Raw genomic sequence first — 245,106 nt, forward strand, 5'->3', positions numbered from 1 at the left:
ATTGTCGATATTATATTTTGTGTTGAATTCTGAATATTTTCTCCATTGTCCCAGCCGCGAACATCCGCAAGCTATGATTAGAGTGAAACCAAGATGAAACTTTGTTTAGCTTCAAAACTAGGATATTATCAGTCAAAGGTTTGTAAACGTATTGCAGTAAAGTGAACTTGACAGTAAAATGCTAATAAAAATGGAGGGTCACTTGAAATTAATTTTAAATCTTATTGAAAAGCTCAAGAGGTGTAAATACTATAAAAGTTGATTTTTAAATCGTCTCTTTAATTCTCAATTATTGATTTTAATCTTGCAATCTACTAAAAGAAGTAAAATTACTTTGTGGGCTGTATTAAAAAAGGAATTTCTTCCATTAAAATGAAGAATTCAATGCAGTAGTGCTTAACATATGGCATCTATGCTTGAATAACCTGCTAATTATATGCACAGGATACATTCTCCACTGTGCATCCCCCCGCCCCTCATCCCCAAGCGGGATTTCCTTATTTCATACTTGTTAAATAATTATTCACCCCTACTCAAATTACTTAATTTATTTCGGGACACACTTGATTTATAATAACATTCATTCATTCATTCATTCATCCTATCATTCATCCTTTCATTCATTCATTCATCCTTTATCTGTATTTACAACTTTTTATCCTGTAATTCTTTTTTAACAATCTCATACCTTTATTCGTGTGTACAACATAGAATTACAATTCATAATTTTGTGATTCTATTTTTTCATATATTTATTCATTCACATTTTCATTGGATAATTTATTCGTGATTTACTTTCTATAGTTATGCAATTTGTTATTTAATTTAGATTTTTTCATACTATTCATTCTTTCGATGATTTTTTCTTTTCGTTTTAGTCCTTTTATTCTGAGCAAATCTCTGATTCAGAAGGTTAGGTTAGGATCTGGAAAAAAGACAAATGTATTATCTTCTAAAATGTGTTCCTCTTTCTGAAAAAGAGCTATAGCAAATATCGTTAACATGATATTCTGTAAACCTGCAGTGTTTCAATTGAATACGTAGCATGATTAGATTAAATCATGTGACATACTTAAATTTACGTTATAAACATGTGTGGAGATGTGCACATTAAACTTTAACTGTGCGGTAAATACGTAATATGATTGTCTTAATCATGTACTACAGCCAACGACGTAGGAATTGTAATTACCTCAATTCATGTTAACTTGTGACATAAGATATTAAGTAAAGCTTAGTTTTTAGAGTAACTGCGTACTGTTTACTGTAAGAGAGTAAACATGAAACATAAGATATTAAGTAAAGCTTAGTTTATAGAGTAACAGCGTACTGTTTACTGTAAGAGAGTAAACATGAAACCCTGTTTTGAAAAGCAGGTCGGATCATTCCCATCATTTGGGATCGATATATAGCTTGTTGAAAGCTAGAGTTGTGTTCCTGTGGGGCATTTAGAGCAATCGTCCTCATCAATTGGGATCGATATATAGCTTGTTTGATAGAATAGACTTGTGTCCCTATGTGGCATTTAGAGTGTTGGATTGTCCCCATCGTTCGGGATCAATATATAGCTTGTTGGATAGCTAGACTTGTGTCCCTGTGTGGCATTTAGAGCACTGAACTAATAGCTTGTTGGATAGTTACGCTTGTGTCCCTGTGTGGCATTTAGAGCGTTGGATTGTCGCCATCATTTGAGATCAATATATAGCTTGTTTGATAGCTAGGCTTGTGTAGTTCTGTGGCATTTAGAGCGTTGGATCGTCCACATCATTTGGGATTGATATATAGCTTGTTGATAGCTAGGCTTGTATCCCTGTGTGGCATTTAGAGCAATGGGATTGATATATATAGCATGTTTTTTATAGCTAGGCTTGTGTCCCTGTGTGACATTTAAAGCATTAGATTGTCCCATCGTTTGATATCTATATATAGCTTGCTGGATAGCTAGGCTTGTGTGCCTGTGTGGCATTTAGAGCACTGAACTAATAGCTTGTTGGATAGCTACGTGTGCTTCCCTGAGTGGCTTTTAGAGCGGATCGTCCCCGTCATTTTAAATTGATATATAGATTGTTTGATAGCTAGGCTTGTGTCCCTGTGTGGCATTTAGATCACTGAACTAATAGCTTGTTGGATAGCTACGCTTGTTTTCCTGTGTGGCATTTAAAGCATTGAACTAATAGCTTGTTGGATAGCTACGCTTGTGTCCCTGTGTGACATTTAGAGCATTGAACTAATAGCTTGTTTGATAGCTAGGCTTGTGTCCCTGTGTGACATTTAGAGCATTGAACTAATAGCTTGTTGAATAGCTACGCTTGTTTCCCTGTGTGGCATTTACAGCCAGGTGGGTTGTGTCCTGGTTTACTCTGATAGCGGATGGGTTGTGCCTAACCAAGGTTGCTATTTTTCAAGAGAAGTGGGACTGGGAATATCTAAAGAACTAAGAGAAAGTGGAACCTAAAATGTTTTATCTTTTTTCTGTTCAGAAAATATAAAGATGAATTATGATGAGCAAGAACAAGGACTGGAGGTCACCATGAATTGCGAAATTATGATGATTTTTCTTCTTCTTTTCTTCACTCATATATCAGATTTTTTTTAGGACATTATTATCCTTAGAATAGGGGGGGATATATATATACTTGCCTTTTTGGGCGCTTCGTGCCCATCTTTTATTTCAACTTTTAATTGTGGCTTTATCTCTGAGCATCTTCTCTTTGTACAGTATAAAACAAAAACAAAAAAAAGTTTGCGAATTTCGTTATATTTTTTCACGCATTTTCAAATTTTACAAAAAGAAAACTCTTTTAAACACAAATTTTTAAAATTTGGATTATTCATAAACATTCCCTGGGGTCACGTGAAGTCCCACACAAAATTTGGGCCCGATCGGTTTAGCCGTTTTGACGTTTATTGGATACAAACAAACAGACACCCAAGCTAAATTTATATATAGATACTGATATATATCTTTGTTTACAAACTTAAAGTACTGCACATCCACTTGATGAACGAATTATAAACAAATTGAGTGGTGCTCAGATTCACTTCAAGAAACAGCAGTACGCTTTTATTGTAAATAATAAAAAATGGTTGAAAACAATCAATTTTAAGATAGAAAAATAGGGAAAGCTGTGTAAATTTTGCTCAAACGAAGGTGTAAATGGTACCATTGGGAATCAGACACGGCGTTTCTTTCATTTCTTTTTTCTTTGTTTTCGTAAAGAGAACACAAAATAAACCTTTCTCTACGGACCTAAAAAATGTTGTAAACTTGTTTTTAAATGGAGTTACTTAAAAATATTAAATTTATCTGGAAACCTGAAACACAAAATTATCTATATTACAAGGTTTATTTCAACATTTCATTAATAGATTTTCCTTGCTTCTGTAAAAATAAAAAAAATAAAAATTTCTCAGCAAAATTAAGTGGCACTAAAATGGCCTTGCACAAGATCTTAGCTATCCAACCAGAGCTTTTTTGCAAATAATTTTGTACAAATAATTTTTGTTGTAAATTAATAAGTTTTTATTGATAATGTTCTGAAATTGATCACTAAATAAAGAGGACTTGGGCTAAAATCTGAATTCTTCTTCTCTTTCACAATGAAGGATACAGTTACTACAGAATTTTCTCTTTAAATAAACTAATGTTTTCTTTTACTAATTCAGTCTGGACAGAGCTGAAACGCCTCCCGAACCGGCGGAAAACGGAGACAAACTTCACCGCCGAGAAACCAATATGTCTCATGATATGGGGACAACGAAGAGACTGAAGTCTTGTCTCTTTCAACTATCCTTGTTTATGTAGCCCAGATATTAACGAGGAACCATCAATGTTCCTAGTTAGTACATTTCTTAACTATGACGTTCCTTCTAATTTGTTGCCTCAACACAAACGAGCAACATAATCGCTATAGAGTCTAAAAGATATGAGGAACACGAAGAGACTAAACCATAATCTCTCTTCAACATCCTAGTTTATGTTGCCTAGACATTAGCGTGGAACCATCAATGTTCCGCGTGAGTCTAGTCCTTAATTATAATGTTCATTCTTTTACCTTGTTCATGCAGCCTAAACGATACGAGGAACACGAAGAGACTGAAATATAATGTCTCTTCAATAACCGATTTTAGGTAGCCTCGATATTAGCGAGGAACTATCAATGTTCCGCGCTAGTATAGTTCTTAATTACATAGTTTCTTACTTACAACGTTCTTTCCTTGACCTCGTTTATGTAGCTTCAAGACTACATAGTTAAAATAATATGTAGCCTCGATATCAACGAAGAACCATCAATGTACTTCGTTGGTAGAACTCTTAATTTGTGTGTTTTTACATAGTCTATATAGCCTCGACACCAATTTTTCCTTAAAAATGTATCCGTATATTGATTCCTACATAATTCTCTCAAAATATATGTAAACGATTTCAATGTAAAATATTTTAATTTAATCCATGTAAACTATTCTCCTCAAAATCCTATTTTACGTAGCCTAGATATTAGCAAGGAACCATCAATGTTCCTGCGTTAGTACCGTTCTTAATTACACAGTTTCTTAATTACAAGTCTATGTAGCCTCGATACCAAATTTTTCCTTAAAAATGTATCCGTAAATTGATTCCTACATAATTCTCTCAAAATATATGTAAACGATTTTGATGTAAAATATTTTAATTTAATCCATGTAAACTATTTTGTACAATTTAAATAATCTCGATACGGAGATAATAAATATCTAGATCTTAAAAAAAAGTTTTTAAATGGTGAAAGAACTGACATACATAAACATATATTCTTACATACACACACCCTGACATACATAAACATATATTCTTACATACACACACCCTGACATACATAAGCATATATTCTTACATATACACACCCTGACATACATATATATATATATTCTTACATACACACACCCTGACATACATAAACATATATTCTCACATACACACACCCTGACATTCATAAACATATATTCTCACATACACACACCCTGACATACATATATATATATATTCTTACATACACACACCCTGACATACATAAACATATATTCTCACATACACACACCCTGACATTCATAAACATATATTCTCACATACACACACCCTGACATACATAAACATATATTCTTACATACATACACCTTGACATACATAAACATATATTCCCACATACACACACCCTGACATACAGACATCAATATTCTGAATAAATGGAATATTGTGTAAAGTCTGACATTAATATCACCATTACGTGTTTTTTAGGGCGGACACGTCAATATCAGGATAGCAGGGATTTTTACAGTAATGGGGGGGGGGAGGGTCTATACAGGAAGGTAGAAGGAGGGGGTGGTTACTCGTTGTCCAAAACATAATTTTCTTTATTTTCTTTATCTCTGAATTCGATTGATAAAAGTTATTTCTACATGAGAAATAGAAATTTAGTATTTACCACAGACTCACTCTCTAATCCATATATCTTTAAACCTGATTGCGGTGAACCTTTAATATTTCAAACTTAGATTGTTTGATATAACAGAATTTCAACAATTGAAAATATCGGGTTGCAAAGATATAGAGTTAAGGAAATTAGAGTGTGTGGCAAAGTCTTATTTCGGTTTTGTAGGAAACAAGCTGCAGTATTATTGAATTATATCTTTAATCATGACACATTTTTCACAATTAAAACAAATCTTTTAGGCAGCCAAGGTCTACTGTTTAATTTAATAAATAATACAAAATAAAAGTTTCAGGGAAAACCTTGCATTAAAGCTGTATAGAGTATAGTATACATATTATACAGGGTTACCTACAAAGATGAGACTTCAGAGACGAAATGTATGTATACGGTCTGTTTTCTAATATTCATGATTCACTGCTTCTTTCTTTGCGAAAGCATAATATGCCTTTCACGGACTAATGTAATTTCAAGGCAAAATTCTCAAATTTTTCAAAAGTTTCAGGTCGTCTTTACAGTCTTATTTTTTCTGAGTAGACTCAGCACAGAGTGTGCTGAGGTCTAAGTTTTTCAAAGAAGTATTATTGATATTTACGCTTGATCTCGATATCAAATGTTGGCACTTTTACATTTGAGGATAAATGCTTAATCCTTAATAAAGTTATGCCTGCAGGGTATGACGAACACAGCATATCGAGGATAAATTAATCCTAGGTCTGAGATGGAATTTAAAGAATTTGAGCCGCGGTTTAAATCCGCCAAAACCCGGTTTAAATTAAGCGCCGGCTTAAATCTTGAAACATTTGATACAATTTTAAGTGGAACCAACCATAATTAAGCCGCAGCTTAAATTTAAACCGCCGCTCAAATTCTTTAAATTCGGCCACTGCATAAGTTGGAGATTACGGCTTGCTCCCGAGTTTCAAAAGTTCTTACTTCATATGCGGAATTTAATTATAGATTTTTAAAATATTAGTTTTTAAATTTTATTACTATTTAATACTTTTATTATTAACATTTTTTTAAAAATTGTACTTCTATTTTTTTATTTCATTCTGTATGATTCTGAAATGATGTTTTTTTTTTTTAATTGAGACTGTGGTTTTAATTTCACACATTATCTCTATTTCATTTTATTTTAATTTATATTTCAGGATTTAAACAACATGAACAAGGAAACCAGAATAAAGTTGTTAATTAAAATCATTAATTACTTCTCAACAAACTCTAAAATGGCCATTTTAGGTATAATTTAACTGAGAATTTATCAATATTTTAAATGTGAATTATCCTGGGAAGAGAAGGTTTAATTGTGATATATGTGGTTTCCTCCCTGGTCTGAAAGATGCAGGTCTGCAGAAGGATCAAGGAGATGAAGTCCTTGTTGAACCAGGGTTGATAGTCCTAAGTCTAAACAAACACTCCAGTCCCGAGATTTTAAATGCAAATATAATAGTTTTTACGAAATTTACGATAATCTTGAAGACCCGAGCCTTCAAGAGCGAAAACCACAAGGCGGTTGGTTTTTGCATATAGACGCAATTCCATCCAAAACCCGAGTCTTGACTTGAGCTTTACTTGGGTCTAAGTAGAGACTAAAACCGGGTTTTACTCGGGTTTAAGCTTTTAAAATCTCAACTCAGAAGAAATTCTGTGGCAGTACAAACTTCGGATTATATATTACATAAACAAAAAGTTGAGCAGCGGCTAAAATTCTTTTAATCGGCCTCATGGATTTCCTAAAGTTTAGTTTTATTTTAAAAACTAGAAGAAAATATTTTTGTATTCAGTACCCATGTATTGATCAGAGTGCTACCCAACGAGGGGTGAAATTCTCTCCTAAAATTTCTCCCAAACAACAAAAACGTGGAAAAGATAAACGGCTAGGGAGAAAAATTAAAACTGGTTCCTCAAAAATGCTAAGTAAAAGTTTTATTTTTTATGTCTTAAAACACATTAACGGATTCGGAAATCTGTAAGTTGCCTGGTCAAAATACGAAGTTTCATCTTGACCAAAAACAAGAGGTTGAGTGATTTTCAGAAGAAAAGAGAAAAGGAGGTTGCGCGATTTTCAATAAAAATAAACCTTTCTTTTGGATTAAGAACATATTTCATTTATACGAAAAATATCAGGTTATGATTCAATATTATAAAAAATAACAACTTTGAACTGTTAAGATTTGCAATAAACCGCAGGAAAATTTTTGCAATTGCACATTCTTAGAAAGAAAAGTATAACATCTTATTTCAAATGCTCACATAGTTGTTATGATATGTAAATTAACTTTACAAATTATATCACACCCCATAAAATAATTGATTCTTAGCTGCCGTGTCAAATTGGATATTGAGATTAAGCATTCAAGTAAAATATACTCCACACAAACCAAACTCTGAGTACGAATTTAATGAATTTGAGCCGCGTCTCAAATCCGCCAAAAACCTGTTTCAATTAAGCGCCAGCTTAAATCTTAAAACATTGAATACAAGTTTTAGTGGAACCAACCATATATTAGCCGCGTCTCAAATTTTTTAAATTCGGGCTTTGGTTACTTATTGAAAATTCAAAACATCTTTGAGACCTTCTCAACAGCTTAAGCCTATCACGATTGGAGGAGGGGGGGGGGGGGTTTTCCACCCCCCCTGTGGTATATTCTGAATAACATAAAGATAACTTATATTAGTCGCTAAAACTTCTTCACCTTTTTCAACATCATAGTTGTGAACAAATTTTGCTAAATTTTTTTTATTCATAGGGTAGGGTGGAGAATGGTTCCACGGCAGGTCGGTGTTTAAAAAAATCAGAAATGGTTAGTAACTTTTTTCTTAATTCAGCCACAGAAAGGCATTGAAAAATTATTACAATAACACGTGTCACATATTAATAATTGTAAAAATAAAATAAAATTATTTTTGAAAATTAGCCCAATCGGGAGAGGGTTAAAAAGAAGGGTTTATGATTGAAAACATATAAGATTTAAATTTTATTTCATTTTAGTTTTAACCTAATGTTCCCGAAAGTAATTTACCCGTTTTTTAGAATTATGATAAACTCTTGCTAACATTGGTATTCATACGCATTTCCTCCTTTGATAAATACAAAAATCGACTTTTCATGAAAAAAGTTAAATAAACATATTTTTACTGAATATAAGCAGAAATAAACGGTGTAACCAGTGTCCATCAGGCTTTAATTTGCGTAGAAGCTAAATGTGTAAAAGCAGTTTTTACAGTGAATGTCTTTTGTTTCGTTTTTTTCTCTCCAAAAATCGCCCAAACACCCAAACAAAAAATGAAAAAATTCTATGTTGACAAACGCAACATTTTTATTTTGTTTTTGCGCTAGAATATAGCTTTTGTACAATGCTCCCACAAAGGATGAGACTTTAATTATAATCTGTATTCTGTAACTTTAATATAATGATCAGTAGGCTGAACTTTGCTTCCTGCCTGCAATATAGTTTAAAAATAACAAACTATTTGATTTAGCACAGGAAAAAATTTGCCTAGAACTACAGGGAACCAGAAATATAAGAATAAATACTGGATATTATCATTATATCATGTCCACTCCTGTTTGCCGAGTCCATTAGCGCCTGATCCAATCAGGGTTTAGTCATGTGTTTGATGTCTATTCTCAGCCAATTGAAATAGTATGGCGGTAACATCTATCGTTCTATCTATCTCATTATCCAGTCTTGCGCTATCAGTAAATTCTACTGAAACTATGCATGGTTTGTCGTCTCATCCTTTTTTGGGTAACCCTTTATTACACTATGGAGTATGGACAAATATATGTTTTCTGACAAAAGATAAAACATACAACTATCAGTATAATCAGATAAAGAAACTGAACCCTTACTATTCCCGATATCTTTGCAACCTGATACCTTTGATATACAGAGTGTCCCATGAAACATGACAGTTGGTGAAAAGTTTTAAAGTCTTCTTCCATAGTTTGTTAAGTTGTTTGAACCCCAAGAGAATAATATAAAAATTTTCATGCCAGCCATATTATAGTAAAATTGATTTCAAAGTAAAATATATTTAAGTAAAAGATTTTTTAAACTGCAAAAAGTCTGTAATATTCAAAACTATTTACAAACTGTCATGTTTCATGGTACACCCTGTATCAAATTATAAGTTTCGTTCGATTAAAAAGTTGAAGCATGAAAAAGGTTAACATCATCAGGTTGAACAGATATTGAGATTTGAAAATTAGTGTTTATGGCGAGTTATAAACAGTTAGTAAATAATGCTATGCCCTAGATGAGAATCAACATATTTAATTTTGATAAGATTTCAACAAAAATAAAACAAAAATACAGTAATTAAACATTTTTTCAATAGTCATCCCTGGTATTTGAACAAAAAGGCACACCCTGGTTTTCAACCTTCAGCAAACATTTAATAACTAACAAAAGCGAGGCCATGATAATCAGTCGATAAAAAATAGTCCAGTGAATTTACTTAAAATTAAAGGATTTTTATAGAATAATTTAAACTCTGTAGTGTTGGGGATTTTTCTAGAAAAAAAACTTATTATAAAAAAGTTCAAATAAAAGAAGTTTTCCTTCCTTCCTGAAATGCTTTACTTTAAAGGGAGTGTTCGCAAAAAATGAAAGGGGGTATAGGCTTAATGCGATAAAAAAGCGCTTTTGATCGCTAATCTTACTTCTATCTGTTGCGTCTATAAGGAGAATATTGTTAAAGACGTCTCATACCGAATAACGTAGCGCCCATACAAATTGAGAAAACATACAACTTAGACCGTAAAAAATCCATTTAATTTCAAACAAATCATTCAGATATTACAACCTAAAGTCATCGATTATCTTTCGCCACATTTGTATATAGCTTATATTTTATAATATTATTTAATTATTTTCTTTATATTTTATTTTTTAGAAAACGTTTTTAACGGATTTCAAAAAATGTGACCACCGCGAACACTCCCTTTAGCTATATTTATCAAATAGATTTCTTTTCCCGTAATGCATCGGGAAATATATTATTTTTATAAAGAATATTTCGCTGCCCTAATTTAAACCATACTTTAATGAATGCTCCGACAATCTTCCGCCAAACTTTTCATGTATTATAACCTTCATTTGTCAAGCTTATATTTTACAATTTACGGCTCATCTTTATCTATCTTCTATTCCTCAAACCTCGCTAACTTTACAAAGTGCTAGTAACATAGCTCATCATAATAATTGTTCGTAAACATAAATTATTGTGATTATTATACCTAACAATTTTCGTTAAAATAAATAAAAATATTTAGTTTTAAAATTAAATATTTAAGTGCTTCACAAAAAATAATTTCAAAAAATGGTTTCCTTTGAAAATTTAATTAAGATATCTAGATGTGGATTGTGGAATGACTGAGATATTCAGTTCAAAGCAAATAAACTACCCCAAAGCTAACAATAATGCAATGTTTCAAATTTCAAGATTTTTTTTCAGAGTTTTCCCTGAAGGTAGGACTTTTGAGTTGCGATCTTCGTATCAAGCATTCATCTCCATCTTATGCAGATCTTATGGATTAATTTAAACCTCTTCAGTACCCCGTAGTGGGCATACCATGCAGGCATAACATTGATTGAGGGATCAGGCATTGATTCTCATAGTTAAAAGTGCCCACATTGGATATCAAGATCAAGCGTTTAACATTAACTATACTCTAGACCTCTGCTCACTCTAGCGACATGAAGATATTTCTGTTAAAGACAACACTTTGGATCATCCTTGGTGGACTAACCAGCTGGCAAGGATACAATATATTCACAAAGTATATGAGTACACCTATTGGTACTCTTATACATGAGCTCTCTATTCAAGGTTGGTATATTTATATAGTTAGCAAGGATACAATATATTCACAAAGTATATGAGTACACCTATTGGTACTCTTATACATGAGCTCTCTATTCAAGGTTGGTATATTTATATAGTTAGCAAGGATACAATATATTCACAAAGTATATGAGTACACCTATTGGTACTCTTATACATGAGCTCTCTATTCAAGGTTGGTATATTTATATAGTTAGCAAGGATACAATATATTCACAAAGTATATGAGTACACCTATTGGTACTCTTATACATGAGCTCTCTATTCAAGGTTGGTATATTTATATAGTTAGCAAGGATACAATATATTCACAAAGTATATGAGTACACCTATTGGTACTCTTATACATGAGCTCTCTATTCAAGGTTGGTATATTTATATAGTTANTAAGAGATTCACAGTAGAAATAGGACCTAACTGTACCAAAGGAATGAAAACAAGCTAAATAAATTTTATTTCTGCACAATTTTTAGTAATTTGACATTTTTGAAAACTAATTCTTTAAAATATATTAAAAGAAAAAAAGATAATTGTTTTTCTTGAAAAGATAAGTATTGCCTCTGCCTCAATACTCTCCAGGTAATGTATTTTGCATTTTATGTTAAAATTTCCATAATTAAAGGGAATGTAGACGAAATTTCAAGTCAATCCTGATTTACCCATATTTCTCTAGAATTGCTTAAAAAAGATTTACCCTTTTCTCTACAGAATCGTTTACAGCATATTTACCCTTATTTCTCTACTGAATCGCTTAAAATAGGTTTACCCATATTTGTTTACGGAATCGCTCATAACAGATTTACCCTTAATTCTCTATAAAATCGATTAAAACAGATTTAACCATATTTCTCTACAGAATCGCTTAAAACAGATTTACCCATATTTCTCTACAGAATCGCTTAAAAAAGATTTACCCATATTTTCTACAGAATCGCTGAAAACGGATTTACCCATATTTCTCTACAGAATCGTTAAAAACAGATTTACCCATATTTCTCTACAGAATCGCTTAAAACAGATTTACCTAATTTCTCTATAGAATCACACAAAACAGATTTAACCATATTTCTCTACAGAATCGCTTAAAACAGATTTACCCATATTTCTCTACTGAACCGTTTAAAACAAATTTACCCATATTTCTCTGCAGAATCGCTAAAAACAGATTTACCCTTATTTCTCTATAGAATCGCTTAAAACAGATTTACCCATAATTCTCTACAGAATCACTTAAAAAAATTTACCCATATTTTCTACAGAATCACTGAAAACGGATTTACCCATATTTCTCTACCGAATCGCTTAAAACAGATTTACTCATATTTCTCTACAGAATCCCTTAAAACAGATTTAACCATTTTTCTCTACAAAATCGCTTCAAACAGATTTACCCATATTTCTCTACCGAATCGCTTAAAACAGATTTACCCATATTTCTCTACAGAATCCCTTAAAACAGATTTAACCATTTTTCTCTACAAAATCGCTTCAAACAGATTTACCCATATTTCTCTATAGAATTGCATAAAACAGATTTACCCATATTTCTCTACAGAATCGCTTAAAGCAGATTTACTCTTATTTCTCCACAGTATTGCTTAAGATTGTTAATAACTTTGTTTGCAAGCTATTCTATTATTATATAATATTAACAGAAATCTCAGAAGCTAAATATTTTCATTTGAATTCAGTAAAGCCGGTCTCTTTAAGTTCACTGTACACTAGCGTACACTTCAGCTTTTCGGCAATTTGAACATAATTTTGATTGGATAGTCACTTGAAATTACGCGTACAGTCCCTTTAATAGAAATACAACGAGAACCAGAAAACTCTGGAACAACAAGACGACTTTTGAGCTTAAGTTCTAAAATAATTTGAAGGGATCCTGTTCAAGCTGCAAAGGAGATCAGAATCATACAGAGAAAGCAACAAATCTTGACGAACTCCTTTTCAAATCTGGGAATATGGTTGATATTTCTGATCTAATTCAACAGCTGGATGTAATGAGATTGAATAGCACTGAATGGACCACATTGTTCAAAATTAAAGATTTGAACAATTTTCAGTAAGTTGTAGCATAATTTGGTGAGAAAGGATATTTTTATCCAAATCAAGAAATTATATTAAATTAGTTTCATTATGTTCTACAAGTATTCTAAAACTCAAAAGATGTTTAGTCTATCCAAAATTTTCTCAATGGTACATGTATCCATAGTTTAGTAAAAAATCTGTTCTTTAAATCCTTCTCAACAAATAATTATACCAAATTAATTGCTTTCCTTCCCTTTGCTCATTGTGTTAACAAGGTTTTTAAGATGAACTAACAAGTTTTCGAGGTTCCCTTGTTAGGTTTCCCTTGTTAGAACTATGAATTTTGTAAGATCGAATTAATCTAAAATTAACATATCAAAGATTTACACCATTAGTTTGCGAAGATAAAGAGAAAATTTGAGTTTGTAGCAAAGACTCAATTCCTTTGAGAGCAAATGAAATTATAAAGAGCACACAGTCTAAAGGCCAAAAATTTCTTAGTAACATGTGTATACAGGATGTCCCAACAAACATGGGAATTGAGTGTTTAATTTATGACAACGATAATAGGCATGTAGTGATGCGTCTGTAATATCTCTGTAAGATGACCAGTGAAGACTTACAAATCTTAAGATACTGCCTCTTTTAATGATCCATTGTAAAGTTATTGTTTAGCCGTCAAAGGAAATGTAGCTGGTGTAGCCTTGTATGCGGAGATTTAAGACACAAAAGTTTTACTCTCTCCCATTGTTTTTATTTAGAATGGAAATGTATCCATATGTAGAAAACTATATTTTGCTCTGCTTTACCTGGAAACAACATATCTCACAGTTCTCACAGATTCGTGTAATACCATCAAATAATACAGGTTTTTCATTCATTGAAATTCTTTAAAGGGACTATAAGTGTAATTAAAGTGACTCTCCGTGCAAAAATGATAATAAATAATTTACAACGGCAACCATTAATCCTTTGACTGAGCAATGAGACCAGAGAATGCTGTAGGTGTTTATTTCTCCAGTAGTGTTCAAATTGCCATATAAAGGTGTATGCTATAGTGTACATTGTTAACTTGTGCAACAGAGCTGATGTTACATGTGTACCTCAGCAGTTTTTAAGTATACCACAGAAGTTTAAAATGTTTGACTTGCAAATAAATTGTTTAACAATTACAAGCGTTTCTGTAGATCAATGAGGATATGACATACTTAATCAGTCAAAGATTTAAAGGATACATTTAGTAGCATAAAACATTTTCTCAAAGTGGGTGCAATGCGCAATTACATTGTGACTCTTAAATATTTTAATAAGCCTCTTTTAAGCTAGTATTGTTAAGAAGATTTTAAAGCATTATAATTATAATTGCATAGAGAAAACAAAACCGCAGCCTGCACAACTGTACATCCATAAAGAAGGAGAATTTCTCAGCAGAATGAGAAATGAATTAACAGAAATATCAGATATTGACCATAGAGTTGACACAAGACTGGATATTCAAGTCAATAAGCTGATCTCAACTTCAAATATGGAATGCTCTATTGAAAGCCAAAGTTTTGATTCTTGTACTGCAAAGTTAACCAAACTACAAATGCCATGTCAACTTCCGTTCATGCAAGAAGCTAAAGAAAAACTGTTTTGTAAAACTAAAGAGGACACAGAGAAGGCTCTGCAACTATTTCAATCAAGTTATGGTAATTGTAATCTACCCTGTAATCAAGTTCAAGTAGATATAGCGTTACATCCAGTTGATTGGCTTTACATTCTAACAAACCCAAAATTTCCCATCTCAACCATTATTCCAGGATATTATATCAAGCTTCCTACTACAGTTCAAGTTTATGAAATGCAATGGAGTTATGGTATTATCTCCTTCATTGCTGAATTTGGAGGATGGGTTGGTCTTCTCCTGGGAATTTCAGTACTTGGTGGAATTAGTAAACTGTTAGAGACTTGTTCGGAAACAGACACTTCAAAACTTTACCAAGTAATAAAGTTTGTCAGTCTGATGATCCTTAAAGTAGGATGTGGAGGTTGCTTGATATACATTCTTGTACAATGCTGTAGAAAGATGGCTAACGGAGAAAAACAGCTGGATGTAAATATAGAAAACAGTTTGCCGGTAAATTTAAGTTTATCCTTGTGTTCAATGGAAAACCTGTATGTAGTGCCCTATCTTAGGGCAAACCTATCCTATATTGGGGATACCTCAAACTTCTGGCTTAAGACAGCAGAGCTCAAAAGCAAACTTGATTCTATGACTGTGGTTTTTCAAAATGGGTCAAAATTTGAAATAATTAAATATGGTAAAAGCAACAATAATGCTTATCCTTTCTATTTGACAAATGTTCCAAAATATGAAACTTACATTGAAAACTGTCATTCTGTTGATCTCAAAGACTGGAACCAAATAGTATCAATAGATGTTATTAGTATGATTGAATTAAGTATTTATGTTCATGTAACAGGCCAGCTTCTTAACCCTGGGGGACAATTATATACCTTTATGAACTATGATAGTGTAAATAATAGGTAATTGCCAACTTTGTTAAAATAAGATTGTTAAATCATTTTAAAAAACTAATAAAGCTAGCAATATATTTCAGGATTGATTCAATAGGCTTTGTGAAACATCAAACAGTTTCATTAGATTTTGAAATATTGGACCTAAGTCAGATATATGAAGAGAGCTCTAATAGTAACCAGATTTTTGATGCCTGCATATTTAAGTATGCAGGGGAAAGTAGTAAAGTCAATAATGATATAAACCAATATTATACAAATATTACCTTTTTAAAAAATGGAGTTCAGGAAAAGGATTTCAAAAATATGTCTAAATTATACCAAAAAGCGCTACAAACTAAACACTGTGCTACTTCAAATGTTAAACTTCACAACCATATGCAAATATCTTCTACCGGGATGGGGCAATCTGCAAAGTTTATAAAGTATACTGATGGAAATGAACTGAACTCAACATATCCATCAATTTTATCATACATGCATACCAGATTAAACTTTCCAATCACTTCAGTTGTCAACAAGGTAAGCAATTCTGTCCAAAATTCAAAGAAAAAAAATGCCGCTTAAAACCAAGTACAAATGTAATCCTTTGACATAAAAGCAACAATATATAAGAACTAAATTCATGAACAAAGTTCTGTAAGTAATTTTGAACTTTAAAGCTTATTTTACCAAAAAGTGCAAAGTATTAAGATGCTAATCAAATTTATCAATAAGGGCAATCCCTTAATATTTCTCAAGCAGATAATTCAAAGATATTTGTATGGGACAAAACTAAGGAAAAACAACAGAATAATTGCAAACATTAGGCATGCCCAATGTTCCAAATCACAGGACACTCTCCATCATAGTTTATTTACTGATGTCTAAACTTATGTGTTGAGAATCTTAGGATCAAGCATTGATCTCCATCTTACGCAGACCTATGGATAAACTTAATACCCTTTGCATGTTGTGTTCATTCATAACTTGCAGGGATAACTTTGATTGAGGAATTAAGCATTTACCATAAAACTTAAAGTTGCCCACATGATGTCGAGAGTAAGTGTTCAAGATTAACACTACTTTATATTAAGCATTTACCCTAAAATTTAAAGTTGCCCACATGATGTCAAGAGTAAGTGTTCAAGATTAACACTACTTTATACTAAAGTTCAACTTCTGGATTTTTATTATTACATCAGTGTTCATCATTTGAAATCTATCTTTCAAGTATTATGAACAGGGGAAGGAGGAGGGGTCAAACTAACCCACACTCAGATGTTATTGAAAAGTCTTTGCAATAATGTATCTTAACATGTATTATGATTAAAACATTAAAACTTTCTAGATGCAGTCTTCACAATAATTGTTTGTTAAGGTTTTTTTTTCCTACAAAATGGCATCTTTTATAGCCGAGGTTGGGGGATGGATTGGAATTCTGCAAGGACTTAGGTGTGATAGTAAAAGTAAAAATATACTAATATATTTAATCTGTCATAAATAATTATAGTATTCTTGGAGCTGGGTTCGCAATAAAAGATAAGACTGGTCCACATAAAAGAAAAATAAGACTGTTATTCTTTATGCTTTTACTTATTGGAATATCAACTGCTGCAATTGGGCTTACCGTTGTTTCAGTTATAAGATGGCAGGAATCTCCAACTGGAACTAGTGTAGAGTATAGAGCAGTAGAATCTGACTTAAACATATCTATAACTTTCTGTGAGAAACTTTTTATGACATTGGACAATACAAGTTCTAAATTAACAAATCTCTATTACATTTACTCACAGAAAACTGAATTGACGTCTTCATGGGATGTTTATCATGATGAGAAAAGACACAATCAATCTGATCTATTTTTTTGGATAAGAGACATTGCTTACAAGTTAAAGTGCAGAACAGTCAGATTTCCAGGGGAACAAGTAAAAATTGTGCATAAAATGGCCTATAACACATACACAGACACAATATTCCTTCATGATTCTGGATATCTCAATGGGATCAATTCTCTGCATGTCAGTAACAACCTGTTTGCCAACAACAGTTCCTTACTTTTGGATTTGAAACAAATTGAAATGATAGAGGAGGAGAACAACTGTATGAATACCATTGAATTTGACAGATGTAGGGATGATTTTATAAACCAAGAAATGAATGCTACAATTGGATGTGTATTGATGAATAAAAGGAAAGTATTTTCTAATTTTATCTATCCCTTGAAAGTATCAGCCCCTCTGTGTGTAATTGTTTATAGTTTTTATTTTCAAAAACTTAACAGAAAAAAACAGTTGTAAAGGAAAATTGTTCAACATTATTTTAAGAATGAAATATTCATTTACAACTACTTTACAAGGAATCAAAAGAAATCTAAAGTAGTTGTACACAGTTACATCTTTTATGATGAAAATGCACAAATTTTTCATGAAAACTTGCAGAACAGGATGTTTTACTTCATTGTTCTATGGAACAGTTAAGTAACAATAACATCTCGCTCTTGGGGGGAACCCTGGGTTGACAATGTTCATCGAAAGATGGTAAAAATCAATAATCAGAGAAACCAGTTTGAGAGTTTTGGTAGTGTATATTGTTCAATGAACACTTGCACTGTCTAAAGGTGGTTACTGACAATGATTATTCTTAACAATAACTCCTAACATTTTACCGTAGAAGCTCTGAGCAACAGTACCCAAAATGTGAGCGAGGTTTAACATATCCTTACCATACTCCTCAAGGAGGAAAGAATCCATCAATACCCTTAATTTGTTTGGATGCTTTTGATATTTGAGTTTAGAACATTTTTAAATGCAAAAAAATGAGCACCCTTAAATATCTGTTTGGGATCAATAACTAAAACTGTTTGGATTGAAAAAACGTAAATGTCTTTTTGATAACATATCTGACTGAGAAGCCCAAATAATAAGTCATATAAAGAAATCAAAATATCAGACTGATTTGTTTGTTAATAAAATATTAAAAATACATTATTATTGGATCTTTACCAACAGAATTGAATAATCAGCAAGGCTTTATCAGTAATACAGAATTATTCTCTAAACTTTCACTAAAGTTTCAACCAGGAATGAAGACATGCCCTCCTCCGTGCAAAACAAGCATCTTCAGAACTAAACTCTTCTCCACTGAAATACTGGTATATAACAATGGTCATTGAATAATGTGGAGCAGGGATTGACTTATTCCGTCTCATCATATAATTGGATACATGTTTTGGATACATGTCCCCCATATAGAAATTTTTTAACAATGTAAAAGAGTAACCCTTGTGTTGCCAATTTTTTCTGCTTCCCATAAATTGTCTTTTTTTGCATTATTCAGTCTTCTTACTTCCTGTAAATGAATACAATGATCTTACTCTATATGTAAATATACATTTGTGGCATCTGTGGCATCTGTACACTGTACATATCAGACAGTTTATGAATGTTGAATGATGACATTTAAAAAAAATATTTTTAAAATGGATAACTGACACCAAAACATGTATGAAACCTATTGATGAGGCGGAAAAGGGGATTATTCCTGCTTTATGTAATTCTTGGTAATCTGTTTATAAATTTTAAGAATATCCCATTTTTTTTGCTAATAACACTTCTTAGTCTATCTTACCATTCAAATGAGTTCCCAAGACCATGAGTAATAGAATACAACAGGGATATTCAAAATAAACCCAGTTTTCTGCAATTTAATTTGATGTAGAGTTTTGGCCGTCCCAAGCATTTTGAAATATTTCTGAGTTGTAATTTAGGCTTATAATTATGAACCAAATAAAAAAGTTAAGGTATCTCTTGTATTTTGAGATAGGTAAACAATTTAAAAAGAAACTTTACCAAAGATATTGAAGAACAAGTTTTAATAATTTCCCTCTTTTATAGGAACCAGAATCTAAAAAACGGCATTTGATTATACGGAAACCAAAATACTTCAAATTACTGAAGAAGAAGTACATTTATACACTCGGAGATTTAGCTGCAGAATTTGGAGGCTGGATGGGAGTACTGTTTGGATACAGTCTGCTGGATCTTGGGAATATTATTCTGGATGCCATTGTATTTCTAGCTAAATCTTGGGTTCGTCCAGGCTAATAATAATTTAATCTTACAAAACTATCTTGAATTTGAATATTTTTTTTTTGGGACACTAATTGGATATTAGTACTATTAAAAATCTCTGTCATGAAATTTTAAACCTTATGTTTCACCATGTATGTTTGTTTAATAAATATGAAATAAATATTTAAAGAAATAATTTAATAGGACATATGTAAAACAAATTACAGAACTTTAAAAAAGAATGCCAAGAACGGAACGGACCGGGAAGACCGTTCTTCTACTCAGAACGGAACGATAAAAAAGGAACGAGAACAGAACGATTTAGCTGAAGGCCCTCGTTCTAGAACAGAACGGAATGATTTCAAAAAAAGTCGGAACGTGCCCAGCCCAGGTGCAGAATGCTCTTTAGTCTGTACACTTTGTAATTGTTAATTTTCTTAATTGTAGTCTTATTTTACATAATGCATTTCATTTGGGGCATCACTACAAATAATATGCCAGGGGTGTCAATTAAGTAATTTTTTTTGATTGAGGGCCAAAATCTCCACCTTAGAATTTTTTAAATCATTAAATGCTTTATTTTACAATAAAGATGCATCTCTTTTATATATTTTCGAAAAAAAAAGAATTTGTGCAATTGAATGAGGAAATCATGGTTGTTTTGTGATTCCAAAAAGTTTCTGTCTGGTACATTTGCGCGGACATCACACTATTATCTCATATTTAATTTTGTCTGAAATGGTTAGAATCAAAATTGCATCAAAATAACACTATTGTTATTGATGCGTAATGTGTATTTAAAGGCACTTGGAACACAATCTCAAATCCCACTCTATTAACAGAATATTATGTCAGATTCCCAACAATACTCTTTTGTTATATCGGATTCCGAATGTCAGAAATTCTAAAATCAAAAACTCATTAAATAAAATATAAAATGTACACAGCTCTGTTACCATTGTTTTTTAGTTCAGTGTTACCTCGAAAGGGAACAGCTGTGAATAAGGAATTGAATAAAAAGATTACTTTTTTTCATTTCAAAGAATGAATCCTGCATGGGATAAGAATTAATACTAGAATAAGTAAAAATCCAACCTAACACAAAGAAGTAGTTTTTCTTACTAAAAACTTGAGTTGTATTTTTAAAATTCAGTGATGGTGATTGACCAAACCTCTGTAGAGTAAAAAAGTAGATGTTAGTTCCACATTTATTGAAAATATATTTCAGTCTGGGTTGACCCTCCTCAGTTCTAACGATATGTTAACCATCAAAATTGATAAAAAAAAATAAAAAAAATGTAAAAATCACAAGAAGATAAACAAACAAAAAGATTATTCTTGTGCATTTCCCCCAAGGAGTATGGAATAGAAGGGAGATACAACTGACGCGGCCTGCCCTACCATATGATTACACATGCTTTGCAGACGGTACTCAGAAATATTCAGAATAGGTTATTGTAAACGCGGTAATTGTCATCAGACACATATTTCTTATTCAAATGGAGTATCGTCTGCAAAGCATGTTTAATCATATGGTGGGTGGGTCTCGTCAGTTATAACTCCCTTCTATTTCATACTCCTTGGGGGAAATGCACAAGAAAGAAGTACAACTCAAGTTTTTGATAAAATTTACATTTTCAAAAAACATTGTAAAAACGCTTACAGTAAAAAATTGGAACAATGTGTATTTCGGAAGTATTAATGAACAGTCTCTTATGTTTCTACGATCACTCCCTTGTAAAAGCTAAAAGTATCTAAAAGTAGAATATTATAAGATAAAACTTGATAAAAGATAAAACTGATGAATAATGAATATATAAATATATGAATATTGACCTGAATTATCTAATCAGCTGCATAAACCAAATAAACCGGTTGTCACATAACCCTCAAAGAAAGTGGTGGGATTCTGCGTTTGGAAACCATCCAGATGATTAAATATTGCTTTTGGATACCACGTAGATAATAGAATATTGCATTTGGAAACCACTCAAAAATAGAATATTATATTTGGAAATCACGCAAAAGATATTTTTAAAATATTTTTAAAATTTGACAAACACCCAGATAGAGAAGGCAGACACATGTTTATCTTTGATAAGAATATAAAAAGTATTGAGGAGACTCCACCTAGATTGATAATCTGTATATCTAGGGTTGATCACTTTTTAAAAGTTCCTGCAAACAGGTCCATATGTACTGTAATCTCACTGAAAACTTCTGTTCTTTTGAAATACCGTACTTTAAAGGAATAATCTTATTCTAGTGAGATTATTGCAAGGGGGATGATAGTTCTCTACCTGTGTGCTCAGTTAGCTTTACAGTACACTTACAAATGTTTACTAATAATGATATACGATAGGTTAGGCCAGAATCTCATTATAAAAATCAAATATGCAGTACGCTCTCGGTATAGTTCCTGGCCTATAACACTTAGTAAAAGAATTAGCGTACATCATCACTTGATACACTACCAGCTGAAGGGCCCGGCGTTGCCCGTGGAAAATAAAATAAAATTTGAAAAAAAAATATAAAAAAAACTTTGGAAAACAAAATCAATTTTTTTAAGCTAAAACACTCCACGCACACCCATGAGCCGGCCACCCATGAGTGTCCACGAAAAATTTCAGCCCATTCGGTCCAGTCGTTTGGCCGGCTATAGGCAACATATCTATAGATGAATTTGGCTTGTCTGTCTGTTTGTTTGTGCTCTCCAAAATAATATGGTAAATGAAAACGACTTTTCTAAAATAGTGTTTCATGAAAAAAGATTCCACATTTAAGAAAAGTCGTCTTCACTTCACCATTTTGTTACTGTATATCTATGAAATGCTGTCAATCTTTACCATTCAATTTTGGATAGAACTGTTAATTAAATATAAGTCGTCCTTATTTTCCACCTTATTTTGGAGAGCACTGAATATTTATGAAAATCATCATAAATATCTGCCTTTCTTCCATTCTGTCTCTTCTAATTTCTAACTTCCATTTCTCCTTGCTTTCTCTTCTTTCTTCCTCTTCCTTTTTATCGTTCTTTCATTTTTACTATCTTTCCTTTTATTTTCTCTTTCATTCCTTTCTTCTTCTATTCTCCCCTTTTTTCTTTAATTTCATTCCTATTCTCCAATATCCCTTTGGTAATTCCTATCTTTCTTTCTTCTTTCATTCCTTCCTCCTTCCTTTCTAACATGCCGTAATTCTCGAATAACAATTATGAATATAGATGTTGCAATATTTCTTCTAACATGCTGTAATTCTCGAATAACAACAGCTAAATCTCACAAACTTTAACAAATTAAGTATTTATTTACAGTAAACTTCTACTAATTTGTCCATGTAAGACATTACATTTTCATTACAAAAAGTAGACATAATTAGGATTATTTCATCATATTTCTCATCCTTCAGTTTTTTTCTCTTGGATTGTGGTTCAGAGAACTCTCCTGAAGTTAGTTCACCATGCTTTATTTCGGTGAATTCCACTTCTCTTTTAAATCCTTCCAAGGCAGTATAGATCGTTTGAGGGCCTGGTTGGCATTGATTAAAATTGCCATTGAAGGCCTCAAGGCTGGTGTTAGTAGTGCTGGTGTGTTCGTTCACTACGTGAAACATACACCACATATCAATGGGAAATACAGGCTGTTTAACTCTTCCATTTCTGGCTTTTATTCCTATATATGTAGCCTCAAAATATGTGAAGAAGGACGACATTTCGTTTAAAACGTTATTAGTTTTGGCATATTCCTTGATAATATCGGTATAAACATCTAGTACAAATCCAGGTGGGACAAACATCAACGTTTTCACTAGCTCAAATGTTTTTTGGGTGTGCTCATTTTGTCTGTAACTAGGATATTTCTTCATAATGTTTTTGAAAAGGTTATGGAATTACAAATTGGTGTTTTTGCCATTCCTCCCTCCAATGAATCATCAGCTGTTTAGTTTTAAACCATCAACGGAACCTCTTTTATACTGTTATACACAAATGAAAATAATGCAAAACTAGAGTAAAGTGCAACCCAGAAAAGCTTCTATATAAGTTCTAAATATTTTTGTTCAAAATAAAAATTCTGTTTGGTTTGGCAACTTTTTTCTGCAGAATCTTTCCTACTTTCTGAAGGTTTCACATCGATATGTATAAGGATATCTACTCGATATAAAGCAATATTTATTAATACTTATTTTGACTCAAACTCTTAACTAAATGAATATAGAAAAAATATGCCGGTTTAAGAAAGTTTTAGATATATATTTGCAATCATCCAGAACAAAAAGTTTTATCAAAATTTAACTTTTTTGGGTTTATTGGACGTTTTCAAAAAAATGCAAAAAAAATCATTTCTGACACCCCTAGGCTTAGTACGTCAATATAATTCACCAAAACCATACTGCAGTCCTTCAATTATCATACAGGGAAATTTTCATCTTTCTAAACATCCCAACGAATGATTTGACAGGTTCTTCAAAATAAGAATACATGGAAAGAAGACTCACCATGACAGACAATTTTACCAAAGTATAATACCCAAAATGGGTTGAATAAAGTTACCTTACAACTGTAGTAGTTTGTCCAAATCACAAAATTAACCTTTAAACCTTTGATTGATTATTGGATACGCACTCACCCCTGACCCTTAGTAAAAGTAAATTCAACCTATAAAGTCTGACCGCGTCAACCTTGTTGCACTGGCTAGTCCTATTGAGTGTCGGCTTTATTTACCCAATGTCCGGGTTATACAGTACAAACTGGGACCAGAAATGTTGACCCGGCTCGGAATTTAAAATGACAGCTGCCCGTGTACGGACTAATTGATCTATAGATAACTATTGATAAAAAAATATTTTGAAGAAAAAAAATGTTGAAAAAAATGTCGATTTTTTTAGCCTATAACACCCCACGGCCACCCCTGAGTGTCCACAAAAAATTTCAGCCCAATCGGTCCAGCCGTTTGGCCGGCTATACGCAACATATATAAATATATAAATGTCTTGTTTTATCATATAGATAAAAATCTAATTTCTAGAAGTCGTAGGAAGTAAATATTTACATTCAAATAGTTGTAAACCACATTGGACACAGACTATTCTGGATTTTCGAACAGAAGTTGTGTTGAAGTCACAGTGTACGCTAGTGTACACTACAGTTTTTAGCAATTTAAACACAATCTCAGAGATAAACAAACAGAGTTCTCTGAAGTCGATGATCAGGTTTACAGATTACCGTTGTGTTGTGAATCTACAAAAGTTAAAAGCAAAATGACAAATTCTGTAAATTGTGCAAATAAAAACAAATAAAGATATCGTTAAATGACAATGACATGAGGACAAACATTGTTAATTACTTTGCATGAATCTTTCTACTTCAACCTGTATTGTAAAATTAATTAAAAACATTATTAAAAGTATTCTAATACACTTTACTTTTTATAAAAATATTGTGATCAAGGGTTTATCATATTCCATATTTTTTAGAAACGATTTTTTTATAGTTTTGAAAATAAAGTTACACTACTTTTTATAACATCTTGAATGACCCACTAACTTAAATTTTTTCTTCAATGTTATATAAGAGAGGTTTATTAACTACAGGGTGTCCCAATTAACAGGGATTATTAACTACAGGGTGTCCCAATAAACAGAGTTTATATCTACAAATGGGAATTCAAAGTTGACTTAAAAATTTTCTTTGATTTCCGATAGTTGAACTGACAAGGAGTGTATATTTGTACGTTTAATTTTCAAATCTTCAAATCTTCAAATTTTCTTTCTTTCAAATTTTAACATTGACAGAGATAATAAACAATTAGACATTTTTGATACTGTCAATTTCCGTCCATTTTGTAGATGCAAAAATGGAAAACTACATTTTTGAAATCCCGGTTTAGTTGTTAACTTTGATGCAACAAAGGCAATATGAAAGGAATCACTTAGATCCCTTGATAAACAAAAACTAGTCCTCGGGTCTTATTTTGTTAATGGAATTGAGTCTTTGCCACACACTCGGATTTTCTAATCCCTATATCATTGCAACCCACTGTCAAACTATGAATTCTGTTGGAATAAATAATCAACGTTTGAAATATTACAGAGTTTATAATATCTTGATTTTTTGGCAAAGACTTAAGTTAATTCCTTTCTTTGCGCAAAGAACCCGTCTAACTTTAACATTTTTCACCTTGGTTTCTAGTATTTAATACTTATACACATTCATATATGTGCATTCAAAGAAAGTTGTATTATCAAGATAAAGGATAAAACCTTGGACTAGTTTAGTCTGGTTTATACCACTCGACATTTTCCCTCTCTAACCCCTAGTTTATTCTGGTTCAGTCTCTAACCCCCCTCCCCACATCCCACTCATATTTCCTTCCCATCTCCAACCCCCCTCCCCCTCCAAAAAATTGCAGTATTTCTTTAAAAATATTGAATTGATTTCTTGCTACAAACTGAAAAGTTTTCTCGCCATAAACTGATGAGTAAATTTAGCTCTAAATCTAGCAGAATCCCTAGTTAAGAATATCTACCACCATAGTTTCAGTAGAAGTAAATATTTCCATTTACTGCTATAGCGCCGATATAGTTAAGAATATCTACCTCAACGGGTTGCAAAGATATATGGATAAAAAATTAGAGATTGTGGAGAGTTTTTATTTCGTTGAATATTGTTTGGAGCTAAATAAAACAATCTTATATATGTTAGATTCTACATGCCTTAAAAAAAGATAATGACATCACACACTTCTCTTCAACAAACTTGCCACAAACACTGATCTTCTAATCCCTATATCTTTGCGACCCAATGTCGTAGACCTTAGATATTTTTCAAACTTTGAATTCTGTTAGATCAAAGAATCTAAGTTTGAAATATTAAAGGTTTACACCAAAAGCCTTCAAAGATATAGGCATTAGAAAATTTGAGTTTGTGGCAAAGACTCAACTTTTTTAATTGAATTTAATTGAATTACTGAAAATAATTGGTGTGAAATATTGTTACAGTTTTCTTTAAAAAATATGTTTAAATTTTGAATTTATTGATAAATTATTGATAATTAAAAAAAGAATTGATAAAATAAAGCAATATTGTATCCGAATTTTGGCCGTTTTACATTTACTATATTTACAGGTATTGTCTTACAACTGCTTTATCGTAAAAGGCACAAGATGATTTGGTGAAAATGCTAAAATTAAAGCAATCGAATCCAAAGGCATGAAATAGAGGATGACACGTTCAATGCAGTTCTTAAAATTCAAATCATGTTTTTGATGAAAGTTACATCAAACTTGGTTAAATGTTTTTGTCTAGAACTTTAAAATTTAATCTACTTGGTATTTCCTAATTTTGTAATCACAGAAAGACCCACAAGACGGAGGAATAAGAAGACGACATTCAATCTTATGCTTATTTGATATTCTTAAAAAACAAATAGTTTATTATTAGCGTGAAAATCGTCTTATTGTTAACTGTTAAATATCATGACTTCCATTCCACAGTTTTTTGGGCCCACTGTCCACTGTTCATTATAATAATCTAAACAGAACTGGGAACTTTTGAATGGGATCCTTACTCCTGATCGGTTAGTTAATCTGGAGATTAATAACAAGAGGAGAACAAGTATTATTTAATCTGGAGATTAGAAAAAAGAGAAGACTGTTCTCGATATCCGCCATTCTAAAGTTTTCAGCTCAGGACTGATGAATTATGTAATTCTAGATAATACGACAATAATTTGAAACCCTAAGGTTTTGCTTTAAACAGGTGAGAAACCGTCTTATCTTAAAGAGCATTTTAAAGTTGAATTTTTACAAAAATTCGTTGAACAAAGTAATTTTTATCAATTGAAAACTATAACATTTAATAATGACTCTTGTTGACTTGACAACAATAATAGAAGATGAGTTTAGTTACTGAAAGTTAGAGACAAAAAGAGATTATTTTTAGTTAGATTATAGATGTAAAGAAAATGTGAAAATATTATTTTTCAGTTTTTTCTGTTTAATAAAAGTATTTCGATCTGATGGTTTTTAACATTGTTCTTAAAAATAGAAGTTACAACAAGTTAGATTGGGTTCTCTACGTCATGAAATTTAAAAAGACATCAACCTACTTTTTACTTCTGTACATTTCACAAATCTGCAATTAAGAGTTAGAAAGTCTTTATTTGTCTCTGGTTAGATTAATTTAAAATGTACACTTTGCACTCATCTCTTAATGATTTAGCGGATTTTGATCCAATCATTTGGTCATTTCCAATCTTGAAATTAATCAGGCGTGAAATTAAATGGAATCTAAGGAAGCTACACCGGGGGCCCCTTGCTCCAGGCAACTGGGCTTTCCAGAGCTTTCCAGTTTTTCAGAATAATCTCATATACAGGTGGTTCCAATAAAAATAGGAATTAAATGACGACTTATATGCCGAAAAGTACTAATCTCGGGATTTCCAAAATGTGGCCTACCTTTTTATCTTCAAACCTGCCAGAGATGTTAGAAGATACAAAAAGACAACTTTTTGGAAAGCTCATTAGGCAATTTCAATCTCTTTTTGATGCACTTCATGTCATTTAACTATTTTCGAAAATTAAAGACGATATTCAAGTCGTCTCTAAATTCCCATGTTTATTGGGACACCCTGTACCAAATCTGTGGTTTTGGGGTCTTGATGAATTATACTCTATACTATGTATTTATAAGTTTCTTTAGAATAATAATTCTATGGGAAATTAATACTTGCCTTTATTGTATATCTTTGCAATCTGATGCCGTAAACTTTTGATATTTTAAGATATGAATTCTGATAGATCTAGTATTCTATGTTTTAAATCTTTAAGGTTTACACCATCAGGTTGCAGCGACATTGGGAATAGAAAATTACAATTTTAGGAAAGTGTTCGTTCCTAAGAAATAAGATCATCCTGAAAGAAAAAACGGCCTGAAAGTTAATAAATCTATTTACGAATATGTTTGGCTTGTCTGTTTGTATCCTATAAACGTAAAAAAAAGGATGAACCGACCAGACCTGATTTTTTTTGTGGCAAATCAGATGACCCCAGGCCGGGAAGGCTTATGAATAAAGATTGTTTTCACCAACATCATTTCGATGTCTAAAATTTGTAAAATTCGGAAAAATGTTAGAAATTGGATTTTTCAAAGATAAATTTAAACATCTACAAAAACTAATCATCGCTAAAAACATAATTATTTTTGTCATAGGTAATAAAAAATTGTAAATAAATACACATTTTTTTTAAGAAATCAAATTTTTATCTAACAATTTCTTTCAAGATAATTTTCATCTATCTATCTATCTGTTTTCTGTATGAGCATGAGAAAGGTTTTTAGAGCATGATAAGATGGTTTGTGTGGGATAGAGAGTGTATAAATACTAGGATTGGTAGATTTCTCAGCTCAGTTCAACCCTGGCACTCAACATGGTCGGACCTTCTCATTTCAGGTTTATATTTAAATACTCACAGAGTCTTATTTCAAACCAAATTATAAATTTTACTGCAGCATTAATTATAACAGATATAAATAAAACAAAAGTACAATAAATATATGTAATACTTTTGCAGCAGGAGAACTTAGATTCGATAATCACGAGCAAACCTCTTTAGATATACTAGAATTATTTACTTTATGCTAAAATGTTTCTAATCCGCCAACCCTTTCTATCGTCCCTATATGAATAAGGCATAATACAGTCATAACAAAAAACTTGTAGAGTAGGAAGACGACATTAAAGCAATACTGGAGTACAATTAATGTTGTTACAAAGTAAATAGCTTTACTGGTAAGTTATTAAATTACTTATTAAGTAATATGGGCCTGTTTACGCTGCACAATTGCTGTGTCTCATGACTTCAATCTAAAAGTCGACTTCCTGTCCCAAAGTTTTCTGGTTCTCACTGTATTATATATTCTAGTGTTGCCTGCATTCTATTGGCTGGATTGGCTAGCTCTAGATTTTGCCCCAGGGAGTCCAGGGATGGATTTGAATGCAGAGCTTCAAAGTAAGATATTCAGTTATTCAGTAACATATTCTCTTTTCCATATGTAAAACTAAAGAAAACCAACTTTTTTGCCAAAAAAAAAAAAAAACTTACAATCACTTCTTCAAAATTTCTTCCACCCTTTCAGAATCCTTAGTTGCGCCAAACGTTTTATCTCCTGTTCATGGTAAACGTTTTATATCCTGTTCATGGCATACGTTTTATATCCTGTTCATGGCAAACGTTTTGTATCCTATGATTTATATAACATATTCTCTTTTCCAAAAAATCAACCTTTTTTTGCCAAATTTTTATCAACAAATCTAAAACTTCCAATTGATTGCTCAAAATGGCCTCCCCTTCAACGTTTTCTATCCTTTCCATGACGAAAAAAGTTATATGTTCGCATGTATTGTAAAAATATTTTTTCATTATTTTACATTTTTGTTAATATTTAGAGAACCTGCTCAGTTCAAATGTGGAATTTTTTACAACAATCTTCTAGGGGATAATGTAAGTATAAAAAATAAAAATATTAAATTCTAATTCTAAGTTTTCAATAAGTTTTTCTGTACTAAAGGAACATTTTACTCTATAATTCTACTCACCCTCCATTTGTGTTGTGGCATGTCCGATTGATAACATGTAACTTTAAAGCTTTTTCTGGTCAAAACTCAATATCAATGTTTTTCTCCAAAATGTGACTTGAAAACCAAACCAAAAGTGAAGATTGGTTTAGCTCATTGTTTTTGGTTTATGTTAAAGGAAATTAAATGAAAAACTCTTAAAATTACATTCTTGGAAAGACGACATTTGAAAACTTACAGTGAAACCATCAAAACATGAAAAGTTTTTTATGTCATCTTATGGAATAGAGGTTTAAAGGGTAACGTTGTGAATCGGGCTCGCCACTCTACAAAATGAGGGTTACTTGCATCGGGAATCACAGCATTTTTAACTTCCTACTTTCCAAGCTCTTTCTTAATATTTTTTTCGAATTTTCATTGAAGAAATTGAGACTTTCCAACAAACTCTGATTTTCTAATCCTTATATCTTTTCAATAAAATGTCACAGACCTTAGATATTTTAAACTATGAATTATGCTGGATCATATGAATTAAGTTTTATATATCACAGGTTTACACCATCAAGTTTTAAAGCTATTGGGATTAGTAAATCTGTGTTTGTGGCAAAGACTCAATTCCTTTCATTTATAAATTTTTATCAAGGAAATTAAATGGATTGGAGCAATGCCTGATGCTATTGAAACAGTGAGAAGGAAGGACCCTAATCTTATCAATGAGGTCTTCCCTAAGGATGAGCAGGGTAATGCTGTTTCTGAACCATACTTCCTGTACAAGGAGAGGTCATGTGACCAGCAGGATGCAAACAGCAAATGTTATCTTTTGGTGAGTTATATTCATTTAAAATTCTTTAGTATAATTTTTTTTTCCTGCTAATGGAACATTAAAGTTTATCCCTTCTGTACTAGTAAAACAAAAAATATTGTTTTCTTGCATTTTATTAATTTTTCACTTCAAAATCTCAATATTCAACTTAATCTTTGTTTTTTATTTCAATAAATAATGTTATCACATGGACCAGAATTTTAATTATGTAATGATACCAGAATATTGATCGTAATGTGCAATTATACCAGATGGACCAGAATATTACTATAACTAATTATACCAGAATATTGATTGTAAAATTATACCAGATGGACCAGAATATTAATATAACTAATTATACCAGAATATTGATATGTAATTATTCCAGATGGACCAGAATATTAATATAATTAATTATACCAGAATATTGATCGTGTTGTGTAATTATACCAGATGGACCAGAATATTAATATAACTAATTATACCAGAATATTGATTGTATAATTATGCCAGATGGACCAGAATATTAATACAACTAATTATACCAGAATATTGATAATGTAATTATTCCAGATGGACCAGAATATTAACATGATTAATTATACCAGAATATTGATAATGTAATTATATCAGATGGACCAGAATATTAATATAACTAATTATACCAGAATATTGATTGTATAATTATACCAGATGGACCAGAATATTAATATAACTAATTATACCAGAATATTGATTGTATAATTATACCAGATGGACCAGAATATTAATATAACTAATTATACCAGAATATTGATAATGTAATTATACCAAATGGACCAGAATATTAATATAGCTAATTATACCAGAATATTGATTGTATAATTATACCAGATGGACCAGAATATTAATATAACTAATTATACCAGAATATTGATAATGTTATTATACCAGATGGACCAGATTAAGCAGAACAAGTTGGACAGCTGTCAGAAAACAATTGGAAATCTTGAAGGACTTGATACTATTGGAAACCAACTGTGTGACCAGGTATACTTTTTATAATTGTCAAAACTATAGCATAACCTTTTTTTGTGAATATTTATATACTGGAAGGTAAAAATTCTCTAGAATTTGAACGTGAAAATGCAATTAAAAAGAAGTCATTACGCTAAACATCTTAAAAAGAAATTATTCAAGCTTAAAATTCCAATTGAAGCATTATAAAATTTCATTGAGAAAAGAACCAAATTACTTCAGAAAAGCAAAACAAAAAGTTTGTTGTAAGAAATTTTCTTATATTTTGGAGTCATTTTATTTAACAACACAATTGGAGCTGTAAAGTCTTTAAAGCATTATGTTTAATGTTTTCAAATTCAGGCATTGAGGTTTAAAAAAGCCGATGGACAAGATGTTTCTCAAGGACTAGAAAACCAGATTCTTACCTTCTACTATTCTTACTGTAACTCCACCTGGACTCCTGTAGAATCCACTTCAGTAAGTTAATGTCCTCTCTGAACTGTGTAAAGTGTAAACTGTACACTTTAATATAAAATTGCGGCATTACTTGCAACCAAACCAAACCAAATTACTCAGAAAAATTTAGGTTATTAGTCTTTCCAATAATGGTTATTTTAACTTTACCATATTTAATTTTCATTAGTTAATTGGCGTCCAAGATTTAATTAAAACAATGTTTTTTTGGACAAATAAACTATTTTTGCTTTCCATATTTTAAAGTGCATTATTATTGCACAACCAGACAATGTTTTAGAGAATTAATTTTAGTTTTATCAAAGACGACATTTGATTTAATTTTTAATTATAGTCTGGAATCCTGAACCTGTCAGAGCCTCTTTGCTGCTCTGCTGATGGAAAGTTCAGAAGGTAGAATTTATTAAAATTTATTGATTAAATTTTGAAACTCGCCACTAACTCTAACTTTCTAATTCTTACATCTTTGCAACCTGTTGTGTGTAAACTTTTAATATTTCAAACTATTTGATCGAACAGAATTTATAGTTTAAAAAAAAAACATTTTAAACTTAAATATAAAAATTTACGGGAATTTTTCTGAAATTATTTGTATAATTTTGAATGTTTAGTTTTTCGAGACTAAAATTAAATCTAACCAATCAAATTAACAAAAATTGTTTACAACGTTTTTAGGTGTGACGGCTCTGACTTCCGTCGTGAGTGCTGAACAAAAACCAAAAATATTGCAGTGTGGACTTTCATCAACACGCGCACCACATACTACATAGATATTTTGATAAAAATGTAATCTTAAGTTTTATATTAGGATTTATTAACTGATGCAATTGTGAAATTTAAATAAATATTCAGTAAAAAAAGATTTTAATATTATTTTTTTCCATCATTTGCAGGTTACATTTATTTTGAGGTTTTCCGTGGTAAACACTGATAAACATAAAAATGTTAATTTAGAAGACGACATTTTAACAATTTCAAATATCGAGCAATGCGCGGAACTGTGCAGAATGCCTCGAAACTTCATTTCGTATTTTCAGTATGTTCCATTAGACATAACAATACACTAAAGATGACTTTTGATTTCAATTTTTTAATTTCTACCATTCTTTAAACACATAAACATATGGAAACTTAAAGAGAAGCTATCAATTAACAGCTTTAACTAGTTTACTAGTAACAATTGTAATTTGAATAAAGCTTGTTAAAATCAAAGCTTAAATAGAAAAGTCGTCTTCAATGTATTGATATAAACGCCGACCACAATAGTAAAGGTCGTCTTCTTTATATATATAATAAGCTGTTTGATATCAAAACCAACCTTTTATGAGTAAACAAATGTCTTAATATTACTAAATAAGTTTTTGTTTTACATAATGGAAGGCCATCAACTTAAAGGTGATTGAATTTAAAAAATGTGTTTTCTCAAAAATGCAGAAAAAAAAATTGCAAAACAATTATTTCCTGCGAATTTCTCTACGCAATTATGGCGCTGTTTTGCACAATGCACAAGCGTAAGAGTAAAAGCAATTGTGCATTGTTTAAAATATCAAAACTTTAAGTGACCTGCCCTTCCCAATTGAAAATGGTACTCTTGAAACCTTAATTTAATCATTATGAAAGATAGCGTCATATTTCTACAGGGTGTCCCAATAAACATGGGAATTCAGTGACGAATTCGATATCTTCTATTCAAAAAATTCTTTGATTTAGTGTGGTGATACCTACTGAGAAAGCTGTAATCTGTAAGAGTTTCGTCTACTATGTTCACATTTTGTTTGTTTATGTTTTAACTGCATACGGTTGTACTTAGTAAACAAGAAAATTGCAGTATACAAACAGAGTAAACTTGTCCGTCCTCACTGTTCATCTTGCGGAGACATTATAGACACATCTTTGTAGTCTTTTACCCTTTTCATAAAATAAACTCTAGCAGACATAATAATATTATGGCTTTTGAAATTAGGTATTACAATGCTAATTCAGAACAAACACGATATCGAATTCGTCACTGAATTCCCATGTTTTTTGGGACACCCTGTAGCTTGCACGACAAGCTTTGTTTACATTGTGTAGTTATTCGCAAGGTATTTTTTTAGATATATCACAAATAAAAATTATCAGTTTTCTATCTTTATTTTATTTAAGTGTACAAATACTTCTGAGGTTTAAAAGCGCAATTCGTGGAGATTTTTTTAGAACAAAATAATAAAGTTCATAATTTTATGGGAATAGTGATATTTAACCCAAGATACTGTATTTTTGAGCAATTCTGATAAATATTCATCGGGGGTTTCCGACAGAAATAAAAATAAACAATAAATTGGACTAAATAAACATAAAACATAAAACATAGGAAATGAGAAAGGAGCGTTTGCATTTTTGAAAAAGCTAGGAACTGTCCTACATCCTTTAGGTTCAAACGAACTAAAAAGGAGATAGGTCTGCAGCTAGGAACGGTCCTACATCCTTTAGGTTCAAACGAACTAAAAAGGATATAGGTCTGCAGCTAGGAACGGTCCTACATCCTTTAGGTTCAAACGAACTAAAAAGGAGACATTTCTGCAGCTTGGAACGGTCCTATATCCTTTAGGTTCAAACGAACTAAAAAGTCGAGATAGGTCTGCAACTAAGAACGGTCCTACATCCATTAGATTCAAACGAACTAAAAAGGAGATAGGCAGCAAAATCCTGTTGCATGGATCTAGAAGGGAGGTTAAGGAATGTTCCCAAGTTGTCTGAGGAACGGTCCTATATCCATGGAACTAGAAGGGATTTAAGAGAATGGTCCCAAGTTGTCTGAGGAACGGTTCTATATCCTGTTCCATGGAACCAGAAGGGATGTAAGAGAATGTTCCCATGTTGTCTGAGGGAACGGAGTTTCTTTAAACCAATCTCCTGTTTCTAAATCATAAACATCTACTCCACTAGTCCCCCTATCCAGCATATCCTGGTCTGTGAACCCGCCGATTATATAAATCTTACCGCCGACCGTCGTTACACCTGAAATACACGTTCATATAACTGGGCGATAAAAGTATTTATGGCATGATTTTTCTCAAGACGAACGTGGATTTAACGGTTCTGTCAATATATCAGAAAGCTTTGGTTTTCGATCACAATTTGAACCATTATAAATAATGTTTCATCCTTTTTTCCTTAAATACTTTTTTGTTGGCATATACATTTTGAATAAAAAGTATAAAATAAACAAATCCGTAAATTTAAAGATTGTTGAATTATAGACCAAAACACGTTTGATTTCAAATAAATGAAACCGAATGGTTAGTCCGGGGTGAACGGTAACCCTAGGAATCTTTATCTCATCAATACTGTGGAAGATATCGTCGTTTTTAAAGTTTAACAAATTTCAACCCGTCGTTTTAGGAGCAACAATGCACACGCCAATTGAAAGTGAAACCACAATTAGAAATTGATGTCAAGGTTCTTTTAGATTTTGACTAGATGTATGAAAAGGCTGTGAAAAGCCCAAAAACATTCCCAATAAAATGGAAAGAAAAATAATAAAAGATTTCCAAAAATAACTTTTTTTCTGAAATAACCTGCATTGTATCTCGGAGAGGGTAAAACTGTTTCAACACTCCAGGTATCACTAGCCAAGTTGTACCTGGAACATCAATCAATCAATCAATAAATCAATAAATTATTTTATCCATTAATCAACTAATTAACTAACTAATTATTTAAAAAAAATACCAAAACCAGAAATGATTTAATAATCAATTTTACAATTTGATAAATTATGAAGATGTTAAAATCTCTAATACTTTGATTAAAAAAAACATTCAACATAAATTAACATTAAATAAATATATTTCATTTTATAAAAATGTATAAAAATGATAAATAAGGGAAAAATATGTTTATGAAAAAAGTATAAAGAAAATATAATCTAAAATATAAATGATATAAATAGGTTTTTTTTCAATCAAGATTAATGATTGAGATGAAAGTTCAAATTTTCAAAATCAACAAATAATTAGATAATTTATAAAAAGAATATTTACTTATTTATTTCTGGAATGAGTTCTCTACCCTGTATACCGTCTCTCCAACCTCCCACCAGATAAATCATGTCCTAAATCAAAAAATCAGTTTTTTTTCTGTTTTTATCAAAGATTGTCCGACAAACGTATATGTTACTGTAAGGTTTAGACAGAGTGCTGTGTTATCAAGGAACGAAATTTAGCTATATCTATTTAAAAAGTTTTAAAAATTTGTTCCTGCACATTTTTTAAAACTAAGTGGACCCCTTCAATTATTTAACACTTTTATTGTTTCGACCTAATGTTATACAACTTTGATATTACAAAATCAAAATGTCAAAGTTTAAATTTGCAAAAATGCAGAGATAAGAAGAAATGAGTTTGAAGTGAATGTTCAGTATATTTAGACGTAGTTAGGTACAAACAAACTGAACAGTGATATCCATAAATCTGTGGAATAGGAAGACGAAATGTATGCCATATTATGTGTATTTGATATTATAATATAATAGAGGAAGTGGTTGATTTCAAATCAACATATTGAGTAAAATGTGTACAGTTTACAATGTACAATGCACAATTTACGTGTTTCATGTTCATTGGACTTTCTACAAATTCAACAGTCGTCTTAAAAAAAACTAAAAAGAACAAAAAAATAATTTGCGGCATTCGCGAAGAAGTAACCCTGTTGTAAAGTATTGAAAGTGTTCCAGAGCCCAAAATCTAAAAGAGTATCGTTTAACTAAGCTCCCGAGTGTCCTTTTTGTTGTCTAAACATTTGTTTAGATTTTGATTTAAGAGATTTGAAAAATATGGAGAATATGAAGAAGCTAAAAAAAACAATGTTCTGAATAAAAATATTGATATCCACAAAATTGTCTAACCCCATTCGTGAAACCCGGGTTTCAAAACTGGTTTTCAAAACGATACCCTGTCAGTTTTGGGCTCTGGTATACAATTGTTATTATTATTATTATTATTATTGATATTATTAGTATTATTATTGTTATTAAGATTATCATTATTATTATTATTATTATTATTATTATCATTATTAACAGTATTGTATTAGTATTATTTACCTAGAAGACATGACAGTACAGTTTCTTGATCTAATCCTCCACTTATGTACACTCTCTCCTGTACACGTACTGCTGCATGCTGAGATCTGCTTCCACCTGAAAAAAGAATTTCTCAAACTTTATTTATTTTTATTTTAACAAGGTTTTAATATTGGATGATGCATAGATAAAAATTGGAATTTTTTAGACATAATACAGCCAATCACACATATATATAAGAATTTATGTAATTTGTAAAATTTTATTCTTATAAAAAATAAAGTATTTCAACATATTTTTATGAGATTAAATTTAGATAATGTTAAGAAGAAGTTTTATTTAAAACAATTTTCAGACTTTTAAGATTAAATCAATTATTGGTTCACTTTTTTGCTTCTGAACTATTGTTTGAACACGTATTTTTTGGATAATTTAAACACACTTTTTTTGGTTTGTTTTACTAAGTGGGTGTCCAAAATTCAGAAATTCTACAGACGTCGTCTTCATTGTATTGATATAAACGCCGACCAGTGTAGGTAAATTATTATTGACAGAAAAGATAAGATTAATAGATAAGAGAAGAGTTGAAAAAGAATATTTTTTTATGAACAGGGTGTCCTTTATATGACCTGGTAGCCCGGGACAGGGTGTCCAAAGATCTGTATTAGGATCGTAGCTCTCCACCGTACAATCATCCTCCCCGACCTCGGCGCAGCCTCCAATTGCGTAAAGACGACCTCCACATTCCGTCAAGCTAAACCTGCATCTCTCCCTGCATTTATTTCATTTATTCATTCAACTAATCCACTGTCAATCAAATGTTGCAAGCTCTAACTCTAAATACAATGAGGATTTTGCAAATAACATCCTAAAAAATAACGCTAAAAACAAGTAGACTCTGACACTAAGAAGTTTGTAATTCCTTATCTATAATAACTTAGACAAACTTTGAAAAAAGAGCTTTTGTGTTAATTCCTCTTTAATATTCCTCTTCTCTTGGCTTCTTCTTCAATTTTCAAACCTTTCGTGGATAACTTTAATAGAGGGAGCAAGCATTAAAAGTGCTCACATTGGATATCGAGATCAAGCGTTAAGGTTATCAATACTCCACACAATTTTCATTCTAGTTTGATTAGTTATCGTTCTTAATTCAGCAATGTAACAATTTTATTCTTTTTTAGCTGTATCAATTCACACATTCTTAAAATTGATTCAGTCCAGATAATTACAGATTAAAGAAATAATAAAGTTTACAGGGTTACTAATTTGAATTAACCTGTTCATAGCTGCTATAGTTGTCCATTTATCTAGTCTGGCGCAGTACCGGAAACCAAAGGGATGAATATTCTCCTAAAATCAAGATTTGAGATTTAGCGGATTTTTAAAAAATTAGGGACAGAAAGACGACATTTATTATATTGTAAAGGGTTGCCAACAAAGGATGAGACTGTAAAGACGATCTGAAACTCTTTAAATCTGAAAGGTTCCAAGGTTAAATTAAGTTTTCAGCCATATATATAATCTTTTTATAACTTATATAATGATTAAGAAAATAAAGAAACAAGTTTACAGTTACAGGGAATCATTAATATAAGAAACATATAGTTTAAATCCTGTGCAGTCTTCTCTGAAGTCTCATCCTTTGTGGGTAACCCTGTAGCACATAATTTTAGTAGTAGCTTGAAAACACATTAAGTTTTTCGCATGGGTGGTATTTATCTTTTACAAAATTGAGTACAAAAGCGTATTTGTAAATTGTAAACTCCCCTTTCTTCATAAAAGTTAAAATAAATATTTTCTTTTTAGGTTTGGGGGGGGGGGGGAGGAGAAATGGGGATAGAACCTGTATACATTGTTAAGTGTAAAAGGCTCAGCAAAACATGTTTCTGGCTTTAGTGAAGACGACATTTTAAAGAAGACGACTTTCTAAAGAAGACGACAGTTACCTGTAACTCTTGGTTAAAGCATCCTCCCACAATATACAGCTGATTATGTAGCACGGAGCACCCGAAATTACAGGACTCTATGTGAGGTATTGTGGTAAGGGGGTTCCAGGAACCTTCTCTACCCCCCTCACAGTGGTAGTAGCTAAATAATTCAAAATTAGAATTCGAAATAAAATCATATTAATTTCAATTTCTTTTTCTTTACACCCTTGTTTACCAAAACCGATGTAAATCTAAAAATCTAGTTATAATTTGCTTCTTGGCTTTTATTTTCAATTCTAAGCAAAAATTGTTAATCCAAATGTTTCTGTTTAACATTCTTTAATTTTAAAATTTATGATCAAAAATATAAATTAGAAATATTTTGTAAAATTTTATTCAAGACTTTGTTAAAAATATGTAACGACAGGGGTAAATATTAACTTGTAAATCATATAATATCTTAAAAAATCGTAGTACTGTATTCATACTACTAAAAGCTCAAACCCCTAGAATGTTAGAACAAGAACACAAGATGAAAATAGTAAACAATATATGTATAGTTAATATTGAAAATTACTTACAACTATACTTTACACTTCACAGGGAAGTTAAGGGAATTTTACCTCACCAAGGGTTGCAAAACAGCCAGCGCGTAGCGAGGTATTTTTTGCAAGTTTAATTTTTTAATTTCCAGAAAAGTGTTCACAATTTTATCGAAAATGTGAAAATGCGCAAATTTTTTCCAAAACTCGCAGAGTGGGAGGTTATTTTACTTAAAGGAACGTTAAGTAAATGAATAATGGTTGGGATGGGTCGAATATGTTGATCAAAAGGCGGTAAAACAGTTGAACTGTACCTGATCTGGTTTGTTATTCCGGCAGGACCAAACCCTCCAACTTTAACTAAAATTAATTTAAAATCAGACAAGGATGGACTAACCACGGGATGACGAGTACGGTTTCTTAAAGGGTGTGACCGGCAATTTCGATTCAATTCAATTCTTCAATTCTGGTTTTATAGTTCAGCAGTTTTCTAAGTTCTGGAGTTTTTTCTTTTTTTCCAATTTAAACGTATCTATCGACGAAAAAGTTTAACTGCAGAGAAAGTGAAAAAATTATGTTTAATAGGTAAGATAGTAAGGACCTACAGAGCGTCCCATATCATATTAGATTATCTCCAAGCTTTAAGGCCAAAATACACACATAATACTCGAAAAACCTAGTATTTTCTGCAAGAAAACTTTTATAAAAAACCTTCAACGTTTTTTAAAAATGATTTATTGTTTTAAAATTTTCTGATTAGTCCCTAAAATCGCAATTTTGAGCTATACTCGATCTAATATGATGTGGGTCACCCTGTATATACAGGAACGCCCAACTCAGATATACGCAAATTGTGTACTGTACACTGTGGGAGGAATGTAAACAAACCCAGTGCCCCCACAGAAGTTGAAGGTAAAGGACTAAAGCTCTGATGTGATATTACAGTCCAACAAAAAACAAGTTAATATATCAAGTTAAAGCGAATACTTATGATTTTTGGCTTTCTGGTCAATATGGAAAATACAATAGCAATATATTTTCATTCCAACCCTTGGGCCCTGTTCCCTCAAAAATGATTCTGAATTCTTTGTTTTGATCTCCTCCCACTGCAGTACACAGATTTGACGCATGAGATATGGCGGTTCCTGGTCTATATATTTCTTGTAAAATAGGGATTATAAATTACAGCTAAGCCAAATACCACAAACAGTTAATTCAGGATGTTGGGACAAGCAAATAGATTCTAGTAACGTAGATTTTGTACACTCTCAGTACAGCTGTATTCTTTCGTTACAAGAGTCAACTCAGTATTGTGTCCGACAAATTATTAATAATAGTGATAATTTTAGAATAAAGTGCTTTTCTTACTGTAAAATAAGTGCAATTTTGTTGTTCTTTATTTTCTTTTCTTTTTAATCTTGGAAAGCATGTCAACTAATGTGAGAAAATTTGGTTATCATTATTATATTTGACACTTTTGACGTCGAGTATAATTGATCCAATTCTCTGTTGCCATCTATTGTACTTGATAATCTATTTGGGGACAAGGGACAATTGTAACCACTTTTAGAAAGTTGCTGTAAATGAACCACATCAATTCAAAACTGGGAAAAGAAAATATCATCTCTAATCGCCATCAAAAAAGATAAACAATTAATCAACCACATAAACTTTGTTCCAAAAATGGCATTTATAGTTTTAATTTTGAGAGAATTTTTATCCCAAATTTTTACACACAATTTAATAATCTTGGGTATAAAAAGTTACTTATTTGTTCCGAGGCAAATAAGTAACATTTTATACCGGCAAAGATGGTTTCCCTTTTTATTTCGCGGATTTTAATAAAAATAATATCACATTTTTATGAAACTTGAATTAAATAAATTTATATATCCAACTGTCTTATCATTTTGGAAATTATGTTTTTGTTATAATTTTAACTTTTTTGTTTTCAAACAAACGAAAAAAGTAAAAATCCTGGCCAAAAAACACGATAACACAAGACAGTTGCATAAATAGATAAATTGCTTTTGAATAAAAAAGAATTTTAACTTTAATTTGTAATTCGTATGTCTATTTCTTTATATAATATAGAAAAGTTTTAAATAATGACGGCTTGGGTAAAAGTTTCAGATTTTCTAGAAAGAGAAAGGGGATATTACCGTGAAACAGAAATATTCAGATTGGTTTCCAGCTTATTTGTCCGTGACAGTTATATTTTAATTATTTGATTCATCATTGCTTGACTGGGTTTTGTATATAATTTTGTTCTAAATTTGTAATATTCCGTTAATGACGAGTTGTTTAACTGATATTTCACATGGTTCATGTTTTAAATACGCATCACGATAACAAAAGATCAACTGTAGCAGTCTTGGAATAAAATTAATTTATTCCAAATAGTACAATAGATGGCAACGTAAGATTTGTACAGCTGAATTCTGACGTCATAACTGACAACTTAGTTTTTTGTGTCCGACAAAACTATCAATAATTAATAGAGATAATTTTATGTTTTTTGTTGGTATTAGTGCTGGCTTGTTTTTTTGCAATCCAATAAACGTCAAAACGACTAAACACTTTAACCATTTTTTTACTCCAAAAAAAGTTTGAAATTTGTCTTATTTTAAAACTTATAAACATAGAGAATAGAATATATATTAGAGAGGAATTAAAAGAATCTCTCGGTATGAATTTTTTCAGTCCCTTTCAGCCTGAAAGGGAGTTCAAAGTGTACAAATCATTTAAATGTTCACAAATGATATGCAGTAGAGTACATTAATACAGCATGTTCCCTAGACTATTCATTTCAATTTCGAATTTTTTAAACGGTTAAATAAACTTTATAATGAATTAGGTGAAAAAAACATCATTTGATTTAAAGTTTTAACGGAAAATCATCGTTTGTAAAGTGGAAGGCAAAGAGTCTATGTGAAATGATCATTGGTCAATTATGAAACCAGCCTATTTGATAATTTGGTTTTCTTTTAACAATAATTTTAGATTTTCTATAAAATGATATTCCAGGGCCCAACAGGTTATATAGCATAAATATGTGAAGTACACCTGCAGTATGGAAACAGTACAACAAAATGGCTGTTTTACACTTTTTTCTAGTAAATTTCTCTCTCTATATTCTATTCTCTATGGTTATAAAGCAGAATATTGTCATTATTATAAAATGTACGAAAAATGCTTTAAGAGAAATTTGAAATACAAAGGTAACATTAACGGTAAAAGATTGCGTTAAGTGCATGATCTATGTGGCCTAATTTAAAGAATTTGAACCGAGATTGGTTTCACTTGAAATTATAATCAGTGTTTCGAGATTTGATCTGGCGCTCAATGGGAACCAGTTTTTGGCGGTTCACCGAAGCGGTTCAAATTCTTTAAATTTGGCCTCTGTAAGCCTTAATAAAGTGTGTAAGTGCACGTGTTTGTTTATAAGTTTACTATCTTCAATAAATGGATGTTTACCAAACTAAACTGTTTGTTCGGAAACTCTACACTAAGGAGAGTGTTCTAACAATTATTAAATGTTTGGGTGTCTTCAGTAAATGTTCTCACAATTATTAAATGTTTGGGTGTCTTCAGTAAATGTTCTCACAATTATTAAATGTTAAGGTGTCTTCAGTAAGCGTTATCAGAATTATTAAATGTTTGGGTGCCTTCAGAAAGTGTTTTCACAATTATTAAATGTTTGGGTGTCTTCAGTAAGTGTTCTAACAATTATCAAATTATCTCACCTAAAGCCATTTTCATTCCTCTGGCGTTTAATATTTTAAAAGTATCACTTTGTCGCACTGGACTCAATCTTTCCAAAGTTCGAAGTCTAAAATAGAAATGTTTAAAGGGACTGTAGACGTAATTTTAGAAGTTGCTGAGGTACCTCTGCACTTTTACTTGTTTAACAAGATATATATATATATATCTATATCTATATCTATATATATATATAAATGTGCTACCTTAAAAGGAGACAAATTCTTTTGACCTCCTTCTTTGTCTCATTTACAGAGAAACCGCCATTGAAACTGATCCATTTCCAGATGGAAAAACTGAAGATATCTCCGTCAAAGGATCAACAATTAACAAAAGTGAAAGAAAGAACATTAAAAAGTACAAAGACAGAACCTTTGAATTGGAAAAATTCAATTTTTAATACAGTCATAATCAGAAAGACCCATAATTAAAACACAGTTAATTATCTCCGGCAATTTTGAATGCTCGAAAAAGGCAGACCACAATTTAGAAATAGCAGGACTAAAGCTATTAGATTGTAAAGTCGTCCGATTAATTGTAAATTGATTCCAGATCTATCAAATTAGGACTGTAGTCTTAAAGTATATGTACTAGACCTATCTCTGATGGAGCGAAGGCCTGGTCTATCCACAACACCGGCAATTTCTCGTCCCGGTACCTCGCTCAACCGGACACCGTCTATCACCTGAACCACAGATTGCAAAAATAGGACAAGACAGATAGGACGAGAAAGGTAGTTGTTTATAGAGATAGGACGAGAAAGGTAGTTGTTTATAGAGATAGGACGAGACAGGTAGTTGTTTATAGAGATAGGACGAGAAAGGTAGTTGTTTATAGAAGTAGGACGAGACAGGTAGTTGTTTATAGAGATAGGACGAGACAGGTAGTTGTTTATAGAAGTAGGACGAGACAGGTAGTTGTTCATAGAGATAGGACGAGAAAGGTAGTTGTTCATAGAGATAGGACGAGAAAGGTAGCTATTTATAGAAATAGGACGATAAAGGCAGCTGTTTATAAAGAAAGGAGAAGAGAGAGGTACTGTTTACACTGATAAGACAAAGAGTTAACTGTTTATGAAGATAGGACAAGAGAGGAAAAAGTTTACACAGATAGGAGAAGAGAAGTGGCTGTTTACACTGATAGGGCAAGAGAGATAACTGTTTATAAAAATAGTACAATAGAGACAGCAGTTTACACTGATAGAACAAAGAGAGCTAACAGTTTACACTGATAACACAAGAGAGGTAGCAGTTTACACAGATAGGAGAAGATTGGTAGCTGTTTACACAGTTAGGACAAGAGAGGTAGCAGTTTGCACAGATAGTACAAGAGAGGTAGTAGTTTACACTGATAGGAGAAGAGAGGTAGATAGGACAAAAGAGACAGTAATCTAGACCTATCTATTTAAACAACAGAGACAGTTTAAAGGTAGTCGTTTATATTTTGTTTGCTTTATGTAAAATTGTCTAGTAAATGTAAAATTGCCTGCTAAATGAAAAATTGGCTGTTTAAAAAGTCTTATTTTCCCATAAAAGCTCCAATAATGCTACCTGATCCACCCACTGTAATCGTTTTGGAAGATCACTTTCCAACCAGTCAGCTGCCAAACTTAAAATCTAAAAATAAAAAAAATGATTAAACACATACTTATCCAAGGTTATGATGCAAGGAAAGTTAATTACAGTTGCGTATACTCTGCGTAAATATTGAAACCAGTTCTCTCTGGGCGGAATTTGTAAACAAGAATAGATGCATCAGTGTACGTTTAGTATCCGAGGAGGATAAAAGCATTGATTTTTGAAAATTTTAATAATTCACATAAGAGTTTCCTATGACCAGAATATTTCATTGAATTTTTATGTGAAAGATGGATCCCATGTCAGGCTGGGACATCCGTCTTGTGTTTACATTACAGCCCAGAGACAGTACACTGCAGTACAAAAGATGCGTACACCTCTGAAAAAACGTTCCTTGCTTTATAACCTTGTACTTATCTATGATTTACTTTTTAAAATAATTGTATAAAATAAAAATACGGGCCAGTGTAACGGCCAAATGAACCAGCCCCATCTTGATAGATAGATAGATAGATTTCTCTTTTATTCCTACTTTAAATATTTTCACAACTTGCTGTATTGTCATGTTTATAAAGTTTAGAGGATTTCTTACTCTTTTGCATAATTTAACTCTCATACTTTCATCATGTTTATATACGTTATTGTTTAAAAATAATGTTCAGTCGTCGTCGCATTTATCTTTTTTGAGATCTAGATATTTATTATCTCCGTATCAAGATTATATTAATTGTACAAAATTGTTTACATGTATTAAATAAAACTATTTTACGATAATATCGTGTACATACATTTTTTAATTAATTAAGAAGAAATCAATTGATTTACGGATACATTTTATCGTTTTTTTCTTGCCAAAATTGATGATACATTTATATTCAAGTATTGATAAAGCAGCATTTCAGGAGAAAAAACAAACTAAATTATTTATAAAAGGATAGCATATTTGTATGCAATAAGACTGAGAGATATTACAAACACAGTTTGTGTAATCACGTATTAGAAAGTGCAAAACATAACTTTATGCATGTTTTCAAACTACATGCACGGGGGCTAGTTTTCTTTTTTAAATTAAAAAGAAATTATGTTAGCTCATTACTTTTAAATTAGAGAGTGATTATGTTAGCTCGTTATTATTGAGGCTACATAATAAAAGGAACATTTTAATTAAAAAATGTACTAACGAGGAACATTGATGGTTCCTCGTTAATAATAAAAACAAGGACAGCCAAAAGAGACAAGACTTCAGTCTCTTCGTTGTCCCTATATTTATCAATACAATGAAGACTACTTTCCATATCAATTCTGATTTGTATCAAGCTTTTAAACAAAGAGAAGCTGTCGATTAAAAAGCTTTTCTTTGATTACTTGTAAACTTGCAATTCCATAAAAGCTTGTAAACAATCTAAACTTAAATTAAAAAGTCGACTTTACTGGATTGATATAATTGCCAACCAGTGACCACTGTGTGAAGTACATACCTCCCCCTCTTAGTATCAACTGTACATACCTCTGCCTCTGTAGTATCTACTGTACTGTAGATACCTACCCCTCCGTAGTGTCTACTGTACATACCTCCCACTCTGTAGTATCTACTGCACATACCTCCCCCTCTTTAGTATCTACTGTACATACCTCCCCCTCTGTAGGATTTACTGTACATACCTCCCCCTCTGTAGGATCTACTGTACATACCTCCCCCTCTGTAGGATCTATTGTACATACCTCCCCCTCTGTAGGATCTATTGTACATACCTCCCCCTCTGTAGGATCTACTGTACATACCTCCCCCTCTGTAGTATCTACTGTACATACCTCCCCCTCTGTAGTATCTACTGTACATACCTCCCCCTCTGTAGAATCTACTGTACATACCTCCCCCTTTGTAGAATCTACTGTACATACCTCCCCCTTTGTAGTATCTACTGTACATACCTCCCCCTCTGTAGTATCTACTGTACATACCTCCCCCTTTGTAGTATCTACTGTACATACCTCCCCCTCTGTAGTATCTACTGTACATACCTCCCCCTTTGTAGTATCTACTGTACATACCTCCCCCTCTGTAGTATCTACTGTACATACCTCCCCCTTTGTAGTATCTACTGTACATACCTCCCCCTCTGTAGTATCTACTGTACATACCTCCCCCTTTGTAGTATCTACTGTACATACCTCCCCCTCTGTAGTATCTACTGTACATACCTCCCCCTTTGTAGTATCTACTGTACATACCTCCCCCTCTGTAGTATCTACTGTACATACCTCCCCCTTTGTAGTATCTACTGTACATACCTCCCCCTCTGTAGTATCTACTGTACATACCTCCCCCTTTGTAGTATCTACTGTACATACCTCCCCCTCTGTAGTATCTACTGGGTAGTTGGAGTGAAGTAGGTTCAGGAACTGGGTTAAAGATAGTCGGGGCAGCTCTACACTCCTGAATATATCACATTGACAAATTATCCTTTAAAAATTTCACGGTTAAAAATAAACCTCGGAATTTATCACATTGAGAAATAATTCTCTTAATATATCACACTGAGAAATAAAACTCTGAATATATCACACTGAGAAATAATTCTCTTAATATATCACACTGAGAAATAAAACTCTGAATATATCACACTGAGAAATAATTCTCTTAATATATCACACTGAGAAATAAAACTCTGAATATATCACACTGAGAAATAATTCTCTTAATATATCACACTGAGAAATAAAACTCTGAATATATCACACTGAGAAATAATTCTCTTAATATATCACACTGAGAAATAAAACTCTGAATATATCACACTGAGAAATAATTCTCTGAATATATCACATGGAGAAATAATCCTTTGAAATATAAAACATTATATTAAGAATTAATAATATAATAATATTTATCTATTTAGACATGCTTTCCTTTGCAATGGAATTTAAGTTGTTAAACACGTTTCCAACAGTTTAAAATCTTAATTCGTATAGTTTCTCTTTAATTAATTATATGAATTATTGCAAACTTACCCTTTAAAGCTGGCGAGATTCTCAGAGATGAATCTAAGTGAAGCTTGCCTCACCTAGAATATAAACATAAAATCAACTTTATTCGTCTCATTAATATTCTTCTTAAAAATTTGGGTTTAAGCATTATTTATGACTAAAGGAATTGAGTCTTTGCCACAAACTCAGATTTTCTAATCACTTTATCTTGTCAATCTCGCAGACCTTAGATATTTCAAACTATGAAATATGTTAGATCAAATAATCTAAGTTTGAAATATCAAATGTTTACACCATCAAGTTGTCGAGATATAGTGATTAAAAAATTTAAGTTTGTGGCAAAAACTCAGTTCCTTTGTTATTGTAAATTTGTAACCAGATACATGGATACATGGATAAAATCTATTCAAGTGATATCTTTTCTTCTTGCATAGTAAACATATGGATGCAAATAATACAATAATCTTTTGTGTGATGTTTTTTGAAAACAAAACATTTTTGTTTTGTAAAAAAATGTTCAATTAATCAGTGAAACTTTAATCTTTTCAGAATTTCAAAGATTTCGTTTTTATTTATAATATCATTGTAAACTTGATACTCAAAGTTTTATTTCCAGAGATTGGAACCTTTTGTATAAAGTATTTAACCCTTCAGTTGATCTCTTTATCCAATTTGGGCACTTTTTATTTTGAGGATAAATGTTGGATACATTTGAAGTTATCCCTGCAGGACAACCACTGCTGGATACCGAAGAGAAATTTAATTAATGAATAACGAAAAATCACAGAAAAAAATATGATACCGTCAACAACGGGAGAACCTGAAAAGCCAATCCGACAATACTTAAGACAATACAATTTGAAAAGTTAAACAAATATTCACCTTTGTGAGGGCAAATGTTTCTCCCAATGATAGAATATCCACACAAGTCTCCAGGTGGATTTTATCTATTAAGAACTCAGCACACCGGGATATCACGCTTGTCATCTAGAATAAAAAGATTTTTAAAGGTGTCAGATGATTTCAGAAGAAACAGAAAAAATGAATAAATAAATGTTCAAGCTAAATTAAAAAATAAGAATAAAAAATAGTTTTTTTTTAACAAATTTAAATTTAAAAAAAAAATATATACAAAATTGATAAAAATCAATTTAATAGTAATACAGCGGATCTTTAACGATCATTTTATAATAATAATAGTAATAATAATAATAATAATAATAATAATAATAATTCGAATATTACCCACTTACAAAAAAAATACTTTGGGATTCTTGGGGCCCCGGGACCGACCCCAATGATTGTGGTTTAGTAGTCATATTTTGCAAACTGTAAATCATTTTGTTGAACAACATTTTTTGTAATTATTTTGTCACTCATTTTTTTACATATTTTGAAATGTGTTATTGGCCATTTTTGTGGCATTTTGTTTAACATTTTTTGCCATTTTAAACCATTTTTTCCCAGAAAATTTACCAACCTGTAGCTGAGAGGCGCAGTCTAGTACTTCTTCTATACACCCTGTATCCAATTCAAGTCTAACACAAAAAAGAATGAATGACCGTTAACTTAACAATGTAATCTAGAATGACCACTACCTAAAGGTATCATTGTAGTCTTTAATAACCGCTGTCTGGAGGTTTAAATGTAGTCTACAATGACCGCTACCCGGAGGTATAAATGTAGTCCCAAATGACCGCTAACTGGAGGTATAACTGTAGTCTATAATGACCGCTACCTGGAGGTATAAATGTAGTCACAAACGCCGCTACCAGGAGGTATACATGTAATCTAGTATAACCACTTCTGAGGTATAAATGTAGTCTAGAATAACCGCTACCTGGAGGTAAAAATGTAGTCTATATGACTGCTACCTGGAGGTATAACTGTAGTCAAAAATGACCGCTATCTGGAGGTATAAATGTAATCTAGAATGACCGCTACCTGGAGGTATACTTGTAGTCTATAATGACTGCTACCTGGAGATATAAATGTAATCGATAATGACCGCTACCTAGAGGTATACTTGTAATCTATAATGACCGCTACCTGGAGGTATAAGTGTAGTCTAGAATGATTGCTACCTGGAGGTATAAATGTAATCTATAATGATCGCAACATGGAGGTATAAATGTAGTCACAAATGACCGCTACCTGGAAGTATAAATGTAGTTACAAATGACTACTACCTGGAGGTATAAATGTAATCTAGAATGACCGCTACCTGGAGGTATAAATGTAGTCTATTATGACTTCTACCTGAAGTTATAAATGTAATCTAGAATGACCGCTACCTGGAGATATAAATGTAGTCACAATTATGACCGCTACCTGGAGATATAAATGTAGTCACAATTATGACCGCTACCTGGAGGTATAAATGTAGGCAGAGACCGCTACCTGAAGGTATAAATGTAAACTAGTTTGACTGCTACCGAGGTATAAATGTAGTCTAGAATGACCGCTACCTGGAGGTATACATGTAGTCTAGAATGACCGCAAGCCCTCTAGCGGTAACTCCGTGTAACGAAATCTCTTCCTCAAAACTTTCCCTAAATTGTGTCGAAATAAAAAACTATTTCATCAAGAAAAATTAATTATTGGGAGAATTCGTTAAAAATTAAAAATTTTATTTTCAAAATCGTTTTCACCAACATTTACAATATTCAAAATCGTTTTCAAAATATCTGGTTGCTATGCTGCGGAATTACCTGAGACCCGAGGAGAACATGGCCCGGAAATAGTCGCTACAGCTCGCGAGAAGAGATCGATGTGCCTAAATATATTTCATGTGAGACATTATTCTCAATGTGTTCAAGGACTCACTAAAAAATGGTTAAATCTGATTATTGATTAGTGAGAAATTACTGGAATAAGTGAGAGAAGAAGTTTTGATCGAGAAAGTAAAATTGTATACAAAGTTCTTTGACTCGTGATATAGTTTAATTAATGAATCTTTGAATGAGTTAGTATACATTGATGAGTGAGTGGATGAGTGCGTGAGTGAGTTAGTATTGTACATGAATAAGTGGTTTAGTGAATGAGTTTATAAATACAGCAGACAATAAACAAAAGATATATTAGAGGGTAAAGGTTAGGTGAGAGGCTACTAGGGGCACAGCCCGGAGAAATCCACACGTGAAATCTGCGTAAACGTCAGAACTAAGGGGGGGGGGGGGGTGATCCTAGAAAACACGGATCAAGGTGCAACCTGAAAGTTATTTTTCGGTAAAATGGGGAGGAGGAGTTTATAATGATTTCGTGATCGATGAAGATTGGGAGAGGGAGGGGAAAAAGGGGGGGGGTCAAGGATGAGAACGAGAAACAAGAAACGAGATAAGAAAAATTAACAAGGATGGGAAGGTTTAGAAAAGTTCGTGGGAGAAATAAATGATTTTCTATTTTCATGATTGTGTTAGATCTTGGTGTCTGGAAAATATCAAGGCAGTTGAAGTCATGAAGATTTTTACATTCTACACTCTTACACTCTACACTCTACACTCTACACTCTACACTCTACACTCTTCACTCTACACTCTACACTCTACACTCAATTTCTGTAAAAACTTTTCTTTTTGAAATCTTAACACTCCTGAAAGTTTGAATAGGACGAATCTAAATCAACTATTTGACAAAGATATCTTTAAGATTTGAACTCGGTACATTGTGCATCCTGATTACTTGCATTGTCAAGCCTGCATTTGCATTCTGTATCTGCACTGATCTGTAACCACAGCAAATGTGTCTGCAATAGTATACATGAATGCAGTTATCTCATATACAAGAAAAATAGACTAAGAAAGAATAAAAAAATCCCAGTTTACAAGACAAGTAAAAAACTGAAAATTTAACGTTTTGGATTTTTCTGAGCCGTAAATTCAATAGAAGATCAAAACCAAATTTTAAAAAGCAATTTTTGTTATATTGGTTCTATATAGCATACTAAAAATTACTTTATTTCATTTGTAAAACATAGTTTCTGCAATAACAGGTTTTTTATTTCAATATCCTGGCTTAAATTTCAGACACTTTTCCTCAGCGACAAATATTAAAATGAAAATGCAATTCATTCATTTTTTTCTGATTTGTTTACTTATTTGTTTACAACGTACGATTGAAACACGAACTAACGTAGTGCACTTAATATGCACTATCACTATCTGTATTACTATAAATCTAGTCCACAAGAATATCTGGGTTAAGCCCTGACTGTTGGATCTTATGAACAACAATTACAAACCAACATTTAGAGATTAAAGGAGAAACTTGCCGGGATTAAAGGGTTAATGTAAGGAGAATACTCCATTTAGAAGTTAGGATGGTAGTTTGAGAGAGTTTTAGGAATTTGGGTTAAAGAGGAAGTTTAAACTGAGAACTGTGCACGACCATGCTTTACGCGCTGTGCATCTATTCCTCGGGTGCAGTTTAGATTACCACGATATCTCATATACCGCGCTTCATGATTTCTAAACGGTGTATTAATCTCGGGAGGCCGAGATATAACTGTTTTAAAAGATCAGAGCTATTTACAAGTATAGAAAAATCTGTAATTTTTAAAATCATTTAATATTTTGTTGTGTCTTAGATTGCATTAACAAAAAAAATTCATTTTTTTAGATTTAACCGAAAGCAAATTCACAGAAATGTGCGAAAAATTTCATTAAATCCACGAATGTGGAATACTACTTTTTTAAGTAATAGTAAAACTATGTTGTAATCAATTAAAAGAACTTTTATTTTTCTGAAGAGTTTTAAAAATGTTATAATTACTATTTTTACATTGATGCAGATTTTGAATATGTTTGGGATTCTAGTTTTTCAATAAAAAAATTCCAAGGTTTCTTCGAAACTTTGAATTTCCTCTACTTCCTGTATATTTAACAGTTTTAGCCCAGGAATTTTCAAAACCCTTGTATGGTTGTGATGTTATGTATAAAGTTTTAGCCAAACTTTTCAACTGTATAGTTTATTCACAAATATACAGTGCTCCGTGGTCAAAATTCATTTCAGTCATTTCCCCTTCCCTTTTTTGGCCACCCCCCCCCCTAAAAAATCCTTGCGCACACCTATACTTCTGAACACCCACTACTATGCTCAGTGTTCAAACGCCCTATCAATGTCCTGGAAAAAGGGCGGATTTAAGGTTTATAGATTTATTTCTGTAAAAACTTTTCTTTTTGAAATCTTAAACCTGCATCTATCTATTTATATTATACATATATATAAAGTTGTAATCTCTGTTTTTTTCTGTTTGTTTGTATGTCCGATTATAACAGAGGAACCACTTAACCGATTTGCCTCAAATTTTAATTGGAGAACTCGGGAGAACCACTGGAATGTTTTACCTCGGTTTTGAGTTTCTAAGTTGAGTGGGTCGACTCTTATTTGGAAAAATAATTAAAATCGTAATTTACGACCAAGCGCGGGTAAACGGCGGGAGTAACTATGCGTACCCTGATGCAGGTAACTCCCGGGCTAGTCTATGTACATATATAGAGTATTTAATTTATTATTCAATCAGAAAACAGATTTACACCCTTTATGGATATATATATAGTAGTTAGGATGTGTGTATGCCCGAGCAGAAATCAAGACCGATTTGCCTCGAATTTTGATTGGTGAGCTATGTAGAACCACTGGAATGTTCTTAGCTTGGTTTAGAAATTACAAGTTGAGTTGGTTGGGTTCTTTACAGAAAAAGTAGTTTCCAGACAAAGCTGGGTTTCCAGGCAGTTAAAAATAATAATTCTGCATGGGTAATATATGTAGGATATGCAGAATGCATCAGTCGTTACTTTTCATAGAAAAAATGTTTAAGAATATCAAACGAAGTTTTCAATGATTGCAAATAATGCAGTTGATCTCAAAGAAAAATTGAGCCTTTGTCACAAACCCAAGTTTTTGAATCCCAATACCTTTGGAACCTAATGGTTTAAACCTTTGATATTTCATAATTCATAGTTTGAAATATCTGGTCTTTGAATTTTGGTTTCAAAGATATAGGGATTCAAAAATCAGTTTGCGACTTAAACTAAATTCCTTTATAACAAAATGCACATTCCACAGTGGTTCAGAAGGAGCATAAGAGACAGTGCATGGACAGAATTTGTAAATTAATTGGACAAAAAAAGAAGGAATGGGGGAAAAACTAGGAGAAGGAATAAGGAAAAAGCAAGATATAAAGATAGAAGGATAACTAGCCATCGGAAAAAAATCATTTAAAAATTTAATTGTTAGAATATGTGATCAAAAGTTGGATTAACACAATTTTTTTAAATGGCAGCATTCTGGAACTTGAAAAATATACCTATACTCAAAAATCTATCCTTCTTTCTATCTATCAATCTTTCAATCTATCTATCTATCTATCTACATTCTACCTATCTATCTATTTTTGTATCTATCTTTGTTTCTATCTATCTATTTATCTAGCAATTCAATGCCTAATTCTTAGTCATGCATTTAATTATTTATCAAAACAACTGTCAAGTGATCTTATCTATAATAATAATTCATTCATCTATTCATCCCCCCTCCCTCCATCCTATCATCCTTTCATTCATTACAAAATTCATCCTCATGTCTAATATTTGTGTAAGAACTGATTGAACATATCTGCAATTAACAATTATGAATATTATGTTCAGGCAATATCATGGATTTATAAAAATACAGATACAACACTAGATGTCGTCACCTAAAGATTTAAGGGTTTTTCGTTCACAATAACCCTGAGGCAGAAGCCCAAAAGGAGTTTCGCGCATGCGGCGTAGAACTAACTTTCTATTTGTCTCGTAATTTTACGCAGCATGCGCGTAACTCCTTGGGCGTCTGCCTCAGGGTATTTGTGTACAACAAACCCCTAAATCTAGAAAAGACGACAACTAGTGTTCTATCTATATTGTTATTAATCTATGGGCAGTATTAACAAAAACTAATTTAGTCGGAACACCTCTATACTGCAGAGCAGCAGTATGCAATTACTGGATCTGCAAAAGAAGGAACTTACTTTATTAATGCATCGATATCGTTTATGTACAGGGCTAAGGTGTACAATGTGCAATGTACATAAACTATGTACATCCTGTTTTATCTCCAAACCCAAATGAAAAAACATCGAAAATACTTTATGTACTTTAACATTTAAAATATACAAATGGGTTCTAATGCTATGACTCTACTGACTTATAACCAGGGTCCAGGACTCCTTATTTGCACTAAAGAATTGTTCTAGAAAAGGTTCTCAGATGTAACTATAATATTTTCTGCCGCTTTTTTTGTGTGCTTTTATAAATCATTTTTTTATGAACACGTACCCTGCATTTGAGCCAACATGACATGACTGTGGAGATATTATGATGTTCTTGGTACAGTTGTACTACCAAATCCTTTATTTAACCTTTAATGTATGCAATGCACAGGCCTATAGTAGAAAAATATTATGTTTAGTTAAAGCGCATAATTATGATTTAGAGTTCCATTTATGACTGAACAGGCCTGGTCTAGGAAGCCTAAATTCCAGGCCTATAGGCCTGTATAGGCTTGCAAACAATCATTAATATAATTCATTATATACGTTCTTCAGAAACTGACTATTAAGAACAGTCGTGCCCGCAGGAAAAAATGCACCATTTTCAACTGTGCAAAAACCTGGCATGGTAATTCGTTTATATTAAACATTTGATCCAGTGCCAATATTTTGCAGATCATTTAAAGGAGATTTCATGCTAAAATACCAGAAGTGAATTAAATATTAAACCTAAGAGTATAGGGGTTGAATCTTACATTTACAAAATATAAACCTGTTCCTGTCAAAAAACGGTTAAAATTGAGTTACTTCTGTTACAGCCTATAAACCCTTAGCAGAAACACTGCAAAAAGTAAATATTGAAACAAGAGCAAAAACCTTGCAAATTGACAGCAAATATTTCCTTTTGGGGAAAATTTCTCTCTAAACAAACAACTCTATACATTTACAATGCAGTACATAAAGTGTATCTTTCAGATTACAGTGTTCAGTGTGCACTGCACAATTTATGGAGTACAGTGTGCAGTGAATCAGTACAGTGTGCAGTGAATCAGTACAGTGTACAGTAAATCAATACAGTGTACAGTGAATACAGTACAATGCTGAACCTACAGAGAATTGCAGTACAGAGTATAGTTAATACAGTACAGTGTACAGTGAAAACAGTACAGTTCACAGCGAATAGAGTAGAGTGTACAGTGAATACAGTACAGTGTAAAGTGAATACAGTACAGTGTACAGTGAATACAGTTTAGTATACAGTTAATAAGAACATTGTACTGTTAATACAGCACAGTGCACAGTGAATATAATACAGTGTACAGTAAAACAGTACAGTAAACAGTGAATACAGAACTATGTACAGTGAATACGGTACAGTGTACAATGAATAAAGTACAGTGTACAGTGAATACAGTACAGTGTACAGTGAATACAGTACAGTGTACAGTGAATACAGTGCAATGTACAGTGAATAAAGTACAGTTTACATTGAATAAAATACAGTGTGTACAGAAAATACTGAGTACTCTACGGTGTAAGGTGTACATTGAACAGAGCACAGTGATTGGTTTAAATTGAGAGGAATGAAATGTTTCCACAAAATACAAGTTTATTTAATGGATCTTTAATGGATCAGCCTGTAGGCAGGCTGGGGCTTGGATACTGGATATTAAACCAATATATCATTATTCTTAGAGTCCAGATAAATACACCTTATATTGAATCTTCAAATATCAAATAATCTCAGGGAGGAGGAAAGGAAAAGGGAAAGGGGAAGGGGAGGGTAGGGAGGAGGATAAAGGGAAGGAAGGAAGATGGGGAAGAAAGAAAAAGGAGGAGGAAGGACAGAAAAGGGTTAGGAAAGAGGGAAAAAAGGTTGCATAAAGAAAATATTTCTATAAGGAATAAAAAATTTTTCATATCCTATTTATTTTAATATCTTTTCTGTTGGTTTTCCAGATGTTAAAGTACTTCAATAAATCATAATCCAAGTACTTGTTATTCATTTCATATTTTTGTTGAAAGGTTGAAGTTTATGAGAATTTAACCGTTATATGCACAGTTTACAGTTCAAATACATAAACTAGAGATTATCAGGGTCTTTTTGCTTTATATTCTACAGTTGGAGTAGGTTGGTTTATCTACAGTTGGAGTAGGTTGGTTTATCTACAGTTGGAGTAGGTTGGTTTATCTACAGTTGGAGTAGGTTGGTTTATCTACAGTTGGAGTAGGTTGGTTTATCTACAGTTGGAGTAGGTTGGTTTATCTACAGTCAGAGTAGGTTCGTTTATCCTACAGTTGGAGTTGGTTGTTTTATCTACAGTTGGAGTAGGTTGGTTTATCTACAGATAAAGTAGGTTGGTTTATCTACAGTTGGAGTAGGTTGGTTTATCTACAGTCAGAGTAGGTTGGTTTATCTACAGTTGGAGTAGGTTGGTTTATCTGCAGTTGGAGTAGGTTGGTTTATCCTACAGTTGGAGTAGGTAGGTTTATCTACAGTTGGAGTAGGTTAGTTTATCTACAGTTGGAGTAGGTTGGTTTATCTAGAGTTGAGGTAGGTTGGTTTATCTACAGTTGGAATAGGCCAGTTTATCTACAGTTGGAATAGGGAATCTATGTAAGAAAGTCCCGGGAAAAAAAGTTTCTTGAAAAAAAAACCTGGAAATAAAAACCGTGGAAAAAAGTCCGAATTTTTTCAAGTCCTTGGAAAAAATGTTAGTGGAAATAGAGTCTTGTGTTTTGGATTCCTGGGACTTTTTTTCCTAGAAAAAAAGTCCTAGAAAATAAAGTCTTGAATTGTTAGGACTTTATTCCCGGAGACTTTTTAATAAAAGGACTTTTTTCCACAGGACTTTTTTAGTGTAATTTATGACTTTTTTCCGGAAACTTTTTTCCAAGAACTTTTTTGACGGTATACTTATCCAGGGTGGTTTATCTACAGTTGGAGTAGGTTGCTTTATCTATTTTAGAAATAGGTTGGTTTATCCTACAGTTTCAGTAGGTTAGTTTTACTACTTGAGCAATTCAAGTAATTTTGTACAAGAATAAAGAAGAAGAAATAGAGATAATTTCGTATTCTCAATTGCATGTAAGAAGTATGTGAGAATGTCTTTATGCAGATTGCTGATTGCAAACTATAGTTCTCAACCCGACATGTTTTAGCATATTAATCATTTGCAAATTCAGACAATACTGTGTGCAGTAAACAGTTCCCTGTGGTTTAGCCTTACTTGCAAAATTTATAATTTTGCATATAACGTGTACACTGCACAGCAGGGGCTGGTTATCTTGCATTTGCAATCTTTCTTTTAAAATGGACAGTGCACGGACCTTAGAAGATGTTAACTTTATAACTTAAATGTACGGTGGTTGGAAATTATAAGGCCGACGTTTTTATTTAAGTTTTAATTGTTAACAAGCTTTTTTTCTAATTACAAGTTTACAATCAATTATCAAGAAGCTTTTTAATTGACAGCTTCTCTTTGATTGCATGTTTTAGTGTAATCACACTGTTTAAAAGTTAGATGTAAATCAAAATTAAAATCAAAAGTCGTCTTTTTATATTCATATAATCGCCTACATACGTACATTGTACATAGTTACTGTAAATATGTAAACAATTATAAATATGTAAATATCAGTAATCAATATAACAGATAAATTATGATCTATACATAACAACACTCCCTTGTAGTAAGCACTCTACAGTACAGTATGGAAGCTTTCTTCAACTTGACATCATACTTTCATTTAACATATCAATCTATCAACTTTTATTGACCCCCTGATATATTGTGTATATATATATATATATATATATATATATATATATATATATATTATATATATGTGGAAACCATCCATACACATGTTGTAAATTGCACTAAGGAAGTGCAAAGTGAATTGAAATCTTTATATATAGAATTTCTTTCATGAAAACTTCTACAGTTCAATGCCATTGTGTACAAACTGTACAGTACACTACATAGCCTTTTATCAATTATTCATCTTAAAATTCGGGTTTAAAATATACGTGCTTCTACAGGGAGAAATGGATTGGTGAGGTGAGGAAGATGAGAAGGCGATGCGATATCTCAAAGTCGGTAGTAATCTAATGCATAACTTAGATGTGTGATATCCGTGTGGATCCAAAAAGTTCATCAAGGAATGACCCACCCTACTGCAACATTGTACAGTGTACATGTTGCAAATATGTACAGTGCCCGCTGTACGGTGTATTTACTGTACATATTGTACATGTTTACCTGAAACATTTCTCCCTCTGCAATAAGTTTGACATCCAGTAAAATTCCTCTTTTTCGTAAACATTCAAATCCATCAAGTACATCCTGAAAACAAAATCATTAAATATTTTAATAAAACTATTGATTTTATGTAAAAGTATTTATTTTTCAGCAGGAAGAGCCAATTATAGGCAAAATTTGTGTCTTACCGTTCTTTCTCTAAATCAAAAATGTCGCAAAAGATTTTTAATTTGTTTAAAATAAGCAAAAATATCTTAAATATTTTAAGATTATGAATTAAGCTGACTATTTTCTCAATTACTTCTAATAAAAAATATTGCTTTATAATTCTAAAACGTACATTGTACATTTGTACAGAGAGCTAAAAAACAAGTGAGACTGAGTTAAAAAGGTAAAATCAAAGGTCAAGGCGTCGCAACACTTTAAAGTCGACCAAGTCTTGAAAATTGATACTTTTCTCAGCAGTCTGGATATATGTAGCTTAGATAGTTAAATACTGTATTGGTGCCAGTAATGGAAAACATTTTTTAGCCTCAATTCTACAATCTTATATATTTTTGTCTTGTCCTTGTTCTATATTTTTATATAATTGTGTATCTATATTTGTTTTTAATAAATATTTCTTGCTTCTATATAATTGTTTTTCTTTTCTTGTGTCTTGCATAATTTATTTCATTAATCCTAATTCTATTTTCTATTTATAGATTAACATTTTTAGAGATACAGTGAGCCCAAAAACTTTGGAATAAGAAGACTATATTTTAGACGAGTTACTCACAGTTAATAATACTTTATTGACAACCTAAAACTCTTTTGCAATTAGGGTTCTGCTCTAAATACAGTATTTTGATGGTATATCAACTGATCAACTGATCAACTGATCAATGAAAGAAACGAGTTTACAGGTTCAGTGGACCGTACATTTAAGAAAAAGACTAAATAAATTCCGCTAAGTAGTCTCTGTAGTCTTAACCTTTATGGGTAACCCTATACTTGATAAAGCAAATAGTTAAATAAACTTTTAAAATTTATTGTACACTGCACAATTGCTGTGCTGTGTTTCATGTTAATTTGATTATTGAAAATTGAAAATCGAGAATTGAGTCTTCCTGGTTCAGAGTTTTGTGGGTCTCAATCACAGTAGAAGAGTGGAGAAATATATATGTAACTAACTGAAGTGCCCGGCGTGGCTGTTAAAATATATATTTTTTTTAATTAGATTTTTTTAGGCTTTGACACCCCCGGCCACTCATGAGTGTCCACAAAAAATGTCAACCCATTCGGTCTAGCCGTTAGACATCATTTATATTTTTAAACATTTTGAATTGTTGACCTCAAATAAGCTCGTTTTTAACATCAAGTAAATTGAAACCCCGTTTTTAAACTTTGTAATTATTTATTTTTGAAAATAGTCGTCAAAATATCATGTTATTGGTGAATTTTTAGAATTACCCCAAAAAATGTCAAAGGAATATTGAAAAAAATTAACCGGACTTAAAGCACCACTACGGGTGTGGGCCATGTCATGTCCCAGGCAAAAATTTGGTTTATCGGGAACTAACAAAACAACAAACCAACATAAAAGTGGCAAATATAGTTGTATCTTACATACTACAGTATTATACAAGATAATGTTTCATTCAACAATAAAATATTATCCTCTTATCTTACTTCCTCTTAGATATTGGAATAAATTCAGTCAATTGTTAATTAGTCCCTCCTAAACCATGAAACGAAAGTTACAGAGACTTTCTATGTAAATTGTTTTCTAGATTAAGAGGTATTTAATTCCAAAAATTCCCTTAACATTATTTCTGAAGCAGTAATTTGCCGGTCAAATTATAGGAAAGTCTAAATTTTTCAAGAAAAAAAACCCACGTAAATCTCCCGCATTGTTGACCAGATAAAAGCTGTGTGTGCAACCATTGGAAACTGAACATGTCACTCAGTAAATAGAAAAGTGAAATTGGTTTAAAACAAGATACAAATTTTCCTTAATGAATGTGTTTTTTTATTCAGATAAGTGTGTACTACTGCGTAACTGAATGCAATGAGTAAACACCAATTAAACTTTCTACCCCCCCCTCCCCCCTCCCTCTATATACTTAGTTTGCAAACCCTTACAACTAATTCAATTCATACAGTAAGAACCAAAAATAAATGGAATGTTCTTCATTTTCTATTATGAAATAACCATAGGATTTTCTTTTTGCACCTAAACTGAATTTAAAAAAGCTTTCTAGGACCAAACTTAATTAATATCAAGAAATAGTTGAACCACATAAACTAAGTTGAATCACTTCTCAACCCGGCGTACAACAGAACTGGTTGAACCTGAGTTAAGTATTTCAACTGCTTCTCGCTATTCATTAAATCTGGTCCCTAGACATGTTTAGAAATGTATTTGTTGCAACAACACTCCTGTATGCCAAGTCCATTAGCTCCTGATCCAATCAGGGTTCAGTCATGTGTTTGTTGTCTATTCTGAACCAATAGAAATAGTTTGGCGGTAACATCTATCTTTCTATCTATCTCATTATCCAATCAGAGTTATGAATCCTTTAATCTGCGCTATCAGTTAATGGAAATAATTACTTCTACAGAAACTATGGTAACAAATGCGAATTACTAAATCAATCGCGATTGTTTAAGAATAGAAAGACCAAAGACGAAAATCATTCTGGAGTTTTAGTTGTTGATAGTTACTGCATGCTGTAGTAGCAGAAACTAAATCTTGATAGTTACTGCATGCTGTAGTAGCAGAAACTAAATCTTGACAGTTACTGCATGCTGTAGTAGCAGAAACGAAATCTTCTTCTTAACACCCAAAACTACAAAGTTTTGACAAACGCTTATTTTTGTATTTCTCCTCAACGGCTTTCTAATACTTTTTTGTAGCTTTAGATATATACAATTTAAAAGTGCAACACGTTTGCTTCTAGCTTATGATAAAAAGGAAAAATTGGGATTAGACTAAATTTTTGCAAGAGAGCGGCCACACTGCACATCTTGGCTTTGCAGTAGGGAATTTCTTTGCTTAATCTTTAATTAACAATTTAAAGCAATTTCAATCTATAATGCATTTTATATTGAAAGAGTTTAAGGTCGTCATTAAAGTCTCATTCTTTGTGGGTAACCCTGTAGTTTGTCAGGAAAAGACGACTAAAAAATATATTTACGGAAGTAAACACAAAAAAAAACCTTGCGATAGTTAGCGCTCAGACGGAAATATAATTAAGAGCGTATATTGTAGAAAGAAAATCCCGATTTTCCTTTTTGGTGTCTATAATTTGTATACAGGGTGTCCCACATCATATTGGATTGTATCTAGCTCTAAAATCCGATTTCCGGGACTAATCAGAAAATTTAAAAAGAATGAATTTTGTCAAAATTTTGTAGTTTTGACAAAATTAGGTTCTCTCTCATTTTTATCACATTGTTTTTCGAATAAACTGTAACTTAAGATTTAAAAACGCATGTTCATCCATTGAATGTAAATTTGTCATAATTTGTCATATTTGCTATTTTATAATTTTTGTTGGGCTATGTCACGGTACTTCAAGTTCATTTCATGTACCGGGCTGAATTTTAACTAGCCAGGGCAAGCAGTACAGTACAAATACAGACTACATGAGACAACACGGGACGGTACACCATATGAACGATCGCAAATAAAGTCTCTTGCGCTATAATTTGGACATTTTTTGAATAAGAGATCAAACTATCGGAAAACAAAAATTGACGTAATGGGTGTACACAGGGGGGGGGGGAGAATTCGTAGAATACTATTTTATCCTTACGTGGGGCGTATACAGGGCGGGGGGTATTCGTGTATACGATCCTGTTTTATCCTGATCGTTGATTTGTATGCAACAAAATCTTTAAAAATTAGATGTGACGCATTTCTGTGTTAATAATGTATATATGATAATTTTTTCCTTTATGATAATCATAATAGTAGTTATATTAAGTTATATGTAAAGCAAGGTTATAATGCAAGGAAAGTTATTTCAGAAGTGTACGCAGTCATAGGAAATTTATTATGTAAATTATCTTATCAAAATTTAATGCTTTTAACCTCCTCGGATACTAAACGAACACTGATGTATCTATTCTTGTTTACAAATTCCGCCCAGAAAGAACTGGTTTCAATATGAACGCAGAGTATACGCAACTGCAATTAACTTTTCTTGCATTATAACCTTGATGTAAAGTATGTAATGTAACGCCATGAGAAAAACTAAACGTTACAGTTTCAGGGGACTGTTCAAAGTGTCAATTAGATATCCATGTTTTTGTTTCTTTAAACTGTTTAGTTTCAGTTGCGTATTTCTGAGCGAAAGTGCACTTGCGCATTTCTTACCTATAATAAACAATGGAGAAATTTACAGAAATAATAACTTTTCTTGTCAGAAATACGATGTTATCTTTCACATTTTTATCAGATTAAGGTTTCAAGGGTACCGTTGTAAATTGGCTATTGCTATCATTGCACAGAAGGTCACTTGAAATTACACTAACAGTCCTTTTCAATGCTAGATTATTTATCTTTACTTAAACGATTTAATACTAACAGTGACAACCATGATATATATTTTCCCATGAAACTAAATGACACAGAAGAAACATTTTTAGCAAGATAACTTTAAATCTCACATTTACTGGATTTTTAGCAGAGTATGAGATGGCAGAAATTTAAGATATTTAACTTTGTTTATCTCGAAATTAAAAAAATATTCTACAGCCGGGAGGGTCAACTTTTAAAGCACTGAATATGTTCTTAAAGGGAGTGTTCGCGAAAAATTAAAGGAGGTATAGGCGTGCGTCAAAAATTATTCGATGGGGATTGCTACTAATCTCACTTCTATCTGTTGCGTCTATAACACTCTAGTATGCCGAGTCCATTAGCGGCTGATCCAATCAAAGTTCAGTCATGTGTTTGTTGTCTATTCTGAACCAATAGAAATTGCATAGCGGTAACATCTATTTTTCATATCTAGCTCATTATCCAATTACAGATGAATCCTTATATCGGCGCTAAACAGTAAATGGAAATCAGAAAGTTGCAATATTCGATTCGGATCGTTAAAAAATCAATTTAATTCCAAAGAAATTATTTAGAAAGTACAACCTTTAATCAATGATTTTTTTTCGACGCATTCGCATAAAGTTGATATTTCATAATATTCTTTTTTTTGTTTTATATTCGATGCACTTAAAACTACGATTTTTTTGTCCGCTACGTGTCTCTGTCACATTGAGAGCAGAGACACCTGGCGGCCAACTAAACTCGTCGTTTAAATTGCATCGTATATAAAGCAAATAAAGAATACTGTAAGGGTAATTTCAACTGACCTTCCTTACAAAGACTTCAATGTCCGATTCACAACGGTAACCTTAAAAGCTTTGTCTGATCAAGCATGAATTAGATATCAACGTTTATAGTTTGAAAAATAAATATTTTTAATTTTTTTCTACAAAAGTGACTTTCGCAAAACATAAGAACAAAATTGCTTTTGAAAAATGTAAATGAATTTATAACAAAATTTCTAAAATATTTGTTAAGGCTTTGTCTGATCAGAAACAGATGAGTTATTAATGATTTCTTCTTAATTTTTTTCCTTATTTTGATTTCTCTATAGAAGAATTTTTTGCTACAGAACCAAGATTAATTGTTAAAATAAAACCCGTTTCAAGAAAAAAACGACATCTTTCATATCATTAATCAGATGAAGGGTTTAAAGGTCTTGTTATGATTCGGACAATGATATCATATCTCTTTCAAAGAAATAAAAACGACAGCTAGTTCCATTCAGCTCATCACTTGAAATTTCATGAACAATATCTTTTTATTGAGTTTGTACCTGATAATGGGATGAGTTCTCATACTGTTGGACTGTTTCTTCCTGAAAAAATATTATTTTTATTTTTCCCGCGTGGAACCTTTATTAAATTTCATCCCGTCCATACCCTCTCATATATATAAATTACCTTCCATAGCTGCTGTTCCCCCCCCCCCCCCCTAGAAATTCATCTAAAATAAATATATTCATCTAAAATAAATATGACCACCAGAGCCCGAAAGTTAAGACAATTAGAAAAATAAATTGTCGGGAAATATTATTTCATATTGTCTTATATTCTTTAAGCCTTTTTTTAATTCTTACATTAATATACTGAGCGTCCAGTATCATATTAGATTATCTCCCAGTATTAACGCCAAAGTACGCACATAATACTATCAAAAACCTAGTGTTTTCTGCATGCAAATCTTTACACATTATGCTTATACAATTTTTTAAAATGATTCATTCTTTTTAGATTTTCGGATTTTAGAGCTAGATACAATCCAATATGATGTGGGACACCCTGTATACAAATTATAGACACAAAAAAAGATTTTCTTTCTATAATATACGCTCTTAATACGCTAACTTTCGCAAGGTTTTTTTTGTGTTTACTTCCGTAAATATATTTTTAAGTCGTCTTTTCCTGACAAACTACAGGGTTACCCACAAAGAATGTTACTTTAATGACGACCTTAAACTATTTCAATATAAAATGTATTATAGATTGTAATTGCTTTAAATTGTTAATTAAAGATTAAGCAAAGAAATTCCCTACTGCAAAACCAAGATGTGCAGTGTGGCCGCTCTCTTGCAAAAATTTAGTCTAATCCCAATGTTTCCTTTTTATCATAAGCTAGAAACAAACGTGTTGCACTTTTAAATTGTATATATCTAAAGCTACAAAAAAGTATTTGTAAGCCGTTGAGGAGAAATAAAAAAATTTGGAGTTGCGAAACTTTCAAAATCAAGGCTGTACGAAATATTTAAAATCAAGGCTGTACAAAATATTTGAAATCGAGGCTGTACAAAATATTTAAAATCGAGGCTGTACAAAATATTTAAAATCGAGTCTGTACAAAATATTTAAAATCGAGACTGTACAAAATATTTAAAATCGAGACTGTACAAAATATTTAAAATCGAGGCTGTACAAAATTTTTAAAATCGAGGCTGCACAAAAAATTTGGTGACTAACTTTCAGAGTTGTCTAAATCTGAGTGATACTAATTCACAGCTGTGGTTAGACAGAAATGTCAGAAAAAAGACTCCGTGCGGTCGTCTTTGAAGTCTCATTTTTTATGGGTCACCCTGTCTGTAGATGTCTACATGTATACTTCTACTGCAGTATTGGCAGTTACAAACAAGAATATCATAAAGTAGGAAGATAAATCATATTTATAGGAACACATCAACAACTTCCTTCATATACACCATGCTAGCTCCCAGATAACAGTGCTTTTAAAGGGACTATGAGTGTATAATGTTAAGTGAACCTCCATGCAAAGATGAGCATGCCTGATTTACAACGGTACCTAATTGCCACCTTAATCTGATTAGAAATGTGGAAGATAAAGTCGTAATTCTAACTCGAAAAGTGTTTATTTCTGTCAGTTTCTCCATTAGAAGCAAGAAATGAGAAATTTCGCAGAGAAACCGCAAATTCATACTTGATCAGACAAAGCTTTTAAGCACTACTCAAACATTAGGTCTTTTAGATTTTTCAAATTGAACATATTTCTATTTGCACATAGAGTTAAATAACTTACAAACCAAGCCAATTTTTGCTTATGTATTTCTTTTTCTTGGATGTACACATTAGATTTAGTTCTTAATGTGAATTAATCAATATTTGGTCAAGGAAAAACATAAAATGATCAGATTTTTTTTATAATTGATAAATCTAAAAGACCTAATATTTGAGTAGTGTAAAGTTATCGATGTAGATCGGACAATGCCATCTTTGCATTTACTGCCACTTGAAATTACGCTTACAGTCCCTTTAAGAATTCAAAATTTAGAATGTGACAGAATTAAGAAAAGAATAGAATTGAAAAATTCTAGAACAGGATAGAAAGAAAATGATTAAAAATGAAATAAAGTAGATTAGTACTGAATAAAATATAATAGAATTTATTAGGAATACAATATAATTAAGAATATAATAGTGAAGAAGTGATAGAGTAGAGTAGAATAGTATAGAATAGAATTAAGATATGGAGTAGAAAAGAAAAGAATAGAAGTAAGAATAGAATAGAATAGAAGTAAGAATAGAATAGAATTGAAGTAAGAATTTTGTAGAATGGAATCAAATGAAAAATGTTATATATGAAGAATTAAGAACAAAATAGATTAAGAATAGAAAAGAGTATAATAGAACTAAGAATATGATAGACTATTAAAGGATTAAAAATGTACAAATAAAAGAATACATACAATTTAAAGTAGAATATAATTAATTAAATTAATACTAATATTAAAAGTAGAATAAAATTAAGAATAATATTTAAATCCCTACTAATATTAAAAGTAGAATAAAATTAAGAATACTATTTAAATATCTACTAATATTAAAAGTAGAATAAAATTAAGAATACTTTGGTTAAATACTCATTCTTCTGTTTGAAAACTGACGGCGGGGGTTCAGTGTCATCTCCCTAAAAATGGTAAAATGTTATAAATTATGTTAAAAATATGTTAATATGTTATACATTATGTTAAAGATTTGTTAATATGTTATACATCATGTTAAAAATATGGTAATATGTTAAACATTGTGTTAAAAAAAAGGTTCTGTGTTAACGGTAGTGAAGTGACATACTGTCAGGAAAAAGTGTTTACAGTATCATATACAATGAGAACCATGAAACTGTGGAATAGGAAGACAACTTTAAATAACAAGTGATTTAATAAGTTACTAGTAGAACCATTTGATTTGGACCAACATTAAATGCACTTAATCATTGTTTTAATGTCGTCTTCCTATTACATAGTTTTCTGGTTCTGACTGTAATTAATAAATGTGATAAAATTAAAAAGAAAGGTTGTATTGCTCTTTATAAATTTGGAAAAAGCTATGAATCATTGAATATTTGTAACATTTTGAGAGTTCTGCTATCATCATTTTGTTTCTAAAAAAATATCAATAAAAAATCAGTGTTATAGAAATAAGACGTGTATGCATTTGTTAATATTGGCAAATGTGACCAACATTTGTAGAAATGTTACGAGCAGAGGCATATACAGGTTGGGGCCCAGCCTTTTACCCCTTGGATCAGTGAAATCTATGATTCCCAGAGGGTGTTCAGGCCTCGATGGGTGCCTAGCCCCCCCCCCCACCTAGAAAAAAATTAAAACATGCGACAACACGGGACGGTACACCATATGAACGATCGCAAATAAAGTCTCTTGCGCTATAATTTGGACATTTTTTGAATAAGAGATCAAACTATCGGAAAACAAAAATTGACGTAATGGGTGTACACAGGGGGGGGGGGGAGAATTCGTAGAATACTATTTTATCCTTACGTGGGGCGTATACAGGGCGGGGGGTATTCGTGTATACGATCCTGTTTTATCCTGATCGTTGATTTGTATGAGCCATCCCCCCACCGGACAAATTTCTGTAAACGCCCCTGTTACTAAGAATTAAGTGTGTGCATTACCTTAACCATAATAGTAACAGAAAAAGCCTGTTGGTCTGTCGAAACAATCATTTTAATTCTTTTTATATTTTCTAATTTAACATATTTTCTAAAAAATTGAACTAAAGTAGATTTAATTTAAACTGCTGCGAATACATGAAAATATGCCAAATATTTGAATCTCTGGTTAGAGATAAATCTGAAAACTGTTAAGGATTTGACAGAATACACGATGGGTGGATTTTTGGTAGCTAATAATTTGGTAACTAACATTTTAGTAACTAACAATTTGGTAACTAATACTTTGGTAACTTGACAATTTTGTAACTAACAATTTGGTAACCCAACAATTTGGTAACTAACAAATTGGTAACTTTACAATTTAGTAACCTGACAATTTGGTAACTAACAATTTGGTAACTTGACAATTTGGTAAGTTAACAAATTGGTAACTAATAATTTGGTAACCTAACAATTTGGTAACTAAAAATTTGGTAACCAACAATTTGGTATGGTTAGGTTAAGACAATTTCTGGGCCGAGAGCTGCGGCTAGGACAGGCTAGGGGGCCGAGCGCTGCAGCCTTATTTATAAAAAAATAATACAATTATATCCGGTATGTGGGGTTAGGTTAGGTTAAGACAAATTCTGAGCCAAGCGCTGCGGCAAGGACAGGATAAGGGGCGAGCATTGCAGCCTTATTTATCAATAATAATACAATGATATCCGATATGTGGGGTTAGGTTGGGTTAAGACAATTTTAAAATTATGAAATGTTTTATGTTTAAAAAAAAACCCTGACGCCTATGTCAGCTCTCACACAACATTGGTGTATAATCGCCGATTAAAAGCGGTTTAAAAAAATTACACATATGTCAACATTTGTTAGGACCACGTTAACAAAAAGGAAAGGTGTACACCTCAGACATAAAGTTAATTTACAGCCGTATATTTATTTTTCTATTTTTAGAAATCACTGAAATGTGAAACTTAAATAATTGAACTCCCATCCGTTTCTGAATCAAACAAAGAAACGGATGTTGCATGCATATTTCTTAAAACGGCGAAAGCATGAATCCTTTGTAGCTCTACCGTTCAGATCTCTAAAGAAAGACTCTTTGTCTAATGCTTGTATACGTCTCTACACTCATACTGTTCATACTAGGCCGTTATTTGAAAACAGCTGATGGAAATCTTAGATAATAATATTAAAAAGTATTATATATATTATATACTAATTCGTCGGAGCTATTTTTTTTTATCAATTTCTGATCTAATCTAACAATATTTCTGTAAAGAATCTTATTTGCTTCGTGATTATAAACTTTATCAGCTAATTCACAGTTGCGCGTAGTGGTGCGCGCGTAGAGGGGTCAAATATACGACTGAGACTTTGTGCTTACAGAGAGCGCACACAGGTATACTACTCTTCCGTGCAGGATGTATGGAAGGGGGGGGAGGGGGAGGGGGGTATTGTTAACTTAACCCCGTAAATTCAATTGTAAGTTTTCATGAAGAGAGGAGATATAAGATATACTCGACTTTGCCGCGTAGAACATCCAGAGAGGAAAGAGAAAGAAAAGAAATGTATGAAAGAAAAGAAAGAAAATGAAAATGAAAAGAAATTTGTAAAGAAGAAATGAAAAAGAAAGGGGAGAAATTCAAGAAAATAAAAAGAGAATCGGGAGAAATGTAAGAAAGAAAAAGAAAGCAAGGTCATAGAAGGAATGAGAAAGAGAAGAAATGTAATAGAGTTAAAAGAAAGAGAAAAAATGTATAAAAGAAGAGAGAAATGGGAAAATGTATGAAAGGAAATGTAGAGAAGGAAAGAGAAAGAAAGGAAATGTATAAAAGGAAAGAGAAAGAAAGGAAATGTATAAAAGAAAAGAAAAAGAAAGGAAATGTATAAAAGGAAAGAGAAAGAAAGGAAATTTATAAAAGGAAAGAGAAATAGATTAAGAATTGATTAAGTCTACCTAATTCCATTTATATGATTTATATATATTTAATCTACCTTTAAATTCAAACATACAGAACTGGAACCATTAAGTTTCTATTTATAGAGCTTGTTATGAATATAATAAGTTCCACAAGTGTCGTAAGTTTATAGAGCTTGTTATGAATATAATAAGTTCCACAAGTGTCTAGTAAGTTTATAGAGCTTGTTATGAATATAATAAGTTCCACAAGTGTCTAGTAAGTTTATAGAGCTTGTTATGAATATAATAAGTTCCACAAGTGTCAAATAAGTTTTACTAATATTTTCATATTCAGATTATATTCATAAAAAAACTTTTTCAAAATTTTGGGTAACGTAGTTGAAGTTAACATCACGAACAAACTTAACTATTGTTTATAAAATAATATAAAATATATTTCATCATTTTTATGTTGATAATACTTTAGAGAAAAGTGAAGTTTACTTAAACAGGCTGTCGAGTGTCGAGTGTTGAGTGTTGAGTGTGGAGTGTTGAGTGAGGAGTGTTGAGTGAGGAGTGTGGAGTGTTGAGTGTTGAGTGTGGACTGTCGAGTGTCGAGTGTCAAGTGGTAAAATAAATTGATATTCTCTCCTATTTTTAATGAATAAATCAGCAAGTCACTTTTACGGAGAACCCAAGAGAACCAACAATTGCAAATGGCAATGTCCGATTCCGAACTGCAACCCTTGAAACCTTTATCAGATAAATAATGTGGAAGATATTGTCGTTTTTCCAGGTTTAAAAGTGCCGATTTCTGATAATTCCTATATGTTTTCCTACAGTAGTAAATCCACAATTGAAAATAATCAGTAATCTTGGAATGAAGGGTCACTTGAAACTACGCTTACAGTAAACAGTCCCTTTAAAGGGTTTAAGAGTACTAGCGTCCAAATTACATCAGCTGTCCCTTTAGGAAAGGGCTTAAATACGATATTAATTTTTGTGAACTTGTCTGAAAATTTCAGGAAAACCAGTTTTTTGCTGGGAGATTATGTTTTTCCATTATACAGTAAGTGCAACACTATACAGGGTGTCCCAATAAAACATGGGAATTCAGTGACGAAATCAGTATCGTCTTTTTAAATAATTCTTTGATTTAGTATAGTGATACCCACTGAGAAAGCTGTAATCTGTAAGAGTTTCCTCTGTTATGTTCACATTTTGTTTGTTTATGTTTTGACTGCATACGGTTGTACTTAGTAATACAAGAAAATTGCAGTATACAAACAGTGTAAACTTGTCCGTCTTCACTGTTCATCTTGCGGAAACATTATAAACACATCTTTACAGTCTTTTACTCTTTTCATAAAACAAACTATAGAAGACATAATAATATTAAGGCTTTTGAAATTAGGTATTACAATGCTAATTCATAACAAAGACGATATCGAATTCGTCACTGAATTCCCATGTTTTATGAGACACCCTTTATATTAATATACGTTTTTAATCATGGTTAAAAACTTGTAATACAACTATATAATAGGAAGACGACTTTAATACTTAGGTTATAATTTTAAATAGTGAAATGAACATAAACAATACAATTGTGCAGTGTTAACAGACCCTTGTTTCTTAATAAGTAAGATACTGGTTTAAACCATTTACTATATTACATACACATAAGATTGATAGAATGTCGTTTTTCTATTCCACGGTTTTATGGGTCACAATGTATCTAATATTTTTGTAGTTTAGAGAAAATCTAAAAAGTTTTGAGTTTAAATCAAAATGCATCGCCAGTAAAGATTTTATTGAGAACTAGAATTGAAAACCATATTTATGGAGAATTTACCGAACCTTCACTTCAGGATATTTGCTTTTATAGTAAATAGAAAAAAAACAGGAAAGGGTATTTTATAAAAGATTCCAATCAAATCAAATCATTTATTTTTCTGCAGGAATAGTTATAACAGATATCAACAAAACATAAGTACAATAAATGAATATAAAACTACTGCATCATGGAGAGCTTAATTGCTAAAAGCTGTTTTCAAAAACCCCATTGGTATAATTTTTGAAATATTTATATACTTTTTTAAAAGAAGGTTAGGAATAGGATAGTAAACTGAAGTGGTAGACAGACACACAATTTAAGTAATTTTCATTAAAAAATCACAGAAATTTAAACAAGCATTTTTAATTTCCTTTGGTTCTATTAAAACAACAACATTATCCTATAAACCATGGTAAATATTTCCATTTACTGTTATAGCGCCAATTGAAGGAGTCATAACTCTAACTGGATAATGAGATAGATAGAAAGATAAATGTTACTGTCAAACTATTTCTATTGGTTCAGAATAGACAACAAACACATGACTGAACCCTGATTGGACCAGGCGCTAAAGGACTCCGCAAACAGGAGTGTATAGTTATACTTGAAAAGTGAACATAACAAGTAGTCAACTCTAAATTTTATTATTTGTCAATTTTTCGGTTTTTTAAACCGTATGTAGATCAAGAGCATGTTCAAAACTAATGGAAAGGAGGAAAACGGAAATCTCTTTAAAAATCAAAATAATTAGCGTGGAATCAGATAATTATTTATCTTTATTATTACTTTTAAACCGCATGTAGATCAAGAGCATGTTCAAAGCTAATGGAAAGGAGGAAAACGGAAATCTCTTTAAAAATCAAAATAATTAGCGTGGAATCAGATAATTATTTATCTTTATATTATTTGTATTCGTTATCAAACATTAAAACATTAAAATTTAAATCTTATTTTAATTCAATAATTAACCCTATATTTATCCACAAAGAATTAGACTTGAAAGACATGCAGCCTTCAAATCACTAAATTTTTAAAGTTTTTGATCGACATTATCCTCTCATTTGTTACAAGAATTATATTTCAAGCAGCTGTAGACGAAAAATAAATATAAATAATAATATTGAAAAAATTGTAAAATTGTAAAGTGTGTGATTAAATTTTTAAAACAATTATTATTTGTATTTGAGCCCGTGTAAAAAAATTTAAAGAAATTTTTTTTTTCAAATTCGGAAATCAAAAATTCGATTTTTTTAGTCTATGTTACCCCCAGGCTACCCGGATGAGTGTAAAAATTTTTTTTTAGCATATTCGGTCCAGCCGTTTAGCCGACTATAGGGAACATATGTATATACGAATGTCTTGTTTTAATATATAAACTAGTAAAATGCGCCCGTGAAAAAAAATTGAAAAATCAAAATTTCGTTCTTTTTAGCCTATGTCACCCCAAGATACTTAAATTTCAGCCCATTCGGTCCAGCCGTTTGGCCGGCCAGAGGGAACATATATACGAAGGTCTTGTTTTATTATATAGATTATTTACTAATTATTATTTATTATATATTTATTATTTATTATTTATTATTCATTATTTATCTTTTATTATTTATTATTTATTTTCTATGTTTTCTAATTTTAGGAGAATGTTTTCCTGTTTAAATATTCTCTCCTTCTTATTAATTCCCACAAATGTCTATGAAAACTGTGAGATTAATAGGCTTTAAAGTACGGCTGTCAAATGAAGGTTGCTCTGCTGGTAAATCAAGGATTCCGTGGATATATCTAGAGGAATTTGAGAAAATCCGTTTTATTCCGAGACAAGTTAACTTAAGTTTGATTAAAGGGACTGTGAACGTAATTTCAAGTGATCCTCCATACAAAGACAATGCCCGATTTACAACAGTACCCTTGAAAGCTTTGTCTGATCAGGAATGAATTAGATATTAGTGTTTTTGTTCCTCTAAACTGATTATTTTTATTTGCGGGTTCTATGCCAAAGGGACTTTCGCATTTCTTGTTTATGAAACAAGCAATGGAAAAACTGACAAAAAAATTAAAAAAAAATAATTCAAAGTCGTCTATAAAGTTCCATCATTTTCTTGGACATTTTTGCTGAATTCAAATGTGAAAGCCATTTTTTAAAATTTTAAAAATTTAATAAGCTATCAGGCTGAAAACAGCTTCCAAAACTGGCATATTAACTTTTTCAATGTTTTGGTATGTTTTCTTGCTTTAACTCATTCAATTTAAAAATTTGTTAATTCGCTTTTAAAATCGAATTTAGCAGAAACATTTCTAAAAAAGTCATAAATTGATAATTTCTATTCTCTTATTATTTTGATAAGTTTCAAAAATTTATTTGAACTGTTTAACTGTTAAATGTATAAAACTGTAGAATAAGACATAATTATATTTAAGATAAAATACTAGGGAATGATCTCAAATAATTGCATAATCAGCAGAATAATACAGGATAGAGTTTAATAATTTTTTAGAACTTTGCAGAAATGTTCTTGCAATCTGTTTACGAAAAAGCTGTGAGACTGCATTATAAAATGGTGAAATGTGAGTATTAATATAATCTATATTTATGTCTACGTTTCCTCAAAAATCAAACAAAGATATAAGATTAAGTTCAGATGAAGATTAAGTTTAGATTAAGATTAAGTTCTGATTTATTTAAAAAGAAATGCGCCAAATATTTTTCGCTGAAAATGTGGGGCATTGGAGAAACGCAGTTACGCGCGCATGCCGCAATGACTTATAAGACAGAGTGAGAGCCATTTCTAGCCGCAGCGCTCGGCCCCCTAGTCTGTCCTAACCGCGGTACTTGGCCCCCTAGCCTGTCATAGACGCAGCGCGCGGCTCAGAAAGTGTCTCAACCAACCCTAACCCTAAAATATATACTAATCTCTCTCTTCTTATAATTCATTGCGGCATGCGCACGTAACTGCGTTTACATGCTCTCAAAATCTGGTGTGCAGTTTGTGCATTTAATTTTAAACATGCAAAAAAAGCAAACTATCAAGAAGTTTAGTATTTAATTAATTCTATTTCTTAACTCAATCATCTTTAAGAGACATTATACAAGATTGATGAAAAAAGAAGATTAAATATATCTTTGTTTGATTTCTATTATTGAGCATATATTGAATATTATTGCCAAGTTATTCAACAACCAGTAATTATTTATCACTCGATTCGTCCCATAGTTTCTCGAGTTCGATTTATTCCACACAAAATAAAGCAAATACGTTGTGAAATCGCTTTTTAAATGCGTTTTTTTAGAAGCTGAAAAATATATTTACATTATTTTATATTCTGACTAGATTTTTACGTTTTAAAGCTCAGAAGATTCTAATAGAAAAAATAAAATTTTATTTCATTTTCTTGTATATTGCGGGTCAAACAAATGAGAATTAGAAATTTTAGAATTAGAATTTGTGGTACAACCTACTTGTTTCTATATTGATACAACGATTATTACAGTTTTGACAGTTTCAAGTCTGCATTACAACCTGCAGATCTTTTGTAACACAAATTTGCTCTTACTTTTTTTAAATTTTGCATAGATTTAATTTTAAGTACAGCCAGTAGTTTACTAATAAGTTTATGAGCATTGAGTTGGAAAACATGGTTTTGATTAAAAATTTCAACAAAAAGCACTTTTTATAAATATAAATCACTTAAAATTTCTACATTATTAATATCACTAATATTTAGAAGTAAAAAAGAAGGAAGCAAAAAGATCACTTTTTACAGTATTTCTATAAGCATTAAAGGGACTGTATAAGATTCATTTCAAGTAACCATCCATTCTCGATTTACGATGGTACTTTTTTAACCTTCACTCAAACAAGGTATTTTTTATCGTGGTTTCTAGATAAACAACGACGACATCTACTTTATTATTACAAATAGAGTCACTTGAAATTACGTCTACAGTCCCTTTCAGCCAAGATTATCAAGAAGATTAATCTGGTTTTAAATATTGTTGCTTTCATTCATGTTTCCTCAATATGCAGATTTAAGGTTTGATGCAGATTCTTAAAATGTTTATACTCTAGAACCTTTACATACTCCATGGTTCAATGCGTACTCTAGAAATTTTACATACTCCACGGTTCAGTACATACTCTAGAACTTTTACATACTCCATGGTTCAATGTATACTCTAGAGCTTTTACATGCCTCAGGGTTCAGTGCATACTCTGGAACCTTTACATGCTTCAAGGTTCAGTGTATACTCTAGAACTTATACATACTCCATGGTTCAGTGCATACTCTAGAAATTATACCTAGTCCATCGTTCAATGTATACTCTAGAGCTTTTACATGCTCCAGGGTTCAGTACATACTCTGGAACCTTTACATACTCCAAGCATGGTTCGATGAATCAAATACATAAAAAAAGACTGAATTCTATAAAAAGACTCCAGGTTTGCTACAAACTGACTCCTGATGCTTGTTGAGGTAAGATTTAAGTGCAAACATCTTGTCACATCGTTCACATTTGAAATTCTTGGCCGGAGAATGAGTTTGCATGTGTGCTCGCAGATTACTCCGATCTGCAAAGGATTTCACGCAGAGTGCACAGGAGTAGGGTTTATCCCCAGTATGAGATCTAGATGAAGGATATTTTATTATTATGATTAAACGAGAAAAGTTTTTTGCTGATGTATTGTTGAAGACAAAAAAGTAATAAATAGTTTGAGGCTTAAACCCTGGTATCAACCTACACCATTCTTTAGAGCCTGATAAAATATCTAACATTAGATATATTAAAATATCCTTCCTTCTGTGTCCTTGCAAAAGCCAGGGGCGGGAAAATGCTTTTCCACACACATCACACCGATGGTTTAAGGTATGAGTTAGAATATGCATGGAGAGGGCTGGCATGCTGACATACAACTTGTGACAAATATGACACTGCTTGGCACTGCCTGAGTCCAAGCTACGATGGGTTTGTTTATGCCTGGACAGGTTGCTACTCGTGGCATAGTCCTTTCCGCATTCCGTGCAACTATATTTCTGTTTTCCGCTCTGTACTTCACTATTCCGTCGGGTTCTTCCGTCGCTTATTGGCAGTTTTCCGTCTTCTATTTGCAGCTTTTCATCTGCTAATTGTAATGTATTGTCTGCTATCTGCAATGTGCCATCTGCTATCTGCAGTTTGTTCTCCTGTAGTGATGAATCTATTCTCTGGGTCGTATTTTGAGTATATGATGAGAAGGGAGGAGGGTTGAGGGTGGAGAAGGTTGAACTCTCTCCTTGTTTTAAACTAGGCAGGGGGAGAGGGATATAATGATCTCCTGGTGTCTCCGGGGTTATATAGATGAGTGTTGTATACCCCTGGTCCAGGTAGTGTGGAGGAGGAGTAGGAGTAGTAGGAGGGGGGAGAGGGGGGAGGGATCTTGACAGCTGAAGGAGATCATGAGCTGCTTCAGTCTCTTCTTTGCTCCGATTATGCAAACCTAAACAGAGACCGAATTTTATGAATTTGAACTACCTAACGCCGGTTCAAATTTGACTCACAGATTCATCGAATCCTTTCTAAATCTTGAAATTTGAATCGGTGGGTTCAAATTTGAACCGGGGCGTCAGTAGGTATAGTTCAGCGGCGTAACTAAAATCCATTGAATTTGATCCAAGGTAAATAAACATTTATATGCTTACACCTAAAAAGAATGCTAATATTTATTGAAAAAATAATGAAACCATAACTAATAGAATGCAATTTGGTTTATTTTAGCATTCACGGCAGTGAACAGTAATTCTTCCAGGGGCTTCACATTTTTAGCCATTTCTTAATACTTAATAGGTCTCCCTCTGTAATCTATATGTGCCCCTGATAGCATTCCTTTTTAAAATATTGGACACCCGGATATATTAATAATTTCGATTTAATCTGTTAATCCTTTAACTCATTTTAAGACATTTAATTTCGATCTAATCTGTTAATCCTTCAACTCCTTTAAAAATATTTGACACGGATGTATTAATAATTTCGATCTAATCTGTTAATCCTTTAACTCATTTAAAAATATTTGACATGAATATATTAATAATTTCGATCTAATCTGTTAATCCTTTAACTCCTTTAAAAATATTTGACATGGATATATTAATAATTTAGATCTAATCTGTTAATCCGTTAACTCATTTAAAAATATTTGACACGGATATATTAATAATTTCGATCTAATCTGTTAATCCTTTAACTCCTTTAAAAATATTTGACATGGATATATTAATAATTTCGATCTAATCTGTTAATCCTTTAAGTCCTTTAAAAATATTTCAGCACTTTTCCAAAACGCGGTATTTTTAACATCACTTTTAGCAACCTTTTAAGAACCAATTGAAAAGTTTCAACACTTTAACATTTATATCAAAAAAAACTTTATTTTTTTCCTATAAAAGAAAAGGTTTTGATTAGTTTAACATGAAATCCTAGCATTGATAATTTGATTAATGAGAAATCCAATTTGATATATTTCTCACACAATGTTTGGAGGATTTGTAAAATAGAAAAAATTAGATTTTTAAAAAGAAATAATTTCCTGGATTTTCCCGTATTTGCTTTTGCCATTTTCTAGGAACTACTTTCCCAAATAAAATAAAGATATAAAAATATTTGCTCGAACTTGTTGCAGGGANGGGGAAGGAGAGAGGAAGGAATGTATTTTTAATATTTTGAAAAGGTTTCTGAAGCAGTAACATAAAGTTCGTAATGTACTCCGGAGAAAGAATAATTTACAATTCCCAACCTGGAATCCTGGACTGTTGCTGGGCTACTTGGAGAAACTGAACCTCAACCCTTTTCTCCGGGTAGGTCTGATCATCAGAGCCGGGTGAACTAGGATTACTGAACCCGGAGTCAGGGGAGGGTGGAAGACTGAATTGCTTCAGGTCTACCCTGGAGTAGGATTCGTGGTTCTCCTGGTTCTCCTGGTCTACCCTGTAGTAGGACTCGTGGTTGGAGTTATCCTGGTTTTCCTGGTCTACCCTGAAGTAGGATTCATGGTTGGAGTTATCCTGGTTCTTCGGGTCTACCCTGGAGTAGGTTTCATGGTTATGGTTCTCTACTATACTGTTTCCACTGAAAATATTAGAAAATCTAGAGAAGGAATAATCATTATATTTATGGGAAAAGTATTGGCGCCCGAACTTTTATTACCCATTCCCCCCCCCCCCTCCGCAAATTTGGGATACTTCCCCTCCAGCTATAACTATCAGCATCATAATGTCACCTCTTTCCAATGAGTCATACTCATATGATCAAAGGCTAACTTAAATGTTTAATTTAAACAAAGTTAATAACATTTTCTAAATTTTTAGTCACAAAAATGTGTTTCTTAGTTTTTAGTGCATTGCTCATTCAAAATATTTATAAATAAAATCTAACTTTTTCATATTTTTAAATTGACAGATATTGATCAATCTTACAGAAAAACAGGTTTATTAATCACTAGCTTGGGTACCAAGATTTACCTGGAAATTGAGAGTCAACTTAAAAATTTTAAACAAAGTTAAAAATATTTCAATGGTTCTACCAAGATACCAAATAAAAAATTGATATATATGAATAGAGACAAATATTTGAAATTTTGATGATTCATAAACCTTCCCTGGGCTCCCTAGATGTCCCACAAAAAAATTGGGACCGAACGGTCCAGCCGTTTTGACGTTTATTGGATACAAACAAACAAACAGACAAACAAACAGACAGACAAACAAGCCAAATTTATATATAGATATATAAGAATTGTAACAACTGAGGATCGTCATGATAGACGTTAAACATTATGTTTAGTATAATAATTTTTTTTTTAATAAAAAATGTGAAGTTAAAAACTAAAATACATACATATATATATGTACATATATATATATATATAGAGATATACAAAGACAACGATATGATAGATATTCACCTCTCTTTATAAACCTTCTTGGTTGGGTTAACTTCAGATTCCTTGCTTTTCCAATTCACACCGCTCACTGACAAACCTAAAGGTATGAAGTATAAGGGCAAAGGCCTAAAAAAGGGAGTTTTGGACACGTTTCTTATTACATTACAGCAATGAGAAAAATTAGATAGAAGCAAAATTCGCATGTTTGTATTCAATTCTGATTCAAAATGTTTTATTTCAACATGCACCTGTTTCATTTTTCATGAACATTTCTCTTAAATTATAAGCATATAGGCTAGATGTTTAAAAGCATAAAATAATAAAATTCCAGTATTGAAAACCTAATTAAAGGGACAGTAAAGGAAAAATGAAAGGGGGTATAGGCTGAAAGCTAATCACTTTAGCTCTTGATCGAGACCCATGAAAGTTTTATCTGATGTTACTATCTAGAGAAATTGATATAAAACTGTGTTAAAATCATACGAAAGTTCATATATGTAAACTTTAGAAAATCTTAAACTTAAATCACGTGACCAGAACTATCACCAATTGCAGAGCAGTATACTGATCACGTGTCTCTACCTGTATCACGTGACCACTTTACTGCACTGTCATTGGTGGATTTTCTGGTCAAGCAATTCGGACGTGTAAATAATATTTTAAATTAAATCTATTAAAAATAGAAATAACAAATATAAAATTAGAATTGGAGTAAACCTAAGTAATAATTAGCTTTCTCGGGGATATTATCGTTTTCAGGTTGGTTGCTTATTTGCTGAATTTGATCTATTTAAACCCACTACTTTTATACAAAATTGTATATATATTAATTTTCGTATAAATTTTACACAGTTGTAAATCAACTTCTCGAGATAGGAACATCAGATAAAACTTTCATGGATCGAGAGCTAAAGTGAATAGCTTTCAGTCTATACCCCCTTTCATTTTTCCTTTACTGTCCCTTTAACAATAATGGTGAAATGGATTTTATCTAATCAATTTAATAAGTGGGTAAGATAATCAGAATAATTTATAATTGAGTTCTGAAAACTGAAGCTGAAAACTTTAGAATAGAATATCCTTCATCCCGATTGGTAAATTAATCTGGAGATTAATAACAAGAGGAGAACAAGCATTATTTAATCTGTAGATTAAGAAAAAAAGAGGAGATCAAGCATTAGTCTCAATATCCACCATTCTAAAGTTTTTAGCTCTGATAAGAACCCCTTTTTAAACCCCGTGGTCGGCGATTATATCAATATAATGAAGATGACTTTTCATTAATATTGATTTGATCCCTAACAAGAACTTTTCAAATTACAAGTTACAAGTAAACAAAGCTAAGCTGTTAATTGACAACTTTTTTTGTTTAAATGTTAATGCGTCTTCTGCTTGAAAGATTGGTAGAGTTCAAAATTGAAAAATAAATTCGTCTCCATTGTATTGATACTTACGCCGACAACTGAATACAATTCACGGTACAGAAAAGCTTTACATTGACGCTATATAATCGTTAGAAAGAAATTGAGTTTATGACACACACTCAATTTACCTAATGCATATATAAAAGCAAATTGATGGCGTAAACCTTTTGATATTTCAAACTTAGAATATATTGATCTAATCTATAGTTCGAAATTTTTAAGTTCTTCTAGATCAAGTTGCCAAGAATGGGGATTGAAAATTTAACTTTGTAGCAAAAACTTTTTGTTGCGGGAATCGAGCACGTTAATGAACAATTAAAAGCGGGGTTTGTAATCATTAAATATGCCTATATCCCGGTCCCACTGGACCCGGCTACACAATAAATAGGGGGGGGGGGGATATCTGCATATTTTATTCATAGTGCCAGAGGTTTAGGGTTCAGGATAATAACCTTTCTCTGGGTAGTCAGATCTATAGGGTTTCCGGAGTTTGATGGATTCCTTCTCCTCCAGGGTTACTGAGTAAACTCTCGTCAACTGAGCAGCCTGGATAGAACCAAGCTTGGATTGGTTACAGCTCAGGGTACCTTCAGAACCTGGGGATTCAGAAATTATGTGTTTGCATAATAGACCAAGATTAAATTGTATATTTTGTCCTTGATATGAAACATTTTTGTAAATTCTCAAACAAACGGCATTGCACGGTGGACTAGGGTTAATTTAAATTCGAACCGGACCGGCCCCTTGCACCAGTCTTTACTTACTGAAGCACAATAAGTACCAAACAGACCCTATCCTATGTTGGCCTCGTTTTAATTTTTGGGGGGGGCTCAGCACCCGTGGGGGCTGAAAACCCCATGAAATCCATAGATTTCACTGGTCCAGGGGGGGGCTTAGCCCCCTTAGCCCCCCCTGACTACTCAGAAATTTTTTGTCTTTAAATATAAACAAATGTCATAATTTAGAGATCTTAAATCCTATTTAATCCTAAACTGCTTTGACCCAATAATCTCACTATTGAAGAAGTTGTATCATTTGGTTTACCATGGCCAGTTTTGCCTGGCCCTTATATAGGCTTGCGCTAGCTGCTCAGACCGGTACTTTAAGAAAACGGAGTTTACAGTGCAGAGTCAAGCAAACGTCTGGAACATTTTACACAAGATTATTTAAGTTAAATGGATTGTAAGTAAACCCCCATACAAAGATTGCAATTCCTGATTTACAACGGAACCCTGTATAAAAGCTTTGTCTGATCAAGTATGAATTATAAATTACTGTTTATAACTTTGAAAACTAATTATTTTCAATTGTGGGGTCTCTACAAATGTGTCTTGTGTATTTTTACTACAGGTACACATGCATGAGCTGTAGTTTTACATTGGGCATTGCCTTTGTAGCATGGAGGGTCACTTGAAATTACGCTTACAGTAAATGTTAAAGTTTAAAATCTATCTGGTCAGCATGCAGCAGCAGTCAGAGTAAATGTTAAAGTTTAAAATCTATCTGGTCATCATGCAGAAGCAGTCAGAGTAAATGTTAAATTTTAAATCTATCTGGTCAGCATGCAGCAGCAGTCAGAGTAAATGTTAAAGTTTAAAATCTATCTGGTCAGCATTCAGCAGCAGTCAGAGTAAATGTTAAAGTTTAAATTCCATCTGGTCAGCATGCAGCAGCAGTCAGATTAAATGTTAAAGTTTAAAATCTATCTGGTCAGCATGCAACAGCAGTCAGAGTAAATGTTAAAGTTTAAAATCTATCTGGTCAGCATGCAGCAGCAGTCAGAGTAAATTTTCAATCTTTGACAATCAAATAAATTCCCACTATGGAGGGGAGGGGGAAGAGTATTTGTACCCCCCCCCTCCCTCTCCAATTTTTCATCACAGCGCTTTTATTTTTGGATGAATGTAAAGTCCAAATACTACTATAAGTGATATACAATATAAAATATTCAACCGTTCAATGAAAGTTTCAAAAAAATAATAAACTTGTCAATTTATTTCATCTCAGTTTGCGTTTGGAAAATGTGTTTTCATTCATTTTTTCCCTCAAGTTTTCAATTCACACTCAAGTGTAAAAAATCAAACTTATGGACATGATAATATTGTTAATAATATTTGATAGAAAATAGTAGAAATAAGCATATACTGATAAACAAGAAGATAATTACAACAGAAAATTGTATTAATATCTTCTAAAATCGGATTTTTACGATTTAGAAAATAATATTTTTGCACATTGTTGTCTGGACAAACCGAGATGCCAATTTATAAAGAATTTGCAAAATTATTGCACACAAATCAGAAAAGGAAAATTATTGCAAAACCCAGGAAAACGATTTTCTTGTTTTACTTTAATCTAGAAAAGATGGAAAAGATTTCTTTATTTCTATTAGAAGCTTTTCACGGAGGTTACACAAACTATTCTTTAGACTTAGGAAAGAATTGAAACCTTAAAGGGAGTGTTAGCGAAAGTTTTTGAGAACTCAATGTTTTATTTTTTATTTCTATTCAATGTTTCTGTGCAGAGCCTTTGTTTCCAGATGTGCGAACAGAAATATTAGATAAAATTAGAATTAATCATTTCTCGCGAAGACCGCATTTAAAGAGAATCCGAACCAAACAAAGTCATAAAACCATCAATAACTCTGAGAACAAAATGAATTATAAACTTAATGATATAAAATTGAATTTAATTTATGTTCGCGAAAAAAATTTCGCCACATTTGTATATGGTTGATTTTTCATAATATGTTTTAATTGGTATGATCTGAGAGTTACTTATGAAAACATTTATTCCTGTTTCGAGGATTTTTGGTAATGAAGACGACATTTTCATATTTTCCAGGAATGTTTGAAAACAAGTTGGAAGCTAAATGTTATTTTAAAAAATAAAATCAAAACATATTATGAAAAATCAACTATATACAAATGTGGCGAAAGATAATCGATGACTATAGGTTGTACTATCTGAATGATTGTTTGAAATTAAATAGATTTTTTACGGTCTAAGTCGTATGTTGCAACTTTCTGAATTTGTATGGATACTACGTTCTTCGGTATTAGTCGTTTTTAACAATTTTCTCCTTATAGACGCAACAGATAGAAGTAAGGTTAGAAGCGATCAAAAGCGCTTTTTTATCGCAATAAGCCTATACCCCCTTTCATTTTTCGCAAACACCCCCTTTAAATCAATCAATTTCGATTTTGATTGATGCACATTTGAAGGAGCCGTTTTATTAAAGAGTGCAATAAAAAATACTCAATTTATCCCTTTCAATTAATCAACCTTGAACCAATGCGTTTTTGATCTTCTTTCTGTAAAAATATGTTTTGATAAACAACAAACAAATTTACCACATTTATTTCGTTGATAAATATTTGAAGATTTGTGACTAATTTCCCTTGAAATCTAGTAAAATGCCTCTTTAAACAAAATTAAGACAAGATTTCAACCAGATACTAAAAGCCTTCAGAGCTGAAAACTTTAAAATGGGATATCCTTAATCCCAATCGGTTAATTAATCTTTAGATTAATAACAAGAGGTGAACAATCATTATTTAATCTGTAGATTGAGAAAAAGAGGAGATCAATCATTGATCTCGATATCCACCATTCTAAAGTTTTCAGCTCAGATAAACTAAACTCTTTTAAAATCTATTTTAACATTTTATTCAAAAGTTTCCAACATCACTTAAAGCCAACAACATTAAAGTACAAAAAAATCATACTTAAAATAAAAAAAAATTTTGGAGACTTTTTTCTAGAGTTAAATTTTGTGAAATAGTGCAATTAAAATTTGAGGCAAATCGTTAAGAGTAAAGACCGGACATTCAAACAACCATACAAATAGAGATTACTACTTAATATTTATACAGAATATAGATGCTTACCATCCGAGATGGACCATTCCCGTTTATCCGCCCTGGCCCGATTTTTCTTAGGCAAAAAGCAGCGAGGCATTGTCACACAGGCAGTTTTGATTTACTTTAACTCAATTACCCTCAGCCCATGGTTGAAATACTCCAGGTGCAGCTTCAGACTGGAAAATGCCCTTTTCTCTGCATTAGTTTTTTCTATCTCGGAGAAATTCGTCCTTGGTCAAAGTTCTGAGATTTTCTTTTGCTCAATCCTGGTTCTATTTGAGGTAAATAGTCTCATTTCACTGATGGTTCTGTCATTTACTGGATTGGTTTGAGGAGAGTAGAATTGTACAATCAAGAGAATCCTTCTCCCTTGAGGTTGAGCCTGTACTAAATATACAGCCTGGAGCTTCACAAAACTTTTATTTCTTTTTTTTTAATATTTCTTTCTCACTCTTTAACCATATATTCCAGCTTCTTAGTTGAGATTTGAAGACGGTAATTGATGTGTTTGCATAAAGGATTAAAAATCTCCGAGTTTTGAAGATTCTTTTAACTTTAATTTCTAGAAGTTAGAACCTCTCTTTAACTAATATTATCATATTCTATTTCAGAGTTTAACAAGTCCTTACATTATGATTAAATGAATCACTAAAACAATAGAGAACTTTATAATTCAAGAACTGAAGAACTAGGGAACTAGAGAACTAGGGAATAAGAGAACTAGGAAACTGGAGAACTGGAGAACTAGGAAACTAGAGAACTGGAAAACTGTAGAACAAGAAAACAGGAGAACTATAGTAAACTGGATAATTGTAGAACTAGGGAACTAGAGAACTAGAGAACTAGGAAATGTGAGAACTCGAAAGATGAGAATTTAAACTTGACATTTTAATGTTTTAACTTTAACTATTCCCTTTTTGGGTCTCAAACATGCATAATTCAAAATTCTAGAGATTAAGATTCTACAAAATGTTAACGTAGCTAAGTATTTTATTATTGCTTTGGTGAATAATTTCTGAGCTTGACATTTCTATTTGTCAGACAACCTTTCACTGGTTTATTTGGATGTTTAAATATGATTGATCATTCTACTCTTAGTACCACTGAGCAGAGCTGGTAGAGAAATATGAGTTCAGGATACCATGCTCCATGTACAAGATAAACCACCTGTTATAACTTTGTCCTGGATACAGCAACAATTGTCCAGACCCGATATTATATCACTTCAGAACAGTTTCAAAACCAATTTGAACATAAACAGGCGCAGCACGATGCAGTTAGTCACTCTTCACAGTCTTGTAAACAGCAGTACGGTACACGGAAAAATCAAAACATCCACAACATCGATGGCAAAAGGGAGAATAGAGGGAGGCGAAACAAAGAACATTGAAAAGTAAAGGTGAAAGGCTGGGGAGGCCACAAAACTGAGGATAAAGAATACCGCATTGGAGCCAGGAGGACGGTAGGAAGCCTCCGGGCGGGAACCATCCTGCCCCGGCTCATGCCGACCCGGCCCAACCCGTCTCATGCCGGCCCGGCCCAACAACCGGTCTTTTCTCGGCCCGAGCTCAAAACCAGCAATGTTTGTAGTTTTACAAATACAAAAATTTGGATAATTTTCTTTGAAAGTTTTCCGAAGAAAGCAAAATTCCAAAGTATCAAAATTCCTCTCTTTCCAAAAATTAAACTTTTTAAAAAGTTTTCGAGAAAATAGCAGATTTTTCGCTTCTCCTCAAATATTCAAATATTACTTATTATAAGCTAAAAAACCAAAAATTTGTCTTTAACATACAAAATTCTTTTAAGAATTGTAATTTGTAATTGGTTTGACTTTAAGTTAGCTAAAATAGTCAAAAATTTCGATTGTTTAACAGGATTCATTTTCATCAAATGTAAGTTTCGCCATAATTGGAAAAAGTAATTGGCAGATGGTGGATTGTTTTCATTTAGAAATCTATCAGCAATTATAACAAGCAAACATCAGCAATCAGCATAGCTTAAAAAAAACTATTTAAAGGAATTGAGTCTTCGCTTCAAACTCTGATTTTCTAATCTCGATATCTGCGCAACCCATGTCACAGTTCTTAGATATTTGAAACTAATTATTCTGTTAGATAAATAATCTAAGTTTGAAATATAAAAAATCTACACCATCAGGTTTCAAAGATATAGGTATTATAAAATTAAGGTTTGGGGCAATAACTCCGTTTTTTCAAACATAAAGAATATTTCTCATTGCTATGATTCGTTATAAAAGGTCAGAAATGTTTAAGACTCTAAAAGCTCTCGCAAAAAAGTCTAATATTCTAAATTTTCCATCTAGTTTCTCAAAGCCCTCCCCCTCCCCCTTGTTTGAAAAATTATCTGGTTAATAAATACATAGTTACACGTTTACAACATTCTCCAATACACACTGTTTGACTGATAATAAAAGTAGATTATTCGCTTTTAAAAATTATTAATCAAAACCAATTGAAGGCAAGAAGAGGAAGTTAAACTAGAGAAATAGTTTAAATATCTATACATATCTTTTGTTAAAATATATAATTTTTTTCAATGTTTAATCTTTTTGTTGAGCATACAAAATTAATTTTTGTTAATATTTCTCTTTTGACCATCCCTCCGTCTCGCTTTTTATTTCTACTGTTTTTTATCAATTCTCTTGGTTTTTCTTATTTTCTTATTTCTTCTACTTTTTTATCAGTTCTTCTTTGCTTGTTTGTTCTTATTTTATCATGTCTTTTACTTTTTATCAATTCTTCTTTGCTTGTTTGTTCTTACTTTATCATGTCTTCTACTTTTTTATTAATTCTTCGTTGCTTGTTTGTTCTTATTTTATCATGTCTTCTACTTTTTATTAATTCTTCGTTGCTTGTTTGTTCTTATTTTATCATGTCTTCTACTTTTTATTAATTCTTCGTTGCTTGTTTGTTCTTATTTTATCATTTCTTCTACTTTCTTATCAATTCTTCTTTGCTTGTTTGCTCTTATTTTATCATGTCTTCTACTTTTTTATTAATTCTTCGTTGCTTGTTTGCTCTTATTTATCATTTCTTCTACTTTCTTATCCATTCTTCTTTGCTTGTTTGCTCTTATTTTATCATGTCTTCTACTTTTTTATCAATTCTTCTTTGCTTGTTTGTTCTTATTTTATCATGTCTTCAACTTTTTTATCAATTCTTCTTTGCTTTTTTGTTCTAATTTTATCATTTCTTCTACTTTCTTATCAATTCTTCTTTGCTTGTTTGCTCTTATTTTATCATGTCTTCTACTTTTTATCAATTCTTCTTTGCTTGAAGTTCTTATTTTATCATGTCTGCTACTTTTTTATCAATTCTTCTTTGCTTGTTTGTTCTTATTTTATCATTTCTTCTCTCTTTTTTCTTCTAACATTCCTTATTACTCTTTCAAAACAATTACTTTTTTCTTTTTTTATTTAGAATTCTCCTACTTCTTTTTTTCTTCTTACAACATATAATACATTTTTAGCTCTTTTTTATTTTATTTCTACAGCTATTAGAGTTTTATTCATTTCATGTTCTGCTTTAAGCATTTCCACAAGATACTCAGTTTTCATTTTTCATCTTTTTATGATATTTTACTCTTTTCATCTACTCTCATAATATAATTTTTCATTTTCTAGTTTATATCATTTTCCCTTCTTTCTGTTCTTCTCTCAAAGGTATCACATCCCTCTCCGTCTTGTCTCCAGGGTGTTTATAATCCGTCCTAACAAGCTCTGGGATCAACTTTACATACAGAACCTGTAGATATATTATTCAGGAGAAACCAGGTTCAAGGTACTCAATATAGATACACTGCAGTATTCTCCGGTCTAAACTTTATACAGAGGAGGAGATTAATACATTATATCCCTGTAACCAACCTCGTTATGCAAATCCATGGTTCTCTCTCTCCGGGTCCCTAGTTCTCTGCTCCAGGGTAGATCCAGCTCCGGGGGAATCCAATATCAGAGAATAGACAAATATCTGCACTAACACAAACATACTTCAACCAGAGGAATACAGGGGGAATAATTAAACATACTTCAACTAGAGGAATACAGGGGAATAATTAAACATACTTTAACCAGAAAATACAGGGGAATAATTAAACATACTTCAACCAGAGGAATACAGGGGGAATAATTAAACATACTTCAACTAGAGGAATACAGAGGGAATAATTAAACATACTTCAACTAGAGGAATACAGGGGAATAATTAAACATACTTTAACCAGACGAATACAGGGGAATAATTAAACATACTTCTACCAGAGGAATACAGGGGGAATAATAAAACATACTTAAACCAGAGGAATACAGGGGGAATAATTAAACATACTTAAACTAGAGGAATACAGGGGAAATAATTAAACATACTTAAACTAGAGGAATACAGGGGGGATAATTAAACATACTTCAACCAGAGGAATAGAGGGGTAATAATTAAACATACTTGAACCAGAGGATTACAGAGGGAAATAATTAAACATACTTCAGCGAGAGGAATACAGGGGGAATAATTAAATATACTTCAACCAGAGGAATAAAGGGAGAATAATAAAGCATACTTTAACTAGAGGATTACAGAGGGAATGATTAGACATACTTCAGCTAGAGGAATACAGGGGAAATAATTAAACATACTTCAACTAGAAGAATACAGAGGAATAATTAAACATACTTCAACTAGAGGAATACAGAGGGAATAATTAAACATACTTCAGCTAGAGGAATAAAGAGGAAATAATTAAACATACTTCAACCAGAGGAATACAGGGGGAATAATTAAACATACTTCAACCAAGGGAATACAGAGGTAATAATTAAACATACTTGAACCAGAGGAATACAGGGGGAATAATTAAACATACTTTAACTAGAGGAATACAGGGGGAATAATTAAACATACTTCAACCAGAAGAATACAGAGGAATAATTAAACATACTTCAACTAGAGGAATACAGAGGGAATAATTAAACAAACTTCAGCTAGAGGAAAACAGGGGGAATAATTAAACATACTTCAACTAGAGGAATACAGGGGGAATAATTAAACATACTTCAACTAGAGGAATACAGTGGGAAGGATCAAACATACTTTAAGCAGGGTATTCATTTCAGGGGGAATGATTTTACATAATTAATGTTTCAAGTAGAAATACATTTATAAATCATAGTTTGTTTATTAGACATGCTACTCTATCATTCAAAGGAAAGCCACTTGAAAATAAGATTATATTATTTTTTTAGTTTTGTGAATCTGCCTCTTTTCCGTGAATATATTGGGAAGAGTTGGATCCTATTGAATGGTATGCAGGCAAGTTCATCTCAGGTTTTGTAAATAAATCTCAGATAAATTAATAACTTCAAATTATATTTTTTTAAAATTAGAGATAAATCGGAGTTTTATGCACGTGGATTTTAAATAAAAACTGATGCGTTTTTGAGTGTATTTGCTACAGAGTGGAGTTTCTATGTGACCTCAGTTACCCTTGAAAATATGAAGAAAATCTAATGAACCATCTTTATTATTTTCCGCCATTTTGTTTTTTCAAAGTAAAATATTTACGATGATTTGGTTTGGAAAACCTGGCCAATAAAATTGATTATAGTTTTTAGATTTATCGTTTAACCATAGTTGGGCAGGAAGTCGGGGAAATAACATTTTCCGAGATGGAAGCAGGTGGGGGAAGGGGGGGGGGTAATTCTTTTTGATAAACATCAATTTGATGTAATGTAAAAAGTAAAAACCTTTCTCATTGTTTTTCTTTCGCCAAGAGCCTAATATAATATTCTCTTGGAGATAGGCAGACAGCTAGACAGATAGATAGACAAATAGATAGATAGATAGATAGATAGATAGATAAATAGATAGATAGATAGATAGATAGATAGATAGATAGATAGATAGATAGATAGATAGATAGATAGATAGATAAATAGATAGATAGATATATAGATAGATAGATAGATAGATAGATCGATAGATAGATAGATAGATAGATAGATAGATAGATAGATAGATAGATAGATAGATAGATAGATAGATAGATAGATAGATAGATAGATAGATAGATAGATAGATAGATAGATAGATAGATAGATAGATAGATAGATAGATAGATAGATAGATAGATAGATAGATAGATAGATAGATAGATAGATAGATAGATAGATAGATAGATAGATAGATAGATAGATNGAGTTAACGTATTTCTAAGGGGTGGTTTAATGTTTTTACAATCTGACGATATAAACTTTTTTAATTTCAAACTTAGATTATTTGATCTAACAGAATTCATAGTCTAAAATATCAAAGGACTACGACATTAGGTAGCAAAGATAATGAGATTAGAAAAGTAGAGTTTGTGACAAACAATCAGTTCCTTTCTTTAAAGTGATATGATTAAGTAAAGAGAAGAATATTTTTTAAGTATTTATCTCCTACTTCTTTATAATAAAACAATTTACAAACATAGAACTCAATCTTCTTTCAATATCATTTAATGGAGAGCAAACAGGGAATGGGGGAGGAGGGGGAGGGCTATATGGGGGGGGGGCTATAATAAATTCTTCTTGTTATGCATATACATACAGAAAGTACATACAACTATATATAAAGAAAATGCCAAATTATTCCTAGTCCAAACAACCATTAATTCTATCTATCTATCTATTTTACAATCTATCTATCTATCTATCTTTCTATACATTACTTCCAGATAATCGTGCACCATGAACATATGTTCATTGCTCTTATAAGCTTTTTCATTAGTTCTCTAGTTATTTATTTATTTAGCTTTCTAGTTCTCTAGTTCTCTAGTTCTTTAGTTCTCTAGTTCTCTAGTTCTCTAGTTCTCTAGTTCTCTAGTTCTCTAGTTCTCTAGTTCTCTAGTTCTCTAGTTCTCTAGTTCTCTAGTTCTGTGTTTTCTAGTTCCCTAGTTCTCTAGTTCTCTAGTTCTCTAAATCTCTAGTTCTCAAGTTCTCTAGTTCTCTAGTTCTTTAGTTCTCTAGTTCTCTAGTTCTCTAGTTCTCTAGTTCTTTAGTTCTCTAGTTCTCTAGTTCTCTAGTTCTCTAGTTTTCTAGTTCTCTAGTTCTCTAGTTCTCTAGTTCATTAGTTATCTAGTTCTCTAGTTCTTCTAATTCTCTAGTTCTCGAGTTCATTTGTTCTCTAGTTCTCTAATTCTCTAGTTTTCTAGTTCTCTAGTTCTCTAGTTCTCTGGTTCTTCTAATTCTCTAGTTTTCTAGTTCTCTAGTTCTCTAGTTCTCTAGTTCTAAGTTTTCTAGTTTTCTAGTTCTGTAGTTCTCTGGTTCTTCTAATTCTGTAGTTCTCTAGTTCTCTGGTTCTCTAGTTCTCTGGTTCTCTAGTTCTCTAGTTCTCTATTTTTCTAGATACTCAGTTCTCTAGTTCTCTAGTTCTCTAGTTCTGTAGTTCTCTAGTTCTCTAGTTCTCTAGTTTACTAGTACTCTAGTTCTCTAGTTCTCTATTTCTCTATTTCTCTAGTTCTACGTAGTTCTCTTGTTCTCTAGTTCTCTAGTTATCTAGTTCTCTAGTTCTGTAGTTCTCTAGTATTTTAGTCTCTAGTTCTCAAGTTCTCTAGTTATTTAGCTCTTTACTTCTTTAGTTCTCTTATAGTTCTTCAGTTCTCCAGTTTCCTAGTTCTCTAATTCCCTAGTTCTCTAGTTCCCTAGTTCTTCAGTTCTTGAATTATAAAGTTCTCTATTGTTTTAGTGATTCATTTAATCATAATGTAAGGACTTTTTAAACTCTGAAATAGAATATGATAATATTAGTTAAAGAGAGGTTCTAACTTCTAGAAATTAAAGTTTAAAGAATCTTCAAAACTCGGAGATTTTTAATCCTTTATGCAAACACATCAATTACCGTCTTCAAATCTCAACTAAGAAGCTGGAATATATGGTTAAAGAGTGAGAAAGAAATATTAAAAAAAAGAAATAAAAGTTTTGTGAAGCTCCAGGCTGTATATTTAGTACAGGCTCAACCTCAAGGGAGAAGGATTCTCTTGATTGTACAAGTATACTCAGTCCAGAGGCAAAAGTTTAAAAGATTATCGTTAACATTAAACTCCTCAATCAACAGTTTTACTATCAATCATCATTCGCTGTCAAATTTTAACTTACTATCAATTCTGATTTTTACCAATTATTTTCACTAAAAATCCGCAAAATTTTGCTTAGGCCTGCTCAAGTACAGGTAACAACCTTTTAAAAGATAGCAATAACTATCCGTATTTTCACCACAAAAACAAGGCACATAATATACAGCTGTCACTTACAGGTGCCAAAAATACAGGAACGGATGCAAAGAGTTAGCTGTTCTTAAAAGAAATCCAACGAACAGGTTTTGATAGCAACTAAGAACAGGTTTTGATAGCATCTAAGAACAGGTTTTAATAGCAATTTATTTAGAAAGCAACAAGTTTATGATATCAACTAAGAACAGGTTTTGATAGCAACTTATTTAGAAAGCATCAAGTTTATGAAAGCAACTAAGAACAGGTTTTAATAGCAACTTATTTAGAAAGCAACAAGTTTATGATATCAACTAAGAACAGGTTTTGATAGCAATTTATTTAGAAAGCATCAAGTTTATGATAGCAACTAAGAACAGGTTTTAATAGCAACTTATTTAGAAAGCAACAAGTTTATGATAGCAACTAAGAACAGGTTTTAATAGCAACTTATTTAGAAAGCAACAAGTTTATGATATCAACTAAGAACAGGTTTTAATAGCAACTTATTTAGAAAGCAACAAGTTTATGATATCAATTAAGAACAGGTTTTGATAGCAACTTATTTAGAAAGCATCAATTGAGAACAGGTTTTAATAGCAACTTATTTAGAAAGCAACAAGTTTATGATATCAATTAAGAACAGGTTTTGATAGCAACTTATTTAGAAAGCATCAATTGAGAACAGGTTTTAATAGCAACTTATTTAGAAAGCAACAAGTTTATGATATCAACTAAGAACTTGTTATGATAGCAACTTCTTTAGAAAGCATCACGTTTATGAATGCAACTAAGAACTGGTTTTAATAGCAACTTATTTAGAAACAACAATTGTTTACGATAGCAACCAAGAACTGGTATTATAGCAACTTATTTAGTAAACAATTAATTTCAATAGCAACGTATTTAGATAGTAACTAGTTTTGGATAGCAGATGAGCATTGATAGCAGTTGGGACTGGAGAGCAAACGTTTAGATAGCAAGTAAGGCCTGATAGCAAATTGACCTGATAGCAAGTGAGGCTGGAGAGCAAGTGTGGCGAGCGCAAGTGAGGTTGAGAGCATGTGAAACAGATCGCATGTGAATTTATAGCAAATGAGGAGAAAAAGTTAGGTAGTAAATGAGACTTATTGCAAGAGAGTTGACAGCAAATGATCGTGCTCCGAAATTTGTTCTCAAAGTTGTTTAGATTTTTATACTCCATATAAATCTGTTTGAAGCAAGGTAGATTTAAAAAATTCTTTAAAATCTGACCTCGCTTACACAGTTTGAAGTAATATAAACTTAAATTTAAGGAAATTTCTTGAATACTTGTGCATATTTATTTCTTGAATAATTTTGCAGATTTATTTCTTGAATATTTATGCAGATTTATTTTCCCGAAAATTTTTCAACAATTACATTTCTGTGGTTTTATTTTTCAATTCAAGTATTTTAATTCATGCCATGACGAAAGCCATTTTTTAAATGATTAAAAACTAACTAGTGTTTTTTTTAATTTGGATTGTTTTTGAAATTATGTTTATGATTCTTATTTAGATATTTTTCAGTTTCTTGTCGGTCCAGAATGGTTCCACTCTTAATTTCCAAAAGTTTTTAATAGTTTATTAATCTTAATATCTTTATCAAGAAAGGTTCTGTTAAGCCTTTACGGAGCCAAAATAATCCGAATAAAAATGAAAACCCTACTTAGTGGAGCCTTAACAATTAATATTCATAATCAGGACAATATCTATACATATAAAGTTGTAATCTCTGTGTGTCTGTTTGTTTGTTTTGTTAGATCATAACTCAGGAACCCTGGATCAATTTGCCTCAAATTTTGATTGGGTACTTGGGAGGGCCACGGAAATGTTTTTAGTCTGGTTTTGAGTTGAGTAAAATCGACCATGTGCGGGTAAACGGCGAAATTTACTCTGAGTAACTTGGGCAACGCTGGCAGCATACATATAAACATAAAAAATTGGGAGAACTGGGGTTATATCAAAATTCTAGAAATATATTTGATGACTTCAGGTTTTTATCATCCTCGGCAGAATTATGAATTCAATGCTGATTCAACGGTTTTATAACTTCGAGATTTCATTTTTAGTTTTCAAACTTTTTTGTATAATTAGGCGGTGGTCTAGATGTATCTGTGTTTAGCAAGAACCCCATACTTACCCTAAACAGGCTGGAGGGGGGGGGCGTTTGACGCCCCCTGGAGTTTTTTGTTTGTTCTAGCACTCTTATTTTTGGCACTCACCGTGAAATTTTGTGACTTTTAACCCTATCTCTGCTGGGGTACTTGAAAACCAGGATATGCTGGGGGGGGGTCAATTTGACCCCCCCCCCTCTAAATCCCATGTTTGGTGTCCAAATATGGCAAATGATACATCATTGGAAAGCTCTTGTGCTCTACTTTTAGAATCTGCAAAAAAATTTGCAAATTTGCAAAAATTGAAATTTTTATCGCAAAATCCAGATATATAGTAAAAATGTTTTCAAAAAAAAATTTGTCCAAAAAATGAAAAACCCCCCCCCCCAAGCAGGAATAGGGTTAAGAATAGAAATTAAAAGGATTTTTTGATAAATTTTTTTTATTTTTAGGGTAGGGTATAGGGCGGAAGAAAAGTCTGGTCTTTGAAAAAAAAAATCTAAAATAGCCCATAATTTTTTCGTGACTAAAGCTACAGATCTAAAAACTATAGTCTTAAAAGCCCTTGAAAAATTCATGTAGAAACATTTGTCACACATTTATATTTGTTTAAAACATAAAAAAAAATATTTTTTTCAGCACCCAAACTATTAAAGTTATCGGTCTTATTTTTTACCTTTGAGCTGGCCTTTAAAAATTGGGCTTTGAACATACATTTCAACCCTAAAACTAATCTCTAAGGCCTTTTTCTAGGGGGGGGGGGCGCCAAACGCCCCCCCGGGCTATACATAGATTTAGACCCCCCAGCCTTTATAGGGTTAAAGGAGAGTATTGGCAGAATGAGTCAGGAAAAAAAACCGGGAATACCCCAGAAATAGTCGACAAAATGGAAAAAATGTCTAACCAAGTTCGCAATTATACATCTATGCGTAGGATTTTCGAAAGTTGTAAGGCAAGATTTTAGAAAGACGAATGATCTGAACAAAAACTTTTCTAAATCCTCCTGACAGAGGCCTTTATGAACAATACAAACGTAGTTTTACAGCCAAACAATACTGCATGAGACGTCTAGAGAAGTTCAACTAAAAATATGACAAAACTGAGGGAAACTTACTTACCTCGTAATGTCCTGGCCAGGCTTTATTGCATTTAAATAGTTCTGCGCTTTTTAAGATTTGAATCTTTTGTTCTGCAATTATTACAATAATAAAGATTAATATAACCCCATAAATTCTAATTACCAACTCTATTCCTAGGAAAGCTAGTTTATATAAATAGTAATAAATGAGGGTTTGCAGGCTTATCCACTCAGGATGAACTTTATAGAAGAGCTAAACCCCTTTAAGTACAAATTTAAAATTCAAAATTAATCTTAAAATATATATACTTTGCTTGACTGTCTGTTTTCCTGTTTGTATTCAATAAACGTCAAAACGGCTGAACCGATCGGGCCCAAATTTTGTGTGGGAGACCTCACGTGACCCCAGGGAAGGTTTAAGAATGATCAAAATTTCAAAAGTTTGTGTTTAAAAGTTTTTTATTTTTGTAAAATTTTGAAAATGCGCTAACAAATATTATGAAATCCGCAAATTTTTTTTGTTTTTGTTTTATACTGTACAGAGAGAATTAAAAGATGCTCCATCAAAATTCTATCTTTTTTAATTTTAAAAATCCACGAAATTTTTTAATAAAATCCGCAAAATGTATGTTAGTTTTTGTTTTGCAATGTACACCCTAATAGTCTAGTTACATTAAAATAGTTATTAATTCATAGCAGAATGTAGATTATGTTTTGAAAATATGTTCGACACAAAATATTCATAAATAGAATCAGTACACATAAAATGGTGTACAGTGGAATAGAAAGACGGCATTAAAGTAGTATTTCAATGTATTTGGCATGGTGATACAAAGTAAATAGGTTTACAAGTAGATTAAAACTCCTTTTTAAAGCATAATACAACAAGAAATGAAACAAGACATTCGAATATATATTACCGGCAAAATTGCGGGACTGAATGGGCTGAAATTTTTTGTGAACACTTTTCAAATTTTCAAATTTTAAATTTTTTTTTATTTCCGCCGGCAACGCCGGGGCACTTCAGCCACTTAAGGAATATGCAATCTGTTTACAATACACAAATACTTTTCAATTTCATTCGACTATTTAAAATCAGAATTTAATTAAATTCGTCTTCCTTTTCCATAGTTTTCTTGCATTCAACTTTTTTCTAAAGAAATCCTTCTAACTGCAATCAAAACTGAATATATTTAAACATTTATTAGGCAAAAAAGTAAGTAAACAATTTAAAGACATAATTTAGGCTGGCTCATTCTTTGCACACATACATCTAGACCAAATATATTGTTAAGTACAATAGATGGCAACGTAATAAGTACAGCTGTATTTTTACATCACAAGTGTCAACTCAGTATTGTGTCCGACAAAATTATTAATAATAGTGATAATTTTAGAATAAAGTGCTTATCTTACAGTATAAGAAGTGCAATTTCATGGGTTCTTTATTTTCTGTTTTTACACTTTTTTATTTAATCTTGGAAAGCATGTCAACTAATGTAAGAAAATTTTGTTTTCCTTGTTATATTTATATTTTGTATACTTTGTAAATTTCTCTGTTGCCACCTTTTGTACTTGCTAATCTTTTTGGTCTAGACAGCTATGAAAAATTGCACCAATTTTTAAGACTGGGTCACCTTTGAAGTGTCACAACACCTTAGCATTTGCTTTAACCTCACTAACTAGGTATCCCTAGACATGTACATTCACTGTGTGCTAGGGTGTAACCACTGCTAAAACTAAAGAAAAAATGTAAAATTTTTAATTCTTTGAATTAGTCTAATTAGAGAAAGTAAAAAGTTGATTTCATCATGCAACGATTTAAATTTACTCACTTGCTCCAAAATCTACTTTTTTCATTAAAGGACTTTAACAAAAATCTCAAGTCTTTCTATTTAATTGAATAATTAATGCACCGGAGCTGCAGTAAACCATAGATGATGAAATTTACACTTGTGATATAATTAGATCCAATGAACTGTAGTGAATCTATATAATAAAACAAGACATTCGTATATATATATATGTTGCGTATAGCCGACCAATCGGCTGGACCGATTGGGCTGAAATTTGTTGTGCACACTCATGGGTGGCCGGGGGTGTTATAGGCTAAAAAAAATCAAATTCGGGCCCTTCAGCTAGTCTATTATAGATCTGCAACGACTAGGAGTTTTCTGTTTAAATTTACCCATATACCAGAATAATAAATATCGAGATTTTTCCCGGACAAAATTGTTCATCTTTAACCCTCCATGAACCTTTCCTGAGCTGAAAACTTTAGAATCAGATATCCTTAATCCCGATTACTTAATCTGAGTATCCAATGGACAAACTTTTGATTTTCTTCTTAAACCGTTCTTTCTTGGATTTAATAGAGAAAAATCAAAAACCGGTTTTTCTTAATTAGAGAGTTCCTCCCATTTCTGTATATAATCTAAAATGGCGCGAAAATTTCAAATAAACCTGCTTCATATACGCGACTCTGATTTGTTGACTTTTATACACTTTTCAGGATACAATTAGATTAGATTTAATTAGTCTCGATATTATGAAAAAGAGAGGATCAAGCATTAATCTCAATATCAACTATTCTAAAGTTTTCAGCTCTGGAGCCATGAGAGTTGCTGCAAAACTTTGGTCCCGATCGGTTTAGCCCTTTTCTACGTTTATTGGATAACAAACTAAGCAAAGTATGTATGTAGACGAATTCAATTGTATATTATTAGCATTGCTGTTTTTAACTTTTGATAAATAATTAGTAAATAATTAGAATTTTAATTGATTTAAAATTCTATTTAGAACTATTTTGATTCAAAAAGGAATTGAGTCTTTGCCACAAACTCTAGTTTTCTAATCCCTTTATCAATGGTTTAAACCACTCTTTCTATTGATATTCCCAAAAATGATATGAAAAATTGCATCAAAGCTTCGAGCTGAGAACATGTTTTTAGCTTTAAGAAGTAATTGGCAAACTTGATTTAGATTTTTGCATGATAAATTGCAACCTTTTGATCTCCGTTTCTTTTCTGTGATACTTGATCCTCTGTGGAGTTTAAACTTTTCACATTCATTCATCTTATATATCATTCGGACTCCATTTTATACTTTCAACATTAAAGGAATTCATTAAATATTTATTATTCGACGCAAAACTTCTGAGACCCCCCCCCCGTACTCCTTGTTTGTACAATGGATAAAATAAAGTTTAATTAAATCAAATTACAGTGCACATATATTTAAGGACCTGCACATTGTATTTCCGCAAGCCAAAACCAGACTTCCTCGTAAATATTTAAAAAGGCAGTTTAACTTAGTTGATTTATTTCTGTATAAGAAAGTTTAGCGTATGTTTACATGCAGTACATGATATATAACATGAAGTAGGTGTTCAACACTAGCTTATACAAGCAGGGGCGTACGAGGGGGGGGGGCCGCCCCCCCCGCCCCCCTCTACGCGTGCCCCCCCCTGAGAGGCTGAGGGGGGGCATCCATGGGGGAGGCTCTTTTAATATTACATCTGCTTGCATTTCCCTTCCTCAGGTCAGGCACAGTGGTGTACCTAGGGCCGGGGGGCAGTAGTTCTCTTGCCCCCCCCTGGGAGTTCCAAAAATACAAAATTAAAAGGAAACTACGTTTAGAAAGTAACACCTGACAATGACAAAGACTAAGGATTTGTCTAAATTCACTGTTAATATAAGGAGAGAAAAGTTTTACCCTTCTAAAGAGAATACTTCTTTACACAAGATGTACTATGACGGAGAGCAGACTTAACGATTTTGCACTTATAGCTTTACACCCTATAAGGCTGTCTGAGCTCTCTACTGAAAAAAATCATTGAAATGTTTGTGCAAGCAAATCCCAGAAAATTGTAGCTCAAAAGATTTGGTTAAAATGTAGATTGAGTAAATTCTATCTAAAAATTTCAGAAGAAATTTCGTTTATTCGTAAAAATATAATTTTTAATGATGCTGTGATTATTGATTTAGTTAGCTGTGATGGAGTTAAGTGATAAATTTATAAAGTCAAAAAGTTAGTTTTTCAAGCAAAGGAATAATTTTTAGACTCTAAAGTTAGTAGCACCCAAAAAAGTAGTCTTTTTGGTGTATTTTTATGGTGAACAAAATAAGTCCAGGTAGGAGAGGGGGGGCAAAAAAAATTTAAAAAAGGTATTAAATTTTTTCAAAAAAGGGGTTTTTAAGGGGGGGGACCAATGATGCCAAGGGGGGGGGACCAAAATTTTTTTATTGCGCGCTTACGCGCGCAAATTGTGCCCCCCCCCCTAAACAAAAGCCCTCGTACGCCCCTGTATACAAGCAATGAAAAGTTTGGTTCTAAGGAAAACAGTGATAAACAGAAAAATCTGGAATAGAAAGTCGACTTTTAGACTCAAGTCACTTGAGGCAGAGCACTTGTGCAATGTTAAAAGCCCAATTTGATAATTTACTAGTAAAGCTCGTAACGTTCTATTCTATACAGTTTTCTAGTTATATCACTGTTATATCACTGTCAGGATTAACTGTCAAATGACCCTTCGACCTTAAAAATGAACAATTCCTTCTTCGTTTAGGAAAGTTAGACCCCGTAGATACGACGATTAGCAAAGGGCAATAGATAGATTTGTTTTACAGAAACTTTAAACATTTTAGACTTTCAAATAGTTTTACGACAATGTGAGAAGGGTAAAACGATTTAAAATTGTATTCTGGAGAAGTTTGTTTTTTTATCAAACATGCAAAGAAATTGATTTTTTGTCACAAACTTAAATTTTTTAATCCCCATATCTTTGGAACCTGATGGAGTAAACCTTTGATATTTCAAACTTAGATTATTTGATCTAACAGTATACTTATTTTGAAATACATGAGGTCTAAGACATTGGGTTGCAAAGATATAGGGATAGGAAAATCAGAGTTTGTGGCAAAGACTCAATTCCTTTGTTATCCTCGGTGAAAATATATGGCAAAAACGAACAAAAAACGATCGCCTTAAAAACCAGAAAACGCGTTTTTGTCATATATTTTCTTCTAGGGTAACAAATTTGCATGTTTGATAAAGCAAACTTCTGCAGAATAAAGTTTTAAAATGTTGGAACCTTCTCATATTGTCGTAAAACCTTCTCAAAGTCTTAAAAACATTAAAAGTTTCTGTCAAACGAATCTATATATATAATATAGGTCCGGTCCATCCTTAACTACGATATTACTATTATGGCTAGAGATAGCAAAAACAGAAAGTAAATAAAGTTATGAGTCTTGAAATTAAATTCATGACCGAATCCCTGTGGACTCTCAATTGATCTTTTTGTTTTTTTGCTAAATCTTTTTTGAAAACATAAATAGATTTTCAACATAAGATGTGTCCTCAGAAAGAATTCAAGGCCGGGTATTAAGATTTTTAAATTGCATCGTTATTTATTTTGATTTTAGACATTAAACATTTGTTTAACGTCTTCCGAGCATAGTTGTTCAGTACACAATCTTAAATAATGACCTAAAATAAAATAAAATAAGATGTTGGGACATTTTATAGAAAGACATTTCAAAGCTGAACATTTCATAGAAAACAAAATCATAGATCGGACATTTCATAGATAAAACGTTTTATAGAAAAAGAAATTCATAGATAGGACTTTTATAGAGAGGACATATCATAGACTGAGCAACTCTTTCATGACAGAGAAGAATTTGCATGGAATGTTAATTTCATAGACAAAAAAAGCATTTTTTTCAAAGACATCTTTGGGTTATTAAAACTTATGTGCCACAATTTTAGAAAATGTGATTAGCTTGAGATTGAATCAATTTAAAGCAAAAATAAGAATAAAATGTTAAGTAAAATAAGAATAAAATGTGAAGTAAAAATCATCGAGTATAATTCATAAGATAAGATTACTTGAAAGAAGAAAATGCCATGTTTGTGAAATGTCCTGTCTGTAAAATGTCCTGCCTGTAAAATGTCCTGTTTATGAAATGTCCTGTTTATGAAATGTCCTGTTTATGAAATGTCCTGTCTATGAAATGTCCTGTTTATGAAGTGTCCTGTTTATGAAATATCCTGTTTATGAAATATCCTGTTTGTGAAATATCCTGTTTATGAAATATCCTGTTTATGAAATATCCTGTTTATTAAATGTCCTGTTTATGAAATATCCTGTTTATTAAATATCCTGTCATATGAAATATCCTGTTTATGAAATATCCTGTTTATTAAATGTCCTGTTTATGAAATATCCTGTTTATTAAATATCCTGTCATATGAAATGTCCTATAATATATTATGCAATGTCTCAACACCGTCCTTATTACATGCAGTACTCAAGTAAAAATCCACATTATTTCAGTAAAACTCTATGTTTTGCAAAATAATCAAATTTCTTCAAATTAAAGTAAAATTTAATGGTTTAATCTTACGTTTTTAAATTATAAATTTTCTTTTTAAGAATGTTAGAGAGTTAAGTAAGAATAAAGGGTTTGAATATATGTAGATTTTGCAATATAATAATCATGCGGCTTCTTATCTATATAATAAAACAAGACATTCGTATATATTTAAAATTCGGTGATGGTGATGGACCCAGGATGGACCAAACCTCTGTAGAGTAAATAAAGTAGATGTTAGTTCCACATTTATTGAAAATATATTTCGGTCTGGGTTGACCCTCGTCAGTTCTAACGATATAATAACCATCAAAATCGAAAAAAAAAATTGTAAAAAAATCACAAGAAGATAAACAAACAAAAAAGATTATTCAAAATAAAAATTTGGGCTGTCAAATGGACATAAAGGAAACGAACTCAGATTATGAGATGGAAAAAAGATAATTTGCAAATATTCACTTTTAAAAAAATGTTTTAAGACAATTATTATTCCTTGAGATTGTTTCTGTGTTGCATATAGCCGGCCAAACTGCTGGACCGATTGGGCTGAAATTTTTGTGGACACTTATGGGTGGCCGGGGGGTGTTGGGTGTTATAGGCTACAAAAAATACAAATTTTTTTCAAATTTTTTTTTTTCGCAGGCAACGCTGGGCCCTTCAGCTAGTACTTAATAAGAAGTTAGGAAATCACACCGATAATTTTGCATTTTTTTCTTTTCCATTTATCTAAATCGGTATGTCTTCCACCCAAAATAAATCTGTAATTGCATGCAGCCAGTATTCAAGTATTAGGAGGGTGGGTGTCATAAAAATTGATAAAATGATATTAAACAATGTCGTCTTCGTGTTGACTCTATTTAGACAAGAGTATCATCTATCTCAGCAGAATGAAAAACTAATTATATAAGAACAAAAATCTCTGATATATTCCTGAAAAATATTTGTTTGAATTTACTAAATATTTCAATTGAAATATTATTGATAAAGGTTTATAAGCTAGGCTAAGTATAGAAAGTCTGTAAGATCAATATTACGGAGGCTGTTAAGGGAAAAGAGATCTCCGGCCTCTACACTCTACAGTAGCCTCTGTACAGTAGAAAATACAAGATTATCTACACGGCTCCAAACCTGTAAGTGTAACCGCTATATCGCTGTACATATGTGTACATGAAAGTCTATTACTGTGTATTCTTTTGCTATGTTCTAACTATAAATCTTGTCTAATTATGCATATTACTGAGTAAGCATAATAAATTTTTAGAAGAACTCTTATGACTGGAAAGCTTAAGATGACAGTCATTCATAAATACTTTTTTGAATTTGTAAAAGAAAACATCGACATGTTTTCAGTCATAACTTCTTTTTTGTTGAGCTTTTGAGAAAAACGAATAAGTTTTGGATTTTCAGGAGCATAGTCAAGAGTTTGTGGGGCGCTTACATTATTTTCCAGGGGGTGGGGGCTCAGCACCCGTTGGGACTTAAAAACTTCCTGAAGTCCAAAGATTTCACTGCTCCAGGGGGGGAGATATTTTGACACACAATTTAATTTTCTAATCCTTAGATATTTCAAACTATTAATTCTGTTAGATCAAATTATCTTAGTTTGAAATATCAAAGGTTTACACTACCAGGTTGCAAAGATATAGATATTCGAAAAATTGGGTATATGGAAAAGAATGGCTCGATTCATTTAAAGATAAAGATACTTATGTAATTTATTCACTTTCAATTAATTCATTCAATAATATACTAATGACAAAGTTTGAGTCATTGTTATTCGTTAAAAATATTTTAAAATTCTTTGAGTGACAAAGATAAATATAAAAGTTTACGATGTGAAACTGGCCAGGGGTGTTAGATAATCTATATATCTGACAGGTTGAGTTAAAAACAGAATTTTATCTAAGAATTTCCACGGGAATTCCCAGTTTTTTCAAACACACATCTTAAAAACAATTTCACAAGAAAAAATAACTTTTCTCAACTTTTCTGTTGTCAAATTCTTCTAGGTTACAATACAACTTTTTATATATATATTTGTATCAAAAGAGATATTAACAATTATTGTATAACGCTCAGCTTTCTTTATACTTTGATATATTTATTTGCGATACATGCGTATTTTAAATAGATACTTAATATGTAACAAAGTAAATTTTGTTTTCTCATACTTGGGTTTACAAATAAAAATATTGGAGATACGATGTAGCAAAGTCTACTTTTACCTTATCCTTTGAGACGCGGCTCAAACATGGTTGGTCCCACTTAAACCTGTATTCAGTGTTTTTCATTTCTATTTCGGAAAAGTTATGGAAAATCCGGAATTCAGGTTTTTCAGAAAACAGGATATTTCTGGATATTTCTCTTTGGTTGGAATTCTAACAGTAATGATCCTAACTTGGATATACGCATTTGGATACTTTTTTTCCCTTAAAATATGACAAAATATGAAGTTTAAATATTCTCTTACAGTCTACCATACAAATTAACTAGGAGGAGGAGGTCAAATTCAATTGACATTACTGTCACGTGTTTGTGACTCCTTTGCTCCTCTAGTTCTAAGTTAATGCAAAAAAAAGCTAATTTATTTGATAAATATATAAATTTAAAACACGTTTGTTCCTCTCAACAGCTCTTCAATAAGAGGAGTTATGATAAAATCAATTTTACTTTAGTCGACGTAAGTCGAGGTGTATTTGCTTGAAACACAATAAAATGTTTTACAATCTAGTTTTATTAAAATTCCAACCCTTTACTTTGTCATAAACTTATTCATGGTGGATAAAAGTAAAAATAAAATATTCTATTTGAGGGAAGGAAAATTTTACCTTTGATTACAAAGAACATAAATAAGCTATTTCTTTCTTTCTTTCTTTCTTTCTTTCTTTCTTTCTTTCTTTCTTTCTTTCTTTCTTTCTTTCTTTCTTTCTTTCTTTCTTTCTTTCTCTGTCTAATGTCTAATCCTCTACCTGTCTAGTGTCTACCTATTTACCTTTCTAGTGTCTACCTATTTACCTGTCTAGTTTGTACCTATCTATCTGTCTAGTGTCTACCCATCTACCTGTCTGGGGTCTACCTCTATCTAGCTTTATAGTGTCTACTTGTCTACTTGTCTAGTGTCTACCTATTTACCTATTTAGTGTCTACCTATCTACCTGTCTAGTGTCTAACTATCTACCTGTCTAGTGTATATCTATCTACCTATCTACCTTTCTACCTATCTATCTACCTATCTACCTGTCTACCTATCTACCTGTCTACCTATCTAACTGTCTGGTATCTACCTATCCACCTGTCTGGTATCTACCTATCTACCTATCTAGCTGTCTAGTGTCTACCTATTTATCTGTCTAGTGTCTACCTATCTACCTGTCTAGTATCTACCTATCTACCTATCTAGTGTCTACCAATCTACCTGTCTAGTGTTGCCTATCTACCTGTCTACCTATATACCTGTCTACCTATCTACCTATCTAGTGTCTACCTATCTACCTGTCTAGTGTTGCCTATCTACCTGTCTACCTATCTACCTGTCTAGTGTGTTCCTATCTACCTGTCTAGTGTCTACCTATCTACCTGTCTAGTGTCTACCTATCTACCTGTGTAGTGTTGCCTATCTACCCGTCTAGTATCTACCTATCTACCTATCTACCTATTTATTTATCTACCTTTCTAGTATCTACCTATCTACCTGTCAGATTATAATATTTATCAATATTCCTCCCTTCCTCTATATCTGGGTCTTCAAAACATCCTGTATATATACAAGGCATGTCAGGTATTGGGGGAATGCTAGGGATGAAGGGGGGGGGATTTTGAAGGAAGTTAGGGGTAGGGGAAAGTTCTATGACCTGGTGAGTGTCAGGGGAATTCCCCTACTATACATCCATCCTATATCTCCTAGTTATAGGCTAGTACACACTGTACATTATACCTACACTATTTAGTATATATACACTGTACACTATACAATTTAATCTTTCATGTACATGTACTTAAATTTATTTTCTCAAAATATGCTTAAAAGAAAGAAAAAATGATTCGCAATATCCAAACAAGATTGCTTACATAACATCTTGATGTAAAATGGATACGAAATGAGTCATAAGGTCGCTCTTAAAGTACACTGTATGCTGTCGATAGTTTACTATTTCTTCATTTTCCATAGTTCATTTTCAATTGTCGATTTCACACTCGATTAGGGTTCATTGTCCAAATTCCATTTTCCTGTTTGAAATTTCATAATAAAAATTTCATCTAATCACTCCCATAGTGTCCAATATTTATTTATATTTTCCAGGTCACAATACTTTTCTATCCCTTTATTAATGCATTCCATTCTATTTTTAAAGTCATGAGCTTAACAATTTCTCTTCTCATAAGATCTGACCTCTAACCCATTTTAATTCTGCCTGGCCTCTAAGCCCTCGGAACTTACTTTTACATTTCTCATTACCTCCGTCCTCTAAACTCCTTTTTCACATAACCTCTGATTGTTTGACCTCCAGTCCTGAAGGTTCGGGTTTTTTTCATACATTTCTCATGACCTCTGTCCTGTAACCCCCTTTTCTCATAACCATTTTATTAAAACATTTTAGTTTTTTTCATGACCTCTTAACCACTCATATACTTTCTCATAATCTCTAATTTTTTAACCTCCTGCAGACATAACATTATTTTTATAATTCTCATGATGTCCGTTCTATAAAATACTTTTTTTCATGACCTCGTGCTTTTTCTCAAAAAATGCTCATGACCTCTGTCCTCTAACTCCCTTTTTCTCATGAATTATCAAAACATTTTAGCCTTTTCCTGATCTTTAGACCCTCATAGGTTTATCTCATGACCTCTAATTTGATTTCCGCCTCAAACCCTCTTCATGCAACTCTCCTGACCTCTGTCCTGCAACCCTCTTTTTTATGACCTCAGATCTCTAAACCCCCTTTTCTCCTGATTTAGCACAGCGTTTTATGTTTTTTTCTGACCTCTTAGCTGCTCATATGTTTTCTCATGACCTCTATCCTTTAACCCTTTTTTCTCTGATTTTTTAACCTCTAGTCCTGAAGATCCGGGTTTCCTCTTGCAATTCCCATGACCTCTGTTCCCTAACCTTTTTCCTGACCTCTGAGCCCCTCATAGGTTTTCTCATGACCTCTGATTTTGAAACCCAGCAATAACCTGGGACCTTCTTACAATGACCTCTGACCTCTAAACTAATTTATACTGACCTTACACATCAAAACCGTTCTTGTTTCCAATCCACCTCTTAACTCACAGTATTTCCAATCCAAACTTCGAAGCATTCTTTTACTTTTCTTTCCAATACAAACTTAGAAGCATATTTTTGCTATTATCAAAAAAATTGATTATCAAAAATGACGGAAAACTGTTTGTGTTCGAACAATCGAACTTATTACATAAATTAGTGATCTCTCATTTCTCCATAATATTGGTAAAAGGGAAGAAATCAAATTGCACCTTTTGAAGTGTACTCATGAACTCTGACCTCTAACCTCTTCCATCTCGATGGAATTAAGTTAGATTATTGCCATGCCAGCAATTTCTGTCGATATTGATTTTTTAATATTTATGTATTTTGATATATCTACGTTTGCAGTTTTCTAAAATAAATACGATGCATAAGTAATATACAACTTTAAAAAGCTTAAAGAGACTGTAGGAGCAATTTTAAGAAACCTTCATGGAAATATAAGAATGCCTGATTTACAACGGTACCCTTGAAACATTTATCTGCTCAGTAAAGTGGGAAATATATTTTTTTGGCTTAAACGTCTTCAATTCTGATAATTCTTGCATATATATATTCATTCTGTAGTCACTTTTGTAAAGAAACCTCAATAAAATGATCAGATTTGGATTTAAAACAGTGATATTTGATCAGAAAAAGCTTTTAAGGGTTTCCGTTTTGAATCAGATCTAGTCATCTTTGCATGAAATTATTCTTACTTTCCCTTTAAGGGGAGGGATATAAATTTTTGGAAAGGGTCTGAAAAATATTTAAAATTGTATTAAACTTGATAAGAATTCAGACCTGTATAGTCCTATCAAGCCACTTTTGTTTATCTTGTGAATTTGCATAAATATTTCAATCACCATGATTATGTTTGGTTTTAGTTCTTATTTTATATATCGCATAGTTTTTGTGCATAAAATATGACACTAAAAATTGAACTCACAAGTTTTCTATTTATCTAAGTTTGAAAAATCAAAGGTTTACCACCATCAGGTTGCAAACAAATATAAAAGGATTATATAAATATATGCTTTTTGTGAAGACATTTCGGAATTCTAATTTTGAAGACCCAAAGTCTCAGATATCCTTTTTATAAAATATGAGAATAAAATTTATAAATATTATAAAAATTATAAAATAAAATTTGCATAATATTTTAAACACATTTGTATAATTATTCATTTAGCAAAAACTGTAATTATTGGTTATATGTGATTAATGGGGCGTTTACAAATGGAATGGAAATATTAACATTATATATTATTTTTATCTATATAATATGTTATATGATATCTATATCCATATATTTCATGATTGCATGTACTATTGGTTCTTTGTAAACCTCTAATACAACAGGATGCTCCAAACATATCGGAAATATGATGAAAAAAAATGATTTAAATTATATAGAAATTCCGGGGATAACAGTTTGGGAGGGGAGCAGATGAAAGAGTGGGAGGGGACAGGGAAAGAGTGGGTGGGGACAGGAAAAGGTCATGGATGGGAAGGGAGGGGGTTAAAAAGGAGATTTAAAGGAAGGAAGTAAAAGTCCGTGTGGGGGGGCTATAGTGTATAAAATAAACAGGAAAGGGACAGAAAAGAAAATATTCTAATGCATCTCTACAGAAAATGTCGGTTGCTTAACATTCTCTTGTTCTCTGATTGTATACTAGATATTTATAAAAACTAAATCAATTGTTTACTCCTAAGCACGTCAAGCTAAAGTAAATGTTTAGCTCTAGGTTTGCAATCACCCCCCTCCCCTATAAATAGGTTAATTTAGCACTAGGTTGGGAACCCAGCGTTGCCCAGGTTACTCATAGTTACTCTCGCCGTTTACCCACACTTGGTCGTTAATTACGATTTTAGCTATTTTCCCCGATAAAATTCGAACCACTCAATTTAGAATCTCAAAACCTAGCTAAGAACATTCCCGTGGCTCCCTCAAGTTCTTAATCAAAATTTGAGGCAAATCGGTCCAGGGGTTCCTGAATTTTGATCGGGACAAACAGAGATTACAACTTTTTATATTTAGGATGATTGTGTGTGAGGACGGATCTACGGAGGATGGATCCAATATCTTCTCCTGATCCTAGGCTATCCCCTCCTTCCTCCCCGCAGTCCAGTGCATCACCTAGTCCCGCCTCCAGTCCTTCAACATACGCTAGGTCCATAGGTTCCAGTCCTGTACTACCTGGCGTGGACCCGGACCAGTACGATGGACCATCCAGCACGGCCCGACAGGTTCTACCGACCTGCGCGCCTACCCCGCTTAAATATGGCTGCGAGGACCATTGGTCTTGGAACAAGAACGACAAATCCCACGAGGTTAGACTGTACGGACCAAAACAGAGAATTGCGCATTTCCATCCGAACTGGTCCAACGGTACTGCTGGTGTACGCGGTACAAGGATACTCAACGGGGGTAGATTCTACTGGGAGATAAATGTATCTCAAAGGTTTGTATATGTTTATATCATTTTTTCAATTATTACTTACATAAAATTTTCAAACTAAAATCTAACCAGAAATAAAAATTACCAATTTTGAAAATTCTGACGATAAATATCCACAACGAATAGTTTGTAATCGTTTCTTTGCAATAAACGATACCTGGTTTCAAAGAGTATATTGATAGTAAAAATAACTACTATAATTAATATGAAAATGATAGTTAATAATATTGAGGAATTCAATAAATGCTAGGAAATCTAACAAATAAAAAACTTTAAGAAATGTTGTAACCATATTATTTTCTACCTCAAACTACTGATATCAAATGAATTATGTATAAAATAGTTTTGGAAGTGTTTAGGGATGTTAATTAATGTAATTTTTGAAAATCCACTTTTTAAAGACTAAATTATGTCCCGTAATTTTAATCCAAACGAAACTTCATTTTAGCAATTATTTGTTTCGCATTAATTAAAAGAAATTTTCGGAGCACTACTTGAATCTATACAATACAACTTCCCAAACCAAATACTGCCAGATATGATCTATGATATCAGTATTCTGAGATTGTTGTAAGAACTGCAGCAAGCTGATACAATTAATCAAAATGAGGCCAAGTTCAAGTGTCAAATATCTAGAATACTTGCAACACTTTTAATTGAACAAGAATTGCAAGAAAAGTATGTATATTTTTACCCATCCTAGCATTTATAATTCTCGCCAGTAATTTATTTAGATCGAAATTGACAAGATTTAGTTTAATCTTAAAATACTTTTATTTACAATTCGAATGGTCAGTCCAAAAATAGATCTAATGCATATTATGTACAGAAGAACCCATAAGAATGGCAATCTTATGTTTATTTGATATAAATAGTCATAAAGAAAACTTTTTACAAGAACCTTGAAAATCTAAACTATTTTTATGTTTTATAATGTTAATTGGAGTTTGGACTATTTTACATCATAATGTAAGAGGATCAAAGGTGTCCTCAATTATCAGAGTTTTGTGAGTCCACTGTATACAGCATTCATGCATTTTTCCAATTCTATGTGTAATGCATTGATTTAGGAGAAAAGTACAATAACATTTAACAAAGATTGGAAAGAAATTTCTGATCAAACCTAAATAAAAACAATTGATCAAACCTAAATAAAACAATCGATCGACGTTCATCACACAATTTGTATGAAAGACAAAGTGCATCCACACTGGGTCTCAGTTTAAAAAAAAAATTTATAAAATCTCTTTTTCCCGTTCGTCTACTGATGTTAAAGAATACATTCATTAATATTTTTATTTAGAATATTTGGGACCAGTATGATGTTTGGTATTGGCACAAAGAAGGCGCGACTCCACGTGGACGCTTTTGTTAACATGCTTGGTGAAGAGGAGAGTAGTTGGGGACTAAGCCACAAGGGTTTACTTTGGCACGGAGGAAAACACAGGCAGTATGTAAAGTGCTTTAGGGAGAACATCGCTACGACAATTGGGCTGTACTTTGATGGAGTTTCTGGGACATTGTCCTATTACAAGGACAATTTGTGTCTAGGAGTTGCGTTTTCAGGGTTAAACGATGTGACAGAGCCCCTTTACCCTGTTGTTTGTAGTACAGCTGCGAAAACAGAGATGTCACTGGGTGTCCTCAAGCGCGACTTTGTGAATCTGCAGGACAGATGCCGCGCCACCATCTTGAAACAGCTGACCCACGAGGAACAGATTGATCAGCTGTGCCTACCAATACGGATAAAACAGTTTATATCGGAGGGTCTGGAGAACTTTCAAGAGGACGTTGCACTATCAGTCAATAATCAGATGAGTCACTGGTGAACTGTAATTTAATATTTATTAGAACAAACTAACTGACAGACAAGTATTAACAATACTTTATTATTTACTCATTGGGATTTACTAATGGCATTAATTTTACATATTTGTTGATAACATTGAAATTTTGTTATTAATATTTGGAAATGAATATTATTATGATTATTATTATTATCATTTGAGGAGGCCTCAACGTTTTATCTTTTGGGTTCAAAGTTAAATCTTTCTAGGAAATTATTGAACCCTTAACTTTTTATTCTTCTAAGTTAAATGCGCACTCTGATTTTGTCAGAAAATATCAATGTACATACGCGTAAATTGTACATAAATTGTAAATAATATTATAATGTAAGCCCTAAAAAGGACAGCTAACTCACCAAAGAAGTATGATTGAACCAAAGTTAGGACCCTAGCGGTAAACTATTGGATTGTGTAAATGAGTTATCATTTCTTCTTTTTAATTCAAAATTTATTTTGATTTCTCCATGTTTTAAAGTGTGCTGGGTATGAATGAAAAATATAAATCTGTGATAAATCTACAAAATGTTGTAAATACTTTGTTTAACAAGCACATTGTCAAAGATATGCAATGCTTTCAAAGCTTGTAAGCAATAGTGCTGACTGCTTGACTTTTGAAAAAAAATCTTCAATATTTAACTTTTGAAGCATATTTGCAAAAAAACCGTGAAATATTCGAAGTTGTGCCATACATAAAATAGGCCTGTAGTGCCGGAGTTGTGCAATATTTGTAAATCCGTTCAAGTATAAATGAATTATGTAAAATTGTAAAAAATGAGGATACAGCTTTTTAGGGTAAAGTTTGTGCGGTCATGTTTGAGCATGTACACAATTGTGTACAGTCAGAAACAGACATGTACAATCATGTACAGACTAACTCCTAAGATCCTGTAACTCTAGCCGAGTGTTGAACTCTAGTCAATTCATCTGTAAATGTAAAGTACAGTTTCTGTACATTTTCTGTACATATAATGCTGTTAAAGTCAATGTTTTAGTTATTTTAAAAAATTTCGTTGATTTTATAGGTTTTTTTGATGTATATAAGTTATCTAGTTCCTTGTATCACTGTAAATTTTTTTTTTTTTTTTTTACTATATGCGTGCAAAATGCTTTATATTCCTTTTAAAACATAAAACTTTCCTTGTTCCCCGTTTTCCTCCTTCTTTTTATCTATCTATCTATCTATCTATCTATCCATCTATCTATCTATCTATCCATCTATCTATCTATTTGTCTATCTATCTATATTTCTATCTATCTATCTAAGGATTTCCCCCTTCTGACTCATATCTAATCTTTCCTTGTATATATATAAATATATTAGTGTAAGTAAACATACAACACGAGCCATTATCTTTAATTTTGCATGTTTACAGGGGAGTTTCTTATTTATTCAATTCAAAGTTAATATTTACCAATATGTATATATTTATCTATGAGAAAGCTCCCCGGCTCCGGTAAAAGTTTCTGAGTATAATTGAATAAGGTATATAGTGTCAGTATATCAGTACTGTAGTCGACATATACAGACATACACAATCCTAACCCGGAGAGGTCGGTTTTCATTCTTTACTTTATTGCAATCTTTAAACTTTTTGCGATTTTTCTTTTCTCTATCGTTTCTGCAGAAAGTTTTAACCATACATTGTGAGAAACATTTTATGTTATATCGAAGAACATTATTTGTATTGGTTTACTATAGATTGTAACGTGAACTATAAATTTAAAATAAGCTATAAACATCTTTACAAATATAATATAATATATACACAATACATTTTTAGAAAGGGGTATCATTGCCCCTATCCTCCATAACTCCCCTCCGATATGCACTTCAATTTTACGTATGAAAATTTACAAAAATAGAAATGTTTAAATTTAGATCTGATCTTATATGTTTCAAATGTAGTTGTTTCCATTTTCTAGCGCCATTTTATTGTGAATATTGTTAAATTTTGTTACTTTACTAAATGTTATGAAATAAAAAAAAACTTAGCTCAAGATTAGGCATTAAATTACTAAAGCTTTCCAGGGGAAAAAAACTTGATTAAACCCTCTTTATTCAATAAATAGAAAATCAGGAATGTAAAAAAGGAATAGCTTTAGCATTTTTTGCCTTAATCTTTAAGCACCGGTAGTAAAACGACCTAATAGCTTAATCTTGTCTTAATAATGGTATGTCCATGTATTATATAATGCTTTAAAGAGGTGTCATCCTCAGTACATAATTATCATTCAAGGATTTGTCCTGGATATAAATTCGAGGATTTGAATGAATGGCCGTGAACCAGTGATAAATATATTTATTGTTCGCATGCTAGTTGTCAAATACAATAAATTTACATAATAACTTGTAGAAAAACAATTTTTAATAGAAAATATAAGCTAAAAGAGACTGTAGACCTAATTTCAAGTGACCCTCCATTTATAGAATTAATTGCATTAATACTACGACTTTGTGACCTCGTATAGCTCCTCCTTTTGTTTTGATTATATCACATTATGCAGAAGTGTGAGAGGAGAAAACTTATCACGTGACATATTACAAAATGCAAAACATGAAAAAATGGTTTTAGTCCGAATTTGGAAATTCCACTTGTTGTATGTTGTTGTCTAAAAGATAGGATACTAAATGTCGTCTTTTCAAGATTTGGGTGAAACTCGAGTTCACAATAATCCTGAGGCAGAAGTCGAGAAAAGTTTTGCGCAGTCGGCGTAGAACAGGCTCTATCTGTCTTACGCCAACGGGACGGTTACTGTGAACGAGTTTCATCCAAATCTTAACAAGACGACATCTATAGTGTTCTATCTGTTATTTTAATTAATCTATGAGTACAGATTCCAGAATAACAATTTGGAAAATGTGTTCCCTTTCAAGGGAGTGTTCGCGAAAAATGAAAGAGGGTATAGGCTTAATGCGATAAAAAAGCGCTTTTGATCGCTGCTAATCTTACTTCTATCTGTTGCGTCTATAAGGAGAAAATTGTTAAAAACGACTAATACCGAAGAACATAGTGTCCATACAAATTCAGAAAGATGCAACATTCAACTCGGATCGTAAACAAATCAATTTAATATCAAACAAATCATAGAAATATTAAAATCTTTCGACATCGATTATTTTTCGACGCATTCGAATATAGTTAATGTTTCATAATATTTGTTATTTATTTAAAACGACTTTTTTTCCGCTAGGTGTCTCTGCCACGTGAAATCAACCAAAACATCGAGAGAAGAGACACCTTGCGGCTAGCTATTTCGGCGTTTTAAGTGCATAACAAATAAAAAATATTATGAAATATTAACTATATAGAAATGCGTCGAAAAATAATCGATGACTGTAGGTTGTAATATCTGAATGATTTGTTTGAAATTAAATGGATTTTAATAGGATCCGAGTCGTATGTTGCAATTTTCTCAATTTGTATGGACGTTACGTTCTTTAGTATAAGTCGTTTTTAACAATTTTCTCCTTTCAGACGCAACAGATAGAAGTAAGATTAGTAGCGATCAAAAGCGCTTATTTTTCGCCGTAAGCCTATACCCCTTTCATTTTTTGCGAACACTCCCTTTAAAGGGAACACATTTTCCAAATTGTTATTCTGGAATCTATACTCTGTACTTTAAGCTTCAAATTTGTCCTTTTAAAGTTCTAATGTTATGCTCCATTCAAAGTTAGTTAAAGCAAATAAGATTTTTTTTTTAAATATATAAATGGGCATATTGTGTCAAAATACGACCGGAAAAACGACAGTTTTTAGTTTCGTTTTGGATTTTTTAAAATTAATAACCATTCGTTTTTATAAAAAAAAGAATTGTTAAAACTATAACGAAACGTTAGTTTAAGGTTATAAAGACATAAAGCGAAAGAAAAAAAATAATTTTTAAGCAAAAACGATCGTTTTTGTTTAAATCCTATTTAAGCAAATGTTCTCGTTTGAAGCGAGGTTTTTTAATGATTGTTACTAAGGTGGGTGGGGGATCATTTTGTAGATTCAAATTTAAATTTTTTATCAAAATATGCCTTATTTGTCGTTTTTATTCCAAATCGATTTCATTTCAAAATGATCGTTTACATTTCAAAACAATAAAATATATTCCAGAAAGATGGTTTTTATTCCAAAACGATCGTTTTCATTTCCATTTTTGAAAACGATTGTTTTGAGAACGTTTTGAAAACGATCGTTTTGAGAACGTTTTGAGAAAGATCGTTTTGTTTTTTCTTCTTAAAAACTATCATAACTTAGTTTCATCTCTTTCACAAACGTATTAGTTTTCAAAAACGATCGTTTCTTTTCCAGATTGTATTCATCGTTAACGAAACGAAACGAACGTTTTTTCAGAAAAGTCCAAAATTTCCATTCCTGTATGCAGGTTCTTCGGTCGTAGGTTTTCTGCAGTTTTCTGTAACCTTTAATACCCTTCACAAGTAACAATCAGGGTTCAGTCTTGTGTTTGGTGTCTATTCTGAACCAATAAAAATTGCATGACAGTATCATCTATCTTTCTATCTATCTCATTATCCAATTAGCGATGAATCCTTATATGAGTGCTAAACAGTAAATGTAAATGTTTACTTCGACTGAACCTACAGTGCTATAGTAAAAAAAAAACTATTAAAAATGATGCGCGAAGCGCCAAAGATGTTTTTAATAATTTTATTCTTCATTGGAATATCATTAGTAAAAGATGGTCTACAATCTAGATCAATATAGAACTAGTTGCTGGTCTAGGGGGAGGGGCAAAAAAAGGATGCCCCCCTAGGTGCACCACGTGCATAATTTATAGTGCATAGTAATCCTGTTTCAAGTCTAGGTCAAAGAATTTCTAATTTTCTAATGCATTTAATGCACTAGACTGTAAACCAAGATGTGCACGCTCTTGCTCAAAAATAGAGCAGTATTTTGCCAACTACTTCTTGTCAGCTTGAGGTAGAGACAAGTAATTTGCATTTTTGAAGTGCATATGTCTAGGACTACAGAAAAGTATAAGTGAATTGGTTTCGACACTGTAAAGTTTAGGCTGTCTAAAAATGTGATGAGCTTCAGAGTTGTCTAATGTCTATATATCAGTGAATTAAAGATCTTAATCTGAAACATCAGAAGAATTGCTTTTTTTAAATCCAAACCGAGAAAATCTTACTCTAATTCTTTTAAATTTTGTAATATGCAGGCTCAAGCTAGCCACCTACACCAACCACATTTTAAGTGAAATGATCGGGTAAAGGAATTGAGTCTTTGTAACAAAGTCAAATATTTAAACCCCAATATCTTTAGAAACCGATTCTGTAAACCTTTGATATTTCTGATTATTTGATTCAACAGAATTCATAGTTTGAAATATCTAAGGTCTGTAACATTTGGTTCCAAAGATATAGTGATTAGAAAATCAGAGTTTGTGGCAAAGACTCAATTCCTTTATTTAAATATTGCATTTTTACATACCAATTTTAATTCAAAGAAAAAAAATCTTACAAATTTGAGGCCCCCCTCTTTTGCAATCCCCCCCCCTTCACGAACCCCACCACCACACACCATGCATCAAACATTCGCTTAAGCGGAAAATGTAACATTTGCGGTCTAAGCCTGACGTTAAACTCATTTTTGCAATTTTACAATCTGGAGAAAGTTTAGTTGAAGACCGACCATGATCCAACATATAACATTAACGGTATGTTTGGTTTGGTATCCTTTCTCTTACAGGGACTGTAAGTTATTTTTGGTAACAAATAATTTGATTATTAACAATTTGGTAACCGTACAATTTGGTAATCCGACAATTTGGTAACCGACAATTTGGTAACTAACAATTTGTCAAACAGAAACTTATGTTTGACAATAATTTTTTGTATAATAATTGTCTTAATCTAACAAAACCCCACGTATTGGTATTGCCCCCTAGTCTGTCCTAGCCGCAGCGCTTGGCCCAGAAACCTAACCTAACCCCACATTTCAGTTAACAATTTATCGGCCCAGACATTTTCTTAGTCTAACCTAACCCCACATATCGGATATCATGGTAATAGTTTTGATAAATATGGCCGCAGTGCTTGGCCCCCTAGCCTTTTCTAGCCGCAGTGCTCGTCCCAGAAATCCTCTTACCCTAACCTAATCAATTTATGAGGTTACCATGAATTGTCAAGTTACTAGATTGTGATGTTATCAAATCATTTGTTACCAAGATGTCAAGATACCAAATTGTTAGTAACCAAATTTTGAGGTTACCAAATTATTAGTTACCAAAATGTTAGTTATTAAATTAGTATCTACCAAAAATCAGTCCATCCTGTAAGCGTAATTTCAAGTGACCCTCCATGCAACGGTACCCTTGAAACCTTGATCTGATTCAAGGTTATAATGCAAGGAAAGTTATTTCAGAGGTGTACGCATCTTTTGAACTGCAGTGTACTGTCTCTGGGCGGTAATGTAAACACAAGACGAATGTCGAAGCTTGACATGGGATCCATCTTTCACATAAAAAATCAATGAAATATTCTGGTCATAGGAAACTATTATGTGAATTATCAAAATTATCAAAATTTAATGCTTTTTACCTCCTCTAATACTAAAATAACACTGTAGCATCTATTCTTGTTTACAAATTCCGACAAGAGAGAACTGTTTTCAATATGTACGCAGAGTAGACGAAACTGCAAGTAACTTTCATTGTATTATAACTTTGATCTGATTAATGTTGTGGAAAATATCATCGTTTTTAGAGGTTTTGAGGTATTTTATTCTTAATATTACCTTATGTTTTCTTGCAATAGAAATGCGCAAATCACTTGTATATCCGCCATTTAAAAAAAATCTGTGCAATCTTTTGTTTTATGTTTTACGAAAAAAATGGTGGCATAAAAAGCAACAGTTCATAGATAAAAGTATTTCTTGAGCAATAAGCGCAAACTACCCTTAAAAGTTAAAACCTTGTTGAAAAAATACTCAAACATCTATTAAAATTTTATTTTGTTTAGATTGTTTTAATTTGCACTCATCAAACAGTTTCAGCCTCCTTAACAATAACTTTTAACCCTCTTCAAGTGTGCATTTGCCCTCCAATATTCTCCACTTCAGGAAGACTATTTGGAGGATCTACTTGCTGTACGCCATCAACGCCAATTATACGACAGGCAGTTGTTCTTCTTGGAGGAATTGAAGGTAGGGCTGGGCAAAGTTCCGTTAACAAAAATTAACGAAAGAGTCCGTTAACAATTTGACAAATCGGTAACAAAATTTTGTTTAATTATTTGCAAAAAACAACCGTTAACGGCAGAATATCTACTTTTAACACCATCGTTAACTAACCGTAACCAAAACAAGGAAAATGCCGTTAATGAAACAAACTTTCCGTTCTTACCTTTAAAATTAACGATTACCTGCTTGTTTTTTTTTAATGGTTGGAACTAACCGTTAACGAAATAGCTAAACAAAGATTGGACTTGCCCAGTCATAAATAGTGATGGGACCGGAGGTAAAACGGAGACCTTTTCTTGCAATGTAACAGTTAGTGATACTGAACCACGGGGGGGGCTAGACGCTGCTGTTCTCAACGATCAGCTGTTCTACTGCGGAGGAGCATACATTGGAGTGGACTTCATAACCAAGGAATGCTATAGAAACGATAAAGGTAACTGGCTGACAGTTGAAAGCATGACTGAAGAACGAATTTTTCACTCCATGACTACGGTAGGATCACTCATTCTTGTTATGGGAGGATTTAGTACCATGGAGTTCAGGGCTTCTGTTGAGGCGTTTGATGGATTGAGATGGATCAAACTCCCATATAAACTTTCCAGTCCAAGAGCCGAACATTGTGTGGTTCCCATTAGCAGCACTGAAGTTGTGGTTATTGGAGGTTCCTACAGCGAGAGACCTGATCTAATTGTTGAAAAGTACAATATTTATACAGGTTTGGTTTCTACAATTCCAAGTAAATCTCCTGAAACAAAAGGGCATGCTTGTGCTTTAAAAGACAAGGATATCTACATCAGTGGCGGATTTCAGTTCGACGACGGAATCGGACAATCCTTTTCCAGTGTTCAAGTTTTAAACATTGAAACCTTGCAATGGAGGACAATACCTTCAATGAATTTTAAGCGTGTTGGACATACAATGGAGAACCTTAATGGAGTTATCACTGTGTTTGGAGGAAGAAATGGATTCAGCTCGGGAGACTCGGCTCAAAAAAGAACCTTGGAGAAGTTTGATGGTTCTAAGTGGACTTTAGAACAAATGCAGTTTGAACATCTTGACCATGCATCAGCTTTGGTACCCTGTGATTAACTAGGTTTGAATTTAACATTTTTTTCCCCTAAAAATAATTTGGATAAAGATTTTCTTTTCATGTGAATTTTATTTCAAGAATTTTACTTTATTTATTATCAAATTAACATCTTCTGAACAAAATATTGAAAATTTAAATTTCGGCTAAACCTTTTAATTCAAAGTTCATTATTTTTATAATTCTCAAAAACTCCATAGTAACATATTAATCACAATACATAGAAGATTCACAAAACAAACTTGTAATTAATAAGTTGGCTTATTAAGAAGACAAAAAACCGCTAAAACTACCAAAAAATCTTGGCTACTTTTTATAATTTTTCAAACAATAGATAGAAGGCATAGATTTATTATACGGTAACCGCCCAAAAAGTTCTTAGAAAAAAATTTCTGGAAAAAAGTCAGAATATTTCGGACTAAAAAAGTTCCTTTTTTAAAAAGTCTCTGGAAATAAAATCCTACCAATTTGAGAATTTATTTACTAGGACTTTTTTTTCTGGCTCCGGATGATTTTATAGAAAAAAATCCCGAGAAAAAAGTCCCATGAACACGCACGGGAACAAAGGATGTTTACAGCCATGCAAAAAAGGGGCAATTGATATTAAAAACACCCATTACTATATTTTAAGTAATGCATAAAAAAGTGTTTTTTTTTAGAAAAAGCGTTTTAGACTTGACCTCATTTTCACAAGATTTAGAACTTTTTTTCTTAAGTTTTTTTTCATTGGATATATTTTCTTAAGGACTTTATTTTCTGCAATCTTATCTCCTAAGACTTTATTGGTGAAGCCCCCATACTATTTCAGGAAAAAGAGTCCCAGGAATCCAAAACACAGGACTTTATTTTCACTGACATTTTTTCCAAGGACTTGATAAAATTAGGACTTTTTTCCAAAGTTTTTATTTCCAGATTTGTTTCGGAAACTTTGACTTTCTTACACAGATTGATTTATACATGATTGATGCATGATTTATTGGAAAAATATTTTAAAATACATTATTAAACTAAGTTATGGTTAAATAAATATTCAATTAAGGGTGGACGGGGCACAATTATCCCATTACACGCACCTCTGCCCCTTTAATAAAAATAAATTCAACCTATATGAAGCATAAAGTCTGACCGCGTCAACCTTGTTTCACCGGCTATTCCTGCCCATAAAGCTAGGTACAGTACAAACTGGAACTGGAAAGGTTGGCCCGGCTCGGAGATTCAAATGTACTACGGCTGCCCGTGATTATTTAGTCTTCTGTTTCATGTTGTTGGGATGAATAAATACATTAATTCTAGTTAGCTATCAGTGGCGTACATAGGGGGGGAAGTAGTACTCTTGCCCCCCCCCTGGGAGTTCCAGGGGGGGGCCCTGCCCCCCCTTGAAAATCAAAATTAAAAGGAAACAACCTGACAATGACAAAGACGAAGGATTTGTCTAAATTCACTGTTAACACAAAATTTTAAGATACCTTAAACTAAAACTTTTGCAAAAACGAGACCTCGACATATTAGATGCTTATAACATGATGGAAGATGTAATAAAGGTATTCTATTTTCTATTTTTCTATTTTTTCTTACAGTCAATTTATAAAGGAATTGAGTCTTTGGCACAAACTCAAATATGTAAACCTTTGGAATCTGATGTTGTAAACCTTTGATATTTCAAATTCAGAATATTTGATCTAACAGAATTCATAGTTTGAAACATCTAAGGTCTACAACCATAGTTAAATATAGATTGCTCATAAGACGACATTTTTCATTTTGAAAGTTATAAATGAGATGTTTTAAAGATATTCCTATAATATAGATTAACTAGGTCGGTTGTGAACATTGGCTGTTGTTTTGTCATTGAGTACTTGTGGTGTACATGAGTTCTGTAGAGAGAAATTTAAGTTAGTTTAGTCCTTCTCATGTCCTTCTTCAGTTCTCGTCAATATGATATATTGCTCAGTGAAATATTGTTGTTCAAATAGTTCCATTCCCGGAGTTATTTTACACCCTATTCGGAAGGAATGGTTAAACCTTATAGTAGATTGGAAAAGACCCAATTCGAATGTTATCTGCAACGAACATTTTTCTAGTTATATAAAAGTGAATGGGAAAAAGTGTTAGTCTGCTGTTCCCTCAATTTTTAACATTATCGGAGCTGTTCAAAACTGCTCCCTGAAAACTGTTCTGAACGAATATAATTATGCCGTCCCAGCTATTCCAAAGCTAAAGAAAATGTACGACGGAAACACGAGCAAAGGGGAAAAAACTCCAAAATCAGAGGTATTCCCTCAAAGCTCAAAAAAGAAAACTCGACGAAAAAATTCGCAGTCTAGAATCTGTGATTGTCGAAATAAAAGACAAGTTCTCTTTACCAGAGTAAACTATAAACCTTCTTTACAGTTTAGCAAGTAAAATTCTGTAGGAGTTGTTTCAAAGAGTTATAAAAAAGTTAAAATATTCGGATTTTAGAGATAAATATCTTCCAGCTCTCCGATCGTTTGCTTAGCAAGATTATTCTTTTTCAGAACCAGTGATTATGATTGTAGACTAAATTATTTTATCAATAAAAGTTTGATGTCATTATGCACAAAGTTTTTAAGTCTCTAGGTTTATAGACTGTTTTTTATCATTTATGAAACTTTGCCACTTTGACTGATTTTTAAGCCGTATATCTTTACAACTTGATGGTCTTTGATATTTAAAACGACATGAATTTGAATTTATAAATTTATAAAGTTAAAAAGGTTAGTTTTTCGAGCAAAGGAATAAATTTTAGACTCTATAAGGTTAGTAACACCCAAAAATGTAGTCTTTTTGGTGTATTTTTATGGTGTTAATTGACTTTTTGAACAAAAAATTCCAGGGGGGTGGCAAAAAAAATTTTGCCCCCCACTGGCTAAAATCCTAAGTTCGCGCCTGTAATTGCTATGTACAGGTTGGCACCCTAGATAAATTAGACTAAATAGCTCATGTCGTCTTTGCCATACCGGAGTGTTTCAGCTGAAATTGAAAATATGAATTTAGCTCTGTAATACACACGTACATTGAATAAAAAAGAGTCGCGGCAAGTAAATTGTTTTTGCTCCGTAGCAATGAATTGGGTGTTTTGTTTTGTAAAGAGGACCAGTACGAGCGGGGGAAGGCAGGCGGCCATGCGCCACCACTATTTCCCCTTCCGTGCCACATATTAGCTTTTTTCCCTTACGGCAGACAAAAGCCAACCTTATTTCCCCTTCCGGGCCACCACATTTGATTCTTCTTGGCAAAACTACTTTTTTAAATGGTATATTTAAATGGTCTTTAAAGTGTGATTTTCAAAAATCCAGCCGCGTAACAAACAAACGAACTCTTTTTTATATATTAATACATTAACAACAAAAAAAGGTTTGAGTTGTGCTTTTTAGCCTGAGCCGGTTGGATTTTTGAAAATCACACTTGAAAGGCCCTAAATATAGGGTGCAAAGGAGGATTTAGAAAAGTTCAAAAAGTACGGCGGAAAAATGCTTGATAATAAATATATAAATGTTAGCACTGTAACTTAATTAATAAAAAAATATTAACCATTTCTGATTTTTTTGATACACCGACCCCTTGTTTGACTGTCCTACACCCTACCACATGCATAACAATTTTTTTTGCTAAATTTGTTTAAAACTATGAAGTTAAAAAAGTGAAGAAGTCTAATATGTTCTAATGTCAGCCGTTTTTAAGTTACTAGGCTTTTAGGGCGCTTCGCGCTAGGGTTTCCATTTTTCCGGAAAAAAATTTCCATTTTGGAAATGGAATGATCCGGAAATTTGTTGTTTAAACCGTAACTCCGGGATAATTCCGGATCAAATGTTTACGGTTTACGTAAAATTTCCAGTTTCCATTTCGTAAACCGGAAATTTTTCCGATTAACTTAACGTAAACCGTAAAATTTCCAGTTTCCATTTTGTAAACCGGAAATTTTAACACAATATTAGACATAGAAAGCAATGTTAAAACTTTGAAAGTTAAAACTTATTAGTTGACATACATTAAATACGCATTTAGTTCTACAATTATATTTTCATAAATATTTCACTATAGTTCATCATGACTATTATACAGTTACAGTTTTCACTTTCCCCACAATATTTTTTGACAAATTAGTTTTTATTTTTCAAGAGGGTCATCGGATAGGCTTATGCCCCCCCTCTCCTCCTCCGTATTATGATCAGGATGGGATGAAATGAACCATATAAATAAGAGTTTATAGAAACTAGGCTTTAAACTGGTAAATTAAAAAAATAACAAATTTCGACTTTTTTTCCCGCATAAATTTTTAGCTAGTTTTAAACTTTCACTTGGGCCATGTGAGTTTCCTCACAAATGTTGGGCTCGGTCGGTTCAGCTGTTTGGACGTTTATTGGATACAAACGGACAAACAAACAGACGAGCAAGGTATATAAATAGAATGAGAACCAGAAAATTCTGGAATAGGAGGACGACTTTTAGACTTAAATTATGACTCTAAATAGTTCAATGAACATGAGACACGGTGCAATTACGTACTATATACCAGACTGTATACAGACCAATTTAAAAGAGATTTTATAAGTTACTATTTAACCTATTTGCTTTGTAACAACAGCAATTAGACTCAAGGATTGCTATACATGTCGTCTTCCTTTCCACAGTTTTCTGTAGATGAAATTATTTTGAGACATGGCAGTCAGGATTTATATTTTTAATAATAATTCACAATAGCATTACTTTAAATACAGCTACACCAGGCGCACATTCTATTATTCTGTAGATAGTACTTATCTTTTACAAAAGTTTAAGATGTCTTCAACGTTTTCCGTAACCTTTTTCCGGAAAATTCCGGAACAATTGTTCCGTAAACCGGAATTTTCCGGAACACTATTCCGTAACGTTCCGTAATTCCAGAACAACGTCCCTGAAATTTCCGATTTACGGAAAAAATCGTTCCGGAAATCGTTCTGGAATTCCGGATTTCCGGAACCTTTTCCATAATGGAAATGGAAAAAATTTCCGGATCGTTTTCGTACGTAAACCGTAACCCGGAATTCCGGTGGAAACCCTACTTCTTTTTGTTTACATTTTAAAACAAAGAAGAAAAAATTTCGCGGATTTTTAAAAAAAAATTCGTGGATTTTTAAGAATTTTAATTTTTTACAAAATTAAAAACCATTAAAACACAATTTTTTAAATTTTATCATATGTAAACCTTCCCTGTGGTCACGTGATGTCCCACAAAAAATTTGGGCCCGATCGGTTCAGCCGTTTTGACGCTTATTGGATAAAAACAAACAAACAGACAAACAGACAGACAAGCCAAATTTATATATAGATATAGAAAAAGCACAGGGGTAAATCCCCTTTTTAATATCTTTGTTAATACTTATTGCGAGAAAAAATCAGTAAGCACACCTTAGGAAACCAACTTATCTACTTGCAGGTGCCTTTCAAATACTGAGTTACACTAAAAGTATGCACTAGAAAACTTTGACAGAGTGGGACAATCATTACATAAATCGAAATATTGAATATATATATTATTTATATAGGTCTAAGCATTACAAATGAATAATGTGTCATATTAGATTCCTTTTCAGTACATGGTTATTCCTGTCATAAAGACTTGACACTCTTTTATGCCAATCACAAGGTTAAAGTAGGTTGTAGCTGTTTGGCCTGAGCTAAAAACTTTAGAATGGTGGATATCGAGATGAATGCTTTTCTTAGTCTCGAAATTAAATAAGGCTTGTTTTCCTCTTGTTATTTATCTTTAGAATAATTAACCGATCGGGATTAAGGATATCCTTGTCTAAAGTTTTCAGGTCTGTACACAACTTCTTATTTTTCTGAACTGGAGTCCTGCTTTAAATAATACTTTTCATTTGGGTCTAACTACAAATACGGAGAAAGGTTAGAGTACAAATATAATGTCGAATAATTGTTTTAAAAGTGATAGAGTGATAGTGATACATTATTGTAGCAAAAAATAAAACTTTAAGTGAGTTTTATAATCATGATTTTGAAAACTGAAATATACAAAAGAGGAAGTGAAAGAAGTATAACTGTTATCAAGTTTATAACTATTATATTTATTGTTCACTATCATACTATAGTTACTATCAAGAACAGCAATAAGCCTTGATATGGAGAATAAAGATGGTAAGGAATTAGAAATTGAGTCTTTGCCACAAACTCAAATTGTCAAACCTATATATCTTTTCAATCTAATAGCGTAATCCTTTAATATTTGAGACTATTTGATCCAACAGAGTTCATAGTTTGAAATATCTAAGGTTTACGCCATTTGGTTGAGAAGATTTACAAATTAGAAAATAAGATTTTGTTCATGCAAAGACTCATTCCCTTTGCATTGCAGGGGGAGTCAAAAAATGTGATGAGCATCATTTATTCAAAAATTTGTAAAGTTATAGTTTACGAAAAATTTGTAAAATTTTAGTTTACGAAAAATCGTCGTGCCCAAAAAAATATAAAAAACAAGCTTTTTATTTTTGCACTTTTGATTGTTTTACAGGGAATTCATGAAATGTTTATATGCATTTATTAAAAAAGTTATTTTAAATTTCATTTTCGTTTAAATTAAAAAATCATACTAGAAATAATCAATTTTTTGGAGAAAATCTGGTAGGCAATTAAACTTCAATACAACTTATTCAACATTATAGAGTAATTCATAGCACGGTCTGTAAAAACTTTAACATGGAGTTGGCATGAATAGTTTCTAAAATATATTTTCACATCTTTGCTTTCCAAACTTTTGATTTAAAGGGATCTTTACGAATATTTTTTGACCGATGAAGGTTTTCATTAACATTTATGAATTTAAAAATATTAAGAAAACATATGAAAAACTAATATAGATGGGAAACTACTAGAAGATACTGGCAGTGCAGGTGGAGGACCACTAGGAGATACTGGCAGTGTAGGTGGAGGACCACTCATCAGGAAAAAATCAGTTTCTCGACTTCATTGGCAAAAGGTTTGGAATGGGTTTGGAGCACAGACTACTCAGACTGCTTATCTCCTTTAACCCGGTGGGTTAGGTAGGCCTATAGTTGACCCAGCACGACATGCTACTAGGGCTGGGCAAAGTTCCGTTAACGAAACAGAGGTTTTCGAAAATTAACGGAAGAGTCCGTTAATGTATGGCAAAAACCGTTAATTTTTTTAATCGTTAGCGTAACATATTAGCCGTTAACGCCCTTAATACTGCAACATACCGTTAATGGCTGTGCCGTTAACAATTTTATTAACTGTTAAGAAAATTTTATAATGCTTTGAGCCTTTAATACCATTAATTTTGTAATAACGGTACCATTATCAGGTAGAGCCGTTAATAGTTGTTAAAAATTTTTGGTTAACGCCGCTCATAAAATTGACATCGTTAACTAGGGGTAATTTAAAAAAAAACGGAAAATTCCGTTAACAAAACGAACTTTCCGTTTATACTTTTAAAATTAACGGCTAACAGAATTTTTTCTTTTTAAACGGTTAACTGTTAACGAAACGGCAAGAAAAAGTTGAAACGTGCCCAGCCCTGCATGCAACCTTTGTACAATAGGTTTTTAGAGTGCCATCTTACGGTCACTTGTTGCATAATACCCATTCAGGGGTTAAGTTTTACAACTTTTAAAGAAATACTCAAAATTTAAAATAGAAACATAACATTTATGAAATTAATTCTATTTTTGAAGATTTTGTCTTTCGTTTCCAAAGGATCTTTAAACATCCCAGATTACAGATATCTGCTGATTGGTCGTGTACAGTACTTGTACACATTAAAACATGCTGTGGAAAATATCGCATATCACAGCACAGGTTTCTGTAACTCTCTTCAGGGGCGTAGTGGAGGTTTTAAATTTATGTTAACCTACCTGCCATCTGACCATCAGTAGCGCAACTAGGGGGGTGGGGGCCGAACCGAGTTTCGCCCCCCGCTTTTACGACACTGACTCTCTTATCTCTGGTTTAGAGTTAAACTTGGATATAAATGTATGTTTGTATATATGACAGTTTTGGTTGGCAAAACGGCTGGACCAAATTGCTGACATTTTTTTTTCAGGGAAACCATGGCCATACCCCTGGTATTTTTTTCAAAATTCGAAATTTTACGGCCAACGCCGGGCGCTACAGTTAGTTGAGCGAGCAGAATTCATAGCTTTGTTTTTCAAAGTCATCGTAATTTTCTCAGATTTCTTACATTTATATCCTTCAGATGCACGAGATCGGAAAATTTGGATCCAAACTTGAAAATGTTTATAAGAGTTTGGATAGATCAGACCAGGGGGCGGGGATAGGAGATGAGGGGGTGGAGCAGTTTGTGGGCGGTGACAGTGTGGAGGTGTGGCCTGCATCAGCTGCCTGGTTTCTAGGTCCTAAGGTACAGTGCAAATTAGAGTTCTCCGCACTATNTCAAGAGGAATTCTATATCACGGAATAATGAGATATTCAAGAGGAATTCTATATCACGGAATAATGAGATATTCAAGAGGAATTCTATATCACGGAATAATGAGATATTCAAGAGGAATTCTATATCACGGAATAATGAGATATTCAAGAGGAATTCTATATCACGGAATAATGAGATATTCAAGAGGAATTCTATATCACGGAATAATGAGATATTCAAGAGGAATTCTATATCACGGAATAATGAGATTTTCAAGAGGAATTTCGAATGACGACGCGACGGTTTATTTGTTAAATTACAGAATAATTTTTGTAAAATAAGAAAAAAACTTGCCGAGCCAAAATAGGCTCGTTTTATTCAGATTTAAAAAATACATTTTTATTTTGTTTATTTTCCAGTATAAATACTTTCCCTTGGACCCTAACTATATTACTGCAAATCTAAAGAAATCTGAATCCTTTGTTCAGGTAGGATCTGTACAATTTAGAGGATTTTTGGCATCTGTAGGGTCTGCAGGATCTGTAGAATCTGCAGGATCTGTAGTATCTGTAGGATCTGTAGGATCTGTATGATCTGTATGATCTGAAGAATTTGTAGGATCTGAAGGATCTGTAGGATCTGTATGATCTGTAGGATCTGTAGGATCTGTAGGATCTATGATCTGTAGAATCTGTAGGATATGTAGGATCTGTAGGATCTGTAGGATCTGTAGGATCTGTAGAATCTGTAGAATCTATAGAATCTATAGAATAGATAAACTTTCAATATAGAAAGATAGATAACCTTTCAATATTTAGTTTGTTTTTAGCAATGAATAATACCGATACTTTGGTTTAAGTTGAATCTAAATCAAATGATATTTCCAGCAGAGGGCTAAAGAGAAGTGTTCTTTATTCTAGGCAACTGAGAAGCTGAAAGAGGAGCTTGGTGGACTTATTTCAAGATTAAAGAATTCCGTTCCGTTCTTTAACTTTCGGAGCCAGGTACGTACAAAATTCACTTTTATTCAAATGCAAAAGTGTGCAAGGCCTCGTAAAAAAATCTAAATTTTTCAATTGCTCCATATTAACGATCCCGGGGGGGGCCATGCGTCCATGAACCCAGGTAGTTAGCAGAACCCTGCCTGAACCCCACGTAATTTTTATTGATAATTTACTTTAAAAAGAAAAAAATCAAAAATTACAACATGGGGGAATAGGTTTCATACTTCTCCACGCTTAAAAATAAAAATCAATGCTTTAAAACTCTCTTATAGTGGAAAAAATTTTCTTCTTAGATTTAACAAATACTATTGATGGAATAAGTGATGAATAGGTGATATCTTGCATTTTTAAACTTATTATTTATCATTCATTTTTATTATCATTCATACAAAAGAATTATAAATATCATAATTATATACTTTCTACTTCTTTCTATTTCAATGAATTCTCTACTAAATCAAAAATCTAAAGTTCGAACGTTTACGACATCGAAGAAATTGAGTTTTGCCACAAACTCTAATTTTCTCATCCCTATATCTTTGCAACCTCATTACAAACTATAGAATTCTTTCATAAAAAATAATTATAAGATAGTTTTAAATATCCCAGGTTTACACCTTCAAATTGTAAATAATTAGAACACTTGAGTTTGTGGCAAAGACTCAACTCCTTTATCTAGAAAATAAAATTAGAGTTAGTGCTGAGTTCAGCTTCCATCCTAGTAGTTTTCTAATCCTGAAAATAAAATGTGCAGGGGCATATGTTGTGGGATACAACTCTAGCCTCTAATGTTGGTTATATAGCTGCTCTTCTCTACAATCAAAACAATGTTGCGAGCATGGCGAGTGGGGTTACTCTCCAGCTGGAACGAGAGGTGAATAATTATTATTATTATTATTCAAATTATTACTATTATTATCATTATCATTATTATTATTATTCAAATTATTACTATTATTATCATTATCATTATTATTATTATTATTATTTCGCAAAGGACCTGTGTAAGATAGTAGGATATACAGTATATAATGATGAAAACTCTCTATAACTCTAGGTTGCAAAGGACCTGTGTAAGATGGTAGGATATACAGTGTATAATTATNGGGTTACTCTCCAGCTGGAACGAGAGGTGAATAATTATTATTATTATTATTCAAATTATTACTATTATTATCATTATCATTATTATTATTATTATTATTTCGCAAAGGACCTGTGTAAGATAGTAGGATATACAGTATATAATGATGAAAACACTCTATAACTCTAGGTTGCAAAGGACCTGTGTAAGATGGTAGGATATACAGTGTATAAAATTATGAAAACTCTCTATAACTAATATTGGGCTGTTAACGGAATTAGTCAACTACAGCTTGGCCCAGCATGCAGAATTCAGAAAGGAACAAAATTTAAAAGTTTAAATATAATTCTTGAATTTTCATTGAAATATTTTTCTTTTTTAAACTGAAAACAAAATTTGATTTTTTATCTAAAATCACGATTTATAAAATCTGAAAAATTTAACGGTTCACATTTTAATCTCGATACCAATTTTACTAATTTTAAGTCAATTTTTCGTATGTTTTCTTTTATCCTTTTATGTTGCAGATGCGTTTTTTAATGAGAAAGTCGGACAAAATAAACTTGTTTAAAAATTGGTGAATTATTATACTTATTAATTCCTAAATCTTTACATCCTGATACTGTAAAACTATGATATTTTAGACATGGACTATTTTATCTTATAGAATTAATAGTTAAAAAGATCACAGGGCTATGACATCAAAATGCAACGATATATGGATTAAGGTATATGGAATAAAATATATGGATTAAAATGCAACGATATATGGATTAAAGATAGTATCGAAAAAGATAGTAATCCGAGTTCAAAACTTTTGTTTAAAAATATCGCTAATCTTCAAGGCATGATTGATTTCGATATCTAGTCTGGCAACTTTTAAATGTAAGGTATAAGTGTTAATCTCTTAATTTATATTTATATCGCGGAATAATGAGATATTCAAGAGGAATTCTATATCACGGAATAATGAGATATTCAAGAGGAATTCTATATCACGGAATAATGAGATATTCAAGAGGNATGAAAACTCTCTATAACTCTAGGTTGCAAAGGACCTGTGTAAGATGGTAGGATATACAGTGTATAATTATGAAAACTCTCTATAACTCTAGGTTGCAAAGGACCTGTGTAAGATGGTAGGATATACAGTGTATAATTATGAAAACTCTCTATAACTCTAGGTTGCAAAGGACCTGTGTAAGATGGTAGGATATACAGTGTATAATTATGAAAACTCTCTATAACTCTAGGTTGCAAAGGACCTGTGTAAGATGGTAGGATATACAGTGTATAATTATGAAAACTCTCTATAACTCTAGGTTGCAAAGGACCTGTGTAAGATGGTAGGATATACAGTGTATAATTATGAAAACTCTCTATAACTCTAGGTTGCAAAGGACCTGTGTAAGATGGTAGGATATACAGTGTATAATTATGAAAACTCTCTATAACTCTAGGTTGCAAAGGACCTGTGTAAGATGGTAGGATATACAGTGTATAATTATGAAAACTCTCTATAACTCTAGGTTGCAAAGGACCTGTGTAAGATGGTAGGATATACAGTGTATAATTATGAAAACTCTCTATAACTCTAGGTTGCAAAGGACCTGTGTAAGATGGTAGGATATACAGTGTATAATTATGAAAACTCTCTATAACTCTAGGTTGCAAAGGACCTGTGTAAGATGGTAGGATATACTGATGCTACCTATCCAATTCTTTATCGATCTAGGAGACAGAAAGAGAGGGAGTTAAATCGTAACTACAACCAAATTTCTTTACTCAACCAAATCTTAGTTAAAGGGAAAATAGACCATAAAGTACAACTACTAGGATCAGCTAAAACCTAAGCAGAGGTGCCTCTTGTTATCTCAAAGGAAATCCTACTTGGAAATAAATCAACAAATCCAGAATTTCAAATATCCGTTCCCATGCAAATATTATTTTGAAATATCAAATCTTGTGGAACTTTCGTTGGTCACTGGTTAATCAATTATAAAAGATTTAAGTCTTATAAATGACAGATGCTCGCCATAAAGAGGAGCAAGTTTAATTGCAGGGAAAAACTCTGGAGTAGAGATAGAGCTAGAATCAAACTTGACCAGGGACTAAAGAGACAGGAGACAAATCTAAATCTCAACCGAGACTCAACTCTAAGATAACTTTGCTAACCCTTTTACATTCAACCGTTCACAATAAAACTAACTCAACCGCCAAGCTAAAGGAAACCGTTCCAAACTGGTTTTAACGATAATCAATCTTACTAGGAAACCTTGAGTTAGGGTAAGGATGGACTTGACCCGGAGATAGGATAAGAACACTAGGGTTAGATCAACACTACAAAGTTTCAATCAAAGAATACTATTCTAAGCAGTGCAGTTTAAATTGATTTCAAATTTTAATTTAAACGATCTAAAGATCTCAAGCTTAGCTATGTATAGTTTTAGTGGCTAGTTTTCTATCTTCCTAACTTTCTAACTTCTCTACCTAACTTATTGGTTATCCTAATAACTAAGGTTTCAAATCTATGATGTTTCTATGTGTTGACGATTTTAACTTGAGAGAATAGAATGTTAGTTTCCAAACTAAATATGTTAGATCAAAAGGTTGTTGGAATCTAAAAACGATCTTCTAAGAAATAAAACTACAAGTCTCCTTTAGTGATTTATTTCTCAAACTAGAAGTTCAAAGTCGGAAACAATTGGACTTGAACTAGATTTAAGAAAGATGCACTTATTAAAATTTTGTCAAGGTTTAAACATCGATTCCTTTTACGTCAATCTAACACCTTTAGCTGAAAGAGAGAATTTGGACAGATGGACTTATTAAAAGTATTTAATAAAACAAGACTCACCGATCGCTGCGTGGTCGTGTCCGCTATTTCGTTTGATCACTATTTTCACTTTATTCACTACTAGGGAATAAAACCTTGCTCGTTAAATCGGTGATTAATGACTATTTTTTTTTTACTTGCCAAGAAAATTTCAACTAAAACAAAGTTGCAAATAATCTTTTCCAATAACCAGTCTGCTTGGAAAAGATGAAATTGAAACCAAAGTAAACTACTGAGTTGACTTTAATATAACTTTAATGTCATTAAAATCTGATTTGTACACAATCTGGCTTATCTCAACCTTGGGTCACTGATTTAATCATACTGTTCAGTGCATTTACCGTCGTAAGACCTTTTATACCCGGAAATGAACCGCCGTTTGACCAACGCACATTACCGCCATCATTATCCAATTAAATTCTCTTATTTCAGCGATGGTACAGATGGTTTCTGTACCAATCAAAATATTTTCTGCTCCTCGAGAAAATATGAATGAACCTTATTAATCCTTGACATATTGACATAATACCTACAATGATATGACACAAATCCTCATATCATTGACTCCTGAGACTAAGAACTTATGAAGGGGTAGATTGACTCTACAAGAGAAAATCCTTACAAGGTTACAACATAATAAATTTTAAATTTGAAGGAAATATTCATCTCTTAAAATTCCTAAGTGTTCCCTGTTGCTGATCCTGATTGACATTGCTCTGACACCTGCTCTGTTATTGTTCACATCACTGATTCATACAAAGTCAACTATGTGTCTATCTATACATGTTTCCTTTCTCACTTTTTATATTTTGCTCTTTTCTCGGATATTAATCACTTCTCCTTGCTCAGCGTCTTATATCTTTGTATCCTGATCACTTTGTAAGATTAGTTTGCACACAGGGTCTTCCTTCCACGTTATTCTGAAGAAAGAACTCTTTTCCTCCCATCCGGTGAGTAATAGAGGAGGTTCTGGCTTCATCTTTTAGCTGAAAACAGTTTTCAAAGATCTAAAAATAAAAAATAAACATATATCTAGTTTTCTCGCTATTCTCTTAGATCTTACAGCTCTTCTACGGTTCTAAACTAGCTAGAACATGCTGTGGTCACACTGCGTCAATACAGTATATAATGATGAAAACACTCTATAACTCTAGGTTGCAAAGGACCTCTGTAAGATGGTAGGATATACAGTATATAATGATGAAAATGAGCATACAACTGAAAATCCAGGATCCTGGGGGCATCTTCCCAATGGTGGAACAGCCGCTAATCTAGGTGATTGTACTTGAACTAGGAGAAGTAATTGACTCTCAAGAAGGGGGGATCACTACTTAAAACCAAATGTTTTGTAGTTACTTACATGACCCCAGGGAAGGTTTACGGCCGCTTGAAATTGAAAAACTTTGGAAATCCATGAATGTAAACAGAAAAATCCGCGTAATTTTCAAATGTACAAAAAATAGCAAATTAAAAAGCACTATTTAAAGCTAAAATTGTTAGTAGAAAAAATGGCTCCAGACGTCCAAAAAGCTTAGTAAGGAAAAAACTCAATAATTATTTTTATCTAATTTTTTGCAAAATTCACGCAAAATTTCAAGAAAACTTCTCAAAATACACCCTCCCCCTACCCCCTCACCCCCTAAATTAGAGTGGTAATATGAAGAAAACTATTTAAACACATTTGTGTATTTATCCCTTGTGTTCCTAGAGGCTATGTGGGCAGCAAGATCTTTGAAGTTTAACGGTTTAGCTCTTCAGAAAATGATGAAAACAAAATTCAAAGATGAAGGTTTGGAAGCTATTGCAGATAATTTCAAGTATAGAAACCTGACTGGAGATATCCTGCTACTCCGAGATGTTGGGGCCTGGGACCTACTCAATATACCTGTAGATACTGCTATAGATTTATTCGATTCAATCAGACATTGTATAGACAACTCAGGTCAATACAGAGAAAACTCTGGAATAGGAAGTCGACTTTTAGACTCAAGCTATGACTTAAAATAGTTAATCGAACATGAGTCACGGCATTTTGGCAGTGTTGGCATACCCTTTTTACATCATAACGGAATTAATAATTTACTAGTAAAGCTTTTTGCTTCTTAACAGCATCAAATACACTTCAGCATTGCTTTAAAGTCGTCTTCCTATTTTTATTTTTTATTTTCTGATTTACTCAATTCTCTATCTTTGCATTCACATGTCGTGGACCTATAAGATTTCAAATCATGACTATATTTGAGTTTAAAATATCTAAGGTTTACAACATCAGGATTCAAAGATAGATTGATTATAGCAATGTTGGGAACCACTTTACTGCCTGAAAGGAACTTTAGACGTAACTTTGAACGAAAGATTGATAGAAAAACAAGAATGTCTCCATCATTTTTGCATAAACAAAGGTTTAAAGAATACCGATGTGTCATTTGCAATTTCGTCGGCGGCTCCTTTCAGAGCACGGACGACTTCTGAAAAAGCTGTTTTTATTATAATTTATACCCCCCTCATTTGTTAATTTATACCCCCCTCATTCATTAATTTATACCCCCCTCATTCATTAATTTATACCCGAGGGGGGTATTAATTTATACCCCCCTCATTCATTAATTCATACCCCGTTATTCATTAATTTATACCCCCCTCATTCATTAATTTCAATCTCTGGGTAACTTATCAAATAATTTTCTTCAAAAACATTGATTTTTGAATTTTTAGCGCTTGATAAGAAAGTAAGTTTTGAAGAGCTTTTCTCCTGGGTAAAAGAATTCACATTGGAGGAGCTGGGAGGATGGGGGTTTTACGAAACTTTTAAGGTACATTAAGTAATATTTAATGAATTAACTAATCACATTAAAATCTAATCTTCTTAACAATTGAGCCATTGTGCTAACCTTAGATATTTCAAAGTTTGACTTTTTGATTTAGCTGTTAAAGTATTAAAAAATTTAAGCTTAGACTCGTAGTCACTTCATTTCACTTTTTTCAAATGTATGTTTTCAATACCAGTGCCTAATACTCGTATATCTTGTAATTGTTAGTAACATTTTTTGCATAAAACACCAATGACTACTACAATGAGTACCCAGCGTTGCCCAGGGTACTCATAGTTACTTCCACTGTTTACCTCCAATTGGTTGTAAACTACGATTTTAGCTATTTTCCTCTAAAAGAGTTGACCCATCACTCAACTTAGAATCTTAAAATCTAAATTCTAAACAATTCGATCAAGGGGTTCGTGAGTTTTGATTGGAAATACAAACAATCAGAGATAACAATTTTATATTTATAGATTTCTAAGTTTCCATCGTGTTTGTCAATTTAAACACTGATATCTTATAATCAACAACTTCTGAACCATGCATAAGGTTGTTTGCGGATAAGAAGCGTGTCTTTGAACTTTTTTACAGTCAAAGGTTCAGCAACGGCGTACATCGGGGGGGGGGGTGCAGCATCCCACCCAAGACGTAGTGCTCCTTTAGAAATCTTATTTTCCTTTCATGAAACTAAAAAACACCAAAAAATTGTGCTTCCCTTGAAACCCCGACATTTAATATATTTACCTTGTTTGTTTTCAGGCAGAGTTATCCAAGGATTCTGTCTCTTGTGCGGGTAAATGGTTTGTTCCAGGCTCAAGGCATTACAGCTGGGATAAAGGAGCAAATATACTAGGAAAGTTATATTATCTATTTGTTTGTACAGGGAGCCAAAATAAACATGAGAGTTATATTATCTATTTGTTTGTACAGGGTGGCAAAATAAACATGAGACTTATATTATCTATTTGTTTGTACAGGGTGGCAAAATAAACATGAGAGTTATATTATCTATTTGTTTGTACAGGGTGGCAAAATAAACATGAGAGTTATATTATCTATTTGTTTGTACAGGGTGGCAAAATAAACATGAGAGTTAAGAGACACCTTTTTAATTTGAAAATGCTAATAAAATATGCTCAAAACAATGGTGACCTCATTTTAGCCATCCTGGGATTTCGAAAAAGGGCTTTTTTTCTAAATTGAGATATAAGAACTCCTGTCCTGGTTCATTAAATTTATTACACACTAGCTTGGAAACCCAGCGTTCCCCAAGTTACTCAAAGTTACTCCCGCCGTTTAACATCTCTTGGTCGTAAACTACGATCGTAGTTATTTTTCCATATAAAAGTCGACCCACTCAACTTAGAATCTCAAAACCAAGCTAAGAACATTCCAGGGGTTCTCCCGAGTTCCCCAATCAAAATTTGAGGCAAATCGAGATTACTACTTTATGTAAATAGTTTCTCTACTTTCCATCCTTTCTTCTGACATAAAGATGTTAGACAACAATTTAAAATCCCAAGAGTCTGAAAATGATATTGTTCATTTAATTTTTCCTTCTAAGATCTCCATTGATTAACGACAATTTTAAATGTCATTTTTATTATGTTCTTGTTAGGAATTGGACGGAATAATCTGGTAAAAGTGCCCCTGGATAAATCTTGTAGAATGGATGTGGCAGAACTGGAGAAAATGTTAGAACACTGTTTAGAAAATAGAATTCCAGTGATAGGCGTTACAGTTGTGTTTGGTACTACTCAGGAGGGTGCTGTAGATAACTTAGACCAGGTAAAAGTTACAATTGTGATTGGTACTACTCAAGAGGGAGCTGTAGATAACTTAGATCAGGTAGGAGATACAGTTGTGTTTGGTACTACTCAGGAGGGTGCTGTAGATAACTTAGACCAGGTAGGCGTTACAGTTGTCTTTGGTACTACTCAGGAGGGTGCTGTAGATAACTTAGACCAGGTAGAAGTTACAGTTGTTGTTTGGTACTACTCAGGAGGGTGCTGTAGATAACTTAGACCAGGTAGAAGTTACAGTTGTGTTTGGTACTATTCAGGAGGGTGCTGTAGATAACTTAGACCAGGTAGGAGATACAGTTGCGTTTGATACTACTCAGGAGGGCCTGTAGATAACTTAGACCAGGTAAAAGTTACAGTTGTCTTTGGTACTACACAGTAGGGTGCTGTAGATAACTTAGACCAGGTAGAAGTTACAGTTGTGTTTGGTACTACTCAGGAGGGTGCTGTAGATAACTTAGACCAGGTAAAAGTTACCGTTGTGTTTGGTACTACTCAGGAGGGTGCTGTAGATAACTTAGACCAGGTAGAAGTTACAGTTGTAATTGGTACTACTCAGGATGGTGTTGTAGATAACTTAGACCAGGTAGAAGTTACAGTTGTGTTTGGTACTACTCAGGAGGGAGCTGTAGATAACTTAGACCAGGTAGGAGTTACAGTTGTCTTTGGTACTACTCAGGAGGGTGCTGTAGATAACTTAGACCAGGTAGGAGTTACTGTTGTGTTTGGTACTGCTCAGGAGGGTGCTGTAGATAACTTAGACCATGTAGAAGTTACAGTTGTGTTTGGTACTGCTCAAGAGGGAGCTGTAGGTAACTTAGACCAGAGTCCGAATTTAATGAATTTGAGCCGGGTCTTAAATCCGCTAAAAACCGGTTTCAATTGAGCGCTGGCTTAAATCTTGAAACATTGAATATAATTTTAAGTGGAACCAACTATATTTTAGCCGCGACTCAAATTTAAGCCGCGGCTCAAATTCTTAAAATTCGGCCTTGTGATGTTCATTCAAAATATTTTTCACGTCAAACTAATGTAACTTGGAGATATGATTAAAATTTTACATTTTTTCAACCATAACTCCTCCTATTGAAAAGCGTTTAGGAAGAAAGAAATGTTTTTAATTTCTAAAAAGTAATTAGTTAAATTTGATTGTCTTATACTGGTGCCTAAAATTAAAACTAGAGGAGCTACAAGGTGACAAAGATGGATCAGTAATTTTACCTTCTGTTCAGTTTCCAGTGGTTACTGTTCAGTTATTATTCATTATTTGTGAAGGAATATATAACTCTGCTCATACAATAGTTTTCTAATCCCTTTATTTTTGCAACCTGATGTCGTAAACTAAGAATTCTGCTAGATCTGAATGTCAAATTTGGGCCCGATCGGTTCAGAATTTTGACGTTTTTTATCCATAGAAGAAAAAGATGTATATTGTATAACAAACAATACACATTCCAAGGTACTGCTGTTGAGAAAGAGTTTTGAGAAGAGAGGGTTGACATTTTATATTCATATTGACGGTGCTTGGGGTGGATACTTTGCAACTATTCTCAGAACTCCAGGGCCATCTAAGGTAAAAACTTTTAAACTCTTCAAAAGTTTCATAATTTTTTCCCTTGCAATCTGATGGAGTAAACCTTTGATATTTCTAACTTAACATATACTTTTCTAACAAAATTCAAAGTTTGAAATATCAAAGAGTCAGCAGAGGAGATTGCAAAGATAGGGATTGGAAAGCTAGGGTTTGAGTGTTCAGTTCCCTTTAATTAGAGTGTGAGTGTTCAGTTCCCTTTAAATTAGAGTGTGAGTGTTCAGTTCCCTTTAATTAGAGTGTGAGTGTATATATATATATATACAAAAAACTAACCAAAAACTGTGGTTTTTTCCTATACAAATTCTGCATAGTTAAAAAAAGCAAACTTTGAAATGCTCAAGTTTTTAAATATTGGAACTGTTTTCTTACAGAACAGTAAAATTGTAAAAAACCTCTGAAATGTATTGGACAGAAGCCATAAATATTTAAAGGTGGGAATGATTTCGGAAAAAAAATGAAAAATTTAAAATATTAGTTGTTGCCTTTTCTGATAATTCTTGCGAAAAAATCGTCTATTTTCCCAAATTCAGAATTTAAAAAATCTTTTAAATTTATTACTTTCTGGAGGAAAATATTGTATTCAGTTTAAAGAGGTAGGTTGTGAGAGGGGGGGAGGGAGAATTAAGTTTTTTAATAAAATTTTATACTTTGTTTAGTAAACATTTTACCAAGCAGCTGAGTGTTATGCACCAGGCGAACTCTGTAACCTTGGATCCTCATAAAAGTGGGTTTTGCCCTTATCCTGCTGGTGGTTTATTATACAGGTACTAGGATTACAGACGCTTCGCGCTCATCTCTCAAAAATAATCCCAACTTTTTCTTGAGATATGTCTTGAATGAAAATAACATTTGAAAAATTTGAGGATTTTGATTTTTTTAAAGAAATCTAATTAATTTCAATCCAGTAATAATTTTGTCAATTTAAAAATGATAAAACTAGGAATGGAAATATCCGAAAGTTTCTGGCCCAGAAAGCTGCGTATGTGAACCATGGAACAGGGAATAATGAAGAGATAAATCTGTTTGGTATCGATGGGTCCAAACCTGGAGCTGCAAGTGCAGGGGTCTGGTTATCCCACAAGGTTATAGGTAGGGAATAGGGAAGGATTGGAGAGGTCAGGGGGGGGGGGACGTTTGTAAACCGTGTGACGGGGAATAACGAGAAGATAACTCATGGTGGGTAGGGGATGAATAGTGAGGAGAGGAAACAGGTCTAACAAACGTCAAAGTGTTAATTGTCAACTGGGTAAGTTTAAAGATTGTTGAATTATAGACAAAAGCAGGATTGAATTCCAATAGAAGAAACCGAATGCATCTCGCCCTGGCTAAACCAGGGGGATTAGACAACGGTTTAAAGGGGTTCCGATGTGTATCGGACATTTCACTTTGCAAATGGAAAATCACGTAAAATTGTGCCCAGGCCCTTTTAGATATAAAATTGGTTTTGATTTTTCCATGATACAGGTCTTCACAATATGGGATATGGATTGTTGTTGGAACAATGTACTTTCTCTGCTGGTATTATGTACTCGCTATGGGTCAGCTTAGAGAGATCAGGTATCATTACTCGCTGCTGGTCAGCTTAGAGAGATCAGGTATCATTACTCGCTGCGGGTCAGCTTAGAGAGATCAGGTATCATTACTAGCTGCGGGTCAGCTTAGAGAGAGATCAGGTATCAAATCCTCGCTATGGGTCAGCTTAGAGAGATCAGGTATCATTACTCGCTGCGGGTCATCTTAGAGAGATTAGGTATCATTACTTGCTGCGGGTCAGCTTAGAGAGATCAGGTATCATTACTCGCTGCGGGTCAGCTTAGAGAGATCAGGTATCATGTACTCGCTATTGGTCAGCTTAGAGAAATCAGGTATCATGTACTCGCTGTGTGTCAGCTTAGAGAGATCAGGTATCATGTACTCGCTGTGGGTTAGCTTAGAGAGATCAGGTGTCATGTACTCGCTATGGGTCAGCTTAGAGAGATCAGGTATCATGTACTCGCTGTGGGTCAATATTACCACATTAAAGGGGTTGGTCAGATATTTGGGAAAGGCACTTTTTAAAATTATTTAGCTGATCCATTTTGTATGCAGTGGTAAGCGATTATATCAATACAATGAAGACGACTTTCGATTTCAATTTTGATTTATATCATGCTGTTAAACAGCCAGGATACACATAAACAGAGAAGCCAAGAGAAGCTGTCAAATAAAAAAGCTTCTCTTTGTTTACTTGTAAACTTTAATTCGAAAAAAAGCTTGATAAAAATCAAGGTGTAAAGAAAAAGTCGTCTTCATTGTATTGTTTTAATCGCCTACCACTGTAGGTAGGGATGTTAACGTTTTCATTTTTCAGAAAAACGATCGTTTCGTTATGAAAACGACGACGAAAAATCGAAAACGATCGTTTTTTAAAAAGTTCGTTTTTTTAAAAATGGTAGTTTTTAAAACGATCGTTTTTCAAAACGCTCGCTGTTAAAAACGATCGTTTTATAAAATTCGTTGTTTCGTTAACGATCGTTAACGACGACCCTTCGTTAAAGATCGTTAACGACAACCCTTCGTTAACGATCGTTAACGACGACCCTTCGTTAACGATCGTTAACGACAACCCTTCGTTAACGATCGTTAACGACGACCCCTTCGTTAACGATCGTTAACGAAGAGAGGAAACCGACCTGAAGGGCATCTGTACTTATCATTGAGTAGTTTTTAAGAAAATATCAAGGAGTTTTAACTCCCCCACAACTGTTAAACTTCATGTAAGACGACATTCAATAAAGTTGCATGTAATTTTTTTCCAAAAACAACCGTTTTGATAAAGTTCGTCGTTTCGTTAACGATCGTTAACGACAACCCTTCGTTAACGATCGTTAACGACGACCTTTCGTTAACGATCGTTAACGACGACCCTTCGTTAACGATCGTTAACATAATTGTCAATAAAAAAAATTTAAAAACGATCGCAAATCGTTTTAATAAAAACGATCGTTTTCAAAAACGATCGCTATTCGTTTTCTAAAAGTTCAAAACGAGTGGGTCGTTTTTAAAAACGATCGTTTTTTCCGAAAAGGAAACGATCGTTTCTGAAAACGAAACAAAAAACGATCGTTTAACGATCGTTTTCAAAAACGATTAACAACCCTAACTGTAGGTGGATCTATTTCAACCAGTCATGACGCATTTTACCCAAATGGAAAAATCCTAGATTTGATATATTATTCCACATGAAGTATTAAACACTATAGGATTATGAACTAAAGAATTATGATGACTGAAGACAAGTTTTTAAGATTTTTGTAAGAAAAGAGGATTTAACATTTTTTTGAAGGGCCAGGAACTGCCGACCATTAGTAGTGTTGATCGGATGCAATGTTCGATCCTGTCCTGTCTACTTTTAGGACTTCGACTATACTAATAGCTATTTACTTTTTAGTAATAGTTTGTAATTAAATTAACAGAAAATACTATCTGCAATTTTACCGTTCAATTATTCATGAAATAGTCTAGAGAAGTAGTTTAACTCACCTAGTTCAACTACTTTTCATTATTTATTAAATCTGACCTCTGTTAAGTTGACCCCTTCCTTGTTGTCCCTGCTATCCCTGTTCTGGAGGAGTTTAATGGCTGGAGTAAACCCAAGATAAGACGTGAAATACTTCAGGCAGAAAACTGGAGATTGCAAATGGTAAATCTATCTTGCTAATTTATTCTTAAGAATTTAATCAGTCTCCAATTAAGTAATAGTATTTGGCACAAACTCAAACTTTCTAAGCCATATATCTTTCAAACCTGATGGGGTAAACCTTTGATATTTCAAACTTTGATTATTAGATCCAGCAGAAATCTTTATTTAAAATATCTGAAGTCTACAACTTAGTTCACTTATTTAGTTCATCTACCTCTCTCTTATCTAGTTCATCTACCTCTCTCTTATCTAGTTCAACTACCTCTCTCTTACCTAGTTCATCTTCCTCTCTCTTACCTAGTTCATCTACCTCTCTCTTACCTAGTTCAGCTACCTCTCTCTTATCTAGTTCAACTATCTCTTTCGTACCTAGCTCAGCTACCTCTCTATTATCTAGTTCAACTACCTCTTTCGTACCTAGCTCCTCTACCTCTCTTACCTAGTTCATATAGCTCTCGCTAACCTAGTTCATCTACCTCTCGCTTACCTAGTTCATCTACCTCTATCTTACCTAGTTCAACTACCTCTTTCTTACCTAGCTCCTCTACCTCTCTCTTACCTAGAACATCTATCTCTCGCTTACCTAGTTCATCTAACTCTTTCTTATCTAGTTCAACTACCTCTCTCTTACATAGTTCATCTACCTATCTCTTACCTAGTTCCTCTACCTCTCTCTTACCTAGTTCATCTACCTCTCTCTTATCTAGTTCAACTACCTCTCTTATACCTAGTTCCTCTATCTTTCTCTTACCTTGTTCCTCTACCTCTCTCTTACCTAGTTCCTCTACCTCTCTCTTACCTAGTTCATCTACCTCTCACTTACCTAGTTCATCTACCTCTCTCTTACCTAGTTCATCTACCTCTCTCTTACCTTGTTCATCTACCTCTCTCTTACCTAGTTCCTCTACCTCTCTCTTACCTAGTTCATCTACCTATCTCTTACCTAGTTCATCTACCTCTCTCTTACCTAGTTCATCTACCTCTCTCTTACCAAGTTCATCTACCTCTCTTTAATTCAAAATTTCAAACTATTGATCTGGGAATTTTTGAATTGCTGGAACTTTGATAATATTTAACTGTGTCTGTTAAAGATTAATAACAATTATACAGTTTAGCAAGATGTGAACTTTGTTCAATATGTCATGAAATGATTTCTTTTGTTGACTTTAGAATTGAAATAAATTAATCAAATATTTTAGAATACCGAGGCTATGAAGTTTATAAATGAGAATGGACCAGACACTCTAATCAATTGTTTGTCTCTCAATGTCAGGTATAATTTGAAATCTTCAACACTTCACAGAAAGGCAATGTTTAACAGTACACAGAGAATTGGAACTTCTACTGATTGTGTTTATTAAACAATACTTTCAGAATTTCAAGGATCTCAGTTCACTCCGCTCTTGTAGTCGTCGTCGTACATATCAATACAATACAGACGAATTTCGATTTCAATTTTCTTTTCTCTACCAAGCGCCTTTTAAACAGCATGGATACACATAAACATGGAAACAAAAAGAAGCTGTCTATTAACAACTTCTCGTTGTTTACTTGTAAACATGCAATTTAAAAAAAGCTTGTTCAAAAATAAAATAGAATTGTCGTCTTTATTGTATTTGATAAAAACCATAGCATGATAGCAGTTCCAAAAATATCAATAACCTCACTGACCTTTTCAGAGCCAGCGCCTGTTGAAGTTTGAAAATTTTAACTAAATTATGATAAACTGTAGTAGTAGTAGATCTTTCATTTGCAAACCTGTCAAAGTTTTATATAATACCAAAGGCTTACACCATCAGGTGTTCAATTTCTTTTTAAACTTATCTTAATTCATGGAAATAGTTCATCATTGGTTACATCCAGCTGAAGGATTAGAAAATTAGAGTTTACGGAGAGCAATCAGTTCCTTGAAAAGTTTTTAAAATGCATTTTTTTCAGAAAATGGAATGCAGAGTTGAGTGTATGGGAGAACAATACTGATTGTGATCTGCAGAGGAGATTTGTCAAGAACTTTTATAAACGATGTTCTCATTCTTTTGAGCGGCCTAACATGGTTGACAGGTACACATATCATATTATATTATAAACATGGTTGACAGGTACACATATCATATAATATTATAAACATGGTTGACAGGTACACATATCATATTATATTATAAACATGGTTGACAGGTACACATATCATATAATATTATAAACATGGTTGACAGGTACACATATCATATCATATTATAAACATGGTTGACAGGTACACATATCATATTATATTATAAACATGGTTGACAGGTACACATATCATATAATATTATAAACATGGTTGACAGGTACACATATCATATAATATTATAAACATGGTTGACAGGTACACATATCATATTGTATTATAAACATGGTTGACAGGTACACATATCATATAATATTATAAACATGGTTGACAGGTACACATATCATATTATATTATAAACATGGTTTTACAGTGATAACAAGAACACAACGAACTAAGTACATCCTGCCTATATTGGAATATTTTTAATTTTTCCTCAATATTTATTAAAAATGGTTGAATAAGTTTACATTCTTTAATGTTTGAAATATATAGTCCAAACGTAAAGAACAGCAAATATGGAAAATTTACTATTAATTAATGGGTGAAAATAAGTTCTAAAGTTAAAGCTGATTTTGAACCAGGACCACGGTAGCTCCACAAACTACTTGAATATCATCAATAAAATCAGCTGTAATAATTGTATTCTTTAATAATGTGAAAATGTATGAAGCATGGTTCATTAAAATCCCATATTTGTTAAAGAGGTATTCAGATTATTTTAAACGCAACTTCCTGGGGAAAGGAGAGTCATAGTGGAGCATATCAAGAAATGAAGGTATATCACATAGTGGAGCATATCAAGAAATGAAGTTATATCACATAGTGGAGCATATCAAGAAATGAAGGTATATCACCTAGTGGAGCATATCAAGAAATGAAGGTATATCACATAGTAGAGCATTTCAAGAAATGAAGGTATATCACATAGTGGAGCATATCAAGAAATGAAGGTATATCACATAGTGGAGCATATCAAGAAATGAAGGTATATCACATAGTGGAGCATATCAAGAAATGAAGGTATATCACATAGTGGAGCATATCAAGAAATGAAGGTATATCCCATCAAATTCATTTTTTTTTATATTTTGAAACACATTATTTTTTTGAGCGATATTTAATTTATCCCTTCAAAAATGATTATTTTCAATTTTGGGGTTTCTCTTCAAACTAGACTTGCTCATTTCTGCTCGAGAAAACAATCTAAGAAATTATCAGAATTAAATTATTTTTCAAGTTATGAAAATGACAATAACTTCCACATTATTGATTAAAAAAAGGTTTAAATGGTATTGTCGCGAGCAGGGCGTGTCCCCCCTCCATGCAAAGATTGCAATACCCGATGCACAACGGTACCCTTAAAAGCTTGGTATAATAGAGGATTAATTGAGGTTTATCTACAAAAATGATTTGCGCATTTCTACTACAGGAAAACATACAGAAATAATCATAATTAAACACTTTTAAACCAAGAATAACGTCAGCATATTCCAAATTTTTCATCCTCTAAATGTTTCAGGGGTACTGTTGTGAATCGGGCATTGTCATCTTTGCATGGAGGGTCACTTGAAATTAGTCCGTTTAATAGATAAATTAACGTTTAGAACTCCCTTGGACTGGATGCTAAAGGTGATGGAAGTATAGCTGTTATTATAAATACTTGTATGTCGCCCTGGCTCAGAGCTCAAAAAACCTTCCAGCGGATCGGAGTTATTCTCAGAAATGAACTTTACAATGCATACGGGGCGGTAAGTAAAAGTTTTTATGTCCCACCAATGATCACCGATGATGTAAAAGTTGGATGGCATCCGATTACATCGCTTACTCTAAACAAATAAAATCGCTTATTTTCAACAAAAAATCACAATTATAATTAACACACAAAAAACGCTTATTTTGCAGCTGAAATGTACAGCTGCCAAGTGAGCGACAAAAAATTTAGCCTATTTTCAACAAAAAAGTTGCTTATTTTGCAATAGAAATTTATAGCTTCTTAATAAGCGATATAAAACCCTAGGCTACTTAAATTTCACTCGAGTGGAAAGTCAAATTTTTTTTGTTACGGATATTTTTTAAATGCACTTTTTTACTTAATAAATTTCCGAGCTAGACATCCCCTGATTCATATTACACGTAAAATACTTTTTTTTAAATCGGGAATGAGTAATAATGCTGACCCATCAGCTGATTCATAAAACCGGTTTGAACAGGTGTTTTGAGTACCTGAATCAAAATTTACGATTTTAAATCACTTATCAAGCGACTTTTAGTCGTCTAAATTGAAGTTATTTCTACTTCAAAAAACATTATTTAAAATCGTTTAAAATGCAAGTAATAATAGTTTATTAAATGACTTTTTGTTCTTAATTTCAAATTTGAGTTTTAGACGAGTTAAAGATGGAAATTTTTTACTTCACAATCAACGATTTAAAGACGTTTAAAATACAACTAAAAATCGTTTATTAAGCGTGTGCCAACAGAACTGTACTGTACCGCTTATTGTGCCGACTTATCACTTTATTGTACCGACTAAACAATTTTATCTACCGCTTAATAACTTTAATGTGCCGACTTATCACTTTATTGTACCGACTAAACAATTTTATCTACCGCTTCATAACTTTAATGTGCCGACTTATCGCTTTATTGTATACCGACTTAACAATTTTATCTACCGCTTCATAACTTTAATGAGCCGACTTATCGCTTTATTGTATACCGACTAAACAATTTTATCTACCGCTTAATAACTTTATTGTAACAACTTATCAATTTATTGTATACCTAACGATCAAATTAATGCAAATTTTAAATTAAAATTTGAAAAGGGTTATATTTGTAAGCATAATTACTTTTACAATTCAGAAAGTGAATTTAAAATTCTCCTTGAAATAATAAAGTGTTTTCACTGTGTTAACCTTCACACAAGTTTAGCATAATGTTGATTTATTTCCTGATTAAAAGTTCCTAGTTGATAGTTATTCCTATCATCCTCTCTTGATTCTATCACTTTGTTAAAGATTTATAAAAGTTTCATGAGATCCTATCAAATTGATATTTCGTTTAACGATAAGAAGCAAAAAGTAAAGAAGAAAGGAACTGAGTTCTTGCCACAAACTCTAATTGACTAATCCCTATATCGTTGCAACCCGATGTCAAATTCAAAACAATTTATATTCGTTATGTCGAATTGTCTAGGTTAAAAATTTCAAAGGTTTCCACCATCAGCTGTTGCATAGATATTAAGATTAGAATAAGAATACTCACCATCAGGTTGCTAAGACATAGGGATAACATTAAAAATAACAAACGAAATGTTTTTAGATTTTTGATGAACCTGAAGAGCTTTATTTTGTATCCCCTTGTTCTATGTTTGAGAAGGACTGGAGTGGGGAAGTTTTTGCTGAACTAGAGGTAGGAATAAACTATACTAGAGGTAGGAATAAACTATACTAGAGGTAGGAATAAACTATACTAGAGGTAGGAATAAACTATAATATAGGTAGGAATAACTATACTAGAGGTAGAAATAAACTATACAAGAGGTAGGATTAAACTATACTAGAGGTAAGAATAAACTATACTAGAGGTAGGAATAACTATACTGAGGTAGGAATAAACAATAACATTTTAATCTTATCTATGCACTGCAGGCCTCCTTCTGTAACCCTAGTTTGAGATATCATGCAATTAATATTTTAATCTTATATGCAGGCCTCCTTCAGTAACCCTAGTCTGAGATACCATGCAATTGATATTTTAATCTTATATGCAGGCCTCCTTCAGTAACCCTAGTCTGAGATACCATGCAATTGGCATGTTCAAGTTTCCTAAATCTATTCTTGAAAAAATCCGAGATCTTGCAACCAAAGCTCATCAGCAGGAAATAAACTCCGGGAATAGTAAACCTATGAGGATAAAGACAAGGTAAAAATTCAAATCTTAAAAAATGAAAGGGGGTATAGGCAGGCGAGTAGTGGGGGGCCGTTACCCCAGTGCCCCCCCCCAGGACTTACACCCCTCTAGGCCCCCCCTAGAGCCAGAGGTAGGCTCCAGTTTATTAAACAGTAAACTTACATATATATTCAGATTTTTTAATAGTCAGCCTTCAGGTAGTTAATATAGATTTTAAACTTTATTTTTTTCTTAATATCGGTTTTTTAGGGTGGTGCACATCCACCGTTAGGAAGGTGCAAAAAAAAAATTCGGCGCGCTTACGTGCGCCAAAACTGCGCCCCCCTAGGCTGAACCTCCATTACGCGTCTGATTCCGTTTTGTCCGTTTCTGACCCAACAACTCTCATTTTTGACGATATCTCTTTCTTCACTTCTTGAATTTAGATAACTTAACTTAAAGAGGATTTGTTTAATGTTGGACTGGTGAGTATAGCTGTTAGTGCAAAGTAGTGAATATATTTAAAATAATTGAGCACTTTGGAATTAACATTGAGCATGCATTCCACTTGAAGTCTATACTTTTAGACTCTGAGACCTTATCCAAGGGAATATGCATTGATTCAGAGAATTCAAGCCACCCAGCCTTTACAGGACTTAGACTCTATAAGACAACTTTTTAGATCTAAGATGACTGTCTTCCAATTTATGACCGGGGGGGATACCGAGTGCGTAAACCAACCCAGGTATATATTTCAAATTTTCTTCAAACTCTGAATTTCTATTTCCTAACCTTGCATCAAGAAATTAATATTTAAACATAGTAATTAATCTTTCAACGGACTGTAAGCGTAATTTCAAGTGACCCTCGATAAAAAGATAGCAATGCCACATTTTGAAGTGACTTTCCCATTTCTTTTTTATAATAGGAAGCCATGGAGAATCTCACAGAAATAAAATCTTTTCCAAGTCAGAAAACGACGGCATCTTTCACAATCTTAAATCAGATTTGGCTTTAAGGGTACCGTTGTAAACCCGGCGTTGTAATTATTGCATAGAGGGTCACTTTAAGTTACGCTTACACTCCCTCATTATAACGTTAAATATATGTACATAAATCAGAGGGATTGTTTATGTTTAAATGACATTGTACACTTGTACAATTTCAAGTACATACTTTGAGTAGTATAGGGAGAGAATAGGGGGGATTTATTTCTCTTGTGTTAGGGTGTGAGGGAAGTTTGATTCTTTTCCACATGAAGGGATACAGGGTTATTGGGGCCTGAAATAAAGATTAAATTTTTATATTCTATTATTTAGAAATTCTATCGTCCACTCTGATTCTTTAATTAAATAAATCAAACATGGTATGATCTCCATCTGTATAATGCTCTTAAGTAGTCGCTATTTAGTGCATATACTAGACCTCTTATTATTCTCTACCTGTAATCTGTATCTTTGACCACTAATTATCCTCTACCTGTATCCGTGACCTCTCAGTATCCTCTAACTGTATCCGTGACCTCTCAGTATCCTCTACCTGTATCCGTGACCTCTCAGTATCTTCTACCTGTATCCGTGACCTCTCAGTATCCTCTACCTGTAGACCTCTCAGTATCTTCTAACTGTATCCTAGACCACTAATTATCCTCTACCTGTATCCGTGACCTCTCAGTATCCTCTACCTGTATCCGTGACCTCTCAGTATCTTCTACCTGTATCCGTGACCTCTCAGTATCCTCTACCTGTATCCGTGACCTCTCAGTATCTTCTAACTGTATCCTAGACCACTAATTATCCTCTACCTGTATCCGTGACCTCTCAGTATCTTCTACCTGTTTTTGTGACCTCTCAGTATCCTCTACCTGTATCCGTGGCCTCTCGGTATCTTTTACCTGTATCCGTGACCTCTCAGCCTCCTCTACCTGTATCCGTGACCTCTCAGTATCTTCTAACTGTATCCTGGACCACTAATTATCACAAATGCTGCAAATGTAAAAAGTATTTAATGCTTTAATGATGTAATTAATGTGTAATTAATTTTAATTATAGTAATAATAACAATAGCAATAAAAATAAAAATAATAATAATAATAATATTTATAATAATAGTAATAATAATAATAATAATAATATTTATGATAATTATAATTATAATTATGATAATTTCAATGTATAGAATCCCTGATTCTGAAGCCGGCAAATCAGATATCTTGAAGAAACCATTAAATGAAAAGCTTGAGGTAGAGTTCACTAAGAATGAATATTCCAGAAAAATGAACGAACTAAAGGAGATCTGCAATTACAGAACGTACTTTATCATCTTGTGTTTTCCTCAAGCTTGAGCACTATAATACTTACATAAAAACACTTTGGAGGTGAATTTACAAAATAATGTTTTTTAACCATACGGTTTTAAAATGTTCTGTTATGTACTTAAAACCCTCAATTTACAACAATGCACGAGACAATGATGTAGGACGCCCTGTGCTTTCAATTTCCTTCATTGTTTCTGTTAAGAGAAAAAAAATTGCATACCACAATAAGGTTGCTTACTCATAGATGCGCTTCAATGTACGGAAAACGTCGTCTCCTTAGCATAGATAGATAGAATCAGCATATGACGTCATTTATAGAGGCGAGATTGACGTCATATGCAGATTCTATCTATCTTTGCTAAGGAGACGACATTTTCCGTACATTAGAGCGCATTTAGATTAAGCAACCTTAACATAGAACCTTGATACCACCAGTTTCTCTGTACATGAGAGCGCATCTAGAGTAAGCAACCTTAACATACAACCTGGATACCACCTTTTTTCTGTACATGAGAGCGCATCTAGAGTAAGCAACCTTAACATAGAACCTGGATACCACCAGTTTCTCTGTACATTAGAGCGCATCTAGAGTAAGCAACCTTAACATAGAACCTTGATACCACCAGTTTCTCTGATGTAACCTTAACATAGAACCTTGATACCACCAGTTTCTCTGATGTAACCTTAACATAGAACCTTGATACCACCAGTTTCTGTGTAACCAGAATTAAATACTCAGGAGTACAGTGAGGATTGTCTTGACTATGACGATATTGCTATGCCAGGTACACACACTGTAAAAAATGTGTAAACAATCCAAGAAATATATATTGAGTATTGACTTAGGAGTATGAAAGAAGGGAGATATAACTGACGCGGCCCTACCATATGATTATACATGCTTGGCAGACGGTACTACATTTGTATAAGAAATATTTGTATGATGTACAATTACCGCGTATACAATAACCTATTCTAAATATTTCTTATTTAAATGGAGTACCCGTCTGCAAAGCATGTATAATCATATGTTAGGGTGGGCCGCGTCAGTTGTATCTCCCTTCTATTTCATACTTCTTGGAATTGACCAAAGATAATATATATATAGATATGCAGGCAGGTATAAATTTTGAGGTCTTGAGAAAAGGTGCAAACAGCACCATCTCTGTCGTACGCATGGCATTTTATCCTCTGGATTGTTGCTAATTTATCACTTTGTTTATGCGTGATAACACTAAATGCGTACTATAGTATCAACAATGTATACTGCATATTGTACTTAATGAAACAAATTAATCAATGCAAATAAAACTGAGGTAGGAATTTGACTAGACAAAGTTTAAATGTGCAAGTTGTACTGAATGGCATACGTAAATTAACGCAATTTAAATAAAAATTATGACTAAAAAGTACATCGAATCTAGGACAAAGTCCTAATAGCGGACAGGATCCGGTCAAACAATACATCCCATTCAACACTACTATGGTCGGTTGCTCCTGGCTCTTCATGTTACATTTTAACTGTATTTCAATAAACTAGTTCATCTAAAACGTTTACAACAAATGAAAATTCTACTGGTTTGCGAATAAAATTTGTTTGGACAGTTTTGTTCTTTGGCCTGTTTTTAGATTTTGGTTTTCAACTTTTGCAATATATTTTAATCTTACGCTCGAATACGAAATTACTATTAGTTTAACATTTTATTACCTAACATTGAACAGTTCATAAAATTCTCTAGTTCCGGGTTGCATGATGGCACTGCACCATGTACAAGTCGTAATCCTCTGGTATACTGAGATTTAGCAAAATGTAACATGCACATGTAACTGTTCTTTTTGATTGCATAGTCAGGGCGATTTACAACATTTTTCCAAATTTCCCTTTGACTCGGGTCCTTTGGAAACATGTAAAACTTCATTTCATCCATAGTGTTGTTGCTTGAACAATTATATACACAACATCTTCTTGTATGAGTATGTGGCATGTTTTCTGAAAAAAGGTTGTTATTGAGTTTTTTTCACAAAATTAAAAACATTTAAAACACATTTCTTAAAATTTTTATCATTCGTAAACCTTCCTTGTGGTCACGTGATGTCCTACAAAAAATTTGGGCCGACCGGTTCAGCCGTATTGACGTTTATTGGATACAAACAAACAAACAGACAGACACCCAAACAGACAAGCCAAATTTATATATAGATGAAATGTAACTATATCATATACGTAGTATTACTACAACTTGCACTTTATCTCAGAGGTACAAAAATAGGTACAAGCAATTTAGGAAGGAGGTTTCTACCTGCCTGCATATCTATATATATATTATCTTTGAAATTGACCCATCTCTGATGCGTCAAATCATGTGTTCTACGCTGAGAGGAGATCAAAACAAAGAATCCAGGGGCAAACACTTCATTAAAGGGGGAGGGGGGGGGATATGTAAATCTTAAAAAATTGCTTCACACAGTGACTGGTTGAATTTTTCAAAGATTCGGTCCTTCCCTTTTCCAGATTGTGGGAGCACTTATAAGTTTGTTTACAATGCTCCGATGTCATATCCAAGTTTATCACAATGATAAATATTTCTTTAAATAATGTTTCATAAAGAGTTCCAAAAAAAATTTTAAGAAACCATAAACGAATTCCAGTCGTTATATCGCAAGGTTCTTTCAATTTTTTTGTATTTTATCAAGGTTGTAGAATATTCTATCTAAGATTTATATTTTATATTTTCAAAGTTTTATGAAAATTTACAAAAGTTTTATAAAAATGAGAAATTATGCTGATCAAGACATTTTTTATTGTAATCTCTTCTTGTAGAAGTTGGTGTTACTGTTTACTTTGATGAAGTAAACCCTGTAGAAACTAAACTCAAAATGAAAAGAATTATAAGGTGAGAAATATATGTCACTGCAAACCAAGATGCACTCCCTCTCATTTAAAAATCGTGCAGTATTTTGAGAAATGCTCCTTTGAAACTAAGCTTTAAGCGCGTAATTTTAAAATGTATATGTCTAGGATTACAAAAAAGTAAAAGTGAGTTGGTAAGGTAAAACCAAAGGCCAAGGCGTTGTGACACTTTAAAGACGAGACTGTCTAGAATATGACGACTAATTTTCCTCGTTTCCTTTCTCTATTCTGTGGATCATTTAACAAATATTTAATTTATATAAAATAATATTAATTTCAACACAGCAGATTTAACCTTAAATACATTTTAAAAACTTTAGAACGTCTTAGTTTCATCTTTTACTAAAAGCTGTATATTTCTTAACAGATATTTAATTGTACTAAAAAGAGCAACCTAATTCCTTTATCTTTGCAGCCTGATGATGTAAACCTTTGATATTTCTAACTTTGGCTCTCAGATTTCTTAGTTTGAAATATCAAAGGTTCACGAAATCAGGTTGGAGAGATAAAGGAATTAGAAAATAATTCCTGCAGAAATAATTCATGGATTTCCATCCTATTCCCCAGTATGTTCATGGGTCTGTAAATCTGAATTATAATATTTACTCGATATCTCATCATCTAACTTGAGATAATGTAAATATTTACATGAGGTAATACGAATATTTACTTGAGATAATATGGATATTTACTTGAGATAATATGAATATATACTTGAGATAATATGAATATTTACTAGAGATAATATGAATATTTACTTGAGATAATATGAATATTTACTTGAGATAATATGAATATTTACTTGAGATAATATGAATATTTACTTGAGATAATATGAATATTTACTTGAGATAATATGAATATTTACTAGAGATAATATGAATATTTACTTGAGATAATATGAATATATACATTAGTTAATATGAATATTTCCTTGAGGTATCATCATCTGACTCGAGATATTGTTGATGAGAAAGATTATCCCCCTTCACAGGAATATTTTCTATACTCAGACAAACAGGTTCTTTTAGGAATTTATAATTAATATTTTCTTATTTCAAGATTTTTGGGAAAATTTTTAGAAAACTATTTTTACCACAATGGTCATTGGTTTTCACGACAAAAAGTAGCATTCTGGGTTTGATCTATATTTTTATGCTTTCATATGAAGATGAATATGATGGGCATAACTACATGGATTAAATGAATGCTAAAAGTAGTTGAACCCCTTCTCTGGCTCACCAGAATCCGAATTTAATAAATTGGAGCCGTGTCTCAAATCCGCTTTAAACCCGGTATCAATTCAGCGCCTGCTTAAATCTTGAAACATTGAATACAATTTTAAGTGGAATTCCAACCATATTTGAGCCGCTGATCAAATTCTTTCAATTCGGCCTCAGGTCAAGCTGAAGAGAAATGGTTCAACATATTCTACGCGGTTCAACTTTCTCTTGTTATTGATTTAATTGGTCCTATAATACATAAATATAAATATATATGTATTTACATTTAAACTTTAAAACATTGTGGTATAGTGTCATGGCCAATCTTTAGCAGTTTGGATTTACATATAAAACCCACTGCCCCAATCGTTGGCCTGATTTCCAACAGCAGATTCAACTAGATGATATTCCTCGACTAGCTGGAGACCCTGAACAACAACTTACAGAATCAGATTGTCTTTACCAGGTAGATTAGCATAAAAGGGAATGCAAAAGCGTAATTTCAAGTGGGCCTCCCATTTAAAAAAAAACGGGTTTGTCCGATTCACAACGGCATCCTTATCGTTATTTTAAAGCTTGAAAATTTTGACAATCTTATAGAGGACGTGAGGTCGATCTCTTATGAAGCGCATAAAGTAACTTCCAGTATATATATTTCCTATAACTTTTACTAGAGTGTTCAGAAAATATGTTATGATCAAGATCACACGCGTTAGACCGAAAGTACAATGCCCCGTATCCGTTCTATCTCATTCCGGTGAATCTTGTGGAGTTTGTTTTAGGCGGCCAGGTATCGTCTTCCACATTCTCACAATTTCCTCCATATTTTTGCAGCAGAAGTCCGCAAGTCACATTTGTAGATCGAAACCACAATTGAAATTTTCTTTAATAGAGAGAAATAAATGGATATCTCAGTAATTTTTAATCGGACAAAGCTTTTACAGGTACCTTTGTAAATCGGACATGACTCTGTATTTCCACAAAGTTTGGACAAACTCAAAATTTTGTTATAATAAGAAACTTTAAATTTTATTCTTAAATTGTACTGCAATTCCTAAAGGATTTCTGAAACTTTATTATAATTTTTATAGGAATGCAAGACAGCATTTTATGGTGATTCTTAAAGGGAATGATTTAACTGTACTGAAATCCTTAAAAGGAGTGATACAATATTATGGCAATTTTTAATAAATTCTGATAGAATTTTATTTTAATCTTTGAAAAGCCTGAAAACATCTTTTTGTAATCTTTGAAAGGTCTGAAATAATTTCGGAATGTAATATAATCCTTGAAAGGAATCATACTATTTTATTGTAATAATTGTCAAGAAAGATACAATTCTATTATAATCCTTGAAATAAATTATACAAAGCTGTATTGAAATGCTTGAAAGGTCTATTAAAGAAATTGAGTTTTTGCCACAAAGGTCTGAAACAACTCTAATGGAATCCTTGAAAGGTCCGAAAGAATTGTATTGTAATCCTTTAAAGGAAAGATAAAGGAATATATGAATTGTAAAGAAATCCTTGAAAGGCATGAAAGAATTTAATTGTCAATTCTAGAAATTAATTATATTTAATTATATTTAATTATATTTTGATCCTGATTTAATGTTTTTTATACAAACAGGAGGCTCTAAGAAGGGGAGTGGTAGTGTATCTTCCTCAGGTAAAAACCTATGATATAAATCTTTAAGTTTATTCAAATCATTTATTTTAGAAAGCACAATTTAATAATAAGATATAATTTTCTCTTCCGGCTTGATAAAAAACAAGATAGTTGTTACTTTTATCAACAATTTTTAAAATACATGAACAATGAACAATTTTATAAAAACATAATAAAACAATATTTCTTCAGATTGAAAATGGCGGAAGACCTCTTTTAAGCAACAAATCTGCAAACACGTGTCGTGATCCGCTTAAACAACATTTATATAATGCCGTCTCGTAAGTTCAATTTTTCATAGAAATATCAAAATACACTCTAAATTTAACCATTCTAACCATTCTAACCATTTCAACCATTTTGACCCTTCTAACCATTCTAACCATTCTATTCATTCTACCCATTCTACCCATTCTAACCATCCTAAGCATTCTAACAATTCTAACCATTCTAACCATCCTAAACATTCTAACCATTCTATTCTAACCATTCTAACCATTCTAACCCTTCTAACCATTCTAACCATTCGAAACCATTCTAACCATTCTAACCATTCTAACCATCCTAACCATTCTAACCATTCTAACCATTCTAACCATTCTAACCATTCTAACTATTCTTACCATTCTAACCATTCTAACCATTCTAACCATTCTAACCATTCTAACCATTCTAACCATTCTTACCATCCTAACCATTCTAACCATTCTAACCATTTTATCAATCAATCTTTCAGGGAAACATTATTTAAAGAATTTACGTTCGGTTAAAAAGACTGTATATAGTCTACTTTATATCAAGTTCATCTAAGTCACACAAACCTGATTCATAACGTTACCAACCCTTTGTCTCAGGAAAAATTAGAAAAAGATTCTTGTTTTTCTAGCCGAAATTCTGATTTTCTAGCTGAAAATCTGATTTTCAAGCTGAAAATCTGATTTTCTAGCTGAAAATCTGATTTTCAAGCTGAAAATCAGATTTCCTAGCTGAAAATGTGAAAAAGAATGACTGCGACGTGACTTGCAGATTTATGCAGTAGAGAGAAGAATGATATGACCAGAATTCAGCATTTTTTCAGAAAGAAAAACGACAACATCTTCCTCATTTATAGTTGTATTGTATTATGTATAGGATACCGTTGTAAATAGAGCGTGCTTAACTGTTTAATGAGGGGTAGAATNTTCCGAGCTAGTAATTACGTCCCTTCAGGGTCCCAAGCTAGTAATTAAGTCCCTTCAAAACAATTATGATAACTAAATAAAAGCCAAAGAACATTTCTCGAAAATCAATTCACGAAAACTATTTGTAATTGTTTTCAGATGGTCGGATCAGGGAGCATTTACAGGAGACATGCATTCTATCACCTTGAAATTCTTCTGTCAGGTATTTTTACATGGTGTCCCAGTCCCACAAAGCATGAGATTTTAGAGACGACTTTGCACAGAACTTTGACAATAGAGCCTATATTTCCGACAGATGCCTAAAATTAGATAATCAAATTTAAACACTGTCACTGTCAGCAGTCTCATCCCTTGTGGGTAACCCTGTATTTTTAAGGACAAAATAATTTATAAAAAAAATTTCATTACTATAAATTTTTTTTTTTATTATAATTTTTATTTTCAGTGGAGCAAGCGTTGGTTTAACGGAAAAAATATCAATAAAGGCTATAACAGGTTTACAGTATTATTTTGTATTTAGGATCTTTTTAAAATCTTTAACAGGTTTACATCATTATTTAGTATTTAGGATCTTTTTAGGATCTTTAACAGGTTTACATCATTATTTAATAGGCTCATAAAATATTTTGAACTGCACACTGTATAAACTGTACACTGTTATACATGTACACTGCACTGTACAGGGAATCTGAGCCCCACATGTACAACCAGGCTGGTGAGAGAAGAGATGCCAAGGATCTAGAATCCGAAGACGAACAAGAGGATTAACTTAATCCACATATTGAAGAGGTGGATAGTTATGAATGTGATTTAATTTTTCCGATTTTAAGCTTAAAATGCTATAACGGAACTTATTATAGATTATAAGAGTTTTGAACCGATTGAGTTGAATGCCTCAAATTAAATTTCAAGAAGCAAACTTTTAAAAAATCATAAAGAGATTTTAATATGAACGTTTTGCAATATAACAAAATATCCCCAACATGTATTGCAGAAAAAAAAAAATTAGTTTTCCTGTACACCAGTATTTCGATAAAACGTTTCACGTACAGTTTCCCCTTTCTTTGGACAGGCGTGTTGGATAAACTGATTTTGCACGGAGATAGCCAAGGTCAAGAACTACCTCTAACTTTCAGATACCTCCTTTCGTTAAAGAGTTATTACTCTTCAAAGTCAACCCGACCAACATACAGGGTGTCCCAAAAAAACATGGGAATTCAGTGACGAATTCAATATCGTCTTTGTTATGAATTAGCATTGTAATACCTAATTTCAAAAGCCAAAACATAATTATGTCTGCTAGAGTTTATTTTATGAAAACGGTAAATGGCTGTAAAGATGTGTCTATAATGTCTCCTTAAGATGAACAGTGAAGACTTTTTACTAAGTACAACTGTATGCAGGCAAACAAAAACAAACAAATTGTGAACATAGCAGACAAAACTCTTACAGATTACAGCTTTCTCAGTAGGTATCGCTATACTAAATCAAAGAATTATTTGAAAAGACGATATCGAATTCGTCACTGAATTCCCATGTTTATTGGGACACCCTGTACTTCTAAGAGTTTTAGTTAATTTTCGCATTAGAGCTGAATTATGCATTTAAGAAAATGGCGGTCATTTTTAACAATATTTAAAGAAAAAGAAGTGAATCCATAGTTACAATAAAACAAAACGTTTATATTTTGATTACTTAAATCTTTTTACAGATTGGAAAAGTTCCAAACAATAACAAAGTTACTGCAATTTGAAAATTGACAAGATTGAAAGGAAATAAGTGCCAAAAACTGTAAAAACTTCCTTCTCCCGAAAAGTGTGGCAATTATAATCTTGTAATTTGAAGTCTAAATAATTTAACAGATTTAACAAGCAGGAATTACAAAATTGAATATTAGAGAAGTGAAAACAATCGTGTTCTACAGATTCCTGTTTATTATATATTATATATGTAGAATAATCGATTTAAAAATCGAAATGCTTAAAAGAAGGCTTTTTGAAAATTATATGTGATTTAATAGTTTTTGGTTATTTTATTTATAGTCACTACATACATGAAACTGTGAATAAAATTACGGTATTATTCTTATTTTTTGATTTTTTTCGTTTCTTGGGCCCCAACATAGATTAATAACAATACAGATAGAACACTAGATGTCGTCTTTCCAGATTTAGGGGCTTTCGTTCACAATAAACCCTGAGGCAGAAGGAGTTAAGCGCATGCTCTCTTTCTCTCTTGCTATTCATCGCGTCATGCGCGTAACTTCTTTGGGCTTCTGCCTCAGGGTTATTGTAAACGAAAAACCCCTAAATCGTGAACAGACGACATCTAGTGTTCTATCTGTTTTGTTATTAATCTATGGTCTCCAATATCTCTTATAATTGATAAAAATAACATTCAATAACGAGACAAACGAGCAATTGTGATCCTAAATCTTGCCAAAAAAAATAAATTTAACAAAAAATAAGCAACCCCTAATATTCCCCCTCCATCCCTGTTTTCCTTGAGCGGTACACGTACATTGTACAAGGAGTAAAAACCGCTGCGGCACGGTACACGTACATTGTACAAGGAGTAAAAACCGCTTGGAAACTGGGATAAAATCTTTTAACACGTAATTTTAAGTAACCCTCCATTGACAAGGTGGCATTCACACATTAAAATATCGTTTTTTGTTTTGTTTTTGAAACTATTTAATTTTAATTAGAAACAATGGAGGAATAATGAGAATTAAGCACTTCAAACCACATCATGGATCAGTTAGGGTCTCAAGGGTAATGTTGTGAATTGGGCATGCTCCTCTTCTAATGGAGGGTCACATAAATTGTAAATCAACAAAAATTAGTAAACAAAGATTTTACCGGTTCGGCCAATTCCTAGTCCTACTCTGTCCAGAAAAAAACTACCTTTGATTTTTGTTTAAATAAGAATTAGTTCCTAGCGATCCTAATGCATCACGGTCAGAGATAAGAGAGTGCACAGCAAGGTTGCTTACTCTCGATGCGCCCCAATGTAAGGAAAAATAAAGATAGATACAAACCACATATCACTCTCGCCTCTATTATCAGTGACGTCATGTGAGGTTTTTATCGATCTATCTTAGGAGACGACATTTTCCGTACATTGGAGCGCATCGAGAGTATAAACCAACCTTATTATACGCGATCTTGGTACAGAGATCTATTAAAGGCTAGAAAGCGATATTTTCCACAGCAGGTACCATTTTGTACAACTGGACCAATAAACAGACTTCTGTATTAATGGATATTTCGTATTCTTTGGATAATACGAAGTACAAAACCTTCAAAAATAGACTTTTAAAAATTTATGTTTTATGTTAGAAGTTAACGTATTTTTTCAGACATTGTAGAACTTGACTCCTGAAGGGTTGTTATAAGCAACCAGTACGTGGCCGTTAGATGGCAGTCAAAAACCTTTCGTGTAAATGCAGCATGTCGGGCCGGTACAACTATACCCCTGGTTAGCCTAGCCTGCGATGGCTTATGAGCAGTTTGTGGTCGCGGTAACCATACATTATAGAAATAGAATAAGTTTCTAGCAAACACAAGGTCCGACCAAATGACGTACTTTTGGGGACGATAGGTTGGCCGCTAAAGATGTCTGTTGGTAAATATTTTGTGATAGATAATTAGGACGCACTAAGACGTCAACGTGCTCACTCTTAGATATTTGACAAAGAAAAATAATTCCATCTCGCCTTTTTGTTAATAGTTCATCCTTTATTCAGAGAATTTAGGTGAACACTTTGAACAGGGTAGAGAGAATAAATACATTTGAACAATATCTTATAACAATGAGACCCATAGAACTGTGAAATTATGGGAAGACGAAATTTTAGCATTTTTTTATATTTAATGTTGTGTAAAGCAAATTGTCTTGATAAGAAAACTGAAGTGAAATGGATCTGTGTTCAATGGACTATCTAAATCTTAAAATTCGTTTTCTATTCCACAGTTTTATGGGTTTCACTGTACTTCATCCTCCAAACAGTTCAAATCATAAAAAGAAAAACTGCTAGATTAAGATTGAACTAGTTTATTACAGTCTTTTTCATAATTTTTTGTTTCATTTTTTACAACTACATGAATTTCTTTATCGGTTTTGATTTTATAAATTTTTTTGGGCGCATTGAGCTTTTTTTCCGGGGTCGAGCTCTCCCAGGAAGAGTTTTGAAAGACGAGCCCTGGGCAGACTAGAGTTTTTAAGAAAAAAAAAAGTTGACAATAAGCAAAAATATCTTTATACTACTATACTATTCAAACAACATATATATATAAAGGCAGGGTCTACGGAAATATATGTTTTAACAGTCAAAGAATTGAGAAAATATTAAATTTTAAAACTTGTATTTTTGAGAAGAAAACTATGAACCTGTAAATTTAATTTGAACTTATGAATGAAGGTTTCGTTAAAAAATAAGAAAACAAATGAGATTGTGATCAATATCTTCCAAAATCAATTTAAACGTTTTTATCGGTTGCCCATTAGAATTAGCCTAGTATATAGACATTTTGCCTTGACACAGGAAAATACAAAATAAGTAAACTAGTTCTGCATATTCAAAGATACATTAATGGTCTAACGTAGCTAGACACAGGTCGAGAACTGAACCTAATAAATTATCAATCAACTATATCTTAGCTAGACACAGGTCGAGAACTGAACCTAATAAATTATCAATCAACTATATCTTAGCTAGACACAGGTCGAGAACTGAACCTAATAAATTATCAATCAACTATATCTTAGCTAGACGCAGGTCAATAACTGAAGCTAATTAATTATCAATCAACTATATCTTAGCTAGACACAGGTCGATAACTGAGCCTAATTAATTATCAATCAACTATATCTTAGCTAGACACAGGTCGATAACTGAAGCTAATTAATTATCAATCAACTATATATTAGCTAGACACAGGTTTATTATTAAACCTAATGATCTTAATCAAATAGCCTAGCTAAGGACAGGTTGGTCAATCATCTTGTTTAGCTAGTCACAAGTTGATAATGTCAAACTAACAATAGGTTGACAATAGCTATAAATCAACTGGTAAAGCTAGTTACATGTTGATAAAGTGAAACTAACGATAGGTTGATAATAACTATAAATATACTGGTCCAGCTAGTTATAGCTTGATGAAGTCAAACTAACGACAAGTTGACAATAGCTATATGCTAAGCTAGTCCAGATTGATATCCTTGAAAAGCAAATATACTTTAAACAACATAAATAGTGGAGGGATCAATATCTCGGATTTTATTATTTCAGGTTTCTTTTTTCAGATGCATTTAATATGCTATTCAGAGTTCAGCATCAGAAGGAATTTTCTAGATCAATTCAAATCAATCATAAGTTTAATAATTAGGATAAATATTAAGATATAAAGAAAAAGAGTTTAAAATCACAGAATTGAAGCAGTTTTAAAAGGTTAATTTTGAAACATGAAATCTTTTATCCAATAACAGAATACTTTGCAAATTACATATATAATTAAATACAAGTTGAAATGGGTTGCACACATTTAGTCAATGCTTTTATTATGCAGCTGACATGCTTACAATATGTATCAGTGCTCAACCAATCACAAGTATGTACACAAATTTGTCACACAGTGTACATCATAACAGTGTTTCTGTTTGTAAAATGAATTAAGTTCAGTGTACAGTGTACAATAACATTGTACATACGTTACAGCATCTCTGAATGTACTGTATTGTAAAAGTACTCAAGGACAAATAACCAAACCACATTTAATAATTAATCATTTCGTTCATCTTCCATATTCAATAGTCTTTGAGAGCTTGTGCAGTCAGGAAAAGAGGAGAATTTGGCCTGAATTGGACGCGGCATTTTATTATTCGTGCACTCAGTGAACTCAGTGACTCTCCTTCTCTCTATCTCATCCTTATTCTTCACAATATACTTAAGCCTCCTACGAATCTAAAATCGTCATTTTTCGGCATCAAACTGCTTGTCTTTAAATGAAAATTTTAATTTTAGGACGTCGTATTAGAGCTCAAGAATGCCCTAATAAGCCATAACAACGTCCTATGTAAGCTTAAGAACGTCCTGTTAAAGGTTAATAGCGTCTATTTGAACCTCAAGAACGTCTTCTTGAGACGCGATATCAAAGCTCGAAGAACGTCGCGTCCTATTAAGCTTAAAGAACGTCGCGTCCTATTAAAGCTTAAAGAACGTCGCGTCCTATTAAAGCTTGAGAACGTCCTCCTCTCCAACTGACGGAGGACTCATGCCCTGTGGAAGATAAAGGGTCACACTTGCAAGATGTCCGTTGGGCATAACCTGAAATATCAAATGTGGAGAAAACTTAAACTATAACTATTTTTCTTTCATAAAGTAAATTCACACTCGCTTCAAATTCATAATTCAAAATTTTAATTTTAAATTGTTTTGAAAAATCAAAGTTCTACGATCAGATTTAATGAACAGTGAAAAGTAGTAAAAAAAACGTCCCACTGGCGCACAAGTCATCATTCATCAAATCTGGTTCCAGGTGTCGATGATATTGGGATTATACAAATAGTAGTTGAAACAAGTTCAAATCTGGTTCCAGGTGTTAATGATATAGGGATTATACAAATAGTAGTTGAGGCAAGTTCAAACCTGGTCCCAGGTGTCATTGATATAGGGATTATACAAGTAGTAGTTGAGACAAGTTCAAACCTGGTCCCAGGTGTCATTGATATAGGGATTATACAAATAGTAGTTGAGACAAGTTCAAACCTGGTCCCAGGTGTCATTGATATAGGGATTATACAAGTAGTAGTTGAGGCAAGTTCCTGTGTAATTTTTTGACTGAAGAAAGATTTTACTACCATTTTAACTACCACACAACGGTGTGGAATTCAGACAATTTTCGTTAATAGTCACCACCCCGCCTTCCCTCCTGAACCTACCTCAAATATAATATCCTGGTACCCATAGCAGAAAGTAGAACCGAAGGGGTTTGTTGTATTGGTTGAGCTGGCCCGGTTTAGAACAACAGGTCTCTCACATGGTTTCAGTTTATCCGCTACACTTTCCCACCTTAACAAACATACGAATTAGAATTTATGTATGACATACATGAGTGTGTCCTCTATACACTTTCCCACATTAACAAACATACGAATTAGAATTTATGTATGACATACATGAGTGTGTCCTCTATACACTTTCCCACCTTAACAAACATACGAATTAGAATTTATGTATGACATACATGAGTGTGTCCCCTATACACTTTCCCACATTAACAAACATACAAATTAGAATTTATGTATGACATACATGAGTGTGCCCTCTATACACTTTCCAATACAACTAAATTGCATTTTTTGGTGTACGCAGTCCAATTTCTTTAGTATAGACTTAGTTTAAGATTCCCACGTTTGGATTTAAACTTAACGTCGGGTGATAAGAAAAAATGTGAAAATATATTTTGTTTACTGTTTCCCGCAGATTTAAATTCGAATTTATCGAAAAAATCTGCCCGTTTATCTGCAATGTGTCTAAAATATGAAAAAAAAGAAAATTCTCTGAACTGCAAAATAAAAGGCTAGCCGTGTTTCATTAAATAAAATTCTAAACCAGTTTTAAATGGCAGTAATCAATAAAGAAAATATCACAACTGTCATATTTTTATCTAAAACTTATTCTACCAATTGTACTAAATCTTTCCCGGGGTAATGTGAGTTGCCACAACTGGCCCAACCGGTTCAGCTGTTTCTACGTTTATTGGATACAAACATACGAGAGAAAAGCCAAATTTATAGATAGAAGGTAGAAGAAGAACAAAGCTATGAAGTCTAATAAAAGGATCAGTATCCGGTCTCTAAAATCTAATTTTTACGGATCCTAACCCATGGAGCTTACAGCTTCCACCAACACAGGGGGATTCCATTCCTGGATTAGATTGCCAAGCTAAAATAAAAAATGGCAACTAATCTTTTTTCCCCTGTGCAAACAGATGAATTGTTCCTTTCGTCCTCTGGTTTCTGTTAGATTTTTTCACATCAATTAGACATTTTTTAACATGTCCCAAATTCTATTTGAAAGAACTATGTCGTAATTCAATGCATGGTTTTAGTATGCCATATAAAATAAAATAATAAAACTGCTAGCACTGGGCTTAATTATGTGAAGAGGAGGGGGGGGAGGGGGGGGGTCTACCTTGTTAATGGTGTGATGTTAACAGGACTAGGAATCATTTGATTTATAGAACTCTTTTCAACCTCTAGCTCTAGATTAAACTCAGCTCGATGATACCTAGAAAATCAATCAATCAATCAATCAATCAAAATCAATCACTCAATCAATCGTAAGTTTGTTTAACTGTTTTTTTCTGTTAAGGAGACTAAAGAGGTAATTTAATTCTATTTACAGAGGGACATGTCAGATTCACAACGCTACCATTCAAACCTTTGTCTGAGGAACTATTAGCAAGATATAGAGGGTTTTCTTTCTAAAATAGTGTTAAAATTATTTCTTTCTTTTTCTTTGCTGCATAAATTCTTACGTCAGCTTTTAGATAGAAAAACTACGGAATCTTCCTCATTTAGCGTTGTTAATCAGGCGCTCCTCCTCTATAAATGAGAATCACTTAATATTATGTGTCTAAAGCCGTTCAAATGAACTTTATTCAAAATCACCCTGACCAAATTAAACATTTTTTTAAAATTAACATTAAAATTTTCATTTGCATTTGTAAACTAACACCTTGTTGAAACTAAACTAATTAATATCTAAATATAAAATTATAATTATAATTAAATGTTTTAATTTAAAATTATAGTGGCCAGGAAAGTTGGTGTGAAGAATGAATTTTTTAACCGTGTTAGTCCTTGCATCAAGCAATACATCCTGATAATAAACATTTTAATATATCAAGTAATACATCCTGATAATAAACATTTTAATTTATCAAGCAATACAATAAAGAATATTACAAATTTATCAAGGGATTCAGGCCAATCCGCGGCACTTATTAAAAGGACTGTAAGCGAATTTTCAAGTAACCCTCTATGCAAAGATGAAAATGCCCGATTCACAACGGTACCCTTTATTAATTAATTATAGCTTTGTCTGATCAAGTATGAATTATACAGGGTGACCCACATCAAATTAGACCGCGTCAATGGGTCCAAATTACGATTTGAGGGACAAATCAGAAAATTTAAGAAGAATAAATAATTTTGAAAAATTTAATAAGGGTAGTAGATTTTTTTTTTGAAGAAAATGCTAGATTTTTCAAATATTATGTGCGTATTTAGGTGTTAAAGATCGGAAATAATCTAATATGATATGGGACGCTCTGTACATCAATGTTTTTAGTTTTGAAAACTAATTAGTTTCAATTGGAGTTTCTCTACAAAGTGGCTTGCGCATTTCTAATGCAGGAAAACAAATAGGAATAATCCAAATTTAACATTTTTCCCTTTAGACAATGACAATATCTACCACATTATTGAGCAGATACAGGTTTAGAATCAGTCATTGCCATTGTGCATATTAAGTCACTCGAAACTACACTTACACTTTACAATCTCTTTAACAGTGCATACTGTATGATTTATGGTTCAATTCAATAAAGGACGTCAATGAATTAATTAATTAATAATTTCAAATACTATTTAGAATAATTATTATATATAATTATATATATATAATTATTTAATGCTATCATCAACAGATATTTTTGCCTTAGTAAAATCAAAACACTTGTCAATAAATTTTTTTTTATGAATTTTGTTCTCAAATGAAAAAAACATCTGTTCTCCTCAAAATAAGCCAATAATTTCAAGAATAGGTATAAGTCACGATAACTTGCTTTGTCTAAGTAAATAAATACTCAGCAGTAGGATTTTTTTAAGACGATGTTATGATCCCGATTAGTATTTGGCACTGGAAGGAATTGTCGTCGTTATTTTAAGGGTCCATCTCTTTTTAATGAGAGGCAGGCCTTATTGAGAAACCCGCGAGTCATTTTTACAGAAAAGCCAAAAATTAAAAATATTTATGTCTATGTCTCTAAAACTAAGCAGTTGGAATATTATAGGACATTATTATAAATCTGAATCCAGTTTTGGTAGATCAAGTAGTTCAGTTTTGAATCGAGTTATTTCAGAAAAAAATCTAACTCATAAATTATAATCATTGATCACTCATCAATATTAAATTATCTACTGTATATAATCCTAACTTACCAGCCCCATCTGAAAGTAGTTGAAGAAGTAATCTGACTTCAAGGATGCAGCTTTCCTGTGCGCATTCGGGGAGTGAATCTTCATCTTATCTTCCGACTTATAGAACACCCTACACACAAAATATTTTATCAATGACTAGTGAGTACCACTAAAAGAGATAATTGGTGGATTTTTTACATTTTTTACTAGCGATTTTGATGTTTTTTATATTATTACAGCTGACGAGTGACGAGGGTCAACCCAGACCGAAATATAATTTCAATAAAATGTGGAACTAACATCTACTTTAATTACTCTATTGAGGTTTGGTCCATCACCATCACAGAATTTTAAAGATAATTTGCGTTCCTTCGTTCTCTATTAAAGGGAGTAACCGGCTATGTAAGGTAGTTGAACTGAGTATGCAGTGTTGTGGAAAACTTCTTTCGGATTCATTTGAAAGACATATTAAACTTTTTAAAGATCTGTAAATCCTGAGTTTGAGCACAAATTCGACGTTCAAAAGTCCTACTTTGGGGGGTGGATACGTATTCAGAATTAGTTTTATTAAATAACGACAACGAAAAATAAAGTAAAAATTATACAGTAATATCTAATTAGATGGTTAGCTACATATTTCTCAAAAGAAATTTGTCAATAAATCAATGCTAAAATCGATTATTTCTTTTTCATTTTTAAATTGAATTTCTTATTTTCTTTGAATTTATTCGGAGATTTCTTCAAATTCTTCAAATGTCGTCTTTTCAATATTAATTCTAGAAAATCTGTAAAAAATCTTTGTGAATAAGGAGAAACCAGAATAATGAGAAAATAGAAACTAATAATTTAACAAGATTACTTATTTTTGATAAGATTAATTTTTATTATAATTTTTATAATATTTATTATACATGACGTCTGTAGTTCATTGTAGAACTCTTTTACATTTTATGTCGCCGTTATTTAATAATTTAAAAAAACTAATTCTGAAAACGTATCCATCCCCAAAGTAGAAGTTTTGAACGTCGAATTTGCGCTCAAACTCAAGATTTACAGATCTTTAAAAAGTTTAATTTGTCTCAAATGAATCCGAAAGAAGTTTTCCACAACCCTCAATTCAACTAACTTACATAGCCGGCCACTCCCTTTAATCCTAAAGCTTTAACGTTCAGTTCGGCCAAAAATTTCAGATTTGTTTTATTTATAAAGATGTTCTTGGGTTTACTTCTGTCTTTATTAATAACGCCCGGGTAATTATCAAGCCCAAAACTTAAGAGATAAAATCACAGGGGCATTATTAAAATAAAGCGTGGCTTTTAAATACTTAAATTCTTTTGATTCATCCCTGAAATGTATATTTTTCAATTTCAAGTGACCTTCAATGCAAAGATGGCCTGGCTTGATTTATAACGGTACCCTGAAAACCTTATTCTGATCAATTATGAGTTAGATATTGATGTTTATAATTTTAAAATATTTTTCCAAGAAAGTGACTGCTGGAAAACAAAGGATTTATCTGAATTAAACACTTTCAGAAAAACGAAAATATCGTGCACATTAATTATCAGAAATATGGCGCGAAATTGCTTTCTTTGAATAGATGGCCCCTTGAAACTATGCGTATAGTCCATTTAATCAAAAAAATTAAGAATGAATGTTTATTGTTTACCTTGAGGGTGCTCCGATGGCAGACATGACATCCTGAACAGAATCCCCAAACCTGATTTTTCTAGTCACAGCTTCTATCCTAAACAGAATTATTTAAGGGGTGTTGGTTTCAGAGGGGTTTTATAACTCAGGGGACCAGAGCTGAAAACTTTAGAATGAGATATTTTTAACCCCGATTACTTAATTTGAGTATCCAATGGACATACTTTAAAATTTTTCTTAAACCGTAGAGAAAATCAAAAAATGGTTTTCTAAATTAGAGAGTTACTCCAATTTCTGTATATAATCTTAAATGGCGGGCAAAATTTCAAATTTATAGGCTTCATATATGCGACTCGGATTGGTTGAATTTTATACACTTCTCAGGATACCAGCTTACAAGATTAAGTTAGTCCCGAAATTAAGAAAAAGTTTTCAGCCCAAGGGCGTTGAATGATACAGAGGCATAATGTTGTATCATGGGTGTTAAAGTGGGGTTCTATTAATTAGGGATAACATAAGTGTTATCAGGAATATCAGGAAAAAGATCTGAAAGCTCCCCCATTTTGGAGAACCCAAACCGCCATCGGGTGGACACCCGGCCCCCCAGGCCATCCTGAGATGAGGTATTACCCGGGGGCAGGCAGAACCGAAGTCCAGAAGTATACCTTACCACGTCCTAAAATGAGTGCACCCCCTGGACCTGACAGCCCCACCTACCTACTATGCCAAGGAAACCTGCCGAAGCCAATCATCCAGGACACATTGGAGGTTGTTAGCCCTAGCCATCATTGTAACCGGATCAGCCCCGTCCCCCCCAAGAAAACCTCTCATAACTAGCTCAGCTGGGACCTGGCGGACAAGCTGTCCAGACTTATAGGCCTCAATACCCCTAGCATGTCTAGTAAACCCGACCGTAGGGCAGACAAGGATAACATGGGTTTCAATCAACTTGTATGTAAATCCATCCTCAAGGCATAAGGGACAAATCTTATAAGACTCCCCAAACAAATTTGGGCGCCTATTCCCTAGCCCTACATCCGCAGCCCGGAACCGGTTAAGGATCCTGGACTGGGCAGAATCATTGACATGAGGTTGGAGGGAGAACCACTTACTTGGTTCTGAAAGGGTCACTAAGGACCGGTGTTCCTTAATCATAGACTGTACCTTCAGGGAGGGTTTGATGATTTTTCAAGATATGGGGAGGGTTTGATGATTTTTCAAGATATAGGGAGGGTTTGATAATTTTTCAAGATATGGGGAGGGTTTGATGATTTTTCGAGATATGGGGAGGGTTTGATGCTTTTTCAAGATATGGGGAGGGTTTGATGATTTTTCAAGATATGGGGAGGGTTTGATGATTTTTCAAGATAAAGGAAGGGTTTGATGATTTTTGAACACATGGTATAATGGCGAGGGTTTGAGATTTTTCAAGATATAGGGAGGGTTTGATTATTTTTCGAGATATGGAGATGGGTTCATTTTTTTCAATAGAATAAATACTCCTGCAAATCACTTATGAAGTTTTACAGATAACAAACTGATTAAATCATTTCCAAGGTTAATTGATTGATTGATAGCATTTAACCTTCTCCATGCATGCATTTATCAGTATTTGATCTTCTAAACAACAGTTTGTTACAAATGCTTTTCGGAAACCTATTTGTTCCGAGGACTAGAAAAGCTCTAAAATTACGAATCACAGGACCGCCACAGATTAGGAAATTAATAATACAAAATACTCGTAATTTATATTTCACAAGTCTTCCTTTGTTACGTACTGCAACCTCTAAACATGTCTAGCACTACAGCTTTTTCCTTGATTCAGCAAAAGACTCCATTTCTATAGTTTCGACATTGAATTGAAGCCAATTATTTTCCTCTTCCTCATGTAGAAAATCAAATATTTTCATCCATTTTATTTAAATGCTTTAATTCTAAAATCCTTGGAATAAAACAGAGTTGATAATGATAATACAATTGGAATGATCTCACTACTTATAAATATCTAATATAATACGAATAAAACAATGCATTACATAGTCGCCAGGGAATGAGGGGAAACTTGGGCCGCACAAGGACGACATTTGAATTATTCTCTAAAATAAGTTCTGGCTAAACCCTTTACTTTAGATGGGGGGGGGGGGGAGGCAAGGATTATTTGAGATTACGATCCAAACGAGACTTAAAGATCCCCTAAAGTAGGTTCACCCTGTATCTGAGGAAAAAATTGCTTAGTAACATTTTGTTTGGGAAGAAGATATACAGAGCGTCCCACAACGGAAGTCATACAATATATTGGTGCACTGGTCTTTTCATGATTGCTGGTACATGCAGTTCAAGAATGTACTGTACATGCAAAAAAAACTAAGTGTAAAAATACATGTACAGTACACACGTGACATAAATAATAAAATATTGATAATATCTAGTGTTAGGAAGAGGAGGGGGGGGGGGGGGGGGGGGGGGCGAACACCCCTTCCCCCCGCGGGGGGGGGGGGGGGGGGGGGGGGGGACCATGATCGGTATCTTTGGTCGGTCATACAGTGGCATTCTCTTTAGATGTTGCACATCTTGAGGAGGGGATGGTGCAACAATATCTTGAGAGATGGTGCAACAATAAGTATTTAAAAGCCAACTAGCACTGATTAAACTAAATTCTACAACTGAATATCACTTTTATAACATTATCTTGACCTTGAAAGAAAATCCCAGAAGTGGACTTTGACTCAAAAGCTCAAACTGAGCAAGGCTCATTATTTTTTTTATAAAACATTCTTAACAATTATAGTTCCTTTTAGATCTCTAAAAGTACAATAAACATTACATCATTACTTAAGAAAAATCAATGATTTTACCGGAAAAAATACTTAGGCCAAAACAAAACTAAGAATTATTACTTTAAAGAAAACATTTACTCGGCTAGTTCAGTACCCCATAATTTGTTAGGTTCAAAATTTAACCACTGAACAGCAGTTTATTGACTGTACACTTTAAGTTAGTACAGTTTAACAACTGTACAGTATACACTGTACAGTTGTACCATCCGATTACCGCTAGAAATATTATTTCCAAACCTGTTGATTTCACTGTTTTTATCACATGTATGAACTAATGAATAATAATCCGGAAACAAGGATGAGTTTAAATATGAGGAAAAGGAAAACGTAAAGGTAAATGAATTGAAAAAAAACATGGAAAGGGAGAGGACAAGTCTTGGCAGAAAAAAATTTAAAGGTATTGAAGATATACCTCTAACGGAATAAAGAGAAAGAACTTAAGTTGAGCCCAGGATTATACATAAATGTGTTCACTGTTCAGTTTCATGTGTTCAAAAGATTGATGTGTTTTGCTCCATGTGTTCAAGAGAAAATATGTTCAGCTCCATGTGTTCAAGGGATAAATGTGTTCAGCTCTATGTGTTCAGAACACATCTCCAAGAATATTGACAATATGCTGGGAAACTGTATCCTTGCTAGACCTCACAGTCAACCGGTACATCTAAATATAATAATAATAAAAATAATAATAATAACAATAATAACAATAATAATAATAATAATCATGATAATAATATAACAATAATGATAATTATAATAATAATTAAAATAATTAATAAGTAAAAATTAATCAGAATAGAATATTGATAAAAACAACAATCAGAATATTAATAAAACATAAAATGATGTTTAAACCCTAATTGTATTATGAAATAACAAAGATAATTACAATAGTGATTAAAATTATAAGGTATAGTGGTTTATACTTTACAAAATTAATGAAATCATTTAGATAAAATCCGTATTTTCAATAAACTTCAATCATGAAAAAGTAAAAAGGAATAAAATATTTTTGAAAATATTATCTCTCAATTTCTAATATTCACCTGAGCCTGCATGTTAGGTTCTAGTCTAAGGAGAACTCCTATCTGTAGAGTCCGGGTATGGATAATACCAGCGCACACATAGTTCTCATGGTTAGGATCAATATTCTCCAGTAGCTGGAATATATACTAGTTAGTTGTCATGGTTAGAATCAATATTCTCCAATAGCTGGAATATATACTAGTTAGTTCTCATGGTTAGGATCAATATTCTCCAATAGCTGGAATATATACTAGTTAGTTGTCATGGTTAGAATCAATATTCTCCAATAGCTGGAATATATACTAGTTAGCTCTCATGGTTAAGATCAATATTCTCCAGTAGCTGGAATATATACTAGTTAGTTCTCAAAATTAGGATCAATATTCTCCAATAGCTGGAATATATACTAGTTAGTTGTCATGGTTAGGATCAATATTCTCCAATAGCTGGAATATATACTAGTTAGTTATCATGGTTAGGATTAATATTCTCCAGTAGCTGGAATATATACTAGTTAGTTCTCATGGTTAGGATCAATATTCTCCAATAGCTGGAATATATACTAGTTAGCTCTCATGGTTAAGATCAATATTCTCCAGTAGCTGGAATATATACTAGTTAGTTCTCATGGTTAGGATCAATATTCTCCAATAGTTTGAATATATACATAATAGTTTAATAAAAACAATTACAATTGTACAATTTTTACATTTTAATTTACCCAGGGCCTCTCTAAACATTCTCGAAAGTCGTCTCTGACCTTAGAAATAGTTTGCGGGATATTTATCACAAAATAATCCTAGTCTTTTCTAAATGTGGTCTGCCATTTCTTGCTTTCAAAAATACATTACATTAAATAAAACCACGAAAATGTCTTATTCTAACCGAAATCATTCATTCATATGCATAAATTTTAGTGAAGAATCCCTCCGCCCCAGGGAGTAAGGAATAGAAGGGAAATATAACTGACGCGGATCGCCCTACCATATGATTATACATGCTTTGCAGACGGGTACTCCATTTGTATATGAAATATTCAGAAAAGGTTATTGTATCCGCGGTAATTGTACACCAGACAAATATTTCTTGTACAAATGGAGTACCGTCTGCAAAGCATGTATAATCATATGGTAGGGCGAACCGAGTCAGTTATATCTCCCTTCTATTCCTTACTACCTGCTACGCCCCCATATGAAGGAAATAAATACGCGGAATGAACAAACAATATTATGATTTTAGCACAAGTTAAAGGGGGGAGGGATACTGATAAATATAAACAACTAAATTAGATAAAATAAAAGAGGTTTAACCTGGAATCCGTATCCGATAAGTTTAGTTTTAGCTGCGTCTGTTGCCTCCATAGGAAACTTTGCTTTGAATATCTTCTGTGCCTCCTGAACAGATATATTTAGTCAGTAAGTAATGCCAAGAATTAAAAAAGACAATAAAGAAAACAATAATTTTTTTTCGACTCAATTGAACTTTGGATATTTCACGTTAAAGGATTTGATGCAGTCAGACAATTTAGAGCATATTTTATATTCATTTTCATATGTCAGATTTAATGAATAGCGATAAGAACAATGGATCGCTAGTTGAACTACTAGATAAATAACAGTGCTTGCAGATCAACTTAATTTGATGTGGATCCGGATTGGGAAAAAATGGACCCAAATCCAAATCCGGATCCAGGTCATGAACATTTCTTTAAGATTTATTATTACATTTATTTCTTCGTTTTCTTTTTTTTTAATTGATGGAACGTTCAGAAATGAGAAAGGTTTTTTTAAGCAGTTCAGATTTAGGTTCAGAAAGCCAAAAACTGTTTGTTTCAAGATTTTTGTTTATATTTTGTTCCTTGGATTCGGATCCGCATATAATAGTCAGACATAAAATACATTGAAATACATAAACTGATATGAACCACTCCCCCTAAACTCGAGCCGGCAAACAAAGTCTGCGCAGTTCAACTTCTTCTTCCGCTATTCCTTGTCCCGATCCATTGGAACCGGTTTATTCATAGATTAAGCACCAGCATGTGCTCCAAAATGTCGGTTTTAACAAAATTTTAGGCATTGTACCTGTGAGGGTATACTCAGATTCTTCCAGCGTGTGAAGAAAGCTTCTGCATTCATTTCTGTTGGTTCAATGAACTTATTCACCGACATCGGTAGCTTACAGTTAACCTACACACAGGGGTTTAGAAATTCTTGAAAGTTCAAAGAAGTACATAGAAGAGTATCGAAGCGCATAGAAGCGCATAGAAGCGCATAGAACGCAAAGAAGCTCATATAAGTTCAAAGAAGTTCAAAGAAGTTCAAAGAAGTTCAAAGAAGTTCAAAGAAGTTCAAAGAAGTTCAAAGAAGTTCAAAGAAGTTCAAAGAAGTTCAAAGAAGTTCAAAGAAGTTCAAAGAAGTTCAAAGAAGTTCAAAGAAGTTCAAAGAAGTTCAAAGAAGTTCAAAGAAGTTCAAAGAAGTTCAAAGAAGTTCAAAGAAGTTCAAAGAAGTTCAAAGAAGTTCAAAGAAGTTCAAAGAAGTTCAAAGAAGTTCAAAGAAGTTCAAAGAAGTTCAAAGAAGTTCAAAGAAGTTCAAAGAAGTTCAAAGAAGTTCAAAGAAGTTCAAAGAAGTTCAAAGAAGTTCAAAGAAGTTCAAAGAAGTTCAAAGAAGTTCATAGAAGTCCAAAGAAGTTCATAGAAGTCCAAAGAAGTTCATAGAAGGTCATAGAAGTCCAAAGAAGTTCATAGAAGTTCATAGAAGTCCAAATAAGTTCATAGAAGTTCAAAGAAGTTCATAGAAATTTATTGAAATTCAAAGAACTTCAAACAAATCCCCCCCCCCTCACCCTCCTATTAAATAAAAAAAATGATATCCTCATAATCAGAAGTAGGCAAACAATACTTAAGGTTTTCATAACTACACTGAATAAGCCTGAAGAGGAAAAATGCGAGTGACTTGACAGAAATGTAAGTTCAAAAAAAAAAAATAGGACCTCGTTAAGTTAACGAATGGGTCTGTCTCCGACTCTAATACAATAATCCTTGATACAAATAATCTATAAAATAAAATAATTTCTAAAACTTACTGTTTGTCTCTCTCCGTTATAAGTGAAGCTAAGATTTAGATCAGGTTGTTCCGTAAAATCTGTTATGCATTCAATATTTAACATCTAAACATAAAACATATATCTTGGATCATGTTCCATTATTATTTAGAAAAATAAGTGCCCGACGTTGCCCATAGTATTATAAAATCATTCAATGCTCAGTAAAAAAACGACCGTAATTAAAGCGGTATCCTTCAAAATTTGAATTTAAACAGAATCTTAATAATTATTTTAAATAAAATCATGAAACTATTATACGCATAACAGAAAAACTTATCATCCACTTAAAAATCCTACATCAGGAAATTGATTAAAATAGTTTGTTGAATCTTTAAAGTGAGTATCTGGAATTTATATTAGAATGAAAAATAATAAAAAATATATATATAATTAAAAATGTACCTGTTGGAACTGTGCACCTGCCTCAACTGTACTGTCAACATCCTTCACCTTAATACAATAAATTCAAGTATTTTCATCAAATATAAAGAATTTATTGTTACAAAAAAGGCCGGAGGGGGAGAATGTTTTTCCAAATATTGATTTCAGAAAGAATTTTTTTTTTTACTTGATGAAAGGAGTAAAAAGAAACAAGGAAAGGGAGAAAGGGTTTGTGCTAGTTTCTCTTAAACACAAAAACCAGTTTTGTTCTTGTAATATTCCCCTCTCATTAGTTCTAATCTCCTTGTAGTGTTCTATATCTCCCTCTCCTTAGTTCTAATCTCCTTTAAAATGTTCTATATTCCCCTCTCCTTGGTTCTAATCTCCTTGAATTGTTCTATATCCCCCTCTCCTTAGTTCTAATCTCCTTGAATTGTTCTATATACCCATATCCTAGGTTCTAATATCCTTGAATTGTTCTATATCCCCCTCTCCTTAGTTCTAATCTCCTTGAATTGTTCGATATACCCATATCCTAAGTTCTAATCTCCTTGATCTGTTCTATATCACGCTCTCCTTGGTTCTAATCTCCTTGAATTGTTCTATATCCCCATATCCTTAGTTCTAATCTCCTTGAATTGTTCTATATCTTCATATCCTGAGTTCTAATCTCCTTGAACTGTTCTGAATATACCTGTAGAAGTATCTGTGTTGCTAGAACAGGAGAACAGGAAACATGAGGCTGGAAGTTCTAAAAAATAAAAATAAATTAAACAAATAATAAAAACAGATTTTTCTTCAATGAAATCTGTTCTCCTTCCTATTGGCCATTACCATCGCACACATCTTTTATTCTTTTTTTTTATCAGAGTATGGATATTCATAAATCTAACTGTTTTCTTTTTGCACATCCCTAAAATCCTTAAAATCGTCTCCGTTCTTTAATCTGTTGCATTTTATTTTGCATATTTTTAACTTTTCTGCTGCATTGCATACTGCATAGGAATTACAACTGCATTGTCCTTCAGAGATACTTGCACGGTTAATCCTAGTTGGAAACCTGTATCTTCGTAGTGGACAATTTTCATTTAGTTGACATTTACATTTATTGCTTTTCTGTGCACTGCATAGTGCATAGTCATGTCCTAGGTGCAGAGGGGGTGGGGGCAGCCCTTTAACCTCAGGGGTGATTATTAAGGACAAAAAACCACATGTTGAAAATATAAAGGGAAGATAATCAATATGTTACCATGAAAGGAAAATAATCAATATGTTACCAAGAAAGGAAAATAATCAATATGTTACCATGAAAGGAAAATAATCAATATGTTACCATGAAGGGAAAATAATCAATATGTTACCATGAAGGGAAAATAATAAATATGTTACCATGAAAGGAAAATAATAAATATGTTACCATGAAGGGAAAATAATCAATTTCTTACCATGAAGGGAAAATAATCAATATGTTACCATGAAATTTAACCAGCTCATCATGGCTCCTTTTATATTCAGCCCTTCCTTGTTCCACAGTGGAAATAAGTTTTCTAACTTTTTCTCCTAATTTCTTATGAGAATCCACACTACTCTCATTGATTTTTATGTCGTGTCTCCGGACACTATCTAATGCCTCTACTATAGCCTGTTTCAGAGAAGGAACCGATAATTCGCTAAAAAGCGATTCTTAAACTAGATATTTTTCACTATATATATTTATATATATATATATATATATATATATAAATGACTCAAGGATGACAAAAGGATGATTAAATGAATGGTGGGATGCTTGACAGGATGAATGACTTAAGAATCACTAAATGAATGACTAAATAAATGACTAAAAGGATGACAGGATGAATTACAAGATAAATGACAGAAAGACTGACTAAATAGATGACTAAAAGGATGAGAGAATAAATGATAGAATGAATGACTAAATTAATGAAAGAAAGGATGACTAAATTAATGAATGAATGAATAACTAAAAGGACCTGAATAAGACTATTCTCGTAAAGAACACCGTTACTCTTACAATAGAACTTGAGAATATTATTGGTCACTTCCTCGCTTTCCACACCTGCAAAATAGACAAATAAACCAGTGGACCAAAAACAGTTAAAAAAAATTTTTACTCTCAAAACCCAAGTTGAATTTGGATCCGGATCCGGATCAATTTTTTTCAAGTGAGGATCAAGAATCCGGATCCGGACCCGCATCAAAGTTTAATGAATCCTAAGCAATGAAATAAACCGTCCACAAATTCTTAGGATCTATTCATTTAGAGTTGACGATGATCCAAACATCAGAGTAAACAAAGTAGGTGTTAGTTCCACAATTCAGATATTTTGAAATTTTGGTCTGGGTTGATTGCTTGTTCATAAATATATCTAACAGCATCAACAATTTCTTTATCTAACATTTTTAAATAAAAATGTTTCACCTTTTTTCGTTGATTTTTAAGCTGAAACTTAATTAACATTTACGAGATCAGATCATAAAATCTGATTAATCAATGATAAAATCTCTTTAATTAACATTTCAGGTTTGTGTTTTGAGAAAAACATTTTCCACCTAGATCCTGATTTTTAGCACTAATTTTGACATCAACAAATGACCAGAAAGATAAAACCGGTTAAAATAGTGAAGCATGTTTTGAAGGTCTAGGTTTGCAATGAATTCAGGTCAGTTAAACAAAATCAAATGAATAAATCAGAGGAAAAATTCAAACTCATCGAAATAAAATCTAACATTAAATTCAAATAAATACGAAATATCGAATAAAATTAAAATCAATAAATAAAACAAAAATATCTTAGAATAAAACTTCGCAACACAACCTGAAATACTTCCTTATCAATGTGTTTTCTTTGATGATAAAACTTACCGTTGCTTGTTCCATTCTCCATACCCAATCCGAGCAAATCAGCTGATCCACTTTCATCCTAAAATCAAAATAGCTTCATTTTTCTTTTTATAATAAGAACTGAGCTGGGAACTTTTGAATGGTGGATATCGGGATTATAATGCTTAATCCACTCTTTTTCTTAATCTCCAGAGCTGGGAACTTCAGAATGGTGGATATCGGGATTAATGCTTAATACACTCTTTTTTTTAATCTCCAGATTAAATAATGCTCGTTTTCCTCTCGTTATTAATCTCCAGATTAATTAACCGATCGGGATTAAGGATATCCCATTCTAAAGTTTTCAGCTCTGAAGACATTATTTCAAGTTACCACCCATTTGTTAAGGGACTTAGATCCAATTCACAAAATTGATTACCCCTTAAACCTCTGTCTAAAAAATGAGGAAGCAATCTCTGATTTTCTATCAAAAAATTGGTTATTTTCAATAAGGGTTCGATATTCAAGTTTATGCAGCTGCGATATGGAAAGAAATTAAAGAATTCATCATATTTTCAGACAGAAAATTGAGAATATTTCCTCCTTTATTGTTAATTTGATATTGGACTAAAGGGTGTCACAAACTTTTTTACCAACAATTGATTTACATTTAAATACGGTTGTAGTAAAAAGTCAACATAGCAATAAAATAAACCGTGAAATTGTGCATTTTCAATTTTCATAGTACACTAACAAAAGTATCTCACAACAGTATACACTGTACACAGTGTATACTGCTGATGTACAGTAAATATTGTGTACTGCTGTTGTACAGTAAATAGTGCGTACTGCCGATGTACAGTGAATATTGTTCAGTTAGAAAACCTACCCTCTGTACTGAGATTCCATTGGTTGATTTCTCTTTAGTAGATTCCTCACCCGATAATAATCCTGAAATATAATATATTGTTTATTCAAGAAAACTCTACCAAAGATTAAATTCTTAAAAAAGAAGCTAGTTCCCACTTTAATTCTGAATGAAACTTCAAAGAAGGGTTGAGAGCGGGATTTCGTTGTAAAATCCTTCCTTAATTAGGCGAACTAGAACACCGGCCGCCATTAGGTAACTGGGTTGACAATAAATGCATAATAATGGAGAAAAGGTGGAATCATCATTAAAGGTTTAGGTATCAAGAATAGACTGTGTTAAAACAAATTTTAAGTAAACAAAGTTAATCATTTTTACACAAATTTATTGCAATGCTTCAGATCCATTTTATTTTTAAGCGGACCACACGAATCCGAAGCTTGGATCAGCTTTGAAAAACAAATTAATCAATGATTAAGGCCATGAATATTTTTTTAATTGTTCCATTTTTTAGAAATAAAAAACTTTAAAAGTATCATTTGATTTTTATGTGCTTTAAAAAAGAACAGAAGTTTTTTTTAGTAGGTTTTGGTTGATATATTGCCTCTTGAATCCAGATCCGTGGATACGCATATTTTTGAGGGTCTGGATCCGGAGTCCGGATCTTGGAAATGTTACGGATTCAACAGTTCCGGATCCTGAGCATTAGTTCTATGCTTTTGCGAGTTTTCATTGAGTTTACATGCGTAGAGTTTTAAAAACTAACTTCCTTCCTTCAAGCTCTTCAGTGGGAGACAAGTAAGGTAAGGCGGTAAGAGAATTTTGTACTCAGATTACACCAAATTCTTTATTTACAATGGACTCAGCTTCAGGGGCTGTACGAGTATATAGTGGGTGTTTGTCAACAAAAGCATCCGAAACTGTAATTGAACCGAAACAAGAAATTGAACCCAGCATTTCAGAAAAAACGGAAAAACAATCATACAGACAAGGGAAATATATATGAATAGATTTGTGTTAAAAAAATAGAGCCCCCCCCCCCTCCCCTCAAACCGCCCTCTTTGCCTCGCCAATTCCCCCAAACCCTCTGATTTCGAAATAGTGGATATTGATTCGACATTAGCCTAATTAGATTGTTTGTAAACTGATTGCTAAACCAGTTTTTAGCCCCCGAAACCGAGTTCATTGTGTATTCCAGAATTCTTTTTTTTTGTATACAGTAAATAAATTCTCTGATGACCCATCCATGGTAACAGAGAACATCTGAAGTAAATTACAATACCTGGATTATTAGGGACCCGTCCAGGTCGCTTTTTCTTGAGAAGATTCAGGATCCCGTTGGATTCCTTCTCAGGGAAGGGAGGCATCTCCTCCAGAACTGTTGCAAGTACATCCAAACTTAATAAAAGACAAGATTTAAGATTTTTTTGGTTAAGTATTTTCTAGGTTGCCAAATTAAACAAAAACATGAATTTGACAGAAAATACAGGAGGGGCGTATTATCAATCATTAGAATATCTATATATAAATTTGGCTTGTCTGTTTGTCTGTTTGTTTGTATCCAATAAACGTGAAAACGGCTGAACTTATTTTTAAGTGTTTTTACGTTTTTTAGGCTCTTTCTTAGAACTAAAAATCTTCATTGCATTTCACTGAACCCTATCCCGGCTTTTCAAATATATTTTTAGCCCTGTAGCTTCATTAATAAGACAGCTGTAAGCAATTACGATCTTTTTGAAACACTGACCCGCCGCGCCATTTGACTGTCCTCCACCTTACGCATAAAAAAAAATTGGCAAAATTTTTTCACAACTTTGATGTTGCTATTTAAAAGAAACAGGTCAGGTGAGGTTCTGGGAGGCAGGTCAGGTTCTGGGAGCGACCCTTGGTTATGTTTATTACTGGAGTAAAACCAAACCAACCTTGTGATCTTAGATAGTGCTAGATACTCGCTAGCTCTCTGCTGTAGTTCTACATCAGAGGATCTTAGGTTGGAATCAGCTACAAATATGTCCTGGAAACAAACAAACATTTTAGAAACCCATCAATCATGAAGTGAATTGTCCTATTTTCAGGATAAAAGTCAGGGATTTGCCATTTTCTGTTGTGCGCACATGCCCCGTAAAATCCCAAAACAAAGAGAGGGGGATTGAATTGTGTAGATCCAGAAAAATAATAAAATAAGTATTTTTTTAGGGTAAGGTTAGGTTAAGACACTTTCCGGGCCGAGCGCTGCGGATAGGACAGGCTAGGGGCCGAGCGCTGCTGCCACGGGTTAGGTTAAGTTATGACACTTTCTGGGCCGAGCGCTGCGGCTAGGACAGGCTAGGGGGCCGAGCGCTGCGGCCACATGTCTTACATTTAAGACCCCACCAGCTGCCAGTCTCTACGCAGGCATCCCACAGATATTATTTTTCTGAATCTACAAAATTCTCTCTGTTTTGGAATTTTACGGGGCATGTGCGCACAACAGAAAATAGCAAATTTTCTACAATTTCGCAATAGAAACCTTAAAAAAAATTATTAAGAAAGGGGCAGGATTGGAGATGATTTTACAACAAAATAAAAAGTATGCACTAATCCCAATTTTCCCTGCTGCTTCCCTATTATAAAAAAAAGGCGTGGATAATCCCCTGTTACTGACCTGAATTTGTTGCTTGATCTCTGGGAAGAGATTGATAAACTTGACGTAGGTTGAAAGGAGAAGAGCTCGTGTCATAGAGGAACACAGATGGAACTAAAACAAAATGAAAGTGTTGATATCATCAATACTATTTTTTGTCTTTCTCATAAATACGATTCCTAACTTTTATAATAAATCTTAGGCATTCTTTGTGAGACCACATGCCCTTGATAGAAAACCTCAAAGAACCCGTTAAGAGGGGCCATTTTACAATTTAACATCGGTGAGATGTCCGTGCCTTAAATGACGTCACAAAGTGCCTCAGAACCCAAAACTTAAGACAAGGTATTGCCATGAAAAACAGTTTAAGAACCCGGGTTTCACGGATAGGGTTTAGACAGTTTTGTGAATACAAATTTTTTGTTACGAGATATTGTTTTATTTTATTTCTTCAAATTCTCCATTTTTTGTATCTCGTTAAAATCAAAACCCACACAAATGCTATGACGCCAAAAAGGAAACTCGGGAGTTTCATTTAACGATACTATATAAATTTCGAGCTCTGGACCCTCACCCAAATGCTTTTTCAGGCTTTCTACCCCAATATTCCCTGACACCATAACAACCAATATTTATCTTATTAGTTAAACGATAGACTAGACGCACAGAGCACAGTCTTTCTAAAGATCACCGGCACACGGGGATGGGGGTGGCTTGGTTTCCCGGGGTTTTTGTGACCCTAGAGTTCTGCCAACCCCCCCCCCCCCTCCTCCCACAGGATAAAAGAGGTAAGACCCATCCCCAGCACAAATTCCTGTGTAAGCCCCTGATGATCCGGTTCACCTTGCTGTGTAGAAGAAGAAGTTGAACCCTGGGAGAAGATCTTTCATCGCCAGCAATTAGGTTTCCAAACTCACCTACAGACAAAGTATATTATTTGCCGGTTTACAATCTGGGGGTCGGGCACAGTGGGGTATTTCAAGGGTTCAGGGGGGGTGACTTGTTTCTGTCACAATCTTCCTTTTGAAATGCATAAATTTAATGTTGAGAAGGGAAAATTCAAATGCTTTCTGATAATCGGTGCTTAGGATCCATTTAATTTTGATGCGGGATCCTGGATCCGCACTGGAAAAAATGGATCCGGATCCGGATCCAGATCCAGGTCATTTCTGTAAGATTTACTGATTTTTTAATATTTTTTTTTCGCTTATTTTCATCCTAAAACTTGATGAACCATTCAGAAATAAGAAATTTTTACTGTCTCTCTTTTTTTCAAAAGTTCAGATTTGGGTTTAAGGAGTAAAACAGTTTTTTTTCTCAGTTTTTGGTTGATATTTTACCCCTTGGATCCGGATCCGTGGATCCACATATTTTTGCTGATCCGGATCCGGATCCAGAAAGCCAAAATCTTGCGGATCCACCGGATCCGGATCCTAAGCAATGCTGAAAATCTTTTAATTTTCAAATATTGTATCAACTGTAGCTTACATTGATTTATAATGATTTTAATTAATAACTACTTTTCCTGTTCATATAAGCACGTCCTAGGATTTGTTTTGTCTCTGATACGTTTATAAAATACTAATTTATAATACCAGGATTTTAGAACTTTAACGCAACATTACTACGACTTAAGACACATCTTTCATGAAAAAGGCCGAGCCTTATTTGACTTGCTAGTTCAGAGGTTTTGTTACAGACTCAATATTGCTTACCCCCGGCCCCCCCCCCATTGGAACAATTTTTTTTCTCAAATTTTCAAGCTTAAAGATGAGAATAGAAATGGTTCGACAATAATCAAAAAATCTTGAATAATATTTACCCAGGATATATCCTCCAACCTTCACCATATTCTCATGACAAGCTGGGGATTGTAGAGCCTACAAATTCAAACATTAAATATTAATTCTGGAAAAAGATTTAGACAAGAGAAAATTAATTGAACCGGATTACAAGAGAAGTTCAACTACGTCTTCACAGTTCAACAAATTTTTACTATTCGATGATGATGATGGACCAAACCTCTGTAAAGTAAATATAGTAGATGTTAGTTCCACATTTTATTGAAAATAAATTTCGGTCTGGGTAGACCCCTCGTTAGTTCTAGCGAAATAAATAATAACCATCAAACGCGATAATAAAAAATGTTAAAAACCACAAGAAAATTATTAAACAAAAAAGATTATTTAAAAAAATTTAAATGGGCAGTCAAATGGACAAAAGGGAAACGAACTCAGATTATGAGATGGGAAAAAGATAATTTGCAAAATATTCACTTTTTAAAGAATGTTATTACTATTCCTTGAGATTGTTTCTGTCATGAAGATTAAAAACAAACTGCTTGATTTATATGACGTGTATAAGTGGTGGGGGTCGATCTAATAACGAACTTTTACGTAAATCAGGGGGGGATGACTTATTTAAGGACGGGTATTTAAATCTTTTAAAGAATTGGACATTGACAATACTTTAAAAAAAAATCTGAATTACAGATTACAATTGTTGAACTAGGTACGACTGGTGCAAAAATAATTTTTGAATAATCGTTTTACTTTATAATAGTATAAGTAATGAAACCAAAAAGCTTACTAAAGTCATGTGTTCATTGTACAACTCTGATCACATATATATTGCATAAAAATATTAAAAAAATCATTTCACTTTATCTTATCGAGAAAAAAAAATTGATTGATCGATTTTACCTCGAACACAGTTTTTGCCGCGTATCCTTGAACATCATCTCTATTTATAACAATCTGAATAACTCTATACCAAACCTAAAAGTAAACAAAGTTTATAAAATAAGATAAAATATTACACAAACTAAAGTAAAAGTCCAAAAAGATATAATATTAACAGGCCTAAGAATACCTTGCAAGACCTTTATAGCTTAAGAAGACAAAATTTTCAAGATATTTTTCGAAAGGGACAGCACACAATATAATATTTGTTACCTCCTCACTGACATAGTCCCCTGCCAACCGAATTAAGTTCAGGATTACATCCACATACCATTTATAGTCTGTAGCATACTTCTCCGCCAATACTGCTACTTTTAGAACCTAAATATAACCATTTATAGTCTGTAGCATACTTCTCCGCCAATACAGCCACTTTTAGAACCTAAATATTTGTTAACAACTTAAGAATAACCAGTTAGTCTGTAGTATATTGCTTTATAATGAATCCAAGGAATTTAAATAGAACAAAAAGGATTTATGGTATGGTTAGTTGGGTTTCTCGGCGAAGAAAGTCCTAACAGATCGATAAGATTATAACCCTCCCCCCCCCCCCTCCAAAAAAAGTTTGGCCTACCATCTCTTCTCTGATAGAATAGTCCGCCGTCTCTAGATATCCCAGCATCTCCAGAACAATCTCCTCGGAGTTCGTTCTATCACACATTGCGTAGAGGAGATCTACAGCTCTCTAAATATAAAGCGACGCGACATTAGATATATTTTTTCTTAGGCATTTTTATCCTAGATATTTTAAAATATTTATGAATGATTTTTAAATTGAGACCTAATATTTTACATTACCTGTCGTACACTGACATCCCGTTCTGTCTTGAGAGCAGAGATGACGGTCTCCTGATGCTTCTTCACCGCTTCATGGGAGAACTCAGAGGTTGCCAGGATACACATAGACTCCAGAGCCAGATACCGTAGATTAGTCTCCCTGAACATTAATCAATCAATCATACATGGGACACATAGACTCCAGAGCCAGATACCGTAGATTAGTCTCCCTGAATATTAATCAATCAATCATACATGGGATACATATAGACACCAGAGCCACATACCGTAGATCAATCTTCCTGACAATTAATCAATCAATCAATCATAAATTGTGTGGGTACATACATAGACACCAGAGCCAGATATCAGAGATTAGTCTCCATGAACATCAACATAGACTTCAGAATTTTAGAATATCAGCATGAATTCAAGAGTAATTGGAAAAAATCAAGAGTAATTAAATGAATTCAAGAGTGACTGGATGAATTCAAGAGTAATAGGATGAATTCAAGAGTAATCAGATGAATAAAGAGTAATAGGATGAATTTAAAAGTAATAGGATGAATTCCAGAGTAATAGGATGAATTCAAGAGTAATCAGATGAATAAAGAGTAATAGGATGAATTTAAAAGTAATAGGATGAATTCAAGAGTAATTGGATGAATTCAAGAGTAATCAGACGAATTCAAGAGTAAAAGGATGAATACAAGAGTTATAGGACGAATTTAAGAGTAATAGGATGAATTCAAGAGTAATAGGGTGAATTTAAGAGCAATAGGATAAATTCAAGAGCAATAGGATAAATTCAATAGTAGAAGGATGACTTTTAGAGTAATTGGATAAATTCAAGAGTAATAGAATGAACTTAAGAGTAAAAGTATAAATTCAAGAGCAATAGGATAAATTCAACAGTAGAAGGATGAATTTTAGAGTAATAGGATAAATTCAAGAGTAATAGAATGAACTTAAGAGTAAAAGTATAAATTCAAGAGTAATAGGATGAATTCAAGAGTACGTTTGAGATGAAGAGTATTAGGATGAATTCAAGAGTAATAGGATAAATTCATAAGTAATAGATTGGATTTCATAAATGATGACATAACTGAATGAATGGATTGGATACCTATGAGAGAGGAATTGCCCCAACTGATTACAAGCTCGTACTAACAGGTTCGGTTCAGAATCATTGTGGATAATCAAACTGAAAAAATATATATACAATTTACATTTATATATTTGGATAATTCCAGACTATAAAAATATATATACAATTTACAGTTATATATTTGGATAATTCCAGACTGTAAAAAAAGTAAATCAATAAGTTAATGTGTATAGTTTAGGTCAATAAAAAATAAAGTTATTGTGAAAGAAGAGTTGAAAAAGAAGTAAAATGAGAGTCGACATAAGAATATATTTTATACAAAAAGAAAGAAAAGAAAGAAGAATAACTTGAAACTTGTATCGAATACGAATCTTAGATCGCATACTCCTAAGTATTTACTGTAGGAATGATAAGTTTAGAAGTGTGTGAACTGTTACGATTCAAATTTAAATGCTGTGAGCCTTACATATTAATACGTAGAAAAGATATTTAAAAATTATAAAATTCCAACATTAATTAGGATGGATAATAGTATATTATTGCTGATTTGGTTTTGTAGTAAATCCGATAAGAATGTGGTATAATATTTTGTATTGTGTATATTGTATAATAAACATGTTTGGCTAATTTTATATTAAACATATTTCAGTAAAAATACTGAGGCTATCAACATTTTCAAGATGTGATTTTTAATCTGAAAATCTTAGTGAAACAAATCTAAGAAAAGTTTATTTACTTGTAAGATTACCTAATTGCTTCGAAGAGTACTGCGTTCTTAGCATTTGAATGTTGAACCTTCTTAGATTTCAATGGTTCTCCCGCCTTGAGTTTAACTTATTCTCACATATCAATGGAAAAAAGAAAAAGAAAAAAAAAAAGATCTAGGAGAATGCGAACAAAAAATGAATAATGAAATTATCTTTTTTAGATGTTTGTGGTTTATAATGTAACATATATTTTAATCATGAATCCATCACAACTATTTTATTTCTATACAATGTTCTGTAAAGACAACTTTTGCACTCTCCTACCTACTATGCTGCACAGTGCACACTGCACAGGCAGGGAATCAGGAAGTACGGTTTTTTTAAGTCTAAGGTACATAAAATGAAAATAACTCTAGTTCAGATTGATTTATAATATGTTTAACGCTATTTTGCGTATGCTTAAATTTTTAGCAAACTCATCCCTTAAAAAATTGAAACTATTTTTTAAATTATAAAAACTAAGAAATATAGAGAAATCAAGACTACTAAAGAAAAATAGGAATAATTAAGAAAAATTAAGAAAAAATAGGAAAAATTAAGAAAAATTAAGAAAAATTTAGAAAAATCAAGAATCAAGAGAAATTAAGAGAAATTAAGAGACATTAAGAGAAATTAAGAGAAATTAAGAGAAATTAAGAGAAATTAAGAGAAATTAAGAGAAATTAAGAAAAATTAAGAGAAATTAAGAAAAATTAAGAAAAAATAAGAAAAATTTAAAAAAATTATGAAGTATTAAGAAAAATTGAGAAAATTTAAGCAAAACTGCGAGAAAATAAGTAATGTTCCTTGTTGAGAATAGTTTCAAGGCATTCTGTGAGTCTAGCTCTAACCCCAGGATCCTAATTAATAAATATCATTTTAATAAATTCATTATTTTTGGTTTTAGATCGGTAATTTCTGCTAATTATGATTTTCAATTATTTTGAAAATGTTTATAAGTCAGAAAATATATATTATTATTCTCAAAATAAATTTCAAGTTTCTTGCCGGATGATGCGAGATTATCAGACAAGATTTTAATGGTGGATAAAACTAGTTTCGTTAAAATTTTCTGAGGATTATAAAATAAACCTCAGGAATTGAATAGTTCAGTAGATTATAAACCAAATCTCAGGGGGTGAATAGTTTAGTAGATTATAAAATAAACCTCAGGAATTGAATAGTTTAGTAGATTATAAACCAAATCTCAGGGGGTGAATAGTTCAGTAGATTATAAGACAAATCTGAGGGAGTAAATAGTTTAGTAGATTATAAGACAAATGTCAGGGAGTGAATAAATTAGTAGATATAAAACAAACCTCAGGGGGTGGATAGTTTTGAAGCAGTCGTAAAATCTTGACACTGAGCCAGGGAGCAGGAACGAAATAATATGTATAATCCTACGGGAACATCAGCTAGCTAAGGAATTCAGAACATAAATACAAAATAGCGGAGAGTTTTTTTATTTTAATATTACGTTTTATCGGTGTTCAGTATTGGTTTATTGGGATAAAATAGTACATAATTATCTAGCTCAGGAACCCAACTTTACCTGAATACTAAACTTCTGAAACCACTCCACTAAGAATTTCTAAACCAAGTCTACTGGTTACAGAGGTCACCCATTAAAATTTGAGGCAAATCGGTCGAAGGATACGAGAGTTATGATCGGACACGCACACTAATAGATGTCATTAATTTTTATATACACATATTATAGACTAGGTGAAGGGCCCGGCGTTGCCCGTGGAAAAAAATGTTTTAAAAATTTTGAAAAAAAAAATTTCGAGTTTTTTAGCCTATTACACGGGGCCCCTCGTTGTCCACAAAAAAATTTCAGTTCAATCGGTCCAGCCGTTTGGTCGGCTATACGCAACATAGATATGAATGTCTTGTATTTTAAAAAGATGATTGCACAAGTCCGGCAGTGGCACGGTCTTATTGGTCTTTTCAGGAAACCCAATCCTAGAGTACAAGCTTTATCATTGTTTTTTACTTTGATTGCGGGCAATGATGAGGAGGAAAGGAAGTATCAACTTTGTTGATTAAAAAGTTCAAATGGCCGTGAAGAGGATGATTATCAAAACTAATATATTTTTAACGAATGAATAAATTGGTGATGTTTCCCTGGAAATCTGTGTAGCTTGAGGTCACAATCTAAAATAATTTTAAATAAAACATTTTTTATTAAAAATAATATTTTTTCTTCACAATTCTTGATGCAATATACAAATTAACTAAAGATTACAATGAAAATTTCAACAATTGAAGGGAGAATTCAAGTTTTAAAAAAGGGATACATAGTTGTCAAATCAGGCAGCAAGGGTGGGGGAAATCTGTGGAACTGTGGATCGTTAATTGACAGATCTACGAAGACCAAATGAAAATCACTGTCCAAATCCCGTAAACGCTTTTGTTTAAGTAAAAATGTATAAATGGAAAATCCAACTGTAACCTTTTGAACGGAGGGTCGCTTGAAAATATTTAAACAGTCCCTTTGAGTAAAAATATTTACCCTTGATAGCCTTGATACTGCCAAGGAGATGCAACCCTTGTACTCCTCAGGGTTCTTCTTTACGAGCGCATCGATGAGAGAGGCTGCCGCGGTCACAACTCCCATATGGTGATCATTCAGAAGATGAACGATACGTGTAGTCCACTCTCCTAAATAGATACACTGATTAATCCATTTAGTTGTGATGCAGATCCTGATGCAGATGAGGATCCTGGATCCGTACTGGAAAAAAATGATTCTGGACCCAGGTCGTGAACATTTTTTTAAGACTTACTGATTTTTTAAATGAAAAAAAAACGTTTTCAAGTCATTTTTTTTGTTATTTTTATGCTCAAACTTGATGATTGATGAACAATCTAGAGATAAGATTTGTTAATAATCTCTTTTTTTTCAACAATACGAATTTAGTTTTTGAGAGCAGCATAAGATTTTGTTTGCAGTTTTTGGTTGATTTTTTGCCCTGTGTATCGAAATGTTACGGATCTAACGAATGCGGATTTTAAGCGCAGGGTTAAAAAAAAGGTAGGAGAGTGATTTTTCCATGAACTACTTTAATCATTCTTTTTTTCTTCTAGTTATCGCAACAAATTATTCAACACTATAATGTTATCACTTTTCATGTGCTTATAATAATTAATTTTTAAATTTTAACTGTTCGTTATTAGTTTATAGCTTTATGTGCTGAAGTATAAAACTGTTTGTCCGTCGGTAAAACTTTCAATCTGTTCTTGTGTTAATGCATCTATTCGTCCATCCATCCTTATTTCCATTCATTCATTCATTCATATATCCATAATTTCATATATCCATCATGTTCATCCTACCAATTTTTCATTCTTTGGTATGTCCTTTCATTTATATATCCAATATCCATCTTGTTCATCAATTTTTTTTTCTTTCATATGTCCTTTGATTCATATATACATCTTGTTCATCAATTTTTTTTTCTTTCATATGTCCTTTGATTCATATATACATCTTGTTCATCAATTTTTTTTCTTTCATATGTTTATGAAAATTAAGAACATACCGCTTGGTATAACCGAAGGATCTGTTCTGAAAAGGCGAAGTAGACAGAGCGCAGCAGATTGTTTCACTACGTCAAGTGTATCTCTAAATAATACAAATATTCTTTCAAAACATACTCTGAAGTTATTGTAGACTTAAGAGTGAATGACTTTTCCCAATGCCCCTTTCCCCCTTACAATATAGTTTTTGGAAGCCTTGAAATATTTGGTAAAACTAATGTCCAGTCTTTGCAGTGTGAATTGTGCATTAAAAACAAATTCACATCTATTCCACACAAAATATTTGATTGGTCCATTTAATCAATATACCCCCCACCCCACCCCGCCGCTCTGTTTGAAGGACTTTTTCTGAAAACTTACCCTGAAACCAGAAGTTTTGGAATCTCTGATCCGAATGCTTCGGCCATATCCTTGGAACCAATGTTTGCGATACATTGCAGGGCCAGGGAGACATGAACGGGGTTTCTAAATATATATATTCAATGAATATTATTAATTTTATACATTCCAGTTTATTTGGTTAACAAAAATTATGAATGCTGAGGCCGATTTTATAGAATTTGAGACGCAACGAGACGCGACTTGAAATTGAATTTAATGTTTTAAGCTTTGAGCCGGCACTCAATTGGAACCGGTTTTGGGGGGTTCAGCGACGCTGTTTGAATTCATTAAATACGGCCACTGGATAAATGTAGGTCGCAACATTTATTCCTTCTACATCTTTTTTTTGTATATGTAAATATTTTATTTTTCGAGGAAATAATGTTTTACCAAGTATGATATTAAGCTTTGTGCGTCAAACTTATAGAAAGTTCATAATTATCTTTGAGAATAATAAATAAACTTTTGGTTTAGAAAGTACTGTTTAAAGTCTTCCCTCAAAAGCAGTGCTTAGGATCCATTTAATTTTAATGCGGATCCGGATCCAGGTAATTTCTTTACTGATTTACTGAAGTTTTTTCACAAAAAATAATTTTCAAATTTTTGTTTTATTTTTTTCGCATATTTTTAGCATAAAATTTGATGAACCATTAAGAAAACATTTAATTATAATCTCTCTTTTTACAGAAGTTCAGATTTGGGTTTTAGGATTAAAAAAGTTTATTTTTTTGCAGTTTTTTACGCCTTAGATCCGGATCCGTGGATCCGCATATTTTTGCGGATCCGGAGGAAGCCAAAATCTTGCGGATCCAACGGATCCGAATCCTAAGCACTGCTCAAAAGCTACCAAATTTGTTTAAATCTACATTAAAATCAAATCAAATCAAATCAAAATGTTAGGAATGTCGTGTCAAGCACCCTCCAAATTTGAGATGAATTTACTAAATCAAGGAATAAGAGAGGTATTTTAGTGGCCAGAACTCTGCATTTCTTGCTACCGGACTTTTGTTACTTTTGCTAAGGCCTTGATTATATATTTAATTCATAATAAACTATCGCAAACATCCGACGTTATGTCCAAACTACCATTTTCAGATTCGAACTACAAATCTAAGTGCATTACTTATTGTGAGTGATTAGAACTAACAGCTGAATTCTGTCCCAAAAATGTATTATATCTCTCTAGTTTACAAATTACCTTGCAGCCAGATCGTTTTTGATCGACTGAACGATCAGTTGAATAAGTTCGCTATTTCCACTGATAAGTACAGAGATGAACAGATAACCCTGAACAAATTATCGTTTCAATAAAAATTAAAATTAGTTAACTGCAGGGGACATAGTTCCCAAACTAACACTGGGCCCATTTTTAACACTCAGTGTTAGAAATGGCACAAATTGAAAGACTGGGGTTTTAGGATCGCAGCCCATATCGAGAGTAAAAGTCGATAATTAAATCTATAACCAACATTTTATTAAGCATGACGAGGACAACAATTCCGAATTTTAAACTATTTTCTAGAATCAAAATTATAAAAGGAGATCTTTTTATATTAAAACCTAGACCGTTTATAAGACAATGTCAGGTTTTCCATTTTCGAACATTTCCTGAATTTGAATCAGTGTCGCGTTTTTGAAACAAACCCAACTTTCCCGTTTTTGAGTATAATCCTCAATTCAGAAAATGTCTCACCTTCATAACTTACAAATAAATCACTGAAAGTAAAAATTATCTTATAAAGACTAAACTAACTGCTAAATTATTTCTAAACTCTTAATTTCCCTATTCTATTTGTTAAACAAGAGAATAAAGTTTATTTAATTTCCCGCATTCGAAATAAACAATTTCCCGGATTTCTAGGTAAATCTATATTGGAAGAACAAAATAATATTAAAATGTTGATATCTCGATGGTTCAAAGATTTTTATATTATAATAGAACAGTATTTTTTTGTTTTTTATATTTTGTTTAAATTTTACCTTATCAAAAAATCTTGTTTTGTTGCGTAAGTGTGTAAATGCATGAAAATTGACATTGCTACGAATTAGAGTGCCAGAATATGTTCCGAAAACGCGACAAGAGCTAAAATGCAATAATTGTTCAAAAATGGAAATTGACATTGCCACGACTTAGAGTAGTTGTCTCAAAGCCAGGATATGTTCCGGAAACGCGACAAGAGCTAAAATGCGGTAATAGTTTCAAAATAGGGATATGTTCGAAAATGAAAACCAATTTCATCAAAAACTAATTCTCACACCTTATTATTAGTTTAAAGTTGACACTTCTTGTTTCAATAATTAATTTTAGCCATTTTTAGTAAATGTATGATGTAGTTTTGTTCACCTCGGCTTGGATTTAAAGATATGTACGATTGAAAAAAAAATCTTTGGCCCATTTCTAACACTCAAAAATGGGCCAAGTGTTAGTTTTGGAACTAATTTTCTCTGAACTGAAATATCTTTGAAGAGACTTCAGCTTGACCCTATGTTTTAACAGTTACATCAACGATTCACAAAATTAACCTAACGGCATTCACATGTCTCTAAAAATTTTAACTCATTTCTTTTTAATTGTGGCGAGTAAATCTGCTTTTAGATCTTTGACATTGTTTCCTTTTAGGATCCGTTGTGAGTCAGTAATGGCACGTTGCATGCCAATTACCAACAGTAAACGAAGCAGAGACATTGCTTTACGGTTTCTTATTAAAAATGATTTTTTAAATAGAATCTTAAATTGAATTTAAACATCGTTGAAGGTTAGAACAATTAAAAACTAAAAAAAAAAAAAAATAAAAGAGTAAAATCATAAATCATAGAATACAGCTGAAGATGAATTTACATAAAGAACTTCATTGAAAAGAATAAAAATTCAAGCTGTTTTAGAATTACAAACAATTTCAAGATTTATGATCATCAGAAGGAAAAATTTCTAGAATCTAAAAATGTTAAAATATATTGTTCTAAACTTACAATTTGTTTTTCTGTATATTTATTAGATGAGAGAAGGTTAACCGCCTCCATCTGACCAAAGTCGATATCGTGCCCTGTAACAATTTTAAATTGTTAAAAATTTAGTTTTAACAATTTACTAATTTTTAAACTAATATTCTTTAATTTAGTTTTAACAATAAACTAATTTTTAAACTAATATTCTGTAATTTATGAACCATCAAATGACCAACAAACATTGGAAAACTTATACACAACGCTTTAGAAAAAGAAAGAATACATATCACTTATTAACAAAGATAAAAAAGTTAGTTTGAAATCCTTAAAAAATAGTTTTTTTCAAGAATAAAACAAATAAAGTTAGAAAATAAAATTAGAATATAAAGTAATGAGGCAATATTTTGATTTGAATCCGCTGTCATCCTTTCTCGAATAAACAGCAAGGAGAAAAACACACAAAAAAATCTTTTTTAAATAATTGTGAAAAATTGACATTACCAAGAAGAAAAATGAAGAGTAGTTTGCACACATACTTCTTCTTCTGATATCCATCCAGTGTTTTGTCGCCCTGTAATGCATAGTAATTAAACCATAATTTATTTTCCACCCCCCTCCCCCCCCCCTCCCGATTCAAGCAAAATTAATCACATAAAGGTTCTTATCAATTATAAAAATTCGGGTAAAAAATATCAAAAATTTAAAAAGTCAAAACCAATTTCTGTCTATCTACGTCCAACACTCTCCAATCTTTAATTCTTCTTGAGGTTCATGGGGCAGTTTTCTCATTTATCCGCTTTACCCCCCCCCCCCTCCACCACGCACCCACACACTATACTGAACTTGGTTTCCCTTCACTGGTTTTGAGGCTTTAAATCGGCCTGGATTTTCCAGGATTACGTATTCAAGCAGATATGCTTAGCATTAATATATCAGAAGACAACCCGTCGTTCAAGGAAGTTAATACAGACTCTTCTATCATATCTTTCTGCCATTACAGTAACAATTTTACAATAAAATTAGTTTCTATGCTTTTCGCCCTGATGATGGTTTAAGGTACCCTGATGGTATTGGTTACCTTAAACTTGTTTCTGATATTGGCGAGCTCCTTGTTAATCCTCTTAACCTCGGCCTCCTTGCTCTTGCAGTTCCTGATGTCGGAGATAAAAACTGCCAACCCTGAGAATATAAGAAAACTTTTACGGTTTGTCAGATCAATTTCGAAATGTCCATTCTTGGACATTTTTTCTTTGTCAAATTACTGCAGCATTCACCTGGTTAATTAATGGTTAAAGAAAAATGTAAATAGGACAAAATTTAGTTTCGCGGCAATATATTACACTGAGAAAAAAATCAATTTTAAGAGAGGGGGGGAAAAGTCTTCAAAATACATTTAACTTTACGATATTTTATTCTTGTTCGAATGATTAATTTATAATGCATATCGCATTATAAAAAATTATAACAATAGAAGGCATTAAGTTCAAATTATGAGTTAAAAGAAACAACATGAAACGAAATGCATATAATAAATCTTTCTTACCCCTCATTCCATCGCCACGCACCGCCGGCATTTTTGCCATTCATACAATCTGAAAATATAAATTTTAAAAAATCATCCAAAATTTTAAAAAATGTTGTTCACAAACAGTCAAGCCACTGCACTGGTTTTAATTCTTAAAACTTCGCGTTTCTGATGATATTCTTTTTGTTCTTCTTGGCCAATTTATCCTTTGGGCTTCCTAATGGCCAACAGAATGCTTGGGCTTGATTTCTGTTGGCCAACTGATCTTTCTGGTTCTCCTTGGACAAATCAAATCAAATCTTGTAGGGACACCCTTTTAACACATTTAAATCCCAATCAGACCTGAAGTAAAATCCCAATCAGACCTGAAGTAAAGTATCTGTTTCTAATGATATTCTTTTTGTTCTTTTTTGCCAACTTATCCTTTGGGATTTTTCTTGGTCAATTCATCTTTTGGGTATCCTGTGGGATTTCACTGTTGCCCAACTAATCCTTTAGGTTCATGTTTGCCAATTCATTCTTTGGGTTCTTGTTTGTCTTAGTTAGTCGTTAGTTTACTATTCCATTGAATTCCCGCCCGTTGGCCCAATTTCCATTCAGGTTCCTTTTGACGAACTAGTCCTTTGGGTTTTCTATTGGCGAACTAATCCTTTGGGCACATGTTGGCTAGTTGCTACTAATCCTTTGGTTTTACTGTTGTCCAACTTATCCTTTGGGTTCCTTTTGGCCAACTGATCTTTTGGGTTTTCTTGGCCAACTTTTCCTTTGATTTCGTGTTGGCAAACTAATCCTATAAGTTCTTCATGTCCCACTAATGTTCAATGTATTTTGTTTGCCGCAGATTTTCAGATTTCGACCACCTACATAGACTTTGTTCCGACCCTTGCGCATTTGGTTTCTCCTTTCCAGATCTTGAAACCGTCTCCTTTCCCAAACTCAACCTCTTCTATGCACCAAGGATTACAAGATTCATGGGTAATATATACTTCTCTAAAATCAACTAAACTTTTAAAGGAAACTTTTATATTCAAATCTTTTTTTTTGGTACATTGATTATATTCTCAGAAACTTAACTAAAATGGGAGATATGAAACCCAAAAATTTTTTTAAAAACTTAACCATAATTCGTGTGGGGAGAAAAATAAAAATATTTGTCTTGTTGTAGATATTTAAATTTTTAAGAAGCTTAAATATTGAAATACAAACCGAAGCTAGATCGTTAAAAATGGTGACAATTTCACAATTGTGCAACTTTCCTAAGGTTAGGTTAGGTCTTTTGAGGCACCCTAGGCTGCACTGGGGGCCGAGCTCTGATGCTAGGATGGGCTAGGGGCCGAGCGCAGCAGCTCTGAAAGGCTTGGGAAGTTGCCGCTTGGCAAATTGCAGAGTTGGGAAGTTTCAACTTGGGAAATACCCTTGGAAAGTTGCCGATTGGGAAAAAGCCTTCGGGAAAGTAACTAAAATTTCAAATTAAAAACAAACTTTGAACTAGTGCCAAATATACGTAGTTCTTTTTATTACTAGCGTCTGTAAATTAAAGAGAAATATTTATTATTTTCATCCTCTGTTATTTATCATTAAAACATAAATCCATTCCTAAGTCTGGAGATTGCTTGCACATTGGACACTCCCTACACAATACCCGATTTTTAATACACGACAAACGCCCCAAAGAAACACATGTTCATAAAGATAAAAATCTCTATTTTCTCCAACAGTTTGTAGTATTTGCACTTTCAAAATCAGTGCCCAGGATCCATTTAATTCTAATGCGGATCCGTCCTGTTCAAAAAATAATTCGGATTTAATCCAAAACTTGAATATTTCTTTTAAGGTTTGGCAAATTTTGCAAATTTACTAATTGTTTCTCCTTCCTTGCTAATTTTTAAAGATAGAAACCTAAAGTTGCCAAACATAATTGGGATCTATCGTTGGTTGACATTGAAAAAGTGTCAACTGTGGGACAATTTTATTCTTTTGTGCATTTTGGTTAATATTTTGCCAGTTGAAGTTGCATATATTTGCGGATCTAGAGGGGCTAAAATGTTGAAGAACTGGTGGTTCCGGAGTCCAGACCCTAAGCAACAAGCACTATTAATAAGTGTACATCAGAAATTGAAACATCCTCTCTGGAGCAGATGCACATCATATAATCAAATTTTCGTGTGTGAAGATGTTTTCTGTTCGGAACATGTAATTGTAATATGTCCTTGGTTAAAATGGGATTAAATAGACAAAAATAAAAAACAAAAAAATCGGTTCCTGTTTCGAATTTCAGAAGAGCGCATCCAGATTATTAGATTGCATCGCGATCCTTTTTTTGTTAACAAGTAAAAATCAGAAAAATCTCAAGAAATAATAAATAATTTGTAATTCCACCCCTCGCTTTATATCGAAAATAAAATAAAATGCGTAATGCATTCCAAATGCAAGATCCCTTTGCCTACTCCTTTCTTCTTCAAAACAAAAGTTTGCATGAATGATCATCAACTATGCCTGAGGTTATGGGTAGAACACCGTGTTGCTGACTACCTAAAATAAGCAATCTATCAAGCAATCGATCGATCAATAGATCTATCAATACAAGGCTTTTAGGGCGCTTCGCCCCCATCTTCTATTCCAATTGTGAACCTTTCCTCTTTGCAAACATTGAAAAACAAGCAACAAAAAGTTCGCTGACTTCAAAAAAAATTCGTGGATTTAAAAAATTTTGGAAATCAAATTTTGATGGAGGCAAATTTGGGAAATTTTGATCATTGATAAATCTTTCATGGGGTCATTGTGAGATACCACAAAAAAATTGGGCCGGATCGGTTCGGCCTTTTTGACGTTTATTGGATACAAACATATAGAAAAGCTAAGTATATATATATATAGAAATAAAAACCAATAAATTCTAAACTGAAACACGACAACCAAATCTATCAAAACGTATTATTGTTACAGGTTATCTGAGTCAATAACATTCACTTTTAAAACTTCAAATTCACCAAAACCTTTAAAAATCTCTGTAAAGTCTCCTTAAGAATCGAATGTTTTTAAACAATAAATATTTTCGGAAAAACTTGTTTTTTCGAGTTTTTTCTTTTATTACCTGCATGGAGAATAGCTCGTCCGATCTCCATTTCCTGAGGTCTAAATCCTCTCTGGACAAGTTTTTTTTTAAATAGATGTTATGAACAGTCACTCAAATTGACGTTACAGAATGTTGACAAGAGGAGTTGAGAGGATACTTTTCAGAGTTTATAAAATAAAATCTGTAACTGTAGAACATAAAACATGCTCATATATCAAACAAAAACTGAAATCACTAGATCAAAACTATTGATAAATCTCGATATTTTACATTTCAGAACCGATCCTGTTTCATTTATAAAAATATGTATCAATATTTATTTAAGACGCAATTCTGTTAAAATCTAACTAATACAAACAGGGGCGTGCACAGGGGGGGGGGGNAAAACTCCTTCCACCTGTAAAAACTTAAACTATAATTTTCAAGGGGATTTTACATTCTTCCAGCTGTTGTTTTTCATCAATGAAGGGAGAAAAATTAAACTTTTTACTTTAAAAATCCAAAATCGAAAAAAATCTTTTCCTTAGTTTGGAATATGAGTTCATTCCCCTCCTGGTCCTCCGTAAACAGTGGGATGTTAAGCGTCACCTCGGCGTTATCAAAATGCGTAGCTAAACAAAATGATATTTAACTGCGTAAACTAATTTTTATCTTTTAAAAAATAACAGACATTTTCTTCTGGGTTAGGTTTCGGTGACAATAAACTTTAAAATGTTTTCGTAGAGCGTTGTGAATTCTTGAATAAATTCTAAATTGTAAATACCTAAATCCTGATCAGCTGATGCCTCGGTAGCATACTCTACAGTAAAGGCTTTAAAAGAATCGAACCCTGTGGATCCCACAAGCGCAGGAAACTTCTCCTAAAATAAAACTGTTGAAACATGTTGTTTAATAACAAAAAAGTTTCCAGCACAAAATAATTATAATGATTTATAAAAGCTGCTTCTTGTTTGATGAATCTAAGGAATCTAAAAGGAATTTAAACCCGAAAAATTATAAAAAATTATAAAAAAGGCTAGTTTTAAAACAGCAACCCTTTGTCTAACGAATCTCAAAGGAATTGAAATTATTATAAAAATCTCTTATTAAAAAATAAAAATTAAAAATTAAGTTTCATGAAAGAAAAAAAATATTTTTGTTAACAATTTATAAACCGCCTCTTGTGTCTCACAAGTCTGCAAGGAATTAAAATTAATAAATAAAATTCTCAACAAAAACAGTTTTTAAAAAAAGGAAAAAAATATGCCTGACGAATGTTCAGCGAATGTAAAGTGCTGAGTTGAAATCTGAGATGTTCACCTGAGACAAAGGTTGAACTGCATCTACGATGGATCGGATTAGATCGTCTAGTCCTATCTCCGTAAACAGTATTCCATTCTAAACAATTTTAAATGAAAAATTATAAAATTAGAAGGTCCTGTAAATTTAAGCATTTGATGTTAAAAATACAGTTGCGTAAAAACAAGTTTAAATTTATTTTTATTCATTTTTTACATACAGAGTTGCATGCATGCGAAATTACACTTTTTAACTTCAACTGAGCACCAGTGAGGAAGAAATTGTCGTTATACTAGGAAAGTTTTTAATTCTGACGACATTTTCTAATCTGTTTTTGCCCAAACGTAAAGAGAAATCCACAATAGTAAATTGAAAATTTTCAGATGGAAAACTAAATATTGAATTAGGGCGGGGGGGTTGAAATTCATCCGGTAGTGTCTTTCAGTTTTAATTAGATTCAAGGGGGTTCATTTAATTTGAAAATTTAAAGAAGCTCATTTTACGCCAGTAAAAATTATATCGTTAATTCTCTAAATGAAATCTACAATTTGAACAAAAATTTTACCTTATTCATTGAGTTCGGTCTCTGATGTGGTAGATTTGCTTGTTTGAAATGTTTTATCTCCTCTACTAGCAGACCACACTGATCCAGGGACATCAGTGGAAAATTAAACACTCCATCAATACATTCAGTCACACCTTATAATAAGACCTGCACTTCTAGGGGAAAACAAATTTTCGGTTCAAACAAAGGGTAATTTCCTTAAGAACAATTTCTGAGTCATCCCCCCCCTGGGGGCTCCCCCCCCCCCCTATCAATTTTGTACATGCATCTCTTATCTAACACATAAATAAAGTTGGTCCTGTGGCCTCAGCGCCCGGCCCCCAAGCCTATCCTAGCCGCGGCGCTTGAACCCCTAGCCCGGCCCAGAAAGTGTCTTAACTTAACTCAACCATAAATGTATACTTACTTTGATGAAAATTTTTAGAATTTGAAAATTGTCATGCATAAAATTGATAGGAGGAGGTGGGCAGGGGCGGTCCAGAAATTGTTCTCTAGGACAGACCCCAATCAAAGTAAACGCTAATTGGGACATTTAAAAGTTAGGCTATGTTCAGAAAGTTTCTGAGACGAGCCTAATGTGCTCAGGTGAACATATGAGATCCATGCAAAAACTTGAATAGAAACCAATAGATCACATATCTAATCTCAAAATACTGAGATAAATAACTGTGTCAAACCTTGAATGGTTGGTGGAAGTGAAAACAGGGTTTCCTTGTTGAAAAGCTGAGAGTTTAAGGGTTTATATTTTTCTTTAATTACAAGATAATTCTGATATGTGATTCCGTTTATATTTCTTCTTCGGTTTATTTCTGCTTCAATGTCAGCGATAACATTTTCTGCGTCAAGTTTCCGCAAACCCTCAAGATATGTCTTGACAAACTGTTGCCGTCCGTGAAATTCGACATGTCCAAGTTCAGGAATAAAAATATTCTTGTAGAAAAAACAGCGACACACTGCCCAAGAAAAATTCATTCTGGTGCGATTTTAATGTAAAATGCAATTAAAAATGGTCACTGAAATAAGAATCAAATATTTGATAAAAACTTCAACTGCCTAAATGACCGTACAAGCCGGTGCCAATTGCATAGGGCCTGTAAACGCCTTATGATATGTCAGAGATTTCACTTTTTGCGTTAAATCACACACCCTCTGTACAGCAAGGAGAGTCGGTTCTGGAGCTTTCGTGCCTCTTCAGACGAACACAAACCCCAGCAGCTTCAAGCGAAGACGACCAAAAAAATCGATGAGAGAATCGTAAAAGGAATTGTGTACACTTAACAGAGAGTGTCAAAACACATGAGACTTTAATAAGATATTTTTCAAGGTAAAAGAATCAACGGCGTTAATCAAACTAATGATCCACATTATAAAATGGTTTGTACGTTTTTGAAATATTTTTATGATAAAATTTTGATCAATCGAAACTGTACTTTTTGATCTACAGAATCTACAGCGTGGTAATTGTTTTTATGTTGATTAAATATTTGTAATGTTTGTTACTGTAATAGTTTGATAGAGCTCCTCTGAATAAATTAGATTCCTGTGTACGCCTCTGGTTATAACTTCCAAGAATTAACATTTTCTGGGGTTTTTTTTAAATTCACAATTATCTGCAACTGTAAACTTTATCTTTCTTTGCTAAGTCATTCAATTAGCGCTAAGGCTATATTCAAGGCAGTCTCCTCTCACCCTATACCTTACCTTTGTGGGTAAAAATATATTTTTTTGAAAAACATTTCATTCTTAACGACCTTGAACTCTTTTAATACCATTGTAAATACCAAGGTTGATACAAATGTTAATTTGATAAATTTGACAAAATAGAATTTGTACAGTCGTCTTTGAAAAAATGTTACATTTTGAGGGTAAACATGAAAACTAAAACTAAACTAAAACTAAAACATTTTTCATCGTGCTTCGCGCGAAAACAGTTTTTTTTTACCCCTCATGAATTCCTGTGGCATTGGTGGCAGTATCCGCTCTTGAAAATTGCTTATGTGAAGCTTTTTAGATTAGCTTGATAATATAATCAAACATACAAATAATCAAGATTTAGATTATCTTAATAGTAAAAATCATATAATCAAGATTAATATTATCTCAATAATATAATCATACATATATATAATCAAGATTTATAGATTATCTTGATAGTAAACTAACATATATATATAATCAAGATTTAGATTATTTTTACGGAAAAATTGTTTTTCAATGGTTCTTGATGTTTCAAGTGAACAGCGTATACTTTAGATTTACTAAGAAGAAAGGAACTAGAGAATTTAGACAACTTTTCCGTAAAAATTAGACCAGAACTAAAAATTGCGAATTTTCTTCTTACTATTTTGCGAATTTTCTGTGATTCTTTGATTCAATCTTTAAAAAATTTTAGATTTCGATAGAAATAATTTATATACACATTTTTGGTTTTCTGAACTTTTGATTTTAAGAGAAAAAAGGTTTGCGGATTTTTTTTGGGCCATTGGAGTACCAAAAAAAAATAAAAATTTTCAAAACATATTGTAATTACACCATATTCAGAAGAGTTGCAAAAAATGTTTGATTTCTATCAAGATAATTTAAATTTTGTTTATATACATGTTTGATTACTGTAAAGGTAATCTAAATTTTGTTTATATATATGTTTGATTAATATCAAGATAATCTAAATTTTGTTTATATGTATATGTTTGATTTCTATCAAGATAATCTAAATTTTGTTTATTTATATGTGTTTCATTACTATCAAGATAATCTAAATTTTGTTTATATATATGTGTTTGATTACTATCAAGATAATCTAAATTATGTTTATATAATGTTTGATTACTATCAAGATAATCTAAATTTTGATTATATATATATGTTTGATTAATATCAAGATAATCTAAATTTTGTTCATATATATGTTTGATTACTATCAAAATAATCTAAATTTTGTTTATATATAAATGTTTGATTACTATCAAGATAATCTAAATTTTGTTTATATATATATGTTTGATTACTATCAAAATAATCTAAATTTTGTTTATATNTGCTCCCCCCTCCACGCACCCCCCCCGCACCCCATCAGCCTTTTTAGCCAGCCAACCTCTTTTTGACAGGCTGTTGTATTTTTAACTTTGAGAAATAGTAATTCTGAAGATTTTTGTGGAATTTATTAATTTCTATGTATGGATTTAGAAAATATGAATTATTCATTAATTGAAGGTGTAAATTTTATTTAATGAGATCGCTTTTAACAGATTAACCAATTCTTTTCTTAAAAATTAAGATCTCTTCTTCTCTCAATTCTGCTCTCATAACATCGAGATTAATACTTTAAGCTCTTGTTTGTCATAAATTTTATAATTTAAGAATTTATAAAAATACTTTAAAAGTCCTGAGGCCCGAGGTGGCATTACACACCATAATACCAGGCCTGTAGTTGGGGTTTGTATTTACACAAGCAATTCTAAAGTTGCCGCTTAAAAGATTAAGAAATAGAGCTAAAAACTAGTTTTCAAGGGATATGTTATAACGACGCAGTTCAACACAATATATGTATGGTGGCAAAAAATTATTTAAAGTCAATTCTAACGTTTTTTGAGGGTTTTGAAAACATCCGTATTCTTTGGCACCCCGGATCCCCCCCCCCACCCCCCAACCATTGGTAGGGGGGAGGTACCAGTGACGAGCACGAATGTGTCAGTTTGATTAGATTGCTTTATGAGTCAACATCCCAAAATGGCAGTTAGTCCTATAGTCATCCTTATCCACGCCTCACAAAATTGTCACAAAGTCTGGGGACTATTTGCCGCTTCCCCCCTCCTCCTTCTTACCCCCTCTCTCCTTTCCTTCCCCTCCCACCTGAGTGAGCACTCTTTTCCCCTCGTTTTCCTTAAACTTTCTCGATACTAATTCCAAAATTTTTACTTCTTAAACTCTTTTTTCTTAAACTATTAATTCTTAAACTCCTAACCTCTTAAACTATTCTAAATTTTTAAACTTTTAACTTGTTAAAATACTCCTTAGTTAATAAACTCTTTTTTTCTTAAACTATTATCTTCTAACTTCTTAAACTCTTCCTCTAAAATTATTTAGTTTTTAAACTTTTAACTTTTAAAACCTTGTTAGACTACTCCTAACTCCTTCAATTCTTAACTTTTTTAACTCTTAACCTCTTAAACTCTTAAATTTCTAAAACTTGTTAAAACTTGTAATATCTTTAACTTCTAACAACTTAAACTTCTAAGTTCTAGACATTCTCTCTTCTTAAGCTCCCAACAACTTAATTTTATCACTTCTAGAACTCCTAATATTTCAAACTCCTAACTTCTTCTGAAATTATTGAGTTCTTAAACTCCTAACTTCTTTAACTCTTAACTTCTAAAACTCTCAATTTCTTAAACTCTTAACTTCTGAAACTCTTAACTTCTTAAACTCTTAATTTCTTAAACTCTTAACTTCTTAAACTCTTAACTTCTTAAACTCTTAACACCTTAAAGTCTCAATTCTTGAACTCTTAACATCTTAAACTCTTAACTTCTTAAACTCTAAACATCTTAAATTATTAACTATTTAAACTCTTAACTCATTAGACTCCTAACTTCTTAAACTCTAAACTACTTAAACTCTAAACTGCTTAAACTTTTAACTTCTTACACTCCTAGCTTCTAAAACTCTTAACATCTTAAACTCTTAAATTATTAAACTCCTAACTTCTTAAACTCTAAACAACTTAAACTCTAAACTGCTTAAACTCTAAACTGCTTAAACTTTTAACTTCTAACACTCCTAACTTCTAAAACTCTTAACATCTTAAACTCTTAAATTATTAAACTCCTATAACTTCTTAAACTCTAAACTACTTAAACTCTAAACTGCTTAAACTCTAAACTGCTTAAACTTTTAACTTCTTACACTCCTAACTTCTAAAACTCTTAACATCTTAAACTCTTAAATTATTAAACTCCTAACTTCTTAAACTCTTAACTCCTTAAACTCTTAACATCTTAAAGTCTCAATTCTGGAACTTTTAACATCTTAAACTCTTAACTTCTTAAACACTAAACTTCTAAAACTCTAAACATCTTAAATTCTTAACTACTTAAAATCTTAACTTATTAGACTCCTAACATCTTAAACACTAAACTACTTAAACTCTAAACTGCTTAAACTTTCAACTTCTAACACTCCTAACTTCTAAAACTTTTAACATCTTAAACTCTTAAATTATTAAACTCCTATAACTTCTTAAACTCTAAACTACTTAAACTCTAAACTGCTTAAACTCTAAACTGCTTAAACTTTTAACTTCTTACACTCCTAACTTCTAAAACTCTTAACATCTTAAACTCTTAAATTATTAAACTCCTAACTTCTTAAACTCTTAACTCCTTAAACTCTTAACATCTTAAAGTCTCAATTCTGGAACTTTTAACATCTTAAACTCTTAACTTCTTAAACACTAAACTTCTAAAACTCTAAACATTTTAAATTCTTAACTACTTAAACTCTTAACTTATTAGACTCCTAACTACTTAAACTCCTAACTACTTAAACTCTAAACTCCTTAAACTAAATAATTTGAGCTATAATTGTTCCTTTCCCTCTCACCACATTTACTTTATATTATAAAACCAAGAATTACAATTACAAAATTTTTAGAAATTTTAAAAATAGAATTTTTTGGCAGTTTAATTTTGATCAGCCGTGTATCTTCCTTGGAAGTCATGTGCAAGGTTCTACAAAAAAAAATTAGACCAGATGGTTTTAGTAATACTCGTTTGCTTCTTATGCTCGGATCGACCATTTTAACAGACATTATTATTATCATGCTTTAAGACATTTAAATACGTACACGAATCTGAAATCTAAAGCTCAATCTGAATTGTAAAAAAACATATTTGATTGAAAGAATTCATGTTTTAAAGAGACTTAACATATTTAAACCCTGCAATGCATTTAATTCCAGTGCATGAAAATCAAACTAAGCTTTAGAAACCAATTATACCGAACAAGTAGGTTTAAGATATAGGGGGGGGGGGGGAATTATTTAGAGGGCCAAGGATATTATTCTCCTTCAACTTATCTTCATTCAATGACTTTCACAAACAAAAGTTCAAAATTAAATATACATTTTTAGTCCAAATTTAATCAATAAAGAATTGCCATAACTTGTCTCAAACTCCAATACCCTAATCCATATATCTTTGCAACTAAATGCAACTTTTGATATTTTAGTTTAACCTAATATTGATAATATTTTCGTAAAATTTAAAATATCTAATGTTTACGTCGGGAATGGGCAGTTTTTCCTCTTTAAAGGCCGTTTGACGAAAATGAAATGAAAAACGATCGTTTTTAAATACAAAAAAAGTTCGTCGTTTTAGGTTAAAAAAATCTTAAGGAACCTTCCTTGAAGCTGTAAAGAATGATGGTGTATAATTCTAAAGTAGGATCGTTGATTTAGCATTATTTAAGATAAGAGGCAAAGGAATTGAGTCTTTGCCCTATATTTTAGCAACCAAAAGTCGATCGTAGACCTTAGATGTTTCCAGTTACAAATTCTGTTAGATCAAATAATCTAAGTCTAATGTACCAAAGGTTGCAAAGATATAGGGATTCGAAAATTTGAGTTTGTGGGAAAGACTCAATTCCTTTACAAAACTAACATATATTTTGTATTTTTCGCATGAATGAAAAGCGTGACAAAATCATAAATTCAGCTTTTATTCAATAGAAAATCCTAAACCATAAATAATTTTTAAAGTGTTTAAAAATAAAATGCCTTATTTTAGTTTCCATTCTTATTTAGCGCGTAAAATTCAAAACTGTGTACCTTTATTTTAAATGGTGGCCCATGTAAAAATACATTATTGCCGTGGTTTGGTGTTTCAAATGAAGACTCCTTTGTTCAGAATTTTTTAAGGTGATGGGCCTACAATCTCAAATACCCGTAATGTGTACTCAAATGATTTTACTCGAAATGGAGGATGACTTTCATTTTTTTCTTTGCAACAAAAACTTTGGGAGAGTTTACTAACCCTTCAGTTTAGTAACATCGTTCGTTGGAACAATTACACCTATTTTCATTTTGTTTTATTTTGCTATTCTGGAGATTTTATGAAAAATATTGCATCTATTTTTACATTATTTTTTGTTTATATCTAGATTTTCCAGGTGCATAGTACAACAATTATATCAATAAAGTCAGAAAAGGGATAATAGAATATTTTAAACTAGTTTTCTTAATTCTTTAAAGGGACTGTAAGCGTGATATTAAAGTGATCCTCCATGCCTGCAACGGTAATCTTAAAATATTTGTGAGTTCTTCGAGTTCAAAGCTGTCTGTGGTAAACTTAGCGAAACCTGCATGCATTCTGTTGCAAATTCCACTGTGCATTGTGTAAAGTTCAGACTGTACACAGCTGATTACAAGTTGGTTTCGATAAGTTTTCACACACACATCTCTGTATTCGACGAAAACACGATTGTTTTAATGGTACTATTGTAAATCGGACATTGCTCTCTTTGCATGGAAGGTCACTTGACCTTATTTCCATTTAACTACTAAATAGTCAATATAAAATGATCACAAGTTTATGATTTATAATGTGCCTTCAGTTGATTCATTTTTGGCTGGTTTTTAGCCTACATTTTATTTAAGGGTCATAATTTCGCACAGAGTAAGGATAGCAAATGTTTTTAAGATAGTTTAATAATTAGTAATAGAATTGTGTTTAAATTACCAAACACTTGTCATATATATTTTATCGAACCATTGTCACAGTCATCTCATTTAATGACCATGCTCTGCAGTAGATTTGTTTCATTCATTTTTTCATTAGAAAATTCGTCAAAAATTTGTATCAGACTTTAGATAAATCTTTTAAAATTTGATCAAAGGTCAGTAACTGCAAAAAATCTGAGAAATATTGCAGACAAATGCAACAAACATTTGAATATTATCGACAAACGTATTGTAAAAAATTGTTTGATATTTCAATATTGGAAGAAGAATGGAGGATTCCATTTTTAAATGAACTAATTTCTGCAAACAACAATAAGATTGTTATCAATGGAGTTGACCAAGCTGAGATTGACGATATTATTAATTTTATATGCACGACCTAATTACAGTATAATTTTGTTTTCTTCTGTTTAATTGTACCAATTATTTAAATTGTGTACGTTTACGAAATAAATAGATAAATAACTATAAGCAAACTAACATAAGACAGGTTCAAATCTTGTAAGTTTTATTAAATAAAGAAAACGATACAAAACATTTAATAACACCACCCCTAGTACCTAGAGTTCACCTACTTTTCTCCAATAATAAATTAAAGTTTTAAAAGCTTTAAAAAACTTAATTACAGAATAGACTGAAAGATGAGAATAATAGGTTGGATTTCTCTCTGTCTTTGTGTCCATGCTACATTTCAGGTATATATATTGTATATACAGTAGGGTTACCTACATTGAGACCCATACAATTAAAATTTTGCAATTTTATATTAATTTTTTAACAAATTAAATAGTTTTGAAAGAAGCTTAAAAATAAATTTATTTCGAAAACTGGGTCTGTGCACAATTGCTGAATTTCAAGTTCTTTAGACTTCTTGGAATGAAAACGTTTGTTGTCTTCCTATTCTATATTTATTTGGTTCTCACTGTATACATGTTGAGATTTAAGATAAACAAGTATTGCAAAGAAAAAAATCTGAATAGAATATTATTACTGAAGTCTCATACTCTCTGTATATCGGGAGATAGGTGAAAAATATATTAATGCGACCAGGGGAAGAAAAGAAAAGAAAAGACCCTGGCATTATATGTATAGTGAATACTAAGAAAATTGGAAATTTAAACTTCCAAACTAATTTTTCTGAAAGTGTAAACCCCTTAAGGATAATCCAGTATTTAAGAAAGAAGGATCTTCTCGAAATCCTTCAAATTAAGACCTATTTCACTAATTGTTTATCAAAAATCTTTGAAAAAAAACAATATACTTGAAAATTAAAAACTTTCTAGATACAAACATTTTTTTTTATAGTCACCAATATCGGTTCAGAAATGGAAGTAATATTCAACAAGCTAATAAAAACATCCAATTTTATTAGTAAAGCAATTAATAATGAAAGCTATTTAAAGGATAGAATTCAAAGAGTATTTGTTAACAATACAAAATCAGAATAATGCAAAGTGCTTTCTATGGGAGTTCTGAAGGGATCTACTCTTACAAAGTTTTTTTTTGATTTATGTAAACCATTTTTATATATATATATATATATCATTGTATATGCAGATGATACTTCATGTTTATTCAAACATAAAGATATGCATATTTTAAAAATCTAAAGTCAATTGTTTAATTGGTATTCTCTGAATACATTATGCTTGAATGTAGATAAAAAAATATTATGATTTTTTCTCTGAATAACCAAAAAACTAACAATTTTCCAACTCTTTATTTAAATGTAATTGAACTAAGAAAAAATTCTAAATTAAGTCCTGTTTCAAACATTCGAATGTTAGGTGTTCTTTTTGATCAAAATCTCAATTTTACACAAAGTCTTACTTTCTTACAAATAGAGTTGAAAACTTGATTCCTAAGATTTGTTTGAAACTTTTGTATTTTGCTCTTATGAATTTTGCATTTTTTTTTTCTTGTTTTATAATAATTCTTTGATTGTAAACAGTATAGAAAAAATGCAAAAAAATCAGAATAATTTCTGGTTTAGACTTTTCATAACGCTTTTCCTGATCAAGATTGATTAAATATCCAAGTTTTGTTTTTAAAACGGATAATTTTAATTGTGGTTTCTCTTTGAATGTGACATGCTAATTTTCCTCTGCAGGAAAAATGTCTGGTTATCAACATTGAACAATTTTCAAAACAGAAAACCCATCTTATTTTTCACATTATTCTTAAGAATCAGTCATGAAAAGTCCCTTTTAGAAAAACTTGTAAAAGCACTGTATAGTGAATGAATAGTGATTTGTGACAAGATCAGTTGCATCAGTTACATAAGAAAGATGGTTAAGTATAATGCACCTTGTTCTCATCACAATATTACGACCTCACATGCATTGGGAATTTTTATTAGTGTGTACAGTGTAATTAAACATAATTTTCTCTCATTCCTGAATTTTTGACTTTGATTTGAAGAAGCAAGTGATTAAATGTATAGCAGCAATCAAACAAATTACTTTCTCATCAATTAAATGTTGTTTAAAAACGCAGCATAATTTGAATTATGCTTTCATTAAATAGCAACATTATTGTTTTTTTTTATTTCTGATATTAAGGCTGAGATAAGTAAAACAGACATCGAGGATGTTGGGTCAGCAACAACCATTTTTGCAATTAAAGAGACAACATCTACACCTGAAGAAGATGAATCACAAACAGATATGCCTGAAATCAATCTAGAAGAGGAGAAAATTGTTGAAGATCTAGAGGAAGCTGTAATATCAACTGTCCCAACAAATGAGCTTGAGGATTCCTCTGAAAATACATCTGATACTACTGCAGAGACTGATATTGTTGAAATCAAAACCTACCTTGGGGCAGTATATGGAAAAATTTCCCAGCAAGAATCTGGACAGAAAATGTATAAATTCCTTGGTATACCTTACGCCAGACCACCAGTAGGAAAACTAAGGTTTCAACCTCCGCAGCCAGTTATGATTTACAAAAATTTAGAAGCATTCAACTTTGGCTCAAAATGTCCCCAGTTTGACTCTTTTGGTGGTGAGAGTGAGAAGCTATCAGGGTCTGAGGATTGCTTGTTTCTAAACATATTCACAACTTCTATACCTCAAGATAGTGCACATTTCACTCCAAAAGCAGTAATGCTATGGATTCATGGTGGAGGATTTAATCTAGGATCATCAGATATATATGATCCAACCCCACTTGTAAATGAGGGTGTTGTAGTTGTAACTATTAACTATAGACTGGGAGGGTTAGGTTTCCTAACCTTTGGAAATGACATAGTGGCCGGGAACATGGGTATTAGAGATCAGATAGCTGCTATGCAGTGGACAAAGAAATTTATTCACCATTTTGGAGGAGATCCAACTAAAATCACTATATTCGGAGAGAGTGCAGGTGCAACAAGTGTGAATGCTCTTCAGATGTCTCCCAAAGCAGCTGGTCTCTTTTCAGGTGCCATATTACAAAGTGGGACTATGTTTCTCTGGAGAGAAAAATATGACAAATCAAGGCGAGAAAGAATAGCTTCAAGCATTGCAGAACAATTCAATTGCTCAAGTACAAGAAATGATAAAAAAATGTTAGACTGCCTTCAAAAACTTAGCTTTGAAGATTTCTTAAACACAATCAAGATTGAAGTGTTAAATGAAGAGAAGGAGAATAAGAGTTTTGAAAGAGGAGCCTGGTCTCCAGTTTGTGACTCCTATTCATCAGACCCGGTCCTACCAGTGGAACCTTTAGAAGCACTTACTGATGGTCTATTTACAAGAGTTCCAATTATGACTGGTAAGTTTCATTCATTTATTCTTACATCATATGCATAAAATATTATCCAAAATTGGTCTTTCATTTTTTTTTAGGTACTGTTAAGAACGATGGTTTGGTTTTAATCCCAAAAGCAAATTTTGAAAGTTTCTGGAAAGTTGTTGGGCCTACAGCTATAGGAGTTACTGTCAGTTCAAACAAATCTGAAACTACCCCTGATGAATATACTTTAGCAAACATAATTTTAAGATTCTATAATGGAGGTCGCTTCAGTCTCCTGGATTCTTTAAATGAAGTAGCTGACATGATAACAGATGCCTTGTTTCTGAGTCCGGATCAGAAATTTGCTGAACTAGCCTCCGAGCATATTCCAGTGTATAACTACCAGTTCACATACAGTGGTTCAAAATCTGTTCTTCCATTCTACATAGCTGCCTCTGGCAACAACTTTGGAGATGAAACTCAGGAAGTTTTTGAAAAATTAAAGCCAGTTCACTTTGATGAATGCATTTATCTTTTCAATATGTTTGGCCCAAGAAATGAGGAAGAAGAGGAAGTATCTAAAGCTATGTCTCTTTATTGGACCAACTTTGCCAAGTATGGACATCCTTCTCCATTCTTAAAACAAAACTTGACTCAATGGAAACATTATTCCACTGAAAAGGTAATAGCTCATGAATAACCATTATTAAACCAACAAATAATTTAAATGTTTCTATTCTTCAGAGGTATATGGAGCTTGGAGTTAAAGCAGAAATGAAGAGTGATATTGAACATGAGAGAATGACTTTTTGGCAAAAAATCTACTGGAATGAAAAGTAAGCTAGTAACATATTTTAACAATAATTACAACAATTTCTAACCTGACCAGCATAAGTTTCCTCATTATTTGCCCTTAAAGTATTAGTTAACAAAGCTGTAGTGCGAAGCATAAAAGAACTCTTATGTAAATTCTCTTAGACCTAATCATAATATGAAAAATTTGATTTAATTTCTGTAGGAAAAGTTAAAGGTTAAGAGAAAATAACTTAAAGAATAAATAATGATAAGTACAAATGATGTATATCTTGTATATTCTTGTATATCAGGAATACTTTTTTTTATGGGTTAGGCTTAGTAAATTGTTTGTTGTTAAAACTTGTATATTGTAATTTTCCTATTTGAAATTCTTGACATCTTCAGAGCCGATACACCTCCCCCCCCTAGGAGCTCCTAGTGGAGGCCGGGGGGGTCAAAGCTTGAACTGTAAATTCAAAACATTTGGCTTCTTGATCAGGCACTAGTATAAGATACTTTAAAGGTACCCGTACACATACGGTTCAATCACCTTGCAAGTACTACTTTATCTCTGATTCTAACAAAACTCTAGGAACTTAAAAGGGAAAATTAGAGGACAGCAATAATAAATTTTTTAGTTATATTCTTCATTCTTCACTTTAAGATTTAAAAAGTGAAAAAGCTCTGAGTCCCCCACCCCTTTCACATGTCTAGGGGAGGCACAGTCCCATTTTGCCCCCCCCCCCCCTGTATACGCCCTTGAAAATGCTCACCTCAATAAATCTTTTTTCACAGGCAACAGGATTTGAAGTCTGCCAGTGTATACATAAAATTGGTGAATTATGTGCATTCATTTTTGCCCTTTCATTAGGTAAGACATTATTCTTGTTTCTTTGAGGTTCAAATTAACTTTTTCATACGAAATGAGATTAATAAGTTTGATATTTTCTCAAAAGTGTTCGAGTTAGATTAGAATCCAATCTTCATAAAACATCCAGATCCACATCAAAATGATAGGTATTAATTCTAAGAAAATTGATAGATACATTAACTGTAGTAACATATGAAATTTTACTAATTGTGCTGAAATTAGTTTCTGTATTTAATGGTTGTCTCATTGTCTCATTGTCTCATTTGTATCAAATTTCCAGGACTTAATTTTTAAAAGAAAGCTGGTTCTAGTCAAGGTTAAAATGCAAGGAAAGTTAATTGTAGTTGCGTATACTCAGCGTACATATTGAAACCAGTTCTGGGCGGAATATGTAAACAAGGAATAGATGTATCATTGTTTGTTTAGTATCCGTGGATGATAAAAGCATTTAATTTTGATAATTTTGCTAATTCACTTAATAGTTTTCATTGACTAGAATATTTCAGTGATTTTTTATGTGAAAGATGTATCCCATGTCAGGCTGTGACATCCGTCTTGTGTTTACATTAACGCCCAGAGACAGTTCCCTGTATACAAAAGATGTGTACACCTCAGAAATAACTTTCCTTGCATTAGTACCTTGGTTCTAATAGCTCAGTCAATCTGAACCATACCTGCTAATTAATCCCAGCATTTAACATTATTCTAAAGTTTTTTTAAATCTTATTGTATTCAATTGGCACAACTTTTATGCAAGGTCCATTAACAACACTTTTCTCTTTAATTTCGTAAAATGTTTAGGAAACTCGATTAACCTGATTATGACCAGAAGTCTTCAAGAAACCAGTACAAGATCATGATTATTTCACAAAAAATACTATTTAGTTTATGTGATTAGTTTTATGCTATAGATAGAAAATTGCAAATTTAAGACAACACATATCCTTCTTATCCATTTTTATGTCCAAAACTATATATCCTCGTATATATTTTGAATAAAATTAAAAACCTGTATAGTCTAGCCTCTTAATACAGGGTGTCAATAAAAAAAACGCATATTATTAAAACCTATAAGCATTTCATAGGTGCGTATTGTATTTTGTTTATCTAACAGTAATCTTCAAATTTTATATTCCAATTAGTTTCAGGACCCATCTTAGTCTGGAAACTGAATGTTCTCTGTAAAAAGTTTTTCCATCGTTCTGAAATTCTGCTCTACTGAAAATTTGAGGCAAATCCCGTCATGGTGTTTCTGAGTTATGATCGTACATACAAACAAACAAACAAACAAACAATTACTACTTTATATGTAAAGATAAACAGGAAGAGTTATTCTTACATATCTTGAAACATGTGAATATTAAGCAAATATTTATGTTCTGTTTTGAAATGATTATAGTTTTATTTTGAAATTAATTTTCCTATAATTCATTTTTACAGAGTAACCAACAAAGTAACCAAGTGCATTCTTAATGCATTTTTGTTCTGCTTTCAATCATTAGTTTTGAGCCAGAGAACATTTTATAAATTGCCATAAACTTAAGCAAACTTCTAAAATGTACATTTTTGAAAAAAGATCAAATCCCTTTTTTGGAGCCAGTTTTTCGCTTTTAATGAAATCCTGTTAAAATATTCTTGGGTGATGAATGGGAAATTTTTAAAAATATTTTAACGGAATTCTTGGGGGTTGGAATCTTCTTGTGGATGTTTCATTAGAAAATATATTCCCTATAACATGGGAGAGTGTGCACTGTGCACTGTATACTGTAGTGTACACTACACAGTGTACACTGGTAAACAAGAGGACAATATATTTTACAAAATAAAATATAAATGTTGAGCAGATCCTCTCAATATAAAGATAAGGTTAGAAAAAAAAATAAAAAAAAGAAAGAAACTCTGGTGTAAAATAAAAATATAGTGGAACATTTAGGATATGATTTAATTTTTAAGGGAGAGACTGGCAAGGTATCGTAATTCGTAATTGAACTGAGCGTGCATTATCAGAGAATGAAATATTGGGATTCATTTGACAGAAAACTCGTACTTTAAATTACAAGGCTGGATAATTTAGAAGGAATTGGCTAACAAGATTATATTTTTAAAAATCATTTAATACCCTGTGGCCGAATCTAAAGAATTTAAGCAGCGGTTTAAATTTAAACCGCGGCTTAAATATGGTTGGTTCAACTTAAAATTGTATCAAATGTTTTAAGATTCAAGCCGGCGCTTAATTTAAACCGGATTTTGGAAGATTTAAACCGCGGCTGAAATTCTTTAAATTCCATCTCTGGACGAAAAGCTTGTCAACAATTTTTCTTTTCACTAATTTGCTGTTTTGAACATATTTCATATTTTATCATGAAATCAGTGATAAAATGGAATATTTCTTTATCATCATCATCTGAATAAAAATACATATTTTAGATGTTAAAGGTTAATTTTTAGTTTCTTAACCTAGTTCTAGGCTTGAAATTAGTTTATAGCAGGATTATTGTTTCATTTTTCGGCTGGTTTGCGAATTAATTCTAAAAAATCTAATCTTGTGAAAACCACCAGAATTATCCAGTCTCACAATTTTTTGTGGTTTTATATGTTATGTAGCAATAAGAGAACGTTTCAAAGGTATCAAAAGAATCCTGATACTTAATTTTTTAATACTGCACTCTCATATCAACAGCAACTACCATACCTAGTCAGTAACTACCTTTGAAACAAAAATCAGCTCATTGGAAGTGTTAACTTCTTCTTAGAAAATACTCTTAGATCTTAGTAAAGCTCCCTGCTCCAGCTTGTTAGAATTGAACAGAACTTTAATTCAGTTTCCTAAAGAACTCCATTACAGACAATAGTTACAATGAGGTTGAGCAGACTCATCTCTCTTTCTCTATGTTTTGCTGCTTCCTTTCAGGTAAAACCTTAATCTTGGAATACCATTTCAAACTCCTGAAATACAAACTTTGAAAAATAAAAATCCTGAAATAATTCTTCCTCCTGCGCCACAGAACTACGCTTCTTCCAAACATCTGTGCTTAGCCTCTAGCCTTTCCTAAAATGGCAACCCTTGTTCCTTTTTTAGCCAGCGGCGCCTCAGAAGGTCCAACCTCACCTATAATTAAAGAAAAAATGCAAAAATATTTATTAAAAGATTGGGATGTGATCATTCTGGAGTTTGTATTTCTTTAGTTTGTATAGTGATTTATGACAAGATCAGTTGCATCAGTTACATAAGAAAGATGGTTAAGCATAATGCACCTTGTTCTCATCACAATCTTATGACCTCACATGCATTGGGAATTTTTATTAGTGTGGATATTGAAATTAAACATAATTTTCTCTCATTCCTCAATTTTTTACTTTGATTTGAAGAAGCAAGTGATTAAATGTATAGCAGCAATCAAACAAATTACTCTCTCATCAATTAAATGTTGTTTAAAAACGCGGCATAATTTGAATTATGCTTTCATTAAATAGCAACATTATTGGGTTTTTTATTTCTGATATTAAGGCTGAGATAAGGAAAACAGACATTGAGGATGTTGGGTCAGCAACAACCATTTTTGCAATCAAAGAGACAACATCTACACCTGAAGAAGATGAATCACAAACAGATATGCCTGAAATCAATCTAGAAGAAGAGAAAATTGTTGAAGATCTAGAGGAAGCTGTAATATCAACTGTCCCAACAAATGAGATTGAGGATTCCTCTGAAAATTCATCTGCTGCTACTTCGGAGAATGATATTGTTGAAATCAAAACCTACCTTGGGGCAGTATATGGAAAGATTTCTCAGCAAGAATCTGGACAGAAAATGTATAAATTCCTTGGTATACCTTACTCCAGACCACCAGTAGGAAAACTTAGATTTAAACCTCCTCAGCCAGTTATGATTTACAAAGATTTAGAGGCATTCAACTTTGGCGCTAAATGTCCCCAGTTTGATATTTTTAGTGGTGAGAGTGAGAAACTGATAGGGTCCGAAGACTGCTTGTTTCTAAACATTTTTACCTCTTCCATACCTCAAGAGTCGCAGGTATTCATACCTAGAGCCGTCATGCTATGGATCCATGGTGGAGGGTTCGAAATTGGATCAGCAGAAGAGTATGATCCAACCCCATTAGTTCAAGAGGATGTTATAGTTGTAACAATTAATTATAGACTGGGAGGGTTAGGATTCCTAACCTTTGGAAATGATATAGTGGCAGGGAACATGGGTATTAGAGATCAGATAGCTGCTATGCACTGGACAAAGAATTTGATACACCATTTTGGAGGAGATCCAGCTAAAATCACCATATTTGGAGAGAGTGCCGGAGCAATAAGTGTAAATGCTCTTCAGATGTCCCCCAAAGCAGTGGGACTTTTTTCAGGTGCCATATTACAAAGTGGGACAATGCTTCTCTATAGAGATGAATATGAAAAATCAAGACAAGAACGAATAGCCTCAAGTTTAGCAGATCAATTCAATTGCTCTAGCACATTAAATGACAAAGCAATGATGGAATGCCTCCAGGAACTCGGCTCTGCAGATCTATTGTTTGCATTTAAAGTTGACAGATTAAGTGAGGATCCTGAAAGCAAAAACTTTGACATAGGAGAATGGGCTCCAGTTTGTGATTCATATGCATCTGATCCAGTCCTTCCAGTGGGACCACTGGCAGCTTTCTCAAAAGGACTATTTGCCAAAGTTCCAGTCATGACAGGTATTTTCCAAATATAATATATATTTTATGTTATTTTTCCAAGAATTTTGCTCCCTAATCTTTATTTTCTTCTAGGAACAGTTAAGAATGATGGTTTAGTACTTATTCAAAAAGCGAATTTTGAAAGTTTTTGGAAAGGTTTGGGACCTACAGATCTGCACGTTGCTGCAAGTTATAACAAATCTGAAATCACACCAGAAGAATCTGTACTGTCAAATATAATTTTGAAATTCTACAATGGAGGAAATTTTTAGCTTTTAGAGTCTCTTTATGAAGTAGCCAACATGTTAACAGATGCCTTGTTCCTGAGTCCGGATCAGAAATTTGCTGAACTAGCCTCTGAGCATATTCCAGTGTACAACTACCAGTTCACATACAGTGGTTCAAAATCAGTTCTTGAGTGTGTTGATGTCAATGGCAATACCTTCGAAGAAAAAGACTGTGATGCAATTAAGAGTTTAACGCCAGTACATTTTGATGAAAATATTTATCTTTTTAATCTGTTTGGCCCAAGAAATGAGGAAGAAGAGGAAGTATCTAAAACTATGTCTCTTTATTGGACCAACTTTGCCAAGTATGGACATCCTTCTCCATTCTTGAACCAAAACTTAACTCAATGGAAACATTATACAACTGAAAAGGTAAAGGCTTATCAAAGACAATCAATAAACCAATAAAATAATTTTTTAAGAAAATTTAAATCTATTTTTTTAGAGGTATATGGAGCTTGGAGTTAAAGCGGAAATGAAAAGTGATATCGAAAATGAGAGAATGACTTTTTGGCAGAAAATCTACTGGAATGAGAAGTAAGTAACTTCACCTTCTGAAGGGTAATTAAATTTATAGATAACTTTCTTTACATAAGCTCAGACCTTATGTTGTGAATCCTAGGGTCAAGCAGTTATCTGTTATCTTATTCAGTTCTACGGGTTGAGTATATTTCTCTGGGATATTCTGTTTTGATCGTACTTGGAATTAAAGGGACAGTAAAGGAAAAATGAAAGGGGGCATAGGCTGAAAGCTAATCACTTTAGCTCTTGATCGCGACCCATGAAAGTCATATCTGATGTTCATGTCTCGAGAAATTGATATAAAACTGTGTCAAATATATACGAAAATTAATGTATATACAATTTTGTATAAAAGTAGTAGGTTTAAACAGATCATATTCAGCAAATAAGCAACCAATCTGAAAACGATGATATCCCAGAGAAAGCTAATTGTAAATTAGGTTTACTTTTATATTTGTTATTTCTATTTTCAATAGATTTCATTCATAATATTATTTTTACGTCCGTATTATTTGACCAGAAATTCCACCAATGGCAGTGCAGTAAAGTGGTCACGTGATACAGGCGGAGACACGTGACCAGTATACTGCTGTGCCATTGGTAATAGTTCTGGTCACGTGATTTAAGTTTCAGATTTTCAAAATTTTACATATATGAATTTTTGTATAATTTTAACACAGTTTTATATCAATTTATCGAGACAGGAACATCAGATATAACTTTCATGGGTCGCGATCAAGAGCTAAAGTGATTAGCTTTCAGCCTATACCCCCTTTCATTTTTCCTTTACTGTCCCTTTAAGGGATTTAGCACTATTCCAACCAGATATCACTATCAAGCCATGGAGATCAGCACTATCTCAAACGATAGTTTTGTCCTCTGAAAATTAAGGCTGAAATCATTTTCTACTATCAATCCTATTTTAATACTTTAATGCGGGTTTGTTTTGAAATAAGTTTCTACAAGGATTTGCTCCCACTTTTTATTTGAACCGCAAAAAATATAATTATTATTTTAGAGAAGTGAAAATTTAAGTACCTGACTCAACACCTCATTGATATCATCTGTTCAATTTAAAAAGAATTATCCTTCTTTTAGAGTTTGTGTGTTTTATAAATATTAAAGAAGACATTTTAAAATTAGATAGAATATTTTATTGCTAAAAAATATATTAGAATTAAAATGTTAATCAATACTAAATCTATCTCACCACTACACGATGTTCCAAAATTTCACTTGTGGTTTTGTTTAAAGCGTAATTTCAAATGACCCTCTTTTCAAAGATGGCAATGCACGATTTACAACGGTACCATTACATGCTTTGTCTGAGCAAGCATGATTTAGATATCTATGTTTTGTTTATTTAAACTCTTGGGCATTTCTGGCTCATAAGAAACAATGGAGAAATTGTAAGAGTTGAACGCGTTTTAAGTCAGAAAACGACAGTATTTTTGATCAGGTTAAGGTTTCAAGAGTAATGTTGTAAATCGGGCATCGCTATCTTTGCATGGAGGGTAACTTAAAATTAGCTAAAAGTCCGATTAATAAAGCTGACATTTTTGTAGATTTTGAATTAAAGGTTTATAGGGAACCCAAACTAAACCAGAAAGCTCTAAGCTAATACAAATTAAGTTCATTGAAAGGAATTGAGTCTTTGCCACAAACTAAAATTTTCTAATGTTTATACTTTTTTATTGTCAGAAACGCAAGCATTTACTTTTACATGTGGTTCTTGTAAATCAGAGATAAAACTCATTGAAACAGAATATTTGAATCATATCAGGTATTATACAGAGCGTCCCATATCATATTAGATTATCTCCAATCTTTAACACCTAAATATACGCACATAATACTCGAAAAATCTAGCATTTTCTGCAAAAAATAAATTCTATTAGCTTTATTAAATTTTTTAAAATGATTCATTCTTTTTAAATTTTCTGATTTTTCCCCTAAATCGTAATTTAGACCCATTGACGCGGTCTAATTTGATGTGGGACACCCTGTATTACATCCGGTGCAGTAATGCCATTAATATGATACAGGCATTGGCCGTTCAGAAATATGTTTCAGAACTAGTTTTCTCTATAAATTACGGTCTTTTTAATATGTACATTTGATGAACAGGTAACATACAGGGTGTCCAACGAAACATGACAGTTGGTGAATGGTTTTGAATGTCTACTTCCATATATTATTTAGATATTAAAGACTTTTTTTAGTTTATTTCGTTAGCAAACTCTTTTATCAAATATATTTTACTTTGAAATCAATTTTCAATAAAATGACTGCCATCTTTTATTTGTTACTATTCTCTTTTGTATCAAGGAGCTTAACAAATTTAACATTTAAAGCTATTCACCAACTGTCATGCTTCGTGGGACACCCTGTATGTATATTGTATATAGCCAGCCAGCAGCTTAGTAGGTATATGGTGAACTGTTGTAAATCAGATTTCCAATCCGTGAAAATATTATTTGGGTTGGATCTTTACACATTAGGTCATAAATGGTTGATTTTGGTTTGGGGTTCCCGTTCCCGTTTTGTAAGTTCGCAGATTTCAAGGTTTTACAATATCATGTTTATTCCTATAAACTGACCACTAAAATGTAACTTATTTAAAAGATTCTTTATCTGAATTTTCTTTTTATAATGAATTTGAGATCGATTGTAAATTTCCAGCTTAATTTTTCTACCAAGTTTTAATGTATTGTTTTACACATTTAACGTACATTTACAGTTAGACTTAATTCCTGTTTGAACTTTTTCATTATTATTGAAAACTATAAATGATTAGACACGTGACAATCAAATTTTAAAAGGCGATACCAACCATCTCCGTGGGAAACTTGAATTTAAACTCAAACACCAAGAAAAACGAATTTCCTACAAGAACATCTTGTGTAAAATACACAAGGCCTTTTAAATAAGCAGAACTAAAAAATCTATTAATTATTTTTTACAGTGAATAAATAAATAATTCATAAAAATCACATAAACTTCACTAGAAGGGGATCATTCATTTGGTGTACTGCCCCTGTTTGCCATACATAGTCTGTAATTGTACTGTACAGCTTGCTCTACCTGGTTAAAGGTCGGCCTAATACATAGTCTGTAATTGTACTGTACAGCTTGCTCTAGCTGGTCAAAGGTCGGCCTGTACTGTACAGCTTGCTCTAGATGGTTAAAGGTCGGCGCAATACATAGTCTGTTATTGTACTGTACAGCTTGCTCTAGCTGGATAAAGGTAGGCCCATACATAGTCTGTTATTGTACTGCACAGCTTGCTCTAGCTGGTTAAAGGTCGGCCTAATACATAGTCTGTTATTGTACTGTACAGCTTGCTCTAGCAGGTTAAAGGTTGGCCCAGTAAATAGTCTGTAATTATACTGTACAGCTTACTCTAGCTGGTTAAAGGTCGGCCTAATACATAGTCTGTTATTGTATTGCACAGCTTGCTCTAGCTGGTTAAAGATCGGTCTAGCTGGTTAAAGGTCGGCCTAATACATAGTCTGTAATTATACTGTACAGCTTGCTCTACCTGGTTAAAGGTTGGCCTAATACATAGTCTGTTATTGTATTGCACAGCTTGCTCTAGCTGGTTAAAGATCGGCGCAATACATAGTCTGTTATAGGACTGTACAGCTTACTCTAGCTGGTTAAATTTCGGCCAATTACATAGCCCTGGTACTTAAAATGAACCGGAGTAAACAGTGCAATGTCCCAAACCAGAAATAAATTTAAAAATGAATTATATTTGATTAACCAGCTGGAAATGTCCGAAATTCTTATTTTCTCTTCAAATAGTTTTGAAATATTTCATCAACTTTCTTCAAACTTCGGAAAATACAATAAAAGCATGTTTCAAAAAGATAAAAATAGTTTTATATTGTTTTCAATAGCAATTTAGTTTCTCCCACTTTATGTTCATCGTCCACTTCAATCTAAACATTTAGCTAGGAACATTCCTGTGGTTCTCCCGAGTTCCCCAATCAAAACTTGAGGCAAATCGGTCCAAGGGTTCGTGAGTTATGCATAGACATCTAGACAAACAAACAGAGATAAAATTTTATTTACTCTAGCTCAGATATAGTTGATATAAATAGAAGATATCTATGTCTCTATATCGTACGATATTTAAAATTACTTATTCATTAAACACATGTACGCTTTTCATTCATAAGTTTAAAGTAATAACTCCCAAGTTTTATATTTTACTATAGTAATTTCGTGTTTGAGCCAAATGTTTCATTTTACAATATCTTTTTATCTTTTTTAATTCTCTTTATTCCATTTAACAACTTTCTTAATTTCAATACCCGTACTTAATGTTTCATTTTACAGTTTACAGCGGCATTTTACAGTTAAGTAAGTTAAGTAAGTTGAGAAAGCCGTCTAACAGTTTACACAAACAAGGGTTAGTTCTATTAACTTTTTAAACCAAACATTCACATTTTTGGGATTTAAAAAAAGATAAATTTCAGGAGATCTTTGTACCTTAGGAATTATAAATCACAAAAAAAAAAAAGTTTCCCGACATGCCCCAGTAACCTTGTAACTTTGAATCTTGAAAGCCTTCATCTTTTTTAAAGGTAGAGCATTGTCAGAAAACATGTCGGAAATCCTATGATTAAAATAATGTTTGTTTTCAATTAGTTAATTGTGTTAACTTGAAGATCCTCCCGGGATTAAACAGATAAATGAAGTAATCATTTAACTTCTTTGCTTAAATCCTCGCAAGCATTTTCCATTCCTCTACTCCTTTTTTAGCAACTATACCTGTGAAGTAAATACAGGGGGACCCACAAAGAATGAGACTCTAATGACGACTTGAAACTCTTAAAATAAGGTTGGACAAGGGTTTCTGTCGTTAATACAGTCTTTTCATAGAAAAACTAACGATTTTATCAAAGAAATAGTCTATAGTTTATATTTGAGCAGGAATCTAATGTGGGTAACCATGTATAAGAAAAAAGATTCTAGAACCAGCCGACATATTTAATAAATAACAAAAAGTGGTTGAAAAAGTAAAGTATAAAGAATCCCCTCTCTTGTGGACCGGATTAAGTTTAAGAAAAGTTTGAATTATTGCCTAAATTTGGTATAGAAGATCCTACAAAGCGCACTGACTGGGACATGGCATGAATCACATTTAGATCATCAAAAACCCTTAAACTACAAATTAAGATATTTTTAGATTCAAGCATTGATCTCAATTTGATGAAGGTCTACGGATTAATACCTTGTTTTCGGGAATAACTTTAATTGAGGGATCAAGCATTGATTTTCAAATTTAAGTGCCCACACTGGATACCGAGATTAAGCATATAAGTTAATAATATCCTCAAAAGTAAAGATCTCTGTTTTTATATCTTACTAAACTAAACCTAAGTTCTTTAATACTAGCTTTTGCTAGTTATCAATAAAAGTTTAACATTAAGATTGTTAAAACAACCAATAAAGTTCTCTACAAGTATTTATTATGTGTAAACACTAAAACATTCATTTCCATTTCTTTAAAACCTATTCCTCGTAGTGGTATCATCATCTGAACCTTGATCAGAGCAGAGTTTACAGGTACAGAGTCATATTGAAGAGGAGTCAAGATTTGGAGGATTTTAGTGTTTTACATTAGTTTCTTTATATCAGCTTCAACATCACAGGTCTGGAAACTCCTAAAATATTATAGATTTGTTTTTTGAATTATTTAAATCGATAATGCCATTATCGTTTGGCAAATGATATTTGTTACACGTTGAAAAGAAATTGATGAAGACTTGCTTGGTTCGTTTTCCTAAAACTTTTTTTTGAACTTCCAAAAGCACCTGCACAAAATACTACTCCATAAGAATAAAGTTACAACATTTCAAAGTTATATTCTTAAAAAGTTTTCTTTTATTAAATTTCTTTGATAGAAAAAATATCCGGAAAAACTAACCTTTTCTCGTGGTTTTGAAAGTACAAACACAAATGTTTAAAATAACCACTTTTGAAGTGTGTAAAAACTCTCAGGTTTTTGGTGGAACCTTTAAAAGTCCAAAAAGTTTTGAATGATAAATTAAGAAAATTTATTAAAAGAAAACAATAAAGATCCTTAGCAATTTAGAACTTTAAACAGAACTTGGCACTTATCATTTGAATGTTCAAAATCAAACTGTTATTCATGTATTTCTGAATAAATAAATGTGCCATCCTAAGGTCTGAGCCAGCTATTGATTCTGATTGAGCTAAATAACCCCCCCCCCTCTTTCTTCCTAATACTTTCCCCCTACTTATTGGACGAAACACCTCCAATTGTATGATTTAAAAATTATATCATACAATTACATCCGGGTTTGCCATTAAAGACGGCCAATGTTGGCTTGGCAAATCCCGTCATTAAAGTGTTAGTTTAAAGAATATATCTATGTAAAATTATGTACTTTAATGATAAATATATCTATCTATCATTAAAAACACTTTCTTGTAGAAATGTGACAGAACGTCATAAAATGTTTTACAGAATATAACAAAACAGCCTTTTATCGTTTACAAAAATATATTATAGCAAACGTAAGTTTGTTTTGACCACTGACATTTTAGGTAACACAACTTTACAAAGACGATTCCGAATTCGTCTCTTCATTCCCATCTTAATTAGGACACCCTGAACGAATTGTGTGTGATGTGTTGAGCTAACCTGGAGTATCGCTGAATGGGTTGACCGTCAGGTGAGATTAGAAACTTCTCGAAATTCCAGGAAATGTCTGGCCGCAGCAAACAGGTTAAAAGAAAGTGATCGAAAGAACTTTTAGGGACTGTCAGCGTAAAAAATCATGTCTGATTCACAACAGTACTCTTAAAACCTGAGTCTAAGGAAAGTTTATGAAAATACAAAGATTTTGAGAACTTTTTGAGAAATAATAACGACGATATCTTTCTCATAGTTGTTCAGATGACTATTTAAAGGGTACCATCGTGAATCGGATCATACCCCTTTTTTAAATGCTAAATCACGTCTACAGTCACCCAGTCCCTTTATGTGGACTTTGTAGCAAAGTAAATATCATATTCATAATATTTCTTATATTGAAAAACTTTTGTTTTAAAAGAAAAATATATTTCTGAACTTTGTAAAAAAAATCAAAAAGAAATGTTAAAGAGCAGGAAAACTCAATGTTAGCTAAAGCTGGACAAACGGCTGGACCGAATGAGCTGAAATTGTCTGAGGTAACATAGGCTAACAAAAATTCGATTTTTTTTTACTTCTTCAAAATTTAATTTGAAAAAGTTCCACAGGCAACGCCGGACTTGTAAGCATTTAAAAGCTTAAATTTAGTATGATTTAATGTACAAATATCCATAGAAAGTGTTTCCCAATTTGCATAAAAATTTCTTAATACATCGAAAATGAGAAATCGTCTTTTTAATATAAATTATTACCAAAAAAGGATCTGACATATAATGTTCACGCTCCTCTGACCCTTTAGTAAAAGTGAATTCAACCCAATGTCTGACCGCGTCAACCAACCTTGTTGCAAAGGCTAGTCCTATTTACTCAATGTCCGGGCGATACAGTCAAACTGGGACCGGAAAGGTTGACCCCGGTCGGAAATTCAAATGTACTACCTGGCTGCCCGTGTGTTGTCTGTACGAAATCTATTCAGTCATTTTGCTGGCATTTATAATTTTCTGCAGCTGTATACTTTTTTCATAATTAAACCGTTAAACCGCAGAAGGGACAGTTGTTTAAAGAATTTATCCGTTTATTTGCGAAACCGTTCGTTTGTTCGAAAAGACAAATTTCAATTTAGATTTGCATGCCAAGACATCAAAATTTAGGAACGGAACTGTTTACAGCTCGTGTCTTGATGGCATTAAAAATGATAATAACACATCATTAAATAAAAAATTTAAAAAGTAGATAATTTTTTTTAACATTCCTTTTTTAGATTAGACAAAATTAACATATTCTCTATGCTACATAACTTAGTAAGACTGTACAGTTTATAACAGTGTAAAATTGATTTCTTATAGTTAAGTTTTAAGCTGTTTAACTGCCTGAGCGTTTAATAGGTTTCCAAATTAGAAATTTAGGATCTCCCATCAAGCTTTCCTAAAACATGGGTATTTTTGTTTACAATTGATTGATAAATTGTTTCACCGGGGGATCCTGGATTCAGATTAAACCTTCGATTAAGAATGGATTGAAGACCAGAAGGACTGATCGATAAACAATTTATGGACTGATTGATTTATTTACTGATTGGTTGATTAAATAATTGATTGATGGATAGAATGATCGGACGGTTTACTCACGGGCTTATTGATATGTGGACAATTCGATCAATTTAGGACCAAAAAGTTTAATGGATTTATTGATTAATACACAATTTGTGCTGATTGTAGGGTTGACTGATCTATGGAATGATTGATTGATGGACCAATAAATCCAGACTAAACATTAGACCAAGCATATTAGCTTTAATTGATTTATTGATTGTTGGACTGATTCGCTAATCTAAAAAAATGAACCATATTAAATAAGGTTCGATAAATTTTGGATGAGTTTGATGAATAGGTTGGTTGATTGATTGCATTGGTTGATTACCTGATCATCCCCAGGTGCTGGAAGTGCTTTCTTTAACCAAGAGAACATTGGGTGTTCGTTATCTCCGTTCACTTCGATCTAGAAAAAATTTTAAAAATTTTTTTGAATCCAAAAAAAACTCTTCGGTTGAAGATTTACTTAAGATGAATCAAATTACTACTTTCCTTCTACTCATTCTTCCCTTCTGCCAGATTCATTTAACAAAAAGGAAGATTTAATACGTCCCACGAAGCATGACAGTTAGTGAATTGCTTAAAATGTCTTCTTCCATAATTTGTTAAGTTGTTTGATACCACAGAGAATGATAAAAAATATTGTATTAATGTCATCTTACAGTAAAATTGATTACAAAGTAAAATATATTTGAGTAAAGATGTTTTTAAACTAAATAAACAACAAAAAGTCTTCAATATCTAATACAGTATTTGGAAGAAGACATTCAAAACTATTCATCAACTGTCATGTTTCATGAGACACCCTGTATGTTATTGCTAAAAATTGATTACTATGGCACAGTGAGAACTGAGTAGGCCAAAATAATTTAATTTTTTTTAGAAATTTTAATGCTAAATTAAGATTTGAAAATCGTTTGAATAAATGAAATATGGCTGAAAACGTTCCGAAAAATTAGCTTTTATTGTTTATCTTTGTAAACATTTGAGATCAATCAACATCTTTCAATTTCAAATCTTTTAAAACGATTTTTTGACAAAGAAATGAAATTTTCTAAACCTTACTGATAATGGAATGCTGCAGTCTTGCAGATATTTAGTTTTTTTATTGACAATTATATGGAGCTTTTTAAACTGTTCCCGAATATTATTAGGCTATTTATTTATTTTTACAACTTGCAGCTATTAAAATTTAGGTGTTAACCCATTGAAAAGTTTTCAAGACGACATTTTATAAATTCTTTAAATGACTCCGAAGTTCTTGGTTAAACTGTAGGAAACCGAATTATGAAATATAATTTTCACTGTACCCTACAATGTACACTATTTAAAAGGGAGAATGGGATTTATGTTGTGTGCAATGCCCCGGAAAACTCCAAAACAGAGAGAGGGGGATTGAATTTTGTAGATTCAGAAAAATAATTAAATTAGTATTTATTTAGGGTTAGGTTAGGTTAAGACGCTTTCTGGGCTGAGCGCTGTGGCTAGGACAGGCTAAGGGGCCGAGCGCTGAGGCTACGGGTTAGGTTAAGTTATGACACTTTCTGGGCCGAGCGCTGCGGCCACATTCTTACATTCAAGACCCCACCAGCTGCCAGTCTCTACGCAGGCATCCCACAGATATTATTTTTCTGGATCTACAAAATTCAATCCCCCTCTCTCTGTTTTGGAATTTTCCGGGGCATTGCACACAACATAAATCCCACTCTGCCTATTTAAAAAAGACCCCTGAAGGGTGTATTGAAATTAGTGAATCTAAATGTATAAAAACTGTTTAAACTTTAAGTGAAGTTAATTAAATACTTAATTTACCTTATCAAACATCTCGGCTTTAGGTTCAAATCCATTTCCAGGCCTAAATACAATCAATTTACATAATAGTTTTAGACTAATAAACTTATAAACTAACATAAAGAGATTAATTTTCTTTCTACATTTTTATAACTAAACTAGCTTGGGAAGGGGAACCCAGGTTACTTAAAGTTACAACCCCCATTTACTTTCACTCAAACGATTTTACCGGAAACTAAATTTTCGCTATTAAAGTCACCCCACTCAACTTAGAATCTCAGTCAAAACTAAACTAAGAGCATACCCGTGGGTCTCCCGAGTTCCCCAATCCAAATTTGAGGCAAATCGGTCCGAGGTTCCTGAGTTATCTTAAATGATTTTTATATTTTACGTGAAATAGTCAGAATCTCTTAAACTAATTGTATAACTTAAATATAAGCATCCATGATACAGTAAATTGTGAATAAAGGAAGTATAAGTCATGAATGTGAATAAAGGAAGTATAAGTCAAGAATGTGAATAAAGGAAGTATAAGTCAAGAATGTGAATAAAGGAAGTATACGTCCAAAATGTGAATAAAGGAAGTATAAGTCAAGAATGTGAATAAAGGAAGTATAAGTCAAGAATGTGAATTGATTCCTGACATATTTCAGAGCATTCAGGATCTCCACGCCATTAGAATTCTCTTGGTGTCCAAACTAAATATAAAACAAATTGTAAAATCTAAAATCTTTTATTTATTGCTAAAATTTGCAAAGGTGACTTTCAGGTTTTATTTTAGCTGCTCATGCTATGCAAATATTTGAGCGCAATTAAAATGTGTTTTCCTTCAGATATTGGCAACTGTCTAGTAAAGTTCACAAATAAGGAAAGTAACCCCTCCTTTTATTTTCACATTTTGCATTTAAAAGCATAATAATTTGACAATAATTCCCTGAAAATGTTGATAAGGAACAGTGGGTGAAATTGTACAGAAATTGTTATTTGGGATTTGTCAATAAATGCCTATTCTCTCGGCCAAATAATTTCCATCAAACTTTTTGAACAGAATAATTTGACTTCAAAATATTGCGAAAGATTTAGGCATTTCCTGAACTGGGAACGCTTGATATCGATATCCACTATGGGCACTTTAAACTTGAGGATGAATGCTTGATATTTTCATTTCATTTATTCTTCCAGGGTACATTAGACAAATTTTGAAAAAAAGATTAAAAATTAATTAATTCCCACCTCTAGATGAAACATGAAAATATAACTTTTAAAAATTTCTCAGGCTGTGAATTGAAATTATGATAAAAAATAATTTTTTAATGTTTTTTTTTATTAATTATTGAAACATTTCTGTTATCAAGTGTGTGAAACGGATGTCGTGTTTTCTTTCAGTAACAAAAATTATAATTATATGCATTTATATCTAAACACTTAATCAAAATAAAACTTTATCAATTTAATATTATTCCAATTAATTCACGTCACATGAAATTTTCTACTTCATGATAGCGTTAATGGAGTACATTAAAAGGACCGGGGTTGTCATTTTCTACTTCCTAATAGCGTAAACGGAGTACATTAAAAGGACCGTGGTTGTCATTTTCTACATCCTGACAGCGTAAACTAAGTACTTTAAATGGACGGGGGTTGTAATTTTCTACTTCCTGATAGGGTAAAGGAAGTACATTAAAAGGACCGGGGTTGTAATTTTCTACTTCCTGATAGGGTAAAGCTACTTCCTGATATGTTAACAGAGTACATTAAAAGGGCTGGGGTTGTCATTTTCTACTTCCTACTAGCGTAATTTTCTTACTTCCTGTAGCGTAAACAGAGTACATTGAAAGGGCCGGGGTTGTTAAACAGAGTACATTAAAAGCACCGGGGTTGTAATTTTCTACTTCCTGATAACGTAAACAGAGTACATTAAAAGGGCCGGGGTTTTAATTTTCTACTTTCTGATAGCGTAAACGGAGTACATTAAAAGGACCGGGGTTGTCATTTTCTACTTCCTACTAGCGTAAACGGAGTACATTAAAAGGACCGTGGTTGTCATTTTCTACATCCTGACAGCGTAAACGAAGTACTTTAAACGGACGGGGGTTGTAATTTTCTACTTCCTGATAGCGTAAACGAAGTACATTAAAAGGACCGGGGTTGTAATTTTCTACTTCCTGATATGTTAACAGAGTACATTAAAAGGACTGGGGTTGTAATTTTCTACTTCCTAATAGCGTAAACGGAGTACATTAAAAGGGCCGGGGTTGTAATTTTCTACTTCCTGATAGCGTAAACAGGGTACATTAAAAGGGCCTGGGTTGTAATTTTCTACTTTCTGATAACGTAAACAGAGTACATTAAAAGGGCCGGGGTTGTAATTTTCTACTTCCTGATATGTTAACAGAGTACATTAAAAGGACTGGGGTTGTAATTTTCTACTTCCTAATAGGAGTACATTAAAAGGGCCGGGGTTGTAATTTTCTACTTCCTGATAGCGTAAACAGGGTACATTAAAAGGGTCTGGGTTGTAATTTTCTACTTTCTGATAACATAAACAGAGTACATTAAAAGGGCCGGGGTTTAAATTTTCTACTTTCTGATAGCGTAAACGGAGTACATTAAAAGGACTTGGGTTGTTTTATGTGAACCTCGATTCACAGAGGGGCATGTCATATTCACAGCGGTAAAACTCTATCTGATCAAGAATTTGAAAGACATCGTTGTTTCACTAAATATGAAAAAGTATTTAATTTTGACAATTTTCTTCTTTCTCTCCTACTGCATAAAACCATATAGAGAAACCAGGAGTGAAAATAACCAACTTTAAAGAAGGATACCTCCAATATAATTTAGTTTAGCTTAAATAATGGTTTAAAGTGTATCGTTGTGTATTGAACTTGCCACTCTATAAATGGAGCATCAATTCAAATGTTTGCTACTAGCTACCTGGCTTTCAAAATTTTGCTACTAGCTACCTGGCTTTCCAAATTTTGCTATTAGCTACCTGACATTCAAAATTTTGCTACACTAGCTACCTGGCTTTCAAAATTTTGCTACTAGCTACCTGGCTTTCCAAATTTTGCTATTAGCTACCTGACATTCAAAATTTTGCTACAAGCTACCTGGCTTTCAAAATTTTGCTACTAGCTACCTGACATTCAAAATTTTGCTACTAGCTACCTGGCTCTCAAAATTTTGCTACCAGCTACCTGGCTTTCAAATTTTGCTACTAGCTACCTGGCTTTCAAAATTTTGCTACTAGCTACCTGGCTTTTAAAATTTTGCTACTAGCTACCTGGCTTTCAAAATTTTACTACTAGCTACCTGGCTTTCAAAATTTTGCTACTAGCTACCTGGTTTTCAAAATTTTGCTACTAGCTACCTGGCTTTCAATATTTTGCTACTAGCATCCTGGCTTTTAAAATTTTGCTACTAGCTACCTGGCTTTCAAAATTTTGCTACTAGCTACCTGGCTTTCAAAATTTTGCTACTAGCTACCTGGCTTTCAAAATTTTGCTACTAGCTACCTTGCTTTTAAAATTTTCTACTAGCTACATGGCTTTCAAAATTTTGATATTAGCTACCTGGCTTTCAAAATTTTGCTACTAGCTACCTGGCTTTCCAAATTTTGCTACTAGCTACCTGACATTCAAAATTTTTCTACTAGCTCCCTGGCTTTCAAAATTTTTCTACTAGCTACCTGGCTTTTAAAATTTTGGTACTTATAGCTACCTTGCTTTTAAAATTTTCTACTAGCTACATGGCTTTCAAAATTTTGCTACTAGCTACCTGGCTTTCAATATTTTGCTACTAGCTACCTGGCTTTCAAAATTTTGCTACTAGCTACCTGGCTTTCAAAAAGTTTAGATTAATAGTTTTGTATAAGTTCTTGTCTTACAATGTTTTCACTTCATTTTATTTAATTCAATGTTTTAAAATAACAACTAAAAACAACTAACAATGGAAATTTATTAAATATTCATCTAAATTCTGTTTAAAGTGAGGTATAGCGCACTTTATGAAATAGCGTCAGACAACTGATTTACGAAGTCGGTTTTATTCTAACAATAAAACAAGATTTTAACAAAAACCTTTTCATAGTCATAAAACCCCGAGGGTTTGATTTCATATTTTGTACCCAATACAATATTTTTTTCTCGGCCCAAAGGTTAGAACATGCCAACTTTCTTTAATGGAAAACGGAGTGTTAAAAATTGAAACTACCCTCATTTTATGCTTCAATGATCAAAAAGCATAACATTTTGTTCGCGAAGAATGAAAGGGGGGGTATAGGCTTACGGCGAGATCGCATTTTACTTCTATCTGTTGCGTCTTTCAGGAGATTATTGTTAAAACGACTAATACCATACTCCATACAAATTCAGAAAGTTGCAACGTTCGACTCGGATCGCAAAAACTCCATTTTATTCCAAACAAATCATTTAGATATAACAACCTATAATTTTCGATAATTTTTCGACGCATTCGTAAATAGTTGATATTTCATGATATCTTTGATTTTTATGAGAGTTATTTTTGAAAACATTTCTTCCGGTTTTCAAAATTTAGTACTTTTAAACTCTTTGGATGGTTTTGACATTGAAGACGCATTTTCATATTTTCCAGGAATGTTCGAAAATCCAGAGCCAGCCGTGAAAACAAGTTGTAAGCGAAATATTAATATAAAAAAATTTGGTTGTAATATCTAAATGATTTTTTAAAATTAAATTGATTTTTTACGATCCGATACCCCCTTTCCTTTTTAGCGAACTCTCCCTTTAAATTAAATAAGATTTACAAAGTTTTTTATTCCTAAAAGGAATAAATTCGAAATACCCTTTTAAAAATTCCACGAAATTTAATTTTAAACTCTTTTAATCACCAAGAAGTAAGAACATCGTTTTTGCTTGTAAACTTTCTTTAATCATAAAGTACTTTGATGTGTTGGATAAGCGCCATGTTCAGAAATTTTAAATTTAAACATACTTCAATTCTAATATTCAGAAGACTTGTAGGGGCTTAAAATGTATTAATTAATGGCAGAACCATTTTATTATTTATTACAAAACCAGTTTATTATTAATTACAGAACCAGTTTATTATTAATTACAGAACCAGTTTATTATTAATTACAGAACCAGTTTATTATTAATTACAGAACCAGTTTATTATTAATTACAGGACCAGTTTATTATTAATTACAGAATCAGTTTATTATTAATTGCAGAACTAGTTTATTATTAATTACAGAACCAGTTTATTACTAATTTCAAATCCAGTTAGAACCAGTTCCTTATTAATTGCAGAACCAGCTTATTATAAATTACAGAACAAGTTTATAATTAATTGCAGAATCAGTTTATTATTAATTGCAGTATTAGTTTACTTTCAGTTGCAGAAACAGTTCATCATTAAATGCAGAACCAGTTTATTATTATTGGAGAACCAGTTTATTATTAATTCCGCCAGTTTATTATTGATTGCAGAACCAGTTTATTATTAATTACAGAACCAGTTTATTATTGATTGCAGAACCAGTTTATTATTAATTGCAGAACCAGTTTATTATTGATTGAAAAAAAAACAGTTTATTAATTACAGAACCAGTTTATTATTAATTATAAAACCAGTCTATTAATAATCGCAGAATCGAGCTTTTATTATTTGAGGAACCAGTTTTATTTTTTATTACATAACCAGTTTATTATTAATTGCAGAGTCAGTTTATTATTAATTTAATAACAAGTTATTTTAATTGTAGAACCAGTTTATTTTTAATTGCAGAACCGGTTTACTAACCTGGTTCGTTGGGAACGCCAACACCACCAGGTTGTCAGGGTACTAAACAAATCAAAAATATCATTTAGTGATCATATTCAAAGTTAACATCTTACACCCCTGAATGTTTCGAGGAATTAAGAGGTGTATAGTGTAAGTTAATTATTATATTCTTCATCTTTACTATTGGAAAATATATACAGGGAGAGCCAGAAAACTTTGGAATGAATATCGACTTGTTCTCTCTTACACTAACAAAATATCTAGAAAAAAAAATTGAGATATTATTGTAAAAATTTAGTTGATATTTTCCATACACCTAGCGAAAATAATAGTTAAAAGAAAAAAAAACTGTTTTCTGGTTCACCCTGTTTACTTATCAAAAACTCTGTAATATTATTTTATTCTATTTAGAAATGTTTACTTAAGTAATTCTAACAAGTCTCTCAACTCCCATAACAATGGAAAATTATATCAATAAAAAATAAATCACTGGAAATTAGGGATAATCATCAATAACACAATTTTTATTTTCAATATAACATAATGATTATATAGCTATAGAGTGTACAAACAGGACGAATTGCTAAGATAATGTCAAAAAAAAAAGATATTAGATTAGTCAAATAGTTCACAAGTCAAAATTCATGTTAAATTGAAATCTTACACGTGTTAAAGCAAAACTATTGACACGAACCACGTTTTGACAGTAACATAAGAAGTTTGCTTGGGCGAAAAAACAGAAATAGAGAAGCTATGAACTTACAAAGACGTACCAGCAATTTTTAAAAAACTTGACCTTTTCTTCATGTCTAAATTGATTTATTCAATCAATGATACATGCCGATTATGAGTCATTCAAACATTTTAAAATTCAACCGGTCAAATTTTCAATTAAATGGAATAGAAAAAATAAATAGCGATTTTGCCTTTATCAGTTTTCCCCGCATTTCAGATGTTAATCTCATGAATAAAAACCAATTTAAAATTAGATAATCAATTCATAAATTATTCACCTTGTCACACAGATCATTCATCTGTGTGAAGTCCCTGACAGTTGTTCCTCAGAGAGAAGCAGTGTTTTCTATCAGTACAATCTTGCCCTTGTACTGGGACATACTCACCTAGAACAGTACAGTACAGTACAGTACAATACAGTACAGTACACTACAGTACACTACAGTACACTACTGTACACTACAGTACACTACGGTACACTACAGTACAGAACAATACAATCTTGTCCTTGTCCTGGGACATGCTCACCTAGCACAGTACACTACAGTACACTAAAGTACACTACAGTACAGTACAGTACAATCTTGCCCTTGTACTTGGACATACTCTTCTAGAACAGTACATTACATTTTAGTACAGTAAAATATTTCCCTTTTACTGGGACATACTCACCTAGAACAGTACAGCACAGTACAGTACAATCTTGCCCATGTTCTGGGGCATAATCACCTGGAACAGTACAGTATACTACAGTTCTCTACAGTACAGTACTGTAAAATCTTGCTCTTGTACTGGGACATACTCACCTAGAACAGTACAGTACACTTCAGTACAGTACACTACAGAAAAGTACAGTACAATCTTGCTCTTAGTCTTGGGCGTACTCATCTAGTACAAATAGCGCATGCAGTATAGTACAATATAGTACAGTACACTACAGCACAATAAAGGACAGTGAAGTAAAATACATTTTTCCAGGACACCCATACACTATCAGTACTTGTACTCAGGTATACTAATAAAAAATAGTTCACGCAGTACAATATGATCTTGTGATTGCACTCACACTAAATCAGAACGTACAATATACATATGCTGTACAGTATTAACCTTGTACTAGGACAATACCACAATGTTAAACATTGTACTCTGATGTACTCAAATAGAACTTAACACTTGTACAGATCAAATAGTATAAAACAAATTTCCTTTCTTAAATTTTCTACAGAGAAACCAGTTTTGAAAACTACATTAAACTATATTGAACAATATCAAAATAAAACGAGTTACACTAAAATTCATCAAAAACTTGAAAAAGGATAAAAAATGATAAAGGAAATAAAACTTTTTAACATCTTATAAGTTACATCATGATTATGCATATGGTTATAGGTAAGAGTTGTACATATTATTTCTAAGCTTACTTAAATTTTTTAATTATTAAACACATTAACCCCACGTTTACATTTTTGATATTTTTACTTTTTAAGGTCAATTATCAAGGAAAGGTTTTTTTTGAGAAGTCTTTGGCAGGACTTGAACAGTGCTGGAATCGAAAGAGATTCCGCGGGCAGGGTTCTGCTAACAGCTTGGGTTCGTACAGGATCTTGCAGGGGTCATGGTTGCATGTCCCCCCCCCTCCCACATCGGCCTCTCCCTGTTTTTTAAGTGCAATTCCTACAAATGGTCCTAAGACCAAGTTTCAGCTTTGAGCTGTGTCACAATCTTGGTTTTGTTAAAAAAAATGGGGTATTTTGTGTAATTCAAAATGAGTGAACAATCCCTTTAAGCTATTAACATCAAATAAAGGTTTCCTTTAAAGAAGGCAGACGATTAATGTGTTAAATGAGAAATTAGTTGGTTATGAATAGAAGGAAGAGTTCTTAAACATCATCATATAACGATAAATCTTTTCAAATCATGAACTCACCACTTCTCCATTTAGTTTTCTTGCTTTAAACTCGTAGAACGACGACATTTTGAAAATCAAGTCTAAAACCAAACAGGACTGAGCCCGTTCTCTCCATAATAATGTTTAAACAGTGGTCGTGTGGTTCACGTACTTTGGGGGACGATAGTTTGGCCGCTAGATGTCTCTCGTGAGAACTATCTATCTATCAGATAAGAATTTTGCGTGAGACACCTGCGACCAAACTATCGTCCCCCGAAGATACGTGAACAACACGGCCACTGTTTAAACACTATTATGGAGAGAACGGGCTAATATAGAAAATATAATGAGTAACATTACTAACTGCATACAGCAGTCAGCACTAAAAGTAACTAGTAGGTCCTGCTTATCATCGAACGTTCTATCTATCTATCTCAGAACTATTTATCTATCTATCTATCATTGTTTTAAAAATATATAAATATTAACGATAGTTCACTAAACCTAGTAAGACTCTTTTATATATGTTTCTCTGTAAATCCATTCACCAAAAGCGATAAAAATTAATAACAGAAACTTATTTAATAATTTTAGATGGATCCACCCGTTGAGGGCTTCTATTATCTAATATACCTGGGGCTGCTCTAAATTATCGAGAACTTACTACTAGCATTTAAAGAGGGTTAAGAGGAGAATAAATATCGAATTTCAATGATTTTTCTTTAATATATAAACTTAGCTCCTACTCTTTGCATGAAATCAGCTAGCATGCAAGACAAGAATGTCAGAGAGGTGAAAGGGAAAGGGGATGGGAAAAAGTTTAAAATAATGTTCCATTAAAAATCCCAGCTAACAAAAAACCGACTTCGGTTATACCGCCCTATAAATTGAAAAGGTTACTATTCAAAATAGTAATAAATTGGTTGGATTCACAACAGGCTCCTTGGTTAGATTCACATCAGGCTCCTTGGTTGGATTCACATCATGCTCCTTGGTTAGATTCACATCAGGCTCCTTGGTTGGATTCACATCATGCTCCTTGGTTAGATTCACATCATGCTCCTTGGTTGGATTCACATCAGGCTCCTTGGTTGGATTCACAACAGGCTCCTTGGTTGGATTCACATCAGGCTCCTTGGTTGGATTCACATCAGGTTCCTTGGTTGGATTCACATCAGGTTCCTTGGTTGCATTCACAACAGGCTCCTTGGTTGGATTCACATCAGGCTCCGAGGTTAAATTCACAACAGGCTCCTTGGTTGGATTCACAACAGGTTCCTTGGTTGGATTCACATCAGGTTCCTTGGTTGGATTCACAACAGGCTCCTTGGTTGCATTCACAACAGGCTCCTTGGTTGGATTCACAACAGGCTCTGAGTTTGGTATCACAACAGGCCCCTTGGTTGCATTCACAACAGGCTCCTTGGTTGGATTCCCATCAGACACATCTATGACAGTGAATTTACAGAGGAGATATATGGAGTAGATCAAAGACCTTTGAAGTAGATACTTTGCAGGTACGGAATTGAGCATTGTAATAATTACAAGCTGGTATGAAGATACAAAGCCAGGACTTTAAATTGAGGAATCACTATTGAGAATGCATTAATTACAAGTATTGAAGATACACAACAGGACTTAAAATTGAGGAATCTGTATTGAGAACGTACTAATAACAAGGTGGTATTGAGGATACACTGTACACAGCTAGAACCTGCAAATGTATGATATAACACATATCAAATTGATTTTAATATTTATTAAAAGTAGACCTTGATACCATGATCATGTGATCTGTATAATTTGTCCTTCTTGAGATATTGGCAGAACTCAAGACTCACACTTCCCACATCGTTCATCCAAAACCTTTTCTTTACTTTTACAAACTTAATGTACTCAACGAGGGAGGGAAGGCACGCCACACCATTTTTCAGGGATTATGAAATAAAATTGTCCATAAATTGTTTTATGCCTATTGTACATTTATAATATGTTCTTCTTAAAAAAAAATTGTTTTAAACCATTATAAACAACATGCCACGGCTCAAGATTCTAATAAAATAATTTAAAGTACTTGAAAAGAATTTTAACAATGCCGAATTAAAAAAAAGGTGACGTCATTTGTGGTCGGACGAAGAAATGGTGTGATGTGCCTTCCCTCCCTCACTCAACCTTTCTTGGCAGCAAGGAACAAATCCATCAAACACACTAATTCCACTTCGTCAAAGTTTTTTTTTAATGAAAGTACAATAATTGTAGGGGTTTCCGCGTGCAACTGTCATGTCACCTATTCACCAATTCGATCGTCTTTTTTTTTTAAATTTTCAACAACATTCAACAACCTTTCAGCGATGAGAAAATTAACATATATATATATATATATATATATATATATACATATAATTGGTGAAATTGTGGTCGACAGTCACAGCTTGCTGGGAGAAGAATCAAATTAAACCCACCCCTGTCAAAATATGTTTAATTTAATTTAGAGCTTTCAATAATTTATATTTTTCCGTTTTCTCGTTCTAATTCATCTCAAAGTTTAGCTCAGACCAAAATACTAGAAATCCATAGTTCTTCGTCCCCCTTATTCTAATGCTAATCTAAATTTTTCAATGTTAGATGAAGACTCAATTGTATAAGGCTAGATAAGTTTAAAATGTTTCATAATTTGTAAATATGGCTATAACTTCAATCCCAGTTCTATATTGAATTAAGAATCTGGTAAATTGTGGATCCAATGAACCAGGCAAGAAAAATCCTCCCAAAAACATGAACTGTCAAGTAAAAGTATCTAAAATGATCATCCTAGGTTTGAGGTTGACACAGACCAAATAGGATTAAAAGAATCGTTGTGTTTATTTAACTTAAGGATGGAGAATAAAAATTAAATATTTTTAAAAAAAGTTAGCAAAATAGAAATTGAAAAAGTTTATTTATAAGAAAGTAATCATTCAATAAAAAACAAAGATTTCTAAAAAAAGGTTTACAACTAAGAAATTTCATCAGTTGAATGTCGTGGAATATGTTTGCAGCCTGATGGATTGTTGCAGTAAGAGCAGCCCACCTACACATTAGGATTCATTTGTTATTTAAAAATTTGATTTTGCTACTATCTCTATTTTTAAATTGAGTTGTACAGAGAAAGGAAACCTAGTTTCTTTGATAAAATATAAATTTAAAATTATTGACTAGACAACCTCCCCCCCCCC

At 32.5% G+C, this 245,106-nt stretch overlaps 12 protein-coding genes and 1 long non-coding RNA gene across 25 annotated transcripts; 6 read left to right on the plus strand and 7 right to left on the minus strand.

The window, feature by feature from the left end:
* Positions 1 to 29,277: 29,277 nt before the first annotated feature.
* LOC111699970 (uncharacterized) lies at positions 29,278 to 33,644 on the plus strand. The gene is made up of 8 exons (XM_023470773.1): positions 29,278 to 29,379; positions 29,852 to 29,938; positions 30,376 to 30,430; positions 31,148 to 31,327; positions 32,243 to 32,338; positions 32,669 to 32,785; positions 33,117 to 33,175; positions 33,458 to 33,644. The coding sequence occupies exons 1-8, from the start codon at positions 29,357 to 29,359 to the stop codon at positions 33,489 to 33,491; spliced, it is 651 nt and encodes a 216-aa protein (XP_023326541.1). The 5' UTR covers positions 29,278 to 29,356; the 3' UTR covers positions 33,492 to 33,644.
* Positions 33,645 to 34,906: 1,262 nt separating this feature from the next.
* Positions 34,907 to 69,534, minus strand: LOC111699966 (kelch-like protein 34). The gene is made up of 21 exons (XM_023470768.1): positions 69,451 to 69,534; positions 68,383 to 68,442; positions 65,804 to 65,845; positions 59,940 to 60,023; positions 51,356 to 51,420; positions 51,113 to 51,196; positions 50,125 to 50,182; positions 49,527 to 49,631; positions 48,669 to 48,721; positions 48,009 to 48,093; positions 45,630 to 45,695; positions 44,676 to 44,764; positions 44,064 to 44,149; positions 40,632 to 40,677; positions 39,794 to 39,935; positions 39,124 to 39,197; positions 38,477 to 38,619; positions 37,864 to 37,964; positions 36,808 to 36,878; positions 36,343 to 36,407; positions 34,907 to 35,782 (listed from the first exon to the last, which is right to left on the minus strand). The coding sequence occupies exons 1-21, from the start codon at positions 69,499 to 69,501 to the stop codon at positions 35,592 to 35,594; spliced, it is 1,761 nt and encodes a 586-aa protein (XP_023326536.1). The 5' UTR covers positions 69,502 to 69,534; the 3' UTR covers positions 34,907 to 35,591.
* A 7,010-nt stretch (positions 69,535 to 76,544) lies between these two features.
* LOC111699960 (zinc finger protein 232) lies at positions 76,545 to 88,067 on the minus strand. The gene is made up of 6 exons (XM_023470760.1): positions 86,412 to 88,067; positions 82,974 to 83,117; positions 81,119 to 81,194; positions 79,952 to 80,283; positions 77,977 to 78,655; positions 76,545 to 77,805 (listed from the first exon to the last, which is right to left on the minus strand). The coding sequence occupies exons 1-6, from the start codon at positions 86,479 to 86,481 to the stop codon at positions 77,604 to 77,606; spliced, it is 1,503 nt and encodes a 500-aa protein (XP_023326528.1). The 5' UTR covers positions 86,482 to 88,067; the 3' UTR covers positions 76,545 to 77,603.
* Positions 88,068 to 105,297: 17,230 nt separating this feature from the next.
* LOC111699957 (SPRY domain-containing SOCS box protein 3) lies at positions 105,298 to 115,086 on the plus strand. Its single transcript, XM_023470757.1, has 3 exons — positions 105,298 to 105,365; positions 111,525 to 111,948; positions 113,249 to 115,086. Exons 2-3 carry the CDS (start codon positions 111,557 to 111,559, stop codon positions 113,772 to 113,774), a joined length of 918 nt encoding a protein of 305 aa, XP_023326525.1. The 5' UTR covers positions 105,298 to 105,365; positions 111,525 to 111,556; the 3' UTR covers positions 113,775 to 115,086.
* A 4,293-nt stretch (positions 115,087 to 119,379) lies between these two features.
* Positions 119,380 to 123,361, plus strand: LOC111699958 (kelch-like protein diablo). 2 transcript variants are annotated; one of them, XM_023470759.1, is made up of 4 exons: positions 119,380 to 119,459; positions 120,763 to 120,946; positions 121,236 to 122,075; positions 123,183 to 123,361. In XM_023470759.1, exons 1-3 carry the CDS (start codon positions 119,436 to 119,438, stop codon positions 122,069 to 122,071), a joined length of 1,044 nt encoding a protein of 347 aa, XP_023326527.1. In that variant the 5' UTR covers positions 119,380 to 119,435; the 3' UTR covers positions 122,072 to 122,075; positions 123,183 to 123,361. The 2 variants fall into 2 exon arrangements, with proteins under 2 accessions (XP_023326527.1, XP_023326526.1); XM_023470758.1 differs by having other exon boundaries at positions 121,236 to 123,361.
* A 17,135-nt stretch (positions 123,362 to 140,496) lies between these two features.
* On the plus strand, positions 140,497 to 161,786 carry LOC111699967 (uncharacterized). Its single transcript, XM_023470769.1, has 23 exons — positions 140,497 to 140,544; positions 141,478 to 141,591; positions 142,269 to 142,376; positions 142,553 to 142,701; positions 143,077 to 143,169; positions 145,182 to 145,294; positions 146,494 to 146,567; positions 147,233 to 147,355; positions 148,107 to 148,179; positions 149,009 to 149,152; positions 150,729 to 150,818; positions 151,180 to 151,331; positions 151,981 to 152,043; positions 153,477 to 153,540; positions 154,355 to 154,400; positions 156,437 to 156,509; positions 157,466 to 157,547; positions 158,081 to 158,215; positions 159,379 to 159,417; positions 159,610 to 159,698; positions 160,737 to 160,800; positions 161,044 to 161,093; positions 161,282 to 161,786. The coding sequence occupies exons 3-23, from the start codon at positions 142,297 to 142,299 to the stop codon at positions 161,364 to 161,366; spliced, it is 1,881 nt and encodes a 626-aa protein (XP_023326537.1). The 5' UTR covers positions 140,497 to 140,544; positions 141,478 to 141,591; positions 142,269 to 142,296; the 3' UTR covers positions 161,367 to 161,786.
* Positions 161,787 to 164,312: 2,526 nt separating this feature from the next.
* On the minus strand, positions 164,313 to 164,893 carry LOC111699952 (uncharacterized). 2 transcript variants are annotated; one of them, XR_002764864.1, is made up of 2 exons: positions 164,594 to 164,893; positions 164,313 to 164,403 (listed from the first exon to the last, which is right to left on the minus strand). It is a non-coding gene; the product is annotated as an uncharacterized LOC111699952 (long non-coding RNA). The 2 variants fall into 2 exon arrangements; XR_002764865.1 differs by having other exon boundaries at positions 164,313 to 164,427.
* A 55-nt stretch (positions 164,894 to 164,948) lies between these two features.
* On the minus strand, positions 164,949 to 172,583 carry LOC111699951 (UPF0183 protein CG7083). 2 transcript variants are annotated; one of them, XR_002764863.1, is made up of 7 exons: positions 172,477 to 172,583; positions 170,829 to 170,937; positions 169,406 to 169,485; positions 168,796 to 168,894; positions 167,541 to 167,670; positions 165,285 to 166,926; positions 164,949 to 165,230 (listed from the first exon to the last, which is right to left on the minus strand). XR_002764863.1 is itself a non-coding variant. In XM_023470750.1 (6 exons), exons 1-6 carry the CDS (start codon positions 172,500 to 172,502, stop codon positions 166,831 to 166,833), a joined length of 540 nt encoding a protein of 179 aa, XP_023326518.1. In that variant the 5' UTR covers positions 172,503 to 172,583; the 3' UTR covers positions 164,949 to 166,830. The 2 variants fall into 2 exon arrangements, 1 of the variants encoding a protein (XP_023326518.1); XM_023470750.1 differs by having other exon boundaries at positions 164,949 to 166,926.
* Positions 172,584 to 174,358: 1,775 nt separating this feature from the next.
* Positions 174,359 to 200,733, minus strand: LOC111699946 (AP-2 complex subunit alpha). Of its 7 annotated transcripts, none has more exons than XR_002764862.1 (33): positions 199,925 to 200,733; positions 199,460 to 199,560; positions 198,883 to 198,952; positions 198,406 to 198,479; positions 196,634 to 196,722; positions 195,415 to 195,519; positions 195,057 to 195,139; positions 194,027 to 194,175; positions 193,639 to 193,668; positions 192,831 to 192,911; positions 192,318 to 192,371; positions 191,514 to 191,587; positions 190,784 to 190,861; positions 189,679 to 189,817; positions 189,455 to 189,565; positions 189,094 to 189,201; positions 188,842 to 188,916; positions 187,962 to 188,019; positions 186,983 to 187,056; positions 186,161 to 186,253; positions 185,439 to 185,530; positions 184,799 to 184,914; positions 183,538 to 183,599; positions 182,691 to 182,748; positions 181,798 to 181,883; positions 180,498 to 180,554; positions 179,825 to 179,872; positions 179,402 to 179,485; positions 178,402 to 178,506; positions 177,631 to 177,714; positions 176,341 to 176,454; positions 175,707 to 175,955; positions 174,359 to 174,778 (listed from the first exon to the last, which is right to left on the minus strand). XR_002764862.1 is itself a non-coding variant. In XM_023470742.1 (32 exons), exons 1-32 carry the CDS (start codon positions 199,962 to 199,964, stop codon positions 175,878 to 175,880), a joined length of 2,670 nt encoding a protein of 889 aa, XP_023326510.1. In that variant the 5' UTR covers positions 199,965 to 200,733; the 3' UTR covers positions 175,214 to 175,877. The 7 variants fall into 7 exon arrangements, 1 of the variants encoding a protein (XP_023326510.1); XR_002764861.1 differs by having other exon boundaries at positions 174,359 to 174,803; XR_002764859.1 differs by having other exon boundaries at positions 174,359 to 174,821.
* On the minus strand, positions 199,973 to 206,027 carry LOC111699947 (2-oxoglutarate and iron-dependent oxygenase domain-containing protein 2). Of its 3 annotated transcripts, XM_023470743.1 has the most exons (10): positions 205,503 to 206,026; positions 204,826 to 204,959; positions 204,282 to 204,359; positions 203,746 to 203,842; positions 203,505 to 203,593; positions 203,001 to 203,052; positions 202,403 to 202,438; positions 202,169 to 202,220; positions 201,503 to 201,537; positions 199,973 to 200,852 (listed from the first exon to the last, which is right to left on the minus strand). In XM_023470743.1, the coding sequence occupies exons 1-10, from the start codon at positions 205,795 to 205,797 to the stop codon at positions 200,767 to 200,769; spliced, it is 954 nt and encodes a 317-aa protein (XP_023326511.1). In that variant the 5' UTR covers positions 205,798 to 206,026; the 3' UTR covers positions 199,973 to 200,766. The 3 variants fall into 3 exon arrangements, with proteins under 3 accessions (XP_023326511.1, XP_023326512.1, XP_023326513.1); XM_023470745.1 differs by lacking the exons at positions 201,503 to 201,537; positions 202,169 to 202,220 and adding an exon at positions 201,781 to 201,805 and having other exon boundaries at positions 200,790 to 200,852; positions 205,503 to 206,027; XM_023470744.1 differs by lacking the exons at positions 201,503 to 201,537; positions 202,169 to 202,220 and having other exon boundaries at positions 205,503 to 206,027.
* A 7,140-nt stretch (positions 206,028 to 213,167) lies between these two features.
* LOC111699961 (carboxylesterase 5A) lies at positions 213,168 to 218,958 on the plus strand. 2 transcript variants are annotated; one of them, XM_023470761.1, is made up of 7 exons: positions 213,168 to 213,258; positions 215,125 to 216,319; positions 216,394 to 216,962; positions 217,025 to 217,116; positions 217,871 to 217,946; positions 218,032 to 218,092; positions 218,748 to 218,958. In XM_023470761.1, the coding sequence occupies exons 1-5, from the start codon at positions 213,205 to 213,207 to the stop codon at positions 217,944 to 217,946; spliced, it is 1,986 nt and encodes a 661-aa protein (XP_023326529.1). In that variant the 5' UTR covers positions 213,168 to 213,204; the 3' UTR covers positions 218,032 to 218,092; positions 218,748 to 218,958. The 2 variants fall into 2 exon arrangements, with proteins under 2 accessions (XP_023326529.1, XP_023326530.1); XM_023470762.1 differs by lacking the exon at positions 218,032 to 218,092.
* Positions 218,959 to 220,261: 1,303 nt separating this feature from the next.
* LOC111699962 (liver carboxylesterase 2-like) lies at positions 220,262 to 224,576 on the plus strand. The gene is given in 5 exon segments (XM_023470764.1): positions 220,262 to 220,857; positions 221,455 to 222,649; positions 222,725 to 223,290; positions 223,364 to 223,455; positions 224,459 to 224,576. Coding segments are annotated over 5 exon segments (1,923 nt in total). The 5' UTR covers positions 220,262 to 220,803; the 3' UTR covers positions 224,475 to 224,576.
* Positions 224,577 to 228,898: 4,322 nt separating this feature from the next.
* On the minus strand, positions 228,899 to 243,424 carry LOC111699968 (glutathione peroxidase 2-like). The gene is made up of 11 exons (XM_023470771.1): positions 243,209 to 243,424; positions 242,825 to 242,953; positions 241,931 to 242,035; positions 240,279 to 240,386; positions 239,284 to 239,325; positions 234,133 to 234,191; positions 233,515 to 233,557; positions 232,031 to 232,108; positions 231,481 to 231,535; positions 230,120 to 230,186; positions 228,899 to 229,115 (listed from the first exon to the last, which is right to left on the minus strand). The coding sequence occupies exons 1-11, from the start codon at positions 243,422 to 243,424 to the stop codon at positions 229,067 to 229,069; spliced, it is 951 nt and encodes a 316-aa protein (XP_023326539.1). The 3' UTR covers positions 228,899 to 229,066.
* Positions 243,425 to 245,106: the final 1,682 nt, after the last annotated feature.

This window comes from Eurytemora carolleeae, unplaced genomic scaffold, assembly GCF_000591075.1.
Source record: "Eurytemora carolleeae unplaced genomic scaffold, Eaff_2.0 scaffold103, whole genome shotgun sequence".
NCBI lineage: Eukaryota > Metazoa > Arthropoda > Copepoda > Calanoida > Temoridae > Eurytemora > Eurytemora carolleeae.

Excerpts from the sequence above, each read along its gene's own strand:
- LOC111699970 (XM_023470773.1), top strand. The coding sequence starts at position 29,357 with ATGGTCGGACCTTCTCATTTCAG. Across the intron at positions 29,939-30,375 it reads TTTGAATGCAGAGCTTCAAA|AGAACCTGCTCAGTTCAAAT; the intron begins GTAAGATATTCA and ends GTTAATATTTAG. Across the intron at positions 33,176-33,457 it reads GCTGATGGAAAGTTCAGAAG|GTGTGACGGCTCTGACTTCC; the intron begins GTAGAATTTATT and ends CAACGTTTTTAG.
- LOC111699966 (XM_023470768.1), bottom strand. The coding sequence starts at position 69,501 with ATGATTGTTTCGACAGACCAACAGGCTTTTTCTGTTACTATTATGGTT. Across the intron at positions 49,632-50,124 it reads ACTGCGCCTCTCAGCTACAG|ATGACAAGCGTGATATCCCG; the intron begins GTTGGTAAATTT and ends TTTTTATTCTAG. Across the intron at positions 35,783-36,342 it reads CTCTCCGAGATACAATGCAG|GTGTAACGACGGTCGGCGGT; the intron begins GTTATTTCAGAA and ends CGTGTATTTCAG.
- LOC111699960 (XM_023470760.1), bottom strand. The coding sequence starts at position 86,481 with ATGCCTCGCTGCTTTTTGCCTAAGAAAAATCGGGCCAGGGCGGATAAA. Across the intron at positions 83,118-86,411 it reads GGAATGGTCCATCTCGGATG|GTTCTGAAGGTACCCTGAGC; the intron begins GTAAGCATCTAT and ends CTGAATCCCCAG. Across the intron at positions 81,195-82,973 it reads ATCTGACTACCCAGAGAAAG|GTTTGTCAGTGAGCGGTGTG; the intron begins GTTATTATCCTG and ends TCATACCTTTAG.
- LOC111699957 (XM_023470757.1), top strand. The coding sequence starts at position 111,557 with ATGGATCCAATATCTTCTCCTGATCCTAGGCTATCCCCTCCTTCCTCC. Across the intron at positions 111,949-113,248 it reads GAGATAAATGTATCTCAAAG|AATATTTGGGACCAGTATGA; the intron begins GTTTGTATATGT and ends ATTTTTATTTAG.
- LOC111699958 (XM_023470758.1), top strand. The coding sequence starts at position 119,436 with ATGATCCAACATATAACATTAACG. Across the intron at positions 119,460-120,762 it reads TCCAACATATAACATTAACG|ATTGTTTTAATTTGCACTCA; the intron begins GTATGTTTGGTT and ends TATTTTGTTTAG. Across the intron at positions 120,947-121,235 it reads TCTTCTTGGAGGAATTGAAG|TCATAAATAGTGATGGGACC; the intron begins GTAGGGCTGGGC and ends GGACTTGCCCAG.
- LOC111699967 (XM_023470769.1), top strand. The coding sequence starts at position 142,297 with ATGCACCAGGCGAACTCTGTAACCTTGGATCCTCATAAAAGTGGGTTT. Across the intron at positions 153,541-154,354 it reads CATTAAATGAAAAGCTTGAG|GAGTACAGTGAGGATTGTCT; the intron begins GTAGAGTTCACT and ends TTAAATACTCAG. Across the intron at positions 157,548-158,080 it reads TTCTATACTCAGACAAACAG|CAGTTTGGATTTACATATAA; the intron begins GTTCTTTTAGGA and ends GCCAATCTTTAG.
- LOC111699951 (XM_023470750.1), bottom strand. The coding sequence starts at position 172,502 with ATGTCTGCCATCGGAGCACCCTCAAG. Across the intron at positions 170,938-172,476 it reads GCCATCGGAGCACCCTCAAG|GGTGTTCTATAAGTCGGAAG; the intron begins GTAAACAATAAA and ends TTTTGTGTGTAG. Across the intron at positions 166,927-167,540 it reads ACCAGGATATTATATTTGAG|GTTATGCCCAACGGACATCT; the intron begins GTAGGTTCAGGA and ends TTGATATTTCAG.
- LOC111699946 (XM_023470742.1), bottom strand. The coding sequence starts at position 199,964 with ATGGCAAAAATGCCGGCGGTGCGTGGCGATGGAATGAGGG. Across the intron at positions 179,486-179,824 it reads CAGGTGCACAGTTCCAACAG|ATGTTAAATATTGAATGCAT; the intron begins GTACATTTTTAA and ends TTTTATGTTTAG. Across the intron at positions 178,507-179,401 it reads ATAACGGAGAGAGACAAACA|GTTAACTGTAAGCTACCGAT; the intron begins GTAAGTTTTAGA and ends CCCTGTGTGTAG.
- LOC111699947 (XM_023470743.1), bottom strand. The coding sequence starts at position 205,797 with ATGAATTTTTCTTGGGCAGTGTGTCGCTGTTTTTTCTACAAGAATATT. Across the intron at positions 203,594-203,745 it reads ATCAGCTGATCAGGATTTAG|CTACGCATTTTGATAACGCC; the intron begins GTATTTACAATT and ends CATTTTGTTTAG. Across the intron at positions 203,053-203,504 it reads AACTCATATTCCAAACTAAG|AGAGGATTTAGACCTCAGGA; the intron begins GAAAAGATTTTT and ends AAACTTGTCCAG.
- LOC111699961 (XM_023470761.1), top strand. The coding sequence starts at position 213,205 with ATGAGAATAATAGGTTGGATTTCTCTCTGTCTTTGTGTCCATGCTACA. Across the intron at positions 216,320-216,393 it reads AAGAGTTCCAATTATGACTG|GTACTGTTAAGAACGATGGT; the intron begins GTAAGTTTCATT and ends ATTTTTTTTTAG. Across the intron at positions 217,117-217,870 it reads AAAATCTACTGGAATGAAAA|GCAACAGGATTTGAAGTCTG; the intron begins GTAAGCTAGTAA and ends CTTTTTTCACAG.